Source organism: Lontra canadensis, unplaced genomic scaffold (genome assembly GCF_010015895.1).
Source record: "Lontra canadensis isolate GAN:19392208 unplaced genomic scaffold, GSC_riverotter_1.0 scaffold22, whole genome shotgun sequence".
Lineage (NCBI taxonomy): Eukaryota > Metazoa > Chordata > Mammalia > Carnivora > Mustelidae > Lontra > Lontra canadensis.
Genome location: NW_022631016.1, coordinates 24,120,665 through 24,409,022, shown reverse-complemented (window position 1 = coordinate 24,409,022; position 288,358 = coordinate 24,120,665). Strand labels below are relative to the sequence as shown.

Sequence of the window (288,358 nt, the reverse complement as noted above, 5' to 3'; positions counted from 1 at the left end):
AATTTGTGAAAAGATAAAGAAGAACTGATTGGTGGGTGGTGGGTATGGAGGGAGTGTCCAGTTGTATTCTATTTCCACCCTGTGTAGTGGGGCCCTAAGGCAGTTTTGTTGAACTGAACACAATTTTGTTTAAAGCATTGAGCCTTTTGCCCCCTTTTATTTTGGCGAAATGCCGGCGCACGGGTGCGGAATAATCCGTTCTTCCACAGTTCCGTGTTCTTTAGCTGTGTCACAAATACCTTAGTCTGGCTTCTCAGCTAGATTAGAAGCAACTGGAGGATGAGGTTATCATCTCCTCATGTATTAGATTTCACATTCTGTTTCAAGATTGGCAGGCAAAAGCACTCAGTTCCTTTGACTAACTGGTCAGAGAAATTGGATCCTAACTCAAACTCTTGCCAAGGTGACTACTCCTTGATCTAATAATAGTCCCTTCCTCTGTAGGACCCCCTCTTCCAAAGACCATTGCCATCTGTTTAGAAGCCATGTTTCCAGTCTCCAATCCTCCTGTTTTTTACAAGTAATGTTGGCCTTATTTAATTCCTTAACCTAGAATAAATGCTTCTTTTAGTGTTTGTTCCTCAAATAAGATAGCAGGTGGCATGTAATAATGCAGTTTAAAACATTCAGAATAAAGGCATTTAGTATGTTTGTTAAGGAAGAATAAGAATCTGAGAAATAGGAGTTAAATGAATACTTTGAATAATCCTGAACCTGTGAACAGATAGACTCATGCGTAATTTTTTTTTTTAAAGATTTTATTTATTTATTTGACAGAGATCACAAGTAGGCAGAGAGGCAGACAGAGAGAGAGGGGGAGAGAAGCAGGCTCCCTGCTGAGCAGAGAGCCCAGTGTGGGGCTCGATCCCAGGACCCTGAGATCATGACCTGAGCCGAAGACAGAGGTTTAATCCACTGAGCCACCCAGGCGCCCCAAGACTCATGCATAATTTTGAGGGCAAAAAGCACTTCTTTAAAACCCTCAGGGGTGGGGATGGGGGAGGGATTCTCTGTTTGGTAATTCATTGATGCAGAACCTACTGTTCATCAGTAATAATTGCTGGTAGGTTGCTGGCAAAAGCATTGTGGTGTTATCTGGCTGCTGCTGGAGGTAAAACTGTTGTAATAATTCTAAGGTGGAGAAACGTTAAGTACCAGTCTCTCATTCTAGAAGTATGATTTCCCAACCAGAGAAGTTACTGGGGTTTTTATGACATTAGAAAAGTCTGCATTTTGCCCCATCCAATATTAGAACGAATGGAACTCTAGGACTGGGCCCGGAATCTGTAATTACATGTGGGCTAAATGCAGAACTTGAAGCCATGTTTAGAGACAGACTATTAAAAGGTTTTTTTCTGTGTTGCTGTTTATTAGTGACTTCTGGGCAATACGGAGGTGGGGGGAGAGCAGGGAGTAAAACCTGAAACTGAGGCTGAAAAATTCAACAGTATGCCTCAGAAAAGGTAGAAAGTCAACATGTTGCTGCAGGATCTGTATTTTAAGAGTGGGGTTCTGCCCACTGAGCTTGAATTGGTATCTTATAGATAATTTGCTTTGGTAAGGAGGTGACTCATGGGGATCAATAAACTGAGCCATAAGAACGGAGAATGGGTAAAGGTGACAGAGACATCAAAAAAGGAGCAAGGAATCTGCTACCATTATGGTTCTCTAACCCGCGTAAGGCTTATGCTGCACTTGGGGGTGCTAACTCCTTGAGAAAACTAAGGAGACCCAGGTGCATGGAGAATTGCTGGGAGAAGGAGTTGTGGTGGTTGGTATTTGTACTGAGTAGACGCAGGGCTGTATTTGGACTCCTTAATAGCTGTGCTGTTTTCGCACAGTGACTCGAGTGGAGTGGAAGGCTGCTGTGCAGTATCACACTAACTGATATTTTCGCTCCATGATCTATTAAGGGGTGACTGAATAGTGAAAATAAGTATCTCCAAGGATGAGGAGGTTTTGGACAATGCATTCAAGGAATCATTTTCTAAGTTAGAACTTGGGGTGGAAATAGAGATTTATACCTCCAAGAGACATATGGCTTCACAGTTACTGTTAACAAATTTTTGAACCATGTGAGATACTTGATTTTTTTTTTTTAAACTGGAGATGTAGTGCTTCTTATAAAGGAAGAGAACAAGATTTTGTTTGAAGGCTAACTGACCTGATAGAGAGCTGTCAGAATTACAATTTATTATGCAAATTTCCAACATTTTCTACAAGATGAGGGAGAAAAGTGTGGTGAGCTCTGTGCCATCCTCACACAGCTTCAGCCCTTACCAGCAGCATCTCTGTAACCTCAGTCACTGCTCATGTTTTCCTGATTGTCTGCTACATCTGGTTCAGTCTGCTCCAATGGCCGTTCAGATGGGATCTGTACATTGTCGTGAGTTGCTGTGTTTTAATTCTCTTTAGGTTCTCATTCCATTTTTCCCTTTGTTTTCCTTGCAAATTCTTGTTGTTGAAGAACCTGGATCTTGTGTTCTGTAGTGTTCCTAAGGTCTAATCTGGGTTTTGCTGATTGCAACTTCATGGTATCATTTAACATGTGCTTCTCTTCCTTATATTTCCTATAAATTATCATAAACTGCTATCTAATAGAATACCACTGGCCATACATGGCTATTTAAATTTAAATTAATTAGAATTAAATGAAATTAAAAATTCAGTTCTTAGCTGTCCTAGCCATATTTCAAGCACTTAATAGACTATTAAGACTATCTGGCTAGTGCCTATTATAGCAATAGAGATGCAGAATATTTCCATCATCATAGAAAGTTCTATTGGATGGCAGTGATCAGATTTAAGTTTATTTTTTTGCACAACTTTTTCATAGGTGGTAGTGTGGTGTCTCTCTCTCTCTGTGTCTTTTTATAAGTGATAATCCAAACATTTAATAGTTCTTTTAGAAAGTAAATTCTGTTCATAGAAATCTGACTTAATCTGACCATTTTTCAGTTGAAGAGATAAGTCTTCAAATTGGAATGTATTTCTCCTCAGTCATGTGCCCTTTTTTAAATTGAAGTATATAGTTGATATAAAATTAAATTAGTTTCAGGTGTGCAACACATAGTGATTTAACAATTATTTACATTACAAAATACCACAATAAGTATATTACAGTATTACTGTGTTGTACTTTTTATCTCTGTGACTTATTTATTTTACAACTGGAAATTTATATTTCTTAATTCCCTTCACCCATTTCATCCATTCCCTGACCTCCCTTCTCTTTGGCAATCTCCAGTTTGTTTTCTGTATTTATGAGTCTGTTTCACTTTTGTTGTTGTTTGTTCATTTGCTTTATATTTTAGATTTCATATATAAGTAAATCATAGAGGTTTTTTTTTTTTTGTTTTGTTTTTTTTGTCTTTCTCTGTCTGGTTTATTCATTTAGCTTAATGCCCTCTAGATCCATCCGTGGCCTCTTTTTTATGTGTGACATTACTAGTCACCGATGAATTATGACCTAGACCTGTATTTATTAAGAGCTGCCAAAGTGATATTTTAATTCTGTCTTTCTTTCTGCATTTATTAGTTAGAATACTTAAAAAAAAAATAATCTTCCTCTCGGTACTGGTCCCATATAGGGACTCCATATGACACCTACTTGATTTATTCTGTAATACACGAAACAGTAGTCCCAGAATAACAATATTAATGGCACCCCAACAAAATGACCATGGGAAGTAGGTGTTTGTTTGGGGGTATTCCTTGTGGTCTGTGATTCTCTGCAGATTGATCACACAAGGCCTGCACACTCAGATTACTCTTTTTAGGTCACTTGTGCTTAGACCACAAACTAGTTACACAGTTAGATTCATTTATTTCATTTGACTTTTGATTTTAAGTGTTTCTTTTTAAATATCATTTTATAAATCTGTAAAATAGATACCGTAATTCCAAACTTAGGTTTACAAAGCCAAGTCTGATTTTAAAAATCTAATTTATATCTGTTTCTTCTACCCCATTCTTGCCACCCCGAGCCCCTAAAAATGATTTAATTTTCCTTTTTAATATAAACAAAAACATACACACGCATGCTCTTTGTTTGGCCTCCCCTCTGTCAAACAGTTTTTGTTACGTGGTCACGATGAGGTCCATTTTCTTTGCTTTTTTTTTTTTTTTCTTTTTCTATCTCTTTGTATTTAGGGAGGTTTATAATTCTGTTCTAATGGTTATCTTTATGTTAACACCTTTGTAGTCTAATGAAACTTTTCCCTCTGCTCCTGTGTGTGTGTGTGTGTCCCATGTCCCATTGTCCCATTACTGAAAATGATTACTGTTTACTATTTCTTGTGCTCCTTTTATCCAGGATCTAATTTGAAGTAATTATCCTCTTGCTGCAAGTTAGTATCTATGAGGTACACAGCAGCCTCGTCCTTGCTGTTCATGGACTTCACATTTTCCCTTCATTTTCTGATATTTATACTACTCTGTAGAGTATTAAGCATTTCCTATAATATCAACTCACAGTTATCTACAGGTAAAAATATATTTGAAGATAATTGCTAGTTTATATGTTAGTGTTTATCCCATGTTCTTCCCCCCACCCTTTTTCTTCAATTGAGCTCATTTCTAGTAGATTCCTTAGTCTGCCTTCGGCTCAGGTCATGGTCTTGGGGCCCTGGGATCGGCTGGCATGGAGCTCTCTGCACAGCGGGGAGCCTGCTTCTTCCTCTCTCTCTGCCTGCCTCTTTGCCTGCTTGTGATCTCTGTCTCTGTCAAGTAAATTAAAAAAAAAAGGCTTATTAAAAGAATGATCCTTGAAGTCCTACATGTTCCTAACCATTTGTCTTTAAATATAAAGGCCATGTAAGCTGGATATAAAATTTGTGGTTTATGTTTTCTTTCATTAACATCTTAAATACGTTTCCATTGTTTTCTGGCATAAAGCAATGCTGTCAGTCCTTTTGGTTAATTTTTTCGGATATGCTGTGTACCCTTCCATTATATACTTATAAGTTGTCTTTTTTCTCAGAAAAGTTTCCTTGGATTACACATTTCATTATTCTGTCCTGTTGTTTTGGTTTTCTTTAAGGATTCCTGTTATATGCTTCTTGTATCTTCTTTGCTTGTTTCCTGTATCTGTCACTATCTTTTTAATCTTTCATTTCCTGTTGATTTTTTATTTCTCTAAAATTTTTCCTTTTCCTATCTTTTATTTCTCAAAGCACTGTCCATTGGTTAATTTGTTTTTTTCTTCATTCTGTTTAGTCTCTGTTCTTAAAATGATTATTTCCTTTTATGTCTTTTCCCTGAGTTTTGTCACTTCTTTTCAAATCTTTCATCTAGTCATTTCATTTCTGAGTTATGATAATATTTATTTGTAGTTTTCTTTTACAGCTCCAATTGCTTTCTTTATTTTGTTTAGCTTGTTTTGAAATGTTAGGTCATAGTTTTCATCTGTTTTATTGGCATGTTTCTCTGGCTTTTCTTTTTTTTCTTTTTTTTTTTTTTTTAATTACCTGAGGAATCTTATTCTGTTCCTTTTCTCTGTTTTCTGATAAAATCCTTGGATGGTATTGGATCATGATTCTTTTCTGTTTCTCTTCAAGTTAAATAATGTTAAATAAGTTAAATGAAATATTTTCCTGTATTTTAAGAAGGCAGTTGGGGCACCTGGGTGGCTCAGTGGGTTAAGTATCTGCCTTTGGTTCAGGTCATGATCCCAGGGTCCTGGGATCAAGCCCCCCATCAGGTTCTCTGCTCAACAGGGAGCCTGCTTCCCCCTTTCTCTCTGCCTGCCTCTCTGCCTACTTGTGATCTCTCTGTCTGTCAAATAAATAAATAAAATCTTAAAAAAAAAAAAAGGCGGTATAAGCCAAATTAGCCCCTCCTTCTACTGTTTTTGCAAAGTGATTTTAAAAAAAAGGACTTTTGATACCTGAGACCTGCCCCCACTGCTTCTTTCTCTATTTTATCTAGATTCCCTCTTTCTTTTGCTCTTTATTGTTCCTCTCCTGCTTAAATGTGGCTTTTACCCCCAGCACTGTCTTCACACCATGGGGCTTTACCCTGAAAGGGAAGTTCAGTTTTTCATTGAGCATTTATAGGGCTTCAGCCCTCTGGCGCCATTACACTGTCCTCTTGTACTCACTGCAGAGCCCTCTCCAGTTTTGGTCACATTTGGTCACATATTCTTTCCTTTTTTTTTTTTTTTTTTTAAGATTTTTTAATTTATTTTATTTATTTGACACAGAGAGAGAGAGCACAAATAGGCAGAGAGGCAGGCAGAGAGAAAGGGGGAAGCAGGCTCCCTGCTGAGCAGAGAGCCCGATGCAGGGCTCGATCCCAGGACCCTGAGACCATGATCTGAGCCGAAGGCAGAGGCTTAACCCACTGAGCCACCCAAGTGCCCCTTGGTCACATTTTCTACGAATATATGTTAATTTGGGGGTTCTTGCATTCTCAGGGCTGTCAGAAGCCCTGCTACTCTCCTTGTCTTTTCTCTCTCACAGATGCTGAGATCTCCTAGATCTTTGTCCTCACCCTGTCTTATTTAGGTGTTAATGGGGGTACCTTGTTGTCTAGTTTTTATTGTTCATATTGCTTATAGGTGTGTTTTGCTAACCTGGTTGCTCAGTTTTTATGAGAGAATTTAAATAGCTTTACACATACAGCCATTTCCATACAATCTTTTTTAATTTTTATTTTTTTTTATTTTAATTTTAATTTTTTCCATACAATCATTAAAGGAGAAAACATTTGTGAGACTTGAATTGGCAGGTTAGAGGAAGATGCCCAGTGATTGTATGTATTTCAACATTGCAAAGATTGATACTTTAAAAAAAACTGAGCTAGAGTTGTTAATAGTCTTGTAGATAACATTGAGACTTTGTTGCCTGGGTTACAAGATAGACATGGTCATAGATATCTTTTAGTGGTATTCACAAGAAGTAGACTTCACCTGGAAAGAGATACTGGTGTAGTGAAGGGACTCAAAGCTGTTTCATACCAGTAAAAGTTAAAAGAAATAAGACTTAGATTAACAAAGAGAAGATGTGGAGATATTACTGTTACATATAGTTTGTTTTTCTCCTGGGGTACAGCTAGGTTCAAAGAGATAAACTTTCAAAAGAGACAGATTTGAGCTAAATGTTAATAATAATTTTCTAATCATCAGAGTACCCTAAAGAGTGTGCTCTTTCCTTTTTAAAGAGAAATTTATTAAGGGGGCTCCTGGGTGGCTCATTCATTTAAGCGTCTGCCTTTGACTCGGGGTGGGATCCCAGCTTCCTGGGATGGAGCCTTACATTGACCTCCCTGCTCAGCAGAGAGTGTGCTTTTCCCTCTGCCTCTCCCCACCATACCTGCTGTCTCTCTTTCTCAAATAAATAAAAATCTTAAAAAAGTTATTAAGCATAGTAGATATACAATGTTATATTAATTTTTGCTGCACAACACAGTGATTCAACACCTCTATATGTAGTGCTCACCTTGGTAATTGCAGTTGCCATCTGTCACCATACTCTGTTACAGCATTATCGACTATATTCCCAATGCCTTCCTTTTCATTGCTGTCACGTTATTTTATAACCGAAAGTTTGTACCGTTTTAACCTCTTTTACCCATTTTGTCTGTTCTCCATACTCCCCTTCCCTTTTGCAATGACCAGTTTATTCTCTGTATTTTTTAAATTATTTCGTTTGCTTCTGTTTTTTTGTTTGTTTTGTTTTTTACGTTCCACACATATGTGAGGTCATACAGTATTTGTCTTTCTCTAAGTGACTTATTTCACTTAGCATAATAACCTGAAGAGGGTGTCCTTTTTTGACAGGTGATGATCCATCCCTCCCTGGAGGTATTAAAAAAATAGCCAATTTACCAGTTTGAGTTCATACTTCATAAAGATAGGTGGACTGCGTAGTCTGCATGCCCCTTTTACCTTGAATTTGTAGCAATTTTCTGCTAAAGCTTTTTTCTTCTTGAGCTTTCTGCAGTTTAAATGCCTAGAAAGTGATACTATGCTTTGGCCACACATTTTGTTTCCATATTACTGTGTTTTTTAATGCAGCACTTACAACAACAAAGTGGACAAAATGCCAGTGATTCAGGTCATAATGACATATCTCTGGGAAGCCCTTGAAGCAAAGAGCATGTCCTTACTGTTTTTCTCTTCCACAGCTGTAGTAAGCCTTGCCCGTGAAGGTGCTCAATACGCATTTATTGAATTGAACTGGAAAGAAGGACTTCCTGTTGATTGGAATTTCTACTTGGGAGCACGAATCTTTCCTTATAAGTTAATACGGGAAACTGATTTTCTGCAGTTACAAGCAAATCCATTATCATGTATTTTTAAACAATGCCATCTGAAAATACTTCAAAGACTAAAATGATATAATGCGTATGTCAGTCATTCTGTGGGCTGTGCCCAGCCTCTAGGTTCTGATGAATAAGAATGACTCCTTCTTTCTCTTGAGCTCTAGGAAAGTGTAATTAAAAAAAAGAAAAAAACAATGACTTTTATGAAATTATCTCCCAATAAGGAATCTTTAGCCAAATGAAAAGTGATTGAAATAAAAGTAAAAGTTCCATGTCCTCAGGTGACAGAACTGTATTGGTAGTTATAAAAGCTTTCCTTGGAGTATTAGATCATTAAGTATTAAACCTAGAATGGCCTTTTGAGATCACCTGACTGAGGAAGTTCTTACCTGGAGGATAGTGATGGGCTTTTAGGGGTCTTTGAACCTATTAAAATTGCATACATTTTTTGCATGTTTGTGCACATAGGCATTTTTCTGGGGAAAGGGTAATTTTCTTTAGATTCTCAAAAATGTCTTGATCCTGACAAAGTTTCAGAATTTATGAACTCTAGTCCATTTTCTTACCAGTAAAGATAGACAGGGAGGCACAGAAATTCTGCTGGTTTCGTTGAGGTCACCCTGCTGAATGCTGATGAAGCAGGGTTGTTCCTACTTGAATGAGGGCTAAGAAGCCTTGTACTAAGATAAGCAGTTTTTTGGTATTTGCTCATTTAATCCTTTTAACCCTCCCCCCCTTTGGAAATAGCTCTCCTGATGATCCTTATTCTGTAGGTGAGGATACAGAGAGAGATCAAATAACTCCCCTGCCAAGTTCCACAATGAATGAGTGAAGCAGGAATCAGACCGAGGCATTGTGATTCCAGAGACTATACCCTGAGCAACAGTAGTCCACCACCCCTCAAGAGGGGATTGGCAGGGATGCCACGTGGCCAGTAAACTGTTTCAAGACTTTGGCAGTTGAAATCTGGGATGAGAAAAATGGTTCTTGTTTGTTGTAAAGTAAATGAAGGATTATTACAAGTTTTTATCGAGATAAACATATTGGAATTTTCTTCCTAGCATGCCATGATGTTGCCTGTCTTGACCCATCATATCCGCTACCATCAATGCCTAATGCATCTAGACAAGTTGATAGGATATACTTTCCAAGATCGTTGTCTGTTACAGGTAAGAATTACTCGCCTGTACACTCACATAACAGCAAAATAGGAGTAATTCATCTTGCAGGTTACAAATGGAACATTGAGATTCTCCATTCTGGGAGATGATGAGGATGTTTAGTAACACAGCTCTCTCCATTACTCTACTCTGGTTGACACTTTCAAACACTTTTTCTCACCTTTCATTTTATTTTATTTTAATTTTTTTGACACTATCCCTAAAGAAATAGACTAAAGCTAAAATTTGTCTGTCAAGCCTGAGTCCTTTCTTTAAGGCTTGTGTTCTTTATGGCTCTTCTTTCCAGGTGATAACTATTGTAATTCTCCTTTGAAAGATGTGGATTTTTAGGTTTCTTTATAGAAAAGGTCTTGCACTAGAGCTCTGGAAATTTGACCCTGGAGAAGATAAGATGGAAAGATCAGGGCTTAAAATTCTACTGGTTAGATCTCTTTTAGCTATTTCATTTGAGATAATACAAAGATGGCACTTCTGTGCTGAGTTTTTCAGACTAAATTTATTTTGTTGAAATTTTAGCTGGCCATGACTCATCCAAGTCATCACTTAAATTTTGGGATGAATCCTGATCATGCCAGGAATTCTTTATCTAACTGTGGAATTCGACAGCCCAAATATGGAGATAGAAAAGTTCACCACATGCATATGAGGAAAAAAGGTATGTTTGGATTCAACTCTTGTGTTTTGGTCTATGCTCCCTGTTGTAAATTAAGTCCCCACCAGGAAAAGTTTCCTGGTGACTGTTGCATATTCTCATTTTGTAGTGCTTTCTGACCCATAACATAACAGCATTCACTTTGAGCATTATTATAAGGATGGATGAATTTTTTAGGAAAAATTTTTGCTACTATCAAGTGTTTTAAGTAACTAAATTGATCAGACTTGTAGACATGCAGATATCAAACCTTTTGAAATCAAACTGGGGTAAGATAGATAATAGCCTTTCTACGTATCATATCATGGTCCTAGAATGCTTCTAACAGTATTTCCTTATTTATTTACTTTTTAAATAGGAATTAACACTTTAATAAATATTATGTCACGCCTTGGCCAAGATGACCCCACTCCCTCAAGGTAAAGTAGCTTTTGTTAATAATAATAGCTTTATGGAGGTATCATTCACATACCATACGAGTCACCCACTTGACGTATACTATTCAATGGTTTTTAGAATATTCACAGAATGGTGCAGTCTTGATCACTACTTAATTTTAGGATGTTTTCAGCATCCCAAAAAGAAACCTGTACTCTGCATTTCCCTTCAGTCTGCCCAGCCCTAGGCAACCACTATTCTACTTTCAGTGTGCTTTCAATTTTTATGGATTTGCCTATTCTGAACATTTTATATAATGGTATCATACAAGTATGTGGTCCTTTGTGACCAGCTTTTTAAAATAATCATTTTTATATATTCCAGATACAAATCTCTTATCAGATACGAATTTGCAAACATTTTTTTCTCATTCTATGGATTGTTTCTTCATTCTTTTGAAGATATCCTTCAGAGCAAAAAAGTTTTGATGAAGTCCAGTTTCTCTTTTACTTGTGTCGCTTGGGCTTTTGGCATCATGTTTAAGAAGCCATTGCCTAATATAAAATCACAAAGATTGGGGCACCTGGGTGGCTCTGTGGGTTAAGGCTTCTCTGCCTTTGGCGCAGGTCATAATCCCAGGTCATTGGGATTGAGCCCCGCATCAGGCTCCCTGCTCAGGCAGAGAGCCTGCTTCCTCCTCTCTCTGCCTGCCTCTCTGCCTACTTGTGATCTCTCTCTGTCAAATAAATAAATAAAATCTTTAAAAAAAAAAAAATCACAAAGATTTACATATTTTTTTTCTATTAGGAGTTCAGTAGTTTTTTCTCTCAACATTGAGATCTTTGGTCTATTTAGAGTTAATTTTTGTTTATGGTGTGCTATAGGTGCATTCCTTTTGCTGTAGATATCCAGTATCATTTGTTAAAAAGACTAATCTTTTTCCATGAAATTGTTTTGGCACCCTTGTTGAAAATTAATTGGTGGTATATGTGAAAGATTATTTTTGGACTCTGAGCTCTATTCCACTGATCTGTATGTCTGTCCTTATGCCAGTACCATACTGTATTGATTACTGTAGCTTTATAGTAAGGTTTAAAAATAAGAAATGCAAGATCTCCAGCTTTCTCTCTCTCTCTCTCTCTCTCTCTCTTTTTTTTTTTTTTTCAAGATTATTTTGACTATTTTGGATCCATTACATTTCCACGTGAGATTTTGGATTAGTTTATCAATTTCTGCAAAGAAGTTGGCTGGGATTTTGATAGGGATTATGTTGCATCTATAGTTCAATTTGTGAACAGTTGCCATCTTAATATTAAGTTTCTGAACCTTCAATATCTTTACATTTATTCAAGTTGTTTTTAATTTATTCCAATAGTATTTTATAGTTTTAAGTGTACATTTTGTATGTCTTTTGCTAAATTCATTCCTGGGGTTTTTTGTGTTTTGTTTTGTTTTGTTGTTGTTGTTATATATGGAATTGTTTTTCTTAATTTCACTTCTAGATTGTTCATTGCCTGTGTAGAGAAATAGAATTGATTTTTTTATATTGATCTTCTATCTTACAATCTTAATGAGATCATTTGTTAGCTCTAATAGTTTTTTAGTGGATTGCTTAGAATTTTGGGGGGTATATGATCATATCACCTACCAATAGAGATAGTTTTACTTTTTCCTTTCTAGTCTGGATGTCGTTTCATTCTCTGAACATAGTTGCCTTGGCTAGAGCTTCCAGTATAATACTGAATTGAAGTGGTGAGAGTGGATCTTTGTCTTCTTCCTAAAATTTTTAGGGGAAAGCATTCTTTTGCATTGAGAATGGTGTTAGCTATGCATTTTTCATAGATGTTTTTTATCTGGTTGAGGAAGCTCCCTTCTGTTCCTAGTTTGCTGAATGTTTTTTAATGAAAATGTATAGAATTTTGTCAAATGCTTTTTTTGTGTGTCTGTTGAGGTCATCATCTGTTTTTTTTCTCATCATTTATTCTATTCATATGGTGTATTATGTTCATTGATTTTTGGATATTGAACCAACCTTGCTTTCCTGGGATACATCTCACTTGGTTATGGTATATAATCCTTTTTATATGCTCTAAACTTAGTCTGCTTGTATTGCGTTGGGTATTTTGTATCTATATTCGTAAGTTATTGGTCTGTAGTTTTCCTTTTCTGTGATGTTTTGTATGGTTTTATTATTAGGATAACACTGGTCTTATATAATGGTCTTATAATGGGTTGGAGATACCTTTTTACATTAACATTCTTTTGTGCGGACTTGAGCCCCTGGAGAATCTGGAAAGAAAGTGGACTGGTTCTAAACTCATAAACACACATGGAAAACTGAATGGAAGCAAGGCTGATGAAGCTCTGATGTTGCTCTCAGGAGGCTTATCTATGTGTGTGAAACAAGCAGGTTATGTTCTGAAAGGCAGTGGAGGAGATTGCTTGAGGGCATATTTCTTTTTTCACCAGGCAGTTGAAAAGTTGAATAGGCAGGCTTGTCCCTCTTGGGTTCCAGGCTTTGGAGGATGAAAGGTGGGTTGAGCGGGTTTAGAAGTGACAGAGTTGACAGTTGCTGCAGCTCAAAACTGGCCTCCACAGCCAAGAGAATGACCAGCCATAGTTAGCATAGCTTCCTTTTCTACCTTTTTTTCATCTGTCACTTTTCTTTCTAAATTGGCTTGCCTTGAGTTGCTCTCTTGAAATTATCATAGACCATACTATCTTCCTCTTCAAGAGGTAAAAAGAAAGGCAGAATGAAACTTTAAATTCCCGTTTGAAGATGATCAGATGCCTTACTATGGTATTCTGTGAGCGTCTAAGATCAGAAAAGAACTGTCTAATTAGAAGAGCCCTTAATCACACCCTCAGGGACAGTGTGGCCATGGTTTCATTTTCCCTGCTATCTTGTAGAGTTTTCAGATGACCAGTTCTTATTTTAATAAGTGGAACCCTGAGTTCCCTACAGCCCCGTTAGCAAGGCTACACATGCCCTACACGTGTACTTTTTAGTGATGAAAGCATGAGCTTAAATTATCTTTGTTTCATCTATCCCAAATGTAGTTATTGGTATAAATTGTCTTTTGATAGTGCTGTTCAGATGTCACGATTTAGGTTTTCTTTTGCTCTGTCACAAAGAGATGGCTTTCTTACTGTGGCAGAAGGAATTGAGAAACTGTGTTCATATTGAAAATGACAGAGAATAAACAAATATCTCTTGTCCTTTGCTGCTCGTGTTGAGAGCCTTTTGCCGTGTACCTGATCTTACTGCTGATGACAGAGCTGACCCCACGTTTCTGTTCAGGAAGAGTCTCCTCGACGCTTTGGTGGCCAGCTCTGTTGCTGGCCGGCAGCCCGCTGTGCACAGCTGTGGGAGCTTCCTGCGAATTCAGTTCGATGGGACATTTATCTGGTGCCTTTTGAGTTTGAGGCAGTTTATAGGTCTTTTAGAGGAATTTAAGGCAAGTAAGACAAAGCCCCCACTTACCAGGAGGTGTGACCAAGAGTGCCATAAGCCTAAATAACTTCATGAAAGGGGTCCTTTGGTAAGTGCTTCAGTGAAGGTCAAAACCAAAACATACATAGTCTGCTGTGGGGCTGATAGCTCTGGTGGTTGTTTAGGGATTATAGGTCAGTTTTTTATTGTATACTTCAGTGATTGAATTCACTTGAAGTGATTTGCCCTCTCCCTTTTTTGTCTCAGTTTGCTGTTCTAAGATGGGAGGCATTTATCCCTGCTCCTTGGAAGTGTTTGTAGATCTCTGACACAAACACTCTCAAATTGCAAGTGTCAGTGATTGTACCTCCTCCCAAGCGAGCTTGCTCAGAGCTTCAGACTTGAGAAAGGACAGCGGGAATGAGCTGCTAACGGAAGTGGGAATATGAAGGAGCAAGGCAGGCAGGAGGGAGGGCTGAGGGGAGGGGCTCTCGATCCAGTTCTTTTCCTGGTCCTCCTGGAAACCACTCCTCACACCCCTGCCCTTCCTGCTCTACAGTTAGTGACAACATTTTGCCAGTTCTGCCCTCACACTGCCTCTGCATTCAGTCATCTTGCTATCTCTGGAGCCTGAATTCTAGTTTTTAGCTATAACTTGCTTGAAAGCTTTCAGTGATGTCTCATCACCTACTGGATAAGCCTGAACCTCCCCATCTGCATCCAGCAACCGAGACCTGGCCCCAGGCCACTTTTCCAGGCTCGTACTGCTTTTCCCTGTGGCTGCTTACACACCATTACCACTGCTCTCGGGCTCACTCTTTCCCTTCCTCAAACGCCAACAGTCATTCTACATCTCCCCCTGGAATGCCCCGGAACCCTGTTTTAAGGCCCAATTTTCTTTACTGTAAGCATCTTGACGGTCTTTGGTCATACTCTTTTTCTTTTTTTTTTTCAAATAGTACCTTTTACAAAGCAAAAGCTCAGTAAATAAGTATTAAAGGAAAGAATGCCATTCATGATATTATTTTCATGTCAACTTATTGTTTACATTTCCCTAGAAATAGGGAAACTTGGATATTAAGAAATAGGAAAACTTGGATGGTTAAGCACCATCAGCAGAGGTTTAAATGGCAGATTAGTATCTTACTTAATCTGAGTTGGCACCAGGTAGGATTTACAAAAAGGCATGAAGTCTTAAATAAACAAAAATCTGTCTATCAGAACTCTAAAATAATTCACTTTTATGATGGCATCATCTCATGCGAATTTGTCACCCATAATTTTTTAAAGTGTCACTGTTTAAATGCATAAATCTCAGTTGTATAATTATATTTAAGTTATAAAAATTTCAGTGAATGGTTACCACAGAAAGGATATCTGAAGGATTAGGCTTTTGGTGGCATTCAAGTAATCCATGTATGATCAGTAAGACCTTTGGGAAAGGGACTAGAAGACTGGTAATGGAAAAAGAAGCTGCCTTGTTTCATTTTGTTTTTTGATTGGTAGAGTCGTTGGTAGACATCATATTTAAGAATGTGTTGGAACAAAGAGTGATTCACGTATGGACTATTAATGTCTCTGTGTTTAAGGAAATGGTAGTTACAATTTCAATCCGTTATACATAAATGTCTTGCATTCAAGACAATAAATCATGCTTGAGTATATGTGAATTCCACTGAGTAGATTTGCTGGCTTAAAAATTCAGGTTAAATTCCAGAGATGCTTAACCTGGGATCCCTGGGTCCAGCAGGTCTCAGATCTGGTATCTCCGTGACCTTCCCTTCCACTAAGTGTCCAGGTAGATGTAGTGAATAGAAGGAATTCCTGAACCCGGTGGAAGGTTCAGCTGATCTCCAGCCACCCTTTCAAGCTTTAGTTGACCTGTCACTGGTTGAGGCCTGGAAGGAAAGGTGAGAAAATGTCCATACCCTCTCCGTGGCAGTTACCCTTGGACTTGACCCATCCCAAGATGGTTTTCCATGGCATAAAGGTTACCTTCCAGTGATTCCTGTTACAGGGAGACTTATGTTTTATAAAGTGTTTTGAATTCCTCAGACCAAATGTGCTATATAAATGTTACAGTTAATCTGGATTTCCTAATGTCTTTGTTGATTCAGTTCTCAAAAACAAATGGAGTGTTTATTGTTCAGTAAACATTTCCTCTTAGAGCTTACTAGTACTTATAAAGAGAGTGATCAACGAATGTAGAACAATAGAAGAAGGAACAAAGGCTTTGCTGCTGTACTCAACAGTGACTAGAAGCTCACTCTGTCCATTTTTTCTGGATAAACCATTGGATTAGGAATTGTCCAGTATAATAATAAACTGAAGTGGTATTTAATCCCCATTTCTGTTTGTGGCTCATTGCCAGTGTTTAGTCACAGTGAGGATACAGAAAAACGTGTTGGATGTGGGGAAATTATTTAGTGGATGGCAGACTCACTATTGAATAAGCCCGTGTGGAACTGTGACCTTGTATTTTAGCACACTGAATAATAGTCTAACATTGTGGTTATTAAAATCCTAGACATAGTTCTTGTCTCCCTGAAAGTTTATAAAACAAATTAAAGTATAGCTTATGCCAGTATGAGTTCATTCACATAGTATCTGACTCAAAGCAGCTACTATTCTTTGATGAGGTGTCCTGTCTTTTAATAAAGCAGAAGACAATCCAGCTAGGGTTTGTCTTCACCCCAGGTACGGTTTCTGGCTTTCCATGTTAAGTAGATTTTCCTGGGTAGTACTTTGAACTGCTGGGAAGAAAATAAAGTCTCTACCACAGAAAATACTATTTGCATTTTACTGACATTTGGAAAAGAATAGGATGATTCTAATTCTTTCTTTTTAAAAAAACTCACCATTTCAGGGGACGTGGGTGGTTCAGTCAGTTAAGCATCTGCTTTTGGCTCAGGTCATGATGTTAGGGTCCTGGGATTGAGCTCCATGTCCCCACTGGATGCGGAGCCTGCTTCTTATTCTTCCTCAGCCTCTACTTGTGGCTTGTACTCTCTGTCTCTCAAATAAATAAATAAAACCTTTAAAAAAAAAAAAAAGACCAAAAAACTCTCACCATTTCTTTTCTTTGTTCCTGTCTCAGGACAACAGCTTATTAGGTTTCACAAAATTAAGTTGGCAAGAAGTCTGAGGGATTAACATGTTACCATGTTAACTAGAGCCTCTATTCCTTGATGCGTTCTCCAAGAATGATGACAGACACTTTTGGAGTTCTGCTGTATTTGACAAAAAGCAAAGTGCAGTATCAAGTAGCTTCCAAATGATATATTTTTTAAATATAATGCTTAGTCAGGGGCATCTGGGTGGTTCGTCATTTGAACGTCTGGCTCTTGATTTTGGCTCAGGTTGTGATCTCAGGGTTCTGGGATCGAGGCCTGTGTTGGGCTCTGTGCTCAGCGGGGAGTCTGCTTGAGATTCTCTCTTAGTCTCCTGCTCCCCCACACTGCGCTCTCTCTCTAAAAGAAATCTTTTAAAAATATATACTGTTTAGTCACTCTTGGCTAATGGAGTAGCAGCAAAAAGTCTTTTAAAAGCTAATATAAATTAGGTAAGACTAAGAAGAATAGTTTGAGGGCCTAATTAATTTCTTTTCTTTTCTTGTTTTTTTCTTTTTCTCTTTCTCTCCCCCTCCCTTCCTCCTTCCCTTTCTCTCCATCCTCTCCTTCTCTGTTAAGCTCTTGGATTATGAATTCTTTACCACAGGCATAAGTTGTTCACTCTTTCTTAATCTCACTTTCTATTTTTGGCTATTAACTGCTTTCCAGAATGCGTTTTTCACATAAATTAAGGGTTTGAATCACATCTTTGTTGCTCAAGTCTTTCTTGTTTTCTCCTATTACATTTATTTTCCTTTAAAATTCTCAACTGTGAAGGAATGTTAGGGTGGAAGAATTAACTTATGAGATATGTGAGATAATATAAAATTGAACTCAAATTACCAAGTAGATAATTTGGTAGCCGAGAGTCATTTAATTTGTAAATAAATATTTTTTTATTTTCCACATATACTGAAACCATAAGGTGACTTTGAATATGGAAACTAAACTGGCACCCAAGAAGCAGGGAACAATAAAAGATAGTATATAATTTTGAAATAAACTGAGTGACAAACATTAAATCATGTGGGGGTGGGGATGCAGGTGTGGGGGTGTGCCAGCATCACTGGGGGCTCCAGCAGTTACGACAGGTACCCAGCTAACATTAAGAATGAGTAGGATTTGGGAGAAGTAACATAGAAGGGACAAGCAGTAGTGTGTCTGGTACAGTGCAGAGGTTGGTCTACTAAGAGTTATAAATTGCTGTTGAAAGTAGATGAGGGGATGCCTAGGTGGCTCAGTTGGTTAAGCATCTGCCTTCATCTCAGATCGTGATCCCAGGGTCCTGGGATCGAGCCCCACATGAGGACGGGGTGGGGGTGGTGGTCCCTGCTCAGCAGGGAGCCTGCTTCTCCCTCTGCCACTGCTAGTGCTCCACCTGCTTATGCTCTCTCTGTCAAATAAATAAAGTCTTTAAAGGAAAAAAAAAAAGTAAATGAAATGGGTGACTACTGTGGAACTAGATAAAAAATGGCCTTGAAAACTAGGCAGGTTTGGACTTGATAGTCAGCTATTGAATTTTTGGAGAAGATAAGGTTCAGTGTCAGAGATATTTGAAGAAGTCCCTAGAGTAAGGCGAGATCCTGCACAGGCCCAGTCCTGTCCCTTGCTTTTGTTGCTTAGGTCTCAGGGGCCCAGTATGCTCTCCTCTCCCTGTCATTTTTGTCACCATCCTTTCTGGTTTCCTCCTATGGTTTGTCTCTCTACTGTCGGCCCTGAAACAGACACTCAGGTTCTTTCCATATGTAGCTTCGGATGCACATCACAGTCTGCTCTAACCAGAATCCGGTGTGTCTTCTCTGCTTCACAGAGCTGGCCCCCACTGGCTTCAACAACGTCCTTAGCACTGCTGCATCAGTGCTCTCTCTGCATCTTACTTGAGTCTTTCTTGACACTTGCCTCCTTTTCTGCAACCCCCGGCCCCCGCCAGTCCTCTCTCTGCTGGTTTCCCTTCTGTGTGACCTCAGGTGTGACTCTCCCTGGGCTCAATTCTGGGACCCCTTCTCTCTAGCTGCATTCTCTCCCTAGGTAGTATCATCTGGTTCCATCACCTCAAGTCCTGTCTGAACATTGACCACTCTTAAAGATTTTTAACCAGCTTTGTTCTTGCCCATGAACAGCAAGTTAATGTATTACTGGATTTCTGGATTTGGTTGTTTTATAGACGTTTCAAAGCAAAGGTGCCTAAAATGCAACTCCTGCTTCTGCCCAAACCTGTTCCCCTTTTGGTCTTCCCCTCCCAGTAGATGGCACTGCCTTTCACCCAACTATGGAAGCCAAAATCTAAGCATTGATCTTCATTCTTTCTTCTCTCCCTTCCTCCACCATCACCTCCCCAGCCTGAACCTCTGTCATGTCTCGCCGGATGGCCATAGTACCCTCCTCAGTGCTTGTCTTCCCTGCACACATTTTTTTGCACAGCTGCCAGCGTGGCCCTTTAAAAACCTAAACCGGGTCATGCCACATCACTGCCCAGCCAGAGGTAGTGATCTGCTTGAGCACCAAGGGAAGCTGGCTGTGCTGGACTCCTGAGAGGCAGAGGGAGGTTGTCTCTGGATCACCTTCCTGGTCCTTTCAGCCTTCCACTTGGATGTGAGGAACTCAGCCTCTGAGATGTGCCTTCACCATACATTGAAGGTCTAAGTAGTGTGATACGCTCCGAGGAGAGGTATTAATTTTGATGAGAGGAATCAAGGATTTGTAGAGAAGCAACATTTCACCAGACCTTGAGAGATGAGTAGGTTTTTGTGGCCCTGTGCACAGGAAGATGGTGGAAAGCTTCAGGGTGGATGCCCTTTTCGGAAAGTACCACGCAGTTTTGGGACAGGAGCCCAAAATATAGGTGGGAGAGTATAGCAGTGGATACTGGGACTTGAAAAAGTGGGTTAGGCCTCTTCTGAAGGGCTTTAGAAGCTAAGTTAAGTTTAGAGTTTGGGCAGTGGGAAGCTATTCTTGGAACATTGTACCAAACAGATTTTTCAGTGTTCCGTTATAACTCATTAGAATACATTCTCCTTTCTCTCACCTACCTGAGAGCAGTGTGGAAGGATTCAGTTGTAAGGGTGATACCTCCTCACTTTAAATCTGATTCTCGGGAGGGAAGCCCCCAGGTCAGAAGGCCTGAACCACATGATAGGATAGAATGCCCTCATTACCCAGTGCGTGTCTCATACTCCAGCTAAAATGGTAGCCAGTGCTTTTGATTGTTGGAAATACGGTGGGATGTTTTGATTACAAAAGGAGCTGACTCTCATGTGTCTTTTCTTTGAGAAGAGATGGAAGGCATGTAAATGTTTCCTATTTTAAGTGATCTTTTTAATTCTCCTATAGGATTAATCACAATGAAAGATTGGAGTTCCTAGGTGATGCTGTTGTTGAATTTCTGACCAGGTAAGGAGGTGTTTCTGCTGTCCCCCAATAATTACATCTTATAGGTAACATACTTACTATATTACCTTCTTTGTAATTAGCTAAATAAGGCATTGAAACACCATGTATTTTGTCCCTCTGTAGAGCTTGAAAGCCACATGTCTGTGGCTCTTGCCCTGGTAACTTGTACTCACTGACGCTGTAATGCACAAGATTACAAGATGAAAGGCCAGTGTCTTTGTCCTGTCAAGTTTATATTCAAGTTGCCACAGCCACAAGAGATCAGCTTGTCTTGGTCTAAATGCTTCAGAGCTTATATTCAATTTGTAGAGAAAGGGATGATATTTTAAAATGTCATTTCATTTTCTAGGATTTGTCTTTGATCCATTTCTCACTCTTCCCAATCTCAAGAGAAGTAAAACTTACAAGTAATATTAATGATAAGATTTTAGTTTGTGTATGTGTGCGTGTGTGTATGTATGCATTTATGTGTGTTTTCTCCCCAGAAGTGTTCTCATGTCCTTAATTTGGTGGTAGGGGTAGGAAAGTGCATTTTGTGTTTTCATACCCAAATCATTTCTGTTTTAAAGGGAGACCACACTTGCTTCTCTGGGAGCTGTCTTGAGCTATTTGTATTCTCTTTGGGTCATTGCTTTTCCCAAGAAGGACCTAATGAGGCAGAGGGGCGGCTCTCCACGCCTGTCCTCACTGGACACAGTAGAACAGGAGAAGCTTAGCTGCCCTGATCAACAGTAGCGCTTAAAGACTGGTCTGAGATTTAGGTGAGGCTGTTGCTGTCATGGTCCGAACTGGCTTTCCATGCAGTCTTCCTCCAAATCCCCACACTTTCCTCAGGGCATGAGCAACCGGGTGTGCCACTCTCAGTTCTGTTCCTGTCCCCGTCAGCTCTGTCAAGGGCACACCACCACTGGTGCCCTGCCAAGGCTTCTCTGCAGGGGCCACGCATAACGCTGCCTGAGCAAAGATACTTATTTCCAGACCCGATTTCTGAGTGTCCCATAGCATAGCATTATGTGACCAGCCCTTCAGGTCTTTGTCGCCAGATTTGTCACAGCAGTCTTTAAACAGAAGTGAGTGTGAAAATATGAGTGAATGGTACTGTTTGGGTTTTAGCACATTCAGACACTGTGCTTACTGGGGGTATAGCTCAGTGGTAGAGCATGTGACTGCAGATACTGTGCTTACTAGTTAACTTTCAAAGACTTCAATCAAACCCTTCAGCTTAGTTCAATTCAGCTGATATCTACTGTGCACGTATTATGTGCGAGGCCTATTTTGATGACTTGGAGCTACAGACAGAATCTTGTGATGCATATTTGTTTATATGCCTTTTTTTTTTTCTGCAGTGTCCATTTATACTATTTGTTTCCTAGTCTGGAAGAAGGAGGATTAGCAACTTATCGAACTGCCATTGTTCAGAATCAACACCTTGCCATGTTAGCAAAGGTATGTCAAACATCTGACGCATTTGTAGTAAAGTCTGACATTTTCTTCTTCAGTCCATGCATAATTTTGCGTTTGAAAAAGTAACTCTTTTTAAGGTGTATTAAGAGTTTAATATTTTATAGACCAGGAAGGATTTTTTTGTTTCGGTTTTAAAGATTCAACCTTATTAGTTCTGTTACCTTTGTGGGTTTACCAGCAGCTAATGAACACCATGGTGAAGTAACTTGATAACAGAAGAGGAAAAATTTGACAGATGTGTGTGAACAGAGTTAAACATTTGGGGAAAAGAACAAGAGCAGAGCAAAAGAAATAAAATAGTTTGTATTTTTCCTTTGTGTAATATTTCTGTATTATATTTGTCTTTAATTTACATTAATAAGCAGCATTATGGCTTTGATTAGAATATGCCTGCCCATTCATGCCCACAAGGGGTACTTTATAGATCTTTGAGAATCCCCAAACATCACAAATCCCAGTAATTAAGAGTGAGGGTTTAGGCTGTCCAGTTAGCCACATTGGCTTTATTCTTTGACTAAGAGAACCTTTTCTCAATTTAGATTCATCGCAGACATTTTACTTATTTAAATGATCTCATTTGATACTCCTATTTATATGTGATGTTTTAGTATAGTAAGTTGTAGAGTGAGTTATGGCAAACAGAACACAGGTGCTTGGATTGGCCATCAGGGTTTCAGTCCACGCCCCTTTTACAAACAGGGGGGCCATAGACAAATTGTCTCTCCTGCAAGTCTCTGCCTTCTCATGTGCACAATGGAGGTGGCATTAGCACTTGCCACACAGGTGGTTGTGAGAATCAAGGGAGATTATTGTTCGAGTTTTAATAATTCAGTTTATAAAGTGCTTGGCACACTTCCTGTTTGTAGTAATCACACAAACAGGTAAATAAATTAGTAGGAGTTGGTTGTTTTTATTGCTGCTGCTCCTATTCTCATTATAAATTATTACATTTTATAGACCTGTGGGTTAATTCAGTAGTAGAGGAAACTGGCTCTTAAATCCCCCAATACCAATGATTCACTGGAAGAGCTTTTTTGCATTTTCCTTTAAGCATTTTTTTGGGGTTTTTTTCCTTCATTTTGATATAAATGTTGGAATTTGATAGACTAGATAAAATCTAGTTCTTAATTTGATCTTGCTAAGGCATTAAGTATATTAAAAATGGTTAATTTTAGACTCTGGTTTTTATGTTTGCAAGAGTACATTATTTTAGGTAAAACATCATCGTCATCATAGTGATAGCATTTGAGAATGTAAATAATGACATGTTAATGAAAAACTGTAGGCAACAGGTATGCTTCTTGGTTTTAGCAGCTTTACCGTGAATGAAATTCCACAACTCTACCTAAAACTGCTTTAGTGTGCAGTTGATGTAATTGTCAAAATGTTTCCTGATAGAGCACATAAATGTTCATTGGAAATACATGTGAATAAGTAGTTGTCAACTCACTCCCAATTTTTTTCATTTTAAAATATAATGCAATTTTTCAAGCAGTTGTGGGGAGGTTGTTTACAAAGCATGGAATATGGCCATAACAGGAAAACAACAACTGCTATGTGACACATTAGGTGATGTACAAAGCCATGAGTTATTTTGGCCAGTTTCTCCCTTGAGCTGTCTATATGATTTTCCTCCAAATCCTGACATTCCCATGGCATTCAACACCCATCTACTTCAGTAGAAGGCAATTGTAGGCTTTGCCCTTGGTCTAGACTATGGCTCTTAACCACTTGGGAGGGGGGCACGTGACAGAGGATTGCTGAGAATCTTTGAGAATCTAATGATAGCTCCAGCTCTCCAGACAAATGAACACTTCAGTATATGTACCAGTTGAACATCACTCTCCTTTTTAAAAGTTCACTAATGCCTATGTGAAAATGTAAAGATGTAGAGCAAGGATTGTGAAAGGTTGGGAAATTCATAACATTCCAGAATAGTTTGTAATATAAAATATGGCTTGCAGTCTATTCTCAAACAGGGCTCCAGAGATTAACAAACAATTGGATTTCCCCAGTGTAGTTGTGAAACAGCTGAAATTTACATATTCTAGCATAAGCTCTTACACTCAGGGATCAATTTTTTAAAAGAGGTGTTTTCTGCTGTTGCATTTGTGGTAGTCAAAACTCATTTGAATATATTTTGTACTCATGAATTCCTAGCAATACAGAATACTGATAGTGCTTGTGTCTTGTTTTTATTGTCTGTATCTTTTCCCAGTATAAATGGATATGGATATTTTTAGCACGCATACTGAGACACAAAAAATCTGAGTATCGTATCTGAGGACTGATGAGACTCATATTGTCCTAGGGTGTTCATTGACTTGTGACTTGTTCCATATTACGTAGCATGTTACAGCTTAGTAAGAATTTATTGAATTGACTTACAGGGTAATGGAAACAGATTTATTGCATGCTTATGCAGTGTTTGTATTTTTCTCCTTTTATGGAAAGAATTATGATTTCCATTTATTCAGTCTCAGGAGTTTTATTTAAAAAAATCATTCATACTGTGTCTAGTTCTCAAAGGACATGATTTGTATATTATAATACAGTAGGATAAGAAATAAACAGGTACTGAACTCAGAGTAAAGAGAAAATATGGTTAAGACAGAAGAAGGAAACCAGAGGTAAAGTTACTATACACAGATATATTCTAAGTCCTACACAGTTTCAAGATCTTGGCCACAAATTTGGTTCTAAACTTTTCTGATGCCAAATAAAAAAAAGAAGCATAATTCATTACAAACAATATTCCTGGAGTCTGTAAGATAAATCCAACTCCATTGCTCAGAAGATCTCACTGAGCCTTCAGAGAGGTAAGTATAGAGACCTCATAAAGGTGACACAAGTACAAAGATAAAGAGCCACAAAAATCCTTACCAAGTTAAAAAAAAAATATTTAGAGATATAAGGCATTTTGAAGTCTTCTGAGGATTCTCATTTATTCTACCACATAGAAATCTGTTCTGTATAGCACAAACATCAATACCACATAACTTGAGCATCAAACCTTGGGTTGTGTTTGTATCTCTCTAGACATGTTGGGTGAACTCAGAGGCCCATGATCTTATAGCATAGTCTTTTTCCAGCTCAGACTAGTGCTTGGTCTGAATTTGGAATTCGACTCAGATCTGATCATTTCTGAACCACCAAAGTTGAAACATCAGAGTTCATAGAAGCCTGCTTGGGGAAAGGTTGAGGAGGGTTAAATCTGAGCCACTGACTCCCAATGAATGGCGGGCTATACTCTCTTAATATACTGACACAAGGCCAATTAATTTGTAACCATTACTTCTAACCGCCAGGAGATGTTGAATTGTTACAGTTATGACTTTGCCAAATTCTTTCTTACTTGTCATTTTGAATTTTGTAGAAACTTGAACTGGATCGATTTATGCTTTATGCTCATGGACCTGACCTTTGTAGAGAATCAGACCTTCGGCATGCAATGGCTAATTGTTTTGAAGCGTTAATAGGTAATTTCTCTTTTTATAATCTAGTTTCATACATATTTAAAATATTTTGAGAACATATAAAATTCAGTGTGGATGGGGTGCCTGGGTGGCTCAGTGGGTTAAAGCCTCTGCCTTTGGCTCAGGTCATGATCCCAGGGTCCTGGGATCGAGCCCCACATCGGGCTCTCTGCTCAGCAGGGAGCCTGCTTCCCTTCCTCTCTTTCGCCTGCCTCTCTGCCTCCTTGTGATCTCTGTCAAATAAATAAATTTAAAAATCTTTAAAAAAAAAATTCAGTGTGGAAACTTGGGACAAAATTACTTGTTTCCAAAGCAAGTGAGGTCCCTAGTATAACACCAGCTTCATTGTATTGTGGTTAGTGTAGCTCTTCTGAGCAAGCATTCTTTCTTTTCTTGCATTCCCAATGCCTGAATTGATGTCTGATGTCATGTACATGTGTATTTAGTATGTGCTGAATTGAACTGAAGTGAGTTAATATGTAGGTGGATTACTTTCCAGATCTGATTCAGGATCACATGCATAAATAAACAGTAAATAGGTTGCTGATGAGGCCCTAATATGGTTTTTGTTTTTGTTTTTGTTTTTGTTTTTTCATTTTAAACCATTTACAAGATTTTCTCATTTAAGCATCTCAAAAACCCTGCATCTTTTAAATCCTAGGGCTTTAATCTGTAAACTATAACCTATTCACTCAAAGCAAGACTGAGGCAGGCCCTTTACTTCCTCGGTTTCTTTCTTACTGTAACTGGAATATAGTCAGCTGTTAGTACAGGAAAGTTCTGAAGAGTTAATTAGCTGGTGATTGCAAGTATGCTTTACAATGGAATGTTACAGTAGATTGACAATGCCTTGATTTTTTTTTAAGTAAATGATTGAGTACATTTTATTTTTCAAAAGCCTTTGTACTTCCTTATCTATTTTCCTTCTTCCTTTGAAAATGAATATAAAAGCATCCCATTATAGTTTTGTGCTGATGATGGTAACAGGAGAATGTTTAATAATTATTATCCATAGTCTTTTCACAGCTATGTCTATTTTGCACAAATATGTCTATTTTCAGAGAATTTGTCACATGGAATTACTATGCTCCATACACATAATAATTTTGACAGGTAGTGTTATGGTTGGCTCCTGAGTCAGGCAGACGTGATTCAATTCCTTCTTGCTTTATTTATCAGCACTGTGTCTTTACCAAGTTACTGAATCTCTTTGAGCCTCAGTTTCCCCATCAGTAACATGGAGGTAGAGTCACTACCTCACAGAATTGTTGTGACCATCTTAATATCCAGGCCTGGCAGCATCTAATTCAGAGTTCCATTTCCTCAAACCCTTCCCCAAATCACCTACTATGAACCCAAATCCTATAAATCTTCTGTAATACTCTCCTACTGAGGTAAAGGTAAGGATGTGAAAATGCTCTGCACTGTGCCTAGGACATGTCTGGCCCCCAAACCATGATTACTACTATCATCATCATCATTACTATTAGCATTATTTTTTTTAAGATTTTATTTATTTGACAGAGAGATCACAAGTAGGCAGTGAGGCAGGCAGGGGGTGCGGGGGAAGCAGGCGCCCGGCTGAGCAGAGAGCCCAATGCGGGGCTCGATCCCAGGACCCTGAGGTCATGACCTGAGCCGAAGGCAGAGGCTTAACCCGCTGAGCCGCCCAGGCGCCCATCATTATTTTTATTATAACTACAACTACTGATAAATAATAAATGTATTTATTCATCAAAACCCCTGGTGAAGTGTCTTAATATTTTACACTGAAAAATTCCTTTCTAAAGACAGATATAAAAATATGATTTCAAAACTATATGACAGCCTTACTCTGGAGTTGATACCCAATTAAAATGTCATTTGATTTGATACCCAATTTAAATGTTAAATAGTTATTTCAAATTAAAGGAAAAGGTTGTCTTGATTCTTATTTGTAGAAGGCTTCATTGATCTGAACTCAGATTTTATCAGATTTTTTTTTACGGTGTGAAGCATAAACTATAAATAGAAAGCAAAATAAAATAAAAACATGCTCATAAAGCCAGGGTTTGTGCATGGTTCCCTGAGTAAGTTCATACCCATACCCCTCATGATAGCTCATATTAGACCTCTTTTTACTTAAAATACTGGGTTCAGATTTTACTAAATTGATTTTCATATTTCAGTCTAATTTATAATACAAATCCTGGCTAAAAACAGTTGCTTCTGGACTTGTCGATTTTTTTTCTATAAGTGGGTTTTGGCTTGCCTTTTTGCTTTTTATAGGGATATGTAATTTTCTCTGAATATTAATGCAGCCTTCCTTTTGACATTCCCTTCCTTTTATCTAGGAGCTGTTTACTTGGAGGGAAGCCTGGAGGAAGCCAAACAGTTATTTGGACGCTTACTCTTTAATGATCCGGTATCTATCTTGAATCATTTGATTTTTCTCAGTTATATATTATTACAGAAGATTTTATTATCAGTTAGTGATTATGTTTAAAGAGAGTGTAGGAGAAACAAAGTCCCCAATCTGCCATAGATGGTAGAGTTCAAGTACATCAGAATAGCTTACTTGGCTCTGTTGCAAATGGGAAAGTGCTGTGGCCACTTATATGAGGGGCTTGTCTTCTACCTGAAACCCTGTCTCTCCTCGTGGCCACTTACAAATTCAATATGAATACTTTGTTTTATTTTGAAGTAGCTTGAAGTTAATTATGATTTTCTGTTTTATAATCGTTGGGTACCTACCCCATGCAGGCTTATTTGAAGCTATCGCCTTTTGGCTTTTCTCTTTATGATTTGTCTTTATGTAGACTAGATAAATGTATATTTATTTTAGAAAGTCAGTTCATGGGGATTTTCTTATGGGATATGAATAAAAAGCATGGAAGTACTTTTTTTTCTTAAGCAAATTATAATTTAAGAACAAATGATAGATTCTAAAATAGTTTCTGTTGTTACTAAAGTATTAAGCTATTAATATTGCTATAGCTACCTTTTTAATCCTGCATGTAATAGAGCACACTAGATGCTTTTTGTACGAAAAAAGTCAATTCAACATTTAAAGGGAGAGGCAACTCTGTATTCCAAATTGAAATGTCATTATAATTGAGTGAAATAGCCCTCATGGAGCAATAAAGAACACAGGAAGCCAGTGTTTGAAGCCTTTCTGAAACCTTTAGCTTAAGTGGCTGTCAGATGTTATTACTGTATTACTTAGGATAGTTTAAAAAAAAGAATCAATAGTTTTGAAAAATGTGACCTGGATGATGTCTGAGGATTTGGTTTTTTTTATATTTGTTTTTATAGGGATATGTGATGACTTTATGTGTGTGAATTCTCTCCAGTGGGGAACGTTATCTACAGATGTTCCCTGTCCCCCATTTTGTCCTACACATATAAATGAGTGTGCATCTTGATTTATATCCATAGCAGATGGCGTGTATTTTAAGTCTTTTTCTCAAATCTTAAAATATCTTTGTTCTGGCCTTTATCTTTTGTTGGCAATTTCAGCAACCTCTTTACTTTTTTCCTTCCTCCAGTCTTGCCTTAAACTGGTCCTCCTTCCCCGCCAAGCACTCCCACCCTCTTCTCCCATCTTACCTGCCTCCCTACCCCCCATCCATTCTGTGTTCTTTTCCTAAATCATACGCAGTTATACCCTGTGGTTCTTAATTGCACCAGTTTTTGTTTAGATTCTTTCCTCTCTTTAAACTGCTTTTCTCCCACTTGTCTACTTAGCAAGCTTATCTTATAGTTCCAGTAGCAAGTGCAGTGCTGGCGAGTGCAGTGTTTAATAGATATTTGTTAAAGGAATGAAATGAATAAGTGAGTGAATGAAAAAGCAGAGTCTGAACACTCTCTTACAAATGGAACGGCTGAGATTCAGAATTCATTTTACTGTATCTCTTATGAAACTGAACAGTGCTTAGTAATATATGGTCTTTCCGTTTCAGTGTCTTCAAGTGCACACACTAGGACATTCTAGCACGTTGGACGTCTCCACATTGGTTTGCATCTATTTGGTGTGGCGTGTCAGAGACACTGGTGAACCGTTGAACTTTACTTTGAGTAATGGTAGTGTGAAAGTCTAATCAGCCACAGGCAGCCTGACACAAATCTGTAGGCCCACAAAGTTTGGTTGATTGAACACATGTAGTGAGGAAGGCGAGAGTCCTTTCTGAGGCCTGGGCTGGTGCTGGCGGAGCCTAAGGAGGGGCCAGGAAAGCGGGGTCCATTCTAGGTTGTTTGCCTTTTCTGAGGCTGGATTAGAAGAAGTCAGGGATTAATTTGGGATTGGGAGCTGTCAGGAGCCAAGGGTAGGTGAGCGTAGTGTCCCCAGTAATCTTTATTTAGAGGATAAGACAGAGCAAAGCAGGTCAGAGGGCAACACTGGCAGGAAAGCAGTAGTCCCTCCAAGAGGAGATCTGTTCTGACATTTTACAGCTGCTGTAAGACCTTGAGGGAAAGTTTCCTGCTAACCTTGCATCTGGCTTTATCTGTGTCGTCCCCCCAGCCCTGTTCACAGCCCTGTTCACTGCTTTTCCCCCTTCCCAGCCTGGCCTGCTGTTCATTCACTCTTCCAGCCCAGACCATTTTTCTTGGTTCTAGGTTTTCATCTCTGTGTGACCCTTCATGGCTTCCCAGTATCTTCAGATCCATTGTTGCAATTTGATCATCCCAATGGCCCTCTTAGAAAGACAAGGAGAGATTACTATGTAATCTTTTATATTCTCCCACTCCCTCCCCAACCCCTTTTGGTCTTTATGTATCTGTCCCAGTATCTCTGACCCTGGCCTTTCTCTGGAACTCCAGAAGTTGGAATTCCTGTCTTTTCAGATGGCTCCTGGGCAGCTTCACACAGGTGTTCCACAGACACCTCATTTCAACACTTTTAGCATTTCAGCTCATCACCTTAACACCAAAACATATTTCACCTCTCCTACTTTTATGATCTAAACCCAAACCTTAGGATCTACTTTTGTCCTGAAGCATTTTTCTCCCCATCTGCATTCAGTTGCAAACTCCTGTCAGTTCTGTCCTTAGTAGCTCTTGAATTGGTTCACTGTTGGCCATCCTCTTGCTTTAGTGTCTGCCCCACTCATCTCTCACATGAAATACTGAACTGGTTGTGATTCCCCACGACTCCAGTCTCTCATTCATAGTACATTTAAGGTTGTCTTCTTTTTTAATATGCAGATTTTTTGGAAAGATTTTATTTATTTATTTGATAGAGAGAAATAGCCAGAGAGGGAATACAAGCAGGGGAATGGGAGAGGGAGAAGCAGGCTTCCCACCAAGCAGGGAGCCCGATGCGGGGATCGATCCCAGAACCCTGGAATCATGTCCTGAGCTGAAGGCAGATGCTTAATAACTGAGCCACCCAGGCGCCCCTAATGAATGGATTTGATTTTGGTCTTTGATTTCTTTACTGTCTGCCAAAGTCTGTATTATACAACAGAGCATTTAGGAGTTTTCATAATCTGCCTCCTATCTATTTTTTCGTCTACCATCTTCTCACTCCCCCTTTATGCCATTCTAGGAATTCCCTTTTTTAATTAAAAAAATTTTTAAGACTTGACTTTTTTAGAGCAGTTTTAGGTTAACAGCCATATTCAGAGTAAAAATTTCTCCTATACCTCCTGCCCCCACACATTCACAGCCTCTCCCATTTTATCAACATCACCCATCAGAGTGAGCCTATATCATCACTCAGAGTCCATAGTTTACCTTGGACTTTTGGATAAATGTATGATACCGTGTATCTGATATAATCTCACATAGAGTATTTTCATGGCCCTGACATCCTCTGTGTTGTGTCTATTAGGTGTTAACTTTTTATGCCTGTGTTCTTTGAGACATACTATTTGTGCATTTATGGTGCTCTGCTTTTGATTCCTTCCCCCTGCTGATTTGCCAGATTCCTCGTGTTCTTCAGGGTACATCTGAAGAGCTACCTCTTCTTCGAAGCTTCATCTAATACCCACCAAGCAGAGTTTTCCTTGCATTTAGTATATATTGCTATTATAGAACCTCTCTCAGTTCATTAAATTATACTTACCTTCATTTTTCCTCACTTTGCTCCTTTGAGGACAGGGATGGTATCTCATTTGTCTTAGTAAGCTAGTATGTAATGTGTATTCAGCAAGAATGTGTTGCTAAACAGCAAGTGTTGGCAAGGATGAGGAGCAAAAGAACTCTCGTGCACTGTTGGTAGGAATGCAGACTGGCACAGCTACTGTGAAAAACAGTATCGAGGGGCCTCAAAAAGTTAAAAATAGATCTACCCTATGATCCAGTAATCACACAACTGGGTATTCACCCCCAAAATACAAAAACTAATTCTGAAGGACCCATGCATCCCAGTGTCTATTGCAGCATTCTTTACAGTAGCCAAACCATGGAAGCAGCCCAGTTTTCTATTGACAGATGAATGGATAAAGAACACATGTGCGCGCGCGCACACGCGCACACACACACACACACACACACACACACACAGGAATATTATTCAGCTATTAAAAAGAATGAAATCTTGTCATTTACAACAACGTAGATGGAACCAGAGAGATAAGGCTAAGCAAAATATGTCAGTCTGAGAAAAACAAATACCATATAATCTCTCACTCATACATGGAATTTAAGAAACAAATGAACAAAGAAGAATAAAAAGACAAATGAAGAAACAGACTCTTTAACTATTGAGAAGAAACTGAGGGTTACCAGAGGGCAGCTGGTGGGTGAAGGGATCGGTTGGATAGATAATGGGGATTAAAGAGTTACACTTATCATGATGAAAGAAATAAAATAAGGAAAACAAGAGTTGCATTAATAAATGTCAACAGTCACTGAACATTTTCCAGAACACACTGAAGGTAGAGGTTTTTGCCTTGAGCTAGTAAATGCTAGAGCTGGGATTCCAATCTGGATTTTTTACAGGATATTTTCTCTGGCACTGAGGTGTGGCAGAACCTGATCTCTGAGTAGGGTAGATGAAGAGAAATGGAGGCAGTTGAAATAATCTAGTTGTGAGGGGTTGAATGGTTACATATGTAAGACGTCTAAGGAGAAATCACAGTGTCACTGAGTGAAAAACATAGGAGAAGGAAGAAAGAGGAATCAAGTTGCTGAGAATTTTGAATTTTGGAGATTGGAGTTGGTTGGAAGCAATGGCTGTTTATTGTTAACTGTTGATATGACCAATAGTAGTAGTAGTGTCTTCTGTGTGCCAGCACTGGGCTCACTGCTTTGAGGAGGAAAAAAGCATGAGAGAACAGGAGAAAGTTGCAAGAAGGGAGTGACATAAAGCGTAATTCATGCTACAGAGAATTCAAGGGAAAGGTTATTGAATAGGTTAAGAGAAGCTCCTCTAAAGTGCTTTAAAAGAACAGTTTGATATTTAAGCTTTATTTTTTAATATTGCCCCCCCAAGAAAACCCCTCTAAGTGGGATACAAGTTGTCTAAAAATATTTGGTATTTTATTTCATTTTGTCATCATGTGTGTCACAGTGATAATAAATATTCCTCTAACTTCTTGCCCCCAAATTTTTAAAAAATATTTTTCCCTTTTTTAAAAAATCTTTTGTTATTTGTTTGAAAAACCTAACATCAAGGCCAGAAAGTAGATTCATTCAGAGGCTCCCTAGAGTCTAAAACTGAAGGAAAAATGCTTTAATCCTGAGGAAGCTCTAATTATAACTGCCTCTAGATTTAGCTCAGTGGATAAAATAAGGTACTGGGCTTCTCCATAAAATTCACTCATTTCCATGTCTCAAGGAAACATTTGTAGTGACCTGCGGTAAAAGTGTGGTCTTATACAAATGGCTATCAGACACATGAAAAAATGTTCATCATCCCTAGTCATCAGGGAGATTCAAATTAAAACCACATTGAGATACCACATTACACCAGTTAGAATGGCCAAAATTAGCAAGACAGGAAACAACATGTGTTGGAGAGGATGTGGAGAAAGGGGAACCCTCTTAGACTGTTGGTGAGAATGCAAGTTGTTGCAGCCACTTTGGAGAACAGTGTAGAGATTCCTCAAGAAATTAAAAATAGAGCTTCCCTATGACCCTGCAATTGCACTACTGGGTATTTACCCCAAAGATACAGATGTAGTGAAAAGAAGGGCCATCTGTACCCCAATGTTTATAGCAGCAATGGCCACTGTCGCCAAACTGTGGAAAGAACCAAGATGCCCTTCAATGGACGAATGGATAAGGAAGATGTGGTCCATATACACTATGGAGTATTATGCCTCCATCAGAAAGGATGAATACCCAACTTTTGTAGCAACATGGACGGGACTGGAAGAGATTATGCTGAGCGAAATAAGTCAAGCAGAGAGAGTCAAGTATCATATGGTTTCACTTAACTTGTGGAGCATAACAAATAACATGGAGGACATAGGGAGATGGAGAGGAGATGGGAGTTGAGGGAAATTGGAAGGGGAGGTGAACCATGAGAGACTATGGACTCTGAAAAACAATCTGAGGGTTTTGAAGGGGCGGGGGGTGGGAGGTTGGGGGAGCCACGTGGAGGGTATTAAGGAGGGCACGTATTGCATGGAGCACTGGGTGTAGTGCAAAAACAATTCTGTTATGCTGAAAAGAATTTTTTTTTTAAAAAAGTGTGGTCTTATAGATCTGAGAGTTTAGGAGCTAGATTTGGGTGTTTTCCACCCCATCTTAAAGCAACTCAAATGCTAATGAATGAGTGCCTAAAATAAAAGACATCTGAGATGAGTTTTAATTACAAAAGGCAGAGCTGATGCACATTTCTGGGGAATGGTAAACTAAAAAACATGATTAAAACAGCAACTTAATCCCACGTATTAAGTTAAGCAAATGTGTAACTGAGTTTTAAAAGGTATCTTTGACTTCTGGGTGTGGAGGTGGCTCTTTTCCTCCCCAGCTTAATAGGCTAATTAGAGTCACTACAGGCAGTTTGAATGTTGAATTCACTTAAAAAAAATTAGTTTGCTAGCACTATTGAATTTGCAATAAGTGGAGTCAGCATCTGAAATAGTTCACTATTTCAAATAATGGCATTTTATTTAGTACTCCAAAGTGTGTTAAATGGCTCCCTGGAGCATTAAAGGCATCACTCTATTTTCCAGGACCTGCGCGAAGTCTGGCTCAATTATCCTCTCCACCCACTCCAAGTAAGTGTGACCTTCCTGTCTGCAGTGAGCTTTATAGCTCTAGGTAGTCACGTTACTTTAGTTTGCCCGTTATTCCCTCCTTCTTTTATCAACCTTTGATGCCCTTCAGTGGCATTATGACTTTAAGCTGGGGTGTCAGGCAGAACTGGAACACTTTGGAACAAATAGTAAAATGAACCCATGTATTGCATTCATGCTTTGGGGTGGGGTGGGGGAAGCACTGGGGGTCATCTTCCCTCACAAGGCAGGAGGAGCTGCTTCTACGATTGTGGTATGGTGCCCTTTCTCCCCCAAAAAAGTGATATTCAAAGCTTAATAGATCAATTCTACTGTAGCTCCCTGGCTGCTATTATAAAGAAAATAATGTGGAAATGAGTATGCACTTAGTAAAAAGAACAAATACTAAATTAACATTGCTAAATTGTAACCTAATTTAGATCTTAGAAACTGAAGGCTTTGACTCATATTGCTTATGGATTGTAATTAAAATTTTAATACAATGTGATGACTTTTTACTCAAGATTTTGGTATTTAAAAGATCTATATGTGGTGCAACCCTTTTTCCTAGTTGGTTTAAAAATTCTTTATATTCTTTTATTTCTATTTTACTTGGAGACATATATATGTATACATATGTATATATATATTCTCATATACATATTTTCCTATGTGCATGTATGTGTATGTACATTATACATATATGAGAACCACTAGTGGCTGAACTCTACTGAGAGGCTTATAGTAATAAATGGCATTAATTCAAAGAACTTTAGAAACATTAGTGTGAAATTGTCCAAAGTTATTGAAAATGTTCACCTTAATTACTATTTTCATATTTGCTGTATGCTCTCACTTTTGCATTGAGTTGTTCAAGGCTTATTGTTATGTGGAGCCCCTGCCTAGTGGTATAGTAATCTCCAATATAAGCTGAATCTGACTTTAATCATGTTCATTTGCCAAAATAGGCTGGTCCCCAGAAGACACACAAAGGTCATATTCCTCTTAAGCAGTGGTTTGCAAAGGGCAGTCTCCATACTGACAGCATCTGCCTGTCCTGGGAATTTGCCTGATAGGCACATTCGGAGTCCTTACTCCAGACATACTGAATCAGAAACTCTGGGGGGTAGGGCCTGGCCATTTGGATGAATGGGCCCTACAAGGGTTCTGATGAATGTGAGAGTTTGAGAACCACTACATACTAGATACACATATTCTCCACCAGCAGTTCTTCACTTTGCCTCTTCCTTGGAGAGTTAGTATAATACTTGGGATTTTGAACTATCTGTGTACAGTACTTGGCCTTGAAATTTGATGGAAGATTGGAAAATATTATTTGAGCCTTCTTTAAATATTAGGCTTGTTTGCCATTCTAAGGGATGAGAAAGAAGCTTCCGTGTTTTATTGGCATTTCAGAAATTTCTGCTGTGGGAGAAGGAATTTTACAAAACACTGTCCTAGAATTGGTAATTACTCTTGTAACCAAAAAGTGCACATGATTTTTATTTATTTTTCTCTTCCTGCAGCTACAAGAGCCGAATACTGATCGACAGCTTATTGAGACTTCTCCAGTTCTGCAGAAACTAACTGAGTTTGAAGAAGCAATTGGAGTAATTTTTACTCATGTTCGACTTCTGGCAAGAGCGTTCACGTTGAGAACTGTGGGATTTAACCATCTGACTCTGTAAGTTAGATTCAACGGTGTAATCCCAGTGTGACCATTCAGACAGGCAGTCCCAAACCTTTACTGTGTGCCTTTCAAGGGAATTGGGATTTCAAACAGATTTCCAGGAAAGTCACATCATGAGATGGGTGAGTAGCCAGACGCTGGTGTGGATCAGGGGATAGGTTCTAATCCAGTATTTCTGGTTTCATTGTCATGCATCTTATTTCTTCATAAAGTATAAGAGAAGCATGAAGAAAGTAAAAATTTTATCTGCAAAGGCACAGATATTAAGTATTTTAGGCTTTACAGGCCATGTGGTCTCTGTTGCAGTGATTCGACTCTGCCCTAGTAGCATGAAAGCAGCCACAGAGAAAATGTAAATGAATGGGCCTGGTTCTGTCCCAAATAAACTTGCAAAAACAGACCATGGGCTGAAGTTGGCCCTCCGTCCTAGCTCAAGATAAATGATTTGGAGATGAGCTAATACAATAATTAGGAAAATAACCAGAATGTTATTTCTTTGCCTGTTTGTTTGTTTGTTTTAAGATTTTATTTATTTGACACAGAGAGAGAGATCGCAAGTAGGCAGAGAGGGGGGAAACAGGCTCTGTGCTGAGCAGAGAGCCCAATGCGGGGCTCGATCCCAGGATCCTGAGATCATGACCTAAGCTGAAGGCAGAGGCTTAACCCACTGAGCCACCCAGGCGCACCCGCCTGTTGTTTTTGTTTAGTTCTTGGCTTCTCTCCCACAAATCAAATATTCACAGCTCTCTTTGGAGTATAAAGATTTAAGATTCTTGTCATAGATTTTTTCTTTTAATAGTGTCCTTAAACTGGATTCCAGCTTTGAAAGAGAGAGTGTATATTTCAATAAAGAAATAAAGATTTAACAAAAGAAAATTCCTGGACATTTTGCTTTGTCTGAATGGCGGTTATCTGTACGGGATTGTTATCTATATTTTTCAACTAATACTCCTTAACTTCTGACCAGGCACTATTTACCAGTCTTCATTTATCAGTTACTTAATCCTTAGATAGTAGTCCCTGCACTCTTCTTTGAAACTCAATCTGTATTGACTCAGGTCTCTTCTCAATTGAGGGGCCTTAGGGACTTGTATTTAGTTTTGTGCTTTAAGGCAAGGTGAACACATTGCCTTTTAAAACTGTGCCTTTTTAAAACTTCTGTTTCTTTTTTTAATATACAAATGCTTATTGATCTCTTTCCATTGATGTTGTTATTTCCAGAGGCCACAATCAGAGGATGGAGTTCCTAGGTGACTCCATAATGCAACTGGTAGCCACCGAGTACTTATTTATTCATTTCCCAGACCATCATGAAGGACACTTAACTGTGAGTTTGTGTTAAGTCATTCTCTCCAGTAAGATTACTATGTAATAGAGTGAAGATGAGAGCAGCCAAATATATATTTATGTAATTAATTACTTAGTTCTTGACTTCAGTATACATATGGTTTTTTGTTCATTATGCAAATTGTATACAAAGCAATATAGAAAAAGAACTTGTTTTATACTCCTTCATTTAATGATTCCCTACTCTATGCGAGACATCGAATTGAGCTAGGCTTCATGGGAAGAGCAAATATTAGTTGACACCCATCCATAAGGAGTTTAAAAACTATTGGCAGAAATGAAAAATATAAGTACATAGCTACAAATACTCTCTCTCTCTCTGTATATATGCACACACACTATGTGTGTGTTATGTGTACATGAAAGTATAAGTAAGTAATTGTAACTAAATACAGGAAGAGAACCATGTGAAATATTACGAAGAGGCATAGGTAAACTGAGGCACTTGTGCTGTTTAGGAAAAGATAAGATTTCTTTTAGCTGTGGATTTTTAGGAAGGCTTCATGGGTATGATGATGATTGAGCCTTTAAAGGTGAGAAGGATTTGGCCACTAGGAATTAATGGGAAGAAATTTCTATGCAAAGACATGCCACACATTGGGCCTGCTGAAACAAAGGCACAACATGAAAAACCAGAAGATAGAGAGACGGTAGGGAGTCAGTTTGGCTAGATCCAGGGCAGAGTTGAAAGGGACTTAGAAAGACAAGGTTTGATTTATGAACAAAGTGAAACAGTCCCCATGTCTCTCACTTTCGTTTCATTTTATAAAACTGCATTGAGCTTTTCTATTTGTTGCATACTGTTTGTACTCTGAAACTGATCAATAATACAGCCAGAATGGTGAACAAAGCGTATCTGGAAGCCAGTCGTGATATCTCTCAAGGCACAAGAATAACCTTTGAGAAGACCCTCTAGAGTTGGGCATTGAGAAAGCAAATACTTTCCCGGGCCAAGAAAAATAGTAGTGTGCTCTAAGATATTTTGTTAGTATAGCCTTCCTTTTTTATTATACTTGGAGCAAATAATAAGTCTTTCATACTTTGCATCTCTGTGATTTTTATGCATGTTTTACTTTGAATAGAATTGAATCTTATCTCTGCAGCTGTAAACCCTGGAAATAGTTTGCATGAGACACAAATATTGGAATTAAGGAGAATATGATGATTTGCTTATGTTGAGATGTAATTTTTCAGTGAAATTTCTAAGGCTAACAAAATATGATTCTTTTATTCACTCACTCAATGAGTATTGTATTCATACCATGCCCTGTATTATTATATGGGAAATCAGTAATACTATTGTTTTAAATTTAATTTAAAATAAACAGTTGATTACCATTTAAAGTTGACTACTTTTGGATGGACAGGGAAGTATTTCCTCTTGAATTAATACCAAAATCTTAAGAACACAGGAGTATTAACCAAAAAGAAACTAGTGTCTAGTATCTTCCTGTGCATTAGGGAATTGATAAATGCTTGTTAAGTATCTTCCATTAGGGAGTAGACTTCATTGCTGTCAGAGTATCTGGTTGGTCTGAAAAGTGGTCAAACCAAGCCATGTGGCTTGAAACAGTGATTCATTTTTTGGCCACATAGAGACCACTGTTGAAAATGTGTGTGACTAAATACACACATTTACCCTGTATTCCTGCAAAACTAATTGTGAACTCTAGGATTTTGTGGAGGTGGAATGTTATAGATCAACAAGTTTACTGCTTCCCATCTTGGGCTAGATAGAGGGAAAACCAAGACTATGCTAAAGACTCTAGTTTTGTGTTTTTTCCAAAACTGCTTCAGTGCCATAGCTGCAGTTTTATCCAAAATGTGTTGATCAGCCTTGTCTTAAAATTAGAGAATTTTTGAATAGCTTATTAGAAAGATAGTAAATGACAAAATTATGATATGATGGTTTTATTAACTATATTCACAGAAAGCTTTGGTAGAAATCAATAGGACTGACAGATCTGCTGGTGAAACAAAGATGATCTGTCATCCGTTGAGTGCACACTTTAAAAGATACTAACTTTCGTCAGCCCTGGCATGGTTGCTCTCTTCCTTCTTCTTGAAACACTGTCCTTCATTGGCTTCTGTCAGTTTCTTTTACCTCTGTCCCTTCTGCCATGCTTCACTCCTGGTCTTTCTCTCACCTCTTCAGCCACTCTTTCTCAGCTTCCTTTTCAGGCTCATTATATTCTGTACAGCTGATGGATATTCTGGTGTCTGAAAGCCTCCCTCCTAGGCCCTTGTCTCTTTTCATGAGAGCCCCTGCTAGGTGGTCTTTTCCATGTACACACTATCAGCTTCATTCTAGAGACAATGATGTCCAAACAGATCTCTTCAGTCCCATTTCTTCCTGCACTCCAGTAGGTAGCTGCCCCCTCGGCATCTCCACACGTCCGCGACTGAACCTAGAGTCTTCTGGCACCGGCTTCTCTTCCGGTGTTCCCTGAGTAAATTGAGTGGCAGCGGCAGCCATCCTGCAAGTCAAAAATACAGGAGTTATCTTTGATTCCTCCCTCCACCCATGGCCCTGTATTCTAGACCATTCACAAGTTCTTAACGTTGTTCCTTCTTGAGTAAACACCTCATCTTCATCACTCAAATCCTCTCAACCAGACTGGGTCACCTGGACCACCGTAATGGCTTTGTTGCTGGCAAAACGTTACAGGCATATGCTTGACAGAGAACCTCCGTTAGAAGGGGTGGCGTTTATTAAATTGCACAGGATAGGATCTTAAGGTTGTGTTTGTGCCAAGCACTAGGCAATGTGCTGTGTTAGATATCCCCAAGAAGTATGCTACCGTGTGCAAAGCTGGGCTTTGCAGTTCTGTACTCTCCCACAGTAGACATTGTGTCAGGCAGAGACCCTCCCGTCGGCCCAGGTTGTAAGCCTCTTGGCCAGATCATAGCTTCCTAACTGGTCTTCCTCTCTTCGCTACCCCCTGATCCAACGATGCATTTTCGCTTGGCGGCCAATGGTGTCTTTTCACAACAGAACTCCTGTGACCCTACTCGCCGTTCATTTTCAGTCCACTTGGTTTTTTCCTCTCATCTCCCCAATCTGTAAGTGTTGGGACACTCCCTGTTCTCAGACATTTTCTCTTTTCTCTTGACCTCCTTTCTGGGAGTGATCTCACAGCTTTGAGTACTTGTACACACCACTTCGTCATGTAGATCTTCCGCCTGTACTTCTCGCCCTGACTCCAGACTTGTGTCTTTGTATCTCCAGATTCACCTGAATACCCAGATATAAGATATACTGCAATCCCTAGTTGGATTTTTGTTAGGCATCTCTGACATAATATGGCCAAAACAAAGCAGATATCCACCTCAAAACCTGCTTTTCTCTAGGTGTTCTCCATATCAGCAAGGATCATTTCATTCATTCTCAGGGTTGCTCAGGCTGAAAACCTCAAAGTCATCCTTAACTCTCCTCTTTTCTTCATGTTACACCATTAGCTGCTAGCATATCCTATTGATTTTGCCTTAAAAATTTGTCCAGAACATAACTACTTTTCAGCAGCTCCACTGTTATTACCCTGGTCCAGGCTACTATTATCTTTTCCCTAAATTACAGCCATAGCCTCCCAACTAGTCCATACCAACCACCCTCCCAGCCCTCAGTCTGTTTAGCACATCATCTAGAGGGACTGTTTTTAAAGGGATGTCAGATTACAGCCCTCCTTTGTGAAAAACCTTCCTAAGATTTCGTGTCTCAGTGGTAACAGTGTTGTTGCCTATAAGACCTGTCTCCCTGACACTGTCTGTCTTTATCTACTAGACTCTTCACATTGGAGCCTGTGCCATTCCTATAGGACACTAAGCAAGCCTTTGCCTCCAGGCCTTTGCACATGCTGTGGCCAAATTCTTCATCTCCCTCAGGTCTTGGTTCAAATGCTCTCTTATCAGTGAGGCATTTAACTTACCCTGCTTAAATGGTGACCTCTTCCCCTTGTCCCCAGTTCCCCTCTCCCAGCTGGGAACTTCATTTCCATTTTCTCCTTAGCACATACTATGTATTTTACTTGTTTACAGTCAGTCTTCTCTCATTAGAGTATAAATCCCTTGAGGGCAAGAGTTTTTGTCTGTTTTCTTCATTCCTGATTCCTGATTTGTGGAGCATAACATTGCTCCACAAATATGCTGAATAAATGATTATCCTATCCCAGTCCAGTCCTCTTTGTTTATTCCTTGGATAGTGACTAAAGAACAAGGAAGTTCTGGCCTGGTGTGGCCTGTGCACCTGCCCGCCTCATGCCACGTACTCATCTTTTCATTGTGCATCTCTGTAGTGCCCTGTTTCATGTTCCTCCAAGCCCCCTCCGGCCGTCGGGCCCTGCATGTGCTATTCTTGTTCCTGGAGAACATTCTGCTTCCAACCCTTACTCTCATCGGCCTGGTCTTTTCTGCTCTTCCATTCGACATCAGTTTTGGCTTGACTTCTGAATACAAGGAGAACCTTTCCAGATGCCCTCCCACATACCCCCACCCAGTCAGAAATCCACGTTCTTTTCTTTCCTGGCACTCACTTATTTCGGTTTGCCTGACCCACTAACCCAGAAGTTCTGTGAGAGCATGTATTTATTTACCACTTTGTGCCCAGCCATATGGTAGGCTTTCAATACATATTTGATAAATAAAATAAAGAGTTTTACAGGCAGCTAAGTTGTATGGAAAAGGAAGTAGAAGTGGCATTGGAGGGAAGTGCCATGTTGTTTTATGTATAAAGAAGAAGGTTGCAAACTTATTTATTAATGTCTAAGATTAAAATTAATCAAAAATTTATGGAGGATTACTTACTACAGCTGCATTTGTATGAGGGGGTGGCAAATTATTCATTATTATAATTAAAGAACACACAACTACATTAATTCACACTGGGAGGCATTATTTAGCTCTGAGCCCTTCCTTTGTGCACTTGTCTTACAGAGAATAGGACAGTTGAACAAATGAAATCATGGATTTGAAGTTCTGAATGCTGATGGGGAAAAATATAGCGTTGTATGAGTTGGATATTCAGAAGGCCCTGCTTGGGAAGGAATATCAGGCATAGATGATTGTTCTAGGATGACTAAGGTTGATTTCATAGACTAAAGTATTTTACTTTTAGGGTAGAACCTAGAACCTACCCTGTAGGGATTAGGTAAGTAGTGAGAGAGTCCCAGAGAGCACTAGCTCAGACCAGGATGCCTTGTCTTGTCACACTTGCAGGTTTTAACACCTGATATCATTTTTCCCTCTATATCATTCCTCCTTCTTAGCCTTTACTCTTGTGCTACAGAGCTAGAAATAGTTGCTAATCCCATGCCCCTACTATGTGTGATGCATCATGCCCTTCTGTGTGTGCATCGGTGAGATGAACTTGCAGAAATTTTTGTTTGTTTATAGAGGAATGATTTGGTATAATGAGAAAGCAGGGATTACAAATAAAAAGTTTGAGAACCAGTGATCTAATCCCTCTCTGCTGCCTCCAGATAGCACTAAACATCAATCATTTAGGCAAACGCAGATCTCATCTACAAGATCTCTTTGAGAGAATAGATTCCACAGCCTCCTGTTTGAGAATTTCTTTGTCGCTGACATAATTGGGTTCTTTGTATCCCACCTGCACCTCGCCCGCCAACATTTGTGCTCCTTTTCTTTAGTTATAATAGGAAATGGAGACCATCTGGCTACCACTCTTGGTGTAACAGCCCTGTGTGGCACATCACTGTCACTTTTAATATGATATTCTGCTTTCACCCCGTGCTCTTATAGTGACGCCCTTAAAATAATCAGTCACAGTCTTCTTACTTTACACTAGGTGGCCCTCTTTGGTTGCTCATGTCCTGCAGCCATGGCTTGCTCTTTAGAATCAAGAGTGAATGGAGAAGTTAAAGGAAGAATGCCAGTATGTTTCTTTGTTTGTTTTGAACCAATAAACCCTTTTCCTATTAAAATTTAAGTGTAGTCATGAGAGACTGCTGTGCTGAGATAGTAGAAAACGTCCTGGGTTCTCAAAGTCAAAATTGGAGATGTGTGACACTTAGGTCGGTCCTGCCATGGCATCAGGGCCTTGGGCATCTTGCCACTTGTCCCAGTTGACACTCTTGGGGTTCCTTCTCCCCTATAGGAAAGTACAGACCTCTTTACGTGACCTGCAAGACTCTGCCCAGAGATGAGCCAGCCTCGCCTTTGCCTGCATCAGGCCCCCCCTGCCGACTGTGCTCTGATCTGTCCTCCAGTATCCACCACCCCCTGACCCTCTCTCCTGCCTCCCTGTGATCACCTTGCTGTATCAGGGCCCCTTGTTTTGTCAAAGCTGTTCCCTCTAACTGGAAAATCACTTCCCACCGTCTTAGTCTGTTCAGGCTGCTAGAATAAAGTACCAATGACTAGGTGGCTTAGGAGCGGTAGAAATACACCGCTCATGGTTCTAGAGGCCGAAAGTGCCAGGATCAGAGCGCCAGTCTGCTTGGGTTCTGGTGAGAGCCCTCTTCCAGGTCGCAGACTTCTCATTGTACCCTCACACAGTGGAAGGGGCTAGAGATCTCTCTGAGGCCTCTTATAAGGGCATTGATCCCCTTCTTGAGGGCTCCACCCTCATGACCTAATCTCCCAAAGGCCCACCTCCTAGTGCCATCATCTTTAGGGGTTAGGATTTCAACATAGGAATTTGGTGGTGGGGTGGGGGTTGGGGAAACGACACAGACATTCAGACTATAGCACCCACCCTTCTCACAGACTCTTTTTTTTTTCTTTTCTTTCCTCATTTCTGACTCTGTTCATCAGAAGCCACCTACATGAATTTTTTTTTAATGCATATGTCCAAGTTGTATCCCCAGGAATACTAACACCTTGGTTCTTGAAAGAGGCTTGAGCTCCAGTATCTAAGAAGCACCTTGTGATTCTGATGGACCAGCCAGGTCAGGAAAAACTGTTTTTCCTCAGGCGGCAGGTTGTCCCCGAGGCCTCTAGGGAAGGCCGGGGTCGAAAGGGGCGCCTGCGTGCCCTGTGTCCTCCGTGCTGTCATGGCAGCTAACGTGGCCACTTTGTGTGGCTTCCTTTGGAGATTAGCAGCCATGGGGTTTCGATCATCTTGGGGTCTATCCACTGTCAGCACAGCACCTGGCACGGAATTGGACTCCACAGCTGCTAACTGAATTGCTGTAACTCTGGGAGGGTTTTCTGCCTTGTGATCCCCCTTGTTCCCGCTTGTTGGCAAACAGCGTGATACCTTCTAGACTAGAATTCAGCAAAGGCCAAGGGTGGAAGCTGTCATTTAAAGGACTGCCATGTGGACTCTCTTCATTAGGTATAGAGCAGGATGTTCCTTCTTTTCAGTTCATATTCTCAGCTTAAATGGACTCTACAAATATGGGTGATTTCTAGCTTCCTTCTTCCCCACTGAGTTTTGGTTCAGGCTCTGAATTCTGGCAAGAACTTCGAGATCGCTTTCTGCTGGCCACCTTGCGGCTTCAAGACCTGTCAGGGCGTATCATAAATAAAACCAGAAGCATTTGTTTCCATTCTCATTGCTTTCCTCGTCCTCTGTCCATCACCATTACTGTGTAATACTAACAAAGGAGCCCTGATGCTGGAAGGCAACTGCGAGGGCCTGGTAACCTGCGATGTATTATGGTGTGTTGTGTGGGCTCATGTGGTGTACTTCGAGCTTGTTGATTTTGAGGCATGAAATCCCCAAATAGGCAGCCTGAATTAGAGTTTTGTCTTCTCACCAAAGCAAATACTGAGAGAGAACCCAATTTGCTCAGCGTAACCATATACTCAAAATAGCCCTCCTATTCCCCCGCCGGCCTCTACTCTGAGAACTGCCTCCCCCACTTCCCCATGGAGAATCCAAATGAAAAAAGATCTCTCCCTTCCAGCTCAGTTATTCTGAAATTACAAGATATTAGGCTGATGGGCTCCTATTGGTTGGGTTTTCTATTAATGTTACACGGTAGGCCTTTTTAATTTTGAACTTCTCTGTGGATATTAATTTTAATGAAACATTCACTATATTGAGAAAAAAGATAGAGTTGGGGGAAATAGGAGGAGGACAGGAACAGAGACAAGCAAAGAATAATAGTCTTAACTCAACAGCAAGCATGGCTTATGAAGATCAAGTTGTATTTCTGCTTCATGCATCACTGTCAGACAAATTAAGAACATATTGTTTCTTATTTATCTATTGTCAAGGATGCAATCTCAGGCATTGAGAATAAATCTTGATTTTCATAAGCTCAGTTGACACTGGAGCCACAGAGCATAAAACTTGCATCTAATAAACAAAGTGCAGTGTGGAACAGCAGGGGGTCTAGCGCTAGCACAGCCCACAGCTGCTTCCTGCTCCTGGGCCCTGGTGTCAGGGCTGTTCCTTAGCAAGAAGGGATTGTTGTAGGAGACCAAGAATTTGTTATAACTATTATAAGAACAGTTCTACTTTTAGGTATGTTATTCCCAAAAATAACATGTTTGGTCCATTATCTGTCTGCTGCCCCTAGCCTTCCTCCTCACTTCCTCTAGTGAGTGGTTCCTGAGTGCTGAATTCCTAAACTGTGCTTGCTGGACAGGCACCTCTGTGATGGGTTTGTTGTATAATTTTCATGCCCTGTTTACCGTTAAGACTTACGGTGGTGCTTGGAGGACTCTTTGCTGACTGAAATTTTTGCTAGAGATTTTTGTTTTGAATTCTTAAAGTTGAAATGTGAAAATTACATTTCAGTTTGATTAGAGATGGAGTCCCAATTTGATAAACTATGACTCAGGATATATAGTTTATGTCCTTAAAATAATAAAAATAAAAATATAAATAAATAATTCAAATATTTTAAGTAATGCTTACTAAAACATTACTTCCCCAAATCCTAGAGTATCAAAATTACCATCAGTGCTGTGAAACTTGAAATTTATTTTAGACACGTTAAAAATACTCCTTTAAAACAGTGACAGAAGACAGGTCAAGTTTGTCTGTGAATGGTGCATTAGATTGATTTCAGAGGGGCACATGGAACTTACTTGGGGTGACAAAAATGTAGAAAGTTGTCAAAACTCATCTAACTGTACTTGAAATGGGTATGTTTTATTGTCTATAAATGATACTACAGTACAGTTGATTTTTAAAAATGTTAATGCTCCTTACACTTAGTAACATTACATTTAGTGGAATCTATGATCTTTAATCATGGTATAGTACCATCTCCCCAACATGGGTCATTGCTACCAAACAACTAAAACTAATTAAAGGACAGGTAAAATCCAGGAGCAGAGTAAGTTATTAAGAAGCTAGAAGCATATGGAGTTTGTTACAGCAGCCTGGGTATAGTGGTTGAGGATTTAACTATTGCTTACCTTGGTGTCCCAGTTAGTAACGTGGTCTCAGTCTGGTTGGGCCCAGCACTGGAGTGGGGGAGAGATTTGCAGTGAAATGGTTTCTTTTTTCGTGTGTGTGTGTGTGTGTGTGTGTGTGTGTATTTAAGATTTTACTTGTTTGAGAGAGAGAGACAGATATAGTGACAGGGAGCACAAGAGGGAAGGAGAGGGAGAAGCATGCTCCCCGCTGACCTGGGAGCCTGACACAGGGCTCGATCACAGGACACTGGGATCATGACCTGAGCCAAAGGCAGACGCTTAACCTACTGAGCCACCCAGGTGCCCCATGAAATGGTTTCTAAACATGCCTCAATTCCTTTTGGCCAGTTGTTGCGAAGCTCTTTGGTGAATAACAGAACTCAAGCCAAGGTAGCTGAGGAGCTGGGCATGCAGGAATATGCCATCACCAATGACAAGACCAAGAGACCTGTGGCTCTTAGGACCAAGACCTTGGCAGACCTTTTGGAATGTGAGTCTTAGAGTAGAGATTTTCTCTTAACCTGCAGATTCAGAATGTAAATCAAATGCACCCACATTTCTCTTACTTCTCATTATTATTATGTTGTAATAAAGAAACCTTTTCTATTTTAATTTTTATTTAAGCTTTTCTCCGAAGTTTGTTAGAAGGAGAATATTTTGGAATTAAGACATGTGAATAATGAATTTTATGTTCAGTCTCTGTTCAGTGGTATCACCCGCCCCCCCATCCCTGCTTCTCTGCCCCTCCATCTTAATGCTTAACCATCACATCCTTGGTGGAAAACAGAAGCAGAATGTGAAGATTGGTAAGAGTGACTCATAGCTTTTCTTGCCACCCAGCAGCCTTTGTACAGGGGCATAGGAGAAAGAAGGATAATTTATTCACTAAATACAAAAACTATTATCTATTGTTTTGAATAAGCTCAAAGCTCTATGGACAAATATTGTCATCTTTGGCAATTTTTGATATGGTCTGGAAACATTATAAATAATCCTATTATGGCTAACTAAAGGATTATATGCATAATTTTATTGTTTCTGATACTACTTTAAAATAAGTAGGCCATTCACTGGGCTTTGGAACTTTTTAAAAAAACGTTATGGTATTTTTGACGGTTGGAATTAAATACAAATATTAAAGTCTACCATGCAAAACCAGCTCATCGACAAAGTGCAAGGGCAGTCTGACCTCTTTTTCAATTAAGAAAAAGTTACGTAAAGATTAAAGTTACAAAAATGTTAAGTGATCAGTTTCACTGGCTGGTTTGTTTGGGTTTTTATTTTGTTACCTCAGTGAAAGCTATTTTTATTATCTTCTTTTAAAAAGTCACCATTTGTTCCTTGGTTAAAGTGCCTTTTCACGAAGTCATCTTTGGGGTCACCATTTCTTAATGCAAAGTTTGATATATTGTTATATTGTCATTAAGCCTAGTATTAAGTTTTTCTCTGGGCAGATTGACTTTACAAGTTGTCCCATTTCTGTATGTGAAATGTAACACAGACCCTTGTAAATGGCTAGTCTTCTCAAGACTGGTGTGGAGAATGGCCTTCCACAAGAATGTGTTCATTCCATGGTTGTATCTGATCTTCAGGTTTTCTTTCGATTTGTTGTTAACGTGGTTGTATTCCCAGATACCATTCTCTCCCTGCTGTACAATAGCATTTTGTGTACCACTTAACTATTTATTTAGCCTTTAGCCAAATGTAGTTTGGTCTTTGTACTCTTTGATTTTTGCATTTTATTCACACATATATGCTGTTGCTTCCAGTATTAGTGATGAAGGGAGATTCTTGTTTGAAGAAAGAGGATAGGATAATTCTAAAAAATAAAGAGGGCCTGGGAGTTGAAAACCTCGTTACAATGTTTATTTAAAGTCTAGTATCTTACTCTTTGAGGAAATGGCAATGCATTGTGGTTTTATTTTTTAAATGTTCTCTTTTTCAGCATTCATCGCAGCACTGTACATTGATAAGGATTTGGAATATGTTCATACTTTCATGAATGTTTGCTTCTTCCCACGATTAAAAGTAAGCTCATATAAAATTTAAATTACTTATATACTTCATGCTTGGCAATTCCAGAACCCATTACTAAATACTTCTCTGGAACTTGCCATAGGAGTTCATTTTGAATCAGGATTGGAATGACCCCAAATCCCAGCTTCAGCAGTGTTGCTTGACACTCAGGACTGAAGGAAAGGAGCCAGACATTCCTCTGTACAAGTGAGTACTTGCTCCTGCAGGCATCAGACTGTTGAGTTTAGAGTCGATGCTGCTGGGGTCTGGGGGAAGATCGAACCCGGGGGGAGTCCTGATGAGGGGCCTGGCTGCGCCCTCCTTGACGCCAACTCTGGGCCCAACATGGAGTCTCTTTGGGCATCTCCGTCTTTTCTTCTAAGTACGTGGGTCGCCTTTGATTATCTGTGCTTTTTATGTTTGTCTCATTTCTCGTAATCTCCGCTGGGCTGTGCATCTAGGTTAGAAGATTGTGGCCGTTTGTGACAGTATTTGGGCATCCCTCTCCACTGCGCCCTGAAGCCTGCTGGCCTCTGTCCCTGTTGCCTGACAGCTCCGCGCCCTGTCAGGCAGCCGCTGCAGGCAGCAGGCGGCTCTCCACTGGCCCTGTGTTAGTCACAGATTTGGAGTGTTTCTTCTCAGAATGTGTGTCAGAAACTGCGGTGTGCTTTTGAGTATCTTTAGGGACAAATTGTTATCCTCTGAGTGGTAGCCAAAAGTCGTACAAGAAGAATGCGGGTCATTGCGCACATAATACCAGTTTTGATGAAAACAGGAGATTTGACTCTGAGGTGGAGTAATTATCTTGAGACCCTCCTTTGTTGCTTCAGAAGGTGTTTTCAAAGAGGAGTTACAAAAGGAATGGATTATCAAAATGGGTGGATTGCCTCCCAAAGTATTATCTGGGTACGTGTTTTTAAGGATGTTTAAAAATCCGGTTTGAATGCTGGTTTACCCCCTGTCTCTGCACACACGTGGTGGCACGCACACACATTTGTGCCAGTGTTCCATATGGAAGAAAAGCCCTTCTCTGTGGACTTTCTCAAACTTCGAAAGGAAAAACATCAGAGTGGCAGCTGGGAATTTTAAATCCTTTTTTATGTGTTTGCTTAATAGTCCCAACACGTTATAGGCTTTTTTGCTTAAGGAACTGAGGCCAAGAGAAGTTTGAGTCGCCCCACAGCAAGCTACTATAAATTGTCCCAAGAAGCTGTCACTGCAAAACAATGTTTCCTTTACTTATTGGGAGAAATCCCCAAATGTTTAGAAATAGGGCTTTAATATGTACCTCATAAGCATAATGACCATCGGAACTGTATTACATGAAAGGCTCAAAGTATTTCCTCATCAAAGTGATAATTAAGGTCCAATAAATAAAATGAGGACGATAAACTTCTCATAGCACAGGCGTGCTTACGGTCATAAGTACTATCTTAGAGTGGCTGTTGTGTGCTTTCATCCCACGGAGTGTACAAAACACAAAGGAAATGACTCTGCTCCCTTCTCATAGATCCCCCAGATGCAAGTACACGATGAGCTTGTTCTTTTTTATCAAGATGATAGGGTTGTTTTGCATTTTTTTTTTCAAGATTACTGTGTGTGTTCCATTATCTTTGTTGGCTACTTTTAATTTCCCTTTCCATAAAGTTATCAGTTTTACTGCATTAGAAATCTGCACCATGTCATTAAAATCCAGACTACCTGGAGTTTTGTTTTTTTGGCAGTCGTGTTGTGTACTCGGAGTTCTGGCGGACCTTTGAAATGATCTCGGATGTTTCAGAAATTAAATACATTTTCTGATCTTTTAGATAAGATGCTAGGCATTGGAAAGAATTCATGAGGGCTGAAACCATTCAGATGTGGCTTGAGATGTATTGCCCCAAATAGTTATCATTTTTGGTTGTGATTAGCACTGAAGAACAATGAAAGACTGAAATGGTTAACTTTCCACTGATGAAAGTTTGTTAGTCTTAGGATACTTGGAATACAGACACTTTGAAATTGTTTAAGACATTTTACACTTCACTGCTAGCCTTCAGATGCTATTTATAATGCTTTGGGAATGGGAAAAGATATATAAAAATCCAGTGTAGAATTTTTAAAATTTCCTACTTTAAAAGCTCTCTATAGATTTGTCAGCATAGCAAATAAACTTACTCTTTTAATTTTGTTATTTTTACCTTTTTCTGTCTTAAGTGATAAGTACATGGCTTTTCTTAGAGTTAAATGTTAGCAATGAGAATGAGGTAACACCTTACCGTAATTAATGTTCCTTTTTTTCCTTTCAGGACTCTGCAGACGGTAGGACCCTCCCATGCTAGAACCTACACGGTGGCAGTGTACTTCAAGGGAGAAAGAATAGGATGTGGGAAAGGACCAAGGTATGAGAAGAGAGCCTTTTAATTTATTTGAATGAACATCCTGTGTATCCGAGAAGTCCCTGCTTGGTATTTCCAAACTGTGTAGTCTGTCTTTTTAAACTCAGAGTACAGGATGTTCAAGGGTGGTAGCAAAGTAAATCCTAGGATTAATGTCCCCACCTTGCCTTGGACAGTGGGAATGCTTTTGTATAAGGGCTTTGGCTACCTTGAGAAAACCACATTACCTGGTATGCAGGTAAGGGCCATCCAGTGTCAGTTACCCAACAGGGTACTGAGCGTGGCTGCAAGCATTTTATAGGACACGTGCATGACACAGCCATTAAACATTTGATTTCTTACTGCCACTCACTTGAGCTTTGTTGGAAATTCTAACTAACATCCTCTCTCAGGTAAAAAGAAATAGGCATTTTAGCCTATTTCTTTGAACCCTCTAATTTATATCTTAAACTGAGAAGTGATTGGAAGTCTGTCTATATGTGCATTTTTTTTTTACTCTTCTTTCAACTTTATGCTAAGGATGTTCAAACTTAAGTAAGAAATACTTCAGACCTAATATAATGGAAGGCATTTTATTATACCATTAAAAATGTGGAACAAATAACATAAATAGTCTTTGTGCAAATAAATGATGTTTCCGCACGGCCTTGTGTACATTCCTAACTTGTGCGATTCAGTATGTGACAGAAGTAATCAGATAAATTTTATGCACCAGACATGAAAATCGACCTGAATAATGTGTGGCCATATCTTGTGCTGGTGAAAAAAAAAATCTTTAAACTGCACCTTTATTTTATTTAATAGTATTCAGCAAGCGGAAATGGGAGCAGCAATGGATGCACTGGAGAAATGTAAGCCTATCCCTTTTTCTATAATTATATGTTCATAATGGTTGTTTTATGGAAAGAAAATGGGGAAATACAAAAATGGTAAGTACTGATAAAATGTGATCTTTTTTTCTTCATAATTACTCACTATCTAGAGTGTAGTAGAATGTAAGATATGTATAAAATGGGCTAATAATTTTTTTGAGAAGTATTCCTGAATGCTTTTTGATTTTCATTTTCCTTTCTTGCTTGGAGTCCCACTCAGCTCAGGTAGCCCATGTGAAGAACCCAGTGTATCTTCTTCTATATGTTTCTCTATATTTCTAAAATCTTACATAAGTGAAGGTTTTTTCTTTTTAGTTTCTGGCTGTTGTTTCATGAGCATGAGATATTTACTGCATTTTTCTGTTGTTGTTCAACAATATATCATGCGGTGGGGGGCAATTCATTCATTCTTAATGGCTGCATAGTATTTCATGCTGTGAATTTGCCATATTCTATTCAGCTTTTTTAGTTTTGGTGGACATTCTTTCTGTTTTTGTTTTTGTTATTTTTTAATCGCTGTTGACAGTAAATGTCTATATGTTGGTCCTTTTGGTTCTGTGGGATAGATTCCCAAGAGCAAGATGGTTGGGTGGAAAACACTTCAATTACATAATTAGCCATGTAGGGAACTGCATAGTCTCTTGTAAGTTGAAGGCTTAGCAAAGAATTTTTCTTCTGAGATGGGCTGTGCTGTGCAGCAGAGTCTGTGAGCAAAACATCGCAGTGCAGTTCCATTATGCTCCAAGTACCAGCCAAACGTGGGACAGAGCAAAGCGTGGGAAGCTAAAAGTCAGGAGGCCCAGGATGCTCAGCTGTGGGAGATTCCAGGGAAGGCAAGAGGGCAGGAGCCAAGTGGAAAGCAGCAGACGGTAGCTTCCTGGGGTGGGGGGAGGGAGGACAAGTTGGGGGCGGTCGCTAGTATTTCTAGGTTCCCGTGGCCATGGAATATTCACTGAAAGTTTTAAGTTAGCTCTGTTAGGGAATTTTTTCACTCATTATTTACAAATGCACAATCACATACTGAAATAAAAGTGAGATTCCATTTTCTACCTGTAAAATTAATGAAGGTTCTCTTTGGATCCAAAGCTTTTTTGTTTGTTTTTTAACGATAAAACAGTCCTGGAGAGAGGGCCTGTTCGGAGACTGACCTCCACATACCTAGTGGCAAGAGTGAATCGTTTGAGCTGCTGGAAGGCAGTTTGCCTGTATCCGGTCCTTAAAGAAGTCCATACTCCAATCCGGAGACTTCATTTCTAGGAACCAAACTTAGGGGAACGACTGGAGTTATGAGCTCAAGTTCACATGCCACGATAATAGTGACAGCTTGATATATAATAGCCAGAAAACACATAAGTAAATCAAACGGCATGATTAACAGTAAGGAAATGCTTAAATAAATGATACTATAGCCCAGGGGTTGGCAAATGTTTTCTGTAAAGGACCAGATAGTAAATATGTTAAGCTTTGCAAGCCACACGGTCTGTCACGGTTACTCAAATCTACCATTGTAGTGGGCAGGAATGAATAGTATGCAGATGTGGTTGTGTCTGTGTTCCAGGAAACCGTACGTACAAAGATAGGTGTGGGCAGTGGTTGACCAATTCTTGCTTTATCCAAATGCTGTAATATGTTGCAATCATTATAGCAGTGTTTTTGAAGACTAGTGGTACAGGGAAATACGTACACTAGAATGTTTTTAAAAGTACCTATAAAGAGGTACCTGTGCTGTTGTCTCCCAAAGTGAGGGTGGGTGCAGGAATGATGAAATATTCAAATGTCCATGTAATATATACACATTTACACTGTGTATGTATGTGTGTAGCATACCTTCATAGAAAACTATGAGGATATATACTAAAGAATAAGTTTATCAGTGGTCAGATCTGAGTGGGTTTTTTTTTTTTAATGCAAACTAGGTTTTAGAATATAATTTACTGAGGAAGTAGGGTTCATTTTGTAGAAACTTACTTTACAGCTAACATTTTTGGATTTTGATTTATTTTTTAAAAAGTACTTAGAATACTTGGAACCTGTGTTTTATACAATACATAAGGTCAACTTGCTGTCATTTAGGGAATAGGATTTTGTTCCTGTTTCATTTCTAAAATACAGATGTCACTATGTATCTCTTCTGTTTATAATCAGTCAGTGACTCAGATATACAGGGTCTTTACTGATTCACCCACCGCCTCAGATGCTTTACCCTGGTCCTGTCCCTTCTCTCACCTGGGGGGGAGGATGGGACACTACATAAGAAGGGGGAGTAATTTAGGAATTGGCTATATATTTATATCCACTTTTATTATGTTTCATTCTTAACAAAAAGCAAATGTGCTCTTCCCCAAACATGCCATGCTCTCTCACATCTCTGAATCTTCCTATTTTTAAATACAAAGCAGGAACTCTTGAATATAACAACCCCTTACCTGGTTAGGGAGAAGAGTGTCCTTTTCCCTTCGTGTTACCAGGTAACTTGAGTGGCTCTCCTTCACCCTTCATGCATGCCTCCCCTCATGAGGTTTGCTGTTGAAGTATGTATTCATTGACTAAGTGTATAAAGTGACTTTTATTATCGTTCCATCCTTGGTTTCTTACCCTGTCTCTGTACTTGTTATATGCCACAAATGACAACAGAGTCATAACAATTTTTAGATCTTAACCAAGATTTTCACTGTGTCTAGCATTCCTGCACAGGGTCAAATATCAACTGAAATATAGCTCAAGCTATACCATTGAGTGATACGTTTCCTTTAACCAAATAAAATTGCTGACGAAGCATTGGATATCCCATGGTAAACTATAAAAATAGGATGATCAGAAATAATGACTTAATGCCTTCTGTCCATCAGACCTTTTTCCTCTTTTCAGGAATTTTAATTCTTGGTAACTAACAGGGTGATAATACCATTATTTGTTTGGAGCTTTTGGTTTGAGCTTTGCAAAAGTACACACGTCCACTTGACTACATTGTGTAATCTCTCCCTGACAATCACGTTTTGCTAGGAGAACTGTGTTGAAACACCTGCCTACCTGGAACCATCCTGAAACCACGCATCTCTCTTAACATTCCTGTATGTTTTGGTGCCTTTTATACTCAAGGTCACATCAGGTATCGCAGTCTAGCGTCAGGGTGCAGGTGCCGACTGCCAGTGGGTTTTGAATGACAGAAGCCGAGGGAAGAGACCGAGCAGTTGTTTGCCTCTTGCCTAGGAACGTACAGCTCTGTTTCTCGTGAATGTGTGTGTGTGTGTGTGTGTGTGTGTGTGTTTAGTTTGCGTTCTTTGCACCAGAGGCTACCCTTTATTGAGTATAAAATGTATCTCCTCGTGTCAGATAACTTTCCCCAGATGGCCCATCAGAAGCGGTTCATTGAACGGAAGTACAGACAAGAGTTAAAAGAAATGAGGTGGGAAAGAGAGCATCAAGAGAAAGAGCCAGATGAGACTGAAGACATAAAGAAATAAAGGAGGGCACGGAAGTGGTGGCGTATTTCCTTGCTTAATAACTGTGACTGTTGCCCGTCGAGATCTAGCCTAGTTTTCCTACAGACAATGAACGAAGGGTGCCCGTTGAAATAAAACACAAAGTCAAATCGCTGTTGTCGTTTTACTGATCTAATATGCTGGTCTTTGTTGCAAAGTATTTGATTTCTTTTCTATTTAATGGAAAACTTCACTTTGGTGGGTGTGCAGATTCCCTTCTATTTTGTTCTTTAAACAATAAAATTCAAAAAGCATCTTCTATGTGGAATAGATCCTGTTTTTCTCTCTCCATCTGAGATTGTGACACAAGACTTCAGCTGACAAGTGAAAAATCCACCTCACCAGATACTTGAGCAACACTCTATTAACAACTGTACTTTCGGAAATCTCTGGATTATTAACTAGATTTTTCAGCTTTCATCTGGATGTTTATCGTCTTCTCAACTGCAAACGCTGAACTTAGCCCTTGCTCAGCAGTGAGTCCTTTGAAGAAGGGATCCCTTTAATGTTTAGCTGGCTAGTGGGAGTGGGGAAGGACACATTTGAGTCACAAATATTCTTTGTATCATTAGAATAGGGGAAGAAATCATGATTCTAAGCCAGGTGACACTTTAAATCAGATACTCTAACCCTGGGGTCCGTGGACACTTTAAGAAGTTTATAGAGAGACCTAAAGGAAGTCTCAGAACCTCCTGAAATTGTGCTGGATTTTATGTGTGTGGGGACGTGAGGGGAAGGTTGGGAGCGGGCGGGGAGCAAGACGGGAAGTCTTCACAGCTTTCATCAGCTTGAAGTGGTCCCTGCGATAAAGGGCTAACAATACATTAAAAGATATGACATTTTAAAAAATGTTATTTTAAGCTGAATATCACTTGTTTCTTATTAATAAAGGCAAAACCTCTTTTTTTAAAACAAATGTGTTTTCATTCATTATTTTAGCAAATACATAGTGAGTACCTTCTGTGTACTGGGCATTGCTCTAGGCCCTGGGGCTCCAGCAGTGAACAAAATGAAACCCCCTCCTGTCCTCAGAGAGCTAATGTGCTAATAGAGAAATGCACTCAGTAGACAGGGAAGTAAAACATACGGCACATGGTGGTGTAGATGACGGCCGAAAATAGAGCAGGGAGGTGGGGAGGGTGCAGTTTTCAGTCAGGTAGTTCGAGAGATCCCCCGAAAAGGTATCGTTTGAGTTAAGATATGAAGCAGGAGACGGAATGAGCCTTTCAGGTATTTGGAAAGTCTCTTATGTATGTGACTATTAAATGATACCTGTGCAAGACGGGAAATTGGGGGGAACATATTACTTTTATTAGCAGGAGAAAGAAACAAATGCTACTTTGGAAATACTGTGGAGAAAGTAGAAAGCATAGGCAGAAAAATAAACCACCCGTGACTCCATCACCCAGAGCTTTTGTATATCGTCAGACCTTCTGTGTATGGACACATGTACACCCATGCACTCAAGTGTGCCTTAACAATTAGATAGTGTACATACGGTTTCCTTATCCTTTCTTTTTTATTAACTAGTACATCATGCATATTTCTCAGTGTTGAATTCATATTGACATTTACATTGATGGCTGCATATTAATGCATATCTTAAGTACCAGTTACGGGTGCACTGTGATTTGTTGACTACTGAAAGATGTATAGGTTGTAAGCAATTTTTTGCTGTCATAAATAATGCACACATGTGTACACATATATTATGGAGAGGAGTGAGAGAAGACCTCTCTAGGGTTTCTTAATTTGTTAATTATGAAATATAAGAAAGTACCTGTACCAAAAGTTTGTCCTGGTGTTCCTCCTCCCTGCACATAGCAAGACTGGAAGGGAAGGAATGCTGGATTCATCAGTGGCCTTGAAAATGTTACAAGGGAAAATACCTGAACTTTTTAAAAAAAGATTTTATGTATTTATTTATTTGAGAGACTGAGCATGTTTGCAGATCACGAGTCAGGGGAGGACCCGAGGGAGGGGGACCAGCAGACTCCTTGCTGAGTACAGAACCCAGTGTAGGGCTTGATCTCTGGACCTGAGATCACAACCTGAGCTGAGATCCAGAGTTGGACACCCAACCGACTGAGCCACCCAGGTGCCCCTGAACTTTTTTTAAATAAGCACTTTCACTCGTCTTCCATATGATTCAAAATAATGCCAAAGCTGATGTACTGCTTGACACTTTTTATTGGACCTTGACTTCTCTCTGTAGTAGTCTGGCCTTTTTCATTTTCTTTCTCCATATTAATAGTTCTTGAAACCTGAAGAAATTAAGTCCCTGAGACACTAGAGTACCTCACAGTGAAACAGCAAATGCACCATCAGAGCAGGTTAGCTCCAGGGGCTCTGTAGAGCAATAATGAGGCCAACAGCCAAATTCTGTAACTAGGCACATAGACCTACTCAATAGCAGGCCACTATGACCACAGTATCCGCCCTAGGTCCTACCCAACCCAGCCCAGCCTTCTTATCTTCTAGTTCTTTTTTTTTTTTTTTTAAGATTTTATTTATTTATTTGACAGAGATTACAAGAAGGCAGAGAGGCAGACAGAGAGAGAGGAGGAAGCAGGCTCTCAAGGAGCAGAGAGCCCGATGCGGGGCTTGATCCCAGGACTCTGAGATCATGACCTGAGCCGAAGGCAGAGGCTTTAACCCACTGAGCCACCCAGGCGCCCCTTATCTTCTAGTTCTTATGACATTCTTAAACATTACTTCAACTGTGCTGTTTGTTACTCATGGAGGTTGAATATAAAGGTTCCTTCTCACAAGTCGCTTGGGTCTAGTTTGGGAAACAAGGAATGGTGTGTCTATGGACAGGGTCTCCAACTGAGACTAGAGGGGAGAGCAGGTCACACAGGAAGGTTCACCCAAGAGTTAATATTTGGAAACCTTAAAGATGAGAGAGCGCTTGCAAGATGGGGGAGGACATGTCCTTCCAAAGGAACAACAGGATTGGGTGGCAAAAAAATGGGTTAGGATCCTCTTGTATTCCATGGGAGATGTGATGAAGGACTGTAACATGGCATTGGGAATGGGCTGCTGGGACAGAAGATTTGAAAGTTACAGAGGTGGTAGGACTACAGGACATGGAATAGGGCAAGATATTTCTATCTCAGCACTGTTGGCACTGTTGACATTTTGAACTAGATAATTCTTCACTGGAGGCAGGAGGAACTGTCCTGTGCATCGTAAGGTATTTAATTACATTCCTAGTCTCTACCCATTAGATGCCAGTAGCATCCTGTCTCCTGGTTGTGACAACTGAAAATGTCTCTGGGTATTGCCAGATATCCTCTGGAAGCAAAATCACCCCAAGCTAAGAATCTTGAGGTGGGAGAAATGAAGTGAGAGAAAATCAGGCTAATCTTTGTACAATCGAGTTGCAAACTGTTTATGGAAAAGCAGAATTAGAAAGAAAGATGTTGAACTTAGTTGGCTCTTGAACTTGAAGAGCCTGAGGAATGTCTCCCCAGATGTTGAATACGCAGTTGGACACATGGTTTTGTAGCCCAGGGTACTTGAGCTGAAGTACAGATTGGATGTGGACTCAAAACCTTCACTGGCGTTTGTATATCTATGAAGAAGAACACTGGCTTTCCCATGTTGGAGACAGGACACCCTTCCAGTGACCTAGCACTTTGAAACCATAGCTTCACACATGAGATAAATGTGTACTGGAGAAGGAATTCTCATCCAACGCTCATCCAATCTCATCTCTAGATGAGATTTTCTTAAACCAGTGGGCTGTTTCAGAAATATTTCTATCCTTATGTTTTGTAAAGTTGTTGTGACATATCTCTACAGTTACCTTCTGCAATGTGAAGAAGGCCTTTTGTGAATTACTCAGGTTTCATGAGATGTTCTGAACTGGGAGTAACAACATAGTTACTAAAGCGTTGCAGCCAAGTTTCCTATAGCTACTAGCCCCAAGTTCTTTACTGGACCCTTATCACTTCTTCTATTTTATAAGGGATGAAATAAGCATACTTCTTTTGTATAAATGTCAGAACATTTAAGAGAAAAACCTGTGGAAGAGATAAACTTAACCAGCCACCAAGGATTTTTGTTCTTGTAGAATTGTCGGGAAGTTCCTGCCTCACTGGGGACCACATTCCAGCTTCTTTGCATTCACGTGAGGCTGAGTGGCTGCTTCCCGCCCCTCAGATGTCAAGAGCTCCCCTACTAACTAGATGTCGATATCCAGGGAGGGTGGCTTTGAAAGCCACCATCAGTGAGAATGTGAATGGCTGCATGGAACAGAGAGCCTTTACCCCCACCCCACTACTGGCCCTCCCTTGATAGGGGGCTCCTGCTTGGACTTCATGTAAGTGAGAAGCAGCAATGTGTTAAGCTGCTGAGATTTGGGGGCTGATCTGTTAGAGCAGCTAGCATCACCTCAACTGACACAACTGTTTCTAAGGCAGGCACTGAACAACCCAAATCCAATATTTGCCAGCCCAACCACATCAAAAAGACATTCACTGGCCTATTGCTGGATACTACACTGGACCAGTGTGGCCATATTCCTTATTTAATTTTGATAGGTTTCTTTATGGTTCAGAAATGCCCTACTCTTCTATTTTATGATGTTACAATGGCGCAACCATGAAATAGAGTAAATTCTTACCTTTGACTTAGGGGTTTGGGGAACGCTCATTCAGGATTTATTAGTGTTTGTAGCATCTGTGATATCCTAAGTATGGAAGATTAAAGCAGATTCCTTGTCTTCAAGGAGTACACTATTTAGAAAAGGAAACACATACACCCATGTGTGTAAGGTACCAGACAGAGGATCCGAGAGAGGGAGTGACTCATTCCTTCTGGAGGAAGGGTGGAAGTCACAGGAGGTGGAACCTCAAGTTGATCTTGGGAGATGAAGTCGGCCCCCGTGACTGTTGACTCTTCCCCATGACAAAAAGTCAATTTTCAGGTCAAATATAATTGTTCTATTTTTCAACCACTGTGACAACAAAATCATCCAAAACTCCTTAATAACTCCTAACAACCAGTCTGTATTCAAATGTACAGCTGGTTTGTCCAACTAATAATTCAAGCAGAGTCCATACATTGCCTTTGGTTTTTATGTCTCTTAGGTCACTTTTAATCTAGAACACTCCTCCACTTCTCTTTTCATAGCTTGTTGAAGAAGCCCTGCCAGCTGTTCTGTAGGATGTCGCACATTCTGGATGTGATGTATTGCTTTCTTGTGGTATTGTTTTCCTTTTCCCTTTATTCTCCAAATTACATCTAAAGGTTTGAGTTTAGGTTTAGTTTCAAAATTTGTGGCAAATATGGTAATTTTAGCCCTTCCCCCAGGAATAACGATTTCAGCAGTGCTGGTTCTCAGATTCTTTAGGGGTAATAGGTTGATGGCGGTGGTTAATTTTATGTGTCACTTTGGCTAGGCAAGGGGAGTTTTTAGACAGCTACCTTTGTGATCGTTTGTTATAGAGCAATGGAAAATAAATACATTCTCTTCTCTTTCTAAAGGATTAATCTCTTCATGTTACTATCCTGGTTAAAATATTTCATGGATTCCCCATTGCCTCTAAGATAAAGATAAAGGCTATTAAATTCCCTCAGGACCAGACATCGGCCCTCTGCTGCCTCCCCCCACCCCTGACTTGATCCTGACTGAAAAGGTTGCAGATGTTTAAACACATTTTACATTCCCCTCCAGGATTTTGCACTGCCTGAAATAGGCCACCTCCTTGCTGATTATCTCACTTACTTTTTGGGCATCAGCTCAGGAACTAGCTCCTGCAAGCCTTTCCTGGGGCCTTAAGTTTAAGTGTACATCCTTGGGCTCCTTCCTGAATCACCTTTGTCATGCCATCTTGTTCTAATCTCTTGACTCACCCATCTTGCCCTGCTAGACCACCAGCTCCTGGCTGGCAGGACTGTCGCTAATCACCTTTGAACCATGGGCTCTCTGTCACCATCAATGCAATAAAAATCACCAGACTCCTCCTTGCCATTCTCCCACAAGCCTCAGCTAGCCTAAAGCAAAACTCTGGCTTGCTCCAAGCACCAGCTTACAGGAACTCTGAGGCCAAGGCAGAGAAAACGATACATTGGAGACGGCATCTGCACCCTCTCTGGACCTCCTACCGTTGGACTTGGTCAGGAGCCGGAGGCTAGAACAGGACAGCACGAGCCCAGGGAGACCCTGCCGGAAGCAGGGAAGCTAACTTGTCCCCTCTTGTCTTCCTGGAGCTGCTGCTTTCACTTCTCTCCAAGGTGAAAGCTCATATACATGAACAGACAAAACAATAGCTCCAGGAGTTTTATTCTAGGTGATGAGCTGCAGCCATGGAAGCCCGAGGGGAGGTGTGGTCGTCGGTGACGTCACCAGAGGGGTGGCTTGGGGCAGGCCGTAGTCACCTGACCTTGTAATCTCGGGCAGCAACTCCCTCTCCAATATCCCTTGCTACGGACTAATGACCCTACCCAATTTCATGTAATTGCGCTATGTAAACCGCTCCCGCCCGTGCCTCCAACTAGGTTGCAGCTCCTGTTTGGGAATTGGGGAGCTGCTGTAAGCAAATGAGGGCAGAAGCCCCATTTTTCCCTCAAGACCACCCCAACTAGATTCTGCATCTCCAATCTTCCACCATCGGAGGCCCCACAGACATCCCTTTGCAGAGACCCCTGTCCGATCTCTGCCAGTAACCCAGCGGTGACTGAACACAGCTGTCCCGTCACCCAAACAGCTGCTTCTCGAAGTTTGCCCTCATTCCTACTGAACTATTTGGTTAAGGAAGAGGCTTTGAATGAAATTCAAAAAAACAAAAAACACAGCTAGCGAATCATTTGTATGCTGAATATTAGCCCATCACAATAGAAAACTCCCAGATAAAACAACTCATAATGAAAATGCAGCAAGACCCTTAACTGTAGCAGCGCTAATGCTCACCTCTATTATTATAATAATAGGGGTCTCAAATGGAGCTGTTGAGAACAGTGGCTGCCCCTGATTAGAATTCAACCAGAAAGATCAAGAAAGAGCCCTAATTGCCTTTCTTCTCAGATCAAACAATTGACTTAATTCTCCAGGCCTACACACCGAAATGTGTTTGAGGAGATTCAAATAGGTTACTGTAGAGGATTAAGGTTTTCTCTGCAGATTATACTTTTATGCCCTGTAGTTCATTGCTTGAAGTGTTAAGTAGTTTTGTCAAAATAAGCAGGGCTGGAAGGATTTTTTAGAATCTTACAAATCACACACTCTTGCTGAGTAACACAAGGGACTTCTGTTTCTGCCCCCCCCCCGTCTTTATTATTATTATTATTATATTTAATTTAATGGTTGAGGTTTGGGGGTGGGGAGAAATTAAGCATATTAAAGATTAGCTGGAACTTGCAAGAGGCATCACAGATAAGAGCAGTACAAGCTTGGGGGGGGCGTATTATGTTTCGTCTTTTAAAAATTGTTTCACAAAGTGATGCGGCTGAAGAATCCTCATAAAGAGAAGGGATTTTTCTTGTGAACGCTTAACTGCCTGAAGAGAAAGTCCGGAGGGGCCTTGAAATCAGACCCTCGGGGCTTCTCCACAGTGCTGTGCTAATCAGGGTTATTTTACTCACTAAGACTTCATTTCTGCTTAAAGGAGTTGGTGGCAAAATAAGCTTTCATTTTCTTACAATAGCCTATTCCCAGGAAAGGGCACTTGTTGGAAAGTCTTCGGTGACATTCTGTCCTTGGTTCCACAGGTGGCTCAGTGGCCCTCATGGGTCCCCCCAGGAGTTCGCTCCTCCCTAATCAAAGGGCTGTTCGGGGCGTTTGTGCTGGTCCATGGCTGCCGGAGCTTGGGTGACCTGTGTGCCACCCTCCCCTTCAGGTCTCCTGGGTCCATCGGCCTTTGCAGAGCTGTGCTCAGTAGCCTCAGTGTCGTTGCGGCGTTGTGCACCGTGCCTAGCAAATGTAGACTGCGGGCGAGGTAAAGCTCTGATAACGACTGGATGACCTCGGGGTGAGCATCCCCCAGAACCACAGCGAGTCTGTTCCTTGTCCGACCTGGCTCAGTGGGGGTCACTCCTGGGGCACCTTTTCAGTTTTGCCGAACTCAGCTCTGTGCCCTGGGTCTTGAAAGGTGCCAGGAAGATTATGCCTCTTGGTTTGATCTCTCCTGTCTGGCGTGGGTCTGGCCCCACTTTTCCTCAGCCACGTCTGTCTACCCCTGTGTGCGAAATCCATACTGAGACAGAAGTACCTGCCCGTACTTCCAGACTGCGGGTGGCGATGCTCAGGGCACTGCTGCGGTCCCCAGTGTTCCATGGGCCAGGAGACCCCATCACTGCCCTCATCCCCTCCTTCTGTACTGCCACCCCCCAAGAGGGCACTTGCTGGCAGACCTCAAGGAAGAGTCAGGGCGTGAGTGCTGGGATGCGAGATGGTCTGGACAGAGCTAAATCGCACAGGAGATGGGAGGAACCAAAAGCCTGGAAGGAAGGCGAGACTGAGGGGACCCGCGGTTCTCAGTCTGGGAGCAACCTGCTGGGAGAGGGGAAGATGAGCCGCTGATCAGAGGAGGGGCAGGGAGGGGTGAGGGCGGTGCAGGAGAAAACTCCAGTGGAGCATTAGGGGGTGCCAAGTGCTGTGTGGTCTGCATTGCAGACTCCTTCCTGTCTGGCTGGAGGGGGCATCAGAGCCCCTTGGTGCTCCTTTTACACCCATTGCTCAGTAATGGACGAGAGCAATCGAGTGAATGGCGTTGGCTCTGGTGCCCAGACTGCTCAAGCAGGGCAGTGAGGCCCTGCACACCACCTCCTTGCATCTGGGTCACATCTCCAAGGGGACCGATGAACTGGGTTCTTCCACTGCTAGCTTTCTCTTCTCACTTTTCCTCTCTGTCGCATCTTTTTTTTTTTTTCTTTTTTTATTGGGGGTGGGGGGCATTCCTATCGTGATTGAGTCTAAATGGTCCCATCTGATCTCTCAACTCCCAAACCTTAGTCTTCTCTGTATATAGAACATCTGCAGAGTCTCAGCACAAATGAAGTCTCCGGGGGCATGGCAGAGTTCAAGTTGAGCAGGGCCTTTGAGTCCCTTGGACTCCAGAGCAGAATGAGTGCTTTAAGACAGCGGTCAGCAAACCGTCTGCGTAAAGGGCCCAATAGTATCAATTTTAGGCTTTGCACACCAACAGGCAAGAATCAAGAAAATGACGTAGGTACTTCTAGAATAAGAAAAAATAAATTTTCACAAAATTTTTTTATCGGTCAAATGAAAAACTGTGGACACCGAACTTTGAATTCCATATAATTTTCACATGGCACAAATGTTACTCTTTTGATTTGTTTTTTCCCCAATTGTTTAAAATTGTAAAATCTGTTCTTAGCCTGTGGGAGGTGGGGTGGATTTGGCCCACTGACTGTATAGTTCACTGAGCCCTGTTTTGAGAAGAATGAAAAATGTCACTAAAAAAGGAAGCTGCACTCATACACCCTGTTGCATCTCTACAGACCTGTTTGTGATGATCTGGGTTAAAATGCTGGTCATCAGAACCTCAGTTCCAAAATCGGTGTCTGTGATTCGTGATAGGTAAGCAAAGGGACAGTGTCGAAGAATTTCCTAGTGTCCTTCCAGATAATTGCCACAGCCCCAAATGCCTGTATAATGACTGCTGGCATATCTCTTAAGCGTATGTTCTTTATCAGGCATGATGCTTGACATGGTGACGATTTTGATGGCAATAACACATGGTTTTCAAAGCGCTTTAACTTACAAAATCTCATCAGATTTTAATAACCCAAGGGGTGGAAAGGATGGTTATTATTCTCATTTTATGACTGAAAAGCTAAACAAAATCAAGTCTTCAAGAAGTTGTGGAGCTGCCTAAGATCAGGGATCCAGTGGAGGGTGGAGATCAGACCTCCTGTGTTGCTAGGAGCAGGGGACGGCACAACAAAGACAAGTTTGGAGCTTCAGCTGAGAGGAGCAACAAGCAGGAGAGAAAATAAAATAATCCTACTAACATTAAAAGCATATATTAAGATGGAAAAAACACTCCCTCTTTGAATATTTCCAGAAATATTTAACCTTGTTTATTGTAACCTGAAAGCATATCTTAAGGCAAGAGGCTGTAAAGCTGAATAAATTCCAAAGATAAAAAGAACAGGCTTCAAGGTAATAATTATACTTCCAAAAAACAGTCCCAGGATGCTTCTAAGGGCTGGCCCCTAGAACGTGTGTTTTGTTATTACCATATGTGTTGGTCTTAAAGCAGGCAGCAGAGAGAATGGTAAGAAAATCCCAGGGCACAGGTTGACCCTAAAGGAAAGCATGAATTGGGGGACACAAAGGTGGTGATCATGACCCTTTCTCTCAGAACCGAATGAGATCACAGAGCCTGAGACTTTAATGAGCGGCAGCAGGTTAGTGATGTAGGCTGTCCGGCTGCCCACTTACAGCCGGCTCCCTTCTGGGGAGAGGTCAAGGAGGCAGGGACAGCCTGCTGCTGCTGTCTGCTTTCTACCACAGCCACATGGTGACATCACACAAGTCCAGAGTACTTTGAACATTGCCCTGAGGAAGTGTCACTCGGTGACAGTTCTGATGCATGTGGAGGGTAGTGGTCTTGTAAGAGTGAAAGCTCCTGAGTTGCACTAGCCTGGGTTCAAATCCCAAGTCTTCCTCTTGCTTGCCTTGACCTTGGGGAGCTTGCCTTTGTGTTGTTCATAGTTTATAAGGGAGTATTAATTACCCTATTAACAACGGCTTGTGGGGAGCACTATTTGAGATACTGCGTATGAAATGCCTGGCACATAGCAGGTGCACAATTAAATGTGGTTTTATTTAGGCCCACCAGCAAACCTGAAATGACTAATACTCTGGAGAGGCAGCTCAGAGGCAGAAGGATGAAACACTGGACTGAGATCTCAAAGACTTGGTTTGCATGTCAAATTCTTACCCTTGCCAGAGGATAAGGAATCCAAGGAGAGCCACTCATAGAGCCCGGGTTGCCCCGTCTTGGAAATGAGTTACTAATGTCTATTTTTACAAGGTCATTGGGAGGATTAAGTGCGTCAAGGTGTGAGATTGCTTTATATATTATTCTATAGTTCCACAAAAATGTTCATAACAGACTCTCACAACACAGCGATGTATAGGTATTTATATATATATATGTATAACACATCTCATTCCATAAAGATTTGAGATGTTCTGCAAACCTCAAGCAAAGCTCAAAGCCCACATCAATAAAAAGAATCCACACAAAATAATGAACCATAAACATGACTTAAAAATAAGGACTCAGGAATAGGTAAAAGTAGGAACAAAAGATCCAGGAGAAATAAACATTCAAAATTGTAGGTCAGAAGATTTTTATCTACTCTTCAAACTGAATATCCAATTTATCTCTTAAGTTTTCTGAGAGTCAAAGGGAAAAGAGGCAGATGTGGTTTTTCATTCTTAGTGAAAAAATACAACTGTTTCGTGCCCTGTGCTCTCCTCCTCCTTTCTTCTCCCCTACCTCCTCCCTTCTTCAAGAGAAGCTATAGTTTGCAACCTTTACTGCAATGCTGTCAAAGTAAGCACTATTTATAAATGAACAGACCAAGGCTTAGAGAGGTTAGCTAGCTTGCCTGATACCACACAGCTAGTAAAAGGCAAGGTAAGGATTCAAATTCAAGTTCAAAGGCACCAAAGGCCTTGTTCCTTCCTCTATACTAGAAGGAGAGTTGTTTGGCAGGATCCCTCCTATGCTGTAGCAGCCAAGGACATTGTTTCCTAGGGAGTTAGCTGGAGTCTGTCTTGGTGCCCCAGCTTTCCGCTCAATGTGTGACTCAGTAGAAAACTACTTTTGCGAGGCAATATATGCAAAAGTAAACCTCCTCATTGTGTCAGTGCTGGGCCAACAGAACCAGCTTTCGTGGAGGGTGTGGAGTGGAGACGCCAAGGAAAGAAAGAGGCAGTTTGCTCTCAGGCTCATAAATGGACTTGGCAAAGGGCACTTGAAGAGGTGCCCTCGTCAGCCAGCAAGTGCTGAATAAGGCTTCTGCGACATAAACATGAGCAACAGCACAGAATGTCACAAGAAAGTGCTCAGAAACAAGGAAGAGAATTTCAGCTCAGCCCCGAGTGAGGTAAGAATCATGTAGAGCACATTCGTCAGCAGAATGGGAACAAGGCAAGAGGAGGAGGAAAACAAAGTGATTCTCAAAGTCCCAAGCAGCCGAGCCTTTTATTAAGGTCTGGTAACTGATACCACAACTCTGTTGTCCAGAATTCCCAGTCATTGTAAATAAGTGAGGTTCAAGTTTACTATATAGTATAAAGTATATAGTTCCCATTGGTCTTTTTAATAGATCCATAAAGTCCTGAGTTAAGGAGCTCCTCCAGGCACCATCGTATTGATATCTGGACTGGAGGAACCTACCTATTATTGTAGCCCAGAGTCAGCGACACCCGTGATTTTAACAAGGTTTATATCTCTTTGGGTGGCCATAGATTACGTTAGTATGGATTCCAAAATGCGTTTTGTGGTAGGTTCATAAAAGGGGCACTGAGTGACTGAGAGTGCACTGTCTTCAAGCAATATTCCTACAGTAAGTGTGGCGTCTGGTCTTGTAAGCCTTCCCCTCTATGGTCTCTTGATCAAAGCCAAGGGTTTGGCACCTACAGTTGGGAAAACACTTCTGCAGAAGCCAAGATCACTTGATTCTGTTCTCTGCCTTCTGCTGTCAAGTTTGATCAAAGGATAGACTTTATGTGCCGTTGGGTCATATATTCTAAATAACTATCCATGGACATTGCTTTTCTAAACCTGAAGTTTTGATTAGAACTGGACAGTTGACAGTTTGGTGTTGTGTTTTTGGACGCTGTCTTTTAAAGAGAGACAGTAGGTGATTGAGGATGGAAGTATGTTCTTTGGAAATGAAAAATAAACAGATGGCAATTTTACACTAATTTATGAAACGCAAGTAGGCAAAATAATACTGTCTAATTGAATCGGTAGCCATTGGACCACTGCACAGAGGCCAAATGCAGGAAACTAGTGAAGCTCTAGGAACTAGTTCTGGGGCTTCTCTGGTACTTGAAGAAAATGATTAATTAAGTCCTGAAAATTTTACACTATAGAACACGCAAAGAAGCTTTGGGCCTGTAAACTGTTAGAGCAGTTGTTACTAGTTCTCCTCAATGACCACACAAAACCTGCATAATGTGTCCACAGATAAGCACAGTTTTGATCAAAGCAGTGTTCTGGTGAGACTGCCAGGATGCATTAATTGAAAGATGTACTCATTTTAGCTTCTAAATAAATGTACCTGTTTTATGAGATAATTGAATATGAACCAATTACATTTTGGACAACATCTGCCAAAAATGATTTTCATTGGGCCCTATAATTAATTAACTAGAGGTCCTCTGAATCAGAAGGGTTTGTTTGTAATCAAGTGTAATTTGGAAGAATTTTGGCCATAAATCCTCAGCAGTGAGGGTTATTCAACTTTGGTGGTGGTATTTTAGAGTGGGAGTTGCCGTATTTCGGAGCATTGGTTGCCCTAAATGAAACCCTTGGCTCTACATTGCGTGACAAGCATTCTTGGACAGGACCTGTGAAGAAAGATATCAAGGGTGACCAAGACAAAAAAGAAATATGGGGGAACATTTCCTGGGCCCAACATTACCCAAATGAATTGGAATAATACGTAGTAAGTCTGCATGTATAGGCTTTCCAAGTACGTCAATAAGCACTCTGCTCACAGGACTCTGGTTGTAAGAGTTACATATTGTGTTTCTGTCCTTTTTGTTCCCACATTCTTGCCCAGCAAAGATACTACCAGCATAACTAGAAATGAGAGAGTCTTTTCAGACTAGAAAATTTTCAGACCCTAGAAGGGAGAGCTTATCAAGGAACGGCCTCCGATAGAGGAAGGCCTTCAGGAAGCTCGGTCTGTTGTAAATAAACAAATGTTGTCTTCATCCTTTGGGATGCTGTGGGGTTACCAAAGGAATGTAATATCCTACTTATCTGCCTCACATCTTCCACTTCAAAATATCAACTTCAGGACACAGGTCTGACTCAGAAGTGTGTATTAAAAAACCTCACTTCAGAATCTCTGCCCCAAATGGAACCATGTATTTACTTCCTTAGTCCATCTCTCAGATTTATTGGATCTTCTGGATGAGGGCTTCTTAACAAACACACGAGGCTGGCTTATCCTGCTCTTCAGATGAAAAGCAGTGTACTAAGACGGGAAGAGAAAGCAAATGTCTCAGTAATAGCTAGAGATGTGGTCAGAGCCAGTGAAATGTGAAGTTCAGAGTAATAACAATAAAAAAACCAATCTAGACATGGAGCCATATTTTATATAAGAATAAAATATTGTGTATTCATGATAACAATCCTGAATCAAGATCTGGCCAAAATGCTATTTTCCAGGGCATAAAATAATAAATGTTAAAATTGACCATAAAATATATTTGTAAGCTCAAAATAAAATATTTTGTCATGAAGCAAATTTTACCCTATGAAGGAAAGCAAGTTTGCGCTAAAGACCAAACAGTAAGAGAATAATGAAAAAAAAAAAGAAAAGAAAAGAAAAACATTGATTTAACAGCAACTGCTTTCTGTAGAACATTATAGAAAGCAAACATCAGGCTTCTCACAAAATCTGGGTCACAGAAGCTCAACGTGGTTGGCACATATTACATAGAAGAGATCATTGGCCGTTAGGCTTTCTGTCAAGAAAGAACTGCCAGGCCACAAACCAGGAAGCTCAGGACACAACGCCACTCTTGGGAAGATGTATTTGTAGGAAGAGGGGCCTGCACAATGAAATATGAGCATGAAGCCAGCAGCACTATGGAACTCCTTGGGGTGGTATAGGCTATGCTGAGGGTGTGCTGGGTGGAAACCAGTTGTACAAATATACAAATCCAAATATATGTGGTTGTGAACATTTGGGGGGACCAAGTCAGTGTAAAGAGAGCAGTGCAGGCCGACCAACGTTCCTCTTCCTCCTCTTCATGTTCACCCATTGACAAAGGCCAATGTGAATACACCATGATAACCACTGTTTTTGTTCATTGACTAAGGAGTACAAGTGAAGGGCCATGTTTCATTTCCCTTATTTTTTAATCTGTGGAAATGTATGATCCATTTCTGAAAGGTTTTCATTAAAATAATAATAAAAAAACTTGGACCTTTGTGGAGATAATACTGTATAGTGGTTATATGTCTGAGAAAACAATTTCAAGTTCTGGCTTTGCCTCTTATTAGCTGTATGACTCCAGACAAGTTTTAGTTACCTTATTTTTTTTTTTTTAATTAAGAAATAGACCATCTTAAAATGATAAATCCTATTGGCAGAGGTGTGGTTGAGAATATCTGTGTCTTACCTGAGGGGCATCACTGGCGACCAATCTTTTGCCAAATTCCCCGAATCTGGAGTTCTGCGGTTAGTGTGTGTCAGGTCCCTCTCAGTGCTTATCTAACTTTTTGGGCAGAGTTCGCCAATGAGATGGAGTGACTGGAGGGGGCAACACGGAGAAACTGGAATTTGATCTGAATTCTGAAGTAGGAGACAGGCTTTGGAGAGGCAGAGGATAAGTCCCCACCTGGCCAGCAGGAATTTATAGAGTCTCACAAAGCAGCTCTTCTTCTGTGGGCAGAGAACTCCTCAAAAGGCATTATTTCTTTCTGCTGTTTCTCAGAAATCTCATCCTTGGGGCACCTGGGTGGCTCAGTTGTTATGCATCTGCCTTCAGCTCAGGTTATGATCCCAGGGTTCTGGGATCGAGCCCTGCATCGGGCTCTCTGCTCAGCGGGAAGCCTGCCTCTCCCTCTCCCACTCCCCCTGCTTGTATTCCCTCTCTTGCTATTACCCTCTCTCTCTCTGTCAAATAAATAAATAAAATCTTAAAAAAAAAGAAAGAAAAGAAATTTCATCCTCTCTGTCTCAGTTTCCCTGAGAAAAAGGCCAAGAAACACAACAGTTATGTTTAGAGAGACTGACCTTAGGGCATGAGAAATAAGGACCATTTCCTGTTGATTTCTTCCTATTGATTCAGCCATACCTGGATTCTCAGATTAGAGCCATTAGGAGAATAGGCTTGACTGAGGGTGTTTCTTGAGGTAAGTAGGGCTGAAGTGAACAACCTCCTACTTTGTTTCTCTTCCTCCGTGGTGGGGCCTAGAGAGCCTCCACTTTTCCTTCTGCCTCCATGTTCTTTGAGTTTATCTGTCCTTTCCTTACCCATTATCTTGAATGCTGCTACCAGAGTCAACAGAACCAGGAGGCAGCTGGGCCTTTCAGTGGGTCTTTCAGAACTAGTATACATTCTTCAGCTCCTACCAGTGGATGGACGTGTGAGAATCAGGGCTGCCTAGGGCCTCTCCTTGCACTGCATGACAGAACAACTGTTCCTGGGGAACACCTGGTGGTTTGCCATGACTCTGTTCACATCCTGGAACTCACATCTCATGATTTGGTCATCTCTGGTCTGAACCCCTTGGAATTGGCCTTGGAAATCCACATAGTCATGTTAGCCAGTGACTCCTTTGTTGCTGGCCAAGGTGATGATCACGTGGAGGGCAGATCTCCAAAGTCTTCCCACAAATGCATCTCCTGCAAGGGAATGGAGCTGGACACTGGTCCTGATCGGATGACCTAGTAACCTCCTACTATTTGGAAAGGGCAATTATCACTATGTTTCTGGGGCCTCCAGTGGTGATTCCCCCTTCAGGTGGAGTTGGGGAGGGAGAGTGGGGGTAGGCGCTCTAATGGTAGCACATTCAGCAAGAGCACGGAGTTCATTTTGGGTAGAGGCACAGATGGGGTAGAGGATGAGGAGCTTGGGGTTAAGACACAGGAGGCAGATGATTGGGAAGGACCACAGAGACTACCAAGGGAGCAAAAGGCTAAAGAATGGAGGTAAGGCAGAGGTGGAAGACAGAGGGCAAGGAATGGGTCCAGCAGTGTTTAATCCTGGACTATGGCAGAAAAACCTATAGTGACTGGAATGAATATCAGGGCTGGGGGTGGGATACTCAGCCAGGAAGAGTCTTCTAGATGTTGCAATATCGTACATGGCAGAGAGTCCCAGGGAGGGACTACTGGGGAAAGACAAGAGCAAAAAGAAAAAACTGCCTTTTGAAGAACTCTCCTTCCAGAGAAGAAGAGCTGCTTTGGTAGGCTCTATAAATTCTGGCTGGCCCGGTGGGGCTGCAATCTCATGTGGAGACTCATCCTCTCCCATCTGTCTGTAGGTGCATAACAGCTATCTGAACTGTTACTCTATAAGGCAAAATCCTTTTTTTCAGAGAGTTTACAATTTGGCTGATGCTCTATCATATTCACTCAATGGAGGGTTAAATGAAAATCTAGCAGCATGGGGTAAAGTGACCAATAAGTGGTATTCAGGATGAATGGGTGTTCTAAAAGAAATATATGAAAATTGGTCATCTCCATCAAAGCCTGTCAAGAGGAGGGGAGTTCTATCCAAATGATTTCTAGTCTTCTGGTGTTCTTGGTAAGAGCATCGTATGGGCAGATGTCAGCTTCAGAAGACATGGTAAGCTACTCTGATGAACAAATAAGTGATTGAATGATTATTTTAAGATTTTATTTATTTATTTGACAGACAGAGATCACAAGTAGGCAGAGAGGCAGGCAGAGAGAGGGGGGGAAGCAGGTTCCCTGCTGAGCAGAGAGCCCGATGTGGGGTTTGATCCCAGGACCCTGGGATCATGACCTGAGCTGAAGGCAGAGGCTTTAACCCACTGAGCTACCCAGGCGCCCCATGATTGAATGATCTTATCAAATATTCGATTAATCTGATTCTTCCTCACTTTTTTCTTCTCTTTTTATACTCACCAAGCATTTTTTTTAAATTATAACGTGGCATTCCTTTTAGATTTGTCTACAGAGAGACAATGACTGATCATAGATGTCTTAAATATATTAGTCTCTATCCCAAGAATTTCCTACTGTAAAATAATAAACTGGCATCCTGGTTGCCTGCATTATACTCATGAGTTTGGCTAATGGAAAGGATCCGCTTTTGGTTTCTGAGGCTGTCACACACTGGATGGTGGTCAATTTGCTGGCACAAAAACATCTTTGTGTGAGGTTTCTTGAGGATAACTTTGCCATGGGTGGAGTAAGTGCAACATGCAACATGATTATGAAGGGTGTTAAGTGACAGTGTCATGAGGAATGAGTTTATTCCATAGGCATTTGGGTGTGGCTCAGGTTGGTGAATACTAACTGAGCTCTGGCTACCGGAGAGGCATGGTTCTGTTGGGGGAGGAAGCATTAATAAACAGTATCTGTAGAATCTATGATATAGAAGGGAAGGCAGATCCTCACAAAACCATTTATGATGAACACTGAGATAAAGGTAGAAAGTAGAGTTCAGGGAGGAGGTGGCTTCCAAACTGGGCCTTAAAGACAAAGGATAACTTTAACTGGCAGGACTAGGAGAAAGGCCATTTTAAGATATGGGAGCAACCTAAGAGATGACAAAAACCCCTTGTGCCTGAAGATGGGTGGTGAGTATGGAGAGGAGAAAGGCTAGGTGAAACAGTGATGACCTTGACCAATGGGCTATCCTATAATGCTGATTTGTAAACAGGTTTAAGTAATGCAAATAGATTGTATTTCTTTCAGAAAAAAAGTTAAAGGATTATGAATAATGAATTTGAGAAGGACATTTGGGAGGAGAAATATACATTATAAGACTGTGTTATGTATTAGATGAAAGATGAAGAAAAGCCCAAACTGCAGATATAAAGGGAAAGTGGTGGGAGTAGAAAAAAAAAAGGCAGGTTTCAGGGCAGAGTTTTAAATGGTGGCCGAGGGGCTCCTACAAGTCCCATGATGACCTCAGGGGATGCATGAACCTCAAAAACTGGGTGTCATATTTTGTGGGCATGCAAAAGTGAATTTAACTGGGGAAAGGATTCTCATTAGCCCACATTCCCCAACAAGTGGGTGATAACATGCTATTAAACATTTAAGAATGTTCATATGGGAAATGCCCGTGGAAGAAATGGGAAGGGAACTGGCAGAGGCTGGGAGAGCCTTCAGAGAAGGAAAGAAGGAAGGAAGCATTGGTGGAAGCTTTTCAGAATGCTATGCCACCTAAAGAAGGTTCGGCAAAGCCATGGGCAAATCCTCCAGCCAAATAACTGGTCTAAGGAGTCCCACTCTCCCAGAAATGCCATACCTTAGTATTCCTGCTGTGTTTAGTAATTTTCTGGGAACAGCCTGTCAGAAGCATGGCTGGGGCACAAATGCGGCAGCTCTGTTTCCAAGTCCAGAAGCTAGGGTGGTTAGTCAGTGGCACTTCTGCAGTTGGAGATCTGAGAGGTTCATTCTCAAGATGACCACAAGGGCACACAAACTCTACTGGAGTTCCAAGAGGTGTATACCAAAATAGGCTTAAAACATTTCCTTTTTAGAAAATGTTGAGGTAAAGCTAATAATATATGCAAGTAGTTTTCTGCATACTAGAAGAGCGGGGGTGCCATTGCCTGATGCACGATGTACACGTGAGGCAACAGTGCAAGAAAATGTGTTGTTTCTATCACGTTGTGTTTGAGATGCTGGTGAGAGCCCATTAAACATCTCCTGAGCAAATACCTGAGCTCAGATGGCACAGTCTCAGCTATGACTCCATGAAAGAGAGTGATCATACAAAAATTGAGGTGACATTGGGAGCAAGAGAAATGATTGATGTTCCCTTAAGAGGAGTATAGATTGAGCAGAGCAGAGGGTTACATGTTTTTGTTTTAGATGGAGGTACTGAGCCTTAACGGTCCTCATACATGGTTGAGAGAAGCCAGGGTGAGAGTGAGAAGGAGTGGTCCCAAAGGGAAGGAGATAATCACTAAAGCACTTGTATCCTAAAGGCAGTGAGGACGGGCTCTAAAAAATAGTGGGGTTGTCAGAAATGCCACATGCTACTGGAATATCAAGTTGGGAGAGGGCCAAGAAAGATAGTCTTACTTTAAGAAGAAAAGAATCATGAAATAGAGAGCTCATGATAGCACTATACTACCTCTGTGTTTGGTATCTCCCTGTACTTTTGTGAAGAACTATTCACTACATTCAATTCCTTCTCAATTCCAAATCAGAAAGAAGTGGGTGGAGTCAGGAAGGTTGCTGGAAGAATCAGGGTCTATCACAAAGAAACGAATGGCGCTGCTTGTGTGTGTCTGAGGCATTTTTTTTTCCTTCTTCTTCCTAAGAAGTCGTCACTCGAGCCCCACAAAACAAAAACTAAATAATCAATACCTAATACAACTATTTTATATTAAATATTTTAGACCTACTACTGCATATTTGTTTTTGAATGCTTATAGTAGCATTAAAAAATAGATTGGTGTCATCTTCCATTGAATTCACTTTTGAAAAATATATTTTCTAGGGTGAAGATATTTTTCCCCATGTCATGTTGGGACTAGAAACTTATACTATTGTCTGACAGTTCAGAAATACTTCTTGGTACCAGTTATTTACCCACACTGTTTGATGACCAAGACTTTAATTTCTATAACGCAGACGTGTGTGGAAGATTGATTCAGGGTTGTCCATTTGAACAACATGTCTTGTTTTTTGCAAGATGGGTAATTTTAATTTTCTCCACTGAGTAGATATTTGTTACATGATTTTTGTTCTGGAAATATTTTATTTCTAGTGTGAAATTTATAGTTTTAACTGTTCAGGAAATGTAAACTTTGTACTGTAACGTATTTCCCCTTTCCTCTTATTGCTTGAGCATTACTCAATACTTAAATGTAATAATGGCTTAATCTTAGTCCTAGTAAGTGCTTGGTAATATTTTTAGTGAATTACTGAATGAATGGATTAGTTCCTTCTGATCAACTCAGTTCTATTTCTGTAACAAATGTTCTATTTTACATTATGCTCCAGCTCGTAAATTACTTCAGGTTATCTTGGTAGTAGACTGAGAATTAATCTTGAATTCAATCTTTAAAACAAAGAAGCAAACTGTACCTACAAAAAACAAAAACAAAAAACAAAACCAAAAGGAGACAATACGTTTCTTTGATTTTTTTTTCACAACTTATTGTAATATAATGTCATCTATAAGAGTACAACCAATGTTGGTCTCATCTTTAAGGAAGGTCAAGAAGAAAAATCACCATTTCACCATTTTTAGTTAATACTTTGAGTTAGTTCAAAAAAATAAGGTCAAGGGAGGAGCATTGTCTTTGAAGTCAGACATTATATAAAACTTGCTAATGTTGTGACCTTGGAAAGCTAAATGGCTTCTCTGAATTTCAGCCTTGTGGTCTGTAAAATTGAAGTAATAATGGCAGATATCTTATAGGGTAGCTTATGAGTTAAATGAGATGAATTATGGGAAGCCCTGGACGTCCGATCAGACATAGTTAAGTGTTCAGAGGACTTCAGATCCCTTCCTCCCTTTCCTGTGAGCATCACCACGAGCAGAAAGTCAATTATGGGAGAAGAAAGGCAATCAAGGAACACTCCACTTTCCTTGACTCTTATAAATCAAGAACATATTTATGAGTTGTATTTTAGTGTGTTTACCAGAGAAAATGAAACCAACAAACAGAAAAAACAGGTACAAAATCTCACTGTTCTCTTGTATTATCACGACTGTAAAATGTCTACAGGTATTTTTCGTCTGGCATTTAAAATCTGGTGTGTCTGAGTCCTCCGAGGAAGTCTACAAACCACTCACCCGGCTTTAGGTATTGACATGCCTGGGAAGAACTGATATATTTTTTATAGGATTATTACTCATCATGACTGAAGTTCAATAGAGAAATTAAAAACACAGCCACTCCTCAGCCCTGGAAGTGACTCACTTCTCAACTAATGCTCCGCGTTCACTTCAAGATGGGCTTAAAGGTGCTCTGAATCAGAAATGCTCATTGTCAAAGTGGCCTCTGGAACATTCCCAGAAGAATTTGTGGGTTGTTTGATAGAACTGCGCAGGCATTTGGCCGAGTGCTTTCTGGAGCTTGTCCTGCAAATTCCTGTAATTTGCACCAGGTCACTTGTTATCCATTTTGGCTGACTGAACAGTTTGAATCACAGGTGTGAAAAGACAGTAGTTAGCAGAGACCTTCCAGGAATGTGCTCTTGCCATCCTGATCATGTGTAAGCAGGGCCATGAACTACAAGAAGCTCTTCACTTTGCAAGGCTCGCGCACTGACACACACACACACGTGCACGTGTGCTCACACACTTTAAGAAAAATTGTCGGTTGCTGTGAAAACTGCCTTACAATGAGAATCTGCAAAAAAAAAAAAAAAACACAAAACCAACCAACCAAAACCAAAACAAAAACAAAAAAACAAGAAATCTAAGCCTGACTGGAAAATACTTCAACTAACTGAAAGCAAACACTTTTAAACGCTAATGGGTCTCCAGCCTTGTTTTGGATATTTTCGGTGATCTTTTTAGGTTGATGAGAGTTTAAAGAGTCCATGTTTGTTCTCTATCTATGTACGTTGCGAATGTGGTGTTCAGGTACTTATTTTCCAGTTTAGCATTTCAGTAATAGTCTGTTATTTTCCGCCTAGGTTGCTTTGTGACGCAGTCCCATGCAGAATTTCCTCTCATGTGGTCTTTTCTCTTTCAGATATGTCTTATTATCCATTAAAGACTAATGAGATAAACAGGTGCCAGCAAGTTCCTAGAGGGAATAAGTGCCCAGCACAACCCTGCAAATAAGCAGTTGCTCTCTCACCTGGAGAGCTTTAAAATATGTCCACACTGGAGACGTTTCAAAGGGCTGATTAAAAAAAAAAAAATCTTTACTTAGTTTTGCATCTACACTGTTTTCACAGGAGCTTTGTTAAAACTCTACTTATGGATACACATGGGTGTTGATAGAAGAGAGAAAGTGAACATGAAATGGTTTACCTGTTGGGCATGTTTCATGCAGGTTGTAGAACATCGAAGTGACCAGAAATGCTAGATTTCTTATTTGTTTGTTTGTTTGAAGATTTATTTATTTATTTGAGAGAGAGAGAGCAAGAGCAGGAGAGGCAGAGAAAGAGGGAGAGAGAATCTTAAGCAGACTCCAGGGCTGAGTGTGGAGCCCTGTGTGGGGCTCAGCCTCATGACTCTGAGGTCACCACATGAGCTGAAATCAAGAGTCAGTCGCTTAACTGACTGCACCAGCCAGGCGCTCTGGAAATGCTAGATTTCTGGAGGAGAAGCCAGCCACTCAGCTCAGAGACTTGAGGAATGCTGTGGTTGAAGGCAGAGGTGTTATACTTGTCTGCTGTCTGCTGCTGCCACTTCAAGGGCTTTCATTGCAAGTAGGAGGAAGCGTAAATCCCCCCTGGGGACCTGACCCTCTAGGGTAGAAGGAATCATCTGTGGCTCACTGTTTAGTATAAGGGACGAGACAGGCTGCCAGCTGGGCCTTCTACATCTTATGTTGTTGGGAGGTGTTTCATAAGAGCAGGAGGTAAAACGATCCACCTACAATTCCGGACACTATCCTTTGCTTCCTGCTGACGTGTCCTATAGAGCTGCCATGTGGTCTGTGGCATTCTCTGACCTCTGTGCTCCACGGTCAGGGTCCAATGCTCAGATTCCTTCCAAGTTTAATTTGTGAAATGGACTTCTGAAGCTGGAATAACTCATAGATTACAGTCCCAGAAACTTAAAAATAATTATTCAGAAAATCTCTTACATCTCCTCTATACACCTGAGTCTCATGGGAATTCAAATTTAGAGATTAGTTTCTCCTAAAATGAGGCTTAATTTTCATGTTGCTGTAGTAACATTGCTAATGAAAGTTTCTATGAGACCCATTTGTCAAACTCTGTTCCAATGACAAGGGCTGGACTTATGAGCTTCGTAGACAACTTCAACTTTGTTCTTCCTCTGCAGATTCATGTATTATTTTTACTGGCGGGCAGCAAACTATGTAGCTGGATTAAAAATTAATAAAATACTATGATGGATAGGCTATCTACTTGAGACAAATTAGAAAGATCATGGTCATCATTGTACATAGTCAGTGTTCTCTTTGTTGAGTTCATACAAGTTTTAGGGGTAAAATTTTTCCAAATCCTGCCCTTAGCCATGATATGAAGACAGAGGCTATCAGTTCTCCCCAGTCCAGGAAAAAAAAAAAAAGAAAAGAAAAACAATATATTAAAACCTTTTGGAGTTTTGATAAATTAAATCCCAATCTCAGAGTTGACTTTGACCCCATTCTCAGTTTGATGTGATATGCTGGGTGTTATAGGATATACTCTGTAACACATGTGTTTTAGTTTGAAAATGCAAGATTAAACACATATTTGCCCTTTGACATTTCCCAAATACCATTGGGGAATAAAGGATAGAAGTAGTTAACCCATAGTGAGAAGACCAGGATAAGGAGAGAGATGGGTCACCAATGGTTAAGAAAGTTCATGAATTTCTAGGAGATAGAGAATGGAACTATATGGACGGAAGGAAGCCCAGACCATGCTATGGAAGATAGTAGTGGTGCAAGTGGGAGCCAGGAATCTTGAAGAAACTCCATGTTCTGCATCCATTTGTACATTAAAACAGGAGTAAAGGCCACTACTCAAACATAATTATGGAACAACTGCATAGGTAGGTCCCACAGTTCTGTATGTAGGCTAGGACTTGCCTATAAGCCAAACCAACCAACCAACCAACCAACCAACCAACCAAGCAACCAACCAATCAACCAGCCAACTAACTAACCATGCAGTCTACCAGCCCACCAAACAATCAGTAAAAACAAAGGGCTGTTTTCTAAAACAAATATGAACTGTGAGAAGAAGTCAAGGTCCCAGCTGTGTTAGTGTCTAGAGTAGGCCCCTCTTCATTCAACCCCTGGCTGGCCTGCAGCCTGACAGAGGCTAACTTTCACTCATTGTAAAGCAAAACAGGCAGCTGACATACCTCATCCATGTGAACAGACTTCCCAATCAGAATTCTCTCAGAAAAGGAGAGGGCCTTTGAGGATATAGATCTACTTATACAATAGCAGATTTCTGCTCTCAAATATGAATTTATAGTATCATAGGACAAAATAGGATGAATCATTAGTCCTGGACAAAAACCAGTCACACGGAAAAGAAAGACCTAGTAAACTGTGTCAGCTAGGATGCATTCAACTGTGAGTAATAGAAAACCCAAGTAAAGTGGACTTGAGCAGGGAAGATGTTTATTTTTTTAAATAAAGGAAAATTTGGAGATGGGAGGATTCTTAAATGGAGTACCTCCACAATGTCATCAAGGACTTGGGATTTTCATCTTTCTACTCCATTCTCCTTAGCATGTTAGTGATATCTTTCCTCATGGTTATGGCTGACAGAGGTATTACATGAATAAAATTGCTTTTAATTTTTTTTTTTTTACCATGTGATGCTTATTATTAGTGATAGTACCTTTCGCATAAATGTTGAAGGAGATTTTATGCTAGGATCACATTGGATCTCATGAGTTGGGTCTCACACCTATTCCTATTAAATCCCTAGAAATGCAGGCACCTGGGTGGCTTAGTGGGTTAAAGCCTCTGCCTTCAGCTCAGGTCGTGATCCCGGGGTCCTGGTATCGAGCCCCGAATCAGGCTCTCTGCTCCTTGAGAGCCTGCTTCCTCCTCTCTCTCTGCCTGCCTCTCTGCCTACTTGTAATCTCTGTCTGTCAAATAAATAAATAAAATCTTAAAAAAAAAATCCCTAGAAATGGGAAGGAGACTATTGTGAATAGCCTAGACCAGGGTTTCCCAACCTTGGTACTGTTGACAGTTTGGACCAGACAATTCTTTGCCGTGGAGGGTTGTCCTGTACATTGTAGAATATTCAGCGGCATCCCTGGCCTCTACCCACTAGATTCTAGTTGTACCTCTACCCTGTTGTGACAACCAAAAATTTCCAAATGTCCTCTGGGGGGCAAAGCCACTCCATTTGAGAACCACTATCTGACAGTAATTCCCATACCTTTGATTTTGTACCAACAGGAAGTGGGCTGCAACGTCCTGTATCATTCTAGAGGAATGGACTCTGGATGAGTCTCAAGTAGGCCATGAAAGACAATGGCCAACAATGTGTTTCCTAGAGAGCAGAACCAGGGGTAGAGCTGCATACGAAACCAGAGCCAAAGATCAACTTTGCTATGGTGGGATTTGATACACACAGCAAAACAGTGACCTCTGCACACCTCCCATTCTGCCGTTTTCCAGTTGGGTGGTGTTCATCCTATGTTGTCTTATTTTTTGATTTGCTGGTTTTGTTTTTGTTTTTCAGTTATTCTGTTTCTTCTCCTCCATTGTATATCAGATGTATTGTTTTTTAGCGTAGACTGTCTGACCCCAAGGAGAACCATCTACACCTGGTAGATGATAATCACTTAGGGACCGAGAACTTTAAGGTTGATGCAGCATCTGAATGAGAATGTGTGTGCGTGTCTCCCTATGTGTGCAAAGGGATGAATGTGTTCTTCTAGTATATGTGGATATTGATGAGCCAAAGGGAGGACTTTGGCAGACACTGTAAATTGGATTACTCAACATCTATTTCCAACCTCCTCCACTTTATAGACTTTAGACAGAGGTTATAAATGTATATACTTACCCAATCACCCACACAAGTAGTGGTAGCCACATGACACAGTTCTGATCAGTAAGACATAAACAGAAGTTTATGGAGGGGACTGTTCTAGGGAAGCATTTGCTTTGTTGATAAAGGAACAGCCCTACCTTCTCTTTTCCACTTCCTCCTGCCTGGATCCCAAATGTGCTTCCTGGCTCTGCAATCTTGCTGCAGCCATGGGACAACAAGCCAATGTGCTTAGAATGGCATGATGGGAAAACAGAGTCTGGATTTTCTATGATCTCATTACTACTCTATCAGTTCTGGCTTGTCTTCTGTGGACTTATTGATAATTGAGTGATTTATAAATCAGATATTTGAGGCATTAGAAGTCAGGTATTCTGTCATTTGAAACTGAACAACAGCTGATTAATAACATAAAAGAAGGTCAAGTGAAGGAGAAAGGGTGGTATGAGGGTGAGGGATGCTAATAGTGTTAACTTATATACGGTGGAATTGAGATACTGACTTCTGTCTTTGGAGCCTGGTCCATAATAATATTTGGTAATTCCATCTACCCTCACCTTTTTTTTTTTTTTTTAATCTGAGGATCTTTTCCCTATAGTATATTTGGCTGAGTCATTCTGGGCTTATTACCCAAAGGCTGACATAGCCACATGCATCAATCAAGGTCTTGGCTTTTGAGGTTTTAAGTATGCTTTTGAAATTCATGTTCTTGAAACTCAAAGATTTTCAATTTGTAAGAGCCAGGTTTCTTGAGAAGAATACATCATTAAATTCCAGAAGGTGGATTTTAAGTAGCCCAAAAAAGAAATCTCTGAAGAAATCAGGACATAAAGGAAGGTGTGCCTGATGTAAGGGAGAAGGCTAGAGGTTTAGGGAGTTAGGAGGAAAGCAAATATTCAGGAAGTCACTTGTGCTCTGCCCAGCACTCTTCACCCCAGTCCTGGGGCAGGAGAGGGTGGACTTGAAAATGTAAGAGTAAAAAGGAGCAAAGCATTTCTCCATTCAAATCCCGGAAGGCAGCAAGCCAAACAGCAAACCTCACAGAAGTCCTCTCACCGCCTAATGGAAAGATGACTTCACTGTACAATGGGAATTGTAGGGGGCAGGCCAGGGCAGAGCGCTAGACATCCTTGCTGAGTTTGCTCTGCTGAGTTTGCTCTGTCATAGAGTCAGAAAATTGCTCATGGCCCGAAAGAGGGTCAGAAAAGGGTTAGGATGGCTAGTGGATCTAAAGGGATCCCTTATTAGAACACAGATGTACAATCCATGTGAACTAGTAATCAGGGATCAGGCTGGTGCCTGGATGAGCTCAGTGGATTCCAAAGAGACGCTGATGACCAAAGAACAGGACATGCCAAGGAGGACAGAGGTCAACCATAGGTGGAAGCCTACCTAACTATGCTCTGGCATCACATAAATACCTCGGAAACAACCTGTATTCCCATGAACGGAGGGAAATGAGCGATGAGATCGGACAACATAAGAGTTTACATATAAAATGATGAAGTGTGCTTGGAATTGGTAACGATTAAGGTTTCTGCCAGCTGGTACAATGGGATCTTTTAGTTATAGAATGAAGTTAATCCTTTTTATGCCCAAGAACATGTCTTGAGAAAATTGCAATTGCTACATAAGAAACGGAGGCATAAGTGTATTATTTAAAGTAGTTAAAATAAACATGAAAATAAATAAAAATTATACATAAAATACTGTAAGGAGGAAGAGGTGGGAGAGAAAAGAGAATGGTTGTAAAAGTTAATGAAATCCTCATCTTTCATTTCTGGAAGACAATAGGCTAAATATAAATTTGATACATTCAGAAATCTCCTATTTGTGTTGTTTAATATTTTGAAGGTAACAAGTAAAGAATTAAAAAAAAAAAAAAAAGAATCAATATGGAGGTTGTTTCCTGGGAAAGGGACTGGGGGTAGGCAGGAGACTTTCTTTTCATCATTAATTGTGCTTTAGCATTTCATTTTCATTCTTACAACCTACTCATGTTACTTTGATATAAATTAAACTAGATAAAAAATCATCATGAACCAGTGTGTGTTTCTGCTATATGCTGTACTATTATATGGTAATCGAATAGGTATACAGAAGATAAAAGCAGCATAGGGAATATAGTCAATTGGTATTATAGTAGTGTTGTATGATGACAGATGTTAGCTATACTTACGGTGAGCTTATCATAATGTACAGAAAAGTTGAATCACTATGCTACACACCTGAAACTAATGCAGCATTGTTGTGTCAACTCTACTCAAATAAGAAAATAAATAAAGGGCGCCTGGGTGGCTCAGTGGGTTAAGCCTCTGCCTTCGGCTCAGGTCATGATCTCAGGCTCCTGGGATCGAGGCCCGCATCGGGCTCTCTGCTCAGCGGGGAGCCTGCTTTCTCCTCTCTCTCTCTATGCCTGCCTCTCTGCATACTTGTGATCTCTCTCTGTGTTTCAAATAAATAAAATCTTAGAAAGAAAAAGAAAATAAATAAAAAAAAAAGCTAAAAGTACCCTTAAGTTTTCTAAGTATATGGAATATCATGCACTAGAAAATGGCTTTGCAGAGCCCTGTAAGAATTCCTAGACTCTGTGGGTAAATATGGCAACCACCAGGCCACGAGGAAATGGATACTGTGGGTCAAAACAGAGAGAGAGAGAGAGAGAGAGAGAAAACAAATATATGTGATGCTTAGTTAGGGAGACTTTTCAAAACAGTTATTGTGAGAGAGATTGTAACAAAGGTTGTGTCCTAGCAGTTGGAGATCTGAGGTAACGAATGTGGAATTTGAATGGTCTTGTGTGAAATGTAGTAGGAGCGGTTTTTAAGGCATAAATACATGCATGTGCACATGCACCCCCCCCACACACACACACACACTCATACTGGGTTTAGCTTGCGCTCTAGCCCACTAATCATTTTTTTCTCACTTGGCCTTCAGATTGGGTCCTGGGAGGCCAATTAGAGGCCTCAGAAGTAAGTCTGTGACTTTCTCTGATCTCCTTCCTTCCTCCATGGCCCCACACAGACAGAGGGCTGACGGACAGGGACTATGGGGTCAGCACTGAAATCAGTGGTCATTTGACCCAAGCTGAAATATGCAGTCCCTGGAACAAAGGATGAGTCTTCATGGGGGTCTAGGAAACAGACCAGCAATTCCTTGTAGTGTTTAAGCGCATGACCCCTGTACAATCACATCAAAACCACTCTTTTTTTTTTTTTCCCCCAGTTTGGGTGACTTTTGTACCAATAACTCTGGTGAGTAGTCCTCGTTATTGTTTTTGGGCAGAAGAAGCCATAAAACTAGAGAAACATTCTAAGACAGGTGAATTAGTGATGTGGATGGTGTCTGCTAATTGCTTCTTCGGGCAATATGTGCGAAGTAGCGTATTCAGCAGGCTACCAAGTTCATTCTTGTGGGGTCTGAAGAGGCGAGTAAGGGTTATATGTGTTTGGATCCCAAATCAGTTCAAATTGATTTGTGGCTGGTAACAATTAGTGGGACTAATTAAAATTTTCAGCCTGACAAATTTCCTGAAAGTATTTGCAGAAACTCTTGAAAATCAGAGAATGAGCCAAGATTTGTTTTTTAAAATTGATTTCAACTCGTGACACCAAGGGTGTAATCATGCTGTTCACAACTGTATTATGGTCCCACCAAAGAAAAATTCTATTCATGTGGCTACAGAGAGGTGAATGGGAACTCCTGACCTCTAACAGTGCAATTTTGCTTTCCCAATAACAGCATCCTGGAAGCACTGGGGTAGATTGCTTTCCCCAGAATGCAATACCTGAAAACTGGCCTTTGCTTTCTGGCCATTCATTTGACCACCTAGGAGAGGGCTTATTCACAGCTGACAATACAGAAAGATTTAATCAAAATCAAGCTCTGTACACATATTTTATACCTACAACAGGGTGCTTTGGTTGAAATTCAACCCTAGGATTTTTGAAGTCTCGATGGGTAGGAGTTGGAAAACCTGTCATTTAAAAACCGCCAGCAGCTGTCTAGTTCAGTGGAGGCGTCCGAGCTCCTTTCTGAGCAAGATGGTTCTTTTGTTCTCGGTGAACCACCTGTATGGGCTGCCTAGATTATGAAGCGCTAATACACATAACCCTCTTCTCTTGGTTCGGATTCTCTCCTGAAACCCCTGCCGTTAAGTGAAAACCTGCCGTACGAGCAGTATTTCCATTAGTTGTAATGAATTCCGTCCCTCACCCGAGGTTCTCAAACGATTTCGTCAGAGAGAGAAATGTGTCAGTGGAATAACGACAATAAGATTCAGTAGTTAGTGCACAACCATTATAAAATACATGGGCATTTACATGCAAAAGGTAATGTGATGGAGGTTTATTGCACTTTTTCTTCCCACACTATTTTCTTCACCAATTTTTCAACCATTTTAGAGCTCATGCTTATGTGGATCTCAAACTACATTTAAAAATTAATTTAGGCACAGATGAATATCTTTAGGGAGAAATAAAGGCTAAATATGAGAGCACTCTGAAAGATGTGGAAGTATGGACGAGTAAAGATCAGCAGATACCACCTTTCCATTTTTCTTGCTCCGTGTAGGCACACGAAGCAGAGCACCCAAATGTGTGTGCAATTCACATTTGTTCCAGATCATATTCTCTAACCAGAAGCTATTGACCTAAGTAAATTAGTGAACGTGTCTTTGCCTGAAAGTGTCATTTCAAAATATCAATTCTGACGGCTTATTTATTTAGTGTATTTTGGGATACAAAGTCGTTATGCTGAAAAAAAGAGTGTGGTGGGCAGTATAAACGGACCTCCCCAAAGATATTTAAATCCTACTCCCCCAAATCTGTGGGTATAATACCTTACAAGGCAAGAGATGTGATGACATTATGGATCTTGAGATGGGGGGATTGTTCTGGATTATCTGGGGGGTCGGGTGTGATCATGAGGGTCCCTATAGGAGGGACATGGGAGGGTAAGAGGAAGAAGTGTGATGATGGAAGCAGAGGTCATCTGGAAGGAAGGAACCACCAGAGAAAGTGCAGACCAGTGGCCTCTAGAGGTTAGAAAAAGCAGGGGAATGGAATCTCCCCTAGAGCCTCCAGCAGGATCATAGTACTGCTGTTCCATTTTAGATTCCTTTCCTTGAAAGTCATAAGATAATAAGCAACGTAAGTGTCTGTCAGTGTGTGAATGGATGGAGAAGATGTGGTCTGTCTAAACAACGGGATATTATTCAGCCAGGAGAAAGAAGGCAGTTCTGACATTTGCAATAACATGGAACTTGAGGGCCTTGCACTGAGTGAAATAAGCCAGAGAAAGACAAATACTGCATGGTATCACTTATATATGGAATAATAATAATAACAATAATAATAAAAAAAAACACCAAAAAACCCAACTCAAACTCAGAAAAAGAGAGTAGAAAAATGGTTGCCAGGGCCTGGAGGGTGGGGAAAATAGGGAGACGTTGGTGAAAGGTACAAACTTCCAGCTATTTTTTTTTTCCAGCTATTCCAGGTCCGATTTTAAGAATTGGTTACTGTTGTACACTAGGTCTGAGGATTACCTTCCACTTTAAAAATCTCTGGTTGAACAAAAGGAGTCTGCTGATTACTTTCCTAAACAACCAGAAATTTAAAAAATGGTTTTGAAAGCTATTCTCCATAGCTTTTCCTGGGCCTGATACAACGTGGGCTTGCGAAGTATAAGCGTATCTAATTTAGTTCAGCAAACCTTTAGTGGATACTTGTGCTATGTTCTCTTTCAAATTTCTGTCTCCGGAAATTCATGGGAACATTTTTTTCCCACTGCACAAATCGATCTCATTAAAAGATGTCTGTTAAAAAGCTGCTATGTGAGGTACTCTGAGATCCACTAGTGCAACTTCAAACCTGGCCCAAGGAGAAGATACCATATGTCTAGTATGAGGGAGAAAAATTTATTGCTGGAGTCAGAAAACCAAACTCAGATAGGCTTAAACAAATTTAGAAATTTATTGACTTCACTGAAAAGTATAAAATTAGGCCTGGCTCCAAGCACTGTCTTCCCAAAGTTTCAAAATATCACATTTTCTTCATGATTCCTTTAGTTGTCCCTCCTCTTTGTGCCAGATTTATCTTCAGGCTGGCTCCCCTCATGTTAGCAAAATGACTTCTACAATTCTAGACCTCACACCCTCAGCACACCATCTGAGAAAGAGAGAATATGTCTTCTTGGAGTTCCTCTAGAAGATAAGGGAGACTTCTGTTCTCAAAGCCCCAGCAAATAGATCTTCTGCCTCATGGCCCTTAACTGGATCATATCTTCTTTTCTAAACAAAATATCAAGACTTGGGGTTGGGAGGCGGGGTGGGACTAGTGGATCATCTATGTTCTGCCTTGACAACAGATAAGGAGTAACTTCTACCCAAGTCACATGGCTGAGAATAGGACAGGAGCAATCGTCCAAGGAAGATTGTGGGTGCTGTTGGAGGGAAGAGGTGAATCACTGTATGTCTACAGGGTAAACAAGATGCAGTTAGATAAGCGCAAAGTGCTGTGATGCTATGGTATCAAAAAGAGAAATGCTCAATCTTTTGTCAGGGCTAGGGAGATAAGAAAAAATTTCATTAAATGGTTGTGGTTTGCTTATTGATTCCTACTTGTCCTTAAAGGTCCATCTTAGGGGGGCGGGGAAGACATCCTTTGAAGTAGGAACACAGCAGCAAAAGGAAGGAGGCAGAAAACTGTAGAGTTGTGTTATGGTGACACTAATTAATGCAGCATGACTACAATACAAAACATGGGAAGACAGCTGAAAAGGCAAGCCAGAGCTTTGTTGTGTAGGACTTCCCTTGAATTCCAGCAGGAGGAGTCATATTTAATTTAGAAACCGAAGGGGAGCCATTGACAGGTTTTAAATATGGGAAAGATAGAACCAAATATGCCTGCTGGAAATATTAATCTGCCAGGACTGAATTGGACGAATTGCAGCAGGGAGAGACACAATGCGTGGCGAGCAGTCAGGAGGCTCTTGTAGTATTCTGATGACAATAATGAAGTAGGATGGCAGCTAGGGAGTGGGAAGACATGGTGGGCATGAGAGGCTTAAGATGGTGTGATCTTCATGACTTGCTAATAAATTCGTTGTAAAAGGCTAAAGGAGGAGGACTAGTAGTGACACAGAGCTCTGATGTCACCAGGGTTAGCAAGACAGTGGTATCGTTCATGAAAATGGAGAACGCAGAACCATGAGGTGTTTTGCTGAGCAACAACCAAGGAGGGAGCCACAAGACCACCTGCCCTTGTGCCGGCAGATCCTTAACTGCTTGAAAAGCAAAGGGCCTCACTGCTACAATTCACCTCTTTTTTGAGCGAAAGTAGTTAACTCTGACCTTTTTTTACTGAGTCAGTTCATTAGCTCTTAACATCACAGAGCCATAACCCAGGGGCAGAATTTCGCGTCTTCAGAAGTGTTGGGGTTTGAGCGGGTTAGAATGACATCCATTTTTTCCCCAAGCAGGTTCAGATTTGCAAGTCTAGACTCAGCAGATGGAGACCAGATTTTATCTCCAGTGCTAAGAAAACTACAGGACAATGAGGCTCAGTGTGAGGGTCAAATGGACTTCCCTAGAATTAAAACAACTGACTGATTTCCTGTCAGTGCTTGGGATGCCTGTTTTCTCCTGCAGGGATGGAGCGTCTGAATGAAGACTTACCTCAGGTCCCAGAGAGAAGAGAAAGACTTACTGGCCTGTTTCTTTTGTTCAATTAGGTCCTTCCTCTTCCCCTGGGAGGAATGGGAGAGAGGGGTAGAGGCAGGCCTGGGGTTTTGGTCTCACTGACAATGGGACTCTATTGTGACCAATGTGCGGAACTTGTCTTCCCTTTCTTCATGGACAAAGCCTGGTGTCCCCGATTCATGACGGGCCCTGCATTCTGACCGCCCCTGGCTCTGGCTTGACAGAGATGTAGAGGAAGCCAGATCAGGCATATTTCCTAGTGACTGCACAAGGAGCTTGAAAGATTTGAGTTTATGACCTGTTGTGGTGAGATTGAAGTTTTAGAAGGTTCACTCTGGTGACAATGTAGGAGAATGGCACATGGTAGAGAGGCCATTAAGGAGACTGGACTGGGGGGCTCATACGGGTGGCTCAGTTGGTTAAGCATCTGACTCCTGATTTTGGCTCAGGTCATGATCTTAAGGGTGGTGAGATTGAGTCGTGCTTTGGACTCCGTGCTCAGTGGGGAGTCTGCCTTTCTCTTTCTCTACCTTTCCCTCTGCTCTCCCCCCCCCACTCTCTCTAATAAATACATAAATATTTTTAAAAATTAAAAAAAAATATATATATATATAAAGGTGATTGGGCTGGAATCCAGAGGGAAGGTGATGAGAAGATGTACCAAAGCATTGACCGTGAGGTCAGAGCGGGGGCAACAGATTCAAGAGGTGTTTAAGAAGAGGAATGCACAAGACTACAGGTAGATAGAAAGAGACCATGGGATAACCCCAGGTGACTGCCTTGGGCCCATGGTTGAACAATGATGTCACTCCCAAGAAAATTATAGGAAGATGAGCATACCAAAGAGGGGCAAAGTGAGATTTTGTTTTGTGGCCTTTTAGTGGCATATGGGATTTCCAAATGAAGATGACCAGAGATGACTTCGTTTCTTTTTGAGGTACAGATGAAATAAAGCTTGAGATCAGCTTGAAGTGGGAGTATGGAGATACTTATTTTTCACTTCTCACATTTCCACAGAGAGGAGGGAGTTACACTGTCCCACCCAGAGGAAAAAGGAACACTCCCAACCTATCTCCAACACCTTACTCCTTCACAAGGCATCTTCCTTCTTCCTAACTGGATCTGTGTCCTCTTTCTTTCAGACCTGTCTGCCCCTCCAGACACTGCTTCCTCAGCTCCTCCATCTGAAAAGTTTGCAAGCAAGACCCGCTGCTTCGGTTTCAGTGCAGGGTCTCTTGACTACTGATCCAAAGCCACATTCTTCAATCAGTTTTCTCAGGAATATAGCTTTGATCCCATCTCTGCTTCCTGTCTCTTGTTTATCGGTTGGTTCAGAGCTCTGGGGGAGAATGTCTTAGCTTGCTAGGGCTATTCTAACAAAGTATCACACACTGGGTGGCTTCAACAACAGAAATTTACTTTCTCACATTTCTGGAGGCTGGAAGTTCAAGATCAAGTTGTTGGCTGGTTGAGGCCTTTCTCCTTAGCTTGTAGATGGCTGTCTTCTCTCTGTCTTCATGTGGTGGTCCCTCTGCGGTTGCTGTGTCCAAATTTCCTCTTCTTATAAGAAAACGGTCACATTGGATTAGGGCTCACTCTAATGAATTAATTTTAACTTAAATATCCCTTGTAAAGGCCCTACCTCCAAATAAAGTCACATACTGAGGTACCGGGGGTTAGGGCTTCAATGTATGAATTTTGGGCATGGTGGGGGGGGGGTTCACAATTCAGCCCAAAACAGAGAGAGAATGGTATTTATTGACCCTCTAAAGCTCTATCAACTGCCCCTATCCTGTCTGCTTTCTTAAATACAGTCTCATACACAATATTAAGACACATTATTTTTTTTCCCCCCATCACTCCATTTATTTCAGTGCCAAGAACTAAGAAAATTTTAGTCAGGGCACTATTTAGTTTCATTAAAGAAAAAGCAGGGCTGTGATGCTCAAAGGCTGGTTCCCAGTAGGGGGAGGGTTGCTAGGGTGTGTGTCACCCCAAATTGGTTCAAGATAAGACCTGGTAAGAACCTGACACCCTAATAATCAAGGCACCTCTAAGTCTTCCCTCAGAGATAGTGTGGAGCAATGAGATCATTGTTCGTATAACCCTATGGAATTTACAATTTGCCAATATACCCAAGGTCAACGTTGTGAGCGTATTTGGGTTCACAAGTAATTATAAGGTGGTAATCCAAGACTGTGTTTCTCCATTAGTTTTGTTCTTTGATATTTCTCTCACCAAGTTTGAGCTTGAATGGTTTTCCCAAGGGAAATTACACATCTAGAGTGATGGCTGATTTTATGGAATTCTGTTAATATCCTAAGTGACTGAAGATGGTCATTCAGAGCTTTGTTTCAGGGACATAAAACCTTTAGGCATCTTCACACAATGAAAGGAAGAAATGACAGATCTGTGGTGAGGAAGCACTTTTTTTGATCAGTGTGATTATATTAGAATGCTCAACTTGGATATATTGATTTGTCTTTGAGAGTGCTTTGTGCCACATAAATCTCATAGAAATATCTTTAAGAAGCTGCCCCAGAAGGCCACTACTTCCCTCCTCAGCAAAGAGAAGCAAAGCCAGGGCATCATTTGTCAGAGTTTCAAACAGAATGGTCCATTTATGAACTGACACTGCATGGTTTCCTATTCTGACATTCATGGGATTTTAAAACAAAGATGCATTTTATGATTAACCTCGGCATATAGAGGCAAAGAGCTATATTTGTCTCTTTAGACTTCAGCAACCTGAATTTTTAAAAAATCACCTTCAAGGAGAATCATATTTTTTATACCTCAAAAATTCAGTTTATACGCACCATTGTTCAGAGCAATTTCTTTCTTCCTACATTTAATAGCCAAGTGGTCATTTGTTTTGGAGACGCATTCATGCTCTGGAAGATTTGGTCAGCAATGGAAAAGAACATTCTTGGAGGGTGATTTTTCCTCCTCCACTGCCTTAGTACAGGGAAAATAGCTCTAAAAAATTGTACATGAATTTTGGGTGCCTGGGTGGCTCAGTTGGTTAAGTGTCTGCCTTTGGCTCAGGTCATGACCTCAGGGTCATAGGATTGAGACCCACATCAGGCTCCCTGTCCTGTTGGGAGTCCTCCCTCTGCCCCTCTCCCTGCTAGTGCACTCTCTCTCTCTCTCTCTCTCTAATAAATAGATAAATATTTAAAAAGAACAAAAAATAAAAAATTATACATGAATTTAAAAATATTGATTAGAAGTTTCTCACTTGCTCTGTATTCTGGGACATATAACCTCAATTTTCTAATTTTCAAGGGCTGTCATGAAAAGATCATGTTTTTTCTCTCTCCTTTTTGAATTGGATGACCTTGAGCAAATTACTAAATTGGAAATTTGCTTTTTTCCCCTCATAAAATGAGTATTGTGGTGTTCATATTAGTAAGCGGACAGTACTGGAGAAAGGGGGGAAGTACGCTAGCATATTATTATTTAGGAGCATGGATTTTAAGCTAGTGTGGCTTGGCAAATCTGTTACTTGCTGGTTGGATGATCCTGGGCACGCAGCTTCACCCCTTAAGCCTCAGTTTCCTTATCTGTAGGTAGGCATAACAGTTGCTCCTTCCTCATGTGGTTGTTAGAAAAGAAAAGAAAATAATTTACAAACATAGTGCCTAACACACTATAGATGTGAGATCATCATCATCATCATCATGAAAATAACAAATAACCATTAACTGGCTTAATTACTTTATTTCCCTTAACATAATGAGTAGGAGACAGACCCCAAAGGAAAGTAAAATCCATAAAATTTAATCTCTGTGCTGGGCAAAATGGATTGAAACTAGATTAATATAATTTGGAATCTATCTCTTGAATATCCACATTCATATATACATATACATGTGCATATATATATACACACACACAGACACATACATAGATACTTATATAGAAATATAAAAAATATATCTATTTATAGTCAGTTGAAATTTCACAGAAGTTTTAAATAACATGAGTTGTATTTGCCGAGATTTTATATTATAAATACATTTCCGTTTCTAATGCAAAACCATTTTCTAAATAAAAAAATATTTAGTCACAGTACAAAATTGGAATAAGATTTAATAATCTCCTCTAGGAACTGATTTTCAGGTTTTAAACTGTCCTTTTATGAACACTGCATTAACTCTTAAATCCTTCTTATAATGTCTTCATATTTAAGCTTCAGTGGAGAAAGAGAGGGGAGTACCATTCTCTCACTTATTTAAAAATACTCCTGGATTTAAAAATATTAAGGGCTGCTTGGAGATGGCAGCATAAAGATAATTGTATTAAGCTCCACTCTCTAGTATCAACCAAAAGCAACACAAATTCTAACAAAAGAGTCCGACTTTAATGAAACCAGGAGACAGATAAAACCCCAAAGTATGAAGAATTGCTTCTAAATATAGGGCCATTTGGCCCCAATTCCAGGAGGATGCCAAAAGTGAATGCACACTTGACAGTCTACGCACAGTCTGTGGAGCGTTCCGACAGCAGGTGTCATAGCTTGAAAATGTTCACCAGTTATCCCTTCCTGGAAGCCATCAATTCTTCCACATCCCACACCAAGGCACTGCATACCAAATGGAATTGGCAGAAAAGGAAAAAAAAATCCATTAACTGGGCAGGAATCATCCTGGAGGCACATAATGGGAATAATGCTACAAATAACAATATCAACAGTAACAATGGCCAGTGTTTATTGAGTGCTTACTACGTGCTAGGCACTACTTCAAGTGGTTTTCATATACCAACTCGGGTGATCCTCAGTAACCTTCTGAAGGTACTTTCAGTATCTCAATTTTACTCATCAGTTATAGAGCCTGTACTTTTAACCCCTATATTCTGCTGCATTTCTGCAGTGTGCCTGGAGTCGGCTCCCACCAGTCGATCAACATCAGTTGAGGAGAATAAAAATAAATGTCAAGTCCCCAGACAGGAACGGGATTCTGCCAGTAACCTGAATGAACTTGGAAGCACATTTTTCCTGGAGCTTCCATATAAGAGCCCAGCCTGAGCTGAGAACCTAGATGCCATGCCAGACTCCTTTATGTATATGTGTGTGTATGTATGTGTATGTATATATATGTATGTATATATGTACATATATGTATATGTATATATGTGTGTATATATGTATGTGTGTGTTCATATATATATATATATATATATATATATATATGTATTTATTTATTTGAGAGAGAGGAAAAGAGAGCACAAGCTGGGGGAAGGGCAGAGGGAGAAGGAGAAGGAAACTCCCTGTGAGCAGGGAGCCCAATGACAGCTGTCGATCCCAGGACCCCAGGATCATGACGTGAGCCAAAGGTAGACACCTAACAACTGAGCCACCCAGATCCCCTCACCATGCCAGACTTCTGACCTTATAAAACTCTGAGATAATAAGTGGGTGTTTCAAGTCACCAAGCCTGTAATAATTTTTAACCCAACAATGGAAAACTAATACATAAACATCATTCAATAACTTAATATTTTTCAGAGAAAAATATGATGATAAATTCTAGATGGGAAGAGTTAAAGGAATACTGTGATGCTTTTGCAAAAAGTGACTGAATCAAGATATAAGTCTTTTCCTCCCCGCCTGGCCATTGTCCTCATGGTCATGAGACCAGAAAAAGCTGGTAGTCATCCCAGCCCCCACTACTTCCTGTTCCTCATTCTTAGGCAACAGGTTCTGTCACATGTACATCCAAAATATTTTCTCTAATTTTCATTCTCACTGAATGGTCTAATTTAGAAAACTTCATTACTTTTTATTTTTTAATTGAGATATAATTGACATGTTATATTAGTTTCAGACGTGGAACATAGTGATTCGGTATTTATGTATATTGGGAAATGATCACCACAATAAGTCTGATTAACATCCCTCCGCACACATAGTTACACTTCTTTTTTTCTTGTAGTGAGAACCTTTATGATCTATTCTCTTAGCCTTCATTACTTCTTGATTAAATTAGAATACTAACCTCCTAACTCAGGGCTATACTCAATTCTCTGCCCTCTTGTTCTGAGGTTTCTGAATGCCTAATTTGACTACACAACTTTTCTACTTCAACTCCTTCAAGGACCTCTTATCGCTTCCAGATGAAAATTCAAACTCCTTGGCATACTACTGCCAGCTTGAATTTCTCCCACATTTATCATTGGCTGTAGTCAGACTAAATTACTCGCCTTTGCTACAGTGAAGCATATTTTTGCACCATTCCATGCTTGGAAGACTACTGCCAATTCTTCTGGAAAATTGCTATTCATCCTTAAAACTCAATTTGGACATCATCCCTTCCAGAAAGTGTTTTATGAGTTAGATGTGGACACTTCTTTCTCAGAGACTTCTTCATTAGGTAGTTGGATGACTTCACAGGGGCTTTCCTCCCTTCCTCACTTACAGATTCTGACAGCCACTTTCAGAACAGACAGAATGACCCTGGATTCAGACCAGGGTCACGCAGATATGCGTGCAGGGTCTAGTCCTGGTCCGAGAGTGTAACTCGATCTCTTGTTGTCTTAGGGGATGACCAGCTTTGGAGCTGAGATGGAGAAATCTGTGTGGGCAACACAGAGGTGTCGGGAAGGATGGTCTAGTCACTCCTCCACCCCTTCTCACGGTTATTTGATTTTGTCGAGACATTGGGATTTACAGGAATTACCTGATTAACGTCTAATGGTACGGAAGAACTAGGCTTTTTGCATAATGTTGGTTTGAGTCTAGAGAGAGTTGTGAAAGGTTAGCACAAAGAGATGGGGGGGCGGTTCTGGTCTATTAGGTTCTGCTGAAATGGCCTTGAAAGTGTTCGTGTGGGTCGTGAGGGAATGGAGAGGACTGCTGAATCAAGCCCAGCAAGGCATGGCCCGCTGTGGTGGACAATACGGGTCATCTTCGTCTTCCCTTGAAGAACGTCCTCGCAAGCATCATGGAGCAGGGTACAGGGGGCTTAAGACACATAAGCCTAAGACAGGATGGTCAGCTGCTGCCGCTGTCCCTTGCATTTTCACCCGAGGCTGGTTCTTGAGCCTGAAGGGGCAGCCTTACACCTGTGGAAGAGGCTGAAGAACGGAATGGAAAGGGCTGTGACGTGAAGGTCTTGGCTGGTTTCCTTCATGCTGAGGGAACACTGAGGAGTTGGCAGGCCCCCTTGTGGAGCTGTCATTGCTTTGGTAGTTGGTAGCTTAGGGTCTTTGTTCCACCTGTGGCGCTGTGGACCTGATCCGCCCTAGCCAGTTTCTACTCTTCAGCCGTGTTGCGGGTGGGAAGACCGGATGGACTTCCTCTGCGGTCAGCATATTGGTGTTTGAGCACAGTGCTCAGCCATGTGGTCATTGCCTACTGTTTGCGCTCCAAACCACCGCTTGTATCAGTTTCCTTAGTAACATTTTGTTTGATTAACAGAAACAAAAGTAACCCTTTTACTTTCCTCACTCTATAAGTAACTCTGTAAGTAACAGAAACAAAGTGGGAGCTACCAAAGAGCAAATGTCTAAACACCAATGACTAGGAAACCCCAGTTGTGCTGGGGTGGATTGCCAGGCCCCAGCCAGTCAAGGCTGGGCACACGTCTCAACAGGGGTCTATAAGAACATTGCCCTATCGTCTTTGGTTGGCCTGTTTGTTTACCCAGCCAATTTATTAGCATTTTAAAGTCATTCATTTTTTTTTTCTATTTCTAGTATCTAATTCACAAAAGACAATTCAAAAAATGTCAAACCGATTTTTAAAATGCAGGGTTTTATATCATGTATTTTTGTTCGTATGTTTTATTATCATACCTGGTTTTACAGATATAACATGCATTCTCAAAGGAAGATGAACTCTGATAATTAAGTATGCTCCTTAATTACAAGTTATTTTGATACTTGAGAAAAATATTTGATGCAGATTTGTTGGTAACATAATTTTGTTTAATCAAATGAACACTACGAAAGTTATTTAAAAAAAAATACTGCTCTATTAACACATTTAAAGTGTATTGTTTTCCTTCCAAATTTGAAAATTATCAAAAAAATATACAAAGCTTTCTTCCATAGAAAATACAGAAAAAATTAGCAATAAAAAATACATATAAAATTATTGTATTCCCAAATGATATTTAGTTACATCAAATGCCATTTTATACCAATGAGAAATGCTTAAATATGTATTTTCTGTCATAATTTTCCCTTTAATTCTATGAAAGAAATTAGTGATTCAAATGATAAAGGAGGGACACTAGTGGTTTGGATTATTAGTCTCTTAAAAATTTTACTACAGTTGGGAAAAATTCTTTTTGTCAACCTTTTTTGTTTCTTCACTCTAAGCAAAATAATGCAAAGTAAAAGACTTTGAAATACTTGGAAGCATGATTCAATGTATCCAATTCTACAAATAGAAAGATAGCCCATTAATTTGTCCTTGGGAGTTTATTAACTCAAGCCACCTAACAGACCAGTTAGAAAAGCATCCATTATAGACAAAATAGCTAGAGGTCTCAAGTAATTTTTTCTTCTAACTGGTGAGAGTACATACAACCATTTTTTAATAAACAATGCTGAGCCATTCCCAGCTTGAAAATATTTAACAACTCTTTCAGGATAAACAAGAATCCTACTCTCTTTGTATTTCTGACATGGCTTTCTAAAGAACGTTGCATGGAGCAGGTGCATGACAAATGCTTTTAGAAACAATGGAATAAATGGATGCAGAAACAAAGAGAAGTTAGTACAAGAGTTTGCTGAAAACAAAACCCACATTAAATGTCTTGGGTGTGTGGGATGTTGAGAGTAAACTTAGAACAAAATACTTTTTGCATGTAAAAAGTTACCCATTTCATTAACACTCCTTTGGAAAACCATTATTTTGATCTAAAGCAGGGATTTTAAAACATATTTTTTCCTGACCTGAATTTCCTGGCATTGTGCCTCAATTGTTTCTCCTTGTCACTGCTCTCCCAACAATAGGCCAATAGATGTAAGTAGCAAAATTCAGAAAACAATGTTTCCTTTTCACAAAGGGCCTCAAATTCAGAAACAATATTCATCCCAAATCTTTTTTAAAAAATAACCAATTTTTGAAATTTCAAAAAGGTATTTTCAAAGCTGCTAGATGAGACTTTTTCTCTCCATCAGCATTGATTAGGCAGCATTTTTCCATGGTCCACACTAATATCCTGAACATTCTGCATATTCAGCACCATTTTCCTCCCCATTATCACGTATTCAGAAGAGATGAGTGTTGCCATTCCATGTATGTATAACACTTGTCCCCCAGGTATTCTCTTTATTAAGAAGACCAGCTGCAATATTCAACATTTTTAAAAATCTAATGTCTTTTTCCTGAGTCACCATCCAACTTTTTACCCAGGGATTTCAAAGTCAATGTGTGTGGTAGCCCAACACTGAGAATCTTGACTATGTGGGATCATTGCAAACATGAAAAAGATGCTTTATGCACTCGCTATCTGAAAGTGAATGTGAAAGCGTGTAGAATTTAAGGTACAAAAGCTTAGGAAAATATTACAGTTGTCATACTTGATTACTTTTAGACACAGCTTGATATTCCTGAAGAATGGATATTAAAGAGTAACTCTTCTTCAAAGATATAAAAATTCACTCATTCAAATATTAATATGCATTGACAGCTTACTGTGTATATAACATGGCAGGTACATTGATGGGTAACAAAGACATATAACATATCGTATTGACCATGCGTATCATTTCCTAGAGGGCTTTACCAATGAGGCAGAAATAAAGAGGACTGATTACGTATTGTAAATGGTGTTGGAAATTATTCCTTATGTACCACAATAACATGACCAGGCATACCTTTAATAACCTTGTCTCCCCAAAAGATACATTATCTATTACTCACCAATAACAAAGGAGAATCTTTAAAAGACTCTTTTATGATGGAAGTAGACATAAACTAAATTTGATTGAGGATAGATAATCTGAGCACCAATGCTTTAAAAAATTTCCAAGTGAAATGAGATAAGCCTGATTTGATTATAGAGGTCATCTATTTTCTGAGATAATCATATAGATTTAAAACAAAAGCTGTCAGTGTGGGGCGACATTGGGATCCCAAATTAAGAAGAGGAGATTTTGCCATTTCTAAGAAGCTGCTCATTCTCTAAGGACCTAATGAATAGCCTTTGAAACTGAGGGAGCAAGAATAATCAAATAGGTTGTTTCAGAGAATCATTTAAAGGTCTTTTCTCTAAAAAGACATGATCTTCCAAACTGTGAAGTAGATTGTCAAGAGACTGAAATTTTAACACTGTTGATTACGTCACTGAATTGTTCTGTAAAATACAGTATTACTATTTCCCTAAATTTTCTAGGTAGCTTACAAGTTTGATGGAAAGGTGAATGGCTTTATATTGCATTACATCTAGGCTTTTGGAAAAGAGGAGATGGTTCAAATTTTAATCACATCAGGCTAGAGACTGGAGCAACTACAAATTCATGGTTTTGAACAACTTGGACCTTAATGCTACCTGGAAAGCTTTCTCTTTTTAGTCCTCTCTTTCCCCTATTCTCTGCAGAATCTCTAGGAGCTCCTGACCCCAAATCTGTACCCCAGACAGATGGGGTACCCCATCTTATGGGGTACCTCACATCCTCGCCATCATACTCTCTCGCTACTTCTTAATTTCTGGAGTGAGTTGGTGAAATTCAGGACTTCACATCCTTATCCAACAACCTGGGTAATGTCCCATCTCCATGGTAACTGCTGTATCCAAGGTCATTTACTCCCTCTTTTTCTCTATGTCCATTGGACACTTGTTAGTTCTTATTGAGTTAACCCCTGGGTAACATTTTACGCTGTTGACCTATCGTTATTATAACCCCTTCCCTAAATTGGAAACACTGACTCCCCTGATTCCCTCCTACTTCTTGAGAAAATATTTCTCAGCCTACAGAAGCAGGTTCTTTTGTTTTTGTTTATCCCCTTAATTGCTGGTGTTCTGATAGGTTTTGTCTTGTCTGTCTTCCCTTCACAGTCTGCAGACTTCCTCTGCACAATCTCATCCATTTATATCTTGAAATTACTACCTGTATACAGCTGGCTCTCAAAGCGACAACCGTATCCCAAATTGCTTTTCTTAAACTTCAGATCTATATATTCAGCTGCTGCTTGACTTCTCCTGAATGTCACATGAATACCTTAAACTTAGCATGCTTACATATAACAGATTGTCTTCCTTCAAATCCTTTCCTTTTATGGGACCTTGTCTCTGATGGTATCACAAGCCACCTACACGCTCAGTCCGAAACGTGGGGATGGCCCACAATCCAGTCAGGCAGCAAAACAGTTCTAAATCTCTCAGAGTCCATGGAGGTAAACATAAAGTCACTATTACCCCACTATTACCAGCCGTTGTCACCTCCTGTCTGAAGGAACACACTAGCCTTCTATTGTGTCTGCTTGCTTGTGGTTCCATCTGCCTTTCAAGGCTTTCTCCACACTAGAGGTAGAGGTAGCTTTTGAAAGAAAAGCTTATTCTTCCCTTTTCTAAGTCTTATCATGGCTTCCATTGGAGAATAAAGTCCAAACTTTTTACAATGTCTTTTTCTGCTCTTTTGACCTTTCCTCCACTCTCCTTGCCTTTCCTGTCTCTGTGGGCTTCTCCCACGAACTGTGCTCCAATCATGCCAAATGTTTGAAGTTATCTAAAGGTACCATGGCCTCTGTCCATTTTGAGTCCTCTTAGTGGCCGTCCATTTCATGCGGTTGTTCTCTGTCTCATAACTGACTTTTTTTCCTTGTTTAGCATCATCATTATTCCTTTCAGAAGCCATGGTTTAGAGTATCCATACTCCCCATACTTCTGTCGGCATTGTATTACAACTGGTTATTTATCCCTTTTCTGCTATACTATAAGCCCCAAATTGTTCATGTTCAGAGTTGTAGTCCCAAATATTTATCACAATAAATATTTATTCATATTCACTGATTGAATGAATATAGGAAAAACACAATAAAAAAAGACTTTAAAAAGATGAAAGGAAGATAAATGAGTGGCAACTTACCCAGCAGAATAGAGAAACGGAAGCCTAATTTCTAGCACCGGTGAGAATCCAATAAGAAGCAAGCAGTTTCATAATGCCCTCAGGCAAGGTCAGGAATTAGAGGTGCCAGGGACCTCTGAGTGCCAGGGTGCGGGGCGCAGCTGAAAACAGACTGATTGTACATCTGGATCAGGAGCAGGTGGACCCCAGATCCTCTTCCTACTCTGCAAATCCAGGTGACTTTTCTTCACTGTTGTTTCCCCATCCCAGAAGAAGGCAGGAGATTTACTCTCTAGAAAAAAGTGAATCAAAGAGACTCTGCAACTCAGGAACAGCAGGTGCGGTTGAAAGCTGGGGGAAGAGCGTCCCTCAAGATAGATCAAGTGCAAATCTAGATTATAAACATTGGGATCCTCCCAGTTCCTTCCCATGTAATGCTCTCTGAATATTGGCAGCCAGGATTGGACCTCCAGGGAGGAGATTGAGTGTGCTCTCAGTGGAAACTGATCCATGACAAGAGTTCGTGAATGCTGACGTCTGGGTGCTCCAGTGAAACCATCAGTGTCCTTCAATGACCCTATGGTGAGACCCACCACCCGACGCACAGAGCTTCTGATTAGCTTTTCAGGACCTCACTCTTAAGTATGAGCAGACAGCTAACAATCACTGGACAATTGAGGAGGCTTTTTAATGTAGACAAAAAAGACCAAAGCAAACATTGAAATGAAATTGAGTAGAAAGAGGTAAGCAGCAGTAGGCAGAAGAAAATGTTTTAAGAAATTATTCATGATACCGGAGAGATGGAGAGTTTCTGGACTGCTATCGCAAGCGACAGAAAACTACTGGAGATTACCTTACATGGTTGAGAGGAATTTTCAAATCCTGTTGGGAAGTTTGTGACTGAGTTATGACAGAACACTAAGCAAGTTTTAAAAAAAGAGACAATTGTGAATTTCAGGAAAAAAAAGTTGAATGAGAAGGGAAGTTAAGTCATAGTACAGGATAGGCTCAACTGTGAGCAATATTTATGTAGGGTAAACATAAACTCCTTTTTAAAAAATCTTTAATTTTTTATTAACATATAATGTATTATTAGCCCCAGGGGTACAGGTCTGTGAATCGCCAGGTTTACACACTACACAGCACTCACCATAGCACATACCTTCCCCAATGTCCATAACCCAACCACCTTCTCCCTACCTTCCTCCCCCTGGGCAAGCCTTAGTTGGTTTTGTGATATTAAGAGTCTCTTATGGTTTATCTCCCTCTTAATTGCTAATTGTACTATAGCTATACTGGAAGGATGGGGGAGAATTAACATATGTGTATGAATGTGTGCACATGTACACACTGAGGGTGTTGTAGTAAATCTAAATTTTTATTCTCCATAGCAGGAAATCAGTAGACAACATTCAAAACTGTAAACCCAAGAAACAGTAGCATTAGTTTGAACCTGAGGTTCAAACAACCTGAGGTTGTTACCAGCCACTTTATACCCACAAAAATGATCATTTCTTATGATTTAGTCTAATGTGAGCATTATTTAGAAATGAGGGAGTAAATACTAGAAGAACTATCTGAAAGTTGAAGGGGATTACCTCCAGGTAAGGGAATGGGATTGAGTGGTAAGTTTTTGCTATAAACTATCTAAAACTCTTTGGCATTTTAGGCAACATACATGTATTAATTTAATAATAATTAAAATTAATAAAAGAATGACCAGGTGGCTTACTTCCAAATTACCTAGGTGAAAAGACCCAACTCTATTTCCAGGAATGATTAGCAGTGGTAATTGATCTGATTATGCTCACCTTTTCTCCTTTAAGGATTTTTTACCTTTTAAAAAATGACTATTAGGAGAGCTTGCTCTGAAAAGACAAAAATAGCTCTTCTAATAGCTCCTTTAGAACTTTAATTGGAAATTTGGTTGTGTCTTCTTCCAATTAAGCTAATTGAAGTGGAGCTCTGATTGGGCCCTGAGAGAGGAGGCACTCCCCAGCGGAGGCTCATAGAATAACAGCTGACTTTAAGAAGAGAGAAATAGAAGCAAATGGTTGGGAAGACTGGTGAATCAACTCTAGAGGGATCTCAGTTATTTACTTATTGACTGACACATGCAGGGAAAGTTGCCAGAAAAGTTCTGGAAAAAAAAGTGGGGGAGTGGAGAGCTTCACCTGAGGTTTTAAATAGATGTGTATGAACTACTTCTGGTATTTTAACTGGAAACTTGCAGACTTTTCTAGGGAAGGCACCTGTGTTAATCCCTTTATCATTTGTTAGACAAGCATATGCTTTGCCTCCAGTAAGTAAAGGAAAATTGGAAGACATGTGCAAGAATATTAGAACTTACGTCTCTCCTCATCCCTTCCAGAACCTTCTATACTACTCAAACTGACTGACCTCCAGTTCTTCGAGCCTATCTTTGCTTTCGTTACTTCAGTAGCTTCATGTTTGTTTGTCTCGAATTCTGGGGTGTATAAAAATTGTTGGGAACTTGCTGTAAATGCAGATTCCCAAGTCCCATCTTCACTTTAGGATATCTTTGAACACATTAGGCACAATACACACAGTACCTATTTGCTCTCAGATGAGCTATAGCCCCCAAAGCAGAAATTTTAAAAAGGGAGACTTCAAAATACCAAAGAAAATTACAAAACAAAACAAAACAAAGTCTAATGGTGTATATAATAATACTTTGTAAACTAGTAAACTACAACTGGATTCATTTTACCCCATAAAGTGTGGGTTCATTTTAATGTTTTATATAATGAAGATGGAGCCTCCAAAGTTTGGAATGGTCTGAGGCCAGTGGAGTACTTACAATAGCCCTCACTGTTTCTGGAGTGGGATGGGGAATTTGCATTTTAGAGAAGCAGCCCAGTGACTTTGGTGTAGTTTCCAGTGCTCTGATGGAGGCCACTCAAGTCTTAATACCGGAATCGATCAGCCTCTCAGCCTTTCTCACCTGAGAGTTATCATTTGAATCTTGGTGTCATTTTGTCAAATTCTTTTAAGGTAGATATATTTCTTTGGATCCAAAGGGAACCAAACAGTCTGGATTTAACATGTTTATTGTTTCCAACGTAAAGTATTTGTTACATATATATTCAATAGTGGCTTAATTTTTGTAACTTTGCGAGATTTTTCATGTAAATGTATTCACAAATCAAAAAACACTTTGTCATGATCTTCTTGATTTATGATAAAGAAAAAACATTTTGTGTATAAAGTAGGTAGGAAAGTTCTCATCATGTAGATGTTGAGAAATCGCTGGAGACTGGCTCAGTCTTAATATATTATTTAATATATTTTAATACTATCAATGAATATTTTTTGTAATGCTTGAGATAGTAAAGCAAAAGAAGACAGTATTATAAATTCGCATTAAATTTAAAATAATGACATTCTGAGGTAACTGTCAGCTCTTTCTGAATTTCTGCTGCAGCCATAAGTCAGGAGAGAATCAGGTGTCTTTCTTAAGCTTTTGATCCTGACCTTCTGAGAATGAGAAATAATGACAATAACAAAGAAATATTTCTGATCAGTAAACTTTAGCCTCTCCATTTTGTGATGGGTGGAAGGACCAATGGGGAAGGCTAAGAGAATTTCCCTGTTTTTTTTTTTTTTTTCTGGGTTCCATCCACTCTTCTCAGCACCCTGAGCAGGTTGGCTAAAGCTCTAACTACCTCCTCTTCCTGTTACCCCAACCCTTTTTGTGCCTCAGCCTCTTAGAATTAGCCATCATATGAGAAGGGCTTGGGGGGAAAAAAACAAAAACAAAAACAAAACCAAATGACTAAAGTTGACTTTCTGTTGCTCACAGGAATCAAGGTTCAAAACAGGAAATAAACTCAGTTATACAAGAATATGGGACATACATTACTTGTAGCTTACAAGCGAAGATTTGTAGTGCCACACAGACACCACCTCTGGGCAGTTGGATTATCTCCCGAGATGGTGTCACAGAAGACACCATGTTATTGGGGAGGGTACCAGGATTTAATGGGTGCTTGCGGGCAGAGCAAGGCCCCCTCCATCCTCCTCAGCTCCTGCTTCAGTTATGGAATCTGAATTGCTTAAGGAGTGACAGGAAGTCCTCATTCCTGGCCTTCTCCCTGTCCTGTCACAGGGCACTGCTCCCCTATGGAGGGCTTACTACAATTTGATGTCCGAAATACCGATATTGTCAAGATTATTATCACATAAAGAACTATAGCTCTTGCTGTCTTGAGTGGAATTTTCCATTTCTTGGGAATACTTTTCTTTGGAAACACTTCTAATTTTACACTGGAAATCAGTTGGATAAATTGGGGTCAATAGGCACAATTTTTGTTTTTCAGGCTTTTTTTTATTCTTCACAGAGCATTTGGATTGATCTTATAGATAGGAAGGCCTTTGAGGCTACAGCCATCACCAGAATCGAACCTCATCTGAATTTGTGTAAAGGAAAAAAGATTCCTTTTTCCTCCCAATAAATATTTCTCTCAAACGGATGGATTGGACTATGTATACAAAGAGGAAAATGTAGGGTTCAGTGGCAGGCTTGCAGCACCCGGGTTGAAAAAGCGATTTTAATTCTAATTCCTGTGATGGGACCTCAGGACAGATGACCCCACTTTGTTTGTTTGTGTAATGGGAACGATACAGCCTATTGTGCCGGGCTTTTGTGAGAGTTATATTAAGTCATATATATAACAGTTATTTCTGAAGTGCTATATAACAGTAAAGCATTATTATCAGTCAGCTAAGCAAAGTTAAAAGCTTTAATAAAACCTATCCTTTCCTGACTATAAGGAGACATTTTCTTACCAATGTGCAAACAAGACATATTTGCCGTTAAAAGTTTAGTTTTTGAGACCAAATGGCTCAGGAAGCAATAAAGATGATCTAATATGTCAAGAGAGACATTTAAAAAAAGGAATAAGTATATTATGGACAGAAGTAGAAGACAATCTACTTCTTTTAAAGAGCCATATCTATTCATAGCATATTTAGAAAAGTATTGAATTCAGGAATATGAGACCTAGGACAGTGATCTAAAGAGTCAGGGCGTCATTCAGTACAAAATGTTTAGTCAGGCAAACTAAGATTAATAATGGGATATTAAATCGAGGCAGTCCTTCAGAGACAGGTACATATGGAGCGGGGAGGATAACTGCCTTTTTACCCCATATCCCTATCACCTTGATTTGTGCCTGGCCCATCATAGGTTTGCAAATGATTTTTGCAGAATGAATGCAGAAGTTCCAGAGTATCACTGAAGGGAGATGAATCTTCCAAGCTGAAATTAATATCTGAACTGTTCAAACAAAGAGACACATGCTTGTTGGTTCAGATTTATGAAATAAAGATGTGGACTAATTATAATGGCAGACTGAGCCTTTCAGCTTCCTTAATTATTCCAAATTTTTGACAACCTCAGGATTGGAGTGTTCTTCCCAAACGTCAGTGGTGGGTAGTCAACAAAACCTAGAATGAAAGAAGACTAGTCTTTCACCGGAGAACTTAATCTCTTAGGTTTAGGAGAGCAAATGGGTCAATATTATTCTATTGTTGATGGCCGGTGGGGCATTCCTAGTACGGGTTCTAAGGCTATATCTGGGAGATCTGTGAGTCAGTTGATTAGGAATATCTGCCATGGGCATTGAGATCGAGGATGGTAGACAAACCGCTTTGTTTTCCAGTTGAAGGTTGAATTTGTGGATGATTTCTTACTTGCTCTTTTGATAACAACCTCATGATTATTATGAGATGTGGCTTATAATGATGACCGAAACTAGCAGGATTTGGGAATAATATTGCAAGATTGACAGAGACTGAACCTACAAGGGGCAAATATGTATGATGTATATCTTCCATGTAAGTGACACTCACCAGAGTGTATCACCAAATACACGTGTGTTTGTCTGTCTTCTTTTCCCAGCCTCTGTCCAGTTAGTGTGGGGCCATGTGACCAAGTTCTGGCCAATAAGATGTGAGTAGAAGTTGTATAAGCCATGAGTAGGCCCTGCCCCCTTAGAAACATCTTGTATGATCACCCAACAAACTCTCCTCCCTTGCCACGTTCAACCTTGGAGGCAGTGTTCTCCAAATGGCATAGGTACCAGGAGAAAAGCTCATGACCACCCTGAGCTCCGTAAGAGTAAGACAAATTTTATGGAGATTTTGGGTTTTGTCTGTTGCAGCAGCTAGAGTGAATTACCCTATTACCTACTACTAATAATTGCTACAGGAAGTGATGTGTTTTGGTGATGGGAAACGACTTAGCCTATTTAAACATATGCAGGAACCTGCTTCCTGAACTGGGTCCTCGAGACAGCACATTGCCCTTCCTGCCTATGCTACCATTAGGTCAGGGAAGTGTCCTAGATCTGCCTAACTCTGCTTGCCTTGGGGTCATGAAGAGCTGGGGGCACAGGAGAGAGGTTTAGCTCTAGCATACCATGGATACTACTGTGCAATGGATAGATCCTTCAAAAAACACGTATTTCAATACCATCATTCCTTCCCATGGGTTTCTGGTTCTCACCAAGTTAACTTTAAACCCCACAAAACAAACAAACAAACAAACAAACAAACAAACAAACAAACACAAATTGGCTGCTGTGGTATTAGCGACCCTCTGTGTTCCGGTACATGTGACTTTTCCAAGTGTGGTCCTCTTTCGGGAACCTCTGTTGGATGAGGGGCATTGCTTAAACATCCCTCTCGCTTCTTTCTTTCGCCTGCTATTCTTTTTGATTTCTTATCTCCCTTTATCTCAGTCTTACAAATTCCTACACCTCCCACATCCTCCTCCACCTGGCAAAAACAGTTTCTCCTTCCTATGAACTCTGGCGTCTCTATCTTTCTGATGGCATCTCCCCGCCACCTTCTGGGGGACACTACAGCTAGGAATTTATGACAGCCCTTCCTCCTGGACCATGAACTTCTGGAGAGAAGGGACAATATATCTCTTTGGCTTACTGTCGAATATTTCATGGCACACATTGGATTGCCCACTGCTGAACAAATGAGTGAATAAATGAAACATCTTCTTTGCAAAGCTGTGAATTCTCTCGGTTAAAAAATTATGAAACAGTCTCTGTAGAAATAGGAGGCAGCTTCAAAGAGAACAAGCATATGAAATATTATAGCTCTGAATATGCTAAAAACATTTTATTTACTCATAGTATCAGGATGCTGGAAGGATTTTATCCTTATTTCCCTCTGGTCTGGCTCTTGCTTTTTCTTTTTCTTTTTCTTTTTTAAATCAGAGATCCACAGACATTTTTTTCTATGGGAGTGAAATAAAGGATGGAGATTTGGGATGGGCAAAAATATAGAGCTGTCTTTTTTTATCTAAAGCAATTACCATGAGGAAAAACAGCTTTCTTCTTAATACAGCAATTCCATAAATAACAGTAAAATTCTTGATGCCCCAGCAGTAAGAAGTCTGCAGGGCAGCACCAATGATGTATACTGCTGGCTGGGAGAAACTATTGTTTACAAGCTAATTGTTGTATAACAAGTTGGCTTTAGTTAGCTATTTGAGAGGTTCAAACAGCAGATTTGGAAAGATAAAGTGTGTATCAGCATGTACATTTTTTTGAAATCTCTTATTAAAAATAATAGTTCGAGAGAATTGAAAAAAAACGAGTTAGAAAAAAACAGTTTATTAAGTAATATCATATAAATAACTTGTTACAAAAATTGATTTGCAAAAGGCATATTTACTCTTTGTGAGAAATCACTTTTTAAATTGCATTCTTTTCAAATGTATACTTCTAAGAAAACAAAGGAAAAGAAAAGAAGCCATTTCAAGGAGCACGTCTTTGCCATTTGACTACCACAAAGGGCCCGGCCACACTGAGCTGTAAGGTAATTGTCTTACCTCTCCTTCGAATACAGGAAACTTTCTCGTGTGAACTGTGAAGTTACGAAAATCTCCCCGACTAGAAATGTTGATGAGAGCTAAGCAGTGGTTGTTTCTATCAGGTGTTCTCATCGCCAGAGATACGGGCGAGAGTGAGAAAAACCCTGTGACTGAGCTTTACAGCCAGGAAATCTCCCAGGGTGGCATCAGCTTCAATTTATACTTGCGGGTATTTTTAATTAAAAACAATCAATACCAAAAAGCTTTTATTTTCTGGGTTTAAAATCACAAATCACAGTAGGAGAATGCCAAATTGCCTTAGCTTGGTACTGCTGAAGACGCACGTAGCATTTATTATAAGGCCTATTCTTAACGCAGTTTACTTTCAAAGCCATGAAAAGAATCACAAACAAAACAATACGGTGGTTTTGCAGCATTCCTCTGTTTCTTCCGAGCAGATGGGTTGGTTTGCTACACAGCATTCTCCCTGAACGCCTTAGCAGTTCTATACATTTGATTCCTTAATAAGTGCTAAACTAATAGATCATAGAAAACTAAAAGCTTATAGAAGGCGCCTCTAGACATATTTACATAAATAACATAGTCTCGCAAGAAAAACCAGGATCTCATTATAGCGGAATGCTTTTTCCACAACGCTGGGTCCATGCCTCATTTGTCAAATTAACCCCATTTGAAGAGAAATTTGAGTTTGTGGTCCATGGGTTTAAAAAAAAAAATGGAATTAAACAACTTGTAAAAGCTCTTTTGAAATTAATCTAATAACCCAGTGGCTCTCAGGCTAAGTGCCTCGGTCCTGTCTCAAATACAGTGGGTAATAGGCTTTGTTTCCATTTGACCTCCTTTTGGCACTTTCATCTGCTGGCTTTGTCAGGCTAACGTTCCCCCCAAATTAAAAAATGAAAATGCATCATAAATAAGGTATTACAAAATGGGGAGTAGATTAAAGATTGTCTCAGCAATGCTTAAATTAAATTGACGCAGAGACCATAAACTTCTGGCTTTAAAAATGAGTTTTCTTTTTATTAACTTTTAACAAGTGTGTGAGTCAATGTATTTCCTTTCTAAGAGGGTATTCCTCTGCACACTAAATAGGGTCAGGGTCTGATGTTTTTTGGTCGAGAACTGCCCCTTTAGAAAACTATTCCATAGATGCCAAAGGGAGATTAAAAATGCTGCAAGCGTAATAGTCACTGAACTTTTAAGGAGACCATCCTGTAATTCTGTATTCTCTGGAAAAGAAAGCTACTTGTCAGATCTTGGGAAATAGTTCATCTTCTTGAAGATCCATACACTAAGTCTTAATCTTTCCACTCTTGTAATCTGATAGAGGGGGCTGGGTTTTAGTGTTACATGTAAATGCTTGACTGTTTAATCCCCTGGCACAGTTCAAAATAGATTTCATGTAGATGAAATCATAAAAAATAAAATAACACTAAAATGATCCATTTTAGAGGACACCTTTCAAAATAGTGGTGGGGGCAGGGGGGTGGTCATGACTTTCTAGAGCATTCTTCCAAAGTAATTATATTGCTTTAAAAGTAGTGGCTAGGGTAAGAGAATTGATTTGGTAGTTTGTTTCCTGGGGAAAATGAATTTAGGTGTGCCTGATTTAAATACTTAGTTTGTGCCCAAGAATCAACTCTGTTCTTCCCCTTCAGCTGCATAATTTTATGGTCCTCAAGTATGTAGAATTGAGGAATTCTTAATTCATAGTTTGTACATACATAGTTATACATTATTATCTCTGATGAAACAAATACCCATTTGAAGGCAAAGCATTTGATGGGAGGTATTGCTCAGCAAATCAGGACATCTAATACTCATGTACTTAGAAATGAAAGTAATGGAAACTTTCTAAAGTTAATTTGGATTTGTAAGATTTGGATGTTTCTAAGATAGAGATTCAACTTTTAAGAGATTTTTGTACAATCTTTTTGAGTCAAAATGAACAACTAAGCCAGAATTTTTTTTTTTAATGAGTTAAAATTGAATTGCCAGGTTTTGTTTCATTTGAAAAAGGAGTCTATTTGTATCTGAAACTCCCTTTATGCAACTAAACTGTAAAGCTAAGAAAATTCTGTAAAAAATAAAAAAAACATTTATTTATTGTGCCCAGAGCAGGCCCTGCCTTATGGTTCCATGGAACCATATTTTCTTCTCTCCCATTTTATTTTATTTTTTATTTGGAGACAAACAATATTTATGCCTTTCAGCAGAAAGTAGCTAGGAAGTGAAGGGATTGTAAACTTATATATGATAGTTTTAACATTTTTAAAATCCCATCTTATTTAGGGAACATCTTAGTGGCTTGAAGAAACTCTCCCCTTTGAATGGAGGGGAGAAAAATTTCAGAAGGGCCTCAAAGTCCTTGAAGCAATCCACAAAAGTGATCTGCTTATAATTAAAGAATTTTAGTTTCATAGTGACTAAACCAAATATTAAATTTTACCTTTTCCCATTTTCCTTCCATCCTTCCTGTCATTAACATCTAATATCAGGACAGAGACTTTGTGAAAACTGAGCCGAAAACTAATTTTTTTCTCCAGTAATCATTCATGTTGCTTAGGGTCCTTGATGCCATATCTTGGTGGGAAGGAAGTAAGACCCACATGGCATTATGGAAATACGGCTCTCATTATTTCCATGACATCAGAGAGTATTAATGGTAGTAAATTAATTGTAGTAAAATACTTACAGGACCCTAGTACTAAATATTCAGATCTAGTCTTAAAGTATCCAATTTCTTAGGGATTCAATTCATCATCAGGTTTTGTGGTAAGAGATTAAGCAGTTATTTCAATATTTAGTAATATTAACTTGTTCTTGGCTTACTGTACCATCTTTGAGGTGGGACAATATACCCTGCAAATTATATCTCAAATATTCCTCTACAGAACTACTTACTTTCACTTATGCGGAGAGAAAAACTTTACCCTTAAACATTGAAAGTTGCTAGTGTCGACCCTCAGACATTCCAATTAACCCAAAAGTTCAAAAGGAAGACTTCTGATGATATCTTTCTTTTTACAGGACTATCTTTCTTGATAACAATTTATTACATGACATGAAACATAAGGACAGAGAGCTCTTTAATTTTATAGTAAGTCATGTGATTAAGGTGGTGTTCTATTGCTATAAATAACAAGTTCCTACCAATTAACTTTACTAAGCTATCTTTTTTCAACACTTAACTGTGACTATGATATTCATTATAGTGAAACCCTCCTGTAGTATTTTGTTTGCATTCCTGTGTGTGTGTGTGTGTGTGTGTGTGTGAAGAACTAACAAAAGAAAACCCTGAAAACATGAAATACTTGTTAGTACACAGGGAAGCCCATTACAAAATAGGAAACCATTCAGGAAACACAAGGTAGAATATGGATATAAAACTTTTTCACTCTAATTGGGTAACCCAAAGACTACATCTCTCTTATTTTAAAGGTGCCGTCTTTACTTCCTGGGTTAATAACACCTATTTAAAACTTAACTGTATGTTTCCAAATAGAAAGTATGTACTGATACGACAGTATCCCCAAATAGAAATAACATTAAGATTATCTGTAGAAAATTAACATTAATTGAAAATAAATCCCTAAGACTAATACTTGAAGTCAGCATATTCTTAAGTACATAATATATATTTATATATATATGTATATATATACATACACAGAGCCTGGGTTTGCTTTTTTTTTTTTTTAAGTTTTCAAAACAATGATGTTTTCATTACAGTACTTTGGAAATTTCTGATGACTGCACAATGTAAGATTCTAATGATACAAATCATTAGAACCGCCATATGAAATAAATGATTTGAACCTGCCAAAAGGATTAGTTCAGTTCAGTTGGGTCCTCTGGATAATAACTATGATGCTAATTGCATAATTAGAGAAATAATAGATTGGATGGATTGTACATTACTTTTCTGTTGTAGTTTGAGACCATTACTTTATCATTAGTTCAAAGACAAGGATGGCATGGTTGCCATAGCAACAAAGTTAAAAACAATGAAAAAATGTTAATGCTCTTGAAAGTCAACTATCATTTTAATACAATCTTAAACACTCTTATTGAAGGGAATCAAAATTTTCCCTTTGTAAGCATCTTCCAAACATGTACTATGTAGTTTTTTACTATGACCTCAACAATATGTCTATATCTATCATGTCATATAAATATATAGATGTTTCCAGATGTGAAGGACAGGATTTCAAGTTCAAGTATAGCTGGCTCTCATTTCCCCATTAAACTCTGAGGGCAGGATTTGAGTTTTATTTAATCTATCTTTACTAATGCAACTTAATTGTGTACGAAGTATCTGAAGAATATGAATTATTGTACTTCACGCTGCTACTTTCAAGTATATTAGAATAATACTGACAACAACTACAGACAAGGAGTTAAAATTTGTCTCAGAAAAGTTCCTTCAAGAATTTTAAACAATTAGACTTATTTGTAATTAGCCTACCGATGGTTGAAATAATTTTAAGTGATCTGTGGTACATTTGATGGCCCGAACTTTAAAATATGTTAAGTATTTCCTTTGTTAACATCATTAGCTACTTTCCCTTTCTCTTTATATGGTACAAGGACACACTTTTGCAGGTTTAATATATAACAGATTATAAGTTAGTGGCAAGGAATGAGGTATTACTACATTTTGCTTGTTTGTTGTTTTTGAATGTTACCATTTAATTTGTTTCTAGTCCAAAAGAGGAACACGAATCTTAAAACGTTGGTGGATTTGATGTTTTGAATCGTTATCGGTGCCAGATAAAGTTCTTAAAGAACAAAGAGGACGGGCAAATGCCATTTTGAATTCTTTGAGACACACCCATATATGTAGTTCATTATCTCCTCGGGAGCTGATATACCAGGACCAACCTCACAGTGGTGCCTCCCTCCTTTCCCCTACTAAAACTGTATTTTTGATCATTAAAGCACAGTCCGTCATCCCATTAACATGTGAAATGCACAGCCAGAGCAGCCAGCTGACCTGAGTCAATGGCGGGGAAACTGAGCAGGTTCCCGACTTGCCCTAAGAGAGCGAGGGAAAACACCGCTCCTGGCGCTCTCCTCCGGCACGGGGCCCGTTGGGCGGACTGACGGGGTTAACTGGATGCACTAAAAAATAAACATTTGCCTCTTGGAAGCTCATAAAAGTGTGCTAGAAAAAAGTCTCTAACGTTGGATCCACACGGACTGCAGCCATCGGCGTTTGGAACGGGTACAACAGAGAACCCTTCACGGAGCGGCGGATACAGTAGAAAGAAAGAGCCACTTCACCTAGTTTCGGTGTCATACTGGAAAATGAAAAAGGCAACGCATTAGGAGTCTTTGTCACTGTCCACGGCTCCATACATGTCCGCGAGCTTTTTGAACCGGGGGCCCCAGTCACTAAGGTAGTCGTAGTCTTGGTCTCCATCCGTGGTCACCGACTCCAGCGAGCTCAGCGAATCGGCCACCGAGCCGGTGCCCTCGTAGGCATAGGTGGCCAAGGAGTCGTAGGGCGGGGCGGTGGGGTCCGTGTCGTTCTCCTTCAACCTTTGGTTAATGAAATCCCGGACGTCGGTGTTGTCGCGAGCTGCTGGAGTCCGTCGGGGTAGAAAAAGGGCCTCGGGCACGATGTCCCTGCGTAATTTGCTGTCCTCTATGGCTTCGGGATTCCGCAGGGTGCCGATATCAAAGGCCTGGGTGTCCTCCTCTCCACCACCTTCGTCGTTGTAACTGACAATGTTGTCTCTGATGTCCTCTTTGGATATGATCAAAGGTTCTTTCTTCCGCTGCCGCCTCAAAGCTGCAAACAGCACCACTGTCACTGGAAGCAGAAACAAAGCAGAACCGGGAAGGGAAAGTTAATTCGCCGCCCAATTAATGTCAGCAAGAAACACTGCTCCAACGTGAAGTTTGAAAACTTCTCTAGGAAACTGCAGACTCCACTTTTACTGCTTTGAGGCTGGGCTGGCCTCCACGCATGATCAAACCAGACCGCCCCCCCCCCCCCCCGCCGCGCCAATATTTACTCCCCAAACGGAGTAAATATTTGAAAGAGAGTTATGATTTAAGTAGAGGATAAAACACCTTCATATTTTGCCAGTAGTTCCCTTTTGCTTTGAAACGGCAAGCTAGTTTTCAAGGTAAGGAAAAAATAAAAAAATAATATAAAAAAGCTCGAACAGCGAGAGTGCGGCAATCAGAGTGCAAATTATGCTGAACACCTAAAATGCTCTGAAACTGCTTATAAGCACAAGGCTGGCACCTTCGGGATGTGTTGAAGCTTTGCATAACTCCGCAGCTAAAATAACTTTTGCACTATGCTTTCTTCTTCTTCTTCTTCTTTTCCCTGAGAGAAGTGTAAAATTAGTTTAAAACCCAAAGCAGAGATGTGAATGTCTGCATACCTTTCTACATAGAAGGAATAGGATTACAGATGATACCTGGAGAGACCCAGATACAATACAGGAAACCACTCTGGACTTCAGCCCCTTTGAGAGGGGTTAGGTTATAAGACACGCACCAGCTTATTTCTGTTTGAGCTAAACAAAATAAACACATTTAAGAGGGAACTTGAAAAAAAAAATCTTTCAAAGGTTCATAGTTCGTAAGTTTGTTGCCTGGAATGTTCATTCTTTGGATTTTTCCTCCTAACTCAAATGAGAGGCAAAGCAAGACTTGTGTTTAAATAGCTCCTGATGTTTCTTCACAGCTGGCTGGGTCGAACACAGCTGGCTACCCGTAGAGAGACATATCTATGAATGGACACACGGGTGGGAAAATAAAAACACAGAGACAGCTTAGAGAAGAAACCGCCATCCGGAGCAGAAAATGCGCTGTTAAACTGGGTTGGTCTAGGGGTGTTTACTACAGGAAGTACTAGTAATGTGTGTGTATTTTCTCATCCATAACGTGGTCCATATTTTAGGAGCCATAAAAAATTGAAATATTGTAGTAAGAATTACAGAATAATAGCTTTGGGTGGCTATGTATATCTACCTATATAATGAGGGATATATGCATACCCAGATATCTATATTTTATAATTTCGGATGTTAATAGTATTGATAATAATAGGTTATCTATTTATTTCGGGTGTTAACAGTATTAAAAATAATTGGTTATCTATCAAGAGAGTTCTATATGCCAAGCACTGTGCTAAGTGCTTTACATACTGAATCTCATTTAAGTATCACAGCAGCCTTACAAAGTAGGTACCATCATTTTATAATATATATATGTATTATATAATATAGTAGCCATTTTTCACAGAGGAAATTGAGATTTGGAGATGTTACACTATACAAACAACTCAAATCCGGGTCAATCTAAAAAGCAAACACTTTTTTTTTTTTTTTAAAGCAAACACTTTTAATCACCAAGCACATTTGTATTATAGACTCCTTTGGAAGGCTACCCAATATTGCTGTTTCAAGTGCGTGGTTGTATAATCGTACACATCCTCTCTTGCTGCCAAAGAGCATCCTCGTGCCTCATTTGTCCCAGCCATTCAGTGCGTTTCTATATTTATTCATTCATTAAATGTGTAGCGCCTACTCTGTGCCAGGTACTGTTCCAGGCACTCTCAGTGGAAAACATTCCAGGTGGGCAGGAGTGGTGGTGGCGGTGGTGGATGGAGACCCAATTATTAGAAATTATTAGAAGGTGATATGTACAGTGTAAACCAAAACAGAGCAGAGGAGGAAGGTGAAGGGCACTTCCACGTGTGAAGGAGAGGCTGCATATGCTTTTTAGAAGATTGTCTCATTGAGGAAGTGCCATTGCAGCAAAGGGGTGGGGAGTTATCCAAGGAGCTGTTGGGTGAAGAGGACAGAGCTAGAAGAAGGGTGCTGGGATGCTAGGGTGCTTGGAGTGTTTGACAAACAGCCAGGAGACCCTATAGCTGGACCTGAGGGAGCCACCCAACCCCCCACCCCGACAGGAAGGGAGTGGGGAAAGGCCATGTCTTGTGGGGCCTGGAGGCTTCTGTATGTCCTCACTTTACCCTGAGGTGCACGTGGGTGAAAACTTGCAGGGCTCTGGGCAGAGGGATGCTCATCATCTACCCTTTGTGCCGGATTCCGGTGTGACCAATGACAAGGATTTGCAAAACAGAGGATTGTAACTAAGGATGGCCTCTGGGGATAGCGAATAGAATCAAGACGAATGTCTCCCAAAGCATTCAACCCTTAATGTACAACGGTCCCACCACCATTTAAGGCAAGATAGCAGGCGTTTATCACTACCTAATTCCGCCCCAGTTTAAGTGATCTGTATTTTTTTTGTTTTGGTCCTTTGCACACTCGAAAGTGCAGTACCTAGAAGAGAGGGCACACTGGGTAATGTAAAGGCATTTATTCACTGCCTAATTTCTCCTACAGCTACAACTGCCTGTATCTTTTCTTTTTGGCCCAGTGTACATCTGAACAGAAATTCTAGAAGATAGATCTTTCTCACAGCTAACTTTTATCAACTAAAGATGTGAGTTCTAAGCACGTGGAACAAAAAACATACATTCTGAGAGAGTAATAGCTTTCTATCTAGTAACTGACCTCTTCCCTTTTCTCTACCCCCTGAGGCCAGAGGACAGCAGTGAGATTTGGGGTGGGGGCAACGCTTGGACCAATTTGTGCTCAAATCCCATCATAAAGCTAGAAGGTAGCAAAGCATTTAAAATCAGCCTGCCTAGGCTTGCTTAAAGGATTTGACCCTTTTAAGTCTGTTTCTTTCTGTGAAAGAGAGGCAATAATAAAGTGCCCAGTGTTGTCATCAGGAATGAGTTCGTCAATGTGTGAGTTCTGTAGACTTTAAAGCACCATGGAGACACGAGATGTCATAGTTGTTTTCACTGTGGTTTTATTTTTGTAAATAAAACAAGAGATGCCACAGGATCCACTTTATTGATGGCAGATTTCCTCCCACATTGGTGTGGCTTTTCCGTCTCTTACGAAATCTGTTTGCCTCCACCTTCTTTGACTGTCTCATTTCCAGCTCAGGCTCTCTTTCAGCCTGGACCTTGCCCTGCCTTCTCTGAGCTCACAAAGAGAGCAGACTGCGGTGTGGAAGCACCAGGGCTCAGGTGGAGAAGACCCGAGTCTGGAACTCTGTTCTACCACCTATTAGCTGTGTGATGTGGCTACAGGCTGCACTTCTTAGAGCCTTGGTTTTCTTATTTGAGATGCAGATAAATATATACCAGGTAGTTCTGAGGGATAAAGGAGAACAGTTGTGAAGCATCTTGGCCAGTGTGTAGCCCACACTGGTGTTAGCCTAGTAGAGGGTCATTCCCATTGAGTTCCTTTTTTTATTAGGTATGGAATTCCAAAGAGACTAGACCAGATGTAGGGAGCACAGAGACATGTGAGGAGTAATGAGGAAACAGTGAATTTACTGGAGGAAGGAAATGATGGAGAGAGGATAAAGGGAGTTGGTGAGGAGGAGAAAAGCCGGTGGGGTGGGGGGCGGGAGAGAGAAAATGTGTAGATGATGAAGGAGAGGAAGAATCACCTCTTTGAAGTGAGAGTCAGTTCTCCTTCTATGGACCACAGAAGAGTCCATGGAATTCTCCCTGACTACAGCCCTGCCAATTCAGCCCTTCTAAAAGCAACCTCCCCCCACAAATCAAAAAGAATATTCATATCCTTCTCTTCCAAAACAATTTTTACAGACTCACACCATTAGAAACACTGATTTGTCTTTGCATACTGTCAGCTTTTATTTATCCTCATATCTTAAAATACTTTCCCCAAATCTTCGTTGACAAAGAGAATCACAGTTCTGTAGTTAAGTTTTCAAGACTTCTGTTTTAATTAGCAAAACTGATGTGGAATGTGAGCTCTTAAGGAGGGATCCCTAGGCATTCTCCTCTTGGAAAAATGTAGGTCTTTTACTCTTTATTCTTCTCAATGCTATATTGTCATTTTTAAAAAGAGCTGTCCCGCCTGTGCAAGCTAGGTTGACGTTTAACTTCTTACCTTTCTTCCACTTGTGTAGCAAAAGCTTACTTTGATTTTTGGAAGGACTGAATGAACTAACATTTGATTTCTTAGCTCACAACACTCAGCGGTCTGTGGAGCATTTTTGAGCTCAACCTGTGTGCTTAATTCATGGGTCGAGGATAAAAATTTCATTTGAATCATTGCTGGATCTTGATTTTCACCTTGATTGCATTCATTTCTTTTGGTCCCAGATTTATTTCCTCAGTCACAGAAGTTGTTTATTATTACGAGTCTGAGAAATAATAGACATTGTGTATGTGGCAGTTGGGGAGCAGGCTAAGAAGGTAGTGATTCAAATGGGTAGACCAAAGCAAGTTAGCTGGGTGGAAGAAAATTTAATCGCTTTTTATTTCCCTGTATGGGAGAGAAAAAGTCATCACATTTCTCTTTCCGCTTTCCCCCTCGATCTTTAAACTTTACCTTCATAGAGAGGGTCATCAGCACACTCTCCATGCTGGATGACTTTCTCTCTTTAAAATTTAACAATGCTTGCCAGGTTAAACAGGAAACAACAAATGAAATGAAAAGGGCATATTGAGGGTGCCCTCCAGTCCCCTGGGATTCATTCCCTGTCTGATAGATAGATAGATTCCTGGGTAGGTGAATATTGGGTGGTGTTCCCTGGGTAGGTGAAGGCATCGCCAAGTTTCACATCTGTTCATTCTCCAGAGCTACTTTCAAGCAAAAACTTGTTCATGGTTGAACAACACAGATTCTCAGCATATAACTCTACTCACCTAGATCAGGCTATATGCCTTACTGGGGGAGGTGGATAAGTCTAGGGTGTCACAGTAACAGTGTGGGCCCCTCAGCATGGGGACATAGGATGCAGGGAGAAGCAGTTTACCTAGTAGGGTCACGATGCACAGAAGGATGGCGATCAGGGCCCCCGTGCTCAGGCCCGTGGGGTGCACGAGGGCCTCCGCGTGGCATGACTGCATGTTCCCGTGGTGGTCACATGCACAGACCCGGACAGTCACGGTCCCAGTGCTGCTTTGGACTGGGTAGTCGTTGTCAGAAATCACCACTGGCAGGAGATAGGTGCTCATCTCGTGTCTGTTATAGCCATTCTTCCGAGTTAAGATTCCTGCCGTGTTATCTGCGATAGGAAAGCAAAGCGGTCAATGTCATGGGCCTGCCACATCATGGACTGGAACAATTGTGATGCTGATAGACAGAGAGAAAGATACCAACATGTAGAGAAGATAACTTGGGTGCGTTTACCTTTGTTGTCTTGAATGGTAAAATTTGAGCCACTGGCTGCTTCAGGGGCCAGAGAGAATGAGAATTGGTGCCCGCTGTAAGGGTCATCTTTGTCAATGGCTCGTAGGGTCTGAATCAACTAAAATCAAAACCATAAATAAAGCTGCTTTGAAGTTCAGCTAACTCAAAAGTGTTCCTTACAATTCTGCAGTAAATTGCTTGACTATGTGACTTCTAATTTGAATTTAAAAACAATAGCCTCTAGAATATTTACAATGAATCCCCTTTATGCAAGGAACTGATGGGTTGGAAATAGAGGCAGGAATACTACTTTGTTGTGGGGCTGTCCCGGGCACTATAGGATATTTCTCAGCAAGCCTGGCCTCCTCCCACTACACACCAGTAGCACCCTACTCTTGTTGACAATCAAAAATGTCCCCAAACAGTGCCACCTGTTCCCTGTGGGCAAAATCATGTGGGTTGTGAATCACTGCCCTAGAGTGATACAAAGCTATAAAAGACCACAAAGCTCTATGACAACATTTCAACTAAGAAAAAATTCAGGCCCTCTGTGGACAGAGCCTGTTCAGAAATGCAATCGTGATATATACATAGGCCATCGACTTGCCTAAGAGCTAAAAAGAAAGTTTGTGCAAAAAACACCGTCAGCTTCCTGCTTTAACATGAATTTTAACAGTGCACTTCTATTTTTACAAACTGTAACATAATTTTTATATCACTGGCAGAAAAGACCTATCTCAGGTGGGGACAAATATGTAAAACAGGAAAACATTCACGAATTTGGATTACTTGTAGAGATGGGCAATATAAATTAGTGAAACTATGAGTTATAGACAATTGTAAAATGTGTTCTGGTTATTGCTCTCCAGTATATATGGTAATTAAAAGTATGCTTACCAATTAAGATTTTTCCAATAAAGTTGTGACTCATCTATTTTAATGAAAACTTAAGACTGATTTGAATCAGCATCAGTCTCTGAGAGTGATGAACTTCCAGTTCTTTTTTTTTTTTAAAGATATTTTTTATTTATTTGACAGAGAGAGAGAGAGGTCACAAGTAGGCAGAGAGGCAGGCAGAGAGAGAGGGGGAAGCAGGCTCCCTGCTGAGCAGAGAGCCTGATGTGGGGCTTGATCCCAGGACCCTGGGATCATGACCTGAGCCGAAGGCAGAGGCTTTAACCCACTGAGCCACCCAGGCGCCCTGAACTTCCAGTTATTAAAAACTCTTTGTTCTCTTATGCAAGTTAAACATTCATTCTGCTTCTTATTTATAGTATTAATTTTCTTAGCATTTACTTCATAGATAATTCAAAACTGGCCCTCAGCTCTGTGTATTAGAAGATCTAAATTAATCTGACTGAATTAATTTGCTTTTTTATGAAACTCACCTGATCTGCTTTTGCTTTTTCGCAGACAAAGGTTTCATAGAACTCAGCAAATTCTGGGGCATTGTCATTGACATCTAGAACTTTGATATATAGAGGGACTCGGCTGCTTTGCTTTGGGTTATCTGCAACATGCCAAAAAGAAAGAAATAGGCATTTGTGTATTGATCGCCAATCCCCTTTAGACAACGGTCACTCATTCCTTTTTCATTCATACACAGATTGCCCAAGGCTGCTCTGAGTACCACAGGGCATTGTGTGCCAAGTTAGTCACCAAAAAGAATGAGACTGGTAGTTGTGGAGTTGAATACACCTGCTAGACATACCTATAAGAAAAAGCTACTTGTATGGTTAGAGTACAACTGGATAGCAAACCCCAGGGTCACACAAAATAAAGAAAAGATATCCAGGAAGGGCAGGTTAGAGGCAGATTTTAAGAGAAGCCAAAGAAGCAGGGAGATGGGGAAAATTTGTACAAAAGAAAGTGGGGCTTGGTGGGGGTGGAATGAAGGAGACCGATGGTTATTTTGGTCTTAATTCTTTAGTTCTCGTGCTGAGTACAAGCTTGATGTAGTGCTCAGCACTTTGCCCTATTATCTTATTTAATCCTTATAAACTTCTGAGGTAAATACAGTTATCGCCCCTTACTATAGAGATGAGGAAACCGAGGCATGGATAGGTTAGTTAATTTGTTCATCTTCACAGAGGTGGTAAGTAAGAAGTAGAGCCTAGACTTCAACTTGGGTCTATTTGACTCCAAAGCCCAGGCTGTTCATCCCGGATAATGAGAGGGCAGCGTCCATGTTGGAGGGAGGACTGGAGGTGAATGAGTATTTTGGGTAGTGGAAGACGGATTCCTGGTCTAAGAACCAGGCGTTGGAATCTCTGAGCTCAGCGCTCCTCATTCACTTCGCTTATATAAATCTGTTTGTTCATGTCTTAAGCATTTAGTGAGCATCCCATTTCTAATACGTGCCAGCCACTCTTCGGGGTGCTGGGATACATGGGGGCATAACAAAGAGCCTGCATCCTGGAGCTTTATTCTGATGGGGGCAGATAAACTGTAAACACAGAAGTAGTGCATCAGATGGTGAGTGCTATGGAGAAAATTGAACAGGGGAGGGGATGGGAGAGCGGTGGAGGTGCTACTTTGAGTGGGATGACCGCTCAGTCTCATCTGATGAGATGCCATTTGGACAGGGACATGAATAAAGAGAAGAATTAAGCCATGTGAGTATTTCCGGCTCTCCAGATAAAGGGAACAGCAAGTGCCAAGGGCAGGGGATGGGAGTGGGCTGGTTTTATGTAAGCTCTGGGCTTCTGTTGCCTCAAAGACAGTTAAGAAGTTTAGACAATAAGATTCTTAAGCTCCTTTGCATCTAAATGTCACTCCCATTATTTTTCCAAAGTTGGAGCTGCCGAAGATGAAGTTTTAAAAGGTCTTTATCACTAATACTTTCAAATATATCACAGAAACATTAAATCTTAAAAAAAAATTAGGCACAAAGCTTAAAATACACGTGAAATAACTACTTCAGTAAAACATACAATTTCATGAGGCTTTAAAAAATGGTCCTTTTTGGTGTGAAAAATAATTTTGTAATTTTAAAGCTTTGACTATGCTTTGTCATCAGTATCTGCATTAGTCCCTCGACATAAATTCTGGAGAGCAAATTCCTACCTAACAAATTTGTAATTAGGAGTTCTTTATGCTATCACAAAGCAATGCTTCATTTTGCCCATATTAGTTATTATTCTACTCAATATTCTTCAGCCATTTCATATCTCATGAGTTAGGTTGACAAAGAATACTGCTGTAATACACCATTAGATATGGAATATTTCACACTAGATACCCAACTGAGCTAAAAATATTTGAACTTTTAAAGTCAAAAACAAAAACTAAAAAATGAGCTATAATTTGGAAGCCTATTTTTAAACATTTAAGTGTTATTTTAAAAATACTTTTTCTTTCATGTACTACACATTGTGTTTATATTACACAATTTTTACTGTGTATAATCATTTTATTTGAAGCATTCATTTGGCACTGTTTTTCTTTGCCTTCAATTTCATGGGGACTTCCATAAAAATCCGCTCTAAACATTTTATTGATTACTTGGTGGTTTGGATTGCTCACTTTGGTGTACAGTGGAAAAGCTAAAATTTATATCTCTTACTCCTATAATGATTTTGAAATAGAAATTATTTAGAAAGCTGGAGGATAGATATCTGAAAGATTTCTAAGTAATGCCTTCATTTTTTAATATACTTGATTTCCTTCCCCTCCCCTCCCAATTCCAACCATGAGCCCATGTTTTTCAGCTGCTTCTGTAATGTTCTGATTGATAAAGCTTTTTGGAATCAAATCCAATATGTACCAATTCAACCTCCCTTGAGAGATGCATTCTCATTTTATTGTTTCTGAACGACGGCTCATCTGCAGGTGCCCCTGCATTTGTGAATGAATTAACACCTGCCTAGAAGAAGCATTACTGCAAACCGTTACCAGGATCTTTCCCTCAATATGTATCGAGTAGGATACATATTGTACATGGTGATGAATTTCAGCCTTGCTTCACCAGCCCTTGCCGGGACACTCACTCCATCAATTGGGGACAGCTGCGGTGTGAAGTTTGACTTACTGATCTCTGTTGCTATCACTGTGATATTGTGCCACAGCAGCGTTTCTCGGTCAAGAAGTTTCGATGTAAAAATTGAACCATTTCCAGAATCAATGTTGAATATTCTGTCCATATCTGTGTGTCGATCAACAGAATACCTAAAAATGCAGAGTAGAATTTAGAATGATTTTCTTTTCTTTTCAAAGTGAAATACAGTTGACACACAGTTACCTTAGTTTCAGTGTCCAGCATAATGATTTGACAAGTCTACGTGTATGCTTTGCTTACCACAAGTGTAGCTACCCCCTGTCCCAGTACAATGCAAGAAAGGTTTTCTTTGTATTTGTTATTCTCACATCCTAAAACTATTCCCAGAATGTCTGTTACATGAATTTATCTACTTGTAGCACATATTTGCATACCTATAACTTAATATTAAGCAAAATATTCTGGGAAATTAATCCTTTGCAATTGAGGTCCTAATGGTAAACCCATTAGACAAGTTGCATGAGTTTGAGAATCACCAACAAAGTTTCTTTTACATGTAATTTGTATCAAGTTTGTATAGTAATTGTCACATTTTAACTCACATTTTTAGAACCTTAAAACTTTAATGGGTACACAGGTGGTCATGTGCGTGAGTAGGATGATTGTCTAGTTTGCTGTTATCCACTTTATTTTAAAAATCATTATGTAGAACGAAGCAGAAATTGGCTAGCGTGGCTGCAGTTTGTGAGGTGGGTAAAGGGAGACAGAAAATGAGGTTGGGGAGAGATTCGGAGTCTGGACTGTAGAAGGATGGGCTGGCCATGGCAAGGAGATGGGATTTGTTCTAAGAGCAGTGTGAATCAACCTGCAGATTTTAAGCAGGGAAATGTTCTGATCTAAATCACTGATTGAATTAAGGAGAATGGTTGGCTGGTGCGGTCACAAACTGACAGAAGAAAAGAACAGGATTTGGGGAAGATCCCAAGTTCCCATTTTGATATACTGAAGCTGAGGTGCTTAAGGAAATTCTGGGAAGGGAAAGATCTGGATTGACAACTTAGATTTCCAGTTCGCTTGTCTAGGAAGAGAAGGTCCAGTGAAGGAAGAAAAATATTAAAGACAGAATCACTTAAATGGAGAAAATGGAGACCCACGCTGCCCAGAGCAGAGTAGGAGCTAGGGAACTATTTAAGGAGTACAGAGAATTCAAAGACAACCAAGAGGTATCCTAGAAATCAAAGGAGGACAGAGTTTTCAACACTGAAATTGAAGGATGACTGGTAGATTTTGAGAAACATTACCTTTATCAATTTATCACTAGTTTTTGGAATAGCTATATATGGGGAAAGAATGTGTGGACTCTGTTTTATGTAGGGGACATTAAAGAGAAAATTCTGGAGACAGTTGATATGTTAAGGTCATGAGGAAGAAAAATTGCCATTTCAGCTACAGTCTCAAAATTTGCGTCATGATGGAATATTTAAAAATGTTGGCTCAGTAGAATACAATGAAGTAAATGACCAACTAGTCATACACATGTAGACTTATTATGAATACTCTAAGAAAAATAAGCTCTTGTTACTAACTTGTAATAGTGTACCATGTTCAAGATTCTATTTCAGTTGATTATTTTGCTTTAAAATATAACTAGTGAATTATAATACGTATTTTATTTTACTAAGACATTTTTGTCATCTATCAAGGGTCTAAGTAAAATAGATATTTGATCATTGTAGTCTATTTAAACCTGATATTAAAGAGAATTAAGAAGCTCAAAACCAATATCTCTATCTCAAGTCAGGTTAGAATTTTAATTTTAGTTTATATAAACCTAATATTTTATTATTAAGGATTCATCTCCTACAGATAAAACAGCTAGTATTTTTGCCATTTATTTCATGGATCAATGTTTTTAAGAATTTTAGGCAACAGCATTGAACTTGATCACCTGCCTTCATTTTTAATTTGAGAATGATAAATATTTATAGCAGATAACTAATTACCCAAAAAGGAAATCTCAATATTCATAGACTTTGTAAGAAATTTAATGATTACCTACAAATATTTTTTTCCCTCATGAAAAATGTCAAGTTTAAGATATGCTGCTTATTGCCTTTGTAAGCTGTTACAATTTAGACAGCAGTAATCTTTTCTTGTTCTTTGTTTTCTTCCTGCTATAGCTTTAAGTTTTACAAATAATCATATTTCCCATCAATCCTTTAAATAAAGAATATGGGGTGAGGAATTTTTAGTTGAAGGTGGCTTTTGATTCTAGAGAGAAACCACTTAGGAAATACCCAAATTGTAGAGTTTTTCCCTTAATTGGGAGATTTAAAAATTAATAGGAAATTTCAAATGTCTACATTGTTTAGGAAAGATGGTTTGCACACGAAGCCTTGTCTATTTGTTGTTTTTCTTTCCAAAGTAATTTCAATTCACATCTGCTATATTTACTGCCCAGTCACATTAACTGTATTCTTAACAGATAAGGAACAAAGTAATCAATCTGAACATGATTATAGCAGATTATTTTGCAGGTAGCTCTTCCCCCCCCATCCCAGAAATTTATTATATTCTGTGATTCAATAATTTGTCTTCTAATGTATCTTCTCAAGTCAGGGAGATTTGTGGGTCAGGAAAGGAAGTATGTTTGCATGTAAATTTTTCATAACATCTATTCAGAGTGACATTTTATAAGACTCTTCCATGGAAGTCAAAGGGCATCTGTGATAAAGTTACTGGAAGAAAATTATTTTATGAAATTAAATAATTAAAGATTTGTATCTGCATAACAATAAATCAGTGTTTGGGGGAGAATTCTCTAGTATTAATTATGTACCTAACATATTGTCTAATGCCTAGTTGTTCAATATTTACATCTTGGATAACCAAAAACTATGTGTGGATATACTTTCCCAATATGAGAATCACTTTTGTCCTATAAAAGTACTCCCTGGAATATACACTTATATATCATATATCTTATTTATATTTTATATTTTTATTTTATTTATTTATATATATATATAAAGATTTTATTTGCTTATTTGACAGAGAGAGATCATAAGTAGAAGAGAGGCAGGCAGAGAGAAGGAGGAAGCAGGCTCCCTGCCGAGCAGAGAGCCCGACGCCGGGGCTCTATCCCAAGACCCTGAGATCATGACCCGAGCCGGAGGCAGAGGCCTTAACCCACTGAGCCACCCAGGCACCCCCTTATTTGTATATTTTTTTAAAGATTTTATTTATTTATTTGAGAGAAAGAGAGAGAATGAGAGAGAGTGAATGAGAGAGAGAGAGGGAGGGAGAGAGCATGAGAAGGGGGAGGGTCAGAGGGAGAAGCAGACTCCCTGCCGAGCAGGGACCCTGATGTGGGACACGATCTCAGGACTCCAGGATCATGACCTGAGCCGAAAGCAGTTGCTTAGCCAACTGAGCCACCCAGGCACCCTCTTATTTATATTTTTAATCTTAAATCTATTTCTGTATTTGAAATCTATATGTACCAAGAAAAGGCTGGCATAAGAAACTTCAAAACTGGCTGAGAGCCAACCCAGTCTGACAAGTTAACTACTTCCTTTAATAAAACATAAAATAGTGCAGTGGGTTAAAATGGTATTCATTATAAAAAATAAAATAGACAAAAAAATAAAATAAAATAGACATAAAAACGTAGCCTAAATTCCCAGGACACATTATCAGTTAAAAATATGTTGATTGATCAAAGAGGTAACAAAGCTCATATTTATATAAACTTCCAGCATTACACCGTTATTGGTCCTGACATTGACTTGCTAAGATTTTTCCCTTACACACTTAGGACAAACTCCAACTGAGAGAATCATTGTGAAAATACTTAAGATTATTTGTTGTACAAGCATAGACTGTCATTAATTTTCCTTATTAATAATATTAAATGTATGTCGAAGAACACTTGATCCATGGAGCTTACATGTGGCTACTTTGGGCTGACCATAGTCCAGTTCAAGTAGTCTACAGGTATTCCAGGAGAGTGATAAAACAACAGTCTATTTTCCAATGATTTAAAACTATTCCCTGAGAGTAAGCCAGGCATTTTTGTGTTTTAGATGTGGGACTTGCATCAGGTTTCATTCGAACCAAGAGCTCATAGCTGAAAAGTTAGAAAATGATTGCCTTAGAAACTCAAACTCTTTCAACTGCAATAATATTCTTCATGGGGCAGCCAGTGTGATCCTTTTAATAAGTAGTTTCAGATTAGGCCATACTCCTACTCAAAGCTCTGCAGTGGCTTCCTACCTCAATCAGAGTAGAATCCAGTCTTTACCAAGGCCTACAAATGGCCCTGTAGGGCCTCCCACACTCTCCATTTACCATACCTCCTTGTTGCCTCCTGCCTTACAAACCACTCCCCACGTTGCTATCTACTAGCTCAGAAGCCTCCTTGCTACTCCTTCTTCATGCCAAGTAAGCTCTGGTATCAGACCTTACCCTCATTTTCCCCCCTTCCTGGAATGTTCTTCCACCACATAACATCATGGTTCATCCCTTCATTTCAATCAAATCTCTACTCAAATGATTTCCTACCAAGGGCAAGCCTGACCACACTACATAAACCCTCTATTTCCATTTTATCTTACTGCTTACAGTGTATTTTACCTGATATACTGCATATTTGTTGTTTGCCTATTTCTGTCTGTCCCAATCAGAATGTAAGCTTGATGAGATCAGGACTTGATAGTGTTCTCTGTTGTATCTCTAAAGCCTAGAACATACCTGGCATATGGCAGGTGTCCTGATCAGAATTTATCTGTGGGTTCCCTGGCAAGAGTTTCTCTAACTTGTCAGTTTGCTTACTTTTTTTTTTTTTTAATTTTATTTATTTATTTTTTTACAGGGGATAATTGTTAGAATGATATTCTGATTTAGCAGTTTTCTCATCTGGTCAACTAAGCTATTGACTCAAAGCTGGAAGTTGTTGACTCCATTGCTCTCCTGATAAAATTCTAGAATACGAAAGCATCTGGGTTTCAAAGAGCAATGAGGCTTTCTTGCAGCATTATTTACAGCTAAGGTATAAGGAACGTATAGAGAAAACAGAACTTGCTTACACAGTATAAATTAGGATTCAGCTCTATTAATTTCCCCAGATTTTGCAGACATATATCATGAAGTGGTTCCTATTTTTATCCACGTCTGAAAAAGAAAAAAATTATGCATCCAAATGGAGCATAATTCTGCCTCTAAGTGTTACATGATAGGTCCTTGTATGCTTGAGAAACAGACCCTGGCTGGTGTCTTGTTTATTAAAAGTCACAGAACTCTCTCCATGCTACTCTTTGATAAATCTAAGGCCTTAAAGAAAAATTCCAGGCCATTCTGTTGTATTTCCTTGTACCATTTCCATGTTAAGTAGTCAACTCCTATAGATCATTTTGGAAACCCTCCCCCCCCCCCCCCCCCCAGATTTTGTGTTTTTTAAATTTACACTGCTGCTAAAACAATGTTTATTCTGAGCAAGGAGAGTAAAGATGCTGTTTAGATTCGTTTTTTCAGGAAGACACAAGTGTCTCATTGAGAAAAAGGATTAACTTTCTAACTTTCAGGTGATACTTGCATAGCATTCAGCTAAAGCTTCTGAAAGAGATGGGTTGCAGGAAAATGCTTACTTGACCGGATTCCTGGCAGCATCTGGATCTTGGGCTGTGACTGAGCCTATTGTCGTGTTTATCTGAGCATCTTCTCTTATCTGCAGGATGTAGGCCAGTTTGCTGAAGACCGGGGGCTCATCCACATCTTCCACCATAATTCGGACAGTAGCTGCATCTTTGAACGGACCCAGGTAGAGAAAGCGGGGTTCCACGTGAGGATTGGAGGCTTCCACCTTGAGGGTGTACACTTTCTTCTTTTCAAAGTCCAAGAGCTTGGGGAGGGTAGGGGGAGGAGACATATTGGAAGCAACCAAGACACACAGAAAGACATGAGCCATTTTTAGTGCAAATCTTGGGTGAACGAATATGACCACGTTGCTTAGGGACATCACCACGCAGTGTGAAATTGGGCAAAGGCATGGGAGTTCAGATGCCAAGCCCTCCTGATGAAGAGCGTGGGCTGAAACCATGGCTGCTGTGGCCTTGCAAGTGGGTGCACGCATGCAAGGTATAATGGACGGGAAGGGAACCTGGAAGCAGGAGTCTTGTAAGACCTCCTTTAAAAAAAAAAAATCTTGTATTTGACTAGAGGGACCCATGTCAGGGGCAAGTTGGCAAATACGTGGTAGATTATTCTGTTTCAGCTATCGTCACATCTGGCTGTACTTGAACACTTTTGAGTGTTTTAAAATTTGCCAGTATCTGGACCCCCACCCTGGATCATGACACCAAAATATCTGTGGTGGGGGCGGAAATCTGTACTTTGAAATACTGCCTGCAGTGAGGCTGATGTGCAGCCAGAATTGAGAACCGCATGTTTACATCATGACTCCCTTTACCTCATTCAGATAAAATAGATTTATTTATTTATTTATTTTTTGCATGTGCATGAGTTGATAAAATATTCCAAGTGATATCCTGATAAGGGCATTGGGCTAATTACTTGCGAATGAAAGTAATGATCATTGCTGTCAGAGGTCTTTAGGAAAAGTATCTCTACTTCTGGAGACAAAATGAACCCAAATACTTATTGCTGACTTTTAGTTTTAGATGATGATATGACAAGGCTCACTAGAAACACAATTAATCAAGACATTAGTGAATGTGATTTAGTCGGCTAGGCAAAATTTCAGTTTGAATCTGATAAGGCACTAAGAAAATTAAAAAGGTTAATGCACACTAATGGGCCTCCTAATTATATTACAGTATAAAACATTGGTCTGAGTGTCGCTTAAACATGTTTTATTGTGTTTCCAGGTATTCAGACATGTAATCCAAAGCTTATGAGGAAAGAATTTTCTCATTATTTACATCCACCTATGCTTATCTTCACCAGCGGATATAACAGTGTGCTAACGGAGAGAGAAAATACTACATCATACATGAGGGTAGTGCCATCATTAAAAAAAGTAACCAAAATTAATGTATTTTTAGCTTTGGCACACGGTTTATTGGTTTTAAATTTTTCCACACTTCTGTGTACTGCTCTGTGGTGCTAGACAATATTGGGGGGGGGATAAATAGTGAGTGAGGACATAGGGCAAAAATTGGAATTCAGAAGTATAAAAAACTTATTATCATGTTCCAAAACATAGCTAGAGCTCATAGGAAATTTGTGTTAATTTATTTTTGTGGTCTTTTTATATCCTCTCTCTGCTTCAGGCCACCTTTATCACTGCTTGTGTTACTCTCTTCCTTCAAAGCATGATCAGAATTTATATCTATACACGTGTTTGTTTGTTTATTTGCTTCCTTGTCTCTTTTCTGCCTTTGATTGGCAGTTCTGCGAAAGCAGAGACCATTCTGTTGAATGTACCATTGCACCTCCTGCATCTACAGCAGTGTCCGGCACTGTTTGTTTATTATTCATGGACAGTATTTATTTTATGTACTTTAATGTGTATTATTTATTTGTGTCATTTATTTACTTATTAGGTTCTTAATAAAAATTAATTAAAAGTATGACATTAATGAATGCATCAGATTATCGGGGACCTCTAAAGGCCAACCATTAGACATGGTGTTTTAAAAAAAATAATTAGTAAAATAAGAATCTAGAGGAACATTCATGTGAGATGTAATTACCCCAGTTACTCGGGGACTGGAGAAAAATGAATGTCTCGTTTGCATTGTAGTTAACAAATGGCATTACCTTTTTGACAGTAATAACCCCTTCCTGGGTTTCCTGGTCGGTGACGACATCAAACATGTCCAGCCCCTCTCCCTCTGTAATGCTGTACTCAATTTCAGCATTTTCTCCCATGTCAGCATCGCTGGCTTTGATCCTGCCAATTGGTGTACCCGGTGGAGAAGATTCAGGGGTTTTAAACTGGTATGTACCTATTAATCACCAGACAGATATAAGTCAAGCACAGATGAAGGATACTCTATCATAATAAACACAAACCTATTTTCTAACAGTTCTTTCAGACATCACTACGGATGCAGGCTGATCTGTACTTTCCTTGCGATAATTAATGGAGCTCTATCCTCCTTACATCCTTACTTTCATGATTATTAAGAATATTTCTTCTGTCATGACCTGTCTCTTTGCAAATGGAGAACACTTTTCTTGTCCTGTAAATAGGACTCCAGGTTCACGGGTATGATGGCAAGGAAGACTAAGAGGCTTGGGGGGTGGGGGGCTGCACAGGGTTTCAAAGCCCCCGTTAACTAATCTTAGCAGAAAGAATGGGAAAGAATTTAACCTGACCTGTGACTTTAAGCCAATTATGCCGTAGTTCTTAAAAGGGTTTTTTGTGTCACTGCTAATAACAACTGGAGGTGGAAACAAATGACAGCGATCTGGAGGATGTATCCAAGCAGACACTCTGTCACTCACACAGGGAGCTGGTCTGGCTGCAGTTTGATCCCTAACACACAGACACATTGAGAGAGAAAGCTCCTAACTGTTTCTCTGACTACTCCCTTCTTTTCAATTCCATGACAGTATTTTTTCTATGCCTAGGTTTCTCCAATTCTTCTATCTGTATTGCTGATTTAAAATCTGTATTTCATAGATGTACACTTTCCTTATGTCCTCATGTTGCAAAATTAGTTTAGGGAGACTGCGTGTGAATTTCAGTTTAGATCTGCCAGATCAGCATGTACTTAGGGTCAAAAAAAAAAAAAAAGGCACAAAACTTATTTTACTCTCACCCGTTACATTTTGCCAACCATCCGTGCAAATTATTTTGGAGAGGACATAGACTATGATACCACTAGAATAGAGTCATGCAATAATATTCATCCATTCAGTAAGTGTTGGGCTCATCCTTGGCAAAATGATAACACAAGCCAATGTGTTACTCTCCCCTCCTGAGGTTTGGTACATTATTCAGTAATGATCACAGGCTAGCTAAGGAGAGAGCAAAGTGAGGTAAGGTCCCAGCGGCATTCCAGGTGCCTCCTTTTGTTTTCCTTCCCCGGGGCATTCCTTTACTGAAAAGGAGGTTTTTGGGCAAAGTACTGCTGATTCTGATCTTGTCATGTCAGGCCTCTGTGAGGGAAAATTTTAGGGTCCATAAAACCTTTCTTCAACCCATTAAGTCAGAAATTTGTTTGATACTCTGTTTTTTGCATTTAGCTCTGATTAAATACTTGAAAAAAAACCTAAAGAAAATGTAACGATTTCCTGTTATAAAAGAAGCCCATATTAGCTGACCTATTAGCTGACCAACTTTAAAGAAATGCCATGATTGGGTAAGTGGGCTTTCTTTTTAATGGTGGGCACCTATTTTCTCGTGGAAGACAAGATTCAAGTAGTTTACTTAGATCATGGTCAGAAATGAATTTTGTTTCTGGAAGAAAAATTATATTAAAGCCAGTACCCATTTGAGGTGTTTTATATGAAGGGCTCTAGGGTACTGCCTGATACAAAGTGGGCATTTAAGAATGTTGTTTTTCTTTCTTTTTTTTTTCTGATCTAGCCACGAGAGTTAATGACTTTAGAGATGACTTTTTGTATCTCAATTAACCATAATATAGAAAACTATTTATGATTACAAATGGATTAAGTACATATTTATTTCCCCAGTTGTATTTTTAGAAACAGTAAAATGATAAATCTTCCCCTTACAAAGCTTTGTGAGGATTTAAAAGAGATTATATGACTGATTAAATTAACAAAACATAAAGTCAATTTTTTTTTTAAACAAATAGAAGCATGCTTGTGCACATATGTTCTGCACAAGCAAATTTATGTTTGTGGCGGGCTTTTTAATAAGGAAAATATAACCATGGGGTTAGCTTTCCAACCAATAACCATATCAGAAATTGCTTAGCTAATAAATGTATGGTTCTTACTGAGATTACTAATACTGATAATTAATAATAATGGAAATAAATATCATTGTTAGAGTTTTACAAAAGTACACTGAAGAAATTCATTCAATGAAATGTTCCTACTCTGGGGAAACCGGGGAGGATTGTCGTTGACATCAGTCAGCGTGATGTTCACTGTGGTGGTCCCAGATAATCCCCCCATCTGGCCACCCATATCCTTGGCTTGAATCACCACTTGGTACTGCTCCCTGTTTTCTCGATCCATGTTGAGCAAAGCTGTCTTGATGATACCTATGGGTGTGAAATTCAGAAGTGGAAAGGGATGTATTAAAAATACTTTATCAAGTCACTTACTTATGCAAACATGAATTGTTATCTACAATATATAATATACTATACTGATGTCATGGGTGACGTAAAGATGATTGTAGATAGCCCTTACGCTGAAGGCAATTACAACCACATAAGGGAGACAGATCCATTAAAAAAAACCAAGCACCTATCGCATGTGGTGAGTAAGTACAAGTCAGTTCTGCAGTAGTAGAGATTGTAGGAGGTATAAATATCATGTGGTATAAGATAACACAGCAAAATGTAACTTGGCATGTGTTACAGTGCTTCCTACTAAGCTGCTTAATAAAAGACATGTAAGTGTACTATGAGGAAATTGTTAAGCCATTTCCTTGAACTGACTCTTAAGTTTCACTTTACTGAATCAGCTAATTGCTCATCAAATATACCTACCATAATGAACATTCGGAGGATTTTCTAAACCACAAAACTATGGTCTTAAGAAAACACAGCATCGGTTCTCCTGTAATTACCATCTGTATGATCCTAGAGAATAGAAGTTTTCCTAAAGCTGATGTGAGCATGAGTTCAACTGGTCCCAGCAGAAACCAACATTCTCATGTTAGGTCACATTTATCTCTATTGTCAGGTAGTTATAAAATAAGTAGTTGAAAGAACTAAAAGTTTGCCTAATCTCTATGTAGGCTTTATGCTTAAATTAACAACATTCTTTCAAAAATCTTTATAGGCTTTAAACGCTTTGAAGGCTTTAAAGGCTTTATAACCTTCTCTGGTAGCACATTCCAGTGCTTAACAACTAATGAAGCTGAAAATATCTTTTTTTTTTTTTTTTTTTTTTTTAAATTTTTAACACGAATACCTCAGACAACGGGTCAGTTTTATTCCTATAGTCCTGGCTTCCGTGGAAGTGGAGCTGCAACCTGTTCTCCAATCACAGTACTCCTCCATTTACATACAGGAGATACCCTTAGCCTTTTGTCCTTTATGTTGGATATTTCTAATTTTTCATCCTTATTGTTTTTCAACTCAACGTTTTCTTTCTCCTCGGGATTCTTTCCAAGTTCATCACACCTCTTGACACATTGATTTCCAACTGGATGTAGTAATCTAGAAACGTTTTGTTTTCTGCTAACAATAATGAATGTTTGAAAAATGTGTGAAAGGAACTCAACTCCTTGTATGATAGCAAAAATATGTGTAGAATTTACTGTACAGCACAGGCAGTATTTCCTAAGAAACAATTCATCATAAGATAATATGCTACTCTATGGAGAAAATGCAGAAAAATGAGATGTTAAAAAAAGGATTCCATTAAGGAATCCACTTTGTTTATTAGGATGGTATCAGTTAGGATATGCTAGACAATGTTATAACAAACAATGCAAAATCTTACTGGCTTGACATGCTAACGTTAATGTTTTGTTCATTCTCTGAGTAGGCCAGCAAGAAGCTCTGCTGAGGATAACAGACATCCAGGCTGGAGACCAGTGTCAACAATGGTTTCCATCTGTGATCTCTGTGGCAGGAGGAGAGGAATGTAGATTGTGCATGATCTAAAAGTTCTGCTTGGAAGTGACTAGCATCACTGCTAGTGATGGCCCGAACAAATCTCCTGGCTACAACTAGCTAGCTTCAGAGCAGGGGAAGGAGATACCAAATAACTAGAAAAAGAATTGGAATTTTTATAAATAGCCCCAATGACTATCAGAAGGGATTAATCTTTAACTTCACCCCAAACTGGAAGAAAAAAATAACATTGTAGAAGTTTTTCTGAATCTACCATATATAAACATAATGGATGAAACATCCATTGTCAGATTTCTTGATTGAAATGATGTGGATATCGTGTTTACAAGTACATTGCTGGTATTTGGCAGGTGAATCTAAGAAAATTCAATTACACTGATTGTTTTTATTAAAAAATATGCCAGCTCAGCTGAACATGTCAGTTAAAATTACAGATTTAAAAAGAAGATCAAAAAGGAATTCTAACCTGTTTCTGATTCAACTGAAAAATAGGGCTGCCCCTGTAGGATACTATACACCACTTTAGCACTGTTCCCATAAGTTGGGTCATCAGCATCAGTTGCAGTGACTTGGACAACAAATGTGCCTGTAACGACAGAAACATGAATTGAAAATAAATTAAGGGTCCATATGGATCCTTGATCCACACATAGAAAGAGAAAGCATGATCTTACTTTTCTACAAAACTATCCTGGCAAAGAGTGGAGAACTTCAGGACAGTGCTAGGTTAAATAGTCTTGGATTTCTCACTCTGAAGGAGTGTGATGATCAACATTTCTGAATGTTGTAAGGGTTAGGTTAGAGGGAAGCAGGGGGATGGTCATGACCTTGGGTGGAACCAATTCCAATCAATCTCCAAAGGACGAGATTGGATTCTTGGTAGGGTCATCCTTGGAAGTTATCCAGACCTAAGTCAATCAGCAACTTGCATTACTTTTTCTATAGGGATTAGTTTCAGAGTTCTCCAATCAGAAAGCCTCTTGTGATTTTTTTTTTTTTTTTTTTTTTTTTTTTTTTTTTGGAATTCTGTGCCATGGGTGCTCTTTCTCCTGGATTGAAATGTGCTGATCTAGGGCCTGTCAGTGCAGCAGCTATTTTGTGACCTCAGAGATGTCAGCCTGAGGACAAAGCTGAACAGGACAGAAAATTTCAGAGAAATAATTGAACCCAAATCAAACCACATCCAAAAGCCTACTTTTTTTTTTTTAAAGATTTTTATTTATTTATTTGACAGACAGATTACAAGTAGGCAGAGAGGCAGGCACAGAGAGAGAGAGGGAAGCAGGCTCCCTGCTGAGCAGAGAGTCGGATGTGGGGCTCGATCCCAGGACCCTGGGATCATGACCTGAGCCGAAGGCAGAGGCTTAACCCACTGAGGCACCCGAGCACCCCAGCCTACTTTACTTTTGACTTAAGTATGACTTAAACTGCTTCTCTCTTTAAACCAGTTTGAGTTGGGTTTTCTGTTAATTACAAATTAAAGCACCCTAAATAATAAAACTATCTGATAATTCAAGAGGCTGAAAGACCTTGAACCTTTAAAGAGGTAGGGTTGGATTAGAGAATTAATTAAAACCCCAGAGCATTCACAACTGGAAACTATAGTTCCAAAAAAAAAAAAAAAAAAAGGATTATAATTAAATGCACAAAGAAGGCTATGATATTTTAGATCAGCATTCTTGTTTTAAGGACCACAGTCACCTAATAACCTTCAAAATATTCCTAAACCCCATGAAATTCCACACAGATTTTTATGTGTATGATTACATGTCTATTTCATTGAAGAGAAGATCCATAGATTTTTATCTGATTCTCAAAGGGATCTGTGACTTCCAAAAAGGGTAAGGCCCTCTGATGAAGATCATCTCATGGCTGACTTTTGATATTCATATCAGATAAACCATAAGCATACTATTAGAGCACTCCAGCCCATGGAAAGGACAGGGAAGTTAAATGCAAGGAGTATTAGAAGCTTTACATTGCTTTTGTAATATCTAACCAATCCCGTTTGTTGAATGAATATATTGGACTGTGTTAGGGTTGGATGCCCTGGATGTGTCATGTTAATGAGACAGAGCGCCCATCCTTATAACGTGGGAAGGAACATTATATGATTTTAGAGCAAGAGCTAATAGTAAAAGTCAACGAACACCCACATTCTTATTTGACATCAATATACAATTCAAATGTGTTTAGAATATGATTATCTGGATGTTTTGAGCACCTGTTCATTGCCAGATATTATACCAGGGGCTCTGCACTTGTTTTCTCATTTCATCCTCATGATAATCCTTAGGACTTGACTTTTATTATTTTTGTAGATATGGAACCAAAGGATCAGACATCAAGTTGCTGCTTATTAGTAGATTTTCAAACTCAGGTCTGCTTGACACCAAAGCCCATTTATACCATCCTGCTGCTGTCCCACAATCATGATATAATTTCTTTAAGATACCTTTAAAAAAAAATTATTTATTTATTTATTTGACAGAGAGAGAGAGAGATCACAAGTAGGCAGAGAGGCAGGCAGAGAGCGAGGGGGAAGCAGACCCCTTGCCGAGCAGAGAGCCGGATGAGAGGCTTGATCCTAGGACCCTGAGATCGTGACCTGAGTCAAAGGCAGAGGCTTATTAACCCTCTGAGTTACCCAGGCACCTCAAGATGCCTTTTTATATCATCACAATGATGTGTTAATTCATGATAATGGTTAATATGAACATAACTGTGCCTGTGTACAAATGAGAAAGTCTTCCCTTCCTCAAGACATGTTACTTCTAGCTATCCCCAAATATTTGTAATACATATTAATTCTATCATGGCTTTGAAAGTGAATGGCACCTCCTATAGTTGTGCAGTGACACCTTGCATGTCAAGTTTTGTTTTCTGGAAACTGTTTTCCTTGCTGGTGCTGACCATGAGAGTGCTTCATCAATTCTTCCTCCCTTTTACTATGTGGAAGAAAAATATTTTTTTTCTAACAAATCTTCCTTTTAAAATTCTAATCCCTCTCTCTTGCTTTGCTGATGGTTTGTGGTTTTTCTAACAAAACTGAGTGGCTTTAAGTAATGAGCTGAGCGACTTCTTGATGAGAAAGATTTAGAGGGTTTACAATCATTTCCATGGATTAGGTTTTTCCAAGTCTTGGAACTGTGACCTAAAATGTTTCTGATATCTGACTCACAGGATTATAGAAAAGTTATTATTATGTAATTTAGCCCTTCTGAAGTTGACACTGAATAAAAATAAAAATAACCCTTTACACAAGTAGCTTAAAATTTGTCACTGGATCCCATGAAGTATTTTAATGTAGATAAGTGTGATGTCAGTATGATCTTTTAAAATTTAAATTCTGTTAACCTTCTCCCAATTTAAGCAAATTAAAGCCATACTTGTTAACTTTAAAATTTGTAGTAGAATTGTGCACAAAATATTAATTCATCATATTAATGTCATGAATACCTTTTAATTTCCATCACTTAGTAAAAGATATATCCCCTAGACATCATCATCTGCACATTGTTTTAAAGATTTTTTTTTTTTTTAATTTTCTTTGGGTCTCTTTCCCAAACACATAGTTAATTAAAGCAAATGTCATTACTCTTCAGTCCAGATTGTAAATTCAGGCTTTTGTTTTACAAGGGGAAGATCCTCACTTCAGGCCCAGTACCAATATGTGCTGAGAGGTGGAGAGGGCTGCTTCTCTCAGCCTGAGGAACCAGAGTGGGCACCTGGGGGGCAGGAAGTGGTTGAGGTGATGTCTCTTTCTTCCTCCTGTTCTTGCCTGCCATTTTTCATCCCTTCTTCATTATAGGAAATACTGTTTTCTTAAAGATAATGATAAAATGAGGCTAGAATAATATTAGGAAATGCAGGTGCACTTACAAAAAGGTTATGAAGGAAGTTTTTGAAATAGGATAGCTTAAGAATTTAGCATCTAAATTCACTCAACTTAGTAAATTTCACTCTTAGGATCCTTTACTCAGTTGATGTACTAGAGGAGAAACATTGTATGGTTGAAATCGCATATCACTCACCAACATCAGACATTTCGGGAACAGTGGCCGTGTAAACATCCTTGGTAAATATTGGTTCATTGTCGTTGATGTCATGGATCTTGATGATGAATTCGGATTCAGGCTCCACTGGCCTCCCTGTCCTTCTGTTTATAGCTTGAGCTCGAAGGATGTAAACAGGTTTTTCTTCCCTGTCCAGCCTCTTGGTGGCCTGTATATCCCCTGTGTTTTCATTGATAATGAAGAGATCTCCTGCTCCATCTCCTGAAAGGATATATTTAAGTGATCCATCTCCTCTATCCTGGTCTGAATGTAACTAGTGTAGAAAAAAAAAATTAAAGAAAGTAAAAGTCAAGCATGTGATTCTAAACTGTTTGTCATTATGATGCTTGCTTGCTACGTCAACTTTCATTCAATCCTTTCTGAGGGATGCGGGTTTGGGTTTTGTTTTGTTTTGTTTTTCTCATTTACTTAAATTCTCAATAGTAATGCCATTCATTATTGAATGTTTCCTTCCAATCACAGGAATTTCCAAAACTGGGACAGATCTTATAGAAAATGTAGTAATCCTTGTGTTAGAGAAGGGAATTCTAAAAGCCAGAGTAATAGCAAGATGCCCAAGGACACATTAACTTGGCTGGAATGAAACTAGTTTCACTATTTTCCTGTTTTCCTGGCAGCATTCAGATCTTACAAATCCACTCTCCTCCTCTCTTTCATGTGTCTGGACATACAAGAGAAGCGATATGCTCTTGAGAAAGGGGTTTGGTTTTTGAAACAGAGACCTGAGTACATTCTACCTCTGTATGTTCCTATCTTGGTAAATTTAGGGAACCTCCCAGTCTTCTTGAATCTTTTTTTTTTTTTTTAAGATTTTATTTGTTTATTTGACAGAAAAAGACACAGCTAGAGAGAGAGCACAAGCAGGAGGAGTGGGAGAGGGAGAAACAGGCTGCCCACTGAGCAGAGAGCCCAATGCGGGGCTCGATCCCAGGACCCTGGGATCATGACCTGAGCCAAAGGCAGAGGCTTAATGACTGAACCACCCTGGCGTCCCTCCTTGAGTCTTATATGATGGCGTTTATAATCACTTTTCTGGGAAGATGTGATATTTATTTAATTACTTATGAAATTCAACTCAAAGCACTTGAGATACATTGTGTTGTTAGGAACAGTGCCTTGAAAAAAATCCCTTGACTAGGCAATTTACAAGGTCACTGAGAACAAGAATATTTACTACTCAGAATTTCATTGAATATAGGTGAGGATCTTCTAAAAACTGGAGCCAGACTGAAGTGGATTGGTCTGCATTATGAAGCAGTGGGTTCCCTGACGATCATCAAGCAGAGGGTCTGGTAAGACTGTCAGTGAAATGCATCTGGGTTAAAGGTGGAATTAAGGAAATGTTAATATACCATTGAAATGGAAGAGAATGATTCTAACTTTGATGACGTGCCCACGTTGCCTCTCTCAGAGATGATTTCTAGAGCACTGAGTTCCTGTAGTGTCCTTCGTTCCCTTTTTCCCATCTCAGAAAAAGTTTAGAAGGAATTTTCTTAGGTCTTCAGATAAGCGAACCCTATTCACAAATTTGCAGAAGTGAAAATGGAAGAGAACTATTTTAAAATCCTAGTTATAATCATCAGCTACACAGAGAGGAGGTAGTTTATTGGGAAGGTAGCTAGTCCTTAAACCTTATTTCATCTCTGTCTAGACAGAATATGGGCCATGTTACAACAAGAATGGCAATAGTAGCAATGGGTAAGCCAACTTGGTGTCCCATTGATTAACACTACATGAAATGCTTGAAGTAGCGTCTTCAAGCACATTTGAAAATAGACTCTCAAGCCAAAGAAGGACTTTGAAAATAAGCGAATCCAGCCTTTCTGAAAGTGTATCTCATGAACTTTTATTTTTATAAAATGCTAAGGAAAAGGGGTTCTGTGCTCCCATAAGTTTTGGAAATACTTCATCTTCTGTCTTTTTCTTGGGTGTCACCCAGTGTACATTAACATATTAAAGGCTGTGAATGCCTACAGTTCAAAACTACTTGATTTTATTAACTCTAACTTCCCTGAACTTTCTTGTGTGAAGAATCCTTTCTGGATGTGGGAATTCCCGAGGACAGTTTTCCAAGAAACACACTTTGGGGACCATGAGCTAACTGAATCCATCATCACTGAGTCAAGAAAACCGAGGCTCCGGTTTATGTAGTGTTTTCAAAACTGTACACCTTGTGTGATAGTCAGAAGCTTAGAACTTGAGCACAAGAAAAGGCCCTATAGATTCTTTGGTGCAACCTCCCTGTTTATTTAGAGATCGGGAAACGGTGTCCAACGCCACACAGCTAATGCTAGTTAAAAGCAGAGTTTGAGGGCGCCTGGGTGGCTCAGTGGGTTAAGCCGCTGCCTTCGGCTCAGGTCATGATCTCAGGGTCCTGGGATCGAGTCCCGCATCGGGCTCTCTGCTCAACAGGGAGCCTGCTTCCTTTCCTCTCTCTCTGCCTGCCTCTCTGCCTACTTGTGATCTCTGTCTGTCAAATAAATAAATAAAATCTTAAAAAAAAAAAAAAAGCAGAGTTTGAGGAAGAGAATATTATTCGTACAATTAGTAGCCTTGAAAGCAATTTGGCAGAAATAATGGAAGATAAATGGGAACAGGGAGGGAATTGCTTAGAAGTGAGATGAACTCAGTAAGAAATGTAAAACAAAAGAGGACTCCATGATTTGTGTAATGTGATATGCTAAGGAAATGTTGAAACCGTGATTACACAGAAAGAGCCACTGGGGAAAGTTTAACTCTCCATTGTCAAATTCTAATGACTGAAGAGAGCTCTTAAAAAGAGATTTCATTAACTCATGAGTAATGAAACCAACATCCCTGCCCATTGGATCTGGCTTCCGGGCAACCATGGTTAGCAAACCTGGCAGAGGGTGGGGGGCACAGCACCAGAGTCCCAAATAGGAGCTGTGTTCATTCGGTCTCCTTCACACGTGTCAGATCATAGCAGAGTCAATTAACCTCCCTGAGCCAAGATCCTTATCAATAAAATGAGGATAATAGAAGTACAGGACAAGGCTATCAGGAAGATCTAGTTAGAGACCATGTACAAACACTATATTAACTCCTATGTAAGTATGTAGTAAAAGCACATTTTAAGATACGATTCCTGTTAGCTCCCCATTCATAATAAGCGTGTTCTGACTCTTATTTTGACTTTGAGAACTTTGTTGTAAGGACTTTGAAAACCCAATTTTATAAACACATGGTATCTCTAAGGCAAAATCTGTCATCAAAAGCAAGTATTCTTCTACTGGGTGGCAAGTGCTGTCTTTCCACGTGATGAATGATATTCTGCCTCCCGCTAGATTGTAGACTTCCCTCGGCTGGTTCTCTCATCACTCTCAACATGTAATTGTTGCACACTTAGTAGGTGAATACCACATCTGGCCACAAGATTTATTCAGGTAAAAGTAATCAGAAACTTATTTTTAGCTGTCAGGAGAGACCATTCCGATGACTTATAGAACAAACACCCGAGACGGTATGAAAGGGCAGTGGAGACACCAACTAAGAGTATGAACAGGATTGCTCTCCAGATCCCTATTCTGATTTATCAGTATTTGAAAACTAGTGGGAAAATGCATCTCTTTACCCAGGCGTTGTCTGATAATAAAACAATTTAACCTCATCCCCCTCGAAGTGCAGTGCCTGTGTCTGAGAGAGTGAGGAGAGCAGAAACCTCCAGAAGCCTTTGTGTGTTCTTTCTCCTTCTGCCGAACTCCCCTGGGGCCAGTTCTTTTCTGTCTTCTTGGGGAAAAGAGGAAACAGAAGACATGAGTGCTAGAGAAAGTGGCGGTGGCAACCAGACATTAGGGGTTTATTGAGCACTTAGATTTTAATTGGATTTTTTCTTTTGTGATGTCATTCATCATGGCCACTGTAAAAGGCAGAAGTTAAACAACAACAAATAAAAGGTTGCAGGCTGCCCGAGGCATGTTTTTACTAATTTCAGTTTAATGTGGCTGTTCCATTAAGTTTAATCATCTGGCTCACTTTTAACGATTCACCATCAAGTAAAAATTATCCACTTTCCTCAGAAAGTCACATCTCATCCGGGGCTGGCAGGACTTTTTACTACTGTACCTGTAGCGTTTTGTTTCAGAAGGAGCTGGTGGTCTTTGCTTTTCTGTTGATTTATTGTTATTTCTAAGTGCAACACATTGAAAAATAAATACGGGGATTTGGGGTTGCAGACACAGCCCTGCGGAGGGTCATGCCAGAGCAGTGCCAGGCTGTTTTTACCGCCTCTACGTCCCAGCTCTCAACTGGATTTGGACTCCACTTCAAAGGTATAACACTAATCGTGCTGATTTTTAGTGGTTTATGAGACGAGCTGATGCCGCCCATTACCTGTGTGTCACTGAGTCACTGAGTCAGTGATCAAACTGAGTCTTCTAAGCATATGCATCCCTGAGACAGGAAACAGAGTCTAAACCAAAGTTTACCTCCATGACACACCTGGGGGACGACCCACAACGGCCCGAAAGGGGTTATGGGATTTTTTGCTGAGGTTAAAAAAAAATTAGATTATGGTGAATATGCTTATAGAGTGTAGTGCCACGGCTATGTGGCCATTTGTGAAAGGTAAAGGATGACAATCAGATATAGCATAGGGCAGTCCAAGAACAGTTGTGAAAAGGTGTCTGAATGGGACTGAACTGGAGAAACTGGAGTGACAGCAGAGAGAGAGAGAGAGAACACAATTTTGTTAACTAGATTGAATATTATTTTAAATTAAGAAAATAAGGCTATAGTCAAGTTAGGACAAACTGAAGCTTCACTGAAATAGATCTATCTATATATCTATATCTATATCTATATCTATATCTACAATGCATGATACGTAATATTGTGAAGGTTGTGAAGAGCTTGCTGGGTAGACTTTGTACAAGGAAGACACTCAACCTTGCTTGAAGTACATGGCAGGAATTAAAAGTAGATTCTGTTTTGCGATTACAGGGCCAGGTAAATAAAAATATCTTTCAATAAAATTTTATGTTGTATATTTTAATATGCAGTATTTGAATGCTAATGATCTAGTATAAGTTAACTAATTTATACCTGATGATTGCTTCACAAGTGAAAACGCTGATGGCAGCACATTATTGGGGCACGTTGCTGGAACTAGTTAGAGATGGGGCAAATTCTCAGGCCCTTTCCACCTTCATAATCATAACCTCAAGGGGGGGGGCCCTTCCAGCAATCCCAATATTTGGGTTTGTTTGTTTTTAACATATTATTTATTTGTTTGAGATAGAGAATGAGCAGGAAGAGCAGCAGAGGGAGAGGGAGAAGTGGACTCCCTGCTGAGCAGGGAGCTGGATGTAGGGCTCAATCCCAGGACCTGGGATCATGACTTGAGCCAAGGGCAGGCACTTAACTGACTGAGCCAACCAGGAGCCCCCAGTAATCTGTGTTTTAAGAAGTCCTCTAGGTAATTCTGATGAGTGTTCAAGTGTGAGAACCACTGCCTTAACTAGTACAATCACAATAGTTAAAAACACGGACTAGGGTAAGAGAAAGAAATGGGCATGGGATACCTGGCTCAGTTGATAGAGCATGAGACTCTTGACCTCAGAGTTGTAAGTTTGAGCCCCATGTTGGGTGTTGAGATCACTTAAAAAATATAAGATCTTAAAAGAGAGAGAGAGAGATGGATGGAAATGCTTGCTAGCTACCAGCTGTAACTTTGGGGACCTTAGTTAATTTCTCCATGTCTCAGTTTTCTCATCTCTATGATAGGAATAACAACCATACTGAGTTTATGAGGACATTGCTCTGAAAATTAATAAAATAACGAATGTAAAATGCCTCACAGGAGGCCTAACTCAGAGAAATGCTTCAATAAATCATCCTCACATCATAAACATGAAGTATTCAGAAGGTGGAAAGATTTGGGTCTGAATTCTGACTTTCCTGCTAATTAACTAAATTAATTAGATTAGCTTAGTTTCATTCTGTCGTCTCTAAGATAGAACTCAGAATAATTGACTTTGCCAGTTATTTCTCCTCTACTTGTCCCTTAAAAGTTGGTCACCCTTAGGCCAATGTCTTAGGTCCTTGTCTTTCCTCATTTCTCATGTTCTCCCCTGATGAGATCATCCTCTATTTTCCTGTATTCGAATATTACCTCTGTGCCCTTGATGCTCAAATCTATAGATGACCCCAGGGCAGACCATTTTCTCAAGATCCAGAGTCAAAGATGCATTTGATTTCCAGGTGAGTCTCTTGGACAGCTTACACTCAGGACTTCTAAATTGACTCCATCACCTTCTCTCCAAACCTGCTCCTCTTCTGTATGTCCCGTCTCTGTGAAGGCCACCAAAGTCATCCTAGATCCTCCCCTCTGCCTCCATCATCCACTTCATTAAGACACCAACCTCCTGTCAGTTCTACCTCTTACATCTATCTCGACTCACCTACTTGTTTTCCTTTCCACCACCCCGGTCCAAGTCCCTGCCATTTCTCCCTGGTCTGTTGCAATGAGGCTCTCCTAAAACACACCCTGTCTTGCTTCCTCTCAGTCTATCTTCCTTGTTGTAACTAGCCCGACTTAAACAGTAATAATACCACCTCTGAGTATGCCATTTCTCTTCTAATTAAATCCTGCAGGGTTTTCTCTTTACTCTCAGGATAAAAGTGCCCATCTTCACTCCTTAACGTGACCTCCAAAGTCCACTGTGGTCTCTGCCCCCTTGCTAGCCTCCTCAGCTTCCACTCTCTCCCTGATACTCCTTATTTCAGCATACTCTGCTTAATATAGTTTCTAAAGGATGCATTAGTCTCTTTCATATCTCACCCTCCCTGAATATGGTCCCCTTGGCATAAAGTCCTTCTGAACAACTTTCACCCGGGTGATCCCACTCATATATCAGGTCTGCGTACCCTCTATCTCCTCAGGAAAGCCTTCCCTAAGTAAGCGATTAGTCTAAGTTAGATTCCTCTGCTATACATCTTGATTTATTCCCCACTTAGCCATTGGCGGAGTCTATCTCTTTGATGACTTATTTCCACGTTTCACTCAGCAAATAGCTACACTGGAAGTTTCATGAAGGAAAGTACCCAAACTGTCTGGTTCATTTCTGTTTTCTCAGCATCTGACATACCGGCCCATTATAGGTCCTCAATAATGAATGATTTTAAAGAATGAATGAATGAGTGTTGTAAAGATAAAATTGGACAAAATAATCAATAATCAGTGAAGGTTTTTGACACATAGAAAGCAATCAATAAATCTTAGTGTCCTCCATCTCCTGTCTCACTTGATTTTAGTATAACTCTACATACCAAGATTCTACATTCCTGAAGGTTCCAGATCACTTGGCAGTCACAACCAAACATTAGGCACATGATCTAATCTGAGCAGTCTGAGGGAGGAATCCAAGTTATTGCCTCAGATCTAAAAACACTTCTTTAATAACCAATAAAAATCCTAATACAATAATAAAGCCAACTTTATTGAGTTTATTGAAGAGAATAGACAAATTAGAAATCCAGCAAGTACATTAACCATTGTATGTCCACTGAGTCTTGGGACAGAAGTCACCTGTTAATGGTGAAGAAGCTTCAAGATTTATTGAGCTATATTTCAAATATCCTTCTGTTGCCAAAACTAATAGATGATGAATGGAAAATACTCCATTTCACAGAAACATTGTTCCATAATAAAACTAATTTAACTTTATGAACTAAGACCATTGAAAAACATGTATGGGCCTGGAGAGCTGCATGAGACAGTGAATTACAAAAACACCACACTTGCCATCTGCAAACTTGCAGTTTAGGCTTGGAAGAACTGACTCAGAATAAAAGCAGAAATTAGACACTTGAGTACTCTTATTAAGTATTAGGAATAATAAGGTAAATAAAAAGCCAGAGAATGGCATAAAAGGTACTTGTAAATGGCACAAAGGAGGAGTCAGGGAATATATCAGCCCTTTATGAAGGTTTATGAAGACTTCCTGGAGAAGGTAGCATTACTGATGGGAGAAAAATGACTGAGCATTCAGCATGAGCACGTAGCACGGTTTCCAGACTCAGTGTGGGAGAAAATCCGAGGAGGCTTTGAGAATGTGCCTGGGGTAATAAAAGCAATAAAGTCATCTAAAATAGAAACACGCCTTCCCTTGAGTTGCTGGCCACGTATTTGTGCTCACTGCACTCAGATGTGCAAGGGAAGATGCAACTTCCTTATTTTTTTTTTTAATAGTTTATCCCTTAAGCTCTAATCCCATTGAGTATTAGGAACTCAATATTAGGTTGCACATCGAGTCAATAATTTAATGCAATCCAATAACGTCTACCTGATTCAATAACAGAGTCTCTTTAGATAACTCATTTAGATAAATCTCAGTCTTTCTGGCTTCCGCTTTCTCCCTTTGCCCCTGACCCAGTCTAACATACCATCTGGGTATATAAAGAGAAGAGACTCACATGGCCTGTGTTAGAGGGAAATTTGGGGGCTTTGGAGTTAAGGGCAGTCCTTGTCTTGCCCTCTAGCCCACTGGTTTCTAGACAAGATCTGTCATCCGCTACTTTCCTCAGTGGCATCTGTGCTTTTTGGCAGGTGGAAACATGATCTCTGTTCTCCAAGATCAAAGCTGCATAGCTCCATCCTGCCTGCCTCATTGTCATCAGAAACCCCCGTGACATCTGCCTCTGACTCTTCCATTGCCCTTGGCTCCTGTGGTCCTGGCTACAGGGTAGCTTTGTCTTTGATAGGTACCATCTATGGCATCAGCCACCCCTTTCTTGCCCTGGAGAAGCCCGGGAGGTCTCCTGGGAGCAAAAAGGGGCTGTCCCTTCACCACATGGTTGCCTCAAAAGGAAATGGACAAAAACCAGTCTACTTTCACCTTTAACCCACAAACTTGCCACTCTTCCCCCAGGGCCTTCAGATATGTAATCTCAAGGTCGTAGAAAGGACTTCACACACACACAGGACTCTGCGTTTCTGTGTTTAATGGCCGGGACTGTGAAATCCTCCCTTGGTTTTAGGAATTCCCCACCAAACAGATTTCAGTGGGAGGAAGAGCCAAATCCTACTATAAAGTCAATTAGACTATGGGAGTGGAAACATGACCCGCAGCCCGGAGCCTGGCACCGATAATTTTTGGTGACTATATATATAAATGGAATTTGTGAGTTTTGTTCTAGTTGGGTAGACCATCTCTTAATACATTAAATGGGCTCAAAAAGAATCTAGAAAATCTCTTTTCCTCTAACAAAACTTAGGATCAAGCTGCCCACATATCCCACGTTCTTTTTCAAGTATACTATGTTGCCTTCCATGATGACCTGAAAAATTATATTCTCCTATTCAGTATAAATAATTTGATTGATTTCTATAACAGTGGAAATACTTTATCTTTAAAGCATTCTCCTATACGATTCATCAATTTGGCAACTGGTCTGACTGGGATTTGGGAAAAAAATAATGGGAGACATCTATTAAGCTTACTCTATGGAACAGGAAATGTGCTGACCTCATTACATAGATTATATAAATTGTTACTCATCAAGAAACTCTTCATATTTCCTCTTAAAAGATGAGGAAACTGAGGCAAGGTAAGAGTTAAGTAATTTCTTAGCATTGTACCACCAGCAAGAGCATCATTTGAGTCAGTATTCTGTTAACCATAACATAAATATTATCTCTGAGTGTTTACGTTCAGGCCTATGAACATCCATTTAAGGATTACTCTGTACCAAACCGTATTTTAATTAATTAATTAATTAACTTATTTTGGGGGGGTGCAGAGAGAGAGGAACAGAGCGAAAGAAGCAGGCTCCCCATTCAGTGTGGAGCCCGAGTCAGGGCTTGATCTCACGACCCTGAGCCCTGAGATCATGACCCTGAGCCAAAATCAACAGTTAGGATGCTTAACCAACTGAGCCACCCGGGCACCCACCCCAAACAATATTTCAAGTGCTGAATTACAAAGATCTATCTAATTCAGGATTTTCAACCTCTGCACTACTGACATTTTGGGCTGAGTAACTCTTTATAGTGGGACCTATCTTATGCACTATAGAATATTTAGCAGCATTTCTGGCCCCTACCCACTAGATACCTATAGGACTTTTCAAGTTATGACAACCAAAAAGTGTCTTCAGATGTTGTCAAATGTCCACTGGGGGACTAAATGCCTCTATTGAGAACCACTGATTGAATTCTGTCTGTCTATCTATATATCCATCTGTCTGTAGTCTATCATCTTTCTACGCTTCCATTTTTTTTCTCATTTGTGTACCTTGTAACTTTTAAAATACATTCAAATAATACCATACAGATTCTGCATTTGCAGAGATTCCACATAACCCCACTCAATTCAATCTTTTATCTTTTGTTAGATTTAATAACCATTGAAACAGACCTTGTGTTATGTGGAGGAGAACTTCTGACAAAGTGCTAAAAGCAAAAGAATTTTAAATCTAAACTCAGAAGAAATTTATTAATTCCCTTGACATTTATCTTTTACACGCAATACCTTGAATTTAATGTCAGGAGTACCAGAGTAACTATAAAATGAACAAAACTTCTGTGCTATAATAGTTGTGGTAGGCAGAATAATAGCTCTCCCAAAGATGCCTACATCCTAATTTCTGGAACTAGTGAGGAAGTTACATTTCCTGGCAAAAAGGATTTTACAGATGTGATGAAGATAAAGGTTTTTAGACAGGGAGATGACTCTAGGTTACCCAGGCAAGTCTAATGTAATCACCAGGGTCCTTATAAGGGAAAGAGGGGAGAGTGGGAGTCAGATGGAGATGTGATGATGCATAGAGGTCAGTGTGTGTGTGTGTGAGAGAGAGAGAGAGACAGAGAGACAGAGAGACAGAGATTTGAAAAAAATGGGCTGCTGACTTTGAAGAAGGAGAAGACTCTGAACCAAGGAACACAGGCAACCTCTAGAAGCCCAAAAGGTCAAGGAAACGGATTTTTTCCTATAGCCTCCAAAAGGACATCTTGTAGGCACCTTGATTTTAGCCCAGTAAAACCCATTTCAGACTTCTGACCTCCAGAATTGTCAGATAATAAGTTTGTACTCTTTTAAGCCACTAAGTGTGTGGTGATTTGTTTCAGCAACTGTAGAAAACAAGGCAGGGTAGTTCTTTATCTTTAGAATTCAAGGTAGACCCAAACTGAATGCGGTCCCTCAAGAATCCCAGGAAAGAGTGTAGAACACACCTTTGACCAGCACTCACTGTGTGTCACGTACCGCAAGAAAGTGTTATGTGTTACATCAGTTAATTCTCATGACTCCAGGAGCTAACCTTTATTTTCTCCGTTTGTTTGTTTGTTTGTTTGTTTCTGGAGAAACTAAGGTCGGGGAGGTTAGGTAACTTACCCAAAGTTTAGGGCATGGCGAGGAAGGATACCAAGATCTGCTGAACTCCAATGTCTATACTAATTCACACCAGAGCATACAGCCAAACAGCACGCCCCACAATGATTACGAACATTTCTGGATTCATTGTATTTATTACATCAGACCCCAGGCTAAGTTATTTGTAAATTCTATTGGCACAAATGATACAAACTGTAATAGATGTTATTATTCATTTGGGATTTATCAATTAAACAACTGCCTTTTGGTTTATTCACTGCATGAAGTTATTTCCCCCAAAAGGCATTGTTTACTGCCTTTAGCTTGACTCTGGAAGTCCAAGGTCTTTGGCAGACTACGACATTAGTCTCAGCTCCTGCTTAGTCTAACATTTTCATTTTCAAAAAGCCAGTGGTAAATCAAGCTGAGAGCCAGATACCCAGTCAAAAGTTGATTTAATAAGGCGCCGTAACTCACCAGTAACAATCTTACCTTTTTGCCTTATGGTGTGATCTCTTTAGTAATTGCCAGATCTAAGGACACATGCCCACACATACCTACACACATGCTCCCTGTGCTCCCCTCTCTTATTTCCCTCTCACTCTGACACATACACTTTGGAAGGAAATATTAACAGATGAATGCAGACCTTTGAGACAGGATTACTGAAATGGCAGAAATTTTTAAAAAAATATTTCTCACTAGCTAATGGGCTTTTCCCAAAATGGATTTTTCTTCAGAAGTAAGAAATATATTGGCTATAATATTCTTATATTGACTCTTAGGATCTAAAAAGTTAAAGTTATATTTTTATAAAACAAGTAGTTTCCTTGAGAGAGGGACTGTTTCTTGTTCAAATTCTTAAATTCTTAAATCTCGAGCATCCTATGTGTATTCAATAAACGATGACCAAAGGGAATTCTGTAGCCTACTCTTTTAAGTTCTGATGAGTGATCCTGGGAGAGAATATTATGAGCTCATTCATTTATTAGTTTTTTCACTTGGGAACCAGTTTCTAAGTTTCGGATTTGAACAGTTCCCTTTTCTTTTTTCTTTTCTTCCCCTCCCCCTTCCTTCTTTCCTTCCTTCCTCCCTTCCTCCCTTCCTTTAAGCGACCAATGAAACAACCTCAGTGAAAAGAAATGTGAATGATCTAAATGGCCAGGCTGGGGAAAATGTTCTCATAGTAAGTTAATGCATGAATTGGAGGACTCTTCTAGAGCTCTAACTCCTAAGCCTTTATGCTATGGTTTCATTTGCCCACCATGTCTAAAATACTTTCTACTACTCTAATATCTTAATAATGTGGTATAAGGCAAGAGTATTAGACTCAGATACCTCAAAAAAGCTGGACTTTGGCTCCAGCTTTGTCACTTGCACGTAGTGACAGTGGTCTCTTAACCCCTCTGGGACTGTTTTCTCACACCCAAAAGGATTTAGTCCTGCTCAAATGGAGGTGTGCTTGTGCGGTCATTCAAGGAACACTTGCTTGCAAGAGCGCTTCATAAATCGTAGCACCTGGTAGAAGTGTAAGAAAACATTACCATTGCTCTTTATCTCATTACAAATTATCTGGAGTACCTTTGCTTGCCAGGGAGTAATTTCTTTTGTGTTGTATTTTCTATTCTGTCTCTCCCCATCCTGCACCCTCCCTTTCCTTAGAAATTACCTGATGGTTTGCCATTGTAGTAAAGTTCCAACTGTGGCATTATCATTTTAAAACTCTAGTAAGTGATGCCTAGACTGTTGAAAGGGAGAGAAAATGGAATAAAATAATGCCACTTAAGTTTGACCAAGTCACTTAATTTTCTTGATTTTGTTTTAAAAGCATTTTCCTTTAAGAGGCAGGTGAGTCAGTGATCACCAACATCAGAGCTTTTGCACAAGGTAAATAGCTCCTCCCTTTTTATTCTTTTTACATAATAACCATAGTTGGGAAGATGGATAGAGTACTCAAGATATAAATTGTCTCAAGATGCCTGGGTGGCTCAGTCAGCTCAGCATCTGCCTTCTGCTCAGGTCGTGATCTCAGGGTCCTGGGATGGAGCCCTGCATCGGGCTCCTTGTTCAGCAGGGAGTCTGCTTCTCCTACTGCGTGCTGTTTCCCTTGCTGTGCTCTCTCCCTCTCACTCTGACAAATAAGTAAATAAAATCTTAAAATAAAATGTTAAAAAAAGATATAAATTATCTCATTACAGAGAATTTTTTCTTCCTTTTTATTGTATCGTATGAGAAGGTGGATGCTAGCCGAACCTAATGTAGCAATAATCATTTCACAATATATGTAAATTAGACCATCATACTTTACACCTTAAACTTACGTAGTGATGTATGTCAATTATTTCTCAATAAAAGTGGATGAAAATAGCTACAATAGAATAAGAAGGTAATTTTTTTTAGTCCATTCTGCCTTGCTTGATTTCTAAAGGGGAAGTTTGCTTTTCAGGGGGTAGTTACCCTTATTGGGGGTGGAGGGGGCAGGAGAAGAAGCTCTAGACTATAGATTAAGTAAGGAAATGGGCCAGAGTCTTATGCTTTACAATTCGTGGAAAGAAAACAATAAAGCATGCTAAAATTTTGCTCAACTCTACGTTAAAGCAGAATTTTTTGGCATCTCCTCTTTTCTGTTTCTCTTCTGAATTGTACTTGTATATAAATGGTAGAAAGAGTTAAGATGAGATTATTTTCCAGAAATGATTATTTTCCCCCTGAGAACTCAAAATATGTTGATTGGGAGACTATATACTTGATAAAGAAAAGAATTAGTCATTATATAGAATTTTTCTCTCCCTGTATCATCACATTTTTCTCCATAGTTGATTTTTTTTGTGTGTGAATCATGGCAATCAACATTTTCAGGTCTTAAATGATTTCTTTTTTACCACACACTTGAATTGTCTACACAATGTAGCTTCCTAGGAATTTTAAGAAAAATATTCTTTCTATTGGCCAGCTCTTACTTTTCCCCATTTTGCTTCAAACTTCCTTAAACTGAGACCATAAATGTTGTCTGGTTTTCATTTGTAAAAGTCCTAAAGGAACGAACTTTTACAATATGATATTATTTCCTGTATGTTCTCTTTTTATCTTTCTTGTTTATGCACATACAACTGTATTGTCTTCAGTTTCTCTGGTTTGCACTAAGGTAGCTTGAGCTTTTTCCTATTGTACCATAAAATATTTGTGTCATCTTGATGTGAAATTTCCAGAGGTAGCTTCCATGGAAAGACATCATAAATTTGGTTTATATGTTTACTACCTAATATATCCTTGAACTTTAAAGACTTTAGATGTTCACTTGTCAACCCAATGACACAAAGCACTATCAGCGATATCCATATCAAACTATGCACACCAATAAACTGGGAAACACTTCTAGATACATGGCAGGTTTTTATCTCTTTAGTCATTGCAGCTTAATTCAAGTAATATTTGGCTATTTCCAAGGTGCATATCTGTGCCAAGCACTTTTAAGGATACATAGATGAATAAAACATGTACTCTAGGGTCCTGCAGAGTTTACAAGGATATGAGTATGTGAAAAGATTCAAATTCAATATCTAAGTACTAATTGAAAAAGGAGCCCTGGGACCCAATATAGAACACTGCTCAATATGAAAGGTCAAAGTTGAACTTTAAACAAAGAATTAATTATTTCACTCTTTAAAAGGTGAAGCATTCAGGGTAAGAAATTAAGTCAAGAATGATTTTTCCCTCAGTAAAACTTTGGTTCAATAATATAAGGAGATTATGATATTAATTCCAACCTAACAACTTAATATGGTTACTCCAACTTAAAACATGAGTATACCCTAAGTGCAATAGTAATTTTTTGCATTGTTGGATGCATTCAAGTTTATATTGAGAAAAATGATGGGACCTAATTAGACCCTTAACATTTCACAGCCATTTAAATAATATTAACTCCAAATTGTGGTGTAACGTGATGATGTTTTAAAATGAGATAGTAAGTAGCCTTAATAGAAGGATCTACAAAATCTACCAGGATCATCAAATAACGTGAAGAGTAGTGCACATTTTATTTTTAGTTTGGCCGGGATAACGAGGAAGACCATATTTTTATATATGCGTAGTTCTCTGAATTGCCGTTATGAGTCACATCTGCAGCTGCCTTAGCTGCTTGGCACCGTCTTATGGTCCATCATACTTGACTTCACGGAAGGAGACTGAACATTCGGGGAATAATCCCGAGGGCACCTTTGGTTCTTCCTTCCCTTCGCCGTTCCCGTTCTTTGAGGGCACACCTGATTGCAAGGTGCCTTCCCTTCTTAGATGGTCTTCCCTTTGTGAGTATGATATGCCAGACCCTGTTCTCAGCCCTTTCTGTGTATTAATTTATTAAATCCTCACCTCAGTAACTTTCTTACTCCCTCATGTAACAGTGGAAGAAATGGGGGGCAGGAAGGTTAAATAACTTGCCCAATATTATGCAGGTGGTCACAGTGTAGCTGGGGCGCAGACATACGCAGCCTCCTTGGCTATTAACTTGAACACTCTCCAGTGCATAATTGTCGAATGAATGAAAAGCATTTTCTCTCCAGATCTATTCAAAAATGTCTTAGCTGAGATAACGTCTTCAATTGCCTTCTTAACTCCAATCTCAGTGTCCTCTAGTCACCATTAAATCCCACATTCAGACTGATACTTCAAGCTTTTTGTTATGCCCCATTACTGCCTTTGGGTCTTCTGAAACATACCAATTCACCTCAAATGTTTATTCATATATTTCACACATCTATACATTTTAATCTTTTAAGATGCCTCTCTTTTCTTGTGTGTGTGTGTGTATGTATTCTCCGTGAATGGAAAACTGGAAGAAACTGTAACTATTTTCCTGGTGAAATACTGTGGCATGCTGCTTTTCTCTATTCCAGGTCACGTAATTTCAAATTTGATTCCTCACCTTCACCTTTGACAATATCTATTCCTTCTACTTATTTCTCAAAAGAGCAATAAGAAAAAAAATCTCTTTGTCTTAGGGGAGTTCTGTACTTTCTTTCAATCTCTTCTTTAATTCCAGATGGAAAGATAGGTTTGTGAAGAATACTGATATACTTAGCATGCTCACGAGGATTATATTACATGGTCATTGTAATAATTGACAACATAAGCGGAAGGTGGAATTTGCTACCAGCAGCCTACATCTACACAACAGAAGATGCCTACTTTTGATTCCGGTGACACATTAACATCTAAACATAATGTCAGATTTGTTGAAGGTTATCTAAGGGAGAACTCCTACCAAAAAAACTTGTTTATTTTTGATAAAAGGGGGTAGAGCATAAGGAAGACATCTTTTCATTTTGATGGGAGAGATAAGGCCTTCTTAAAGTTAAACTTATAATTCTGGTGACAATATATTCTTGGCTTCTCATATTTAAATTACTGTCATTCAAATCAATGGAGATTAAAAAAATCAGTGGTTTAAGTAACTTTTGACTGTTGATTACCAATAAGTCAGGGATATTTATCTGATTTTTGGAATAAAGTTTATTTGATAATTAAGGATTATTCAATTAATTAAGGATGACGATAATTAAGGATTTTGATATGAAAAGAAATGTTAATTGGAATGTTGGCATTTTGCATATTTATATTGCCATCTCCTATGGTGGACCCATAATATGACAAAAACCAAAAACATTCTGCAAACCAAGCATCTATATTGTTTAATAATAGTACAAACAAGTTAAGGTAATCAGTAAATAAATACTTAGCAATGTCTATAGTAGAGATGGGAGGGGATTTGTTATAATGAACATGCAGAGTGTCTATAACTTTCCAACAACCTCTAGAACTGTTCAGTTTGTGGAGCATGGAGGTAATATAGATCAGTGTGAACAAAAAGGATCTGAATCCTTAACTTTCTTTTATTCACCTTGATCCCTCCATTTTGTTCAACAAATTGCATTACAAGCAGGAGGATATAGGATTCTACAGACATAATGACATGGAAGTTGGAGGATTTGGGATTGGGACCTTCTTTTTCTTTGCCTTTCTAAATTTTACTCTGCTTTTGTGACTGGGCAATCGAACAGTTGCCTTTGGGTTTATGACCAAGGTCAGACCTTCTAACTGTTCTGCTCTCCACATGATCAACTGTGCAGAGAGGGAATGTTGAAGACTGAGGGAATTGCTGTCACACGGGACATCTTCTTAGCATCAAATAGCAAACTGAAGCCTTTGCCATTAAAAAAGGGAAATCAGTTGGAGGCAGTGGAAACATAATGAGGATTACGGCCAATACTGGCAGTCGGGAAGTTACTTTTTAAAACTTCTTTTTTTTTTTTTTTTTTAAGGTACATTCAACCAGCCAGTACATGGTCTCTTAAATATACTAACCAACTGAAATATAAAAATGTTAAATGGCTGAGTGTTAAATTTAAATGATGAAGAAGAAAGATGTGCCCAAGGCGCTTGTCCTGACTCAGGGAGAAAAGATTATTGCAGGGCTTTGAACCAGAATAAAAGTTTAGAGGTTATCAAGGGAAATAAAAAGCAAAGACACATTTTCATCATGATGACCAAAAAGACTGCTAATTGCATATCTAATTTTAAAATGCGCACATATAACTATTTTGAATATCACTGATGTATTCCAGAAAAAGTAAAAGGAATGTTCATAGTGATAAAAGGCGGAAATATTTGAGTGCTCTGAGCCTTGGTTTACTCATCTATAAAACGGGGCTATAAATCTTACCTCAGCATTAGTGTTGCTGTGAGGACCCAATGAGATAAGACACCTGAAGCACTGAGCAGAGTGTCTGGAACAGAGTAGGGCTCAGGACATGCTAGTTGTGACGATGTTGATGGTTTTTTTGTTGTTGTTGATGTTGTTTTGTTTTAAGATTTTTATTTATTTATTTGACAGATCACAAGTAGGCAGAGAGGCAGGCAGAGAGAGGAGGAAGCAGGCTCCCCGCTGAGCAGAGAGCCCGATGTGGGGCTCCATCCCAGGACCCTGAGATCATGACCTGAGCCAAAGGCAGAGGCTTTAACCCACTGAGCCACCCAGGCGCCCCCGATGTTGATGTTTTAATCTGCTGCTGCTGTTTGAAGTGACAGTGATTAAATGACTCTCTGAATCCCCCTTCAAATTAGCACCGTGAGGTTCTACTCTTAAACTTATGTTCTTTTCAGAAAAAAAAAAATTGGAATACAAGAAAGCAATATTTTAATAATAGCATCTTTTAAATGGTCTTTCAGAGTGAATATAATATTGCTTCATGTGTACCGAATTCAGATCATGTGATTATAGGAACAAATAATTGTTCATTCCTAATTTTAAAGGTGTGTGTGGCTGACAACTTTCATTTTTATGGGCCGTTAAAACATTACTGGCTGATTATCCTGAGATGAGTGGCTTTGTTGAATTGGGTAGACATTAATTTTAAAGACTCAAGAGAAAGGCGTGTTAGGAAGACCTGTACGTTTAGAGCCTCAAATAGAACCCCAGTTTTCGTGATGTTTAAAAAAGCACAGTGTATCTGTTTTTTGGGAAAACTCCACAAGAGAAAACCCTCATCAACTTCCAAAAAGGTAACATCAGAAAATATCTATGAAAATACACAGTTTGTCACGTTCATAAAAACAGATCTCCTGGTATGCTACTAAAAATAGAAGTACCTCAAAGGCTTCTAATGGAGATTCGTCTTACGTATACATTGTGTGGAAGGAGAGCATAGAGAACATTGTAAAGGATAAAATGCAGGAGACAAGGGAAATCATCGTTGCTATGGGCTGTTGTATGATCATGTGCAAACCTTTTGCTTGAAACTGCAAAAAGTTCTGCGGTTTAAATATATTCATCTTTGTGTTAATGAGTGCCCGTCTTCAAAATCTAATCTCCGTTTACCTGTGTTGTTCTTTTCTTATTGAACTTAATCTTAGATTATATATGATTCATCACCAAGGAATTGCTACATTATGCAAAGCTGGCAAGGGTTTTCTGCAAATGTGAGATGATGACGCTTCCTCCTTACTTTCCTATTAAGTTTACAGAAACCAAAGATAACCGGGGTGGATTTCGTGTAAAATCAAATACTCTTCCTGTCCCCCCTTGACAAGAACACATGTATCTTTCCATTTCCTGTGCCAGCAATAGCAACACTTCCACTCTCCTGACTGTACAATCTTGAAATCCCCGACTCTTCGAACTTCTCTGCATCTAATAAATTGGGAAGTCCTGCTAATTCTCCCTCTGCGGTGTGAGCTCACACCTGCTGCTCCTTTAAGAGTGTTTCCAACATTATCACCTCCTTGGGGAAGCTCTGCTCAGCCCCAAGCCCAGCTGGCCCCTCTCCTTCCTGTTTCCAGCAGTACTTCCTGGACACCCATTTCATCACTGAACATGCCACGATTTGTTCTAATCCCTGCCAGTCATATGATGCCAAGGCCATGGTTCTCAAATTCCAGCGCATATTAGAATCATCAATAATCAAAAACTAACTGAGACAGACTCTCTGGGGAGGTGAGACCAGGGCCAAGGCATTTTTAAAAGCCTCTACTCTTCAGATGTTAATATGCATACAATTCACTGGGGGCTCTCGTTGAAATGCAGAGTATGATTCCATAGATCTCAGGGAGGGCCCAAGATTCTGCATTTCCAACAAGCGCCCAGGGACACAGGTGCTGCCTATGCTAAATCAGCTAAAAGTTGCCCCAGATGGTCAGGCATTTTAGAAAAACCACCATCTGTATGTGGATCTGTTTCTTAAGCCCACAAGCTCTTACCGAGTACAGGACAACTCCTTCCTTCCCTGTTACCCAGACCTGCCACTGCCCTTTTTAGGTGAGTAGAGGTGCTGAGACTTTTCTCATAAATCAGAGTCTGGGTTGTCAATATTTCAGTAGAATCGGCCTTCCCCACTCTTACAGGAAGTGTATTCTTCCAGCCTCCGCCCGGCTGAGTTCACGTTTCTGCGTTTATCTTACTGCCGCAGGACACAGTGAAATGCTGGGGAGCATTCAGAAGGCTAGAGGAGGGATGTCTTGTCGCCTTGGCTTGTGTTCCATGTTTTAAGCGTGTTCTTGTCTCTTCACTTTATTGTTAGCCTAGCCTCAGGAGTCTGTCTTCTGCTACTTCTTGGTTGCTCTGTGACCCTCCCTCTTTTCTCCTTTGACACCTGACAGCCCCTTTTTCTCCCGCCCGTTCTCACATTTTCCTCACTCCACCTTCATCACTGTCAACCCTAGAGACTTACCACCAATCATGGAAACCAGTGAACACAAATAAAATAGAAACAGATGCTTATAATGTAAAAACTTCTTTCTTCCACTTTAAGTGCTACTTGCTCAGAGGCATGACTTCTCTTCTGTTAATGCTTCTGTCCCTTCCAAGTACAGATCAATCTTTTTCCTTTCAGGCCCCAAGGACAGACTCAAAGTAATTGTTATTTAATTAGGCTAATCCCACGTTTTAAAGTTCTGTTGGCCTTTGTACACCTTTAAGTGCCCACACGGCTACAGTCCAGGGCTTTCCAGAGTGTATACAGAGGCATCCTGGGGAGCCCACCCCAGTGCGAGGAAGCATTTTTAAATTTCAAGGGAAATACTGAAACACTTGGGCTCTGTCAGACTCCTTGTGAATTACTAGCTCAGGGTAGTTCACAGTTTCAACAGTAGGTGGTGCTACACTCCTTTCGATGATGTCATATGTCTGTAAAGCTGGGTCCCCATAGTACTTGTGTTGAGTACAGTGCAAAATCAATATGGAAAGGAAACGAGGGGCAGTGTCCAATCTTAGAAGTTGTACAGTGCCCAGCAGCTGCCCACATTCTGTAAGTAAGGAACTGGGGTTATTTTTTTCTATATTTTTTCTATTAATTGCTGTGTATTTTTTTTTTCAAAGAGCTACTTAGAATATAAATACCTATTAAGGTGTTTGGATCTATTTCTTGCATCCTAAGCGCACTGTGAAAACAATTCTTGAGATAAGAAGGGCGCTGTAAACCAAGAATGTTTTGGAACCTCTGCTACAGTCTAATCTTGTTTTTTCTTGTCCTTTTCCAAAAGTTTCTTAACCTTGTGAATCCACTTCCCGGCATCAGGTGTCTGTTTTGTTCCAGAGCTTTTTAAAAGTGGACCCACTTGTTGCCACATGAACAACAAACTTTTTTTTTTTTACTTAAACTTTTTTTGGGTCTATTTTTAATTGTGGTTAAAACACATTACACTCAAATCCTTTCTCATGTTGATAAAACATAACGCCAAAGATAGATTTGGGGACATGCCCTATTAACAGAGCAAAAACACCTCTTTACACATCTGTCATAGCCATGCGGGGACCATGACCACTTCAATGATTGCCCTTGCCTTATTTATTTATTTTTTCCAACAGATACTCTTTTATGTGTCACCCGTTCAAGGAGGTGGGGGTGAGGTAGGGAAAAACATCTAGCTGCCAATAAAATATCTACCTCCAACTGGTTACATCGAAGCTCTGATTGGGAAGGGATTTTGCCACCGTCCTCTATATTTTCCACCCACTGAGAGATCCCGTAATTACCTCCTTTTACTTCTGCAGTGATACAGAAATCAATACTCTGCTTCAGTGCATTACAGATAGATTATTATTAAGAGCGTATACAATGGGTGTTCTCACCCATATTAAGAACACCTTTATGCACCTACTATGTGCCAGCCCCTAATTCTTGTCTCACTTTAACGAGGCTGCCACTCCATGAGCCTGGCATTGCTGCCTGCATTTTCTAGATGAAGAAACAAAAGCCTGGGCAGGTTAACAACCTGCCCCGGCCACATGAATGGCAGGGTATCGATGCAGCCTCAGATCTGCTTGAGCTGGCAGCTCGAGAAACTTTTCCTCGTGGCAATATTACCTCTCACAATCATCATGGTAAAACTGATTTTGGTGCAGTTTTATCTATTTCTGCTTCTAGTATCCTGAAATATTCTAGCCTTTCTTTAAGAACTCGTGTAGTTTTGATATCAACTGACATCACAACTTTAGAAGAAAAAGCAGAAAGGAAAAAACGGGGGGGGGGCTCAATTATTTAGACAAAGCATTTAAAACAATTTAATCTTCTATGACAATAGTGTTATTTGCATTGTAGAAAGTGTTTTAAGGATTTTAAGGTGATTATCGTTATTTACAACAATTGCTCTATGAATATAGTTCCTGCTTGTCAGATTTCACAAGGAAATGGGGTAAAGTATAAAGAAGGGGACTATCTTTCTTCAGCCGTCACACAGCGTGTGGATTTCACATCAGATACAAGGCTAACCCCTTGGGGATCAGTGTTGATGTTCACCCCTTCACTGAATACTTCCTCTCCTACTTTATTCCACATTAATAATTCATTCATTGGAACAATGCCTGGTTACCTCAGCCCAAGCCATGGATGGTTTTCCTTCATTTATAGTGGTTAATACTTAAAGAGAATATTCACACCTTCTTATTTAGGGATATTTGGTAACAGATTGAAATGTGAACATGCAGCCCTTGGAATCTGCAAAATTTATGCTACTTGCGTGATATCCTGATGTAGCCGTTTCAAAATCATAGCTGTAATCATAAACAAAGACATCTTATCATTTCCATTATGTTCATTCTCTGTATGAAGGGTATGTGACAATTACTCTTCTTACCAATACTATATTTTGAAACACAGAACCTACAAAGTACAAATCCGTGTCCCTATTTTTTTCCCCCATCGTTGCAGTATGCAGATCGTCTGCAGCAAGAATGTAACTGATGATAAAATTTCAGTGAAATGCATGAAGACAGTATAACCGAGCTGTTTCCCTGACTCGGCTCCAGTAATCTCTGAGGGCTATCACAAGTGATGCCTCCTCATTCTACTTTCTAGACTCAATAAAATGGTCAGATGATATTTGGAAATAGCACCCCTGAATAGCCATTTTTCTCTCTTGTGAACCTTGCTGCAATTAAATCACAAGCTTTTGAAATGCCTGGCTCTTGCTCATTATTTGAGACGAGACAAACCCCACAGCAGCAGCAACAGTACAGCAACCAAATCGGAGGCAGGTGGTGGGTTTTGAGGACAAAGGGCTCCATTTGGTCACGGAAAGGATGGCACGGTTGGGGAGCCGTGTTAAGAAGTAGTTAATCTGAACCTGGCCAAAGGACTGACGCTCAAAATGTTTGCTTTCAGAATAAGAAAAAAGGAACCTTCCTTCCCTTACAGCTTAATCGCTCTATTCCTATTTTTAATACATCCTACTTTATACAATAGCCGGACCACACTTTTCAAGCTAAAGTAAAAATTAAAGGATTTATGATAATCCTATGTGGATGGTTGTGGGTGTTTCTTTCTCAACAGAAGCATTTCTTTCTTCGTTGCATTGCTAACATTTCTCAACTTCTTGCTACAGTCTTCGTCCCGAAACTACTCAAGTGGAAAAAAAAAAAAAAAGTCTTACCAGATAAGCAATAATTCTTACTGTACTGGGGGAATAGTTCACATCCTCCCTGTCTATTTATTAGAAGTAATTTCTTCAGCTTTAAAACCAGAACGTCAAAGCGCCCAGTGGAATCCTACCTTGCCCACGTACTGATAATCGGATCCCGTATACTCCTCCAGGAGAAAGAACTGATTCCACATCCAACTCCTTTTCGAACGGTTCAGCTCATTTTTGCTGTTTCCAGAGAGCTCCAGGGCCCTTTTCTTTGCCGGGAAACCACTAGTCCTCTTAGATAAGGGTGTTGAGAAAGTTGGGTAGGGCTGACCAACCCAAAAGAGTAGCAAGAAGTACCGGTAAGTTCTCATTCTGATGACTCAGTCCGGTTTCTGGGTGGTGGGTACCCTGCTCCGTGAAGTGTCTTTTCTCAGGGCACTGTTTCCAGCATCATTCTTCCTTTCTTCCTTAATGTTCTTCACTTGGCTCTCAGAAGGTATCTGGAAAGAATAATAACATATCAAACATTTTTAGAGATGCTTAAAATTCAGCGTTAGAGCAAATAAGCTCTGGAAAAAGAGGACAGAAATTTGAATAGCAAAACAACAAAAATAAGTTGGCTATCAATTTTGAAATGAGGAAAATGTTCTTTCAGACATGCTAAGTGGAAGGCATGTGCCGAGTCGGAAGCTGCTGTTTCCCTTCTCTTTTTCTATCACTTAAAAATCCTATTTTAAGTCATTGCGTTGCTGTAGGTCAACATGCCAGAGTGGATTATTTCACTACTCTTTTTTCCTCTCGAGTATGTGGGCTGAGATCTGGTTAGAAGAAACGAGTCTGTGTTTCGGGTTGCATTTGCATATTTATCCTCATGAACAAGTCGGAGGCAAAGAATATCACACACACTTTCAGTTCGATTGAAAGTGGATAGTGTTGAAGTTTCGCTAGAAGATACTGAGTACCTGTGATGCATCCGCCTGTCAAGGCAGATCTGTTCAGACTCTTGGCTTCACAGATGTGTTGGGGGAGACAGGTCTGGGTCAAGTTCGGTTGCAAAAGACCACACGTTGTCTTCTCTTCCGAATGCATGCTAGCATACTGGTTTCTGAAGTGAAATTTTCTAACAGTGATGCAAGCCTACATTTAATACAGAGTTTCTCAAACTTGACCCGGAAGCTTTTGCCCTGTCATCTGACCTAATAACACAATAGGATGGGGGAATGAGCAACCTACAGAATTTATATATAACAGAAGACAGGAATGAAATGGGCAATTTTATTTAAATTTCCTTAGGAAATCCTGGGCTTTCATCTCTAAAGTTTACTTGTATCATAAGCAGGCAAGTAGACATATAAAAATTGGTCACACAATTTCTGTGTGATTTTCACAGGTGCATCAAATACATCTCAGTATCACAGCAAATGCCGTTGACTACGGGATCTCCAGAAAAGTCAGCTATTATACTTGTGTGTAATAATTTTCCAGGACAAATATTAATTTTCAAGAACATAACCTCACATTAAAAAAAAATCCTTGGGCCAGATTGTCTAACGAAGATGTTACCATGTGGTTTACTATTTCATGTAATTAGGGTAACACATACCTATATCTCCATCCTAGACTTTCCCACATTTCTTGAAAAAAAAATACAACAAATTACTTCTTCTTTGTACAATCCAGTATGGAAAAAAATATTTCCTTAAATAATGAAGTGCTTTGTAATGTAGAACATAATCATAATTTAGTATGTCTACTAAGTAAATGTAGACAAAAGAAACATGTTTTAGGTAATCTGATCAGAGTTGTTTTTTTTTTTCTCTACGTCAGAATAATGTGTTCACTTGTCTCCTATTATTCTACCAGGTAAATGGATATATGACCAGAATTTTTATTTTTATTTATTTTTTTAATCCCAGCAATGAGTAATCATAGCCACCAAACACGTGGTTTCATGAAAGTTTCTTTCTTTTTTTTTTTTTTCATGAAAGCTTTCTACTAGACTATTAGGGAAATGTTTCATAGCGTTCAGCATTTTTAAACCTTTATTCCATTACTATGCATCTTCTTGACAGCAGGATGGGGAAGTTGAAAATTCCACAGGTGAGTAAATTAGTACTGTGACAATTAGTCATGCTGGCAAAACGCCAGGCAACCGTAACTTGTCATTAGGTGGCCTTGGTACAGGTGTGGAATAACTGATGATCAATTAGGCCGTGACAAGTCCTCTTTTCTCGCGGATGGTATATAAAGGGGATTGAGGGAGCATATGGAGAAAAGCCCTCTAAAGACCTCTATTCATTTTTAGTAGCAGAGATTACACCGAGGTTGATTCAGTGGAAATTACATTTTTCCTAATTTCTCATATTCTCTATTATTTGCACAGACAAGTCCTGCCGTGAAGAATTACATGTCTGCTGCTACACTCAGTGTGTGCCCCATGGTGCTGGCAGGAAAGAGGGATTCAGAGAACGGAGGTGTCCGCTGTTTAAAAGGCAGACTCCTAAAGGCCATTTTAAAGAAAAATCGATCCCTGTGGGCGTTGTGTGGAAACTCTACAAGCTGTTGCCCCTTGAATATTAAATATTAGTACTTTTTAATATCACAGATACCAAAATGTCAAGTATTTCTTTTCTTTCTTTCTTTTTTTTTTTGCTTAGTTGGTAATGAGCTTCTAAAGGAATGCAAATTTAAGCAGTGTTTCCAAGTATGCTAGAACATCTAGATTTGCTATAACCCAGCTCATTTTGTATCAACTTGGCAGGGTGTGTCCTTGTTAAAAACTCAATATGCGAAATTACTAAAATTACTATGATCCACTCATATTTAGTGTTAGCTTTTGAGAGGGACAGACTTTTGTGTGAAATTCATAGTTTAAAAACTCCGACGAACTCTGAACTGTTGAATCTATAACTTAGCAGTTCTCATTTAAGACTTCGGAATGGGCAGGACTGCATAGTGGAGAAGGTTATGTCAATGTTGGATCCAGACTGGCTGCGTTTAAATCCAGGCTCTGTCCGTTAGCTGCTTTGAATTTGGGAAAATGCTCAGTCTCACCCGGCCTTAGTTTCTTCCTCCGTAAATGGGGATCATGACAGTAACTACCTCATAGGGTGCTGTAAGGATTAAGCCATCACATGCAAAGCACTTATAATAGCGCCGGCCCCTTAGACGGGTATTAATAAGTATCAGCCGCCATTATTTTTATAACTGTTGTTACTCCTGCTGTTACTGTTCTTACGACGTATTGCACATGGAGACTCCACCTACGGCATCCCGCAAAAGTCTGCAAAAGATGGCATCGTTGTCCCTCTAATGCTTGAATACTTTATTTTCCTAGAAGCATTTCTGAGTGAGTCAAATTCTCTTAAAATTAAAAAATAGAAGCACTTTAAAAATCAGAATTATGCCATTTGCTAATCGTTTTCCTCTGCGTAGACTTCAATTCGGGATTTCACAGTAATAGTGTAAAAACAGAGAAGGTGGGAGCTTTATGCCCACTGACGGCATGAAGAATGTGAGCAAAAAGGAAAGTTCACAGGAGGATGGACTCATTCATAGAATCTGTTTTTCTCCCTTTCCCTTTTGTTAGGTTAAGGTTTTAAAAATCATCTTTACTTTATTCGTGTAAAAAAAAATCAGAACTAGCTTTACTGTAGCAATTTTGACCTTGTAAAAATGAATTGGACCAACATGTCTTTATTAACACGCTATTATTATTCTCTTATATGGGGGAAGAGTTTGAAGTTTAAATGAGCGATGTACATGTATTTTAGATTTTACTTAACCTAAACAATATGCAGTGAAAAAAAAATATTCTGAGCATAACCTTACGTACAAAAAATAGGATTCTTAGGATGTGGGATGGCCACAGGCCAAGGAGGGAAAGGGCCCGTTGTAGCACCACTTTGAACAATATGGGAAAGCTGCTGACTTGTGAGCAGTCAAAATATAGGGGAACCACATGGCAAGTAGTAATCAGCTGCTGGCTCATTTTGTAGATGTCAGGAAGTAAACCAGAAGGACAAGGAAGTAGGCATGCATAGATACTGAATTTTAAAACAGCAGGTATTCAATGATATTCAGTCAGGAAAGAATCAGAAAATTAGAGAGTGGGAGGGGAAAGAAGGCTAAACAAAGTAGATACAGTACCTTTCGCCCCCACCCCCTCATGGCACTAAAAGCAAATCAGAAATATCAAAAACTGTAAATGTAAACCTTGAGCTGCCTAACTGCAGCCTAATGACAGTTTAGCAACGGACTTAAAAGATTACTTAATAGATCACATCTCTACTTTTTTTTTTTTCTTTTTTCCGGGCATCTAGCTTTTTGGAGGGAATTTCTGTTTCTTATAGGCAATCATTTGTATGCTCTGAAATTTGATATGCAAAAGTGGCTGGTCCAGAAAATAGTTTGAATCTTTACAGAAGCCCCTTTTTAGTGATGTGTAGAAGGTAATTAAGATGTTTATGGATAGTGGGGCAAGACCCATATAGTGTTGATAATTGCATACTTTGCAACTTTATTTCCCTGGCAGCCAATACACATATATACTTCACCATCACAAGAGTACATAGTCAAGTCCAGCTCTTATTTAATGCATATTTAGGAGGAACTTAGGCCTCATTAATTCATGATATACCAGTTTAGAATATGTAATAATGCAGAAGCTGGGCTAAAGTTTTCCTTTGATTAGCAAAACCTTTTCCCTTAGATTACTGGAAATTAACAGTGTAAAAATCTTTCTTAGGGATATACAGAATGAGAAAACAAACTACAATGTCTTCGAGTTCCCTGGAGTACTTTGGAATCACCTCTTATTTGCAAATAATTAATATGCTAATTAGGAAACTTCTCTATTGATTGAATTGCTTCTCTGGTGACTTATGTTTGATAACAGTCTGAATGACTCAACTGTGTTATCTGGTTTTGAGATACTGATTTTATTGTACTATTTACAGGCAAACAAATAAGTAAATATTAGGCAGACTTAAAAGCAATATAATTAGTTTAAAGTTTTAGAATTCAGACTTAGCATACATTTGTTTTGGTATTCTTGATTAATTCTAATCAGAGCAATGATACTATAATGCCATCTAGGCTTACAAATTAAACCAAGTGCATTCGTTTTTTGGTATGCAGAGTCTTAACTTGGGCATTCAAAGCACAGTAAGCATTCAATAAAGCAACATTATTAATATACTTTAACCATTTATCATAGTAAGAGAATGTTTTAAAATCTGGTAGGAAATTGTTTTCTCAAATAAATGGTGTTGCATGTAAATGCCGCAGCAAGGTATTTTGCCTGATGCTGCTCACAAAAAAACATTTCTGAAAATACCGTCTACACATAAGTCATCCTAACCCACTGGCATACCCCATTAGCAATGCTTTAGAATATGTGTTATAAATCCCTTGTTAAGTTTTGATACATTTTCTCACATGATATCATTAATGGAGTAGAAAACAACTGGTTATTTACAACTATTTAACATTTCTCTTGACTCTATTGTATTCCAACTCTAAGCCTGAAATTGCTCTAGTCCCATAGTCTTGAGGTATGATGTTGATGAAGTTGGTATTTACTCCACTAAAACCTAACAAATTCAAGAAGCAGAACTGTGAAGTCAGGATGAACTAAACAGAACGAAGCCAAAGGTACACATGCCTTTCTATAAGTAAATATTTAAAAATATAGATGTTCATTATTCCGAGAGAAGAGTTTTACAACCAATTAAGTTTGTTCAAGATCAATTATCTGATGTCCTGAGAAACTTTATTTTGAATAAGTTGCCAACTGCTATGAATAAAAAGTCCATAGAACGTGGCTGATCTTCTGGAAATGGTGGCATAAAGACAGAACCAATTTACAATTTTTGGTAGAGAGTTCACATGAAGTCTTCATTACTAAACTTCCATTTCATTTTTCTGTAAATGTCAAAGTCACTGTTGAGTAAAATTGGTTCTGTTTCGTGTGTGTAATGAACTCCATTGAAATGTGTCAAACAGCTTTGGCATCTCTCATCACGTAGCATTTCTCTTGTGCCAATGAATCATTATGGCAACAGCTATCAAATGATGCCTGATTTTTTTTTTGTAAATGTTTATATTTGTGGATAATATGCCAATCTGTTTGCAAACTGATATATTTCCAGATGAAGCTATTTTAACAGTATTACCCTCGTTCTAAAATCATATACCCCACGTTGCATTAATGAAGATAAAGTCAAATGTGTTACAACACATAAAATGGTATTTTATGTGTAGTTGAGGCTCAAGGAATATTTGTTGACTTGAAATACCCATTCGGAACAAAAAAATTTTTTAAAAATGAAACTTGAATCAGAGGATAAAGACAAAGGTCTTTTTTCCATGTGGGGAAAAAATTCCAAGCTGTTTTATCATGTAAGAAAGTATCAGAGTATGGTGTGCCACGCATCTGGATTAGAAGTTCAACCCTACTCAGTACTGGCTGGGGATCAGTGCATGTCTCAATTTGTTTGTCTATAAAATGGAACGATATTATATTAATGGTACCTGCTCCATAGAACAGCTGTGAGCATAAGATGAATGAATTCATGTGAGGTCTTAACATTAAGATGGCCACAACGACCTACACTGTTTAAAAAAAAAAAAGTCTTAGTAGAGGACACACATTGGGCATCCTAGGGGTAGAGTTTGCGTCTTATGCATTTCTTGTCTTGCCTTTTACAATTAAACTGAAACCAGCTGTCCTTCTTTAAAAATCTGGGCTTACTCATTTCTCGACTAACTTGAAACATCAGATGTTCTGGTGACTTTTTCTTTAAATTTCTGGAGTGGAGGGAGCTCCTCCCAGAGCACTGTAGGCTCTTCCCTACCAGTCCTGAACGATGCTATTCAATTGCTTGCTTCACTCCTTTAGGCATATTGCCTGGCTCCTGAAGGTGTCTGGGCCTGGGGATGCTGTCTTTCCCCAAAAGATTTACTCAGGGAAAGGAAGGAGAAGAGAATGCACTTTACACCTTTAATAAATATTCATAGCATGAATTTTAAACAGTTTCTGTAGCAAACTATATGTCTATATGTTGCAGAAATGTATGAAAGACTTGGTTTCATATTACACCCTCTTGTAAGTTAGGCTGGCTCTTTGGCTGCTCCATTAATTCTTTGGGATTCATAGCCGTTTAGGAAATGAAGCTTCAGTAAGACGGCAAGATGTCAAAACCCACTTGCCCGTCAGTGTGAGCCATTTCAATGAGTTTGCTGTTCTTTCAATAGCTCAGTGAAAGGGTATCAGCTAGGAACTGTAGGCCGGCAGGAGGCAAGGGTTCCTTAGTGCATGCGAGGAGTTCAAAACAGCTTTAAATTTATTAAATTGTAAAAGGAGTCACGTGGTTGGGTTTATCAATAAACCACTGTGAAACCTGGTAGATAGCAGATGATTTTTAAAGACTCATACTGGTGCAAAATGTTATGAGGAGTGGAGGTGCATTTATCTTTCCTGCTATAATGTCTAAATTTTTTTGTCGATGACATGAAGTCTAACTCATAAATAATAACACTAGTGAATTTGCTGTGTTCCATCCCTGACCTTACTATGGGCGAGTGCTGGGCTAAGGACACTACAAACGTGTTGTCATCTAATTCTCATGCCCATTCTGCGAGGTGGCTAATCTTCTCATAATTTCGGCAGAGGAGAAACCGAAGCTCGGAGAGGTGGAGAAACTCCTCCCAGGTCACACCCCGAGTGTGTAATAAAACCAGATCATAGCCTCGGTACAGACTCCGCAGTCCTTGCTCTGACCCTACCCTGAGGAGTCACAGCACTGATCAGTACTCAGTACACTTGTGACCTTAGAATGGAGTCTTGACGACTTCCTTAAAATTGTAAGAGCAACACAGGTTTCTAGAGGTAAAAATAGTTGTGACAGAGTGTATGAGCTAAGTAAGAACAGCAAACAAAGGTTTGCTCTGTGCCAGGTGGTGGGATAAATGCTCTACAAACTTGGAAGTCTTAAACAACAGTCCTCCGAGATGGAGACTGTTGCCCTTATCCGCTGGCATAGAGATGAGCAATGCCGGTGTAGAGGGCCTGGGTCCTGTGCCTGAGGGTGCCCAGCCAGTGGCTGTCAGAAGCTGGACCGAGCCCCGCGAATCTAGCGGCAACTTCTTAGCTATAACCTTCACTATCACATTTGTATTTTGCTCATGGATATAGCATCTAGGTTTTATTTACTCTCATTTCAGACAAAAGTTGAACAAATTTATCACCAGGTTTCTAAATCCCCAGCAAATTAAAGGGATAGTGTGAGAAGTGCTGGAGGCTGGGGTACCCATGTTAGCAGGAGGGGGCGGCAGAAAGGGGCAGAGAGGGTGGCTACCAACAGCCAGCAGAGGAGCTGAAGAAGGAGAGGATGGAGTCAGGGGCCGGCCTGGGGGAGAGGGAGGCTCTGTGTTCCTGTGCCCAGAGCAGTGGTGGCGCACAGGGACCGCAGACAAGCATGTGTGGCGGAAGCGCACGCACGGGAGTGCGGACGACTGAACATAAGAATGACTAGGTGCCCGAATTAATGACGGGAGGACTCAGGACTGTCAGGACGAACAGCCCTTGAGGATATTACGGTGTGGTGAATCCAGCAGCGAATATTCCTAATGCTGACCCAGCATCACGAAGAAAAGGCCCACATTCTCCTGAGTGTTTGAGAAAGCACAGGTTTGTAGAATAAATCTGAGCACCGTGACTGTGAAATGTTGTTATGGGGGCCTTGAGAAGGGCTGGGTTTGGGGTCCCCTTGTGTTTCTCTTCCCATTTTATCTCCGGCAAGCTTCTCCATGTCTTTGAGCTCGTGTGTACATAACTGGGGCCAGTGTGCCAGTGCCGGGGACGGGCCGGCATCGGGGCTGCAGGTGCACACTCCAGCCCGTTCACCCGTTTGGAGCCCAGCGTCAGTACTCGTTGGTCTTGGGGGGGTCGACAAGTGACTTGACATGATGTGCTTCAATTTCCTCATCCTCAAATGGGGAATAGTGAATTTCGGGGTTTCAATGGAGGCAACAGTAAAAAACACCCAGTTTCTCTTTCACGTTCCCCAGAAATGAAGAAATAAAACAAAGCAGTGTTACATGGAGACTCAACTATCCCATTTATGACTATAATAATAAAAGGCAGATTGGAAAGGTAGCTTAGTGGGAGAGCCCCACAGACTTGCTACGTAAACCCCTGCATTAGTCAGAGGTCCCCTGGAGTCAGGGTTACATTTTATTTTGCTTTTTAAAATTTCTATTCATTTTTTTTTTTTTTAATAGAAGCCACAGAGCGGCTCAGTTCTAAGGTGCAGAGTCAGAGGGGATGACTGTCTGCTCCCATCTCTGTTCAGCTTGAGGTACAGAACCTAGAGGTCTGAAGAAATGATCCCAAGGAATCTGTTTTAATCCTTGCTAATTAAAAAAGATCATTAGAGACATCCGTGATCTTCAGAGGCAGTAAGTCACTTATTAATTACCAACAATTCTTATATTTATAGCTTTGCTTTTTGGAGTTGTTTACAGCATCACTAAAAGGAAAATGTATGAATAATTTACGGATGGGGAGTTTGAAGCTTCCCTTAAAATATCTTTCACTTCAGGTCAATCAGTGCATTCTAGGCAAAATGAATTCTTTTTCCATCTCCCTTTACCTTTCCCACTACAGATACACATACATAGACACACAGATACACAGACACACAGACACACACACACACACACACACGGTAGGGAGGGGAGAGCGGGAGAGAGAGAAAGAGAGTGCATGAGCAAGCAAAAAGGGCTAATGATCTAGATGTTTTTATGTGCTTTAGACATTTGCCTGTTAGCACTGAAAACGACATGCTATTCTCACCCCAAAGGTAGCACTGTTTACAGAGGTGTAACCCTTTACATCAAGTTATAATGGGAGAAAATAATCGAACCCTGACTTGATGTCTGGATAGCTTCATTCCTTCAATGTGTTTTATGTAACACTTTATTTGCAGAGGATTCATAACTTAAATTAGATGCTTCTCATAATATCCTGGTGTAATAACTTAGAAGACATTTAATTGAATAAATACTCTATAACAACTTAAAGGGGCACTGCAATGTTTAAAGATTTATTCCCTGAGACTGACTGAAGTCGAAGGAGGTCTGTGCAGGTAGTGGCATCTTAACTAATCCAGGCTAATTTTAACTGACCATCAAATTAAACTTGCACAGACAGGAAGGCAATGTGCTTGAATGGGTTGCTAGATGTTTTATCAATTTTGATTGCCTTCATTTAAAAACTTTAATTAGAACCTCTGTTTACTTGAGTCAAATTGCGCATAAAATATCATGCAAAACATTTTAAAAGGGAATTTTAATTATACCACTAAAGAAATGCCCTTGTTCAATGTTTACTAAACACTTGCCAGAACAAATTAATTAATACATGTTTAAATAAGTGAAAGAAGAAGGGAAATAAAAAAAAATCACATTCATCTTTTGTCAAGTTTTACTGCAGTTGTCAAAGAAGTTCAATTTCTAATTTAACGACTGTGCTGTTACAGTGTGCATGTGTAATTATAAACAATGGGGCACCGGAACACAATGAAGGCCAGTGGAAAGCTAATTCCCACTGGAAGTTGTTATTCAGAATAATTGTGCATTGTTACTTGACGTTCTGCAGTCATCAAATCAAGCACTTTTCAATTTCGTGCAACTGTTTATTTATTTTGTGGTAGATGATCAGAATGTTCAGATGGTACTAATATGGCCTTTTAATTGTTTGAAGCTACAGAAAAATACTTTTTAATAGAAATAGCATAATGTGTAGACAAAGACAAAATTTCATGATACTGAGTTTTTAGTTCCAATTTTAATATACCACCAACTTTTTGACTTTATTTTTTTTAGAATCCCAATTTTTCCTGTCTAATAATGTAAACCATGACTGCTTGTGTTCATAAAGATTGATATTGGAAAGCATTTGATAATTTGCTAGAAAAACAAAACGAAATCAATCTTCCTGGGATATGCCCTATCCCAGTAGCTTTATGAAAAATCAGAAGGAGAGGTACCCAAAATAACTTTGAAATCTTTTGGAGAAAGAAAATGCACATATCCCATTAATGATCACTACCATAACTAGGGAAGTTTTTCTCTTAAATAGCATAATCCACACTATTATCATTTACTCTCATATTGCTGAAACTGATCACCAGATTCCTCTAGTCCTGTAAGAAGCCACCACCTGTGCTGGTGTGGGAGGACCAGGTCTCCCCTCGGTCTCTCACTTGAAGTTTCAGGCCCATCAAGACAGTCGAATTAATAAGCCTCGATGGGTTTGTTATAAAAATTAAATTAAATATGAGACAGTATGTAAAACATTGACCATGTTGCCATGTAAACAGGCATTGAATATGAGCTAGTATCCCTTTTGTAAGGTCCTTCACTGTTTACAGAGAGCTGATCTTAGGGAGTGTAAGAATAGCACGTATCATAATCTGCAGTCTTTGGGCCATTTAATGTCAGTAAAAAGCATGAAGTCAAAAGATCATAAAAGGCAGCCTACATAAAGAGCAAAACAAAAAACCTTTTTTTCTTCTATATATCATTTTCATTTTAAAGAAAACTTTATGTCTAGAGAAAAGCATAGTAGATACTTAAGCCTACCACCAACTTGCTCTGCAATTTCAGCTGGCAGGGGAAATAGAATTTTCTAATGAATTTTTTCCTAATAAAATAAGAATGTGAAGTGCCAGCATGTTTGCACACCTACCAATTATGAAATGAGTTTCCCTGGATATTAAAATGAAGCCAAAATATAATTTAGTCCTATAAATTACTGTCAAACTCAGCTATAGTTCCATTTGAAGGATTAGGAATTATTTGATTAGCAACTGATGAATGGACTTTAATGTGACTGATTATTTTTTTTTCCAAAACATGCTAGAAATTTCTTGTAAAATGGACATTTTTTTTCCTTAGGAAGAAAAAAAATATGTACATAATATATATATGTAAATATATATTTAAACACTTTAAAGGCATCTTTGAGAGTTAAGTGCTTATGATACCCCGACCTTAGAAGATGTTGCAGCTCTGTCACGGATGTGTAAGTTATTTCAGATGACTGTAAATAAAAATCAGGTATCCATGGTTATAAATACTGTTTCACATTTTCTTTAGCAACAGCAATAAATTTCAATTAATTGAATCTCAGCCAACTACAAATAATGCCAGAAGTGCAATATTTGGTGCACAAGGTCATGGGCAACCACTAATTAAGATGCAAAGGAACAGCATTAAAGGTCCCCAATACGGGATTTTTGTCCCAGAATTTCTGATGGATATGGACTGAAATATCTATAAAAATGCAGCTTCAGCTCTATGGGAAAAGAGGGAATTGGGTACAATCTCTATTTTGCTTGCTCTGGAAGTTTTGATAAAGTTCTGAAGTGTCATTTTTGAAAATGAAGATGAAAATAATCTTATTTAAGGATTTTTATTTATAGAAAAGAAAAGCCCTTGGCCTCCCATGTTAACTTTATTTTAAAGGAACACCAATTCAATGGTTTCCCCTTGGGGGATTGGAGGGGAAGATGAAGATCTTTTCATAATGGTTAAAGCCACCAAATGTGCAATTTGTCTTATTTAGAAATTTTCCCCAAAATCACCTGCCAAGAGCCAGTAGAAATTAATTATTTTCAAGAGACAATCCACAATCTTTTATAATATCTAGACTCGGTGGGGGGGCAGTATAATTTTGTGTGTATGTGTATGTTGCTTTCCAGAATGTAGATGTTTCTTCGTGTTGCTTTATGGTGGTTGAGTTCAAACAAGAAGAAGTCTCAGAAAAAGATCAGTACAACTTGTTAGCCTCCAATTTATCATCCCCCATCCAAGATTTAATGGTTGTGTTAACCTGGAGTCTCAAGAATAATTATAGTCTAAAACAAGTCCTCAAAGTAAGGAGATGAAAAGAACTGTATAAATTGAAGGCTGTCATGAAGTAGAAATTGCACAAGCAAGGGAACTTTCATCGTGTTGAGTAAGTACTTTACTATTGGATTCTTTTTTAAATTAAGGTGCCTGGTAAGTTGGATGAAAATAAAATATGTATGATTAGCAGGGAATACCTTGGCCCAGAGTAGTTGGATAGGAGTGGAAAAAGGACAGAGAGGTGGTTTTTTCCCCCCCAAGTCATTACCAGCTTAGTTCACAGAAAAGTTATTTCAAATACTTGCTTTGAAAGACTGCTTTGAGGTCTGCTTTTAATTTGAACAGTTAAATATCATATTCATGCCAATGAATCTTTTTCCTCGTTTTAATATCATTAAGAAGAAAGCCTCCCAGGCCAGAGTGAATAGTGTAATTGCTTAAAAGAAGAAATATATAGCATACATATTTAATTCAAGCCTTTAAAACAATTTCCTTATGTTGGCTAGGCACCTTTGTTTATGTAAGACAGCCTTTTAGTTTTTAAAAGAACTCAGCTACATCGAACCATATGGAAAAATCTCTAAAATAAGATTTTAGCAAAATAAATGATCTCTCACGACTCTTTCTGTGGTTGTAGTTGCCTTCCCTGCTTGTGTCTGTTTGACTGCAGGTCAGTTTTAGAGGAGCTTTGATTTGTCTAATACAATTAGAGTAAGCCACACTCTATAAATTTGAAAAACTCCTCTAAGAACAAGATAGGAGACATCATGAAGCTCAGGTCATAAATTCCATAAGCAAGCGCTTGGAAATTTTCCATGTCTTGAAATGCTCCCACCAACTGAAGAGTATTTGTTTTTGTGAAAACTTTCTAAAAAATAGAATGAACCGCCACTTTTCGTAGCTCAACAGATTGCTGTCTGCACGCACGACATTTCCCACTGCTTATAACTAAAGAGAAATGACTTTGGCACTTTATGTGTTTGATGAAAGACTGTTATTGCAATTGCCCTGTGAGAGACCAAGCCACCTGCCACAGCATCCCTGGCCATCTGAGGCAGTCCTCTCCAGTTGGTGTGGGAACAGCAAACCAATATGCCACCAGAGAGAAGCATCCAGAGCATTCCAACTAAGAGAATGGGCTTTGCAATCAGCCAGGTATAGGGTGAACTTTTATTTTTACTCATATGACGTTGGACCTTAGTTACCCTTTTAAAGTTTTAGCCTTTTCACTTTTAAACTGAGGATGATCATGTTCAGGCCCTAGGGTACTGATGTGGGACGAAATGACTGGGTGTATGGAGGGAGTGGATGCATGGTAGCTGTTATGAGGTTATAGTTTGGCGAAGGTCTAAGGGACTGATAACTTTGGAGATGCTTTTCGGTGGCATCATAACCTTTCAGCTATGGGAGCAACTTGCCCCTCAAACTTTTCTGCAGAAAGGTACTGCATCAGAGGGATGCTGGTAGGACCCAATGTGTGAAATGTATTCAGGACTTCAGTTTGATTTTAAATATCTAAGCACATTTTGCATTCTGCTGAATAATAGATCTAAAGTGTTTTATTACCGAAATCATTTTTGTCCCTCAAATCTCATAAATCTGACTCTCACATGTTACCTTCACACGGTGGCTTTGCCCGACCTCTGGGACTGGTGGGGCATGAGAATGGCTGGCCTGGGGCACACAGGCAGAAACCAGACAACTTGGACATCCGTAAACTCTGCTCCCGAGTGCCCTTGTACGGATGGTAGGCAGAGCTCCCTCTCTCCGACTACACCATCTCATTCTAAAGTGAAATACAGGCAGGGAAGGTTCTCTCTTAAGGTATCTCCTTGCTATTTTAATTTAAAATTTTGGTTGATTTGACTGAGAAACAGTGTGCAGTGGGGGTGGGGGAAGGGAATGGAGAGAACAACATTTCATTCCTTCGTGAAAAAAAAAAAAGTCAAAGATATTTAATGGCAAAACATATGCCAATCTATGTTGGCCCCTACCCATCCCTATTTTGATATCCTTGAAGAAGACATTAAGATAGTCTTAGAGTCAGAAGGGTTGCTGTAGAAATTATGGCATATGCTAAATCTCACCCCAAGAGTCTTGTGGGTAATTTTGCAGATTAAGTGGGAAGGAAGATAAAAACATGCTTTGAGAGGCTGGGTAGACAACTGGGTCTTCACTGAGACTAAATAACATTTCTCATAAGTTAAAAAAAAAATTCCAAGATGATAATAAATTATTGTTTCATAAATAAGTAAATAATTCCATGATATAAATAATAAAATCATTGTGTAGTTCTCAACCTTCTGTCACGCTGACAGGTTAAACAGCTATCCAAATTTTTTTTTCTTTTTCAAGTTTTTATTTAAATTCCAGTTAGTTAACGTATAATGTAAAATTAGTTTCAGGTGTATAATTTAGTGATTCCTCCCTTACATACAATACCCAGTGCTCATCACAACCAGTGCCCTCCTTAATATCCATCACTCATTTAACCTATCACCCCGCCCATTTCCCCTTCGGTAACCCTCAGTTTGGTATCTTTAGTTAGGAGTCAGTTTCCTGGTTTGTCTCTCTGTTGCCCCCCTACCCAGTTTTGTTTCTTGAATTCACATGTGAGTGAAATCATATGGTATTTGTCTTTCTCTGACTGGCTGATTTCGCCTGGCATAAGAGTCTTTAGCTCCATCCATGTCGTTGCAAATGGCAAGATTTCATTCCTTTTTTTATGGCTGAGTAATAATCCATTATATATAGATGCCACATTTTTTATCCATTCATCAGCTGATGGACATTTGGGTTCTTTCCATGAACTGCCTGTTGTCAACAAAACTAAAAAGCAACCTATGGAATGGGAGAAGATACTCGCAAATGACATATCTGATAAAGGGTTAGTATCCAAGATATGTAAAGAATTTATAAAACTGAATACCCCCAAAACTAATAATCCAGTTAAAAAATAGACAGAAGAAATGAATGGACATTTTCTAAAGACGACATACAGGTGGTCAACACATACATGGAATGATGCTCCAACATCCCTCATCATCAGGGAAATGCAAATCAAAACTTCAATGAGATATCACCTCACACCTATCAGATTGGCTAATATCAACAACACAGCAAACAATAGATACTGGTAAGGGTTTGGAAAAAGGGGAACCCTCTTGCACTGCTGGTGCAAGACAGTAGTGGGCAAGACAGTATGGGAGTTCCTTAAAATGTTAAAAATAGAACTTTCCTTTTATCCAGCAATTGCACTACTGGGTATTTACCCAAAGGATACAAGAATATGGATTTGAAGGGGTACATGTACCTTGATGTTTTAAACAACTATCCAACGTAAAAATAAAACCCAAAAGTGTCCTCTGTTCACCATCAACCTTTTTAACCCTGTGCACTGGGCCACACAGGTTGAAGAATTATAGAGATAATGATGGTACTTGTTAACATTTCATTCTAGATAAAGGCCCATAAGGTAGATAGAGGGAAGAAGAGAGAGATGGGGAAAGAGAGGAAGAATAAGGGCAACCTCTGTGGGGGCTGAGCTTAACTCCTGCTGTTTGTTTACATTTTATGCAGTGAAAGTGATACTGACTTGTTCTTGGGACCCGTGACGTATTTGGCCTTTCTTACTTCATAGATGGACTCAATTCAGTGATGAGACTGTCATACGCATGTGATGATCAAACCAAACTTGTCTTTGTGTAAATCTTCCCTTCTCAGCTCGGGCTTGTTTCCTGCTGGAAGTATGTGGTAGAGGAAGGGACATGGCTCTTCTGTTCCCAGCCTCCCAGCCCTGAGCGCCTAATTCATTAACTTCAGGGCCAGCCTCCTGTCAATGCTGAAGTTGTTAGTAGGGAGGAAAAATGGACAGTACTATATGCTTTCTGGGCCTGTCAGATTGTTCAAACTTATGTTTCTGGGTAGCACAGGTATATGATTAAAATGGACTTTCCTCTCTTGGGGAACCTTGATGGGCTCCTGTGAGCTCCCTTACTTCTGGCCTCTTTTCTATAGCCCCCTTGCTACAGGCATGTATGATCTATTCAGGATGGACTAAGATGACCATTCACAGCCTCTGAACACTTTTACACTCTTCCTGCTGAGGTCATCTTGCTCCTCCGGGCAGCTCTACTGTATGAAGCCCAATGACACTCCCCCCACAACCTCCAACCTACCAGTTCTTTCCCCTTTGGCCCACATGTATCCCCAGGAAGCATTCACATCCATATCCTGACAAACTCCTTGGAATGCCCCAGCTCTGTCACCTAAATAGTGAGGCAGCCCCTGTCTCAGGCCTCCGTTGATGGCCTGCTTTCTCTCCTCCAGGGAGTCAGGAACGAACTCCCCTTGTGTCTCTTGGCTACAGGGATCCTCTCACAACAATCTTGGTGGTCCCGTGGTTGTCTCTTTTAATACTCAAGTCTCTCCTGATTAGGTTTAGGATTAGAAGGTGGCCGCCTCTCTTACAAAGGTGGGTAGGGACTTGGCAACAGCAGAGCCTGCCAGTAGGTAATCTCTCCAAATCCTCACTCTGATCCCCTTTTATCTTTTCCACTGGGGGAGGTGGGCCTTCGAGCCATTTATGTGTTCAGCGCTTGATGGGAGTTGAACCCACATCCTTGTTGCCAGTGTTTCTTGGTAACGGAGTTTGAACTGGGTTAGGAAAGGTCTTCTTCCTTACTAGACACAAATCTGGCTTAATTCAGTTAGGAAAAATAAGCAAACTCTCCATGATAACTAAAATTTAAAAATATATAAATATGTCATCAAAATTAAGTCACTGAAACACGTTTATCTTCTCTGGCAGGTAATCCAGCACTTAGAGTTTGATTTGACCATAAAAACAAGTCTGCACAAAATCAGTCTGAAACTGTCATAAAAAGAAATGAACTTTAAAACTGTATCAAATTCACGTCATGAACTTCTCCTTTAAAAGTGGTATTTATGTGGCGCCTGGGTGGCTCAGTGGGTTAAAGCCTCTTCCTTCGGCTCGGGTCATGGTCCCAGTGTCCTGGGATCGAGCCCCACATCGGGCTCTCTGCTCAGCAGGGAACCTGCCTCCTCCTCTCTCTCTGCCTGCCTCTCTGCCTACTTGTGATCTCTGTCAAATAAATAAATAAAATAAAATCTTTAAAAAAAAAAAGTGGTATTTATAGGCTTGGTGCCAACCCTGTAAATGCAGTCTGGAGCAAACATTTCCTTTGCACATTTTCACGAGATGCCTTTGATTAGATTATGTTGACCAGAGAGTAGATACGATACTGAGTTTGTTTTAAAGTTTTGTAGCACAGGTCCAGGTTTGAGCAAGAGCTGTGGTTACCTCTGGGATTCCAACTGGTCTAGATGTGCCTGGCAGACTCTTGGGGTCAGCCTGCCTGGAGTCTGCGGGCATGAGACACCATGATGCCTCCCAGGAGAGAAATTGTCTTCAGGGAGGGAAGTGTCAAGCAGACAAGCTTGAACCTGTAATGAAGCCTCAGCCATCACATGAGAAGGACGATTCTGAGCACGGCATGATGCTGCCGTTTGGATTTGTCCCCTTAGGGACTCAGGTCTGAATCCTCAGGAGGAGGGGGCTACAAAGAAACTGAAAGAGCTATTTTTCGCTAAAATCTTCGGAGACACTGAAGATTCAGATGACCTAAATATCCCCAAATCTCAGTTGCTCCCTGTGTCTCCCTGGCTGGAAAAAGCAGCGCTTCCTCATTCTGTTGAAACTGAAACAGTCTTGCTCGAAGACAGCCTAGTGACCCCAAGTTGGGATAGTTGCCCTGCAAGGGATGACAATTATCCCGGGTCCCCACCTTACCAAGCATCATTGCCTCTAGGCCTGTGTCCAGTGCTGGACCTCAGCGGACTCCATGGGGCCAATTACAAAATCAGGTTCAACAGAAGAAGTCTCTCACAGAAAAGAATTACACGCTTTTAAGGAATATGTGCTTGAATGGGTCCTGAGGGTGTTAGAGCAAGCAGGTAAGGAGGGACATAAGTGTAGACTGGGTCTGGGTGCATTTACCCGATATTCTTGGTTCTGACTCAAAACTGGCTGCAGTGTCCCCAGCTGAAAGAAGTTGAGAGGCCAGAGAGGCATTGATATAACACAGTAGAAAGATTTAGGGAGATAGGAAGTCAAAGTGGATTTATATTTTGTTACTCTTCATCTACCTTAACTAGACAGCTTCTCAGCCACCTCTTAGGTGTCCCAGAGAATATTCCTTTCCTTAATATATTCAGAAAATATACCAGCATTCTCACTAAATGCCAAGGAGTTGTTCTCTGTAGGCTGGTGATGACGATGGTGATGCTACTCTTGAAATGGACTTCTTGGGGACCTGGGTGGTTCAGTGGGTTAAGCGTCTGCCTTCAGCTCAGGCCATGATTCCAGGGTCCTGGGATCGAGCCCCACATCAGGCTTTCTGCTTTGTGGGGAGCCTGCTTCCCCCTCTCTCTCTGACTGCCTCTCTCCCTGCTTCTGTCTCTCTCTCTGTCAAATAATTAAATAAAATCTTAAAAAAAAAAAAAAAAGAAATGGACTTCTTAGTTGCCACAGTGATTATATGCTGCCAGGATGGTGGAGGCAATATGTAATATGTGACTTCAAGAGACAAGGAGGGCATGGCATCTAAACAGACACCTCGGCCAGAGTGGTGATCAAAGACAGGTGACCTGCAGAAAGCTTTGGTGGTGGCTAATGGATCACGGAGATCTCAGGACTGAAATAGATAGTTTACTAATTCTTCCTTGATCTGTAGAGCTGAAAAACTCCACAGATTCGGTAAGAGAGTTGCCCTATACAGAGGCCAAGCCATTAACAGAATTCTAAGACTTGAGGCAATTCCTAGACCTAGTAACTATAGATAAGAAGAGATTTGAAATCTTTGAGATCAGACTTTCTGTAGATCCTAGCCTTCCCCAAGAGTCTTGTAGCCATTTACTAGAATTTCTTTGTACAAAGAGAGATCCCAAATTCTTCATGGTTGCCTATCTCTGAAACTCCACTGGTATGGCATTTCTTTTGGTTTACTTTGTTAGAGAGAGGGGTTTCCATTGACTTCCACTTGACTCCTCCTATTACAATGCTCCCATTTCAGGAATCAGGAAGTTAATGTAGAAGTCAGGAAGCTAATGTAGAGATTCAGCTCTTGAGTTTATCTCTTCCAACAGTATACTCAGTAACTGAGTTGTGGTGGGCATGTGGACACTGGCTCTGAACTGAAGTTAATCCTGTGGCTCAGACAACACTGAGCTGCACTGGTCACAATGGAGGTTTAATGGAAGTCAATGGGAAAGTGGAATTTGGGGTCGAGCCCACCTTCACTAGGCCCAGTGAGTCCACAGGTCTGGTAACCACACACTGGTTATTTTCTCAGTGGGGGTGGTAAAATTGAATCATCCTGCAAACTGATAAGAGTAGAGAGATTTAGGGGCGCCTGGATGGCTCAGTGGGTTAAGCCTCTGCCTTCGGCTCAGGTCATGATCTCAGGGTCCTGGGATTGAGCCCCGCATCGGGCTCTCTGCTCGGCGGGGAGCCTGCTCCCCACCCCCCTTTCTCTGCCTGCCTCTATGCCTGCTTGTGATCTCTCTCTCTCTCTCTGTCAAATAAATGAATAAAATCTTTAAAAAAAAAAAGAGTAGAGAGATTTACTTACCTGGGACTTCTCCAAAGCTTTACAGCTTTAGCAGAGAATGGATTGGAGCATAATGTTGAAATATGGTATATACTGTCAACAAAATCCAAAAAAATTCTTCCTATTCTGTAAGAAGGGCCAGGAAGCAACTTGGTTGCAGTTCAATTCTATCAGATCTCTTCCCTCCTGGGATAGACAGTTATCTTGGGTATAGATTTGCTTTCCCTGTACACCATGACCCTGCCACTACCATCCATGGACTTACATCGCCATATTTGCTGCCATCATAGTAAGCCACCCAATATTGCTCTGAATAAGAAACTTCTTTTACAGGAAAGAAAAAAAAAAAAAAAGCCAACTATTGGGTGAATGCCCATGGAATTCTCTGATGTTACCATCTACCTCGTTCTCCTGAAGCAGCTGGCCTTCTAGAAGAGTGGATCAGCCAATTGACAACCTTGTTATAGATGCGATGGATCTATAACACAATGGGAGACATCATTGTGAGATTGGGTTACTGTCCTGCAGGATGCTCTGATCTAGTGAATAACATGTGGTGGTTTCTCCATAAAAAGAATTCCTGGAATAGAATGGCAGCTCTCATTATTACGTCTAAATCTCACAAATCTTGTTTCCCAGTCTCACAGATTTGAGCTTTGCTCGTTCAAAGATCTCAGAATGAAAAAATAATGCCTCCAATCAGGGACGTAACAGTAGGTCCATTTAATTGAATATTGAGACTGCTACGTGGTTTTTTTGGTTTCCAAATGCCACTGGGCCAACAGGAAAAAAGATGTCCCTGTGTGGTGGATGCTGTCTGATTTCTAGGGGGAAAGAGGTTGGTGGTCTATAACAGAGGCTAAGAGGATCCCAGGAATTCTTTTAAATAGAAAGTGGTAAAAGAAGAGGAAAACAAGCCTATAGCAGAGACTGTGGCATCACCAAAGCATTCCTTTTTCTTCCGGGGCACGTGGCTAGATTACTGTGTCCAGCCTGCCTTACAGCTAGAGGTGAGCATGTGACTGGGATCTTTCAGTGGATTGTGAGGAATTGTTAGTGCTGAGAATTCCAGAGCTGCAGAGGAGGGCAGAGCTGTAAGACAAAAGGAGCCGGGATATCAGAAGACATCATCATCAATCCAAGTACATTCTCTTTGGGCTTTATTTTAAAAAGGCATAAGTGTCTTCTGGGTTAAACCACTGAAAATTTCAGATTTATCTCTTACAACAACTGGCATTACCCCCAATAATTACAAACCCCTTAAAAGCATGATTATCCTATGAGTTAATGGCACACTTCAGAAGAAAGCCTGACCATAGGCTTTTATGCCTATATTCTATCCAAGAGGAATGCTTTCTGGATGAGGGGATCCAAACAGCAAGAGACCACAAGAAGATCCAAACACAAAGGTTGGAAGAGGTTGAGCCAGAGTAGATCTCTTACCCTAGGAAACTGCAACTGGGGGACCCTTATTGGATGCCTGAAACACTCCCACCACTTGGGTCTCATGGGAGAGCTTTATTTGAATGTTTGCCCCACAGACAGTGTTGATAGTCAAAGACACCATGGCCAGTAAGACAAGAGACCCATGCTTTGTCGATCTCTCTCTTCTCTGCACTTGGCGATGAGGGTCGAGAACCAGAAGACTGGTGGGAATGGAGGGAGATAATCTGGGTCCAACCCATGTTCCTGGCACTGCAGCCTGACCGAGGCCAAAGGAGTAAGTTTGTCAGATCTGACATTGGAACTTCTTCTTCTTCTTCTTCTTCTTTTTTTTTTTTTTTAAGATTTTATTTATTTATTTGCCAGAGAGAGAGAGATCACAAGTGGGGGGAGCGGCAGGCAGAGCAGGCAGATGGAGAAGCACTGAGCAAGGAGCCCCATGCGGGACTCGATCCCAGGACCCTGGGACCATGACCTGAGCTGAAGGCAGTGGCCCAACCAGACTGAGCCACCCAGGCGTCCCATGACATTGGAACTTATTGAACAGGACTAGCCTTGACTACAAGATAACAAGGCAACCAGAAAGTTACAGAAGTTGCCCAAGATAAATAGGGTGAGGAAGAAATGCTCAGGAGAGCATGAAAGAATGTAGCAATTGAAGAAAAAGAAAGCCATTTCATACTGTTCAACTCTATTAAACACAAGTTAGAGTGACACTATACTCACACACTCTTTTCACTGTGTTGCCAGACGAGCATGGAGGATAATCAGAACAAATCCTACCTCGTATTATGCTTTCTTTCTTAAATTTTTATTTTATTTTGTTTTTATTATGTTCAGTTAGCCAACATCTAGCACATCATTAGTTTTTGATGTAGTGTTCCACGATTCTTTAGTTGCGTATAACACCCAGTAACGCATTACGCTTTCTAATTGTGGGAAAAACTAGCTCACATTAGTAAACAAAAATTGCTGTGTTTTTTTTTCTTGGCAGTAGGGCTGAGAAGATTGAGGTTTTCATAAGGGAAAGAGGGAGGGCGGAATTCTTGATGGAGTTTCATGGGATATAAGGTGAAGGTGTCATTTACTCAGCATCATATTTTCTGCTCTCAGAATGCCCTGAGTGATCCGGCTGTGTCCAACCACACTTTGTCTCTAAGTGAAGGTCAAGATGCTTCAGGCGCTGATGTTGGTGAAAATATTCCCTCACTGCCCTCCATGAACTAATGTTTTTGGTCTGGCACGCTAGGTTTGCTTTTCCCTTTTCTCCCAGATTGAAGAAAAAATACACAGAGCTGGCATTTCCTAGAAGAATGTTCCGTGGGAATGTAGTTCCATGGATCTATAATTTGTAGATGCTACAAAGGAAAAAAAAATCCCATCAAATCACTTGGGTAAATCTGGATTAAAACAAAGGGGACGAGTTTTTTCCTTGCTTTTTAACCACAGAACTTCTCTTAGCCTTGATGATGCTAAAGTGTGTGGTACAGCATAGGACAGAGATCCCAAGAGCGCAATTTTACAGATGGCTACATCCGCGGCCCCCTTTTTCACCCCAGAGGACTGAGTGTTCATCAGCCCATACTTTGAGACCTGCTGCTCCAATTCATTCCCCCCTTTGCAGAAAAATTCGCAAGTAACGAATTGATGTGAATAAAAAGAGAAAGACAGTGAAATTCTATTCATTTATCTAAAAGACTGTTTGAAGAATTGTCTGTGTTAAAATCGTGCCTTTTTTTCCCTGTACTAGAGAGAGGGCAGTCCGTCCCTTGATAAACTGAATTTCCAGTGAAACAGGAATGTGTGTTTCATCCCAACGCCAAAGAGCTATGGATTCCTCTGTGACTCTACCCATATATATCGTTTGTGTAAGTGAGTTTTAAAATGAATAGTATGCATTTGCCTTGTCAGATTTTTCACTTTTCATCACATGCACCATCTTTAAACTGCCCATGTGGATAAGAGAAACAGCACCTGCAAGTCACGCATTTTGTTATAATCAGAGCAGACCCTAAATTCACTAATTTTTATTTTATTATTTTTAGTTTTTAGTTTTTTAAAAATTTATTTATTTATTTGAGAGAGAGAGAGGAGGAGAGGGGCAGAGGGAGGGAGAGTCTCTAGCAGACTCTGGATTGAGCACAGGGTCAGTCCAACACAGGACTCGATCTCAGGACCCTGAGATCACGACCTCAGCTGCAACCAGGAGTCAGACACTTAACCGAGTGCACCACCCAGGTGCCCCTCACCTTGCTTTTAAAGTTGGGTTTATTAACCATTCATTTATCAATATTTGTTTTCATATACCTCAGGGGGTGCTCTTCTATACCATTTCACATCTTTATATCAATGGTTTCTGAGAAGCTAAATTTTATTTAAAAATTCTGAGTATAAATGGAGAAACAGTCCTCTTCCAAAACAGTATGGGGGTGAGAAATACAGCTTTGGCAATCACCTGAGTATGGGAGCAATAACTGAATCAGTTCTCATTATTGAAAAAATAAAATAACTCTAAAGTTGGAGTCAGGAAATCTAGTGTCTTTTTCTTCTGTGTTTCTAATAAGTCCTGTGGCTGTTGGCATGTTTCTTTACTTTTCTAGGCCTCAGTTTCTTCAACTGTATAATATGAGGGCTGGAAAGGATATCCTCTAGGGAATCTTTCAAGCTATAAGATTCTATGATTCTGATACTATTTTTTCCCCAGATTTCCACATTTAGCAGATTTCAATATATGTCTGTCGTTGGGATACCCTGCAGAGGAACAGTTATGATTTCTAGAACCACACATCCATGGTATGTTGAAATAGATGACCTAACTGGAAATACCAAACCCCCTTATTTTATAAAGGATGGAACCAGTATGGCCCATCTAACCATCAGTCAAAAGTGTGTTTGTGTGTTTGGCTACCGCAGTGTGTCAATTCCGCCCCCCCCCCCAAATGTAGATAGAGAAATAAATGATGACTCAAAATTCAGACGAACTTTTAACTTTTGAAAATGCTAAATGCAATTAAGAACAAAATTAGGGAAAAACTGATATATTCATAGCACAGAGAAGAAGCAAACATTTCTAGAGCTGTGCTGTCCCATGTAATAGCCACAGTTACGTGTGTCTACTGAGCACTTGAGATGTCCCTAGTCTGAACTGAGATATGGATAAAATACATACCAGATTTTGAAGACTTGGATTAAAAAAACAAGTAAAATACATCACAAGTAATTTTGAAAGTATTGATTTCATGTTGAAATGATAATACTTTGGATTAAATAAGGAATCCAATGAAATAAAATATATTATTAAAATTCATCTTGTTTCCTTTTACTTTGTAAAATATGGCTATTAGGAAATGTAAAATTACACATGTGGCTCTTATTATATTTCTACTGGACAGCACTGTTCTAAGGGATTCTATCATGCTAATGAAGGGAAAGATGCTTTAGATACCAACAATGAATTCTACTTTATCCCCATAGAAACATGATGCAATATAAGTAGCTCCAAACTTTTAAGTAGGCTCTGTTTCAAATTTTTATGTCACTCTTCTCTCAATTAGAAGGATTTCTTTAAACATTGAAACAGCATTATGAAAGACTGGTTAGTTTCCCAGCTCAGTTCTATAGTTTATTTTACTTTTAATGCAACTAAAATGTTACATATAAGTGATGAAAGTATTAGGATAGTAATAAATAAATGAATAAAACAAGAAATCTTTTTTGTTTGTTTTGATTATTAATGCTGGAGTCAGTTCTGTTCAGCCGAGAGAGAAATATAAGGAGATGGAAAACTTTATCGTGGTTCTTCAGAGGACTGTGGGGGCATTTTCAAAGATTTGTGTCTCTTTTTATTTCAGAAGTCACTGTTTTATGCTCTTTAAGACCTATGTAATTCTTTCAGTTCCTTCTTAGTTCTTGCCAATAAACAATTACAGTAATTGTTCGGATATGCAGCTATAAGAACAAAAGAGAAATAGAGGAAGAATTTAGAAAGACTTCTTTCCACTTTCCAAAGGACATGGGAGTTTGCTCTGAGGTTGGATGTAAGTAGAGCAGCTTTGGGGTGGGAGGGTTGGGGACGGATGGGGATTGAAGGCCACTCCTCTATATGGCCTTTCTTTCTCTCTCTCTCTCTTTCTCTCTCTCTCTCTTTCTTTCTTTCAAGTTTTTATTAAAGTCCAGTTAGTCAACACACAGTGTAATATTGGTTTCAGGAGTAGAATTTAGTGATTCATCACTTACGTACAAGACCCAGTGCTCATCACAACCAAGTGTGTGTGGCTTTTCTTTAAAATGTACTTTGCAATGAATTCATTTCAGTTCTCAGCCTGAAAGCACAGTGTTCTATGGTAACCAGATAATTTCCCCTTTTTAAAAAAAGATTTATTTATTTGAAAGAGAAAGTGTGCACCAGCGTGGGGAGGGGCAGAGGCAGGAGAGCGGGAATCTACAAGCAGATTCCCTGCTGAGCATGGAGCCCAGAGCCCGACATGACAGGGGGCTCCATCCCAGGACCCTGAGATCATGTCCTAAGCTGAAGCCAAGAGTCAGACACAAACCAACTGGTGGAGCCACTTGGCGCCCCCAAAATTTTCCCTCTTGATTTTTTTTTTTTTTTTTGAATTCTTAAAATGCACAACAGAGCTTGACTACCTTAAAGCCAGCTACCACGACATGGTGGTTATATCCCAGGCTGAAACATCTCCAGATTTAAAGTTTAAGATAATTAAAAAAATCTCCAATGGCCAGTGATTTAATCAATTATGCCTATGTAATGAAGCCTCTATTACAAAAATCGGTGTGTTACTTATTTAAAAAAATCAAACAGAGGAATATTTGAATAAAGATTTAGGTGGCCTTAAGTTCAGAGTAAATCTTTTTCTCCCCCTTCAAGTTTTCAGGGAGGGGAAGAGCCTAGAGAAAAGGAGAGAATTAGCACCTTTTTTTTTTTTTTAAAGATTTTTATTTATTTATTTGACAGAGAGAGAGAGAATGAAATAGGGAAGAGAAGCAGGGGGAGTAGGAGAGGGACAAGCAGGCTGGATCCCAGGACCTTGGGATCATGACCTGAGCAGAAGGCAGACGCTTTACAACTGAGCCACCCAGACGCCCCTGTTGAGCATCTTCTCCGTACCAGGCATTGTGAGAGGGGATTGAAAAATCTTCAGAACTTTTAGCTATTGCAACAGTCCTGTGGGGACTGTTCTTATCTTATCTCCCCAGACCGCTGAGGAAACTAAGACTCTGGGGGTTTCCCAGAAGTCACACAAGCTGCTTGTTTGCACAGTGAGCAATCTGAGGGTCAGAAATGGCTTTTGGTATCTTGTGACTTAAGGGCCCATTTAACTTTGTTGCTTCTTCTGCAGAAAAGAAAATGTGAGAGGAAGAACACTTTATGGAGGAGAAGAATTGCAGGTGTGGAACATATTTCACATGCAAAGAAATATCGGGAAAAAAAGGTCGAATTCATTCTTTTACCTCTGTCTCGGGAATGAAAAGTCAATTTTTAATTATATGGGTAAGGTTGACCAGGGGCCAACTTATCAAAAATGCTGAGTTCAGGGTTGGAGATTAAATATAAAAAGAGGTTCAATGTATTACTATTTGGAAGAAATAAACACCCGTATGTAAGAAAGAGACTGGAACCTGTCTGCCTCCAGCCTGCCCTTGACCCTGAGGGGAACAGTGTGACGTATGATCTCTTGGGACAATAAATGAATACTGAGTGGAGAGCATGATCCAAGGTTTATGCCATATACTCTGAGGGGATGATCGAGTGTGAGAAATCATGGGGCCCTCACCATCTGCTGACATCATCCTTTTGGGAGCACAGATTTGCTCAGGTCATATAATATTGTTGGGAGTTGGGACCCTGAAGGGTCCTTTTTGCCTTGTGATAACAGACCCAAAACCCCGTGCCTGATTCATTCCTTTCCACTGTGTTTCTGGTTGCTAACTATTTATTAAATGTTACTCGATATGCTTACCCACCTTGTTCAGCTGCCTTAAATCCTCTCTGGAACAAGACGAGATTTAAATAAACAAACTGGGTTCATTTATTCTTAAACATGCTACCTTGCCAAACAGCTATTTTTCTGCGTGTTTAAGAATATAAGATGGCTAAACGGCAGCGTGTTCTTAAACATACAAATCTAAGTGGATTTCCTTCGAAAAATGAGATAAATTTTGCTCTTTATCATCTTATCAGCATGATTCTGCAGTACTCCCCAGGCATCTGGAATCACATTGAATAAGGTACTAACTATGATGAAAGACAGTTAGGGGAGAGGACGGTGCACTGGGACCCTCTTCTCCATTCAGATGTTGGCCACAAATATTGATGTGAAATCTCAGCCCAAGAGGCCAGATTTGCAAATTCTGCTTATCAAAACAGGTTTATTGCCAGCACATTCAAGTGTAGATAGAGGACAAAACGACACTAGGAGATAAGGTAGGGGAGGGAATGCCTTCCAAGCAGAGCCTTCCTCTTTATCCGCAAGGTGTCCCAGTAGATTGAAAGCAACAAGGCTGGCCCAAGAAGTTGGGAGGGGATCTAGTGGCGTTTGCAATCGGACAGAGCTCGTGGCAATGAGTTCAGCACATGGCTGAGCCCGGGAAGGGTTGTGTGCCCCTGAATACTAAGTAGATCAGACGGAAATTCCTCGTTCCCCCCTGCTTCACATCAGCCTCATTCACACTGTGTTCACATCGCTTCCTAATTAGGGGAGTATATTATCCTTCAATGGGTCATTACAAACTATAACTGAAATAAAGTTGAGTGATTTGTTTCAGTGAAAGACACCTTGATTGAGGTGGTTATTAGTAAACTATAAAGTACAGTGAGGATAATTGGTGTGAGCACCATCATTATTTAGCGGTGTCTCAAATTTTCCCATTAATTTTCCTGCGATTAAAGAAATTACTTACATTTAGCCAATTGAATATAGAAAAGAAAAATCATTTGCCAATAAACTTGCTATTTATACTTAAGCCATTAATAAAATTTATACTTCATAATAAATTGTTACGTATTTTTAGACACATGCTTCTTATGCAAAAACCTGGCAAATGTTTTCTGTTGTTCAAAACACGGATGGCAAAAAAAAAATTCTTAACAATTAGAAGCAAATAAAACTGAAAATATCAATCCTGTTAGTACAAACAGTAGGCATAAATTAATACTAATAAGGCAGACTAGTGTCCCAAAATGTCCATGGATCCCTTCTTCTGATCAAAGGAATATGAAAACTGTAAAATAGGTGTTTATAATAAATTTAACATGTAATTTTCTTAATTTTTTAGAATCTTAGTAAAGTATAACTTCTTGCATGTGTTACAGCATCTTCTTGGCCTTTCAGTTTGGATTTAAAAAAAAGAAAAATGTGTTTGGATATGAGATTGTCTTTCATTTGTTCCTTGAAAACAAGAAATTATTTATTTGGTTTTCATTTCTATAAATAAATTACTCATTTGAGGCTTGTTTCTCTAAAATGAAGGGTTTATGCAATCAGTCATGCATAAAATGTGTTATTTTCCGCCACTCAGTCTAGTAGCTGCTTGCAGAGAAATTGGATGAGTAGTTAGTTCTCACTGTCATTACGGCAAACCAGAGACAGAAGAAGAAGGGAGAATAGTAGAAATCAAATACAGGAAAACTCTAAGTGTACCATGATGGCAGATAGCAATAAAACTGTCGACTTTGAAATGAAATCATAGGACAATATTTCCTTATAAATATATGGGCAGAGAAGCCACAGAAATCACAAAATTATTCTTTTGTTGTTGTTGTCTCTGATACAACGTAGTGGCTGAAAACGTGGAATTTTTCTAACTTTCCAATAGAACAGAATATAATTATCATGTAACTTCAAAACTATAGAGTATATATAACTGTCACTATATATGCAGTTATACATAAAGAGAATGTATGTGTGTGTATTCAAGTCTATATACGTGTGTGTTTTCTATATGCATTATGTATGTGTACGTATATACGTATGCATTACAGATTTTGTATGAGTGTGTGTGGGTGTATGTGTGTGCGTATAAAATGTAGGTTAATCATCATTGTAACATTGGAGGCCTAAGAAAGACGGCCTGGAGCCTAGAAAAGAGGACGTGTTTATATTTATAAACTCTGACTAAATACATGGGTGGTGTTGGGGGAGGGTTGTCACAGAGAAGTGAAGCAAAGAAGTAGAAAGGAAGGAATTCCAGTGTTCAGTGATTTGCAGTGAGATCCCCCAGTAGACCGGGAACGCAGTGCTAGATTAAAATGTGATTCCCCATCCACTTTCCCTTTCTTTTCAGGTAAGATTCCAAATGGGAACATTAGGAAAAGAGCATCTTAGTTCTCCAATCACCAAAATTATTTGGTGCCAGGACTCCGTCAATAGATACTTTCCCATTCTAAACCTATAAAAATCTTCTAAGTTTTAAAGATATGACTTAATTAGCAGACACACATATATACGTTCAATATATGTGATAAGACTCTGAAGTCATTACACAATCCATTAAAAAATACAGACATAGCCCTTGAATTTTATCCCAATGTATAGAAACATACAAATTCACGTATTTCCTTTTCTGGTATTATTTTAGTATAATCTTTGTGTGTGTATTTAGGAACCTAATGTGTCATAAATTTTTGTTACAACATCAGACAAGGTAACATATTAACAAAGAATAAAAATATACTCTTAAATAAAATTATTATTAAGTTGGAAGTTTGCATATTTCTAGATTGTAAAATACAGTATTCTGTCAAATATTTATTAAGAAAACACTGTAAAAAGAATAGCATTATGAAACAGAAATTTTGAGATGTTGACTATCACCATAATTTTATACTTACTTAAAAGTCATCAGACTTGAAAATTTAATAATCCAGTCATTTGTTGAGAGTTATTTTTGAGTTCCTATAATCTGCCCTAGATACCAAGTCCTGCCTTGTGGGGTTTACTTTCTGGGGGAGGAGACAGACTATGAACAAGTGGATGGGTAGGTAAGTAATACATTTAGGATCATGGATAAGAACCGTAAAGACAAAATGGACAGGACAAAGGGATACTGAGTTATAGATGCTGAGGGGGTGACTCCTTCAGATAAGGTCAAGGAGGCCCTCTCTGTGAAGAAACGGGAATCATGATGAGCCACTCACGGGAAAAACTGGTGGAAATTTCTTGTAGAGGAAGCAACAAGTACCATGGCCGGAAGAGGAAGCAAACTTCCAACATCTTAATAAAGCAAGGCCCCCAGACGGTGAGGTGACCAGAAACTGTAATGAGTAACAGCAAGTAACAAGGAAAGAAGGTAAGCAAAGTCTGATAATTTTACAACACGTTTCTCCTCTCTTAGCTTTTATACTTCTAAAGATTATTTTTTTGGTACAAATTTTACTCCTTAAAATATACAGTCTGTCTGTCTGTGTATATGTATCTATATGTGTGTGCAGCATGTGTATGTGTGTGCGTGTGTATGTATATAAACAGAGCTATGTATGCATGTTACACGTATGTGTATATTCATCTCTTGGTTTCAGGGTAGGAGTATGGCCTAGTGGACTTCGGATTGCCTGGGTTTGCGTCCTGTCTCTTCTGTGTTCTGGCTCTTTGAAAGAGAGTTCTGTGCCCTTTGAAAGGTTATTTAGCCTCTGGGTGCCTCTGTTTCCACATCTGTACCGTGGAGATTATTCAAGCACCTACTTCAGAGGGATGCTGGGAGAATGAAACGAGTGAATACGTGTGAAGCTCTTAGAACAGTGCCCGGCACAGAGGCTACATGGCATAAGAGCTAAGTAACATAGAATTGTTACTTAGATAATTTCCTCTACAGCTGATGTTTTATGCAAATGAGTAGAATATATTGTAATTACTAATTCTAGTTTACACTCCCGTAGGCAAAATCAACAGTCAAAAAGCTTGACTTGACATTTCTTCACTGGCCTCTCACGTCCATATAGTTGGCAAACTAGTTCAAAGTTTCAGTTATTTTTGGAATAGTTCAAGCTGAAAGAGGAAACCTCTTCTGCTTCTAAACTGGGGCTGTCAAAAGTCTCTGTCCTCGATAGAAGGTGCAGCCAAAAAAGTTTCCTAGAGGATAAGGGCGCATTAAACATGTGTCCACTTGAGGGAGCTCCAAGATCTCTCCGAAGCCCTCATCTTAGTCTCTTCAGCCCTGGGACCTGGTGCCCATGACACTGGGCTTGGGTTACATTCATGGTGGAAGGAATAATTTCTACGTTCAGAGTTAAAGTTTGGGGGAAGAAAAAGTGCCAGGTAATAAAACCGATAATTATTTTACTGTTTTCCAGTTATGTATTTAATTGAGGGGAACAGAACCACTTTTTTTGAGAACTTCAAACAACTCAGCTGGAAGCACAGGAATTAGCATAAAGTGAAATATTTATGGGGGCTTATTACTGGTTAAGACTCATTTTCTCCTTGCCTTAAGACACGAAGTCAAATTAACCATTTCTAATTAAAGAGTTGGAAACAAAGTAGTGGGAGACCAGAAGTAGAAGCTAAATGGTAATGTCTAAGTTGTGAAGTGTGAAAAAGTCATTTGACATAGAGGTCAAAAATGGGAAGATGCGAGAGAATTCCTGTAGAACAAGAGAAATCACAGCGATTTAAGAAAATAGATAATCATGGCAGGCTTACTACAACTCTTGCCTGCATGAATATCTTTCCTTTAAGGGCAACATTCTAAAACTAGACATGATAATGCCCCTTTGTCTTTTTATGTAGTTCAGCTACAAAGGAAGCACACATGCAACATTCAAAATGAACTGGGTCTGGCTTTACATATGATTCATGGGAATTCTGGCCCAAAGGAAGAGCCAACTACTGAGGATATTGCAAAGAAAAAAAACTCCCCAAACTCAATGAAGACAAAGTCTGGCAGGCTCCAGGCTACTCTCTCTCTCTTTATTTCTAAACTGCTGCACCAATACACAATGATTTACTTAAACATATCAATTTTATGTATACATTTTAATTTCCATTGCATCATGAATAAACTATTAAAAATTTTTGAACATTCGGCCCTTAAATCACTGTAGGCTGAGTCATCTAAAGATGAAAATAAGGCAATAGAGACTATTACCCAGAAGAAAAGGAAAATATTCATTAGAATATACTTTCAACAAATGAAAACTATAATTAAAATATAATCACGTGATTAGATGTAAATTATAAAGAGCATATCATGCATCTAGCATATTCTCTATATGCTTAAATCTTAAATTTTGAGGTTTGTTTGTCTCAAGGTGGTTTTAAGCATTTTGTACAAAGATTCACATCAATCTTTTCATTCACAGTTCCTGGAATCTCCTACGGTTGTTTCTTTATTAATTAGCATCTAACATTTTTATCTGAATGGTATGCTAACTGTATTGTTAAGCTACTTTTATATGCATCTCAAATATCCTTGATTTTGACTAAACCAAATGGATTTGTTGTACTACCTGGGAACAGAACCAGGATTATCCTGCAGATGGTTTTTTAAATCTTTTTTTTTTTTTAAATAATTTCCCTTTCTTATGGAGCATTTGTTTCTTTTTGTTTTGCCTATATGTTTCTCTTCTTGTTTCCGTAAGTATATTACCTAATGGTCTTAACCACCTTGTATTGCCTACTTGAAACAAGACAACATGCCTGTTAAGGAAGGCTAACGCTTCTGGAGCCTTTCTTAAAAAATAAATGGGAAGTGTATTTTAACGGTGTTGAACGTAAGGAGTTTAATACGTACTCACAGAGAATGTTTCTTTGGCAAGTGAGTGGAAATGAGCCAGGTTTTTTGGAAATTTTCTCTGTGATGGCTACACGGACACGCCTGTGCCCAGTCTGTTTACACAGCATCTGTCATCCCTCAGCGCAATCTCTAAGTCTTCTTGGAGAAGTTACCAAGTAGTCAGACAGGACTTTCTCCCTATGTATGTCGAGTTGATCTTTTATTTTGCAATGTACACTCTACGTGTTAGCCTGAATGAGGACTTGGAGGAATCCAGAGGCCCCGGGCATCTTAACAACTTCTTCTAAATTGGGACTTCAACGCTTTCTGCGTGACAGAGAAAGCAAATTCTTTTCAACTGGGGTATTCTGCACCAAGTGGGAATATTGTTATCATGACTTTGTTGTGGCGACAAGCCCCAGTGGCTGCAAAGATAGGAGCAGTCAATTAAACTCCAACTCAGTGTTCAAAGGATGTGGAAGATAGAATTTAATTATGAAACAGATGACACCACTCAATCCTAATTGTCATACCAGGATCCAAGTCAAGGGCCTGATAATCACCAGTCAGGAGAATGGAGAGCAAAGCATCTGACATCACCAAGGGTAAAAAGCATCAGGCCATAGTTACATTGTACCTTAATAATCCCAAGTGGGAACAAAAACAACAAAAGCAAATAAAAACTTCTCTTTATTTTCTGTAACATTAAGTCCTGGGAAATAATTATTCAGTTACTAAGATGGGAGGCAATTAAGTTTCTTTCTCATAGTTAATTCTTTCACTAAGAAATCCTTAGGTGAAACTCTGGAGTTTCTTTAATTCTCACAAGTATTTTCAGAGTTATGATTCTTTTTACATCAAAAATTAACCACACTTATTGGTTTAGCCAATAATATCAGGGGAACTAGAGACCTATAAAAGCTTCCAAATTGGCACCAGCCATACACGCGTTAAGAGCCAAGCTGCCTTAACAACTTGTTACAAATGCCTAACAGCTCCAGAGAGAAAATATTTTCCTGAGCCTACAGTTTCTCATCTGTTTTGCTTTTCCACAAACTTCATCAAGATAGTGGGCAATATGCCTCACTTCCCATACACCAATCTATTTTGGCCAAATATCTGATTTCTAACCAGTATGGTGACCAGAAGTAGAGGTATCCTATATAGAGGAGAAAAACACAGGACTTGGAGTCACATGGTTGGTTTGCAGTCCCTGCTTTGCCAGTTTTTCCTTTTTCAGTGAGTAAGTCCCTGAACCTTCCTTAGATTCCAGTTCCAGGGGTGGGGTAGAGCTCATGGGTTGTTGTATAGGTCAAGGTGGATGATTTGGAAATGCCATCTAATTGCTATTTAGTATTACCTGAGATTGGAGCTGTAGCACCAGAATGGGTAAACTAACCTTAACTAAACACCCACTAAAGGTCTGTCATTAGGTACTTTGGCATTTTTATGCCCTATTTGAGGTACGATTTTCTTCAGATAACAGGAAAAGAAGCAATTAGGAGGAGATGAATTAACATGCCAAAGATCATGCAGCTTTGTTATTGACAAAACTAGGATGGGAATCGAGGTGTCTCTAACTCTGGGATTATACTTTTTTCCATTCCTCCCAGTTTGGAATCAAGGTGAATGCGGCTTCCTTCTTCAGCTGATTTAACATAGGAGTCCTGGCAGAGAGAGTTTCTGTGTTGGCAGAGTAATGGCCCCCAAAGATTTCACTTTCCATTCCTTTCATAGTCCAGTGACTATGTTACTTACATGGCAAAGAGACTTTGCATATGTGATTGAGTTAAGGATCCTGGGATTGGGAGATTATATCTGGGTGGGTTCAATGTAATCACAAGGGTCCTTATTAAGACAGAAGCAAGCAGGCAGGGGAGATGTGGCAGGGAGACAAAAGTCAGAGAGAAAGAGTTTTGAGGGTGTTACACTCAAGGCTTTCAAGGTGGAGGAAGGGGCTATAAGACAACGATTGCAGGTGACCTCTAGAAGCTGGAAGAGGCAAGGAAATGAATCCTCTCCTAGAGTCTCCAAAAGAAACCCAGCCTTATTGACATGATTTCAGTCCAGTGAAACTTCTGACCTGTGAAACTGTAATAGAATAACCTTGTATTGTTTTAAGCCACTGAGTTGTGATAATAATTAGCAGCAACAGGCAACTAATCCAGGCTTCTTATCTTTTCTGGGGCTCTCAAGCTTTGTTTATCCAGATGGAGGGTGGCTCAGCTTGAGTCCCTTAACTCAGGAGGTGGATGGACCATGGAGACAGGGCAGTTGTTAGGCAGGGAGTGTCTGAGAAGTTCAGCCACATCTGGTGGCTGGAATGGACTCTATACTTGCTTCTTTAGAAACATAAAGTTGGGGTTGGAGGCCACAGAGAAGTAAATTCTGGAGGAAGCCTTGGCCTTTGATATTTAGCAGGAGGTGAAGGACCTAAGGTGGTGGCTTCTCATGTTCTGCCCAGGGAGAGAGGAGGTCTACATTCTAGAACCCTGGGAAAGAGTTCTACAACCTATAGAACAACAGCTTCCAAAAATTGTAAAGCATATAACCTCCAAACACACACACACACACACACACACACACACACACACACACACACACTCTCTATGTACTTCTGTACTAACATACAGTATATGGTATTGAGCCAACAAAAAATGTAAATTGAAAGTATATGTGACAAAAACAATTTATACAGAAGTTCAACTATCTTCTTCCCAAACCCCAATAGATTATCTTCCACAGTCAGCATGGAGTGAGGTAGACCATGAGGGAGGTTTGGGAAATGTGGTTTGATGGATGGTGGGTGCCCCCCTTCATAGTTCTCCTTCCTTGTCTCAATGTAGTTCAAGAAAGGGGCCGATGACAGAAAGGGCTAGAAGAAACCACCACTCTTCTGAGTTAGCACACCACCTGCATAGAGAGATTGTGAACTCTGAGGTCTGGGGAGTCCTGCTTTAAGGGAAATGTGTCTGCAGGTCACCGGCTCTGTGGGGAGAAGGTGCACCGTTTCCAGGCAGGAGGACTTTTCAGGCTTTGAGATTATGTAGTTTGAACAGACTCACCATTTTCTTATGAAAGTCATGAGATCATATTTCTTCACATTTGATTCTGAGGAGCATAAAACACTGCAAAATCCTTAATTAGTTTTATGGAGTGACTTGACTGAATAATAATGAGGACTGTGGGATTTTACTGTTCTCGTCTTTCTTCTTCAAAGGACTAATTTTCCACAACATATTTGCGGTCCTAAACAATTTATGAAAATAATGAAGATAATGAGTTTGTGTCCCTAGTCTGAAAAAACATTTTACCAGTTCAAGAGGAGGACTAACAACTTTCCTACCGTCAGCCTGGCTGCAGGGGGAAGCAGGTCAAGGAGGTGGGCGTACTGCAGGAAAAAGCAAAAAGGGACTAGAAGTAGATGAACCGGGCTCTGGTCACAGGCTTCCCCTAACTTGCTGTGTGAGCACAATCAAGTCGCACAACCTCTTTGTTGCCTTCGTTTATTTTTCCAGGAAGGGAAGCATCTGATTAGAAGAGATGGTCACTCATACTCCATTCTAAATAAGTCCTCTATTTTTAGATGCTGTTTTTGAGATAGTAGAGTATATATTTGTGTGTGTGTGTGTGAAATGAGAATATTTCTTCTCAAACTGTCGTATCCAGTGGGCTACTCAAATATCTCTAAGCTGAAAAGTGTTAGACTTTATCTGAGGAAAAACCCCACCTTAGTATGGTAAAGGATTAGGGCAGAACTCAGAGCTTGGCATTTCTCTTGCTAATATATCGGGGGTATATGAAACAGAGTCTGTCTCTGAGATGTGAATCCTGGTCCATCTACTTACGAGCTATGCAATGGTAGGAAAGTTACTTAACCTCTGTACAGGTTCCTTCACAATATGGAGGAAATCATACCTACCTTGTATTATAATCATGAGCATCTGAATACCTAACACAGTTGGGACAGTATATTTCTGGAATGGGCTCTCATGTGTGTCTATAGCAAGAACACTGTCACTGAGCCCAAAGGATACATTACTTCCACGCTCCATGACTCTAAGGGGTGATGTGAGCATTCTACGTTTGTGTTATCAGTTTCTCCTATAAATACAAGATCCAGAGTCATTGTTGCATTCAGACAGAGCAGTTAGAACAGAAATCAAGCCATATAAAGACATGATTACCAGAAAACCCTTCCCTGGGAAGTTCCTTAAAACAGGGTTTCACAACCTTAGCACTCCTGACTTCTGGGGCAGACAGTTCTTAGTTGTGAGGGACGTTCCCAGGAAAGGCAGGATGTTTGAACAGCATCCCTGGCTTCTCCTCACTAGGTCCAGAGGTACCTCCCACGTGTCCAGAGGTACCTCCCAGGTGTTGCACATGCCTCCAATATTGCCAAACATTCCCTGGAGGGCTAAACCCATCCTCTCCTTCCCCTCCCCCCACAGAACCACTGCCTTGAAATTACGAGCTAAACAATACAGAGAACTACACCTAAATAGAAATATCATGAGATTACTTTTTATATGCATAAAGATTGAAAATACTAGTGAAATTTGTTAAGTTTGTCTCTGGAAACTTTCACTCTGCCTCCAGCTATCTGCATGACTTCAGAGAATTTACCGAGCCTCTCAAAGTAGAAGTTCTCTCATTTGTGAAATGGAAACAATGATCGGGCATGCCTAACAGGTCATGGTGAGGATTAAATGAGATAATGTGGTGCTGTCTGGCCCTCAGAAGAGATTAGTAAGTGTTGGCCTGTGTTCTTTCATTAGTATCCGTCACCACTGCGGGCGCCGCCGCCATTACATTAGTGGGTAGAACCCTCTCCACCCTGCATTGTAAGTATTTCTCAACAATAGACTATATGTAGCTTTAAAAAAGAATTATTTCAGCAAATACATTTTTAACTCCTTTACAGGATTTCAGATGTTAGTCTCCTAAATGAAATACCCATCAAAGTATCTACCCTTTTTCCTTTTGACTCATTCATTCATTAGTAATCATTATATTGGACACAGTTAAATATGCATTTCATCCAGTGATACCCACAGGGAACCCAATGCAACATACACCACCAAAACCAAAATGTAATGTTAATGGAAATTAACAAAAGACAAATCATTCTATAGCACACTAATTAGTTTTTTAAGAATTAAATCACCGAGAGCTATACATTCTACAAATAATTACAAAAAAAGAATAAAATAAGAATCTCATTAAACTATTTAAACAAAGTACTGGATTTATAAAACTCCTAAGCTCTACATTAGAGAGCACAAGTATGTTTCCCAGAAGGAGGGATAATGTTACGAGCTTCCATTTTTCTGAAATCCTAATTTTATTAGCAGCAAAGTAATTAATTTTTGTGACAACAAATTCTCCAAGGAGAAATAAATACTAAGTTAGAGCAATGTGAGCAAAGCAGTTAAAGAAAGGGAGATGGAAATATGTCACGTAAGACTTAAGAGCAACTTTTATCCCCTACTATGAAACTATGTCCTTAAAATCTGGTTCACTTTCAAAAGGGCTTCTAAACAAATCTCCACAACTCAAAAGATAAAGATGGTATCAATGAGCTTGCAGCAAAATCAACTGGAAAATAAAATGGGGGATGTTTTTTCTTAGGTACTGAAAGGTACTGTGTAGATTAAAGGAGTAAAGATACTAGTAAAATGAAAGCTGTGTGTATGTGTGTGTGTGAGAGAGAGAGTAGGAGGTGTTGCAGGACAAAGGATTTTGTCTCAAAAAATAAGGACTTTGTAGGGAGCCTGGGTGGCTTAGTCAGTTAAGCGTCTGACTCTTGATTTCAGCTCAGGCCACAATCTCAGGGTTGTGGGTTCGAGCCCCGCATCAGGCTCTGTGCTGGTCACGGAACCTACTTGGGATTCTCTGCCCCTCCCCCTGCTTGCTCTCTCTCTCTCTCTCTCTCTCTCTCTCTCAAGAAAAAAATAAGCACGTTGCAAGACAACATAGTCTCTCAAATATGTAATGATCGTGGCATTAATCAGGATAATGCACCACACTAAACACAGAAGATGATGTCAATTTATATTAGATTGGCTTAATTTTATTTTTGCCTTGTGCAATTAATGATTAAAGGTTCTGTGGGATTAAGTAGATTTTGATTTAAGTTATAGTACCGTCATTAACTAATTGTTCCACCTTAAGTAAGTTTCTTCTTTGCAGCTCAATTTTCTCATCTGTACAATGAACCTAAATATTTATATATTTATACCTTATGAATATTGAGAGGATTAAGTGATACTAATCTAATATCTAGTGATACTAAAAAGGATAAAGTGAAGTCTTAGCATTGAACTTGGCACCTAGGAGGTGATTCTTATTGTATTGATGTCTGCATCAGAAGAAAACACTTTTATGTTAAGCACAACCTAATGTACTCTTTCGGAAATTTTTTTTAATTAAAAGACTTTCTGTGATATTATCCCAGGCAAAATAAAAATGCATGAAGTTTGATGTGTATGACAAATAGAAAAATAAGGGACTTAACGTACTTACATCTAATTTGCTCTGTCTGATTTATGAGCAGGACTAACTTTTGTATGTGTATCAATCACTTTTACAAGATGGTGGGATTACATTCTCAGAGTAAGGAAAATTGGTTTTTAAGAATGTTCACATGATATCAGAGTTTGGTCATTGTGTATCACATATCAGAAGCTATGTATTTCAGATATTAAAACAACCCTAAGAGCAGTGGCTATTTCTATTAAAAAAAGTTATATGGGTCATTTTAAGATTTATTTCTCTTGTAAGGAGGTTTTTTTTTTTTTAAGATTTTTATCTACTTATTTGACAGAGAGAGGGATCACAAGTAGGCAGAGAGGCAGGCAGAGAGGAGAAGTAGGCTCCCCGCTGAGCAGAGAGCCCAATGCAGGGCTCGATCCCAGGACCCTGAGATCATGACCCGAGCTGAAGGCAGAGGCTTAACCCACTGAGCCACCCAGGCACCCCTATTGTAAGGAGTATTATAGAAAATCTGGTTTGGAAAGTTTTTCCTACTCCTAAAAACACGAGAAAGGTATTTCATAGTTTAATCGAAAATGTTCATAGGTAAAAGAAAGACCAAGTAACGTATACTGAGAGCTTACTTGTTGAGAACGAGCATCCCTGATGGTCTTACATAAGGTTTCTCATGTCATCCATACAACAAATAAAGCAGTTTTGGTCCATATTTTTATACACGGAAGAGAAAAAAAAAGTTTAAAGAACTTGAGAAGCCATTTGTCTCAAAGACTCTAAGTAGTGTTGGCCAAGTTGGGGGTTTAACTGTTTATTGTATAATCCTCTACAACCCAGGCTTTTCCTACTACATCATTCTGCCTCTTCTTAAGAACCCTCCCTCCAAACACCTCAAACAACATTCATGTTGATTAACATGTCTGAATCTGTTAACTCATACTTTTCAAAAGAGATATGGCAGTTATTCTATTTTACAGATGAACAAATGAGGAATCAAAGAAACAGAGTGCAAGTTGGCACATCGTCATCAAGTTGTTACTACACTATATTGGGTCTTCTGTTTTCTTCCCGTTCCTTTCACGAGTCATCAGTGTTTGATGACAGCCTTCTCTCAAGTGTGTTGAATAAAATGTTTAATAAAGGTCAATATAAATATATTAAAAAAGGTAAAGTATTCATCAGTGAAATGAACTTTCTAAAAATCTGGAGGGCTGTTCTCACTGAATTCTAAGATTCCACGACTGGGAGATGTGATACATTAATTCTTTCAGAATAGAATTAATGTTGATTTCAGACAATCTGAAATGTAAGTGGGCTGAGTGTAAGACCAATAATAGGTTTCTGTCTTTGGCTTCCACAGTCAACACTATTGGTATGTAAAGAAGAGAACGATGGATTCAACCCATCTAGTTGGAAGTGTTTACTTTCTAGTGGGTTCTGGCAGTGAGCTGGAGGGCCTGACTCCTGAGTGAACAGTGGCTGGGGACAAACTGAATTGTTGCCACAGACAAAGGGCTTCGTCAAAGTGCAGCTGGGCTGTGCTTGCGGAATAAACAACCAAGATATCTAGTAAATCGAATTTTGTTGAAGAGACTCAATTTGCATGACAAACTTAATGGTTTTCATTTCAGTGTCCCCCACACCAACCCTGCCCTGGACACACCTGGTGTCCAGGGTAGGGTGAGATAGGCAAAGATCTTAGCTGAACACTAAAGGAAAAAAAATCTTGAAGATTTTCAGGATGACGTCCCATGGAAAAAGATTCCTTTGGTTCTTAAACTGGATCAAACATGTTCCTCCCCTTAGTCCTTACCCACACTGCTCCTTCTTCCTGGTACCCTCTCTCCATCTCCATCTGCCACCCTGTTTTCTCTTGGCTTCCTTCTCTTCATTCTCCAGGTTGGGGAATAAAATATCAAAGGGACTTTCAAAGATTTTCATGACTTTCCTGTCATGTGTGTTCCCCCAGTTTTTCTCTATCCTTCTACTCTAATCTGTCTCCTTCATAGCACATATTATATTTCTTAAATAACATGTCCATTTATTGAATTATTTATTCATTTATACTTTCTTCTTTTCTCTATCACGGTGTAAGTTTCTCAAGGTTGGGGACTACGTCTATTTTATTCACCAAGGTGTACTTATCCCCTAGCTCCGTACCTGGTACTTAGCAGTGCTTTAGGATGAAATGAATGAACAGACGAATGAATAAATGAACGATTAGAACATTTGGCCACCCCCATATTAGTCAACCACATTAACTCTATAAGATGCGAGATCCAAGAAGTGTGGTGGAACATATTTATAAAGTAAAAATACTCTAAACACTTGTAAAATGATTTAGCATATCTGCTGGAGTTGGTCCAGCTTCCTGAGTTCTCACATTAAAAAAAAAAAATCAGTTATTTTCTTTCATTTTGGCAATATAGGAAATATTATCTCATTAATTCAAAAAAGAAAAAAAGAAACTAGTTAGTAGTTTCACCCTTTGGTACTAGGTCCACACGCTGATAAGACCCTTTGGTGTTCTCCAATAGGGATGATTTGCCATAGGAAATATAAAGAACTGCTTTTAGTTGTGGAAGTTTACAAAGGAAGAATAATGTTATTGCCTTGATTTAATCAGATTTATTAGACTAAACTATGCCAAAAAAGAAAGATAGATTGAGGACAATTTTGGCATATGTTTGAGTTTTCCCATTTGAGACTTAAGTACTCCAGTCTTGTGTGGAAATTAACAGAGGACCTACAACTTTTTCATGAGATATTTAACTAGCTTTCTATCTCATTATATGGACTCTAGATGCAGAATGACCTCCTAGGCTAAACAGAACCCGATGCTTGATAAACAGTGCCAAGAAAGCAATTTGATCTTTAACACAAATGCTTTCATTAATTTGCTCGCACATTTACTCGATAAATACTGCATGCTTACTATGTCCCAGGCATTGTTCTAGGTACCAGGGACCCAACGGGGAACAAGATATAATAGGTATTTTCCTTGACGGAATTTAGACTCAGTCAGCGGGAAATAGATGATGAACAATCAAACAAATGAGCACTGATCATTTCGGGCTGAGTACCACAAGGGAAATGAGGTGATACAATGGAGTATCTCTGAGAGCTACTTCAAGCTGAGACATGAATGATAGGAAGGAGGCAGTTTTGTGTTGAGCCTGGGGAGGGAATTCCGGAGACAGAGAGGAGTAAGAGCAGAGGTGTTCTAGTGAGAAAAGGTGTTCTTTTAGTTATTATAATATTATTATATATTATATTATATATATTATATTATATTATATATTATATTATATATAATTATATTATATTATTATATTATATTATAATATTATAATTATTATATTATTATTTAGTTTAGTTATTATAGGTGTTGAAGGTATTCTAGTGAAGGTGTTGAAGGTATTCTAGTGAGAAAAGGTTTGGTATTTGATGTATTAGGGATCTCCAGAAGAAAAGAGCCAGCAGGGTGTCTGTTTATCCGTCTATCAATCTGTCATCATCATCTCTAGATTTATTTTAAGGAATTGGTTCATGCAATTGTGGCGACCTAGTGAATCCAAAATCTGATGGCGTAGGCTGGCAGGCTGGAGACTCAGGGAAGAGCTGCCATGCTTGTCTAAAAGCCTTCTGCTTCCAGGTTACCTCTGGCTGGGAGCAGGTGTGTGTTAGTTTTTGTCCTCTTAAGGCCTTCAACTGATTGGACAAGGCCTACCCGCCTGGTGGAAGATTATCCGCTTTACTCAAAGTCCATCAACTTAAAAGATAATCTCATCTGGAAATCACTTTCACAGAACATCCAGAGTAGTATTTGGCCAGCTATCTGGGCACTGTGGCTCAGCCAAGTTGACGCATAAAATTAACCATCGCATTTGGGAAGGAAGAAGAAGTTAAATGTGACTGAAATGCAACGTATAAGGAAAGGGGTGATAGAAAATGAGAGCCGGTGAATACAGTGGGAACCGCCGGAGCTTCTGAAGCAGCATGTTTAACGTGTTCTGATTTAAATTTTATAGATGACTCTTTCTGTGTGGAGAGCCTGATTACACAGAAGCAGGAGAGAGAAATCAGGGGGACAAGTTTGGTGGTTTCTGTGGTAGTTTGGGCAAGAGGAAAGGGTGGTTTGGATTTGGGTTCTGGTAGTGGAGAGAGGAAAGGAGAAGGATTTTGGGCCATCTGGGAAGCAGATACGACTGGGTTCTGACAGACTGGATGTGCAGCTAGGACCTGAGTAAGATGGGGAAGAGGGGGAAGCACCTATTTAGGAATTTTCTGTCAAATAAATGGAAGGGGGGGGTAATGTCTTCAAAACAGAACAAAAAACCGCTGTTTTCTCATATCTACAATTTCTATAAGTAAAATAGGTTCTTTGTTAAATGGACAAAGCTGCAGTGCATTTGGAATTACCTACCCGTGTTTTTCTTTAATTAACTATAAATCTTTAAGACATGTGAGATAAAACTCTTTCAGGTATAGTTTTCTTTCAGCTAGAGTTTCAAATGCAACAATCGGGTATTGTGTAGTTTGTGTGTGTGTGTGTGAATTTTTCTGCTTATAAAACGTCTAATTGCATCACTGGATAATATATTATAATTAAACTTAAAATAGGAACGGTTACAAAAAGATATTGCAGGTATATTTCAAGTTAGTATTTCCACAATTACAAATGCTCTGCAATTTCAAATGTATTATAATAATATTATTATTTTTCACAATTTGGCTATAAAAATGAACTCAAAAGACTTTAATGACTATGGGAAAAACAAATGCCTTTTCCACTGATGCAAACAAACTTCCAAATGCCTATTCCAGTATCATCTATACTTATACTCAAATTATGTCTATATTTAAACTAAGTATATCTTAAAGATTTTTCTGATCTCAAAAGCTGGTTTAAATTTTGGGGGAGTGATTAGATCTATCTAAATAGCAGAACAGGAAGCCATGTACTAAATCCAGTTAATTAAAATATTAGTGAAATAGAAGCAAAGCTGGGTCTTGGAGTTGGATTTCTTTCCTCGATGCTGGGAACCTGATGCTATATAATCTATATATCCTGGGTGAGCAGAACAGTGTTTAACCTCCCAATCATTTACTCTTTACTGGTTACTTTCCTAACCAAACATTCAGCCCTTTGAGGTGAGGAAGGAGGTCTTGTTGATCATAACAAAGTCTGGCATGTGTCTGGGCCAGGCACTTATTATGGTGCTCAATTAACAGTCCTGAAAGAACTGATTCATTCACTTGTGAGTTCTCAGCTATTTATTTTGAAATACTGTAGAGTCAGCTTTTCAAACTGTGGATTCTGACCCACTAGTTAGTCATGAAACCAATATAGTAAGTCTGATGAGAATTTAAAAATAATTAAATGGAGTAGACTATAACAGACAACTTTGCATGCAGAAAGTTTTCTTTAAGTTATGTATATGAATATGTGCATTAGGTTGATATATAAAATGTATTTCTTACTGTGGTTTGAAATAAAAAACATCAAAAAGTTGCTCTAAAGTTAAATGACCATGCTTTCAAAGAAAATCCGAATTTATGAAAATTGTGCCTAATAATAAGAGATAAAGAGGAGACTCTATGGGAAAATTGAGGTCATATTGACTATTTAATATATATTAACAGAATTAATGGATCTCATCTCATTTAACAAGTATATAGTACGCACTTATAAATGTTCTTGGCTAAATACTGTGAGGAATATAAAAATATGTATCAGGTCCCTCTGCTTAAAGAGTATGAGAGCACCCAGTGAGAAGAGCTACATGTGTCTAGCTATAGTCCTTCAATCAGGAAAAGATCCTCTTCTTCTCTGCAACTTATGGCCACCTATTTCCAAACTTAATAACTCAAGATCTTAAATAAAGTTAAAATAAATTTTAAGTTAATTAGCATTTGTGGGCTAGCCCAGGAATCCAATTGCCATTTATTGTTTAATACTCATGGACAGCTGACTTCCAAATGAATTTATGGTCTAAAACCTGTTCCTGAGGTGCCTGGGTGGCTCAGTTGGTTGAGTGTCAGATTCTTGGTTTCAGCTCTGGTCAAGGTCTCTGTGTCATGGGATGGAACCTTGCATTGGGCTCTTTACTAGATGGAGAGTCTGCTTCTCCCTCCCCTTTACCCCTACCCCCTGTTCATGCACTCTCTCTGTCAAATAAATGCATCTTAAAAAAATAATAAAACCTGTTCCTAAGTTGGATGATGCTTGAGCAACTTTTTTTTTTTTCTTTTTCTTTTTTTAAGCGGGGCTTGCTATATTAGGGTAGGAATTGGCAGACTTTTTCTCTAAAGGGCCAGACAGTAAAGATTTTAGGCCTTGTTGACCATACATGGTCTCTGCTATTGTAGAGTGAAAGCAGCCACAGATAATACACAAATGATTTGTTCCAATAAAAATTTACTTATGGGCACTGAACTTTGAATCTTATTTGTCATGAAATACTATTCGATAGATTTTTTTTTTCAACCATTCAAAAATGTGAAAAACATTCTTAGCTTGCAAGCCATACACAAACTGGCAATGGCTGGCTTCGAACCGAGCTACAGATTACAAACCCTGTATTAAGCAACAACATATTTTTTTCCTCAAGAGATTTACTGTAATGTTTGTGTAACAGAATCAACAAAATAAAGCATCAGAAACTGTCTTAAGCCCAGAAACTGCCTCATTTATTTTTTTAAAAAACCTTAAGTTTAAAAAAAAATGTCAGATGATATATTTTAAGTTCTAAAATTGTACTGCATGTTTGCATAAATAAGTGATTTAAATAATACAGTAGACTATCTGGTAGAATTTGCAACCATGTAAAATTCCTACACCTTTGGTGTAGGAAGGCGGAGATTTTGAAAAAGCAAAAGCCTACCTCCTCTTTTACAACAGTAACTGTGTTTTATAGTATAGTCATTGTTGGGAAAAACAGGTTTTAGGTCATCTGTCTCCTGCTTCTCATGTGGAGTTTCTTCCTCCGCTATCGGACTGGATCACCCAGGTCTGATTGTATGAAGGGAGCTGACTGGTTTCTTTCTGTGTGTGTGTGTGAGTGTGTGTGTGTGTGTGTGTGTGTGTGTGTGTGACTTGGAGGATTCAGAAATCATAATTTTACTCACATAGAATAATGTTCAATAATAATAAAAGTGACTGTGGGCCAAGAATTGCTTGATGGCCTTATAATACAGATCATTTAATCCTGACAATAATATAAAAAGGATATAGACAGAAAATGATCTTGATTGATTTAGTCAAGGTCACACGGCTGGTGAGAATCCGGGTAAGATTCTGACTTGGTCACCACCCTGTATCTGCTTATATATGGCCATGCTCTACAGTTTTGACATGAAATGTTAAAATCTCTGTTTTGGAATGAGTAACGTGTCTTTACATACACAGAATTCTCAATTTACCTAACTTTATTAGAGTTATATTATATTAGACTAAGTCTTCAAAACATTGATTTGCTCCAATCAGCATTATTTTACATGGTAGAACTTAATTGGCCCCAAGCTATTTGGTTTTACATTTTCTATTACCTAAATATTGATGGTTTCCCCCCAAATCTATCCCTTTCACAACCTTCTTAAAAGCATGTTTTTACTAACAGAAAATGTTTTACATTATTTCCGGACTCCAGTGTAGGAAGTATATTGAAGCATGGGCTGAATAATATTCACATCCACAGCAGTTTATTATAATTCAGTAACTGTAGTATCTAATTCTGTGTGATATTTTATTTAAAGGACTTAAAAATTCAGGGGCACCTGGGTGGCACAGTCGGTTAAGCATCCGACTCTTGGTTTTGGCTCAGATTGTCTTAGGGTCACGAGATTGAGGCCTGAGTTGGGCTCTGTGCTCAGCGCAGTCTGCTTAAGATTCTCTCTCCCTGTACCCCTCCCCCTAACTCTTTCTTTCTCCCTATCTTATTCTCTCTCTCAAATAAATAAATCTTAAAAAAATAAAAAAAATCATTAAGTATTTTTATTAAAAAAGCAAAGTATTATATAAAGAATGCATTACTAAGTAGTTGATTTGTGCTTCCTGAAGAACTTTTCTTGTAATTATATATTACAGTTAAAATATATTAAAATATATTAAAGTTAATGATAGACGTCATTCAAAAAGAGAATTCTGAGAGAACTGTAGTAGAAAGGAGTTTACAGCTCTCCTTTTTGCCGATTAATCCCAAATTGGGTAAGATATCACTTCAGCAGTGGGACTATAATTTCAATTGTAGCAACTAGATAAAAACAATTAAATCTAATAATACATATGTGTGACTTGATTCATTTCTATTAGATTTCATGAATGAGTTAATATGAATTATAATGCTTTTTACATTAAAATTTCAAACTTTTAATTTTTTTAAAGCAGGCTCCACGCCCAGTGTGGAGCCCAGTACAGGGCATGGACTCACAACCCTGAGATCGTGACCTGAGTTGTGATCAAGCGTCAGACTCTTAACCGACTGAGCCACCCGAGTGCCCCCGAATTTCAAACTTTTTGAAGCTAGACATTCTGAAACTAGCGAGAGGAAAGTCATAGTACAAAATCCTCTAAAGTTGGTAGTTCATAGGAGTTCCCAAAACTTTCCTAGGCCACGCTCACATTTTTCATTAATTTCAGGTCAAGATTTATCTGCAGTCAGTAAATAAAAGCTTACAGAAATGCAGTTCCATTGCCAGACGCTTTAGCTTCAAATGTGATTTTCTTCCACCGTGATTTCTTTCAGATACAACACAGTTTCTTTCTGATCCTGAGCATATGGGCCTATGCTAATATGAAATGGTGTCTTAGAAAGGTTATTTTTGTTTTCCGCAGGGAGCATTCCTCCTTTGACCTGTATTTGATACGTGACACAGATCTGATCGTGCCACAACCATTAGCCTCATCTGAAATCCCTAGCTGGAGGTCAGGGCTCAGGTCAGGGACCATTACTCTTGGGTGTCAGAGCTAAACTTAATTAATGCCTTTTAAAAATATATGGATGATATTTTGTTCCCCTTAGGATGTATGAAAATGGCCTGCAGAATTTAATCCTGAAAAATGTGGAAAACAGAATGGTTTAGTTGTTTGACAGGCCCCCATGACCTCTTTCTCAAATCATCAACATCGTCCAGTGTACCAGTGCATATGGTTTTTTACGTGCCTCCTGTCTGTTATTTATTTTTTTTAAGGCACAGATGCCTTCTGTGCACCTTTCTGGTCCTCAACAACCCTCTGGTAAGCCATGGTCCATTAAAGATGGGCCCTCCCCCCTTGTGCTGTTCTAGAACCCAGAAACGTTTAGCAATCATTTTCCAACGAGAGCTGGCAGTTGCCGGCCAGGGTGGGATGTTATGTCAGCACAAGTGTCAGAGAACGAGGGAGGTTTCGGATGGAGTGACAGCCACATACATCAGCGAGGGCTGGGGAAAATGAAAGGTACTGGGGCAGGCAAGAGGAAGAGGGCAAGGTGCTCTCCAGCAGATAGCTTTAAAAGTAATTTTTAACCAACATTCTTTAAGAGCCTTTTGGAAAGCAGATCCCCCTTTCCCAGAGGCATCTGCCAACCGATAGTACAACAGGAAAAGAGGAAACTGCTTCCGAAAATGCTTTAAAAAGAGACTTTTAGAGGCTGTTAAAAAGGCATACAATCACGTTCAGCGTCAGCCTGTTGAAGCAGCAGCTTACTGTGCAGGCTGGGCTTTCACTTCACAGCCTGCTGTGTTCCCTTTACCCCCCAACCCACCACCCACTCTCTGGGGCCCTTCATGCAAGAGCTAAGAGCTAAGCAGCACCTCTGTTTTCTGCTTAAGCTCCACACAGAATGGGGACACCAATAGCTATTCCCTTCTGTGTGGCCTTGAGATGTGGTCTCAAATTTTTCTTTCATTCATTGTATCTGTCCCACCTCTGAGTGTCTGTGACATGTGCTGCTTAGGAGATGTTCCAATGGTATGCTGCAGCCTTCGTTCTGTGCTTTCACTGCATTCTAATGACCTTTCCCACCATCCGTTTTCCAGCCAGTGAAGTAGCTTGCATCTGTTTTCAGACTTCAGGAAGATGCATTCAAAGTGCACCCTATCAGTCCTTTTTGTGACAAAGTTCTCAGCGAAGGAAACAGGAATTATGTTCATCCTTGTATCTGCTGTAATTAGCATATAGTAAGCAAGCAATCAGTACTTGCTGAAAACAAGAATGAGTACACGAATGACTGAATATGAGTATCAGAAGAATACGAGTTGGGAATAGCAAAGGGAGGTGCTCTGGAGCACATACCTGGGCTAGAGAAATAGCTCCGACCAACCGGTAGCACTGATTTTTAGAATTATAACTTCTCTCCCTCATTTATTTTTCATATTCAAATACCTTATTGGGGAGTGTTTTCCTAGAGAGAATTTTGAAGCAGAAAAGTAAGGAAGGAGAACCAGTACAAGAAAGTGTTATCAAGTTGGCAACCACTACATGAGATCATCCTAGAAACCCTATGAAATGCATCTCTGGACCATCTCCCCTGGGAAAGAAAGGCCGAAACACTTATCCATAGGCTGCCACCCCCTTGTGTTAGTTTCACCTCACGGGACAAGTTGCCAACACTTCCAGATTATGTATGGTTTTTTTTAGCATGAAACAGGTCCTGAGGTTGCTCACTCTGTGCCATCAACAGAGAAGCCCTAGGGCGGAAGGCACGGTGTGCATGGCACGGGATGGGCCCAAAGCACTGCCGGGTTGCACCTGCAGAAGTGGGTCAGAACCTGTGAAGAACTGGTCGTCATGGCAGTGGCTGAGTGAGAGACAGATGAGGCTGAGGAGATGTGAAATGGTATCTGAGTGCTATCTGCTGCAGTCCCCCAAATGTGAATACGCTACATGGAGCCAATCATTTTTAGGGAAAAAAAATGTAAAATCTCTTAAATTTGAGTTCACAAGTTGAAAACTAGAATTTTAAGTATTGTGTTTAGTCATGTAAATCGAGTGTACTCTTAGTAAAACCTTATCATTATAGAGTTAGAGAAATAGAGAATTAGACTCATCTGGCTCTCTGTGTATCTATTCTTATTTTTGAGTGATATATTTTCAGGAGATTCACAACTAGAAATATGCCAGGAGAGACCTGTGGGTCTCCTATTTTCCGCACTCATGTTAGGGAAATGACTGCAAAGGAATTGGCTTGGGCTTGATGCAGAGTTACCTGGACTATATTTCTGGGAATTCTAATGTTGGCTACTGAGGTGTCCCAACTGATGAATTTAGGGATGAACTAGAGCCTCAGAACAAAAGCATGTCAGCTACGCTGCTACCGTGGGTGGTGGAGTACGTACACATTAGTCTTCCATGGTCTACCACAGGGTACCTCAGACTTTCTGTTTGCATGTGAATGAAAATAATACTGAAAAATTTATGTATTTCTTCCATTAACAGCTAAAATATTGCACTCTAAGTTGTTAAAAATAGTGCAATTTCTGGCCACTTGTAAATTTTACCATTAAAACAAACGATCAAATTGCTTAAAAAGATTCCAGTGGAGTCTTAATACAGTAGCAATTCAATAGCCACAATGTCTCATTAAAAAACACGTGAATAAGATCATTTTAATACTATTCTTCTTCTTGAATTCATTTCCATTCAACTTCCCCCACATATTTTAATGTAATGTAGTTTTCTACGCTGGAACATCTTATATTGATCACATATGCCTTGCAAAAATTATGGATATGAATTAAAATTTGAAATTAATATTTTTTTCTGTAAGCCTAATAATTTTGTTCTGGGGAGATTTAACTTTATCATGACACAAAGCAACTTTGCAAATTTTTGTAGTTACATCATTATATTTATACACACGAAAAAGGCCCATGTAAATGTATACCGTCCTAAGGGGCCGCAAGCCTAAGACCCGCCAGGCACGAGGCCCAGGTGCAAATACCCGGGCTCTGGATGAGTTTACAAGCTCTGCTGGGGCCCATCTGCGTGCCCAAGCAGGGCAGTCAGCAGCGCGAAGACGGCGGGGCCCGCCTAGGGTCCCCGAGAGCAGGTCCTAGGGCCCCAGCTCTGTGCCGAACCTTAGTCTGCCGCCGCCGCCCGGCTCGGGCCGAAGCTCGGGGCCACGCACACAGGCCTTTTTCACGGCAAGACCGGATGTGAGCTCCACGTGGAGGTCTATGCAGCGCCGTGGGGGTGGCGGCCCGCCAAGAACTCTCTCTCCTGAGTGGGGGGTGTGTGTGTGGGGGGTGGGTCCCAGGAACTCAAGCCCGCGGGGCCATCAGGGCCAGGCAATCAAGGGTGGCGGCCACCAACACCAGGGCACCAGGGGTGTGTAAAAGCTCCCTTCCGGGAGCCCTTGGAGCCCAGGAGCGGGGCAGAAGGAGAGCTTGAAGATGGCGCCCACGGGCGAGGCAGCAGAGGGGGCTTCGAGGGGACGCCACCAGTTACGGCTTGTGGAGGACCTCGAGAGACCCCCGGGTCCGTCTGAGCAGATGCCTGCCCCTCCAGGACAAGCCGAGTGAGCAGCTCACTCCAGGTGCAGCTCCAGGACAAGCTGAGGAGCCAGTCCCTTCCGCCGCAGACCCGGCGCCCCTGTATCGGCTGCTTGCGTCTGGGACCTGCGGCCGGTGAGTCTGAGCGTGGGAGTCCTTCCCGAGGGGCGCTTTCTCGCATCCTTTCAGCCTCGGCCATCTGGGGTCGCGAACCCCGCTGTCGTCCAAGCTGAAGGACTGGGGGCTGGTGGCTCGTCTCTCAGATGCAGGGCTTAAGAGCTGAGGTGACCCATGGGAGGCTCCTGGTTTTGAGTTCCGTCCCAACTGCCCTGCTGGCTGCGCTGGGGATGGGGCTTGGGGGACAGTGTGGCTGGCACCGGTCGGGTCACACGGCCGGTTTGTAAGGTGTCTTTCAGAGGAAGCTGCGCCACATGCAGCGGTACATTGGCTGTGTTTGTGGGAAGAGGCGAGTTTGGGACCCACTTAGGCCGCCGTCTGGAACTGGAACCTCCTTATCACCATCGTGTTTGTCGTGGTTTCGGTGGGGGAGCTGTGCGTGCGTGTGTGCGTGCGTGCGCGTGCGCGCGCGCGCACTTGCACAAGCCGGCGTCCGTGCATTCATTCTTGTGTGCGCCCTTGCTTTGCTCCGGTCAGTCCCACGTGGACAGGGACAGGCAGGCAACCAGCTTAGAGGAATAGCCACTGGCCAGGACCAACAAAGTGTTCCAGAGAATTCGCATCTATCATTTTTTACTTCATTTTGGCCGCAGTTAGTTCACACCTTTGCAAGCCCAAATGAGGAGCCCAGCTCAGGTTGCAGATTTTCTGGGGAACAATGCTGAAGAGGCTCTGAGGAAATTCTGAATTTAAGCCACATTTGGCACATTCACTGTGTCAGCCAAAACACGGTTCAGTGAGAAGAATTATGGGCATATTGCCCCCAGTGGCACATTACATTTGTGACATAAAAAATGTGCTTCATTCCAATCAGTGAAATTAAAAAAAAAAAAATAGCTTGCAGCATGTTAAAAATACCCCCAAACTTCATTTGATTGAAAATTTGGAAGAAATAATGATAACAGCAATTGTAACAGCAACAGAAACACCTAACATAGGCCGGGGTGCTTTCTAAATGCTGGGCACTCTGCTAAAGTTCTTTTCAGCATTATCTTGGTAACTCCTCACAACACCCTTATGAAGTTGAGACTACCATTATCCTCATTTTTTTGGAGGAAACTGCACTAAGAGAAATGTCCAACAGAGCCATCTGCCCCTTGTACCAATAGAGTCAACCTGGGACTCCCTTTATCATGCAAAAGTAGGAGTTCGATGATAAAGATGCCCCCTTTCCTTAAAATTTTGTGCATTACTCATTTCCTAATACAAAGCTTTTATGGTCTTGGTTCCTTAGTTCTGCCCCCCATTGCTTCTTTGTTACAGTTAAACATTTGCAGTTAGGTGAACTCACACTGTGGCAAGGTCAGCTCTAAGGGAATACAAATAAGATTAGGAAAAAAGTATAACATTTTAGACCTTAGACTTTATTACAGGATGTTTTAGGAAATCCTGTTGTGTGGCATACATCAGTCACATCCACATTAATGCATTTGTAAAAAAAAATAATCTCAAAACCTTACTTTTGCCTAAAATTACCCAGACAACAGGGGCAGAACTCTGTTGGGTTTTAATTTTATGTTTAATAATTATTTCTTACTGTTTTGAGTTGGATTTAGATAAACATCTGCATTTCAGCTTATTTGCCTTTCAAATAAAACCTTAAAAAAAGGTTCTTAAGGAAAGATTCAGGTTATTTTTAGCTATAAAGAGAAAAGAAAATTGTTTTGTGATGCTATTTTTAAACAACACTTTTTAAAGTTTTCTTAAAGCTCCAGTGGTTAGGACAGTGCTCAAGGCAAAAATATTGCTTTAGAAAACACTTCAGAACATGCTAGAAAAGTTAAAGTCCAAGCCAAGCCCCCTGAGAGCAAGGGAAAGTGCTCACATGGCATGGTGTCCTTTGAATCTCTTAAGATTATTTCCTAAATGAGACTATGGGAACACAATGAAATTATGTTTTTCTTCCCACTAGTTAAGCTTCAAATGGCTAGATGAAAAAGATGTTTTCTTTTTGGACAGTGATGAATTTCTAGTCAGTCTATTCCCAAAACAAATACACCAAAACCTGCTTCACGTGCAGAGTAAAATGAGATAGGAATAGAGGTCATTCAGATGGCTTAAGTACTGCTCTAATTGCCATTTTGCAGGTAACCCTTACTTGATGGAATAGGTGGGTTTTGGACTTATTTATTACCTCTAAAGCTGTACTTTATGAAACTGAATCCCATTGAAGCCCTCACTTACATAATACAGTACTTGAATCAAGGAAAGCTGATCCCAAGAATGGATCTTTGGTCTAAAAAGCCCATTAACACATGGGATTTCCAAGCAATTAATAATGTATTAAGAGTGTTTGCATGACCTAAACTGGCTTAATCAGACTATCAGACTGAAGGGCATTGCCTTTAATTCTTGATTGTGAGAGAGGTTTTTTATCCAAGAACAAGGAAGTATGTGGCCCCACTTGTCACTGGTAACCATGTTAAAGTCTGAGAGAAATCCCTGGTTGAGTGATTTTGATGCCCAAGATAGGGGCATGGAGAGACAGAAAGATCCTGAGTTTTTGATCACACCACTTCTGTGTGTGAGCCTGCTTTCCTATGGACTGTCTGTCATATAAAATATAATTTTATTTATTTCTTAATGCAGTTTGAAATGGGATAACCCAAAGCATCCTAACACAGGCTGAAAACACTTAGTGAGAAAGAGTATGAAGTAATCAGATCTTTAGGATGCTGAACATGAATTAGTATATCTTGCTTTTCTGATCGCCTTTCCTCTGTTAATAGGCTTACTTATTGGCTTCTCCTGTACCCCCACTAGCTTAATCACTCCTGAAAATCCTTTAATTCTCTGCTTAACTGTTCTCAAGTTGGGGATGTGAGTGTGGGAGAGGACTACCCCTAAGCAGTTTAGATTACTTATGTTAATGTGTGATGGTACTGAGTGGAAAGTATTAATCAAGAGAATGGTTGAGAGGCAGAGAAGCAGCTTGGGAGCCACTCTTCTAATTTTCTGAACCCTCAGTTTCTACTCCTTTTCTTCAGAAGTTACAGTGTCCCATAGTGGTGAGATGTAATAGAAAAATCGGATGGGATATACCGCCATACCTATTCTAGTCTAGAAAATCCACTTACATAAAACAAGCTATTGTATAGACTAGTAAATTTAAAATTCTCTATGCACCTTTGACTTAAGGCTGATGGATATCACATTAAAAGGGGAAGTATAAAGAACATCATCCAAACCTCTCCCACTTCATCTTACAACTTTACAAAACATTTGGCATGCTCAGAGCTGGGCTGAGTGCATATTTCATTGCCAAGCAATATTCATGAAGATTCTGTTCCATGCATTGACTGCCACTTAAGGAATGAAGCAGGACTACATAATCAGTTGAATTTAATTCAATCGCTTTTGTATAGCCATGTTCAAGGTTATTACAAGGTATGTAGGATCTTGTATTAAACTTCCTTATAGAATGTCAAGACATATTTCCAGGGTAGAATTTAAGGGAAGAATTATTTTGCTCATGAAACGTGTACACAAGAATGTTCCACAGATTGTTCTGTAGATTGAGTTTGATGTACTACTGTGAATGGTTTATACGCCCAAAGATAATCAAGGTTTATCAGGCTAGCCTACACAAAAGAGAGAAAATATACAGCCAACATTTTCAACTGGAACACATAAATATAAACTGTAAACAATTCTATGCCTTGGTGCAGAGTGACCAAACAAATGTCAACTATTAGATAAGGAGACATCCCAAATAAAAAAAGGAAACCTCAAGTGTTGTATTAGGAGACCCACCAGTTACAGGGTCTGTAGCTGCTTCAGATATTTGGCCAAAGTCACCAAGGTTGTCCTAGGGATATCATCCTTCCATTGGGTGTGCCCTTTTGGTGTGGACAGTCTGGAAGGCTGGCACTGACTTTCTTGATTCTTAATTGTATTCTCACAACGTGTCCAAAGGAAATCTGATGATAAGAAAACAAACATCCAACAGGAATAAAATAAAAACACATAAATGTAGTCTAGAATAATGTGTTCTTGCCATACGTCAAAAGAGCGTTAGGGCTTAGTGGTAAAAGCAAGACTGAGAAGCCTCATTCTCCAGATGCTCACAGCTGTTGCTTAGAGGTGAGACCTAGGTAACCATGCAGAGATCTTCGGAAAGATGTGTTTACAGTTGCACTGAGGCTAAGTAAGGGCTAGTACAGAAGCATGCTGTGAGAAATCGGAGCTGAAAGCAGGACAGGTGAGTGAAGGTCAGAGAAAGCTTCTTGGAGAAATAGACTCTTGCCCTCTTTCCTGAAGAGCCAGTAAGGTTTATCCAGGTGATGATGAGTGGGGCGGCCGGGGGTAAGCAGTCAGAACAGCTGTTGCTGTGCACACCGGCTGCATCGCAGTACAACCACTTAGCAAAGGGAGATCTTAATCTGCTTTATGAATAAAAGACTCAATCCTGACAGAACATCTATCTGTTCATTAAGTAAGTTTCTGAGATGGCAGTTTTGAGCCATCATATTTAATATTAAATACATATTGGAACCCGCCTGACATCAAAGCATGGTGTTACCTGTGGCGCTTGACAGAATGCCTTGCGCAGAAGTGTTCATTAAATGCTTATTGAGTTGAATTGACATTCTATCGCCTGAACCTTAATTTCAGCTAGTCTTCTTGTGTAAAGTGATTTCTTGCTGAATGTGTCTCTGCTGGTCAATATATTAGGTAAGGCTTTATGCTGTACAGCAAACTCATTTGTGAAATTGTAGCGATTGGTGGAAGAAACACCATGCACATAGTCCGAGGCATACTATCAAGAATAAAACTCTGGTAAGCTTTTGGTATGAGTGGTTTTGGACGTGTGGTTGTTTCTGAGCTGGGGTGGAAGGTCAAAAAACCTAAAAAATGAATAGAGACCCTACAAATCATAATGTAACTTTAAAGGCCAATTTCTATATTCATATAAGATGTAACTTTAGTCCATATAGGATTTATCTGGTATAGAGTACGAAGAAAGGATCTATTTCCCTGAATTTCTAGTGCATGTTTGTATTGTCATCCACTGTCTCTCCTTCCTGCATTGGATACAGGAGGCCTTCAGTAAATATTACAGAATGAATAAATTAATGAATGATGAATCTGAACCTCCCAAATACTCTTGCTGGGTTCCCTTTGGGATCAGCATGAAGTGATTTAAGACTGACTCAAAATAAAGTGAAGAGCCAGGCCTAAAACTGGAAGGCTTTCTTGGGGCTGATGATATCTGTTGTTTTACGCTATCATTAATCGATTATTAATTGCTATGGAAATATACTGATATATTCACTGAGGGGTGAAAAGGAAAGATGTGTTTTCTTGTTTTCTTTCTAGTTATATTTCTGAATCCTGAGACAGGTGTACATGTTACATGTTACAGTGTCTACCTTGTATGTCCCCACACTTTTGATGTTATTTTTGGATTTGAGATACATACAATTGAATCTATCTACCTACCTATTTGTATCTGTCTTCATCTGTTTGAGTAAACATACATGTATATACATATGTACATAATCATAAAAGGTATAAGAATTGGAGTTAAGAGGATTGGCCATCAAAACTGGATTTAACTTTAGCTCTTGAGAAGTACAGCTGACCATTGAACAACGTGAGTTTGAACTGTGTGGGCCCACTTAATTGTGGATTTTTTTTTTTTTTTGATAAATAGTGTATAGCACTGTGAATGTATTTTCTCTTCCTTATAATTTTCTTAATATTCTTTTCTCTAGCTTTATTGGAAGAATACAGTATATAATACATATACAATATATGTAGTAATCGACTTTTTATGTTATTAGTAGGTCAATGGTAGGCTATTAGTAGTTTAGTTTTGGGGGACTCAAAAGTTATTTTCAACTCTATGGGGGATAATGCCCCTAACCTTTGTGTTATTCAAGGGTCAACTATACTATCTGTGTGACCTTGGGCAAGTTGCTTAACCGCTCTGATTTCTGGTCTTTAAAATCAGGAGGATTGACAGAATTTACATCAGATTATTCCTGTAAGACACTTAGAACCATACCTGGAACATTGTAAGTGCTCTCTAAGTGTTAGCTTTAATTGTTACCCTACTCAGTTTTCCCAGTCATCTTTCTTGTTTTCTTATTTCACAATATTTTTAAAAGAACATATAGGATTATTTGATTGAGAGGTGAAAAAAGTCACTCACTTAGCAAAAAAGCAATTGCTTTATTTATCACAGAAAACATATAGTAACATGCGTGGAAGCTAAAACTGTAAAAGAAAAAAAAAACCTCAGAACAATGTTTAGTTTATGCTTGAATTCTTAAAATATATTGAAAGTATAAACTCAGAGGAACTTCCTGTTTCCAAACAGAAATTAAGAATTAAAAAATCAGAATGACAGACTTCTTGCTAATCTGCTTAGGAAGGCATAAATTGTTAATCAGGCTCCAGGCAACACTGTTTCATAGCGAGTTTAATAAAAAGTCTGCCTGAGGGAAGAAGAGGTCTGGTGGCCCGATTTTGAAGCTGGGCAGCTCTATTTACATGCTTAGTCCCTCTAGCTCTTGGGACTCCGTGGATAGGGTTTCTGTTGAAATTGGCTCCTTGTATAGGGGTCAGAATTGTTAAAATCATTAGCGTGGGACAGAAAAGTTATATTTTTTCACTGGTGTGAATGAGCGTGGGAAGGAAATAAATTGGGAAAATATTTATTTAAGAGACTCTGGCCCCTTGTATGAGAATTCTGCCTAGGACGCATTTATCGAACCCTTCCTATGTGCTTATATTGGCTAGTGATGCTTTCATCTTAAAACTGCGATCTGGGAATGGAGAAGTGATATTTTAAAACCACCCTCCTATCTCCTGAACCTGGATTTATCTATTCTGTAGGCATCTTATATGTGGATCAGGTGGGCTTTTGCTGTGCAGGGAATCAAGTAAGGAATTTTCTAAAAGTCTTGGCGTTGTTTTTAGGAGTACTTGTCAATCAGATAAAAGTAAAATTGGAAAATATTTGACAAGCACAGTATCTTTTGAGCAGTTGGAACCTCATGGCTGCTTCTCTGGATTGTTGAGTTTAATAAACAGCCTGAATTTCATTCCTTCCTTTAAAGTCTTTCTTAATAACATTATGGATATTAGTGTGTATTTCTCAATTACAAAGCACAACAAGTTTGACTCTTGTTTTCTGTGATTAGTTTCTCTAACCAGCCATGATGAAGAGATTGTCATATAGAGAAAAAAAGAAAAAAAAATAAGCCTTTTAAAAATCCATTTTAATTTAGTGACAAATTGGGAAGCAAGCATATGCTCTATAAATGTTCAGAACATTCAGGGTGCAAAGCAAACTTCTTGTTCTTCAGAGCCCAATTAATCCAGCAGAGGGTTTCAATGATTTCTCCCCTTTCTGTCCACTCTATAAAAATCTTTCATTACATCACATTAAACTCCGTAGCTTGAGAGCATTTTACTGTTACGTAGCTTTCACCTTCATATCTTAAATAAAGTAACAGTGCCGTTTAGTGTTCTGTTTGGAGGGAAAGCAGTTATTCACATGATCACCAGACATCTTGCGGTGTCCTTCCCTCTACTGTGGTCATCTCTTTAATTTAATTCCTTTTTTTTTTTTTTAAGAACACAAAGTATACACTCATTTAAATTCAGTGGGGAGAGCTTTTAAGAAAAACACACCATGGTGCTATTTGGAAAGATATTTTGGAATGTGGCATCTGAGAATTAAAAGCAAACTTGAGGAAGAAAAACAGGTATCATGAGACAAAATTTTTAAATATGAAATCTGTATTTGGCATGCCTGTACACTACAAAGGTAGTTGACCTGCAGGTAAATATACTTTCTCTGAATGTAAAACTTACTGCAGAGTTAGTACCTTCTGGATCTGGAGGCTTGGGATCACCTCCTCTTGCTGACACTGATCAGTAATTGACCCCTTGATTCTGCTGTCTTAATTAGGATCTGCCCAAGTGTTTTTTTTTGTTGTTGTTGTTTGTTTTTTTTTTATAAAAAGGCAGATATGAGTCCAAAAGAGAGTGAAACTGTGGCACTGAACTTTATCATAAGGCCTCCATCATAGAATTAATTTTTTAAAAAGATTTCATTTATTTATTTGAGAGAGAGTGAGTGAGAGAGAGAGCATGGGAGGGGAGGGTCAGAGGGAGAAGCAGGCTCCCCACTCAGCAAGAAGCCTGATGCAGGGCTCAATCCCAGGACTCCAGGATCATGACCTGAGCAGAAGGCATCAGTTAACCAACTGAGCCACCCAGGTGCCCCATAGAATTAATTCTTTATGAAAAACGGACAAGATCCCAACTAGATACTTTTAAACTAGTAGTTTAATATGAGAATAATTGTTGGGAGATACAGTAGTTCGACTTCATTCAAATTAGGATTCAGCAGTCATATTCCAGTCTTGGTGGATTTTATCATTTTTGCATTGGTGATTACTTAGTTTGACCACACCATTTAGATCTGTGTTAAATTAGAACCTGTTGCTAAGGAGAGCTTAGAATATTTTAGTTGAATGTGAAATTGAGCAGTTTCAAACATTTTATAAAATGGATGATAGTAGATTAATGAAACTCTTTTTTTTAATCCTGCAAAAGAGGTTTAAGCTTTGTAGCTAAAAATATGATAAGCTCATTTTCATGACTGAAATCTACACTATAAGCTAGAAGCCAATTGCTTTTTGAAGTAAAAAACCTTAAAATACAGTGTAGGACCTTAGAAAATTTGTGTTTGTCCACAATAATGTAAAGTTCACTTTTATGGAAAAAAAAGATGCCTCTTTTATAATGTGAATGGTTAAATTGGGCTAGGTTTTAAGTTATCATATTAGATGTAAATTTAAAACATTTTGTTTTCCATTGAATAATCCACTATGTAATCCAGTAGGCAAATTCATTGTTGATGACACATTCTGACGATGAGCTCTGCAAAGCACAGTTTTGGAGGACTTGTTAATAGAGTCAAAGACTGTATTAGTATTGCAAACATTAATATTAATCTCTATAAGGTTTAATTAAGGGATCCAAGGATACCTTTTGATTGAATGACTTTTATTTAGTTTATCTTTTTGGCTGTCTATCTGGCTTTTAAATATCATTATAATTCCCCTTTACTTTTTATTCACCCAAATGAGGAAGAGAAGTAGGTCAATCATTTTTCAACATGATGTTATTCATTATCTAACCCAGTGATCCTCAGACTTTTGGATTTCATGGAACATTAACAGTTTCTTTCTTTTTTTTTTTTTTTTAGGGGGTAGAGTTGACATTGGGTCTCTCACCAGATTTTAATTTTGCTAAGGGGGAAAAAAAGCCACAGCATAATTTATCCATACATTTTCATGAGAATTGACATTTTAACTCCAAAGAAGTGGGAGGGTCACTGGGTACTTAAATAAATTGAGATTTATAAAAAACACAATAGGTTGTCAAAATTTTTCATATCTGATCACTGACCAATAAACTATTTTTTTCAAAGATTGACACTTTGGATAGTCTGGAAAATCACTGACTTAAATAAAGCTCACTCACAATAATTGTCAAGCCATTAAAACTGAAATGAAAATCTAAATTTTATAATGTGCCCCCAAATAGTGGTCAAAATTTTGAAGGAAAATTTTAATATTTCTTTACAATAAGAGCTTTTCAAAATGGTACGAACACATGAAATTTCTAAAGAAGTCTAAATCCTTATTTTCTCTAAAAGTTCCCATGTCAGCTCCTTCACAGCATACTCATAAATAATAATATTACAAAGTTCCTTATTAATTTTTAATGTCCTAATAAGTGGAGATGATAAAAAGCAATATTGCCCAACAATGAGAAGTTAGAAAAGAGAGAGATACTCAGTAACCTCTCTGTCATCAAGTATCTCAAATGTAAATGACGGGTGTTGGGTAAAGCCATTTCTAAGCTCTTGTTTATGTCTCACATCGTCTTATTTTATTTGTAATTATGCTGTCCATGAAAGCCGGATTAATTACATGACTTTCTGAGTATTGGCAATAGAAAGAATGGAGAATGACTCATCAATGTCAACCATATATACTACTACTATATTGTTAATGGGATGTCTTCTGTTCCACTCCAATTTTTTTTTTTTTTTTTTAAGATTTACTTATTTATTTTAGAGAGAGAGATGGTGGGAGAGAGCACAAGCAGGAGGGCTGCATGGACCTGGACAGAGGGGGCTTGATCTCACAACCCTGAGGTCACGACCTGAGCCAAAACCAAGAGCCGGGTGCCTTACCACCTGTGCCCCCCAGGCGTCCTTTCTTTTTTTTTTTTTTTTGGTGTGAAATTTTACTAGGCAAAGAAATCATTCAGAATAAATATTGAACTGTGATGGTAATGAAATAACAAAATTGTGGTCATAAATAGAAGAAAATAATTATTTTTACTCATCAGATAAGGAGGGGAAAGAAATATGACCTTATTCAACTCTACCCACAGTCCTAAATGCTGTGTACAGAGTGAGCGTATCAAATGCACTGAGAAAGGACTCGTATCGTCAGAGGGTACTGTGCAGGTGGGCTGCCTCTGTCAATGAAATGAATGGTTGTCATTTTTAGTTACTTTCCTCAAATACTCCTGGCACATGAGGCTACCTCTGAAGGCAAGAGAAGATCATCTATTCTCTTATAAAAAGTACCATTATGCTCAAATGGCTCACACAGTACTCTTTACTACAATTATAAACTGTAATGGCATGCTTGCAAGTAGTTTCTCAAAAATGAATAACCTAGATTTTCCTCAGCCTTAAAATCTGCATTGCTTGGCCAAAATAACCAAGTCACTCCATGTCCTCTTCTGCAGTGTCTTTCTCGGAGTGTCACACTTCAAATTCTAAGATATCATAGGTGTTGGTAAACAGCACACTCATTAAGTGCTTAGCTCAAGCAGGAATTCCCTGGAAATTCTAACCAAAAAAGGGCTAAATAAAAAGGATATAGGTGTAGCATTTTCCTTTTGGCTTAGTGTATAATTATTATTTTACAGAATACATGTAAAATGCTTACAATACCATGTAACATGTAGAAAAGCTCATTAAAGATTTATTATCATTTAGTGTATAATTATCATTATTTTTCAAATGTATAAAAATTTTGAACCTAACCATCAGAATTTTTTTTATCCTGGCTGTCATATACGTGTGTGTGTGTGTGTGTATGTGTGTGTATGACATACTTTTTAACAGGCAGTCTGGGCTGGGGTGGACTGTCTTGCTAGTAGTCTTCCATCATGCTATACCATATATAGAATCCAAATGGGTGACTTACATTTGGTGTGTGTCACTATTATATACTTTGGTTTGCAGGAGCCAGAAGATCATACAGTGATCTATTTAATCAGGTTATTTGATTAATAGAGGAAATAAGCACCCAACAGTGTTAGTATAAAATCTACTTAGCTTGTAGGACAATAAAGAGAAGGAAAAGAGTCAGTAGTCTTCAAAGCACTAAGAAAACCTCTTTCTTTGATTTTTCTGGACTACAGATCACTTCTTAAAAAAACCTACTTTGGTTATTTTATGATTCATGCAGGATCATTTCCTCTAGGTGGTAATTTTTTTTTCAAGGATAATTTTCAAATTTGCATTCCATGATAGAGAAGTATGGTGTTTATAAACATGTTAATGATGTGTTTATAAAGTTTTATTTAATAGTAGCAGTATTTATGTAGTGAAAAATGCACACTGTGTGAAATCAGCAATTTTGAGTCTCTTTCTGTTATGTTTCCTTTTTATGTAAAAATTCACTTCCTCATCTCTTTTCATTTTACTTGTGCACCTCTTCAATTTATTTTCTGCTTTCTGTTTTCTATTCCTATCTTATTAGGTCTCCTAAATAACTTTTGGGTAGATCTGCCAATTTAGGAAATTATAGGAAGAAAAAACCACACCGTTCTTTCAAGGGATGAACTATGAAGACAGATCATACCCGGTGGTGGGGAGCTTTATACTGCCCATCTTCATAAGATGCTCTCTTCCCCAAGACAGCTCTGGGTATGGTAGGAGAAGCTTGGGACTCTTATTGCCCACTTATACTGCACATCAAATTTAACAGTAACATTCTGGCTTCAATTAAACTCTTCCTCTTATGAAACTCAGCAAGATGATCTGATTAATAGAGGAAATAGGCACCCAACAGTGTTAGTATAAATATATTGAATGGATGAAACAAGGTAAAATAATGTGGAATTGGGGGATGGGGGACACAGCGCCCTCTGTGTGTGCATCTAGTTTACAAGTAGGCACCTTTGCTCACAGCGTTCTTTCTTCAGTGGGTTTTCTGTGTTGGAGGAGTTAAAAATTTCCTGGATAATACAGTCTTGAACTACTAGATCCTGGCTGTTTCTCTGACCCAACCACTTTGGCTTAAAGAACTTTAATCCTTTTTACTTTTGTAGCAGTGAAGGTGCACCAGCTTTTTTGAATGGTTATTTGCATGAAGTTTCCCCTTATCCTCCTACGTGGTGAGTGATGGGTTTACGAAGAGCATATGCACTTGGCTCTCCAGTTAATTAGGGAGAACCTGAAGTTTCTCATATGACTGCTTTGAAAAAGGGAACATTCCTTAGGAGTAGGACTTTTAAAATGTAGGCCAGTTACTCTTCATAAAAAGAAAGCTCAAATAAAAATATTACTGTTGAGATCCAGGAAAGTGCCTCAACCTCATCTATTTTCAAGGTAAAATAAAAATCCCATTGGAGAACAAAAAGAGAAATAAAGGAATGAAGAGGAAGAAAAGCAACCCAAGCCCTACATTTCTGTATTTTTTCTCTTTTATTGGAACTGTGTCACAACTGGGTGCTTGTTCTCTTTCTCTCTCTCTCTCTCTCTGTGTGCATGTGTGTTTTAAAGTAAGTTTTACTTTTTTTCTTTCAGCAGCTTCCCTATTAGCATGATGTTCTTGAGTCTTTGTATTTAGAATTATTATTCAGAAAAAAATTTATACCAGAGGAGGTTTGATTATCTACATTTTCACCTTTTTGTGAAGCAAATAAGGTGAGCTCAGTAGACACTAGCTAGGCTGCAACACTATTAAAAAATGCAATTCAGACTGAGTCACTGTTCGTTATTTTTATAAGCGAGACCCTAATTCTGATCAACCCCAAAGAATGGGCTGCGTGACTAAGCAAGCAGCGCGAGGCAATGGCTTCTGCCGGATGTTATCTCATTTGGAACACATTTCAAACTTTAGGACAGATTTTTAAATTGGAAGTTGAAACCTGCAGACTGTCAGCAGAAGAGGCTGATTCACCCCTAGAGAACTTACTTTAAGTCCCAGGCAGAGTTTTTTTTAAGGACTAGGTTACCTAAAATCTGTTGGGATATATCAAAGAGAGAAATAAAAACACCTCACAGAATAAGGGTGCCACAGGCATCCAAACAACATTTGGACTTTGAATATATGCTTATTTGAAGGGGGGGTTTCTTCAATTTAGAAGGCTTTAGTTCAATATGCTTGCGAATGTTTATGAATCCCTGAAAGGCTAATTACATTTTTTTCCCACCAAGTATTTCTTTAGTGCGGAGAGGTTCTTTGCATGGAACTTTTTGAGTTATAACTATAATGGCATTCTTATTATTGGATAAATTTGAGAGAAGGAACTACAGTCTTGGCAAGGTCAGAACTAAGGAAAATCTTAGGGTGATGGTGGTGAATTCTTTAATTAAATTCTTTAATTTAATTGGCTAATGATTTCATTTGGAATCATAGAAAAGTTACCAAAAGTCTAAATACTGAGAAAACTGCGCAAATACTCCTGAGTTCCTTAAATTAGAGGAACTGTACACATGAGAGCAAAAATAATGATTTTAACCTGGCAGAAATGTCAAGCTGGTACTTGGAGGACCTTAACTCATCTATGAAGAAAAAGCTATTATCCACGTATTATCTTAGCTAACAACATCCATGATGCAACTGAAGGACAGGGAGAAATGCATGGAGTGACCCACTAGAGGTCCCTTCCAACTAAAGAAAAGTTTCCATAGTTCAAAGGATGCAGCTTTAGTAAGTTGGCATTCAAGACTGCAAAGCAAATAAGGGCCAGAAGGGGGGATCACACGTTTCACTTCCTTAGGAAGAGATATGGTTTTATTCAGAATATTTGTCACATTTTATTTCTTTTTAACATCCCTATGTGGGACTCTCACTCAGTTAGCTTTAATTAGATATTTAGAACTTGTTCCAGCTCATTGATATATTGCCACATGGAAGTGTCTTTTGATGTCCTGGAACTGTAGTTGTGCTTTTTAGAAATTTTTACTATTTCAAGTTTCTCAGAGCAGTATTTTGCAAGATAGACTTTTTTCTTAAAAAAAAAAAAAATTCAAGAGTGCCTTAAAGTGAGTTTTTACTTGCAAAGCTGATGGAAGTGGTGGGTGGAGGAGGTAAGATGCACGTTTTCTGATAGTACGCAACTTGGTAGAAAATGATTTTGTTTCTATACATTATCTTTGCAAAGTTAGCATTAAGAAATGTAATTGCAATAAATTGGTGTAAAAGCCAGATAATAAAGGGACTAAAAGTCCCTATAGAGAATCCAGTCTGTCACTTATAATGGCAGTAAAAGATAATTTTAGACAAGTACAGTAGAACTAAACCGTTGCCATTTTCCTTCAAAAATGTGCTGCTGCCTCTCGTGTTTTCCTGAAGAAATTGGTTACTTCCCCTGCTTCCAAACTATGCCATGAGCCATCAAAATAGGTAGAAAAAGATATGCCTTTTATTTCCCCCAGTACCTTTTTAATTAGAACATACCAAAGAACAAAAGGAGGTGAGATACAATCCTGTGCAATTGTATTTTCCAGTAAATTGTTGGATTTCTTTTAAGTTTCTGAGCTCTGCATTGAAAATCTGGCCTCTGGCATAAACTTTGCCCTCTTCCTTTTGACATAATGAAGACATCTGCTTGATCATATCCCCTTTCTTCACACAACTTATTTTCCGGATCTCTAAAATAGCAAACACAGAGCCATGCAAGTGCTATTACACAAAGGATGACAAGTCACACTGGAAGAAATTTTTTTTCCTCCTAAAGTAGAAAATAAAGGTTTTCCTTTTCAGGTAAAGGTGTCAGCAAGAAAGAAAGGAGATAAGCACTCCTTGGCTACCATTTGTATAAGCATATTTGTTATTCATTCTTAGAATAGTTGTACATTTTCTAGGTATGTCTCTGTTCCTCTTCTGACACAGAGAAGACTTTATTGTCCCTCTGGATAATAAATGACCAGAAAGCATATTTTGTGTGTGCACCCCTCCTGAGCAGCCATACGTGTACACAGCAGGCACTCCAGCGATATTCTTGAAGGAAAAATCTTTCCCACATTATGTGCTTCAGTAAGTGAAAGTGAAGATTGGTGGAGACACGGGGTGATATACTTCTATAATGTGAATATTATAATTAAGATGGCTTTACCAAAAAGAAGAAAAAAAAAAGAGAGAAATGTGTGGCTTTCCAGATTATTAAACTTCTTGGTACTTGAATTTTCTCAGTAGTTAACTCAGGTGAACAGCCCTTTGCACCAACAACGACCTGCATATAACTCCCCATAAAATATGGATTTTATTGCAGCAGTGAAAACACTTCTCAGCACCATTCTGACCTCTCCAGCATCCTCCATCTCGAGATCTCCAATAACTCTTGGCAGAAGAATATCTAACTACAGGAGAAGTAATCCCAGCTCTGCAACTGCTGCAGTACGCAGCACAGCAACGTCCCCTCTTACTAAATTCTGGGAAGAACGCACTGGGGGGCTCTACTTTTCCTGCATCGGACACCTACAACCAGGCACACTTGGTCTGCCCTCCAGCCAGTCTGGGGGAGGCGTTATCCCCCAGATGTGTGCCTGGCCAGCCGTGGAAGACCTCCGGCGAGCTGCGTCTTCCACATGACTTTTCCCTGGACAGTGTGCTCCATTTTCGGAGTCCAGTGTTGGACTTTCCTTGCAACCCAAGCATTTCTTTCCCGAGCCGGCAGGCGTTTCCCCGAACGTGCAACCTAACAGTTTTCTTTGGCTCCTTCTCTGAGCCAAATCGTGTATTTAGCTTAAGTTTTCCTTACTGGGAGTATTCGGGAGTTCTCAAGCTCCCTGATTTTTGGCTGTACCCCCAAAGACAAGAAATGTAACTCAGCCACATCAGTCCCTGCACAGACCCTTGTGATGTGGTCAGGTGGAAATAAATCGAGCCCCAAACGGCTCCGCGGGTCCTGCACGCACCAGCGCCCTTGGTAATTGACCAGGCAACTTTGCAAATGCCGGAGCTCCCCTGGCAGCCTCTGCCGGCGGAGAGAAAGGCAGCGAGTTCTTCCCGGCTGCCCGTTACTTAAGCTCCCACCCAGCCCCGCGGCGGATGGGTCTTACCAGCAAGCGGCGGAGCAGCGCCCGGGCTCCCCGGGCTCCCCGGGAGCCGGCGCCAGTTCTGGGCAGCGGCAGCAGCGCCACCCGCGCAGCCGGACCCGCGCGCCTGCCCCGACCCGGGCTCGCAGGCTGAGCATCCCTCCCAACTCCGGCGTGCGGCACCCGCCGGGCGGAGAGGGCTCTCTCTCTGATTGGCTTCCATCGACGCTACAGAATTAAAAAAAAAAAAAAAAAGAAAAGGCATGCACCGCCACCGCCGCAGCCAGCAGAGACCGAACCCACCTCTGCTCTCCTTTCCGAGCCGGGGGAGACCCTGTGACCCGCCCAGGCTGCTCCTGCCTCCGCTTCTTCCGCGGTCGCGGGCTCCGCGGTTCTCGCCGCCGCGGCTGGAACTGCAGCTCTCGGGATGGGAAGGTTACGGGCTGGGGAGAGCTGGCTCTTGTGGGCACACACTGATTTGCAAGTGAATGAAGTGGGAGGGAGCAAAGAGAGGAGGACTTTGTTAGCGAGGCCCGGCGCCTGCCCCCGCCCGCCCCCTCCCCTTGACAGAATGACTCCCTGTGTTTGAAGTCCTGAGCGATTCGCTCCCGGTAACACTCCCTCAGCCCCAGGCTCTCCTTTCCTTTCCTTTCTTATTTTTGGGGGTTAAAACAGACTCAGAACTTGGGTGACTCCATCTGTTTCCTCCTTTATACTGTCAAAATGCACCTTGTGCTACGATCCGCCAACAGTCGGATGTTCTTTTTCTCTCTCTCTCTCTCTTTTTTTCCGACCGAGCAATTACAATTCCCAGGGACATAGTACGTCGTGGCGCTCGCAGCCGGCCAGCTCCGTGCTGCAGCTCGCAGGACACGCACACAAAACCAGCGGGTCTCCGGAGAGGACAGTCCCGGTGGCTTTTCTACACAGCACAAACAGGCGTTCTCCAGGCGCGAGCAGACACATTCAGACGTGTCTTTGCTTCCATCCTACCAGGAAGGCAGGTTTTTACATAGTTCTGTGACCTCTGTTACTCTGTCGAGTGGGTAAACCCCAGGATGGGGTAGCATGAAGCCGTGCTTCCCCGGGCTGGCAGAAACGCTCCAAACCCGATCCCTCAGGCTTGCCCGTGACTTCCGGCTGATTCCATCTTTCTAAATGAGTTAACACAAGGCTACAAAAGCCGTGGGGAAAAGGGGTGGGTCATGACAGGCCAGGTCTGCCCAACGGTTCTTTCAGGAAAGTTCCTCAAGTAGGATACCCTCCAAATTGAACTCTTTGGTACGCAGAGCAGTTGGCATAGCTATATTTACAGTGACAGAAAAGGAATTTCTAATAGTAGCTGTAAAAATCTTAAGCATGCCAGAGTATTATTAAGTGAGAGTAATGGTTTTCTACATGGAAGATGTAGACATGAGGGAACCAGGCACTGCTGGATTAGGAAAATTAAATCTAATTACCACAGTGATTGCACCCAGGGTCAGTAGCATCCCAAGCCAGCTGTTTGTGTAAGCTGCAAGTTCATGGGGGAGATTTCCATTGCCTGGTGCTCTCAAAACAAAATCCCGGCCACTTTGGCCTCTGAGTGATTAAACTGGTTGGAGGCGGGTCTCCCTCCCAACTGAGCTCTTACTGGAAAATCTTTTCTTTCACTAATAGAAGTTCAGGCATTTAAGTAAAGCCAAAATCAGAGTAGTTCCTTCTAGGCCGTCTGTGCTTCAAAGAAGTGTGCTCGGAATGGTTTTAGCACAGATGTTCCACACATGGAAGATGGAAAGACTCTGAATTTTTTTCTTGAAAAGATCTTCTCCTAATGAAGAACTGCCACCAATTTACAAAGAAAGACTGAACATTTTTTCTTCGAGCAGCTATTTAAACTCTTGCAGAGAAAGGACAGGCAGGCAGAAATATGCTTCTGATTCATAGTTCATTCCTCAGATTATGAATTTCTCATACAATTAATTGGAAATACCAGCGCTTTATTTTGTATAGTCCTTTGCTGATTACAAAGTACTTTCATAGACTATTTTATTTAATTCTTCTTCCAACAAGTGATATGATTTTTTCCTCATCAGGACAGAGGAAATAGATTGATGAAGAGATTGCACAGGTTAAGTAACGTGTCCAAGGCAATAAGACTGGTAAGCAGAAGAGGCAGACATACTCCTGGAAAAATTGTGTTCAGGCGTGTGTGTACATATATAAAATATGCATACTACATATAATTTATATGTAATTTTTAAAATTATGCACTGATAAGTATGCCAATAAAAATAAGTCACATTTTAAGGGTATCTTATAGAAAGATGTGCAAATTAACTATCTTTATCATAAAGTGGGATACTAGTAGAGTTGATGTTCTACCCATTGAACAAGTTAATATCTCACAAAGGTAATCTCTAATTGTTTGAAATATACTACTCTTCAGATTCCATTAAGCCACATATCAAAAGTGGCTAAAACAGCTACTTTTTATGAGGAATGGATAAACAATTAATTAGCTTATGAACAGTGGCAGCTTTGAATCACATGAGGGATGTCACTTTTTTTTTTTTTTTTAAGATTTTTCTTTCTTTATTCGACAGAGATCACAAGTTGGCAGAGAGGGGGTGGGGGGGGAAACAGGCTCTCCACTGTGCAGAGAGCCCAATGCAGGGCTCCATCCCAGGACCCTGAGATCATGACCTGAGCCAAAGGCAGAGGCTTAACCCACTGAGACACCCAGGCACCCCAAGGATGTCACTTTTATGCTAAAAAAAGTTTTTGTGTGATTGTTGAGAATCTCTAATAACATTTACCACAATCATTATTAATTTTCAGTTACTAATATTGGTATGGATGTAAATACACATAATTACTTTATCCCAATTTCAACGAAGAAAGAACTGAGAGTTCCTAAGGTTAAATGATTACCTGGTGTCCTGTAAGTCCTGTTTCCAGTTCATTCTCTGGCACACCAAAGCATGGTGGTGAGTCACAAGCTAATTAGAGATAGTTAGACAAATGTGGGGGAGGGTGTCTTTGCTATCATCACGTGGGCTCTTTTTATGAAACATGAGTGGACGTTCTGCAGGGCCTTTGGAAAGGCCCAGACGCAGACACCTGGGAGCTACCAGTGCTCTGCCTATACTGCTACTTTTTTTTCCTCACAGTGCTTCTGCCTGGGTTTTCTCTCCCGTCACAAGCCTTCCTCTGCCAGTCAGACCTTCATAGCAGCACCACTGACAGCTCCTGAGTTTACCTGGCGGGAAGGGAATGTCCCCTGCTTTTTGCTCTATTTCCCTTTTTACAATTGCTCCTACATTCTAGATGCATCAGCAGGGGCTGGGGCAGGAGGCAGCAGGGTTATCTACACACTGGGTCCCCTAGCAGGGAGGGTGTGACCTCCTGACCTGCAAGACCTCCCGAACAGTGTCACGTTTCACCTAGTCTCTTGTTTAGGAATTCGGTACAGCCGAGTATCTCATCTGCTTTTAGGTTAGTTCATTATTTTATATGCTTCAGTCAGAATTACTTGTACTTCTCTCCTTTACAGCTTGCAAAGTTTCAATTAAAAAAAAAACTCCTTCATAGACCATTACTAGGGATATTAATTTTGATGAGGGATTTTTCAACTTCCACTAAATCTCTCTTCAGATGATTAAGAGGCCATCTTATCCTTATAATGGGGATGCATATAAATAAATAATTATAAGTTCTCTGACTTTCTTTTCAATGATATACATCTGTATGCAGTGATTATCTGGTAAAAACATTTTCATGATCATCAACAATTATTCTTGATCAGAAGAAAAAGTTCACTTTTTAAAACCATGCGCCAAATTAAGAGCCTTGATATGAGTGGATGTGCTTCAGCCAATCCAAATCTTCCATCTAAAATTTACCTTAAGTAGGTTGCTACCAGAAAAGGTACACATGTTATAGTGCTTATTACTTAACATCACAATGTGCACAAGTGAACAGATTTCACTGAGGAATGAATGCCTTATCCCCCCACTCTGCCATGTGTGTATATGTGCACACGATCATGCCCATACACCCCATACCCTTGCAGTGTTTAAGGGGAAAAAAGGTTTAACCGCTCTTGGTATTATTGAACTGAAACGAGGAGACAGGAAGCCTCCATGGAATTCTCCTTTTGTAAGAGCCATAGACGTCTCAATACAAGCTAAAATAAATTCACACAAATTTCATGTGCTTATCCAGGTTTTCTACTCCTGGGAGAGTTTCCAATACTGTATTTAAAATGGGTTGGATCCCAGGATACATTAAGACATTTCCCTCTTGATCATTATATTTGACTCATCACTATAGGCAGATTACAATAGCCAGGAGATTTCCAAATGCGGTAAGTGCACGACAATACAGTCTTACTGATCTATCCAGGGCATTTTAGTACTCTGGGAATTTCAGGCAGGTAGAGTGGACTTCAACTTTTTGCCAAATTCTTTTTATATTTTATTCATGGGTTTGTGGTAGAATCTAAATTTGCCTGATCAGTTACGTACGATCCAAGTTTGGTAGACTGTACTATGTCAAGGAAGGGACACGTCCTTGTTCCGAAGAAACAACCCATTAGGAGAGTAAGTCTCAGTAAAATAACTGGTGTAGACCAGAATAATTGAAAATCCTCTACTTGGATCTGGAGGGTAAAATAATGTCTTTCTTTTGCTAATCCCTGTCCCAATTATAGAAGCACTTGATGGGAATAGTGGCAGACTAGAGTAGGAAAACAATATAATAACACATATAATATATATAATATAAAACAATATAATAACATGTTCAAAAGTATTTCGGGAATTTATAGATTTTTGAAAGCATTAAAATTTTACAAATTTTGTCAAGAAGAAGACAAGGACAAAGACAGGAAGATGATTTTATAAATGTTCTTTTTAGAATAGACCTGACCTTACCTAGAGCCTTCTTTTCTTCTTTAGGCACCACACTTAAATACCCTTTTTCTCTTTTGCCCCTTCTCTTGGGTTTCCCTTGTACTTTGTAGTACTCTAGCTAGACTTCATTGTTTATATAATCTTTTCATTCACTAGACTGTATGTTATTGATTTATTAAAGAGGATTTGTCTGTTTGGTCATCATTTTATCTCCTGGTACTTGAGAGAGTGCTTGGTACCTACATGTATAAATAGATAGAGATCCAGATAAAGTAAAATGGATTTGGTAGACAGAACCTGGAGATGGCACAGAGACTTAAGACCATGTTTATGAATTAAAGGTAATAAGACCGGAAAAGGGAAGGACCAAGTAGGCCATGAGCAGTCTTTAAGAACTTGAGCCATGCTGTGGAAGGAAATTAGACTGGCTTTTGCTGTGATGGAAGCTTCAGTTAATATCAACTGGTGGAGCCACTGGAAGATACTGCATTTCACTGATTATCAGACACCCATATTCTCATATGTTAACATCTCTGAAATTATGATGCTTCTTACAATTGACATGATAAGAAAGCACCATGTCATGGTATAATTGGCAGTGTCTTTTCTTTCTTAATGACACATAAAATAGTGGTACAACTTACTCCCATTGGCATCTTAGATCTGATGACATGCAGATGGTAGATTGCAGCTTAGCATATGGAAGAATTTTCAAACTATTAGTGCTGTTGAAGATGAAAGGTACTGGCAGCTTCAGGATAGAGATGAAGGCTTTCAATCACAGACTAGACAAACACTTGTTATAAATGAGCTCAAGCATCAAATTTGGGATTGAATGATCTTTTACATCATTGTAAACTAGAGTTGCTTGGATTTTGACCCAACCCTCTTATTTTTGTGGAAGAGAATACAAGGATCACTAGGATACATGCTTTGTCCAAAGTCACACATCTCTTCAAAGGCCAAGACTGGACCATCCATGCCTCCCATTTCCTAATATGAATATACTTTCATTTAATGTTTTTCCTTGTTTTCTCTTCAGGATTATTTTACAGAAAATGGGATATAATGTTTTGATAAAAGCAGTAATTAACATTTGCTGTATGTAGATGAGATGGCATTTACTTGTTCTTTACATATATTATTTCACTTAATCCAGCTGGCAGCCTAGATGCATGCAAGGTATTGTTACTGTTCTTGTTTTCAGATGAGAAAATTGGTCAATGAGAGGTAGAATAATTTGTTCAAGGTCACATAACTATTATGCATCAGGCTGAGATTCAAACAAGTGAGTTCCTATACTCTTAATCATTATATAGGGACATAACAGATTCACAGAATTTACTGTGTAATCTATATGCAGTGATGTACAAATCAAAACCTGCCGTAGTCCAAAATTTTTTATTTAAAGATAAACATGCTTTGGAGTACATTAGTGTCTTCTTTATTATTTGCTGGAAGATATCTGGATAATAGTTTCAGTTCTCTACTGCATTTATGTCCAAACAAGACCTTAGGTGCTTTTGTTAAATCTTAGGGCCAGCAGGAAGCAAAGACAATTTGGTTTTATTCTTTGCCATGTGCGTATCCAACCCATGACTACTTCTACTCTCTTCCTGTCTGGAAGTACCCTAAAGTTCAGAAAAATCAGTATTTAGCTTATTTCCTGACCTCTGTTTCCTATTCATTGTGGGCCCTTGGCCATCTGTAAAAATGCGTTGACTCTTACTGTTTTTTTCTGAGAAGAGCTCTCTTTGTGTGCCTCAGGTCAGTCTTTATTTATCAAAAAGGAATTCTTCATAGGGATGCAGGCAGAATTCTTGGTCACAGCTGAGGTCTTCTCATTGCCCCCTGGGAAGCTATAGTTATCAGCTCTCTTACAAGGAAAAACATAACTGGAGAATAAGCTGCCCAGTGTCAATTGATAAAGAAAATTTTTAAAGGGCCTCAGTTAAGTTCATTTTGAGGATACCTTTTCAGATATCATAATATTAAAAATCTTAAAAATATTCTCATATATTGGTGATTTACTGAGAAATTATGTAGCCTGTCTCTTGGCGTTAGTTTATTTATCTGCAAAATGAAGACGTTGAAATAGTTTTCTGTTCCAGTGGTTTCTGCGCCTTTTCTTAAATGTTGCTTTTTTGCTTGTGGCCACTAGGGGGACAAAGAACAGACCTTTCTACTGAAACTTGCTGTACTGATTTGAAATAATGGCCTTGCAGAGCAACCATAAGGAAAACTGATTTTTCTTAGTGACACATGGAATATTTAAAAATGCCTTTTATTAATTGTTATTAAACTATGTTATGAACTAGTTCTTTGTAAAATTTGAGAATTTATGGGAAGCCATTATAGTAGTCCCTCAACTGTGGGAGATATGTTCCAAGATCCTCTGTGGATGCCTAAAACCACAGATAGTACTGAACCCAAAATATATTAGGTTTTTCCTATACGTAAATACTTATGATAAAGCTTAATTTTTAAATTAGGCACAGTAAGAGAATTGTAACTAATAGTAGGTAATAATAACAACAATAACTAAAAATAACTAATAATAAAATAGAACAATTATAACAGTATGCTATAATAAAAGTTATTTGGTATTCTCTCAAAATGTCTTACTGTACTGTATCCATCCTTCCTCTTGTGATGATATGAAATGATAGAATGCCTATGTGAGGAGACGAAGTAAGGTGAATGACGTAGGCGCTGTGATGTAGTGTTCGACTATAATGACTGTCCGAAAATAATGTCAGAAGGAAGGTCTTCTGCTTCTGGACTGTGGGTAACTGAAACCATGGAAAGCAAAATCTCAGATAAGGGAGAAACTACTGTATTATAATTTCTGTAACCAGTAAATTCTTAAGAGTAATGATGTGTCTCCATAAACATTACCATGTAGGAGATTTCACTAAGTATATTAAGTATTTGAGCCTTTTGAAAAGTATCATAAGCCACAATATTTTAAGAATGCAGATATAGACATTTAAAGGACATTTTGAGAAATTTTAGTGGTTATCAAGGTTGGTAATAAGTGATATTTTCAGAAACTAAAGCAACACAAATAATAAATTTCTTTTTTTTTCTTTTTTTTTTTAAATTTTTTTTTTTATAAACATATATTTTTTTCCCCAGGGGTACAGGTCTGTGAATCGCCAGGTTTACATACTTCACAGCACTCACCATAGCACATACCCTCCCCAATGTCCATAACCCCCCCTCCCAACCCCCCTCCCCCCAGCAACTCTCAGTTTGTTTTGTGAGATTAAGAGTCACTTATGGTTTATCTCCCTCCCAATCCCATCTTGCTTCATTTACTCTTCTCCTACCCCCTTAACCCCCCCATGTTGCATCTCCTCTCCCTCATATCAGGGAGATCATAAGATAGTTGTCTTTCTCCGATTGACTTATTTCGCTAAGCATGATACCCTCTAGTTCCATCCACAAATAATAAATTTCTAATTGCAAAGTTGAGAGACAGCTCAATGTTTTATACCTGAAAGAGTTCCATAGTGTATAATAATCATTAAAAGCAATTTAGTAGCTAATTTATTGAACACTTACTACATGTCAGGCAATGTATTAAAAGCTTTTATTCATTTGTTTGTTTTTTTAGATTCCACATATAAGTGAAACCATATGATATTTGTCTTTCTCCATTTGACTTCACTTAGCATAATACCCTCTAGATACATCCATGTTGTCACAAATGGCAAGATTTCATTCTTTTGTATGGCTAATATTTCCTTGTATATATACTGCATCTTCTTTATCCGTTCGCCTATTGATGAACACGCGTGGGTTGCTTCCATATCTTGGCTATCCAGAGGACAGACTGGTGGTTGCCAGAAGGGAGGTGAGCTGGAGGGATGGGTGAAATGATGAAGAGGATTAAGAAGTACAGACTTCCATTTATAAAATAAGTAAGTCAGAGAGGTGAAAAGTACACTATAGGGGATACAGTCAATAATGTTTTATGACCTATGGTGACAGATGGTGACTACACTTACTGTGGTGTGCATTGAATAATGTATAGAATTGACGAATCACTATGTTGTACACCTGAAGCTAAGATAACATTGTATGTCAGCTATACATCAGTAATAACAAAACCCTTTTGTTCATATTGTTTTGATTCTCTCAACAGCTCTGTCAGGTAATGACTTGACCATGCCTATGAGTAAATGGAGATTTGGGGTTTCATTACCATGCCTGTTCCACTGCTGGCCGTCCTCTTAACGGTCCCGTACATGCTCTTACCAACCAACTGTATCACTGCCCATCAGGAATAGCCTATGCAAAGTGTCCCTCCTTCATTTTAAAATGCTTCATGTTAATTACTACTTTGCATGTTTACTACTATTCTTTTTAGCAGAGTGTTAGCCTTTGTGTTTTCAGGCAAAGCAGGCAAACTCAGAAAAGTTAAGAGTCCTGAACAAGAATCTACAATTTGACTTCAACAGAATGCATTGGAAACACGAATATTTTATCTTCTACTATTAGAACCAGAATCTGGAATGGAATGAAATTTCTACTTTCTGAGTTCTTGATTCTGAAAATCTTATGCTTATAGTCTGGTTGTCTCCAACTTAAGGACAAGACCCTGAAATTCTCAGAAAGCTTGAAATTCCCATTTTTGAGCATCGATAATTACCCCGTTTCTCAGATGCCTATTATGCCAGTACTTTTTAAGTTGCCTTGATTCCTTAGGATAACTTTCTAAGGTCAGTATTCATCCCGTTTTACAGTCGAGGAACATGAACCTCAGAGAGATTAAATAGCTTATCTGAGTCACATAAGCCAGCAAACAGTTGTTGTTGTTGTTGTTTTTAATAGTTGAATTTGAATCCAAATATCAAGTATGACTTGAACTTAACATACTTAATGAGGTTCAGAGTATCATCTTTGTTTGAAATGGTAGTGGTGACACTTTCTATTCTTAACTATAAATTTGACCCAAGTTGCAACTGGTAAGCCAGGAAGCCTGTGGCTTTATGTGAATGTGAAGAAGTCTATGCGATAGAAGAGCAGAATGAAGTTTCTGTCCATTTATTTTGTAAAATGAGATCATTTTTTTCATGCAGAAAAAGACAGAGAGAGCTGTCCCATCCCTGGAGTGATTGGCTGTGAGCAGTGACTCATGGTCATTGGAACGCAAGCACTGACCACTGGTGTGATAATATCTAGTTAGTCTGTTAATGTTCCCACCACCCCCAGTCCTAGGTGGTAGAATCTTCCAGACTCCTGCCTGATCCCCACAGCTCAGCCCTTTATTTTTAAAAGTTCATTTCACCTTTTATTCATTTAAATATAATACTTATTTAAAGTGGAAGGAAGGGAGCGCAAAGCCTGCCTTCCTTACTCCCCTCATCCTCTTAGAGGTGCCTCTGGAAGACGGGTGGGGCTGGGGAGAGTGCTGATATGATTATGTAGCAGCTCAAAATTAAATTGATGATCCTTCTTCAGAGAGTTTCATTTTAAATAACTAATGATACACATAAAGTTAGACCAACAAATAGTACCATGTTATAATGCCCCTGTACTACTTTTAATTTTTTCTTGTTGGTAGTTTTCATCTGTGACAATTTATCCATGAGGGTTTTGGGTAAGGGCACGCAAGTTATATTGTAAACTTAGATTTTATAGTGACATTGTTTATTTTTATTTGTGCATTTATTTACACATGTATGTAGCTTTCATCTACGTTTTATCGAAACTTACTTGAAACAACATTCTGCACTGAAAACTTTTAGGGTTTTTGTTTTGTTTTGTTTTGTTTTTAAATTAGAGAGAGGGGTGATGGGCAGAGGGAGAGGGAGAGAATTTCAAGGAGTCTCCACGCCTGTTGCAGGGCTTGCTCTCATGATTCTGAGCTCATGACCTGAGCCGAAATCAAGAGCAGACACTTAACGGGCTGAGCCACACAGGTGCCCCCAAAACTTGGAGGTTTTTGAAATGTGACTCGTTTCATGGGTATGTTTAGTCAGACTCCACCCCCACTGCCTGTCACTTCCCAGCTTCTACACTTGGGACTTTCCCATAAAATTCTAAATACGGCAGAATGATTGGGGAAACTTGAATTATTTGCATAAGTATTGCAAGACTACATTTAACTGTGATGTTCTGTTTGACTCCTTACTACCTCTTCCTCCCTTTTCCTCCCTCTGCTAGGAGAATCTTGGCTCCCCCCCCAAAAAATGATGATGTGATTATGATACCAGGGAAAAGTAGTTACAGTGTATCTTACTAGGACATTTTTGGGCACGTATCTTATTCCCCTAGCATTCATATGGTCCGTGATTACAAACATACAGAGTTCTTAAAGATTGATTAGACATTAAAAATACAACTTCCTTTTGCATTTCTAAATGAAAATCATTAGAATAGGCTATTAAAAATGGCAGGAAAGTACATAGCCTATCGGATGAAACGTTTAAATTCAGATTTTTCTGGTGCAAGTTTTTATGGTCGAAACCATGTGAGAAATATGACTTAGTTCACACCTCCTTTGAATCCCTCTGCATGTTGCTGCCTCTGCAGCGTTTTACTAAAAAGTTACAGTGACTTCAGTGAGATTCTGTGATAAGCTGAACTCCTCACAGCTTGATCCTTTTCTGACTTTGTAGTGAAAACCACTGTTGTTGAGTGGAACACAGGTTGCTGGTCGCTCTGCTGGACCTGGCATTCGACCCAGATGCCTTGTGTTTATTCCTTGCTGCCTTGGGTCACCATTCGATTGCCCTTCTGCTGCATGCCTCTGAATATATACTCGGGTAGGGTAATATTTTGGGGTTTAATATCTAAAAACAGAGCGTAGTGGTCTGGATTTTCCCGTAGAACAGATTTCCTGGTTTGTGGTTCCCCCTCTCCGAGTTGAGACTGATGCAAAGATGCTGATGGGTTTTAGAGGCTGGCCTCGTGGGATGTGGCAGCTTGCCACGGTGCCATCAGTTGAGACTAATGATTGTACAGAATTCTCATGAAGCAGATGGCTACTAACCACAATATTAATATTATTTTGCTTTGTACATTTAGAAAAAAACTCATTTCCACAGTAGCAAAGGAAAACCTCGTTTGGATTTTATAAAGAATGATCTGCAACAGAAATAACATGCTGTCAGAACCTGTTTTATATGCTTTCATTATCAGTGACAAATTGTGATATTAATTCTATAGCAAATTTGTGCTTGGGATTTTAGCATTTCTCTCAGCCATTTCCTTCTTGTGCATAGCTAGCTGTAGAATAAAATGCTGTGAATTTTACCTTGGAGGGATCGACAGCAGGATTTAAATGTTACCTTTGTAATTTGCTTAGAGATACTATTGTTTATAAATTTGAAGAGTGGATATTCTTTGACAGGATTCAGAATGAAGTCTGGGTTTGAGGTAATTGCTTAGATAATCCAGGTAGCAGAGACACTTCTGTGTGGATCCCCCAGTAATGTAGCCAAAACAAAAGAAATTTATTTCTGTTTGAATTAGTCAGGTAATTACTTCTGTGCTCTGCTCTGCTTTGCTGATGACATTCTGGTTTGTACGTGTTGGGAGAGATGATGGTACAGTCAAGTTCGTGTTGATGGAATGGCTGTCCTGTGACCTGTGTATTTCAGCCATGGGGTGCCAATCATGATCTTATTTTGATCAGTGGGCTGGACCTTCTGTAGAGCTATTTTCAGGATAACTCACAAACAGAGGTAACTCAGGAATGCCTAATATTAGGGCATTGGGGAATTTCACATGACTTTGCCTCAAGCACAAGAATTTTAAAATTTGGAGCACAAGAGTGAAATGGGACACACTTGGCAGTGGTGTGTACCACTTTCCTGCTCATCTCTCAAATAGCTGTGAAGCCCGGCATAGGCAGACACAACTCATTGTGTGGTTTTTCTGAATACACCAGGTGTTTGGAAATGGCTTTTTACCCGTTTGGTTTTTGACTTTCTTATTCTTGTTCTTAAAACATAATGTAAAAAGGGAAGGGGAAAAAACCCTGTTTTTTTGGGGGGGGGTATCGAGTAGTCTAACAAGAGAGACATAAAATGGTAAACAGATAGGAAATGGCTAATGAATAAGAGAAGAAGAAAATAACATCTTTTTTTTCTCCTTTTTTTGTGGGAAGAGTTGGAAAGCAGACGTAGTAAGGGATGAGAGTCACATTACACTTAGAAGGTCTATTTTGAACTCTTGGTAATTTGTTCCAAATCTGAAATGAGAAAAGTAAAGGCTTACTCAGTATCCAAGTGGCTGTTTCTTAACAAACCATCCTTAATTATACTCGACATGTAGTTTTTGATCACTTAGCAGTTTTGCAGCAATAAATTAAAAGGACAGAGGGTGACATGATGTTAGATGGAACTTTAATGGCAGTGGAAATGACAGCTGACCTTGAGTGGAAAGATAACAACCAGCACCGCAAAGAAACGGACATTGAGGGTGTATTATAGCAGAAATACAATGACACATCCTCAGGAAGGTGGTTCTGCAGTTCAAGAAAAGTTAAATTATAGTCGCTTTCCTTAGAAAGCCAGGAATGGTTTCTTTTAGAAGCTGATGAATGAGTCGATGATGACATTTGGCATATGAATAGGTGTGCTTCAGTAATTTGGAAAATTCATTTATGTGGAATAGTGGATTCCCAGTGATGCAGTTCATTAAGTGTCTTTGCATTTGAGTTGGGTCATATCAAATCAAATACTCTATCCCTCCCTGGGTTGTAATGATTCAAGGAATACCGGTGTGGGTCAAATACCTGAAATTATTCACTTGATGATTCATTCCTTTGGGCCTTGAAGGCATTTTCATTTCCAGTAACCTCCTTATTTAAATTAAAATGCCTATAGGTCAAATAACTGTATCCTGGTAATCCATAGGAATTACATTTATTAGATTACTCTGGCAGCTAGATACTGTGAGAATTTTATGCAGGGTGGGCACCTAGTCATTTCTTGAGCTAAAACTATCTCCATATTTTGGGTACTGAGGAAAACACTTTGAAAGCAAACTCGGCTTCTTTCAGTTCTTTAACCCAGCTGCTCAACCTTCCTTTTCACCTTCCTGGGGGATAGACATCTAGGCTTGAGGCCCTGGAAACTCCATCCATGGGTGCTCGCTATAGCTGACGAATTACTGGGTCACTCTTTTTGACGACGTGACAGACTTGCTGAGTCAATGATAACCACAACTGCAAAAATAAGCTTCACAATTCAATGGCACTTAGTTATATGCAAGGGAAGTTCAAGGAGGACTGGCAGTGTTGCCTCAGTTAGCTGCGGAAATAAGAAACACATGCAGTCCTGACTCAGCGTCTGCCTCTGGGAGCCACGGTGCTTCTGGTGAGTGATAACAAGGGGGGAAGAGGTGCAGGCTGCGGAAGGGGGCAAGGAGGTGCTGTAGCTGTAGCAAGTGTGGAAATCAAGCAAACTCCGGGCCAATGGGCCCACCTTGGTTGGAGGGAGCACTGCTGCTCACCACTACCCACATCCCTTCCAAGTGGAAAAACATTTTGTGGCAGGATTGCTTGGCCTTAGGGTGTCATCTATCCTAGTTTGCCCTGGATAGTTCCAGCACATGCCTGTTTTACTGGTTTGATTGTTGATAGGGCCTTATTTTACTGTCAGAATGTTCTGGATGGGACGTTAAACAATGACATGGTTACTCTACCTAATTTTGAGTGAAACAGAAGAGAAAAATACGAAGCCTATTTTGGAACTGATCATGTACAGATAACCTTACTCACAACCTCTTACTTCCTTACAAGCGAAATAAAAATGCACCTGACAGTCGTAAGTCTAGTTTCCTACCTAGTAAAGAAATGACATCCAACTCTACAGAGCCTTCAGCCTTCTCCCCCTACTGCCTTTATGTTTTATGGAGCCACCTATGTTCACTGTGAAATTGAGAATAACTAGGCAAAGACGAACATTTCAGGTGAGAAATGTAGAAATAAACAATGTTGTACTTCTGTGTTTTTTCTAAAGTATATACCAAGTTTATTCCAAAAGGGATGGGATGGGAAAAAATGAAGTCCTTAGAATCCGTCCAGAGGAATGTTACTACTCCCAAACCATCAGCCTGCTGCTTCTGCCTGAGTCGGGCTCCGCCCCCGGAAGCCCACCCCACCGCACCCCACCCGCTGGGGAGGTGAGTAGAAAAAGAATTTATCATCCTTTGCTGGTCATTAACACAAACCGCAGTGGACGGTAAACTTTTTACATTCTTTAGGAATGGGTCTGGAAAACAGTTTCAGAATTTTTCAAAGTGACTTTTGGGGGCAATATTCATTATACCAGGGATATCCTTATAAACAGGAAGCACATGAAGGTCTGTCTCTCAGCAGTCACAGAATTACTTTTAGGGTGTTTCTGGTGTTAAAAATCCCTATGTGCTAATTTTATTTTCACTCTCTTCTATAACATTAGTGTTCTTTTACCATTCGCTCTTGGAATATGCTGTTGTATACCTCACCCTTGGTGAAGGCCATTAAGAAATTTGAGTATCATGCTTGCCTAATTGGACCAAATCTTGCCTTTTTGGTGTTTGTTCATTACCTTCCTTCTCTGTGCTTACTTTTTTGTCCCTATCATGACAACACTCTTGGAGCGCCTGGGTGGCTCAGTCCGTTAAATGTCTGTCTTCTACTCAGGTTGTGATCCCAGGGTCCTGGAATTGAGCTCCACATCTGGCTCCCTGACCAGTGAGAAGTTTGCTTCTCCCTCTCCCTCTGCCTCTCCTTGGGCTTGTGCATGCATTCTCTCTCTCTCTCTTTCTCTCTTACTCTCTCAAATAAATAAAATCTTAAAAAGAAAATACTTAAATAATTTTAAAAAATCTGTTTACTTGACAGAGAGAGAGAGAGAGAGCACAATCATGGGGAGCTGCAGAGGGAGAGGGAGAAGCAGGCTCCTGGCTGATTAGGGAGCCTAATGCTTGGCTGTATCCCAGAACCCTGGGATCATGACCTGAGCCCAGAAGCCTGGGATCATGACCTGAGCCAAAGGCAACCGCTTAACCGACTGAGCCACCCAGGTGCCCCAAAAGAAAGCATTCTTGAGGAAAACCTTGGGGATCAAACAGGAGGATTTCACAGGCAGTAGTACAAATAGCTAGGGAAGTATGGCAGGTGTGAGGAGGGCACATGAAGTGTGGGGGGGGTGAAATGAGGAGGAAGAACTTAAGATAGTGTAATGAAGAAATGCTGTTTTTAGGACCCCAATCCTGGGAGGTAGGCATGAAGAGAGCTGTGGGTTCTTGGAATATTCCAGTAAGCAAGAGGTGAGCATGAGCCCTCATTCAGAAGTGGTATGTGGCCAGGATCTGAAGACTGATAGAGTATAGAACCCTGAATCTAAATTCCAGCATCTTTCCCTATTAGCTCTGTGACTTTAAGCAAGTTTCTTAACGTCTCTCTGCTTTAGTTCCATCTTAAACTAGAGATGGGTATACTATTTAACAGGGTTGATTTAAAGATGGTGTGAATCAATCTATGTAAAGAGCTTGGAAAAGTCACAGGTCATGATGAGCACTCATAATGCCAGTAAATGTTAGCTCCCTAAAGAGACCCCTGGCTGCTGGTTTTTGTCATTACTCTCCCCCTACAGCTGTGTATAGTGTGAACGACATGGCTGAACGGGAAAGACTCCTCTAACAGGACTGGGAGCGATATACCATGTAACACCAGCAGTATCTCTCAGTGGCAGTGTGCATTCTCAACCAACTTTCTTGAACTCGTAATTCCCTTCCGGGCCAAAGAAGAAAAAAATGCTGAATGATTACCACATAAAATGGGACAATCGTGACCAAAGGCCTATATGTCCATTGGAGAGTACCAGTTGGTCCTTAAACAATAATCTCCCTTTAATGTTAAGTGCTAGAAAAACAGAAAGTACCTCATCTCTTCCTGTTTTCTTATAACTCTGTCCTTAAGATGGTGTTTAGCACTGGGAAGAGTGTATTACCTCTTTGCAGTCAGGGATAAATTGTTCCCTATAACTGAGGTGTCTAAAAAAATCCCATTTGATTATCATCTTAATTTTAAAACATCTTGAGTACCGGTTATCCAGGTATACCATACTCTTAGAATTTCTAATGTGAATACTCAATAAACTAGCCTTTACCGAGTGTATCTATGACTGGGCCGGGGATGATGAACTTTTAAGACATGGTCTTGCCTTCAAAGAACTTATGATCCCATCGATAAATAAAACTACAGTTTATAAAACCAAAACCAAACCAAACCAAACCACTCAGTCCATTTTTCATATGTGTTCTGACAGGGCAACACTTCCTTTCTTACTTGTCTTAACTCACAGTTGTTGGAACACAACACCTAACACTGCCGTTTGGCTCTGTTGGCAACGCAGTAGGAAACCAACAGGCATAAACTAATCACTCTGTAGCTTAGTCTTGCAGGAAAAAGAGACCTTGTTTCTAGTACATGTGTGATTTGTCCTGCCCATACATACCACTTTCATACCTGGAATCTTGGCGTAAGCACTTTTCTCATTCCCTTGACTTAGTTGTAATTTTTAAAGTCTTTTTTTCAAAAAGTTGAGATCATCTATGTCTGGTGCCTGCTATAATATGTAGGGCATAGGAAGCCGTCAATGAACGTTAATTCAACCAGTTAATACCTTTTTGTTCTGCATTTCCAAATTATCCTTCTCAATCCTGTAACATAGTCAAGTCCATTTCCAGTTTATGCATTCATCCTTACGTTATGGACGATGAAAACAAAAATGTAAAGCATAAGAAGGAGGTTCATCTCTCTCTATTGGGACAGGAGCATGGACTCGAGTAATATATTCTGTGGAGCAAGAATAAAAACAATAAATGTCCTGAATAGGCTTCCCATTAAACAGGTAAAATTATTTTCCTATTTTCATAGCTTTGTATTTGAAGCTTTGTATTTTATTTATAGTATAAATCCTATGCTCTTTTCAGTAGATGCTGCTTCTAGTACTGAGCAATGTTTACTAAAGACTGTTTTTCACCCACCCCCATGTAATGTGTTCCTGATATACCACAAAAGCTTTCTTTCAGTTAACCTGCTTGCTCCTTTCCTAGCAGCATGGAGCAGTATTTTAAAACCTTGAAAACCTCAGGTTTATACGGGGTGTCATTTATTTGTATAGTCTTTAAAAATCTTTCTGCACAAAGTAACTTTTGATTATTTCTTTGAACTTAATTTTATAAAAATATAGCGTGGCTGAGTTTGGATTTTCATGATTTTTTCTCACATTTGGGCTTTCTTATCACTAGCAGATTTTTTTTTTTTCTCTTGGAAGATTAATTGCATTGTATCAGTAACCTCAGAGGGCTCCTTTGAGATGAGTTAAGGAACTAATAAACATATTTCCGCATTATTTTTTTATAGAGAGAGGAAGAGAGAGTATGAGCACGGGGCGGAGGAGGGGCAGAGGCAGAGGGAGAGAATCTTAAGCGCCCTTGATGCTGAGCGAGGAGCCCAGCACAGCGCTTGATCTCAGGGCACTGAGATCATGACCTGAGCCAAAATCAAGAGTTGGATGCTTAACCAACTGAGCCACCTAGGTGCCCTCATGGTTCTATGTTTTTAAGTGGGTGATTTGTTGTAAGACTATGACTGTAATGGAGAAAATGCCAACCATTCCTGGTCCTCATTCAGTCCTATACACTGAATTTCATCCAGGTGCTCCTGGCTGGTGGAAGCTGAGGGCCACCTCCCCTCCCTGTCATGGTCTCTACCCATTTTGATTCTTTGGTGCATCCGCTTGACTACTTTGGATGGTACAGTGACAACTGATACACAGGTGCTTTGGCCTTTTCTATTACAGCGTTTGCCAGGGAGACCAGAAAACCACTACTTAATGATTTCATTAAAAAAATTTTTAAAGATTTTATTTATTTATTTGGCAGAGAGAGAGATCACAAGCAGGCAGAGAGCCAGGGAGAGATGGGGATCGGGGAAAGCAGGCTCCCCGCTGAGCAGAGAGCCTGATGTGGGGCTCGATCCCAGGACTCTGGGATCACGACCTGAGCTGAAGGCAGAGGCTTTAACCTACTGAGCCACCCACGCAGCCCTAATGATTTCATTGAGAATTTGTACTAAACATTACACTATCTTTGAATTTCATTGAATGAAATTAATTCAGGTTTTAAAAATACAGTTAACCTGAAGAAGAGACGATGAAGATAGATGATAAATATCTTCTTCCCACTTCAAAACTTGCTCTTCATTCACTATTACAGATTAACTCCGGCTACCAACAAGCAAACAAACCAAAACCCAGAAGATTTTGTTCTTTTCTTTCACCTGGAGGACTGGTTTATCTTCATTTGTGTTGGTTGGCAGTAAAACCCAGTGCCTGGCAAGATGAAGCGCTGGTAGATACTCCTCAGGAGCAGTTCAGAAAATTTATCCTATTCAGACCTTGTATCTTATTTAGAAGTACAGCCAGTGTCCCAAATATGGACTCTTTCTCAGAGTTGAGACTCTTCGGGCTTCTGTTATTTTATAACCACCACCATTTTTTACTGTCCATTCTGGATGGACAATTAACCACTTCACTGAACTTTTACCTAGCTCTGAAGAAGAGAAAAAAGGCCAGTTATAAAAACTTTTGTAACTTGGACCTTTTGGTTATTATAACCCTCTGTCTTCTGTAAGACAGTCATGGTAGGCTTTTTAACCCTGAATCCTTCCCCCCCCCCCTTTCCTTAGTTCTGTGAAGTAAGCAATGTAAGGTCCAAGAGAAGCTGAGACAAATAGAAGTTAAGGATTATCTGTGATTTGAGCTTTATACCTGCGTACAATAAATAATCATCCATTCAGTAAGAGAGATTAGAATAAGAAGGCAGGAGACATTAAAGTATGTATATATCTGTTCTGTGCAATTTCTTTCCGTATCTAAGACATAGACTTGCCTTTAGAGGAGAACTTATAAATCATCTTGGAGGATATTGCATTTAATGCAGTGTCTGTATGGGTGACCAGTTGGCTTGGCGATGATCGATGGACTCACACAAGTGGGTCCAGTGGTTCAGGTGTAGTTCACTTGGGCAGTGACTAAAAGTCTTTATGACCCAGGGATTGTTCAGCGACCTGAATGAAACGAATCGGTCTCTTTCCGAGTGAATAGCTGTCCATGTCGCATGACTAGAATGTAGCCGGTACTAATTGTCTCCCTGGTTGATACTTTCAGAAACAGGGTTAAAGAGGTCATATGGAAGGGTGACAAAATGCTCTGTCTTTTCACACCATCGCTCATTTATTGCGCTTGTTGTACCAGGTCATCCCATCGGCTAGACAGAGAGGAAGTCACCGTTCATCGCTGCAACCTGAGTTAAACTGAGCCTGTGTTAAATGACATGTCTTCAGTTCTCTTGATTATCTCTGTGACAGACTATATATGCCAAATTTAGTCCAACACCTTCACCCCTGGTGGAGGGACAAAAGTAAAAGCTGTGTTAGAAAAGAAAAATAGTCTCTAAAATGACAAATGCTTCTGATCATTTAGAGCAAAGTCCAGATTTGAAAGAGTCATGGAATTAGCTTCATAGTTTCTTTATAATTATCTCCTACTGTGTTGGAGAGTTGATTTAAAATTTACTCTCATCAGTGCTTGTCCTTCAGGACCCATTAGAGTATTTTTTAACATTTTTGTTCTACATAAAATGAAATCCAGAAGAATTTTCCCTGGATGGGAAGAATTAATAATGTGAAGATGTCAGTCTTTACTAAATGAATATAAAAATATAATTCAATCTCAATCAGCATCCAAAAAGTTGATATTAAAACCCATAGGGAAAAATTCCAAGAGAATTAATAATAATGAGGTACACACAGTAATATTGAAAGAGACAAAAGAGTTACTGCAGTAAAATAATATAAGCCTGGAAGTTAAATAGACAAGCAGATCAGTGGAATTCAGGGGGACTGTGGACACATCCCACACCCATCCCCACATATGGAAACGTGGTATTTGTTAGGCATGGTATTTCAGATCCATGAGATGTTTGGACAATTAAGTATTCAAAAGCAAAACACAAAATTGGATTCCCTCCTCATGCTATACACAAAAGAAAAACTACAGATGGATCAGAAATCTAAATGTAAAAATCATAAAAGTATTCGAAGAAAATGTAAGTTTGGAGTAGTATTCTTAAGTAAGATTTGGAAACCAGAACCCATAAAGAAAGCACCATGGGCAGGTTTGAGTACATTAAAATTCTCATTTCTATAAGGGATAGCAAACCCAAAGTTAAAATACAAACAGGTAATGCGAAAATATTTGTGCCATATGTAACAGGTATATGTAACAAATATTCTTAATATTTATTGTAGAGTTCTTCCAGTAAATGAGGGAGAAATATTAACTTCTTAATAGAAAATGAACTAAGAATATGAACAGACAATTCAGAGATGAAGAGCTGGAAAAGGACTGATAAACATATAAAAAGTCATTCAACTTAAGTGCTAATTAAAGGAATGAAAATTAAAACAGGATACCCTTTTTTGGCTATTAGATTTGGACAGTATAAGGAAAATTGAAAACATTTGTGCTGCGCTACGCTAAGTAATGCTGTGGCATGAAAATGACCTTTTCTTATGTTATTGTGTTACAGGGAATTTATTAAACTTTTGGAGATTAGTTTGGTAATAGCTATTAAAAATTCAAATACACATTTCCTCACCTAGAAATACTATTCTGTGGCATCTCACCTATAGCTATGGGTTCAAAAGCATATATTTGTGCCCATCACAAACATACATGTCCATTTAATAAGAAAATGGTAAAATAGATTATGTCATATCTTTACAATGGATTCTATGTAACCATTGAAAAGAATGGGGTAGAGTGAAAATATTTGTACCACATGTAACAGGTGCTTGCTTTTTTTTTCATGTTACCGTGAAAAAAATATTTGTGCTATAATGTCAACTGAAAAAAACACGCAGTATGACAGTTCTTGTGCGTGTGTCTCTGTGCGTATTTGTATTTCTACATAATCTTAAGAAAATATTGAGAAGTATGTGTCCCCAGTTGTTGAAAGTAGCTAAAATTTCACAGCAGTTGGAAGGGTGAGTGGGATTGAAGAAGCCAAGGTGGGAATTTTACTTCCTTAAATTAAAAAAAATTATATTGAATAATTTTAAAAGGATGGGGACATGTCCGGACATGAGGTAGGTTTGTGCCTGCCTAGCCATATGGCACGCATACCATGCTCCCGTTGCTCCAATAAGGCCAAAGCAAGAATCAGCCTGCTTCTCAAAGAGGCAATTCAGACATAGCCAAGAAGGCTGTCGTGAGTGTACAGAGCACCAACACGGCTTTGAGGGGTGCTCCTTACTGGGATCTAGACAAAAGGAACGTGACTGTTAAGTGTCTGTGGGGAGAAGGTTTGACTTCCTGTCATGGATGCTTAATTTTGGAGTTATCTGCCTTTGGCTTCTTTTTTGTTGGTGACATATAATACCATAAAATAACTCTCAATAAGTACCAATTTTGTGAAGTGATTGTCAATTGGAAAAAATATTTTTAAAATGTTTGAGTGTTTAGCTCAGTGTTTTAATAACTTGTGAAGATTTTTTTTTTAAATGGGAGCATCATTTCTCTTTCTGTCTTTTTTTTTTTTTTTGTACTTTCTTCTGTAAATAGTTTTAGTGGTTCATGTTGTCAAATTGGCATTTGAATCAAGAAGAGAACCAGCGCCCCCCTCAAAGAAGTATGGTAAAAGATTTCAATGACTAAAATGCAAAACTTGTTCTCTCCCTACTCATATTTTTCTAACACAGCAAGGAAATATGTCTTCTTATGTTTTAGAGTAAGGAATTAGTTTCTAAAGTTTGAAATTGTTTTTAAAGTCACTTCTTTCTCATTCACACTCCTTTTTCTTTTGTATAACATTCTCAGCTCTTGGCCCTGGAACAAGTTTGTTCTTTACTTTTATGCAGCACACGTAAAAATAGACATTTGTATTTTCATATTTAAGTGAAAATTTTTTTACCACAATTACTGTTCTAATTTGTATTTATAATGTGAAGGTTATATCCCCTATGTAGGAGATACTTTTTGCTAGATTGGATGCAAGCTTTTCTTCCATTTGTATCCCAATTTTCCTATTATCCTTTCTACTAAGAAGTGTTCTTATATAGAAAAATAATAAGTAAACTCCTAATGGAAGCAATCAGTGTTGGGGTGTGATTATGACATTTGCCCAATTCTAGGCTAGAAATAAAACCTAGAGAGAAGAAATTATGATCAATTTTCCTGAAATGCTGCTTTTGACTTGTTAATCTATTATTCGAGATTCTTTAGTATTTTAATTCTGCAGCATCTTTTGGCTTTCATAAAGTAAAATAAAATATTTAACCAGGACCCTCTCTGCTATCTGTTACCACCCCGTGAAAGGGGCAGAAAATAATGAAGAGTGGGTTCCATCTGGTGCAGGACAGGCCTTGAAAGAGCTCACCTATTGCTCAAGGAGAAATTGCAAGGAAAAATGATTCTTACATCAGTAATATTCTTGATACTTCTTCTAAAGAAAGGAGAAAAGGCAAAAACAGACATTAGAAAGCTAACAAAAATGAAGTAAAAACCAAGGCAAATTTCAGAAGACATTTACCCTTAAGTGGATATTTGTATACAAATTTTATACATGAGAGTAAAAAATAGTCATTTTAAAAGCACTCTGGGGATCAGATTTAGTAGTGGTAATTCAGATTCTAGGCAGGAAGGTCCTTGATGTCAGCTTTGGAAGTAGGACAGTTTTTTTGGCTAGAAATCCAGAGATGGGGGAACAAGGCACAAAATTGTTAGAATAACATTGAAGTGATACCACTGAATGAACTTGAGATAAAAATAATTTATATGTGGTCCAGTAATGAAATGCTGCAGACATTATTTTAAGTGAAAAGCAATATAATATAATAAAGTTTATGGAAACATTTAGGTCCAGCTAAAGGGATGTATGTGCATAACAGCTTAGTGACAAATGGAGGCAATGCTAAATCACTCATTATGTAGGGACTGAGGCTGACAGCCACTAACACAAAGGGACAGCTCTGTGCCTGCTTACTAGGGTTTGTACAGCAAGCTTAACTGACTCAAGTATTCAGAGGAGTAACACAGCTATGAGCAAAGAAGCTGTTGTGTACCTGGTTTAGTTAGATCGGAAAGGGCACACACCATCCACATTCCTGTGCGTGCTCAGGAATCGGGCTTCTCTTGTCTGGTTTGCGTGTTTATTGGGCAGGAAATGATCTGTCAGCTTAATTTAGAGCTTGTATTTTCAATGGAGCTGACATTGGGTTAAAAAAATCAATACAAGACTTACTAGATAAAATAATGTTATCTTATTGACAGCTATCAATAATGGATAATGAGGCCTTAGCCTGAACCTCCTTGAACAAACAAGGACTTGAGGCCATTAATAGGTTATAAATGAAATTCTAATTATGTAGAATAGTTAGCTTGGATTCCAGTCCAAGACATTAATGTAATTAATTTATAGAAAAGTGGCAGTTCGAATGTGAGAATTCAAGTGCATGTTTTATTAAGTTTTTTTTTGAATAAAGAGGCAGACTTCCAGGAAAATACCTTTCTTCTTTGCAGATGTATATATGACATGTAAACACGTGTGAATATGAGACAGATTTTTTCTTTCAGTTTGTGGGATATCATTATAAATTTCCTAAGTAGAAAGGAAATATGAATTGCTTGGCAATTTAATAAAATTCGAATAGAAATAGTTGAGCTCAAGGCACTCAAGTTCCTCAGTATCAGTCCAAAATTTAAAAAAATTTTTAAAGAATTTATTTATTTATTTGACAGAGAGAGAGAGACAGTGAGAGAGGGAATACAAACGGAGGGAGTGGAAGAGGGAGAAGCAGGCTTCCCACCAACAGGCAGCCTGATGCAGGGCTCGATCCCAGGATCCTGGGATCATGACCCAAGCCGAAGGCAGACGCTCAATAACTGAGCCACCCAGGCACCCCAATGTTAAGATAAATTTTTGTCTTCTGTGAAAGTAAGGTCACTGTTAAAATTTCCTATTTTTTCTTTGCCATGGTTTAAAATAACAGAGCAAAAGCACAACTCCAGAGGGATTTCCATTAGGTTGACTTATCTAGAAAGTTAGGATCCTTAGAAAGGAAGAGATATAGATTTTTAAAAATCTCTCTTGTGCAATTTTATCCATAATGACCAAAGCTTGTAAACAGTGGAGATAATCCTTCAGTAGGTGAATGGATAAACCAACATGTACATCCATGCAATGAAACATTATTCAGTAATGAAAAGAAATGAGTTATCAAGCTACGAAAAGACATGGAGAACACTTAAATGCATGTTGCTAAGTGAAAGAAGTCAGTCTGAAAAGGTTATACACTGTATGATTCCAAATATTTGACATTCTGAGAAAGGCTTAACTATAGAGACAGGAAAAGATCAGTGATTTCCAGGGACTAGGGCAGTGATGGGTGTGAGTTAGAAGCAGGGATTTAATAGATGGAACATAGGAGATTTTTAGGGCAGTGACACTATTCTGTATGATACTGTAATGGTGGATACATGACATTATGTATTTGACAAAATCTATAGAATGTACAACACCAAGAGGGAACCCTAATGTAAACTGTGGACTTTTGGTGATAATGACTTGTCAGTATAGGTTCATTGATTGTAGCAAATGTACCACACTAATACAAGATGTTAATAATAAGGGTAACTGTGTATGTGTGTGTGTGGGCAGAGAGGTAGGTAGGTATATGGGAACTGCTATTCATCTGTTCATTTTTTCTGTAAACCTAAAACTACTCTAACAAACAAATAAGGTCTATTGATTTTAAAAAATTCTCTGCAAAATTAGAGTTTGAAATAGAAACTTTCAACTTAGAAAATTAAGACTGCTCTGGGTGAACACAACCCATAAATCATCAAGGTCTATCTTAGAAAGCCAGGTGGCTTTCTCTTTATATTGACTTTGCATTTGGCTGAAAGCATTAATCCAGATACAGCAGGATGAATTAGTGGTAATGTAGACTTGCCTTGGCCCACAAGGGCAATGTCTAGGCTAAGTCTGTCATTTGTAACAATTCTGGCCACTGCGTTGAGGCTGACCCAAATGCAATCCAGGGTTGAGGTGGTGACATTGGTTACTTAAGTCAAGGACAGATTTTGTGCAAAGTTTTCTAATTAGAGGGCTCCGATGTTAGGGATAACCCCCCATAGGGTGCATAAATGATCAGTTGGTTCTTCCAGGAAGCTCCCTTGAGTAACCAAGACCTTGCTTATTTTGGTAAGGTCTTCACAGTCATCTTTGGCTACATAGTCCACTGGTGGTGTTTTCCTGACATTTGTAAGTCTTTTACACTCACTTCTAAGGTGCAAGTCAAGGTATTTTGGGGATGGAGGTAAGTAAATGACTTACTTACTTACCTCCACAAGTAAGGAAGTTGACTTCCCCACAGGCAGTGTATTCCTGGGGGCACAAGTAGTGTCTTTGGAAAGAAAGTACCATTTCTACTGTTGTGCCCTCTCAAGTGAGACTTAACATCGGTTACAGAGACCAGGATGTGACAGTGCCACCAACATGGTCTCACGGCTGGCTGCTAAACCTCAGGGTTCCCAGTTTAGTTTGAATGATTGAGTCTAGACCTTGGTTTCAGAAGGAATAACTGAGGATGGTCAGTTTAATCTTTTCTATTTGTCTACACCACCAACCAGGTGAATTTTTCTGCTGTATGGAATGACAGACTGGGAAGTGGGAGGTGAAAACATCAAGACATATTAATTGATATTTTGTGTGGGGAGTTCGGGAGCTGAGGCCATCCTGCTGTTTCTCTTGGATTTATCAGGGGAATGGTGAGCAAACTGTAGTCAGGATCATCTAGTAGGGGGTAGAAGAGCCTGCCAGTCAGCTCAATTTAAGGTGCTTATAATAGTTTGAAGAATTATACTTCATTTCCCTTTCATAAGGAAGATTCCCTGTGTGAAGCTCCTCTTTCCTCTGAACCTTCCAGGATCTAGATGCTCCCTATCCAAGTGTTGGAGTTGTTGCGTGCTCTCTCTCTCTCCACTGTCACAAAATTGTTGTTTTCTTTAAGTAATTTCACCTTTTTTTCGGTCATCCCCTACTTATTCTCAAACCTTTCTTCTAGAAATATGACATGTAAGGGGGACAGAACACCATTATAAAACTCACAGAGACCCCCAAATGTGCCAACCTCAGCCCACTGAGCCCTTGTAGGTGTTCTTATGGAGGTCATTATCATAATGGTCTAAGGTCATTAGACCATAGTGGTCGTTATTCTTATGACTTAAGACCAGGTCATTCTAACAAACGAATCCAGGTAGCTGAACCAGAATCAAGTTTGAATCACCTAGCATCCCTTTTGGTTGGGCTGTCACCCAGAGATTGTGAACCAGGTTGGCCAGGGGTCACTGTCAGGGGAAAGGTGATGCAGCATGCCCAGGACTGGTCAAGGTAGGATTCTGAATTTTCAAAATTAGGTCTGTATAAATCCCACTACCTCTTTGTCCTCATCATTTATTCCTTGTTTTATATTATTCCAGTATTACTTGAATTTTTTCATAAGTCATATTGGGTAGTTAACTATCTCTCTACATGTCTGTTTTTCCTACAAATAGTTAAGTCTTTAAGACAAGGAATTTTGACCTTTACCTTTGTATTCCTAAGGCTTAGGAGGGTACGCAGTACTGTAGAAGGTGTCTGGCTGGTTCAGTCTTGATCTCAGGGTCATGAGTTCAAGCCCTGCACTGGGCTCTATGCTGGGCTTGGAGCCTACTTCAAAAAAAAAAAAAAATACACACACACATATATGTATAAAATGTCTCTGAATTAGACTCAATGGTGAAAGATGGACTAGGATAATATTATTCAAATTACTGTGAATTGGTGAAATACACAGAATCTGATTAAAAGGAAATGATTATTGATTAGTTATGTGTAGAGGAAACAATACGTTTGGGGATAAATATTACATAATTCTTTGAAAATTCTATAAATGTGTATCACTTCAGGAAAAAGTCAATAAAAGTTTAGGAGATTAGTGTGTGTTTCTTGTATTTTTTTTTTCTCCCATTGCATTAAACTATTTAGTAATGTTTTGACATTTAATAGCTATCTATAGAATTATTTGATTGGATTATATTAATTTTTTGGTCTTAATGATGCTTATCAAATTAGTTCATTAAAGTAAAAAGAGTCAGACTACATTTCGTTGTGCCTGCCTGAGATATATGCCAGTTTTCTTCACGACACTGGAGAAAGAGTCAAGCACTTAAAAAAATTAGATTTCCTCAAGTTTTGGTCAGACACCTCGTGCCGAGTTTGGGCAACAGTGGGGAAAGGGCTCTGGTTCCCTGGTTTATGTGCTGCTGCACTTAGAGTTGGAGCAGTTTAAAGGCAACATGAGAAGAGAAGTTGCTGCAGGTAAGTGAAGGGTCTGTGAATGGCATGGGTAGTAACAAGCTTTTCTCTGAGTCCCTGATGACTCAGAGGCATGCTTTACTTGCTGGCTTTCAAGTCTGAATGACTGCTTTACTGCTGGCCTACAAGGCTCACCTTCCCTTGTTTTTCTTCTCATTTCTTCTGAATGCACTCCCCAGGAAGTGAAAGTTACAACTTGCCTTGATAGACATTCCAGAGCCTTTAGACTTTATGGACAAAGAGAATGTATTCAGAAGCTTCCTGCTTGGTGATCGCACCCTTTGTTCTTCTGTGCACATCCTAAATGAACTTTGCTCCAGACAAATTAGCCTTAGGGCAAGGCATTAAAAAGAGGCGATTCCAAGAAAGACACAAAACACAGGAAAAGGGAGTCCTCATTCATTTCCATTTAGGTCCCTATTTTTAGCCAGACATTTATCATTTTCATATTTAATTCTTCCTAAGAATGTTAGTAATTCATGGTTTCATTTTGTTGTGAGCATAAAATTGCTTCTGATGGGGAAACTAAAGTTTTTAGGCATTGGTCAACTTAAGGGGCAAGAAATCCTCACATGTAATGAAGGAATAACTTCATCAACATGTATGCTTGAGGTTTTTACTATCTGGAATTTGAGGTAACACTAGAGATGTTATAGATCTATTGAATAATGCTCAATCAAGATATCCCACCTTGTGAAAATCTTAATTTCATTAAGTAAAATGTTACCCTTCTAGTGATTGATTCAACACAATATTGATGTCTTTTTTTTTTTTTTTTTTTTCTGGGCAGTGTTCCCTGACTACTGGTACATTATTAGAATAACATATCACACATATTATGGTTGATTGTGTATGTGTCTGGCTTATCAGTGACTTAAGGGGGAAAGAAGAAAGTTCTACTTGTACCTCAGTTTACCCATTATCTAGCCCTGTACCTTGTAGAGAGGAAACACATTGTGCATTGCTTGTTGAATTGAAGAAAATTCTAATCTTGTCTAAAAACTTAGTATGGTTGCTTAATTTTAATAGGGACATGAAGATGAATTTTATAATCTCATTCATGAACAAGAATTTCTCTTCTTACAGGCTTTTCCTTTTCTTATTTTGTAATATTCTAATAGTATTCTAAGTTACCTGTTCTGTTACTACAGTTCTTACTGGATTCCACAGTCAGCCTTGTCTTTCAAACTGCTTCTTCTGTTGTATCTTTGCTCACAATCCTAGGCAACATCCCTGTAAAGAAGGGGTAAAGTGGGCTGCTTTGCATCCCTTGCAGTGGCTGGCACAGCACAGTGTGCAGTTACTCAATGGATGCTGATTAACTGGGGGATGTCAGCCTGAAGGTGGTTCTGACACTGGGCTGCTGAGCTCTGCTTTTAGCCACATCTTGTTAAATTCATGTATCAATGATGTGTATGAATACATAGAATGTATGCTTATCAGATTTGCAAATGACCCGAGGCTGAGATGGGTAGCAAATATATTAGATGACAGAATCAGAATCTGAAAACATTTTGACAAGCTTCTTTTAACAGGATGAAATTTAATAGGGATAAAGGTAAAAGCTTATCTTAAAAGAAAAAAAACAAAAAACAAAAAACTTTTCCTGCTGAGCCACTGAATGTAGAAATGGGGAAGATTCTCAGAAAGGACCATTAGTGGTACAGCAGCCACACAGGCCGATGGAGTCATAGACTTATTTGGAGAATAGAAGGAAGGGGGTGAAAGTGGCCACATTAGCATTGGTTAGACCCCCTCTGAAGTCTTGTGTGTGCAATTCTGGGTTCCACATTTTCACAGAGATATAGACAAATTGGAGTCTAGGTAGAGGATGTCAGGGGTCTTAAATCTGTTCTGTGAAATGAATATTTTTCTATGGTATAAGAAAATTCATAGAAAATACGCTGTTTTTTTTTTTTTTTTTTTTTTTTTTTTAAACAGTGGAAGTACCGTCATGAGGAAAAGGGGTTTGTGTGGTATTGCATGTTCTCAAGAGTTTGACTAGCATTAGCTATCTGGAAGTTACAGGGAAAACAACTTTGGCTAACTCTCAGGAGAAACTTTTGAGTAGCCAGGTTTTAATTAAATCACAAATTGCCCAGGAAAACATCAAGTGGTCCAGTTTCTTTCCAAGAGAGGGAAAAATCCAATGGGAAAAGGCTGCATGAAAACAACAGATACTACTACATACTTATTAGAATGGCTAAAATCCAAAACTCTGACAACACCAAATGCTGGCAAGGATGTAGAACAACAAGGACTCCTACTCAGTTCTGGTGGGAATGCAAAACGGTATAACTGCTTTGGAAGACAGCCTGGCAGTTTCTTGCAAAACTAAATATACTCTTCTCATACCGCTCCACAACCATGTTCTTTGATATTTACCCACATGAGTTGAAAGCTTATGTCCACACAAAAACATGTACTCAGATGTTTATCGCGGCTCTATTCAAAATTGTAAGAACTCAGATGCAACCAAGATGTACTCCTGAAGGTGAATGTATAAATAAACTGTGGTACATCAGTTTTTATTTATCATTCAGTAATAAAAAGAAATGAGTTAATTAGTTCATGCAAAGACATGGAAAAACTTAAAATGCACTTTGCTAAGTGAAAAAAACCAATCTGAAAGGGCCACGTACTGTATGATTCCACCTATATCACATTTTGGAAAAGACAAAATTGTGAGACACTAAAAAGATCAGCCGAGGTTGAATGGGAGGTAGAGAGGGATGACTAGGTGGGGATACAGGCAACTTTCAGAACAGTGGTTTCTGCATATTGTTATTTTGCTTATTCTGCATGATATTATAACAGTGGATACATGTCATTATATTTGTCAAAACCCACAGAATATACAACACCAAGAGTGAGCCCTAATGTAAACTGTGGACTTTAGGTGACAATGATGTGGCAATGTAGGTTCATGGATTGTAGCAAATGTATCACACTAATGCAAGATATTAATAATAGGGAATCTGTGTATGAAGTTGATGGAGGGCAGTATATGGGAACTTTCTATACTTTCTAGAAACCTAAAACTGCTCTTTAAAAAAAGGATACATGAACTAGTGATGGGGTAGGGCATAGTGACTGGGAACTATTGGGCTGAGGCTTTTCCTGTGGCATCTAATAAGGGTCTGTAGAGATTGCAGTGGAGGGAGAGAGCTGACCTCAGCAGCAATGGAGCAGTACTCAGCGTCAGGTCCTAAGGACACTTGGAGATCCCAGATGGGAACTGCAAATAAAGAGGAGTATGTATGTATGTATGTATGTATGTATGTATGTATTTATAAAGAGGAGTTTATAAGGAGGAATGTCAGGCCTTAGGAGAGGAAGCCTCCAAGATAGAAAACAAAAGCACAGCAAGTTGGCAGGTTGTCACCGCTTCAGGACTCTGGTGTGGGACAGCTGGTTCTAAGGCATAGGAGTGACTGACCTTGAAATTCCTTTCTCTGGACAATTTACAGTAAACTGGGGGACTACTTTCTAGAAATGCTACACACACATAGACACAGACACACATATACACACACTTATAAACACATAAGTACTCCTATGTATACACATATACAGATATGTTGATGTCTAAATGCACATCAATAAATAGGATAATTTTAGATACTGATAAGTACTATTAAGAAAATAAAATAGATCCATGAGATGGAAATGACACTGGCAGGGTGAAGGGAGATTATCTTTATCAAGGATGGTCAGGCAAGGTCTCTATGGAGTAGACAGACATTGGAGCTGATACTGGAAAAATGCAAAAAAAGCAGACATGAGAAAGAGCTGAAGAAATAACGTGGCAGCCAAACTACATTTTTTAATATTTAATTGTTAATATTTTATTAGGTTCCTTTGCTCTGTGTGTGTGTGTTTGTGTGTGTTGTGCAGGTACTAAGGGAGAAGGGAAATTATTTGGAAAGCAAAGGAAGAAAAGACAAATAAAAACCAAGCCATTTCAAGGACTGAACTCAAGAATTTTGCAAAAAGTGTTTAGAAAGACATGGGACTCTAGTATTTACCAAGAATGACATTAGATCATTTTTCTTGCTAATGGAACTGAAGGATAGTTTTCTATCTAGCCTGGGAAAATTTGATTACTTTCTCAAGTTAACAAAGATAAGCAAGAGTTGTGATAATAGTTTTGGATAAACATTCTAGAATTAAAAAAAATATTGGATGAATAATCTAGTACAAGCCATATAGCTCTCAGAGTAGAACATTTATTGGTTAGCATGACATTCTTTTTTCCTTTTAAAAGCAGTGACAGGAAAAAGGCGTTGTAAGAAGGACTGTGCGCACAGTGGAGCACATGTCTTCTGCTTCGTGTGGTCCTGCGGGGGGATGTGAAGAGATGAAACACGTTCAGCCGTGCATGCACGCTTTGCAAATGTACACGGAGAGCTCGGACAACGAAGAGGGAAGAACACAGTGAGAAGAGGGCAGGAGAGAAGTAGGGATAATGGAGAGTACAAGAGTAGAACAGCAAAGGACAGAAGAGAAAGAGGGGAGGGAAAAGAGGGACACATGACTCCCGTAATATGACCTGGGAAAGAATAGTGAAGCCGTGAACTTATTAAAGAGATTTATGGATGCGTCACCCATGATCTGGTAGTGACCAGTGCAAAGCCGCAGTTGTCTTCAGTAATGTTACCTGTAAGACGTCAAAAGTGTAAGAAATCCAAACCCCTCCTTCAAGCAGAAGTGTCTTCTCCCCCACGTTCCTTTCCTGTGAAAAGACAGATACCCGTCAGGCTCTCACACCTGTTTATAAAGGTCTAGCCATGGTTTTGGTTGGCGGCCTTTGAAATGCTTTGCCCCCTTTTGTTGGGATCTCGGAGGCTGCAGGTGAGAATTGTGGAGACTATGTGATAACCTTCGGGGTGGGGTGGGGGTGAGGGACTTTCGTGTTGCTCTCAGAGGTCCACCACCGCAACTTTTGCCAAACGGTTTCTCTCTGTGTCACACATCTGCAAATTCAAATTCAAGGAAACCCATCCAACACTGTGAAATTTAGTAGTAATTTAAGTGGATATACTCCCGTACAAAAGGATTTATTTTGGTATGTTTTTAGGGCTTGGCACAACACGCTGATACAAAAATACTATATTACCAGAAAAAAAAAAAATAAGTAGTATTGTAGAAGATGTGAGAAGGGAAAAAAAGAACAAAGGACTTTTCTCCAATCAAATGCAAATGAAAATGACCCACAAGATTCTGAAAACACTCTTTCTCCTGACAATGAACATTTTCATGCAGTGAAATCCATTTTTGAGACTCATTAGCAAACGCTGTGATCTTGCTTATTTTGTATAGCAGCGTCTGGTTATTTCAAATTGATTAGGAGACCTCTGATGTGGGAGAGCGAATCACTGAACTACCCCAGGTATTTCTGTAATTGGTTATCATGCTTAATTACAAATGTTTCAGCACAGCCAATTTATTCTGGAGCAGATTTTCCTTGCCTTTCCGCTGCCACTCCTGCCTGTGCTGTTTTCTGTTTTCAGGGAGAGAAAGGAGAGAGCGCGTGAGCGTGTGCACGCAAATTAACCTTTTCCTGGGCATGTTTTGGTTCTAAAAAAAGCAGATTAATGGATTGGTAGATTCATTCAAGGTATTCTTCTATCAATAGCCATGGTCGAAAAGGAAAGAAATGGAAACATGTATGTGTTGGTTCGTAGTGCAGGTCACTCATTGCAAACTGTTACCAATCTTCCCCGGTTCTATTATTTCCAATAACTAGTGCTGAGAGCTGGAAGTTCAATGCTCTCATCTCTCTCAACCTGCCACAGTGCTGGCTGACCTTCATGTATTCAATCCACTTGCTCCGGAGCTCATCAGAAATAAATGGACTAGAATAGAACAGAATATGGCTCCATATCGCGCTATTCAGCGTCTGGCGATCCCGAAGACCTGAGTAACTGGCTAGTTGTGCTGGTGTCCCGGGCTGCAGATGGGGCACACATTACGTTCTCCACAGTCTCTCATTCACAGCCTGGGGCATTCCGGAGTCCAATAACGGGAGGTGGGATTCGGGCCGGGGTCCTGGCATTGTGCCTCCTGCCTCAGCCCTTCTATGAGGATCTGCGTGAACTTTGCAGCCCCAGAGAATTGGCAAGACCCCGAGTTTGACCTCTTATGATTAGAATGAGGCTTAAGGAAATGTAGACATTTTTTTCCCCAGGTCATCCCTGCTGGAGATGAAACATCACCTATTAAGAAGTGTCTTCTTACCTGTGATACAATAGATACTTTGGGTGCAAAAGCAGATCATGCATTATTTCATGTCCACTTTGATTTCTGTCTAGGACTTTCAAATTTAAAGGGTGTTGCCATTATTATCTTAAGAATGGAAATAAACTTTCAGATAAAAGTAGGTTCTAAAAAAGACGTGATTGTTAAAGAATGCGAGGGGTTAGATTTGATCCAGTTCAATTCCCCATTGATAAACTTTCCTGGATATTTGTGGGAAATTATTTTAAAAAATGGTGCTGGGAGCGCTCCTTGAAATAAATTGGGCTCATTTACCTTCCAGATGACAGAGATCAAGAGAAGTCAAGTGACTTTTAAAGGTCAGTAGTGGCAGAGCTGAAACCAGAATTTAGCTTTAGTTCAGGTGACAGGAAACAAAAAAAAGTTTTCTTTTTCTCTGATTAATGCCCCAAACTTTATGTCATGAATTTTTCTGTCCTTACAGAGTGATTTCATTTTGCTTTTGAATTATTGATGATAGTAGTACAGAGTGTAATTAATTATAAGGAATGATATTTCAAATTGAAAATTTCATTTTTCAATATTTTAGGTTCTAGAGAAATTGTGTTTGATTTTTTAGCATTTGAATACATTGAGAAAGCACTTTTCTTGTGGCAAAGATAGCTATTTTATAGTTTCTGGTATTTACTATCAGCATTTTAGTAAACTTATGTAAATCATTATCGAGGGTGAGAATTAATTTTAAGAAAAGTAGCCATTGGCAACATTCACATAAATGTGTGAGAAAAACATTCCAAATGGGGATTTTATAGTCACTGAAGGAGAAGCTCTTCTGTTATATTTGAGCTGCCAAAAGAATTCAGAACTCGAAAGATCCAAATGACAGCAAAGCAGATTGAAGCCTCTACATCCTCCTTTCTTTATGCATTCAGGGCTCTGCATCAAGAAAACTTAAATGCAAGGGGTGCAGAACAGATCCAATTATACAGAGCTCTAGCTAATGCCTGATGCTTTAAGTACTTTTCAAAATTTCTGTAGATCACCATAGAGCCACCTCTCAATTTCTCCAAGTAATAAGGAAATCCTTGGAATACATTATTCCCAAACCCATAGAATGAAGTAATCAGCATTCATTACCAGTTTTGTTTCAATGGCTAATTGCGCTTCATACCCATATATTAATATAAAAAACTGGACTGTCAAGTAGCATTTACTTTTATTATATGGCTATGAAGAGAACAGTTGAAAGGAGGTTTTGGTTGCTCCAGAATTCTGCAAAAATTTGCACACAGTTTGATAGAGTTCTGAGATTCATTGAAAACCAGACCTGACACCAGTGAGTGGAATGGGCTGGGGGAGGTTCTTGATCAGTAGGAAGGATACCATCGCGTTTGAGGAAAGGAGTGTCCCTGAGCGAAGGTAATGTGGCATTTGTATGTATGTAGGCGGATTCTGGCACCTATGGTGGGCCTGAATGAGTATGGACAAAAGTTTGAGAGATTTGAGAGACTTTGGCATGAGTGTCCACTGAGAATGATGAAGTAGGCCAATTTCTGTTTGAGGGGCATACTTCTAGATTTTGTGTTTTCATTTGGGAAGGAGAAGACCCCACTAATCTTTATTCCGAAACACCAAAGGGCTGCAGATGTCCATAAAATTAGCTCATCTCATTCTGGCCTCCTCAGCATTACCACATTAACAGAATAGAAAAAAATAAAAAGGATACATTTGATGTCTTCACTCATGGGAAATTTCTGGAGCCCTCTTATAAGCCAAGCACTGTACCGGGAGCTTCGGCTTGCATATTGGGGCCCAAACAACAGAAAACACGTTAAAAATAGGAAATTTGGGGAGGATATAATAATAGGACAATTAAAAAATGTGTAGGTCTTGTGTAGAAGAACCGTAAGAGCTTGTGAGTTACCTCGGGGCTGGTGAGTATAGAATTAGAATGTCTTCATGACCCTCAGGTCCGAGTGACAGTTGGAACTCCAAGGAAAGACTGACTGTCAGGAGTTCTAACTCACAGGAGGGATACCGAGCAGTAAGTCTTTAGAGAAAGAGCGGGAGGAATAAGTACTTTCCCCCAACCCTCCCTCCTCCATTTCATCTCATGCTGGGGCTTTCTATTGGCTGAACTCAATCAGAAGTGGGAGGAAGAGAGAGCTCACTGATACAGTCCCTTGTGGGTCAAGATTTGAGTGGACAGATCAGGGTGTAGAGGGTGGTTGGTAGAAAGAGAATGTTCTGATGATGCTAAGGAGACATGCTTTCTCTCAGTTCATTGCTCAAACAGCCCAGCATGGGTAGTGCAGGACACAGTTTTTAGTTGCAAACAACAGAAGTCAACTTTGGCTGGCTTAAAGCGGCAAGGATTTAGAGAGCCTTCTGTAATCCCTGGGACACCTGGAAAACCAGGTTCTGGGAGGACACCTCCGCTGCTTACCCTGGATTTTCGTCAGACACTCAATGGCTGCCACTACTCCAGTAACTGATAATTTTGCCTTCACAGCCAAAGATTTTTCCTCATGGACCCTTTTTCTTGTTTCACCAGCTGCTGATTTAAAACTGGGGTGTGTGCCTAAGACTGGCAGACTCTCAGTCTCTTGACTGAGCTTTGATTTAAAAGAAGGTGGGAGAGTGAGTACGTGGCATTAGATTTCCATAGAAGGGCAGTACCTCTTATAAGAATTTTCAGGTAAAGAATTCTTTAAATTTGGGAATGAGGGTCCAGTAACGGGAGTCCAAAGAGGGTGTCAGATGTCACTACATGTGGGTTTTATTAACTCCATTTTGCAGATGAAGATCAGGTTCAGAGAGGCTAAAAACTTGCCAGATTTATAGCTTGAGTTGAGAGTCAAACCTTAGGAGCAGATTTTGGCTCTTTCTACTATGTCAAAATTTCTCTCAACTCTTACAGATAATTCAATCTGATTTCCAGTTTAGTGAATCCGTTTTCTTTTTAAGACATCACTGGATATTTTTTTTTTGAAAGTGAAAATGATTCTCAAGTTAACTTGAATGAAGAAATGTATGAGAAAAACATAAAAAAAGGAAAAGGAATAGTGAGAGGAGATATGTTTACTCAGTATTAAAATATAATAGAATGCTGTAGTAATAGGAATAGTGTGGTATAGGTACAGAGATAGACAAATTAACAGTAAACTGTAAGTTCCAAAAATAGGTCCACATAAGTGTAATACTGAAGTGTGTGATAAAAATGGAATTTAATATAGTGGAGGGAAGGGTAGATGTTCCCAATTTGTTGGGATAACCTGCTTACCACTTGATTAAAAAAATTTACATCTTATACTAATTGAGTTCCAAAGACATTAAATGTTTTATTTTGTTATTTTTATTTTTTAAAGTATTTTATTTATTTATGTGAGAGAGAGAGAGAGAGTGTGCACATGCACAAGCCAAGGGGAGAAGCGGACTCCCTGCTGAGCAGGAAGCCTGAGGAAGGGCTCTATCCCAGGACCCTCAGATCACAATCCCAACTGAAGGCAGACACTTAACTGACTGAGCCACTCAGGTGCCCCACATTAAATGTTTTAATATGAAAGATGGAAAAGAACAGAAGAAAATGTAGGTGAATAATTATCTGATCTTGATCTGTATAATGTGTTTTTAAGTATGACACCAAGGTGAAGAAGACAGAGAAAACTATTGCTAGACTGGATTATGTGAAAAGTAAACATTTCTCTGTAGCAATCACAATATAATACATTGCCTCCTGGAAAGAAAACCAGCTGCAAAATATATGAAATAAAAGAGCTAATATTCTTAGTACGTATAGGGAAAAATTCACAGAAGACATGAAGTGGCCAATTAACATATGGAAGAATATTAATCTCATTTGTAAAGTAATTAAATGATTTCATATTTCAACAAAATTGGCAGAAATTAAAGCAATTAACTATATCCAAGGTAGGCAAGAATATGTGTGTATATGATTTTTATTTTATACTGTTTCTTACTGGGGTCAAAATTGGATTAGTTTTTTTTTTTTTTTTGCAAAGTTATTTGATATTATAAACCAAAACTCCTTAAAATGCAAATACACTTTGTTCCAAAAATTTCACTTATAGGAATTTTTCCTCTCAAAATAATTCAAGAGACACATAAATTACATAGAGATGAACATTACAGTGTTATTTTTAATAGAAAAAATTAGGAAAAGAACTAATTATTTGTAAATTCAGGATGCTAAATAATTCATGTACATTTATAGAGTGGAATAGTATTTAGTCATGAGAAGGCACATATCTATGTATATCAAAAGAGATCCATGATATATTTGTAGCTGAAAAAATAGAATATAAAATACTATGAATAGCATATATAATATTTGTAAGAAAAAAGCATTATACTTAGAAATAACTGGAAAGATTATGCTCTAAATTATAAACAGTGATTTTTATCTCACTAGCAGCCTCCGAAATAATGTTTACTTTTCCTTTACCCATTTTGATCTTTTCTAGTTATCTTATGATTAAACATTGATAAGCATGACAAAAAACAAAAAAACTATTTCTGTTTTGAAAAAATGAGTAAAAGATCTGTATCATTAAGCAACATATAAAGACTAATTTCCATGTTCTCATTTTACATGACTTTTCTAGCATAATTGCATGCATGTGTATGTGTGTGACAGAGAGATTGAGAAAAAGAAAAAGGTAGAAGAGGCAAGGAGGAGAGAAAGATGGAGAAGATAGAGTGATTTGTGCTAATTTTCAATGTGGATGATGTGGAGGGAAAGAACTGATGGGTGTAACCTGCATCTAAATCCTGCTTCTATCACAAGATCTTTCTCAATTCTAAAGGACCACTCTGTGGGCAAGGTCGAGTTTGATACCAGTCCTGTAGGGAGCCAAGAGGGCCTCCAGTCTGAGAACAAGAGACTTCTGTGTTCAGGGCTGTTCTGAAACCTAACTCCTAGGGAGTGGGCTTTTCTATGGGTGGGCTGTGGATAGAGAGAAGACAATAGCTTATAAGGAAGAAAAAAGAGAGATCAAGGGGGAAAGAAATACCATGTATAGAGAAGAACAAGAAATGGAGCCCATAAGGAAAATAAAGGACAGAGTCAGATAATTAAAAAAAGAAGCTAGGTTAAATTTCTTCCTAGAGTACCAGTCTTAGGATGGATGACAGTGATCTCTTCCAGTCTGTTCTTAGTACAGGTGAGGAAGCCAAGGCCCCAAGAATTTAGGTGACAGGCAGCCAGTCAATTAATCAGCACAGATCTGAGACTGGAATTCAGGTCTTCTGGCCCCCGGCCCAGTGATGTTTCCACTGGCACATAGTTCTTTCAGGAGGTATTAGAGCTACAGGATCATCATTAATTAATGAAATTAGTATGAAACAGATCACGGACATTGGCAGCAAGATGACTAATAATCTCAAGGATTTGAAATAGCTTCTTTCGGGGGATTTTGCTACTTCTTATTTTGTCTAGTTCATGAAATTTAGTATTTTTTTTTTCTAGAACAGAATATTGTATTTAGGAAAGGGCCTTTCAACATGAGAGGGCTCTAATGAGACAGATAGAACTAATTTTCCAAATAGTTGAGTAATAATCTTCGAGGGTCCCAAAGAATAGAGACCTGATGATAATAACACTTACTTTTCTTGAGCAAGTGTGTTCACGTTTTCTGTTGGAAAAGATCAAAGGACCAATATTTCGAGAGACAACTTTGAGAGTCAAGTCAGCATTTTTGACCAAGTTTTATCTCTTTGCATATAGGCAACACACAGCAAGAACAGCAGCAAAGGGATTTGCCAAGTGAAAGGAAAGAACATTTGAAGCAGGAGAGAAATAATTTCCTAGCAAGAAGGACTGTGTGATGATGGTTCAGCTGGTGATCCATTATGCCTGTTAAGAGGCCAAAGAGAACTGTAGATCTCTCAGGTCCATGGGGGCAGAGGCAAGGGAATAAGTTGAAGGGAACACTGGAATAAATGAAGTGCCTTAACAGCTGAAAAAGGCTGATGGATGTGCTCTGCACCTCAGAAGACAGAGCTCCCAGCAGGAGAATAAAGAGTGCAACAGAGCAGAGCCTGCTAGAACCACACAGTTAGGGAACTGATCCTCTAATAACCTCCCGTTTCAGGAGTTTATAATGTGCTATAAAAACCCCCTGTCTCTAGACTAAAACCTGGCACGACCACACTTAACTGCATTTTACTGCCATCACACAAATCCCCGATTTGCTGTTACTTTCTCTTAAATAGGGCTGGATCTATTTTCAGCAATTGCAGGTGCCAAGATGTTTTGTAAAAATTCTCCGTGGAGAATGGATTTGATTTTTAAAATGCAGAAACTGGATTTCAATTCTTAAATTGAAATGCTGGACTAGGCACCAAGGACATTTTGATTAAATCATGCCTATGTTCAGGCTATTAATTCCAACTCGGATGGTGTCTGTAGATACAGAAAACTACTTGAAAAGCAGAGATATTCAGAGTCTCCAGTGGGTGAAGGTCATCCAATAGCTAACTCTCCTCGGTGGCCTTCATGACAAAATTTCGAGAAGTTTCTACTTCTCACACATATTGGCAGTTCCATTCACAATCGGTGAAGAGGGGATGAAATATTTTATTTTGTAGAAAAGTCTATTGATAGTTAAAAAATATAGACCCTGTAGTAGACATAAGGATGCTTACATGTGTATTTCAAATATTGCCGTCCCCAGTAATGAGTATTCTTATGCCTTCCCACGGCAGTTTTATTTCACTGGTTGGCTATGAGTCATGGTCTATCCATTCTATGCTAACTAGAATGTTCTGTGCTAACTTAAACAGGCTAACTAGAATTCTAGTTAAATTAAATGGCTGTGCATGGTCAAATTCAGAATCAGAAATAAGGTTATTGTACCTCTACTTTCCTTTTCTATATCATGCTCTATAACATAATGTATATAGTACATTTATACATTTATACATTTATGTATATATATACTATACAGATACAGTACATTATACATATACGATGTATATGTATAAAGAATACATTATAATATATTACCATTACTTATTAATTTCCAACTGTCTCTTCCTAGGTACACAGTATATGCTACAAAGTATAGAAGAAAAAAGGCTCCCATCGTGGAAACATAATAGATTAAAGTGAAAAACATGCATAAGTGTTTAGAGAAAACCAAAAGCCTAATTAAACAGTTTATAATATTTTATATTTTCTTCTATTTGTTCTTGAAGAAAGGATCACTTTGATAGTCCAGCTGGTCCAGCTGATTATTTTCAAAGTGAACTTTACCTGCTCTTGCCTCTGTTGGTTTATTTACTTTTAAGTTAGAGCCCTAGCTTCAAACCGATATTTTTAATTCAAAGGTCAAAATAATCCCCTCCCTTCTATTTTGAGAAACTAGTGGGCTAAATACGCTCTTCTAGGGAAGAAAAGTTTTGTACAGTAGGTGCAAAAACCTTATGATTTTCCTAACTTTAAGCTACACGTTGTATTTTTCTTTCTCTTGTCACCAAGGCCAGCGTGTGGAGGATTTAAAAACCCCCTTACCATTACCCATTGTTTATTATTTTAACTGATTAAGCCTGAGTTCTGGAAATAGACTAAAAACTTTCAGAGTCTCTCTTGTACATGGGTCCTTTGCAAGCATTTTGATTCTGTTAAGGTTGGACTCTTTTTTTTTTTTTTTTTTTTTTAAGATCGAACTCTTATGATTTTCCTGAATTATGGAATGGTGCATTGCTTTTTATCAGAAACCTTCTTTAGTTCTTTTGTGTATTTTGAATTAGGTAAGTCAGCTGGTGCAGTGATTAGAGTGTAACTGCTCTGCAGTTGTTTTTGCCCAATTTTCTGAAGTTCTCTAGATGATGAAGTTCTAACTGGGACCCGTCTGTATCTGGTGCGCTTGGAATGTATAAAAGAAGCGCATGATCTAGCCTGGGCGATGGCTTCCTGGAGGCATGTCTTAAGTCTTGAACAATCAGTATAAGCTGCTAAATGCATGGTTTTTTTGCACATGAATTCCAGGCAGAAGGAGCTGTGGGTGAATTTCCAGAGATAAGAAAATATGGTGAATTCATAAAATTGAGTGCGGCTGGAATGTGGGGTATATGTGTACAAGGAAGGGGGATTAGTGCAGAAGAGAAAGAGAGTCTGGAAGGTAGGCGGGGTCCTACCTGAATAATGGCCTTGTCAGGTAGGTGGAAGGGAAGGAGGAACTCTCAAAGATTAAAAAAAAAGGCAACCAATTGTATACAGTTAGACCAACTACTTAACGTGCTGCACTGGAGCCCTTGGAGATTTTTAGAACTTATTGTGCTACGGGGTGCACTGTTCTCCAGGCTTCATCTGTTGCCAGTCTTTTGGGCGAATAGAGCAATTTGCTGGGCTCCCCCAGTGGCAGCGCTTACCCTTTCCAGGTGCAGTAAATTCCTTTGGCCCCCCTCTTTCCTTTTTCCCCTCCCATGCCTTTACAATCCCTGCTTCTTTCCCAGATACAAACTATTGTATTAATGGGTAAATCTAGATTAAAGTTACCCCTCCCTTGCCACATATTTGTAGTTGAGCCGGGAATCCTCAGAAATGGCTTTCCTGGGGGAGATTTCAGGTCCCATGCCAGGCAGGAAGAGATGTGAGCTCTCAGCTCATCTCGAGCGAGGCCATGCAAGTGACTGTCTATACTGACTTCAAAGACATTTAGTTTTGGTGCTTAATGTGGTCTGCCTGTGAGAGGCTCTCCATTATACCTTCTAAAACTAAACTGAGTATGTGTGGATATGCATTTAGATTCTGCATAATGGTGTGTGTATGGTTTTTTAAATTTAAATATCTCTCTTTTTCTTTCTATTCTTTTTTTTTTTTTTTTTTTTTTTTTTTTAGTTTGTGCTTTCAAGAATCAACTAAGAAAGTTCTGTTATTTGATCCTGCTGATGTTCCCTTTCAGACAGCTGCCACCAGCACCGCTTGGCCACTTCCTTTTTATTTCCTATTCCCTTTTAACTGTCTAGCTTACTTTGATATGATTTCATCTCTCTCTGTAATGGCAATGAGAAAGGATGTTTTTTCCCAAGGCCATGGCATGATATGCCTTTTAATTCATTTTAGGCTTATTACCTTGCAAATGTAAGAATGAATTAGGGCTCTATTTGACTGGGCCAAGCATGCTTTAGACATGTTGAAAGGTGAAACTGTGCATCAGACCCGATGTACACTTGACAGCCCCTTTCTATGACAAAACGGTTGTTAGAGGTTTGATTCTTGGGTCTGCCACTTTTCTACATAGTGACTTTGGATAACCCACATAATCTATCTGCTAACTGCCTCTTTATAAAATAGCAAAAAGAATATAATTTTACCTTCTTGAACTAGCAAGGATGTCATAAGTTTTCAGATCAGGTGTGAAAGTTGCTTTGAATTCTATAAATTCAATGCAAGAATGCTTTTAAAATAGCTTAATATAAAAATGTTAAATAGAGAGCATATTTTGTTTTGGAAAACAATGTTTTTTTTTTAGAAATAATATTTCCATTCCACAATTACAGTTAAGAATTTTTTTTTTTTATTGTGACTTCTAGGTCTTATTTTAACACATGATTTAACAGTATGCTGTGCTTTTGACAGGGTTATACATCTTTCTCTAGAAATCTGTAAGACTGTGTTGTTAATTTGAACCTAGGGAGTGGATCTGGTCCCCAGTGAATATTGCCACCACTGGAACCTGATGTACTATTAACAATCCACAAAATAAAAATCACAGGTAATGCTGCTATATTGTGGAGGAACTCTTTTCGGTAGATCATAGTGCCTATTTTGTAATGCATTTTTCTTTCTCAGTCATTTCCTTTGGCTCAACTATTAATAACTCTAAAGATAGGACACATTACTGTGTAACTCTGAGGGGAAGAAAGCTTTGTAATTAATACCATACATTTATATTAAGTAATATGCATAATGAAGTACCCTTATATTTAAATGTATAATTCTTTGTTATTACATACCTTCAGTTCTTTTCCATGTTGGATAGTAGCAATTTGCCGCTGTTTTTTTTTTTTTTTTTTTTTCCAGAGGGGAAGGGAGCATATGGTCAGTTCCCTAGATTTGAAAATTCAGACCATATATACCCACTAATGAAATGATTTTGGAATTATGGAAATTGCTTCTTTCTCTCTAAAGACTGAAGCTGTGATTCCCAGCTCTTGTTTTATTGCCCTCCAGGGTAACTTCAAGCATCCCAGAAAGTGGCATGAAAATTTTAAGACAAAATTAATTTAAATTCATTCTAAATTAAAAACAAATGCATGCCAAATGGTGCTGTTAAAGAAATATTATCTTGCTATCTGATAAATGGAATTTCTAACCTGAAAGTGTTCCATTCAATGCTTGCTGTGTACTAGGTGGGGACTCTCTGGAGGTATGGGGTGTCTGCACTGAAAGGAGAAGATCAGGAGGAAAAATTTCATTATTCTACGGAAAGTTCTTTTTTCCAGATTTTTGAATTAAGGCTTGAAATAATTTCAGGACAATGCAAAAGAGGCAAAATTATAGTTTAAGGTTAACCTCTGTTTTCTGGTAAATCTGAGTTCCCTTTGAAATACAGAGAAACCTTGATGCAAGAGTGAAAAATGTTTTGTCTCCTATTCTTTTCACTTTATGATGTCTGTTCCATCAGTACTTGAGTCACTTTTCAGTCCTTACCTGATGTCATCCAGCAGCCGTCCATCAAAGTGTTCATGAGAAACATCCCCTTACTTCACTGCATCATTACCATGCTTTTAAAAGAGTTACTGTGTCAACTACCTGGCCTTCAGGAGTAAGAACATTCTTTATTAATCATGGCAGCCTGGCCACCAGTATTTTTGCATTATTTCCTCTATTCTGATCCCTTTGCTGAAGTTCAGCATAATTTCTTTGGAGCCCACAGGCATGTTATTCCCTTTCTCTTATGCCTCTACAAGTTCTTTGCCTCATCTTAAATGGGACCTTTTTTTTTTTTTCTTTACTTAAAATGTCTTTGGGATTATTTCAAGGTAATTTTTATATTTAGAGTTCACACAAATCTTATATTTATTGTTCCATTTATTTGAAATCAAAGTGTAACCCCTTACTTTGCTTCACTCATAAGTAATTTCTCTAGCAGTGGGGAAAAAAGGTAAGATTTATTTAAAATTGTTCCTGTTTCATTGATATATAATTCATATATAACTGTATTAGTTTGAGGTGTATAGAAAGGCTAAGATTTAGATTTCACTACTGCTTAAAGTTGTATTTAGAGCAAATGGTGATGTTTGGAAAAGTGAAGCCTGGATATGTCAGTTTGAATCTTAGTTAGTAATTTGGTTAAGATCTGAAAAAATATAAGTAAACAAGGTCATTGTCATGCTGTACCTCAGCCTACGAGATGCTGAGGCCCTGATGGGTCAAAGATTTCCAGTAGTACCTTTCACTCTTATGCTTTTTGTTTTAGAAAATAGGGAAGCAGCTTTCATCAGAAACCTAAAATTTTCAAGGGGAGTAAAGAATGAATACTCTTTAGTATGTTGAAATCTTTTCTTGCACCAATTTTAAAGTATCTTATTATTAACACTATTTGAAATAAATATCTAGATGTAACTGAAGTCTATTTTAGTATTATGGAAGAGACATAAATATTTCTGTTCTGTAACAAAAAACATTCATGGTGTATGGAATTGTGTATGATGATTTTACTCCCTCTGAAGTCAAGATCTTTAAAAGCAAAAAACATTAAAAAGAAATGGAAATGATGCACAAGACAGAGACACCTAGTTGAACAGTCCATGGACCCTGTCCAGTGTGGAATGATGCAGCTGCGTTTCCCAGTTCCTTTGCCCGAGGAGGGGGTCTATGTGACCAGTTCTCAAGAGTGAAGTACAAGAGAAATGACTTCCAGACTAGTGTGATTAAGAAACAGGTGGGTCATGGTCATAGTCTCTTTCAGGATCCATCAGCCGACTGAAGAGAACTCCTGGGACCTAGAAGAGGATGGCGTCCTAAGGAAGATGGAAAAAGTGTGGGCACTGAGTGGCCATGTGGAAGCCTGCCCAACCAAGAACACCCTCCCTAATTCTCCTTTGAAAAATCAACTTTTATTGTGTTAAGCCACAGAGAAGTTGAGACTTGTCTATTACAGCAGCTAGCATTTACCTTGACAAATATATTATGAAAAATATATTCTAGTTATGGGACACTCAGCACAAATCATTTGCAGAATAGTCAATAGTAGGAGGAATCAAATTGAATACATGCTTATTGTGTATGTCTTTAATTTCAGCATTTGGAAAATATTCTAAAATAATTCCCTAATTTCTAATTTCATTGATCATTTTTTTAACTGAATGTATCTGAAAGGTTTTAATGAACTTGTTAAAAGACTCAGCGTTTCAATGACCTTTTACTTTAAAGGTTTATAGTACAGTGGGTTACCCAAGCTTGTGCTTATTATTTATGTAATACATCTAGCACATGGTTAAACGTACAGCATGTAAAGATTTGCCTATGGCCATATGTTAGCATTAATTATTTGGGTATCATATAGCACAATACAAGATTCTTATTGTAAGAGAATTAAGATTATTCACATGTCATAAGAACTAGGGGTGTGAATTCATTGGATATCAATACCTGATAGAGAAAAGGACTTAACATGTTCTAACATTCTCAAGTTCACCATTTTCTAGCATGGACATTTCTCTTTCTTTCCCTTCTCTTCTTTCATATAATGGAGACTTGATAAGACTTCAAATTTCAAAATGTTCCAGCTGAAATGTGACATGATAGTAAAAAATTAAGAATCATAATTCTTATTTTACTTACCTGCATTCAAATGTGTGATAGTTTTGAGTGCTTCTGGGGATTTGGGATAAATTTTACTTTAAATATTACATCAGGAAAATTTTGATGTTGATCACAGATGGGACTCTTATATTTATAACTCAGTTGTAATTCAGTCATTACTTTGGGGACAGGAAGTCCTCCAGGAAGAGTCACACATTTACATGATGTATCCCAATGCTCAGCTCTGCATTTGTAACTCTGTTTCTACCAAGAGATGTGTAAAATCACAGACAACTGGTCAACTCCCTATTGGATGCAACTGAGAAGTCTTATGAATTCCATTTTCCACTTATTAAAATTTAATGCTCTCATATTAATAGAGGCTGTGAACTAGGTTTTTGCTAAGATTTTCAGATGAGAATCTGAAATTGGGCCAGGCTCAGCTGGTACCCAGTAATTTTGAATTCGGATCCTTCTCTTCCCTTTTTATCTCTCTTCTGTACCTTTGCCTCTCTTAAACTGCACTGTTCCTTTTTCACTGTATTCTTCTTACATCCTCTCTTGGTGACCAGTCTTCACATTGTGGGGGGTTCTGTTTTCTGTTGACTCAGACAGAGACCGTTTATACCCTTATCCACAGCTTCCTACTCTACTCATCCCTCATCATCATTTCTTGCCTGGATTACTGCAATAGCCCTCTGACCTGGCCTCCCTAAATTCAGTCTTCTTTTTAGTTTGTTGTCTGGATTATATCTAGAATGGTGTGCTTCAGAAGTGCACTTCTGTTATGGCTCTCCTTCTTAATAACCTTTCAGTGTCTTGCCATTGTTCTCAGGATAAAGTCCAAAGTCCTTAATAATGTTATGGGATTTGGATTTGAGGTCTGGCCTGCTACTTACGGTTGTGTGACGTGACCTACTTGTATCTTAGTTTCATTACACAGGCAATTCCCATTACTTTCAGGAATTCTGTTCTGGTAAATTGTCACAAACACTGAATTAGTGAATACTGCTTAATCCTATTAACCATTGCTCACAGAGGAGATACAGGGTTAGGTTCCTGTGAGCCTTTGGTCATATATTTTCATCAATGGATCAACAAATAAGCTTGTTTTATGTGTATTTCTACTTAAAGACAGCTTACTTAATATATATTATTGATTGATTAACATTGAACTCCTGGCCAGCAGCATTATAACTCATGCCTAAATGAAGCTTATCAAACACACATATTTTCTCTATGTGGCACATCACAGCCTTCTTGCACTAGAGTAGACAGCATTTCAGCACTATTCTTGGAGGCCATTTAAAATAGTGAAATAACCAACATAGCACAAAATGCAAAAATCATGGCACTAAATAGACAGTGAGAAAGAATGCTTGTTTACAGTATGAGAGCTGAAATGAGAAGGCAGAGCCTCACCTTGTTTGAACTCAGCTGGGAATGGGTTCCTGTGGGGTGACTCAGGACTTTTCACTGCTCCACATATGTCTGTGAAACCACTGTGTAAGTATTGGCTTAGGGGTTACAAATAAATTTTAGTGAGTAGAGAAATGTGCAAATAAGAAATCTGTGAATAATAGGATTAAGCATGCATGAAAAAGAATATTCTAGAGCAGACACTCCTAGTTTCTTACCCTCCGTGTCTAACTTGTGGTTAGTTGGCTGATTTCTGATTTTGAAGGAGTTGTGCCCACTGTTTCCTCTGTGGCCATGTGCTCAGGAAGGAGGTCCTGGACCCCTGCTAATTCATAACCATCTGAACCAGTCACTTTGCCACAGAAAGATATAAGGATGGGCCTGTGATCCAGTGTAGCTAATGAGATGTGGGGAAAGGGGCCATATAGCTGCAAGGCTTCTCAGAGAGGTTTTCCTGCTGACAAAAGGACACAGAAAGGCACACCTCTCCTACCTTTCTGTTGCGAGTTGTTGTGCCTTCCTGGAAGAGCAGATAATAGGGATGGCCTCTGAAACCATGAAGACAGAGTTGATATACAAATATAGCTCAAAGAAAATGTCAACAAAATCTAGGTTTTTGAGGACTTTGATGAAAAACGGAATTAACCAATGAAGCCTTTTTGTTATGTGAGATAACAAAACTTTATGCCAGTTTGAGGTGGTTTTGTGTATTAATTATTTGCAAACTAAAACATCCTGATAGTGTGCTTTATTTTTCATAAGGCTGAGGTTAAGAATAAATGGGATAAAAATAAGTAATACACACACCCACCCACACACACACACACACACACACACGCAAGTCATTTGGTATATGGTTGAGCCTTGATAAATATTACCTTTCTTATTATGTTTTAGGTATAGAAAGACTGTGTGAGTTAAAGACTAAACTATCAAACATTTGTTGTCACTGTTTCAAATTAATAGTAAAATGAGCTGACTCAAAACCTTGTAAGATATTTTATTTCAAAGTTTTTGCTTAGAATTATGATTTCCTTAGCTCCCTTTTCCCTCTTGGCCATTTGTAACTCAGCTATTCGTTTTTCTATTATGTAAGGCATTGGTTAATACTTTATTTTTATTTCTTTAAAGATTTTATTCTTAAGTAATTTCTACACCTAATATGGAGCTCAAACTCCCAACCCTGAGATCAAGAGTTGCACATTCCCTCAAATGAGCCAGCCAGGCAACCTAGTTAATGCTTTAAATTGCAGTATCATGACTATTATAAAATTGTCACAATATTTCTGGAATAAATTTATTATGCTGTGAGTTAGAGAGACCCCGTATTGAAGGGGGCTTTGTGAATATCCCAAATGAAGAGTGGCAAGTTTTCAGGAATTAAAGTTTATACATTAAAAAAACCACACTGATAAATTTTATTCTTAGCCATTGTTTATTCATTCGACTAAGTCTTTGTTAAGTCTGCAATAATCAGAGCATGGACTGGGTTGCAAAGTGCTGTAGCAGATATGCATTAAGCCTCTCACACTTAGAATGCTTGGCATGGCCTAGGCTGTAAAGTTTTGGAGACCACAGGGTGCTTTTCAAACGTCTTTGTGTTGTCATGCTGCCAAGTCTAAAAACTTTAACACAGTAAGCCCTCAAGAAATACTTGTCTAATGATGGTCTCTTGTTACGTAGAACGTGCTGTGCTTGTGTCTGTTCTCTCTCTCTCTCTCACATACACACATACACACACTCTTATAGAGGACTACTATTTGCCAAAAGAATATATCACCCTTTCCTCTACTCAATTTTTAAATAATATTGATGACTTTCCAGTCTAGTATTTCCTCAAATCTCATACATTTCTCCATTAGTTACATGCCCCAAACCATTGAAGGAGTGTCAGTTGTCTAGCTTCAAAGAATGCTCAGTCAATTCATGACACTGTCATATGTAGTGGTTCATAGGTGATAGCATTGGGTGACTTTATGATTGCACTTTCCTGAGAGGCCTGATGAAACCACAGCATTCACCAGGGATTTGCAGTGCTGTCATCTCTTGTGAGTGTACCCTGGGACCTTGAGCTAATGTTCTTTAACTTCCAAATGATTTCTCTCAGATACTTCTAGGATTCTGACAAGTAGTCTAATATGCAGTTATTTTTTTTTCTTATAATGCATTTGAACAGCTGAAATAAAACCATTTTCTCTCTTCGATGTAGTATTTAATTTTCTTTTAAACATTTAAGTCTAATATTTTCACTTTGCCATTTTTCAAAGTGCATTGCAATCAGTGTTGACACAGGAATTATCATGTTATTCTCTATTCACCATGTACAAAAAAACCAAGAAACTTCTAATCAGACTTCCCTCAGTCATAATGATATTAACATAAAACATGAATTTAAATGGTTTTAGGCTGGCATGTAAATGTTATTACTATTAACTACTACTTCAAATCCTCACGGCTGCTGAAAATCTCACTGTAATAAAAAATAGGTATTTTTATGGAAAACTGAATCTTTTAAAATACGCATGGCTTAGTTTTTAAAATGAAAGAATGAGTGGCCTTTTAGAGATTTGTAAGGGTAGTTGATTTATGTTATTGTGATTAAACATGCAGTGATGATGGCTAGCTTTGCTATCTCCTACAGGATGCTCGTGTTTCTCTATGAGATGGTGTATTGTCCTGTAAATTAGATGGCAGTAAACAAAACAAAACAAAAAAAGAACACAACATTCTAAAATCTCAGTGGATTAATACCACAAAAGTTTACTTCTCCCTCAGGCTACATGTTTACTGTGGATTGACAGAGGGGAGGCACTGCTCAGTGTGGTCACTCAGGAGTCAATCTAATGGAGCCTCCATCTGGACATGAACTTCCCAGGGAAAAGACCATGCAGACTTTAAACTTCTCCTGAGAAGTGACACTTATGTTTTCTGCTCATTTTTCATTGGCCAAAGCAAATCATATGTCATGGTAAACAGCAAGGTGGGCGTAAGTCCAGCCCTCCAGAGGCTGGAAGGAGAATCGAAATCTCTGTGAATAGCCCTAGACCCATCATCATTGTGGACGACACTGGAAATGCAACTGGGAAGAGGAGTTTGGGGCCATTTCCTGAAGCTGTGTTTGCAAAGCACACAAGTGACTTTGATATTTTTGTGGGTTGGTGTTTTTTAATTGGGGGGATTGATGGGAGGATATTAAGAGAGAAGCTTTAGGTGTTACAAGCTACTTCTTTGTCCCACCTGTATATTTCTTCAGGAGGTATAAATAGCGCTGAACTCTGTTTCAGGGCAATATATGAAGTATTGCATGGAAGACAATGAGATGTCTATGCACATTAAGTTAATAGTTTGCTTTACTTATATGTGTGAAGTTTAAAATGATCAAATGGTGGGGTGTTTTGTTTTGTTTTGTTTTGTTTTTTTTTTGACTTCAGTATCTGTTGCTTTTATTGCCTGCGATAAAATGATTCAGTAAGAGCCTTAACCTGGTTATAAGAGATGAGATACAGCCGCCTTCTATATGTGCTCTCTTGACTTCTTTTGAAAACACATATTCTTTTTCACTTCTGGACTGAGCACTATAAAATAAATAATAATAAGACAAAAATAACATTTTAAGTGTGTTTAATAATCACACTTGATGTATTTGTATTTTTCTATTGGTGTCAATTGGCTGACAAATTTCAAAAAAGAAAGAAAGAAAGAAAAACAGAAACCACAACACTATCATGGCTATAAGTAAGAGTGTTTTTTTTTGGGGGGGTGGGATTAGAATGACTCTTGGTGGTAGGTAGGTTTTATTGGCCTGAGTACACATCAGAAAGGCTATTTTCAAAACTGGTTTAGAGAAATATAAGGCAAAATAACATAATTTTAAAAAATATTTATTTGAGAAAGAGCAAGAGTGAGCATGAGCAGGGGCAGACGGAAGTAGGCTCCCCGCTGAGCTGGGAGCCCAACTTGGGACTGGTCCAGTGAGCCAAATGAATAAAAAAAAAAAACCCCAAAACATGGGCATATGCTTTTTTGAACAGAAGTTTGGCATTAAATTAACCAATATGCCTATTGGGAAGTAATGCCCTTAATGGAAGTATAATGAGTAGTGAGGTCAAGAAATGGATGCACTCTAAATTATTTTCTTCATAAAGAACAGGCCTTAATCTCTAATTTCTTTTAATTTCAACAGTAAAGATTTTTAAACAGTAGGCAAAGGGTACTATGCTAGGCTTCTATTTTAAAAAATGTCATCAAAAAGTCTTAAAAAGTTTTTAGTAGGACTGTATTTTTCAGGAACTTTGAAGCTTCAGAGGTATTCTCTTTTGTTAGTGAGTTACCTCCCCAGTTTGTTTATTGCCACTCTATTAAGGCTTGTTTCTAGCAGCAGCTGACTTCCTCCTAGCTGCGCAAAGCTGGACCTGCACATGCTTGGTCCAAGGAGATAATCACTGGGACCAACAAGCTTCTACAGAGTTGTGTCTCTGCTCACAGCAAGAGAGGAAATAGGAAAGGACTTGGGGCCAGTCTTGCTAAGCTGGAAAAATGAATTAGACACACTTGTAAATGGAATCGAAAACATAGTCAGAAGAAGGAGAAAGGGTACATAAAAGGTTGCTTACCATTCCCACTTGGGAACGGGAAAAATATTTATGGCTCTATGGTACCTCATGACAGTGCCGGATTTCTTTCCCATGATGTTTTTGAATGGATGTTTTTATTATATTGATGGGCTCTGTCTATAAAACGTTAAAAATAGTTTTAGTTATGAGATAAGGCCAGTATACTGGAAATAAAAATTAGTGAGCTTCACTGAAAGAAGTATTTCCCCCTTAAAAATTTGGGAAATAGAGCTGTACCAACAGCTCTGACCTCAGGCACAAACCTTTATAAGGTGTAGAGTGGTTTCATCTAACATCAGGTCTATGAAAACAGAAATTGCAACAATTGAGTTGCAAGCTTTATATTCTTAAATCCTGTCATTATTTTGTCAAGTCATTGGAAGAGAAGCTGGGAAAGCCAATTTTATCTACCAGAAAAAAATAAATCTCTGAACAATAGCTTCTGCTGCTCTTCATGTTGCTCTAGTATGTTTGGTCATTTTATGTTTTTGTTTGTTTGTTCGTTTTTTTTGGTAAAGAATTAGAGTTTGAAAATCTAAAACTCAGTGCCAGTACACATCCTTGCTTTGTGTTTATTCTTAATCATATTTGGTAAGGATATTTAGGAAATTTCTTCCTTAGCCTGTTTGGGTATTTACTTTGATTGATTCTGAATATCAGAAATTCAAAAAACAGGATGAAATGCTTACTCTCAGGAAGGTGTAGAGTCTATAATAAAATGTAGACTAAACAACAACACAGCCAAGGAAAACAGAATGTGAGATGAGGGAGACAGCACCCTCCCCCAGCCCCACTCCAGCATCTCAGGATAAAGCAGTCATTAGTGTTCATATCAGTTGATTAGGGTATGTAAGTAGGAGAGTTTTATGGGCCATTTACTTCCTCCATCTTCATCTCTTCTGCTTCTCTTGCCTCTTCTCCTCCTTCTCCATAATGATAATTGCCAGTAATTCATGCAGAAAAGAAAGTTGATAAACAAAACCTAAATAATATTAATCACCTTCATAGAAAATAATATTTTTGGACACACTAGAGATTCAGGCATCAAGGGAACATTCTCCTGGGGAGAACTGTCAATGACCTTGTTTTTTTTTTTGATGGGGGGACATAATTAGCACTGGTGTCCTAGCTTTCTATTAAGCTTTTATTTTATTCTCTGTACTTATATTTTAAAAGACAGACTGACTGCTGTACATTTGGTGTCTGGAGATGAGTTCTAATAAAATGTAGAGTTTAAAAAATCAGTTTCTAAGCAAAATTACCACATTTTTATTGTTGG

The 288,358-nt window shown here is 39.4% G+C and overlaps 2 protein-coding genes and 1 long non-coding RNA gene across 8 annotated transcripts in view; 1 reads left to right on the top strand and 2 right to left on the bottom strand.

The window, feature by feature from the left end:
• Positions 1–55,875, top strand: part of DROSHA (drosha ribonuclease III) — a 120,905-nt gene extending 65,030 nt beyond the window's left edge. For 5 of the 6 annotated variants that reach the window (XM_032861921.1, XM_032861922.1, XM_032861920.1 and 2 more), the window contains 16 exons: positions 9,327–9,434; positions 9,963–10,101; positions 10,457–10,517; positions 20,350–20,409; positions 21,756–21,855; positions 25,250–25,352; positions 27,683–27,753; positions 34,457–34,501; positions 36,025–36,182; positions 37,410–37,515; positions 47,217–47,358; positions 48,814–48,896; positions 48,988–49,091; positions 51,173–51,265; positions 52,067–52,113; positions 55,468–55,598. In XM_032861921.1, the coding sequence (XP_032717812.1) occupies positions 9,327–9,434; positions 9,963–10,101; positions 10,457–10,517; positions 20,350–20,409; positions 21,756–21,855; positions 25,250–25,352; positions 27,683–27,753; positions 34,457–34,501; positions 36,025–36,182; positions 37,410–37,515; positions 47,217–47,358; positions 48,814–48,896; positions 48,988–49,091; positions 51,173–51,265; positions 52,067–52,113; positions 55,468–55,598 (1,551 nt within the window). Of the gene's footprint in view, positions 1–9,326; positions 9,435–9,962; positions 10,102–10,456; positions 10,518–20,349; positions 20,410–21,755; positions 21,856–25,249; positions 25,353–27,682; positions 27,754–34,456; positions 34,502–36,024; positions 36,183–37,409; positions 37,516–47,216; positions 47,359–48,813; positions 48,897–48,987; positions 49,092–51,172; positions 51,266–52,066; positions 52,114–55,467 lie in introns of all 6 variants that reach the window. The other variant, XM_032861917.1, reaches the window with a different exon arrangement.
• On the bottom strand, positions 54,817–57,675 carry LOC116870281. The gene is made up of 3 exons (XR_004383194.1): positions 57,665–57,675; positions 57,350–57,353; positions 54,817–54,901 (listed from the first exon to the last, which is right to left on the bottom strand). It is a non-coding gene; the product is annotated as an uncharacterized LOC116870281 (long non-coding RNA).
• A 57,166-nt stretch (positions 57,676–114,841) lies between these two features.
• On the bottom strand, positions 114,842–234,217 carry CDH6 (cadherin 6). Its single transcript, XM_032861916.1, has 12 exons — positions 234,029–234,217; positions 164,686–165,042; positions 140,772–141,066; positions 137,204–137,323; positions 135,022–135,189; positions 132,767–132,954; positions 130,633–130,886; positions 125,021–125,157; positions 122,379–122,500; positions 120,991–121,108; positions 120,614–120,865; positions 114,842–115,592 (listed from the first exon to the last, which is right to left on the bottom strand). Exons 2-12 carry the CDS (start codon positions 164,911–164,913, stop codon positions 115,102–115,104), a joined length of 2,373 nt encoding a protein of 790 aa, XP_032717807.1. The 5' UTR covers positions 164,914–165,042; positions 234,029–234,217; the 3' UTR covers positions 114,842–115,101.
• Between the last annotated feature and the right edge of the window lie 54,141 nt (positions 234,218–288,358).

What these genes read in the sequence shown, in the direction of transcription:
- CDH6 (XM_032861916.1), bottom strand. Translation starts at nt 164,913, where the DNA reads ATGAGAACTTACCGGTACTTCTTGCTACTCTTTTGGGTTGGTCAGCCC. An exon ending in TCCTCCCCGGTTTCCCCAGA is followed by an intron (nt 132,955 to 135,021) that starts GTAGGAACATTT and finishes GGTGATTAATAG; the next exon opens with GTACATACCAGTTTAAAACC. An exon ending in GGGTTATTACTGTCAAAAAG is followed by an intron (nt 130,887 to 132,766) that starts GTAATGCCATTT and finishes ACCCTCCCCAAG; the next exon opens with CTCTTGGACTTTGAAAAGAA.